This window comes from Ornithodoros turicata, chromosome 3 (assembly GCF_037126465.1).
Source record: "Ornithodoros turicata isolate Travis chromosome 3, ASM3712646v1, whole genome shotgun sequence".
Classification (NCBI taxonomy): Eukaryota; Metazoa; Arthropoda; class Arachnida; order Ixodida; family Argasidae; genus Ornithodoros; species Ornithodoros turicata.
Window position 1 is genome coordinate 59,911,999 of NC_088203.1, and position 288,358 is coordinate 60,200,356.

At 46.2% G+C, this 288,358-nt stretch overlaps 7 protein-coding genes and 3 long non-coding RNA genes across 12 annotated transcripts; 4 read left to right on the forward strand and 6 right to left on the reverse strand.

Moving 5' to 3' along the window:
- Positions 1-4,210: 4,210 nt before the first annotated feature.
- Positions 4,211-6,641, reverse strand: LOC135389537 (uncharacterized). Its single transcript, XM_064619573.1, has 2 exons — positions 6,449-6,641; positions 4,211-6,375 (listed from the first exon to the last, which is right to left on the reverse strand). The coding sequence occupies exons 1-2, from the start codon at positions 6,639-6,641 to the stop codon at positions 4,211-4,213; spliced, it is 2,358 nt and encodes a 785-aa protein (XP_064475643.1).
- Positions 6,642-7,394: 753 nt separating this feature from the next.
- LOC135389538 (uncharacterized) lies at positions 7,395-9,254 on the reverse strand. Its single transcript, XM_064619574.1, has one exon. It carries the CDS (start codon positions 9,252-9,254, stop codon positions 7,395-7,397), a length of 1,860 nt encoding a protein of 619 aa, XP_064475644.1.
- Positions 9,255-24,289: 15,035 nt separating this feature from the next.
- Positions 24,290-29,716, reverse strand: LOC135389539 (uncharacterized). Its single transcript, XM_064619575.1, has one exon. The coding sequence runs from the start codon at positions 29,714-29,716 to the stop codon at positions 24,290-24,292; it is 5,427 nt and encodes a 1,808-aa protein (XP_064475645.1).
- A 7,491-nt stretch (positions 29,717-37,207) lies between these two features.
- LOC135388514 (WD and tetratricopeptide repeats protein 1-like) lies at positions 37,208-140,181 on the reverse strand. 3 transcript variants are annotated; one of them, XM_064618097.1, is made up of 15 exons: positions 139,960-140,181; positions 137,572-137,675; positions 124,120-124,203; positions 116,407-116,453; positions 110,866-110,977; positions 105,913-106,100; positions 99,588-99,783; positions 97,411-97,486; positions 94,105-94,305; positions 88,276-88,420; positions 76,176-76,355; positions 74,648-74,883; positions 42,513-42,705; positions 40,042-40,234; positions 37,208-37,740 (listed from the first exon to the last, which is right to left on the reverse strand). In XM_064618097.1, the coding sequence occupies exons 2-15, from the start codon at positions 137,632-137,634 to the stop codon at positions 37,543-37,545; spliced, it is 2,112 nt and encodes a 703-aa protein (XP_064474167.1). In that variant the 5' UTR covers positions 137,635-137,675; positions 139,960-140,181; the 3' UTR covers positions 37,208-37,542. The 3 variants fall into 3 exon arrangements, with proteins under 3 accessions (XP_064474167.1, XP_064474169.1, XP_064474168.1); XM_064618099.1 differs by lacking the exon at positions 139,960-140,181 and adding an exon at positions 139,566-139,749; XM_064618098.1 differs by lacking the exon at positions 139,960-140,181 and adding an exon at positions 139,390-139,543.
- A 27,444-nt stretch (positions 140,182-167,625) lies between these two features.
- LOC135387164 (uncharacterized) lies at positions 167,626-168,408 on the forward strand. The gene is made up of 2 exons (XR_010420905.1): positions 167,626-168,037; positions 168,093-168,408. It is a non-coding gene; the product is annotated as an uncharacterized LOC135387164 (long non-coding RNA).
- A 10,432-nt stretch (positions 168,409-178,840) lies between these two features.
- Positions 178,841-179,340, reverse strand: LOC135387165 (uncharacterized). The gene is made up of 3 exons (XR_010420906.1): positions 179,256-179,340; positions 179,010-179,101; positions 178,841-178,902 (listed from the first exon to the last, which is right to left on the reverse strand). It is a non-coding gene; the product is annotated as an uncharacterized LOC135387165 (long non-coding RNA).
- A 31,625-nt stretch (positions 179,341-210,965) lies between these two features.
- LOC135387166 (uncharacterized) lies at positions 210,966-211,691 on the forward strand. Its single transcript, XR_010420907.1, has 3 exons — positions 210,966-211,086; positions 211,160-211,223; positions 211,313-211,691. It is a non-coding gene; the product is annotated as an uncharacterized LOC135387166 (long non-coding RNA).
- Positions 211,692-230,383: 18,692 nt separating this feature from the next.
- Positions 230,384-231,492, reverse strand: LOC135389540 (uncharacterized). Its single transcript, XM_064619576.1, has 2 exons — positions 231,453-231,492; positions 230,384-231,273 (listed from the first exon to the last, which is right to left on the reverse strand). Exons 1-2 carry the CDS (start codon positions 231,490-231,492, stop codon positions 230,384-230,386), a joined length of 930 nt encoding a protein of 309 aa, XP_064475646.1.
- A 23-nt stretch (positions 231,493-231,515) lies between these two features.
- Positions 231,516-232,406, forward strand: LOC135389541 (uncharacterized). The gene has a single exon (XM_064619577.1). It carries the CDS (start codon positions 231,516-231,518, stop codon positions 232,404-232,406), a length of 891 nt encoding a protein of 296 aa, XP_064475647.1.
- Positions 232,407-256,591: 24,185 nt separating this feature from the next.
- On the forward strand, positions 256,592-258,155 carry LOC135387167 (uncharacterized). Its single transcript, XM_064616517.1, has 5 exons — positions 256,592-256,839; positions 256,922-257,095; positions 257,181-257,322; positions 257,416-257,709; positions 257,884-258,155. The coding sequence occupies exons 1-5, from the start codon at positions 256,697-256,699 to the stop codon at positions 258,148-258,150; spliced, it is 1,020 nt and encodes a 339-aa protein (XP_064472587.1). The 5' UTR covers positions 256,592-256,696; the 3' UTR covers positions 258,151-258,155.
- The last annotated feature ends 30,203 nt before the right edge of the window (positions 258,156-288,358 follow it).

Sequence of the window (288,358 nt, forward strand, 5' to 3'; positions counted from 1 at the left end):
ACTAACACTACAGTCAAGTGATTATGATGAGAGGTTGTTTCAAACATCCAATAAAAACAGGCAAGAGTGGGAATTATTGTAAACTGTGTCGACACATATTTATTCACAGATTGTGAGAGAGGAAAAGAAACTGTTTCACGGACTGTAAATTGGTGGTCTCCCGTGCTCCTTGCAGTCTTCACTTCAATTTGCGCCTCACATTCTGTATGTATTACATGTGCCCAAATGTCTTGGTCGTTAAGAATTCACTTAGTGTTCGTCCGTATATACCCTCGGAGGAGGAAAAAGAATACAATGGGTAGATCCGAGGGCAGATTCTCAGTTTTTGGTGTCAGTGATTTATCCGGACCCTCCTACATCCTTGTGACACCCCCCACCCCAAAGAAAAAATAGTTTGGCGACACCCCCTGCAAAAAAGGGGGCTTGCTATTTCAGCTGTAATGACATGTCGGTATTTATACGTGTAAAGCTGTTATCACGTAGCTGTAATAATGACCACGCCCCCTGCTTGGGATTCCGGATAAAGCACGGCAGTGGTGTATTGCATGAAAGAACGAGAGTAAAAACATATGTCCAGCAAAGGTGATCACAGGTCGCTGAATTCGCTCATGACGGCTATTTCCAGTGTCAGTAAGCATCATGTCACAAGAACTCATGTACTACTGAGTGACAGGCCACGATCTATTGCGATGCCGAAGCTAATACCCCCGCGTCACGAGTGAAAAATGGCAAGGCGGAAAAGGCATTCGTACGAAGTCACATGAACGTGCAATGTACCGGCAGACACGGCGGTCGTACGAAGTCACATGAACGTGCAATATGTCTGCAGGCAAGGATGTCGTACGAAGCCACATGAACGTGCAATGTGCTATGCGCTCACTTTGCTGTCAACAACGGGCGCAACATTGTGCAAAAACCCTACCGCGTAAGCAACATACCTCCCGCCGCCGTTTACATGCGGACAGCGGAGCGGAGGTCAAACGTTGCATCCCCCCTTTCCTCCTTTCTTGGTGCACCCTGCTTCCAAGCCTAACCGAGAGCAAGGCGACCGCACCCTCCAAACAGCATACCTCTCCTCCGCTTACGCTTTCGCCGCCACTACCAGGAAATCCACGCTAACAGGGGCGATCGAGGAAGACGCCAACGCCGTAATCCTCCAGCAGCGGGCAGCCGGGCACACCAACGTAGGCCTTCATTGGTATTCAACTTCGAAACCCCATCAGCGGTCGCCCGAAGCCAATTGAACGCGCAATGTGCCATGCGCTCACTGATCTGTCATCAACGGGCGCAACATTGTGCAACAACAACAACCCTACCGCGCAAGCAACACACCTTCCGCCGTTCACATGCGATAGCGGAGGTCAAACGTGGAGCATCACTCCCTTTCCTCCTTCATTGGTACACCCTGCTTCCAAGTCCAACCGAGTGCAGGCTGACCACACCCTCCAAACAGCATACTCCTCCTTCGCTTACGCTTTTGCTGTCACTACCAGGAAACCCACGCAAACACAGGCGAGCAGGACGCTAGCGTCGTAATCCTGCAGCCGGGCACACCCAACGTAGGCCTTTGTTGAATTCTGATGATGGGCTCTGAAGTCGGTGGTGGTTTCTGAAGTGAATAATGGGTTATGACATGATGAATTCTGAAGTTGAAGTTGAGTGATGGGCTCGTGATGTGATGGTTTATGACGGTGATGTGATGTGATGGGCATTGCAGAAAACTGACCATAATGTGATGTTGAATGAATTCTTAGGAAAATGCCGACATATGCCTGCAATATCTGCGTCTTCAATAAAGGAGACAGAGCCAAACAGACTTCCTTTATGAAGTGCTTACCTGGAGCATCATCCATGTTGCTCGTTAATATGACAATTCGCTTTATGACCAAAATTCCGCGGGAACGGCCTCGGTCATATTAACGAGGGTTGACTGTATACAGGATGTTTCACCTAAAGTGATAAAAAATTCTAACTGGCGACGTACTCGCCGAAGGATTTTGGGACTTTCGGCAATTACCTTCTCAGAACTTTTGCCACCATTGAGGAAGGCTTTGAATAATTTTTAATTGCGGGAAATTTCTCTCTTTTTTTTCTCAATCGAACTTTGAAAATTGCCAAGCGAACCTTATTTTTTTAACGGAAATATGAAGTCCTCCACAGATAACCGCAGACCCAGCAAAAACTATGCGCAGTATCGCAACAGAAATAGTGGAAAAACTAGTAAGAACTACGCTTTAGCCCCCTTGCTTGATTTTCGCAAAGAAGCGCGTGCTAAATGTGCGTCTAGAGGAGGAAGTGTCCCCGCCTTCATTGTTCTACCTTCTTTGTAATAAGACGGTTGTCACCAGCATCAAGGTCAAAGCGGAGGAAAGAAAGGTAAAACGTGATGCGGGAACACTTCCCCCTCTCCCCGCCCTTTCAGTGGGCTCTTCTTTGCGACAATCAAGCAGGCAGGGCTAAAGCGCAATTTTTACTAATTTTTGAAGATTATTTCTGTTACGATACTGTGCATAGTTTTTATTGGGTCTGTGGTTATCCGTGAAGGACTTAATATTTCTGTAATAAAGAGTAAGCTTCGCTTGGCAAATTTCAAAGTTCGATTGAAAATAAATTTTCCTCAATTAAAAATTGTCCAAAGCCTTCCTAAATGGCGGAAAAAGTTCCCAGACGGTAATTGCCGAAAGTCGCACAATCCTCCGGCGAGTACGTCGTCAGTTAGAAATTTTTATCACTACCCCAAGCGGGGAGTCCCCGAAATCCACCATTAAGAATAAACGTTTAAGAATAAAACGTACAAGAATAATCCGCTTAAAAAATACACGGTTAAAAATATATCTCCTAAAATAAACCGCTCACTATCCCCGCTTAGAGATCACCGTTCAATAATCCACCATTAAAAATAAACTGTTTCAAATTCCCCTCACCATCTAGCACGGAGGCGGACAGATTGCAATTTACGCCGGGTTAGATCATGTTATGTTAGGTTAGTTTAGTTTGGTTTCGGTTAGTTTGGGATAGTTTAGGCTAGTTTGGTCATGTGAGGTTAGTTTAAGCCCCTTGCTTGCAGTTCACCTTGATTTCGGCCATACCACATGACTCTAGCAACTGTATGGTGAATTTGGGGGGTTCTGAAACGATTTATATTTAACGGTATATTCTTAACCGTGGATTCCTTAGCGTTTCTATTTAAACGGGGATATTTCGGCGATTATTTTTGTGCGTTTATTTTTAAGCGCATATTCTGGGAGATATATTTTTAACAGTGGGTACTTACGCGTTTATTTTTGAAAGGTTATTTTTAATGGTTTCAAACGGGATACACCCTCACAAGCTAGCAGACGTCGAAAAGGCCAATCGTTCCTTAGTGCGATTCATATTGCACTAAACCCGGAATTAACTTGATTTCCCGAAGGACAATAAAGGGAAAGTACGGTGTGTCCAACTGAGGATTGGGAAACAGCTCACGAAATGTGCGATGATGTGTAACAAACACTTCAGCGACGAACATTTCAGGAGAGTAAGGGGAGACAACAGATGCGGATTATAGAAGTTGGGTAGTTTCATTTTAAATCGAACAACGGATGAAAGTCGTATTTTTTAATTCGCACAGAAAAAATATATGTTAGAGGACAGCTCAAACGAAGCAAATCGCACCACGTGCGACGCTCGTGCGTGGGGTAGTTTCCGCGAGGAAGAGGAGGAAAGTCTGAGGCTGCTTGAGCGCGCTTTCTTCTGGACCGACTTTGACGGGATCTAGCACCGCTGATTTTATGCCTAGTGTAGAAAATTCTTGCCCCGGACCTTAATAGAGAGACTTCTGACCAAAGTAACACCTATTTATTTCGGAACGAATCCACCGCGTGACCGACCTCCACGAACTCCAAAGCCCAAAAAAACAGACAAAAAACCTAAACTCCAACTTCGTTCTCCTCTCATCGTCTCTCGTCGTCGTCTTCCTTCACAACAGTTCCTACACACTGCCCCCCCCCCCCGAAGAAATGTCATTTCTTCACACTTCAAGTATGGCCCGCCATACTTCAAGTTTATACAAAAGTTCACCACATCGGACGATAGTTGACCCGTTGGGAAGCTTAACTTCGAATGTCCGTGATTTCTGGTCCCTTCCTGGCAGGCATCGCGAAATCCTTCCTGTTGTCCACCTTTGCCTCGGCCTGCAGTCTTCGCGTACGATGACCAAGTCGCCCTCTTGTTATGCTCTACCACGACGTTCGCTCCAAAGATTCCTTAGTTCTGTAAGGTACTCCCGTGACCATTTCTCCCAGAAAGTACGTAAGCTTTCCGCTCGTTGCCTCCAGCAACGTTGGATGGTGTCGGCTGAGCTTTCCGGCATGTCGCCTGTGTCAGAAGCTGGTAGCGTCGTTAGTCTTTTTCCCGTAAGGAACGCTGCAGGATACAATGGGCGGATCTCTTGATCGTCATAAACAAAAGTGAGGGGCCGCGAGTTTATAACAGCTTCTATCTCGGTAACGATAGTGGTGAGCTCTGTCTCGTTCAGGCACCTTTCGCCGGTGGTCTTTTTCAAAGCCACCTTGACGGATCTGATGAGTCGCTCATAAAATCCGCCCCACCAAGGAGCGTACGGAACATTGTATCGCCAATCAATTGCCCAGTCAGTGATCTTCTCCTTGACACCCTCTCCAGTTACAATTTTCCACAATTTCTTCAACTCTTTGTTGCTCTTTTGAAAAGTCTTCGCATTGTCGCTGTACACCTTGCTCGGTATTCCACGTCGTGCAACAAATCTTCGGAAAGCCAGCAAAAATGTTGGAGTGGACATATCCTGCATTACTTCCAGGTGTACCGCCCTCGTTGTTGCGCATACGAATATCACGAAGTATATCTGCCTCGTTGATCGGCTCGTCCTCACCATCAGTGGTCCTGCGAAGTCAAGTCCAGTAACTGTAAACGGCTCCGACTGCGATACCCTTGACGCTGGTAGTGGCGCTGGGTTTTGTCTTGAAGCCTGCGCATTGTATCGTTGACATACGACGCAACTTCTTATAACCTTCTTGACAGCTTGCCTAGCACGTACTATCCAGTACTTCTCTCGCACTTGTACTAGGGTATCTCGCATACCGCCGTGTAACACATCCAAATGGCACTTTCTGATGATAGCTTCAGAGTAAGGGTCTTGCTTTGGTAGCACAATAGGATGCTTTTGAGCGTAGGGTAGGTCGCTTTCTTGTAATCTGCCAGTCATCCTGAGGATCCCTTCGCCGTCCAAAAACAGACTGTACCCTTGTAGGGGCGATTTCGCAGGCGACGGTCTTTGGCTCTGAACCGCTGCTATTTCTGCATGAAACGCGTTCTGCTGCACGATCTTCAGACAATAATTTTCGTCTTCTCGTACCTCTTCTGAGCCGAGAGGTCCACCTTCCCCACTCCGTTTCTTCAGCTTGGCTACGAATTGCAAGACCCAGGCTACCACATGATGTAGCTTCTTTACTGAGCTGTACCTCTTCATGTCGACGATTTCCCCAATTGTTGCGGTTAGCGTCTGAATCACGTCTTGTGAGACTTTTTCTTCCAGCTCTACCTTCCCGAAATTTTCCCTGTCCGTGCTCGACGTAGGCCATTGGCGTTGGTCGCACAAAATCCAGTTTAGTCCCGTCCACCACCGCTGGCTATCAATCAATTTGTCTGCAGTGATGCCTCTGGTCAGCCTATCCGCCGGGTTCTCCTTTGTGTTGCAGTATCTCCATTCCGCGGAGTTTGTGATTTCTTGAATTTCCCTCACTCTGTTTTGAACGAACTGCTTCCAGCGGTTGGCGTCCCCTTGTATCCAACAGAGCGCAATCTTTGAGTCCATCCAGAAATGAATTTGCGTGAGACATGCTTCAAAGTTTGCTTTCAGGTACGCGAACAACCTTCCTTCGACGAGACAAGCCATCAGCTCAAGTCGAGGTATCGTCTGCGCCTTTAGAGGAGGGAGTCTTGTCTTTGCGATGAGAAACGCACTGCTTCTCGTCCCAGACTTGTCTTCCATGACTGTGTATGCCACTGCCCCATATGCGGTCGGGCTGGCGTCGCAAAAGATGTGTATTTCGATGTGTCTGACGCCGGCGACCCCATTCGCTCCATAATACCTTGGTAATTGAACCTCTTGAAGATGAGACAGTTCAGAACCCCACTGGCTCCAGGATACTTGCGACTGCGCAGGCAAAGCGTCGTCCCATCCGACCTTTAGCTTCCACAGCTCCTGAAATATTGCCTTTCCACGGATAGTAAACGGTGCCAACATACCCAGTGGATCAAATATCCGTGCTGTAATTCGTAGCACAAGTCGTTTGGTGGCCCCAGTTCCCTGGTACATGTTCCAAACTCCATCGACAGAAAACGTCAACATGTCTGTTTCTGGCAGCCACGACAATCCCAACACTTTCTGGATCTCGTCGCCTTTCGCCTATTTTCCTTTCCTCAGTCTCACCTCTCAGGAACTCCAGCACGCTTTTATCGTTTGATGCCCACTTGTGCAACTTCATGTTCGCACGTTGTAGGATCTCTGTTGAGTCTTTCGCAATCTTGATTGCCTCTTTTGCATCATTCGCCCCAGTCACCAGATCATCCACGTACATGTGCTTTCCCAGCATTTTTGCGGTATCAGGGTATTCTTGTTCCATGACCTTAAAATGATGTCGTAATGTCGCCGCCAGCAGAAAAGGACTCGCCGTTGTGCCGAAGGGTACCCTTGTCATTCTCCGATGTTCTACTTTCGGTAGCGGGCTTCCTTTTTGTGGCTTTCCTTCATACCAGAGATAGCGGAGAGCATCCCTATCGTCCTCTTTCACTTGTATTTGCAGAAAGGCTTTCTCCACATCCGCTACTAAAGCCACCTTATTGATTCGGTTAGTTGATCATTAGCTCCACTACATCCGGGTTTAAATTAGGCCCGACTTCCAAACAGTCGTTGAGGGACTTCGTGCTTCCATTACTTGATGAGCAGTCGAACACCACTCTCAATTTGGTAGTGCTACTCGTCTCTCTCAGTACCGCCTGGTGAGGCATATAGTAGACGACCTCCCCGCTCTTCGCCGGTACTCTCTCCGCCATGTTATTTTGACTATACATGCGTATGGCTTCATCATATCTGTTCATGAGTTCTTCGTGATTCGAAGTGATACCTCATAGCGTCCCTCGTTCAAAGTCACCGTTTCGCCGAACCGCCGCAGTGCACTATCGCTTTCACTCTTTTCGGTTTCTGGTGCGACTCCAATTGCTTCCAGTTGCCAAAACTTCTGCACGTAGTTATCCTGCTGGTCCTGATTAGCAGAAACTCGTAGTACCAGTGCTTGATTGGACTCGTGACTCCTTCCCGCTTCTGAAGTAGCCCCGTGCACTGTCCATCCCAGCCGCGTCTCTACTGCTCTCAGTGCTCATCCTAACCTGATCACTTCTCCTGTCACCAGATCCCAGTACACATCTGTGCCGATGAGAACTTGCACTGGTCCTTGGCTTTCTGCGCACGTCAAATGTTGCACAGCTAGCTGTCTCTCTTTCATCTGGTCCAGTATTCCGGATCCCGGTCTTGGTGTCCTCTGTGTACATATGGTATCCGTTACCAGGACTTCCAGGTCGTACTCGTTCTCGTTGTATATACTTTGCAGTCTCAGTCGAACTCGTCTATATACTAGCCGCTCTTCCTCTTGCCCTCCAAACACTCCTACTTTTACAGTCTCTTCTCCCACCGTCCTGCAGTGGAGCGTCTGGGCGATCTGCTTGGTCACGAACGAGCGTTGACTGCCGGTGTCGAACATCACCTTACATTTCCGTTGCTCTTTTTCCCCTTTGCACCAAGCAACTGTGGTCTGCAAAACAGTCGTAGGAGCATAATCTTCGTTCAACAGCTCTAAACTCAGTTGAGTTGTTCCATCCGCTGCGCGGTCTTGAATCGCCTCTTCATCTCCTCTACGATGATTGCACACCGAAGCCGCGTGCCTTCCTTGGCACTTACCGCAGTTCACCTTCCTCCAACATTTCCTCGATACGTGGTTTGGCCAGGTGCATCGGAAACATCGTCCTGCCTCCTGCAGCCTTCGCAGCTTGTCATCCTGTGACATCCGTGTGTCGCACTCCGTGGTCCGGTGATCCCGTGACTTGCAAAAGAAACAATCCGACAGCTGATCTGTAGTGTTGACTAGTGCTGCTGCTGACGACAGTCTCGCTGATCCCTTTGTACGCTGCTTTCGAGCGCCTTTCATTTTTGGAAATCCATCTCCTGTATCTTTTCTTGTTCCTTGAGCAGTAAGCGTTCTTTCCAAGCATTCTACCTCCACTCGTAGGAACTTGATGAATTTACGTAACTTAGCGACGTGCTCCCCGCTGGAAGGTGATGGATTTTCTCTGTCACCTTGTCCGTTGGGCGTCTCCTCTCGAGATCCCCCTTCCTCTGGAGATCCATCTTCTGCCTCCAGCATCCTTCTGTTGAATTCCACAACGATGCCTTGTGGTATCAGGCGAAGCATTAGGGAGTACAACATTGACGAAAACGACTCCTCCGAGACTCCTAATGCCTTCAGAGCTCTTGTATGCGATGACAGCTCGTCATGGAGCTTCCTGAGACCCTTTGCATCCTGGTGGGACCTGACTGGTTGTAATCCCATGAGCCTCGCCATGTGGTCCTCTATTTGCAGGGCTTCATTCCCGTAACGACCTTTCAAAATTTCAAGTGCGTCATTGTAGCACCTTTCTGTAGGTGGCAGTCCAGATATTGCTGCTGCAGCTTCCCCAGTGAGAGCTGACCTCAAGTAGCTGAACTTCTCGCAAACGGAAAGCCTCCCATTGTCATGAATGACTTGCCGAAACTGTTCCCAAAATGCCACCCAGTCCTTTCGTTGCCCGTTGAATTTGACTAGGTTCAACTTCGGCAACCTGATCTGCAGGCCGGATGCGGTTGAGTCGCCAACAGGCCTTTCTTCGGAACGATGACTCCCACGCAAACTGGCTACTGAATTCAGTCTTTGCACACGAAACTGTAGCCTCGCCAATAGCGCTGTCGCTCGGGCACTATATTCAAAGCTTTCTTGTTGTTCGGCCTCGAGTTCTTGTTCTGTCCAGAGGACCTCCAGTTCTGCGTCCACTGCCTCCAACTTCTCCAGTTTCTTCTTTAGCTGTGCAGTCAGGACCTCGATTTCTTCCTCCTGAAGATCTGCTTCGGTGAGCTTCTCCAATGCTCCATTGATCGAGCGAGAAAGAGCACTCCTCAATCCTCCTCGACGCCGCTTCAGTTCTTCCATCCTCTGGTTGTTCGTTCTGGTGGTAGGCCTAACGTTCCACGGCGCTTCTTGTGATGCCACACGAAGTCTTTCGGCTCTTCTCTCGCAGGTCCGCTTCCCGGGTTTCGGCACCACTTGTATCTGTAGAAAATTCTTGCCCCGGACCTTAATAGAGAGACTTCTGGCCAAAGTAACACCTATTTATTTCGGAACGAATCCACCGCATGACCGACCTCCACGAACTCCAAAGCCCCCCCCCCAAAAAAAAAAAACAGACAAAAAACCTAAACTCCAACTTCGTTCTCCTCTCATCGTCTCTCCTCGTCGTCTTCCTTCACAACAGTTCCTACACGTAGGAACTGGAGGTTTTTGGTGATTATAGGCTGCACCATTGACACTGTCTACAGCCATCCACAGAACTCTGACGGCCACAGATTTTCTGTTAAAAAATGTCAAACTTGGCGTAAACGTTCAAAAAGGCCAAACTTTGTTACCAATTTGCTTCATCACGGAACGTCTGAGGACATCGAACTTAGTGCCATTCGATAGGACGTTGAAACACCTTTCGTGCTGTATAAAGGTTATTTTTCTCAGTCCAGTGCTTTCTGTGTTATTAGCTTGAGAATCGCACATGGTAGGCGAAAATTGCCAATGTTGCATCTCAATTTTCTCAAAAATGCCACCTTCGATTTCTTTGATTATTTTTTAAAAGGTGGCGTCATGCCTCTACTTTACACGCCAAGTGAGACAATCTTTTATTTTTACCCAAGAGACGTGCAGCGATTTTTTTGTCAGGCTGGGTCCACGAGGCTGCGGCCTCGCGCGCCCCACCTACGAGCACGCGACCTTCAACCTCTTCTTTGCTACAGGTCTCCCGCTGACGGAGAAATGAATGGCCGCAGTGCGTGAGCTTGTTGTAGTGTCCCCAGAGCATCACTTTAGGTTTACCCAATGGTCTCCCAGTTCCGTCAGGCTCATTCAAACCGTGGGAGAGTACGCATGAGTTGCCTGTGCGCCCTTGACGAGAAGCCCCAGTCCTCGAACATACCGACAAAGTAGTGAGAAGAAACGAAGCGCTTCGTAAAGATCTTTATGCAGTGGTAACATCGTAGCTTTTATTTCAGGTTGCCACCAGTCCCCCAAGCAGTGTGAAAGTCACATCCGTTTCATTGGTAAAAGAACGTTGTGGAAGTTTCGCAAAACGTAAAATGTGTCCATTGCGAGACCCCTGCAGGTGATGGATGCAACCATTGGATTAGCATCATCCGATAGGTTTAGATATGACCTTTCACATGGTATAAACTGACTGGGTTCAAGCGCACGGATGCCAAAAAGATTACTGAAGACCACACCGAGGGTTTAAGGTACCTACGGCTACCGGAAACGAGGGATTTTAGTTGTGCATTGTTCTGTCGGAAATTTTGATTCCCACGGTGGCACTGACACAGCTCGTGGAGGGCGAACGTGTTATAGTTGTGAGCAGCAACATACTGTCATCACAGTGGTCTTACGGGCTTTGTATATAGTACTCGTCGTGGTTCCGAAATAACGCTACGGGGCATAAAACTAATTAAAGGTAGCATGCACAGCTTCGGAACTATCACTTACTGCGCCCAAGCTAAAAAACGGCTGCAACCATGCAGGCGGCCACAAATTTGTATTCTCACGTGTTGTAACTTTCTGTCCCCTGTGGCCGTAGTTCTGCCTTCCTAATATTAACTCGCACGACAGCCTCATAGCGTGCGTATGTGCATTTCCTCAAGCACATGTGCGGGAGAATAGTGAATATGCGCACGTGCATTCGCACACGTCGTGCGTGCGACTCCCATGAAAGTGCGTAATAGCAAGTTCAAGGCGCCCACGAAAGTATTGCCCTGCGTCTCCAAAGGAAAACATAAACATACGTACCATAAGTGCAAAATAAGTACAGAATGCAATATCTGTGCAAGAAATTACAAAGCAAAGACTACGAAGCAAAGCGCGCTCGTAAACATACGAGGAGCGCCTGTGTGTGGAAAAATCGCTCCACGGAAAGGTAGCCCAGCGTCTCAATCAAAAAGAGAAAAGGTACCTACCTTACCAGCAGCGCAAAGTACAGGCATAATTCTGCCCCTGTGGAATAAATCGTAAAAATATTCTGGCGTTTTAGAAATAATTAAGATCGAACATGCAAAATTTTCGCGTACCACTCATGGTTTTGCGATACTAGCCGGACGGAAAATGCGCTAGAACCCAGTCACTTTATATCATGTGAAAGGTCCTGTAAAGCTTTCGGATGATACTAATCCAATGGTGGCAGCCATCATCTGCAGAGGTCTCGCAATGGGCACATTTTACGTTTTTCGAAACTTCCACAACGTTTTTTTACCAATGAAAAGGATGTGAATTTCACACTGCCTGGGGACTGGCGGCAACCTGAAACAAAAGCTACTATGTTGCCACTGGATAAAGATCTTTACGAAGCGCTTCGTTTCTTCTCACTACTTTGTCGGTATGTTCGCGGACTGGGGCTTCTCGTCAATGGCGCAAAGGCAACTCATGTACTCTCCCTCTGTCTGAATGAGCTTGACGGAACTGGGAGACCATTGGGTAAACGTAAAGTAACGCTCTGGGGATACTACAACAAACGAAGTGCGGTCACTGATTACTCCGTCAGCGGGAGACCTGTAGCAAAGAAGAGGTTGAAGGTCGCGTGCCCGTGGATGGGGCGCGCAAGGCTGCAGTCTCGTGGACTATGCCTGACGAAAAAAATCGCTGCGAGTCTCTCAGGTAAAAATAAAAGATTGTCTCACTTGGAGTCTAAAGTAGAGACATGACGCCACCTTTAAAAAATAATGAAGGAAATCGAAGATGGCATTTTTGAGAAAATTGAGATGCAACATTGGCAATTTTCGCCCACCATGTGCGATTCTCAAGCTAATAACACAGAAAGCACTTGACTGAGAAAAATGAACTTTATACAGCACGAAAGTTCTTTCAACGTCCTATCGAATGGCACTAAGCTCGATATCCTCAGACGTTCCGTCATGAAGAAAATTGATAACAAAGTTTGGCCTTTTTGAACGTTTACGCCAAGTTCGGCATTTTTTAAGAGAAAATCTGTGGCCCTCAGAATTCTGTGGGTGGCTGTCGACAGTGTCTATGGTACAGCCTACAATCACCAAAAACCTCCAGTTCCTAGGCATAAAATCAGCGGTGCTAGATCCCGTCAAAGTCGGTCCAGAAGAAAGCGCGCTCAAGCAGCCTCAGACTTTCCTCCTCTTCCTCGCGGAAACTACCCCACGCACGAGCGTCGCACGTGGTGCGATTTGCTTCGTTTGAGCTGTCCTCCAACATATATTTTTTCTGGGCGAATTAAAAAATACGACTTTCGCGCGTTGAGAGAGGCGGTACCCGAGACGGGGAGGGAGAGAGACGACACAACAAGAATTCTCGAACACAGCAAAAATTTTTATTTACCAGAGCTCTATATATTCAAAAATCTCCGGAGAGGAGGAAGAGGAAGGAGGGAAGGCTTGCTTACGCAGTTGCCACGTGTACTAATCTCACAGGTCTCCCTGAGCAACCTACGCCAAGTGTTCTTTTCTTTGCACAAAACTTGGGTCTCGGGGAAAACCGGCTTAGAGCCTCTGCATTCACGGAGATGCTGCACGAGTTCGCTCGACACAAAGCTCCGTTCATTGTTGCGCGAGTGTTCCCGTAAACGGTCATTGAGGCAGCGTCCCGTTTGCCCTACATAGCAAAAGCGTTGTTCGATTTAAAATGAAACTACCCAGTTCTGAGATCATCTGGTGTTAGTCTGTTGTTAATATTGGGTTTAAGTCGACGGATGCTTGTGACACAAGTGTGGCGAATATCACAACGTGTAACAAAGTAACGGAGAATGTTGTTGACGATGCCAGTCGAACTGTGTTTTTTGACTGTTCATGTAAGCCACGGGGGCTTGTCAACCAGTTCATGTTATTTATGGGGCGCTGCACCTGCACCCCTCGCTGGAACGTCCCCGAATGGGTCAGTGTAACCCGATACCCAAAGCAACGTCTTCCGAGAGGCGCATCTGGTCACTGTTTCTTGTGCCTCTGTCTCTCCCTTCTTTTTGTAAATAAAATAGTCGTCTCTTTTCAAAGCTACGAAGTGGTCGTGTGTTTTCTGGTCTCTGCGAAGTTCGGGCGCCCCCCGACGTTTGAGTTCGACGGACTTACATTTTTATCAGAAGTGGGATAAGGACTGATTGGACTGATGAGCAGGTGAACATTTTCATCAATTTTGACTCATCTGGACTTTAGCCCGTAAGCACCGAAGGTAGACAATGCCGAGATCGCAACGAAGACGCCCTCAGGGATCGAAAATTAACGGCACCGAAGGTAACGTTACGACCAGCGACGAACACCAGCAGCAATCTGGTTTAAGCGACGAAGACGGCTCGTCAACGATTATCGAAGCTCACGACGGCAACGACGTTCCAGCAAAAACGATGACTGAGCTGGAAAAACTTATCAAGTATATGCAAGAACGTGACGAAGTTCGTGACAAGATGTTCTACGACTTAATCTCATCGAAGAGGACCGATGGTCAAGCCCCTTCTTCACGCATCATGCCGGATATCTCCAAGGAGGTCCATGTGTTCGACGGCGCCGGTGACGAGAAGCAAGCAGAAGAGTGGCTAGAGACATTTAAGCAGCTGTCCATCCAGTGCCAATGGACTGAGCCTATGAGGCTAACCGTGGTACAGACGAAGTTAAAGGGACCTGCAGCAACGTGGTATCGCAGTAAGTCAAGGGAATGTGACACGTGGGAACATTTTGAGTACCATTTTAGAAATATGTTTGTGCCTGTTACTAATCCCGTAACTAAGTATGAAGAAATGCGCAACAGAGTTCAAGTTAAGGGCGAATCAGTGCTTGATTATTTTATGGATAAGATGCATCTCTGTAAACGCTGTGAGCTAAAGGACGACGAAACGAAGGAAATGATCCTTCTAGGTATTGCCGACAGGTCAGCGTACCAAATGCTTATGCCTAAACATCACAACTCATTAGAACAGCTACTGCATGATCTAAAGCGTCACGTCCGATTGGAGAAAGAAAGAAATGACATGTTTGGAAGAGGAACTCAAAAATCGACGCCCGAAAACAAGAAGAATGTCAGTATCAATGCAGCTGAAAATTCAATCCAGATTCGTAAAGGAGGAATGTGGGCCCCTGCAAAGGACTCGCAGGGCAACCAAAAATGTTTCAATTGTAACGAATACGCTAATCACATAGCTAAGGACTGCCCCAAAGAGAAGAGGATAAAGTACTGCACGACATGTAACAAGTATGGTCACGGAAAACGAGAGTGCAAGTCGCGAAGTGAGAAAGCGACGAAAGAATCCCTCTGCGTCGGCGACAATGGACCCAGCAAATACGTAAAACAAGCCGTCATCAACGATGAAATATTGGTGACATCATTTATTGATCAAGGTAGTGCCGTAAGCATGATTACAGTTTCCGCAGAAGCGAAATGTGGATTGACAATTTTCGATGTCGCCGAGAAGGATGCGCTGTACGGACTCGCGCAAAAGAAAACTATGCCAGTTGGAAGGACTGTCATTAAGATATCTATCGATGACATCACAGCTGAAGTCCCAGCCTATGTTGTGAGCGATGATGTGATTTGTTACGATGTACTCGTGGGACGAACTCTGCTCGATCTTGACAGTGTTGTTATGATTAAAGCGAAGAACTGCATGAAACTAATCGACAGTCGAAAGGACGGCCCGTTTAAGGATTTCACACTGGACGATAGTGACATTAAATATACTCTGAGGAACGAAGGCCCTATTAAAGTACCGCCAAACTCCGTGCAGTTGATAGACGTTAAGGCCGAAAACAGCGATGATTCAGGAACTGTTATGCTTAACTTCTACGAGCAAGACATCGGATGCCTACTTGAGCTACAAGATGGAAGGACGCGAATTCCGATTGTAAACAGAAGCTCCGATGAAATAACAATAAAGAAGAACTTTTCATTCGGTAGAGCGGTGAAAGTAGACCCAGTTTCGACACACGTTTGCGAGCTCAACGACGTTGACGAGAGCACGGCACAGGAGATAGAACAAGTCCATGATGTTTCTCCAGTGCTCACAGTCGAGGATGCCGTAGGTGCGCGATGCCCCATGGAACACGAAGTACAATGCGGACCGGCAGTAACACGAGAACAGATGAGCCAACTGATCACATTATTGACATCTTACCGAGATTGTTTTGCACTAGACATCCACGAACTCGGAAAAACAAAGATGGCTGAAATGAAAATCGAAGAAATTGATGATACGAAGCCAGTCTACAGCAGACCGTACAGAGCAACGCACGATGAGAGGGAGCACATGCGAACCATTGTTCGGGACCTCAAGGAGGCAGGAATAGTAAGAGACTCTGTATCGCCATACGCCAGCCCATGTGTTCTAGTTAAAAAGAAAACAGGAGAGTATCGCAAGGTTGTCGATTACCGACGGTTGAACCAACAAACGAAGAGGGATCGATTTCCCATCCCTATCATCGATGACCAGTTAGATCGCCTAAGCGGCAACATGTTTTTCACAACCCTCGATTTAGCGAGTGGTTACTTTCAAGTACCCATGGCAGAAGAATCAATTGAGAAAACTGCATTCATAACTCCAGATGGCCACTACGAGTACTTGTACATGCCATTTGGTTTATGCAACGCTCCTAGTGTATTCCAACGGCTGATAAACACTGTACTAGGACAGCTCCGGTTCAACATAGCTGTCTGTTATCTTGATGACATCCTAGTGCCCGGGAAAACGTTCGAAGAAGCCATAAGCAATCTTGAGAGCGTATTGAAAGCTCTACAAGAAGCAGGATTGACTTTAAAATTAAGCAAATGTGCGTTTCTAATGCCCGAAGTAAGCTTCCTAGGATTTCAGATCACAAGTTTCGGAATACAGCCAGGTGAAGCTAAGCTCGAAGCAATCGCCGAGTTTCCACGACCCAAAGATGTTCACGAAATTCGAAGATTTCTGGGCCTTACTAGTTACTTTCGACGATTTATTCCGTATCATGCTACCAAAGCAGCTCCTCTAACGCAGCTGACGAAGAAAGGAAAGCCCTTCGTGTGGAGTGAGAAACAAGAAGAAGCCTTCACTCAACTGAAGCAAGAGCTAACAAAAGCTCCCGTTTTGGCTCTCTATGACCGTAATGCCGAAACTGAGTTACACATGGACGCATCAAAGGATGGATTGGCAGGAATGTTACTGCAAAGAGGTGATGATGGAAACATGCATCTGGTGTTCTGCATCAGCCGTAGAACCACCGAAGCCGAAACACGATACCATTCGACGCGACTCGAACTAACGGCAGTGATGTGGGCAGTAGACAAGCTGCGCATCTATTTGATAGGCATACACTTCACGATATACACGGACTACCGTGCCATAGTCTACATGAATGCCGCGAAGACGAAGATACCTCAGATAGCACGGTGGATGGACTACATCCAGGAATTTGACTTCTCCATCCACCACCGAGAGGGAAAGAAAATGGAGCATGTTGATGCGCTTAGTCGAGCTCCAGTTTCAGTTCCAGAAAACGAAAACTTCAAAGACAGACTTGACGTCTGGTACTCTGTCACCGAGGAAGAACATGTTATTGCGATACAGCATGCAGACGAATACGTTAACAGAGTAATTAAAATTCTGGAAAAGAAAGCCGAAGACAGGACAAAGCGAGAAAAAGGGGAAGTAAAAGGTTTCACACTCAAGAATGGACTGCTCTACAAGGTTGAAGAAAACGACGGCGCGAAGAAATGGCTTTTTGTCATTCCAAAGAGTAACCGCAAAGCGATGGTTATGAAGTACCATGACCTCATGGGGCATAGCCATCTCGAAGAAACCGTCGACAAAATTAAGAGGCGGTATTGGTTTCCAGGATTAAGGAAATACGTTGAGCGGCACATTTCACACTGTTTGGAGTGTGTAATCCACAAAGGTGAAACCGGGAAAAAGCCTGGTAAGCTGAATCCGATTCCTCCAGGCGCACAGCCTTTTGAAGTGCTTCATTTGGACCACTTAGGACCTTTTCCCGTAAGCAGAAGCCGGAACCAAGAACTCCTTGTAATCGTTGACAATTTCACGAAATTTGTACGACTCTACCCATCACGAAACACTTAAACTTCGAACGTGTTAAAAGCCTTGGAACGATACATAAATGACTACGACGTCCCAAGGCGTATTGTAACTGACAGGGGAACTGCGTTCACCTCAGGCCAGTTCGAAGCATTCTGTCAAGGCAAAGGCATCCAGCACGTTCTGGTGTCGACTCAAAGACCTCAAGGAAACGGACAAGTCGAAAGGATACACAGAACACTCATACCAAGGATTGCAATGTCGATTGAACGACCTGATCAAAAGGACTGGGACCAACACCTAGAAGAAGTGCAACGGAACCTGAACCAAACACGAAGCAAGACAACTCAAAAGACGCCATTCGAGTTGTTATTTGGTTTCACTGCAAGACACCAAGACTGTCGTTTGCGTGACTTAGATGTCGACGAAGGATCAAGCAAAAGCATACAAACCATCCGCGAAGAAGCAAAAACAACGATAAAGCAGCAACAAGAAAAGCAATCTCGACACTACAACTTACGAAGATCAAAAGCCCCAAGATACGAAATTGGCGATATAGTCGCAGTGCGAAGACTACCCGTAAGCGGCGCAAAGCCAACCAAGGTCCAACCAAAGTATCGTGGTCCCTTGGTTATCGAAGCAGTGCTACCTAACGACACATACCGCGTCACTCGTCTGAGCGGACAAAAAGGCCGCCGTTATAGCACTACGGCGCATGCCGACCAACTCAAGCTATGGAGTTCGTGTTAAGGGAATGAAGATGATGATGACGACAAAGACTCGGAGTACGAGTAAACGTAAACGTGTTATATATTTCATTTTACCACGTATGTTCAATTGACATTGAAGTGTTTTATTTTTGATGCTATGTTACAAATGCTACGTTAATCGATGAAAGCATGTCACCTGTTCAATTTTTAATGTACCCACCATGTGTTTAAGATCATAGCCTGTTACGTGTTTTAAGTGTTCTTCATTTAGCAATGTATAACTCTACGTTTTTGCTATGATGGAAATTTCGAGGACGAAATTTTATAAGGATGGCCGAATGTGGCGAATATCACAACGTGTAACAAAGTAACGGAGAATGTTGTTGACGATGCCAGTCGAACTGTGTTTTTTGACTGTTCATGTAAGCCACGGGGGCTTGTCAACCAGTTCATGTTATTTATGGGGCGCTGCACCTGCACCCCTCGCTGGAACGTCCCCGAATGGGTCAGTGTAACCCGATACCCAAAGCAACGTCTTCCGAGAGGCGCATCTGGTCACTGTTTCTTGTGCGTCTGTCTCTCCCTTCTTTTTGTAAATAAAATAGTCGTCTCTTTTCAAAGCTACGAAGTGGTCGTGTGTTTTCTGGTCTCTGCGAAGTTCGGGCGCCCCCCGACGTTTGAGTTCGACGGACCTACACAAGCAATCTCCACGTGCAGCCTGCCGGTTCTTCCGCACACCTGCTCTTACGCGACTGCATAACACGTCGCCGCAAAGCATCAAGTGCGTGATGCAGTTTATCGTATTGATGGGTTTTCTCATATGACCTCCTTTCATGTTCGTGTTATCTAGGTATCCGTGTGATGGGACCTCTCGTACAGTTGGCTGGGATAAGGATCATTAAATTACCCTGCGGGATAGGTGCACACCGCCGGTGCTTCAATACGTATTTCACTACTAGCCAAGTGGAGGCTAACTGTGAGGGGCACTGAGAAGCCCCCACGTTTGGATAATACACAGAACACTACACGCTACAATCGATAACATGAACTGCTCACCGACTGCCTTGACCGACCTACCGCGAATATGGAAGGCTTGTGATGCATTTGTCATGGCGAGAGAGAAAGCCGAAGCCGATTTGTCGGTGACACCATTTACTCGAGAAATGACGAAAACCAAAGGAGCATGGAAAAGACTTTAACCCTTTTTATTTTTATTTTTGCTGCATTATACGAGCATATACTACCTTCAGGAACCGTAACGCAAAATATTTCCTTTGGGAAGTGCGAATCTACTGAGAAAACTGCTTTGCAAGGGAACGTGCAGTGGTGGCAACCTTGTCCAGCGGCTCCTCGCGTCTCGTGATATCAGGTGGCAGAGGCGTGTCTTCCCATTTCGCCTAATGCTTTTTAGCAGATTATCTCGCCGTCCCTTAGCAGGTTCACCGACCTTGAACTACAGGGGGTTCCACTTGGCCTAGTGCATGCTGCAGACAGTCCCACTTCGCCTACTAATCCGTGGCACGTGAGGATAGAACGCGGTCCCCTGACGTGCTGCCAAATGTCACTTTCGAATCTTACATAACTCTACAACCTTGTTGATTTTACTCAAGCATAGCCTTGCGTTGACTTTCTTGTTTTTTTTTTGTTCTTGCAGAAAAGTCTATGTGAGAAATTCGTTATTCTATATCGGGAAGTCGAAGTTAATTACGCATCTCCACACAACTTTATCCCTTTGCCGATGGCCGATGAACTTGTAACGGAAATACTTTTTCGATACCGACTTAAAACAAATATCGCGATCCGCACTCCGATACCTAAAAATTATCGATTACTGTAACTTTTGTTGTAACTTAAACTGTAGTGGCTTGGGGGGGGGGGGGGGAGGGGGTGTTACTGCTGGGACCCGAGAAGCGTCAAATTTATGCGTCAAGTTTTCAATTCTAAGTAGGAATAGCAGTGAGGGATCCCAGACGAATCCAGGATGAAGACGGAATGACGATAGACGGTGAACCAACCACTGCAGGCGTTCATCCCTCACTGCTATTCCTCTCTTCGAATGTCCTACCAACAAGCCCAAGTCCTTACCCTCCATGTTTTCAATCACGCTCATTGCTGTAGCTCTGGAATACCAAAATAATTCATAAATCTGTACAAGCATAGAAGCAATGTAGGACTCACATGGCTCCAATTTATCCCTTTGTTTTTCTTTTTCGCACACACACACATTCACGCACGCATGTGCGCTATATCGGCAAAGGCGGTGTTTGAGTGTTTATTGGAGGGGGGGGGGGCAGATGCTTATTCAAAAGTGAAAGGGAGGGAAGGCTAGTCAAGTGTATAGGCCGTCTTGCTATTCCTTTAAAAAATGAAAAGAAGAATCACAAACACAAAAGGGGCCTTAGAGGCTGGTAATATAAGGCTCAGCCCTAAGTAAACTAGTTCAGTGACAGACTTCAACCCTGACTTCGGGAATGCACGAGGCGCGCATATGTGGCATATGTGGCGCCTGTGGTCGTGTCGTGAAAATTTAGAGCCAAAATTATTGGAGCCTTGAAATGATTTTTTAAATACAGCTACTTGGGTAGCTAAACGTTAGAAATGTCTTTTGGTATACTTTATAACTCAGTTTCCTCGTTTCTTGAAAAATCAGTACCACACAAATGCCGAATAAAATTTTGTGTTCAGTACCTCCAAACAACAAACAAAAGCATGCTGTGGCCACAGTTAAAAAAGGCCAGAACGACTGACAACATCTAAGATTGCCATAATTTTGCGTTATCTAATCCATTACTTCCACCAAGGGAAGACCGAAACTGACTTTTTTTAATATAAATATTGTTAAGAGGTGAATAAGACGGGAGAGAGAGGAAGCTTGGCGTGTGGTTTAATGGCAGCCAAGCGAAAGAATGCGGGTGATCTGAAAACTCGCGCGAAAGGGCTGATGGCGATGAGCGTGCCTTGGGATGTCCTCAGAGGATGAAGGGTGTTTGTAGGGCTTGAGGCAGGGTACGTGAGCATTTTCTCGGGAACGGCAACGGCGGTCGGGTCGTAGATCGACAGGTTCCACGGAGTAATTAACGTTAGGGTTTTTGGAGAGGACACGGTAGGGACCAAGGCAGGGGCGCCGGAACAGGGGGAGCAGGGGGAGCGACGGCTCCCCCACATTTACGAATGGGGGAGCACGGCTCCCCCAGTGTCAGCCCAGCGTCGTATTCTTCTACGGCCTAACGGAAAGGCCGTGCATGTGTTCTTTCGACGGCCATAAATTTAGAGAGCAATAAACAGAGAGCCTACCAGTGTCACTGTGCGGAGACCGTTTGAGAAGAGCTACATACCAAAGGTGTCAGGTTCACAGGGTTCTGGAGTTGACCATGGCAAGGTTTGTGGTACGAAGTGCACTGTCGAGGTTTCGAAGTGCAATAAATCAGTCCGAAAGTGTGTGCCGGGAGGCGCGAGTATTACCAGACTCAATCCACGGGGTGGGGTGGGGGGACAGAGGCGCAAACGGGAATCGCGAAAGGCACGCAAGACACAAGACATCTGGGGGAAATAACGATACAAAGATACCGCCCGGTTGAAGGTTGTTACAGGGGCGGTTTGCGAGGCGCAGCCACAGATTTCAGTCGGTGGTGGTCAGGGTGCCCACTTCGAGCTGGCGTGTGAGACTTGTAGTACGACAATAAGTGCGATTGACTGAGACGAAACGTCGCACCGGTGTTGCGTTCACGTGTCGGATTGCAACGGCAACGTCGAGGGAGCGCCATCAAGGTGTCGCCTGCAGCAGCGTTACATGATTATCAAACGCCATAGACATCGAAGAAGCCCACACCTCTGGTAAGAGATATGTATCACAGCTTGTTTGTTGTCTTCATATTATGTATATGTTCACTTGTCATAGTAAAATATTCTAGCTGTTAACTGGATTGCTGGCTCCACACTTTCCACCGTACTGATGTCCAAAACTACCCGCTGTTGTCCGGCTTTTCTTATTGAGTCGCCTTGGACTGATAACGACAACGTGACACCCAGTCAAAGAGCTGGGTGTCAAAGGGACACATTCTTGCTGAGCTCCAGACCGCCCAGGAAAGTGTGGTTTCTTCGCAGAAGACTTGCGGATCAGACGATATTCGCTTCCAGTCACGGCACGCGTTCATGCCGCGACGACGATTCCCAGGGACAAGTCCCTGAAGTTCCTTACACATTACTTGTCATAGAGGTCTAGGCACTGCGCAGAAGTAAAAAAAGCCGGACGCACTGAAGTCATACCATCTAGCTCACCACCAAGCGCTATTTCATTACAATACTTCTGCAATGCTATTTTAGATCTACTGTACAAATATGTAGATGTCGTTTGCCTGGAGCACGTTTACAGTTTGTGTAGCAACCCTGTATAATGCCAGCATGAGCCCTCAAGGAAAATAAGTGATGATGATGATGATGTTTATGGTAGCACTTTTTTTTTTGCTCCCCCACCGGAAAAATAGTTCCGACGCCAGTAGCGGCAAATGAGCTTCTCGCAGAGGCCGGGTTTACGAACGGGTGCCCAGAGCCAGACGAGGTCGCCGACGTTGTAGGATACATGTCTGTGACGCTCGTTGTAACGCTGCTTGGCGGCGGCCTGCTGACGGAATGTGCGGCACCGTGCGAGCTGGCGACACTCCTCAGTTCGGGATGCTGCTTCGGCCAATGTGAGGTTCTGGTCGGTGGAAGGATGATATGGAAAGATGGTATCAACGTTGGAGACTGGATCTCTGCCGTATACGAGACGGAATGGACTGAAATTTGTCGTGGATTGAATGGCGGTGTTATAGGCATATGTGACATGGGGCAAGAGGGTGTCCCAGTTCGTTTGGTCGGAAGACACGTAGAGGGACAACATATCACCGAGAGTATGGTTGAACCTCTCTGTAAGGCCGTTAGTTTGCGGATGGTACGCAGAAGTGAAGTGATGCACAACGGAGCACGCACGGAGAATATCCTGAAGCAGACAGGCAAGGACCACAAGGATACCTCCACCCCCATCGTGCTGGTATACATTAAAGCGGGATCCTCTAAAGGTAGGATCAAGAGGTTCCTTCAGTTACGCTGCCAGCAACACCTTCGCAGAAAACTTGAAGGATCACAACATGCCCATGACTGTCATGGGAGACTTCAATGCGTACATTAAGAAGCCGCAGAACAACTTGTTCGCGGCCATTATTAATCAAGTCTTCGATTTGCATCTAGCCGGTGACGATAAAATTCCCGCAACCTGTACGGGAGGTCTTGTGTCTTCGTGTCTTAGATTGTGTCTTCCTCAGGGGCACAGAAACTGAGTGCGTCAGCTACTTTAGTTTCCACAGGCCTTTGCTGTCCATCGTCAGAGAATGCCACGGTGAGCTCATAAATGCAACCGCATTTCAATGACAATATGCAAAGCGATTTCGGCCGTAATTTTTTTAACCTGCTTTCTGGGGGTGGGGGGTTGATGACCACATACCTATGTTGGGAGCCAGACAGAGTACACAAAAACCTCTTATGTCGAACCACTCAAAATTCGCAAAAAGCGGAGTGGGGGTGTCTTGCAAAAAAGCAGCTCTTGCATACATGAAATGGAAAATTCCTTTGCAGTACAGGTTGACAGGCTGCTAACTGCAGGCTTTCCAGCTGATCATGTTTTCACATATGGTTCAAAGCTAAACTGGGAGATGAAACGTGGCAAGATATCTTTTTCTCCAGGTTCTTGGTTTGCCGTACGTTCATTGGATTTCCCACACAGACAAAACGGCAGCAATGAGGTTTGGCATTCCAATGATTTTTCCAGTAATTGTAGACTGTCGGCCATAGGACAGCAAATTCAGCTGGTCGTCTGGTCGTTTTCGTGCAGAAAAAGTTGCATTGGCTCGAGCGTGCATGTCACACGGCCAATTCAATCCAACGTGCATCGCGTTTCCTTCTGTTCGCTTTCATTCGTCAGACGGGGCCGCCGAGGGCTGTTGCAGGAGTTCGGTAGCGGATGACAGGCACCGCGTCACGGCGCCACGAAGGACAGCTCGGTTACGGCGAAGCTTCTCCATGGGTGAATATATGAGAGATCAGCCTTCTCCCGGGTTTCGGCACCAATTGTTAAGGATAGAGGAGGCTGACCCGACCGTATTCTACTGAAGAACGGTTTATTTTATTGCTCGTGCGAACCCGCTCGCTCGCTCATCTTCCTCCAGTGCCGCCCCCTTCCTGCATACTCAACATCCTCCCGCGGCCGCGTTGGACGAGTCAGCTTCCAGCAGGTACAAACGTTGGGGAGGACGCCGGAGCTGTTGACCATTCGGGAGAAGTACTTTGAAACAGCGCTCGACACCATCTCTTCCTGGGAAGGAACCAACTATGCGTCCGAGTTTCCAATCCAGAGGTGGCAGTGCATTGTCCTCCACTATCACGACGTCGCCGACGCGAATTCGTGGATGTGCCCTCGGTTGACTGTGGTGTGCAGAACGCAGAAGCAGGAGATAGTCCTTCTTCCAACGAGTCCATAACTGCACAAGAAGAGCCTGTCTATGTCGAACTCTGCGACGAAGACCTGCAGGAGTGGAACTGGGCACCTCTAACCCCAGGCTGGCCGGTAAGGCTACGGCGCGCCTTCCGATCAAGAAGTGGGAAGGAGTCAGAGCCTCGCAGTCCTCTGTGTCGTCGGCAAGCTGGGTGAGGGGACGGCAGTTGACGGCCGCCTCAACTTCGAGTAGTACGGTGAGAAGCCCCTTATAGCAGAGGCTACTGCGCCCTAGACAACGTTTCAGTGCGTCCTTGATAGTACGAATGAGCCGTTCCCAAAAACCGCCCCACCAGGGCGCACCTTCAGCGATAAACTTCCACTGGATGCGGAGGGAACTGGCATGGTCTTGGACAGAGTCGTCGAAGAGCGCGCGCAGTACTTTAGCGCAGTAACGGAACGTCTTGGCGTTGTCGGAATAGATGGTGGACGGCACACCCCGTCGCGAAGCGAAGCGGCGAAAGGCAAGGAGGAATGTTTGTGCCGTCATATCAATCGTTAACTCGAGGTGGATCGCTCTTGTCACTGCACACGAGAACACAACTATGTACACCTTCCTGTCAGTGTTTTGTGACGCGCGGCAGTACAGTGGTCCGCAAAAGTCAATCCCAACGACGTCAAACGGCATGGTTTCGGTTATCCGGTCCCTCGGTAACGGTGCGGGAGGAGCAGTCTCCGGACGCAAGCGTCTACGACGACACGGCAAGCAAGCGTTCAATACCCGCCTCACTGTCCGACGTCCTTTCAGAATCCAAAACCTGGAGCGGAGTTCGATTAAAGTTAGCTGGACTCCTCCATGAAGAAGGCGGATATGTGCTGCTTCAACCAGAAGCTCAGTGAACCGGTCGTTGCATGGTAGTATCATAGGATGCTTCAACTCCTCCGACGCATCAAGGGCCTGCAGGCGACCACCCACACGAAGCAAACCTTTCTTGTCAAGGAAGGGCTGTAAAGTCAGAATACTGGAAGCAGACTCGACAGATTGTCCGACCTGTAACGTAGTGACTTCTGAAGGAAACGCAGAGCGCTGAACAAATCGTATCCAGTACAACTCTGCCTCACACAACTCCGCGGCTGTTAGCGGTCCGGAGGAGGACGTGGTGTGGAGTGACGCATTACGAAGAAACCTTTTGATCCAAGCAGTGACTCTTAGAACCTTAGTAAGGCGTCCGTAATCATTAATCCTAAGGAGTGGATCGTGCAAATGAGGAGAAGTCGGCAAGCTTAAGCTCTGACAGGCAGAGGTGAGTCCAGTGCGCAAGTCATCGTGCTTTTGACTAGGGCAGAGATCTGTAGGCCAATCCACCTGAGGATTGGTCAACCACGCAGGTCCGGCCCACCAAATTGTCTTGCGCGAAACAAAAGACGCTGGCTCGCCACGGGTAAGTAAGTCTGCTGGATTATCCTGGCTCCGGCAGTGGTGCCAGTGGAATCCTCTGGTTAGGCGGCGAATCTCGGACGAGCGGTTTCGTACAAATACTTCCTGGCGGACCGCGTCACCACATATCCAGTGCAATCCGACCGCAGAGTCAGTCCAAAGGTGAACCACGGCCTGTGAGAGCTCGGGAAGTTGTCTGACATAGTGGCATAACCTGGCTGCCAACAAGCAGGCCAATAGTTCCAGCCTTGGAATCGAAACGGGCCGTAACGGGGCTATGCGACCTTTACTCATGAGGAGCTGTGAAGCGAAACTGTTCTCAGACATGACGCACCTCACATAAACGGCAACCCCGTATGCCATTGGGCTTGCGTCGCAAAATACGTGAAGCTCCTGTCCTTTTGCGCCTTGCGTTGCAGGAGATATGACACAACGTGGGACTTGGAACGATGAAAGCTCGCTAAGCTCGGACGTCCAGGTCTTCCAGTGTTCATGCACGTCCTCAGGTAGAGCTTCTTCCCATGTGCAATTGCGCCGCCATAGCTCTTGGAACAGAAGTTTGGCGCGGACGAGAAACGGTCCAAGAAGCCCAAGAGGATCAAACAGCCTCGCAAAGGTCTGAAGTACAACTCGCTTGGTAGCTGGCTGCGTAGCAACGTAAGATGACACGTTTTGAGTGGTCATTACGATAGTGTCAGCAGATCGGTTCCACGGAAGACCAAGCACCTTGCATCTAACCAACGGTTGACCGATGTCGTCGAGGGAGACACCGTCTGCACGAAATTGCTCGTTCAACGTTTCGGAACTGGAGCACCACTTTCTCAGCTCCATGCTGGCGTCCGCCACAATAGCACGGGCTGTTTGGTAAATGTGGAGTGCTTCAGGTTCGGTTGAAGCGCCGATAACTAGATCATCCACGTAAAAGGCTCTTTGTAGACGCGATGCGATTTCTGGATGAATAGCCTTCCAAGATTCAAGGTGATGCATCAAAGTTGCAGACAGTAGAAATGGGCTCGACGAAGCTCCAAATGGCACCCTCGTCATACGCCACTCGACGATGGTTGGGCAAGGCTCGTCACTACTGGGAAGTCGTTCGATCCACAAGAAACGAAGAAGGTCTCTGTCTTCTCGTCGGACGTGAATTTGCAGGAATGCCTTGCGAATGTCGGCGGTCATGACGATGTGATTGCACCGGAACTGCAGAAGAAGTTGCAGCAATTCTGCACCGAGCGTTGTGCCCTTGTCCAGTATATCGTTAAGCGAATGACTTCCCGGTTCATGCGAAGAGGCATCGAACACGACACGAACCTTGGTTGTCACCGCTTCCCGCCGTATGACTGCGTGGTGAGGAAGGTAATACACATGACGGGCACCTTGGTCCGACGGCTGCACTCGCTCCGCATGACCCTCGTTGAAGTACTCGCTGATTGTGCGGTCATATTCTCGCAGCACGTCCGGATGAGCTTCGAAACGTTTAAGTTGACGCTGTAGCCTTGCTTCAGCAACAGGTCGGTTCGTAGTGGACAAAAGGTAGGGCGCCTTGACCATCAAGGAAACGACGTATCGTCCCTCTTCCTTGTATACTGCGCTCTGAAACTGGTCAAATGCCGTGCGCTCCTCGGTAGCTTGGGAATGAGCTGAATCGGTTATGCCAATTGCATCAAGTCTCCACATCTCCGAAGGGTCTATCACTTTTTCGTCACCGCAAGCGATGTTGAAGTAGCCTAAAAAGAGTGCGACAGTGTTGCCGCACATGGGTGCTGGAAGGCTGGAACTTGAGTTGACTCCTTGGACCACCCAGCCGAACATTGTCTCCACGGCACACATGCGGTCGCCGAGGCGCTCGGTACGTCCCGTAACCACGCTCCAGTAGAAGTCTGAGCCGATAAGGACGCTAATGACAGAGTTTTCCCTCGTACAAGAATTAGGTTCGTCGGCGAAGAGCAGATTCTTCCCACTGAGTTCCGGCAGATCCGTGGCCAAGGTAGTTGTTACGGTACATACTTCTGGAACCTCCAGCGCTTCTAGGGTGACTGCATTAGAGGTAAATCGGCTGCTAAGAGTGAGCTTGACTCTTCGGCAATGGTACCGTCGCGGCCGACTCGTGTTTCCGAACGTAAGTACGGTGAGGTCTTCCTGTTCTTCACACGGAAGATGCAGCTTGTGGGAAAGATCGCTTCGTATAAACGTTCTCTGGCTGCCGGTATCGAGCAGTAGTCGCGCCATGACGTTGCCGCCTTCTCCAGACGCCCATACTGTCGCTGTCTGTAGTAATATCGGGTGACCGACCCCGCTGCTCGTATGAGTCGCAGCCACGGTAGCTGTAGCGTGCTGTGGGCTCTGTGGTCCAGATGTGGACTGGGAGTTCGAGGCCCCGAGGGCGGATGACGATTGTAGACACCTTGCGTCAGGTCTCTTCCATAGGTCGCACAGTACCGTCAGATGGCGGCTTGAACAGGCCCGACATCTCAGTGTCGCTGCAGTGCGGCACTGACGAGCCATGTGCCCACGCTTGCCGCACTTGAAGCAGCAACGCCTTGCTGACAGTCTCCTTCGCTTTTCATCGGTTGATAAGGAGGCGTGGCACTCCTGGGTTGTGTGACCAGACTGGTCACACAAAGGACACGTGAGCTGGTCGGGAGGGGCGGACCCTGTAGCTAACGCCAAAGCAGACGGAAGGTGGGAGGAGCTCCGTGAATGCACTCGTTCGGTTGATGCGAGATTCGAGTTTTCTTTCACGCGTGCTGCCTTGGTTTCCTCTCTGCTCTCCACTTGGACCCTCAGAAATTCCATGGCAGTGTTCACTTCTTCGGCACGAGAGCCTGCTGCGGAGCTGGACGGTGCATCTTGTTTATCTTGCGTCTTCAAGCGCTGTCTGTAAAGAACAGCGATATCTTCCGGTAGGGAACGCATGAGGACCCGATGGAGAACTACTGCGTACTCCGCTGCAGGAACACCAAGACTCTCGAGGCAGCTGGTGCGGAACTGAATCTGTTCGTAGAGGTCCCGGAGCCGAGTTATCTGAGACGAACATGAGATAGGCGCGATGGCAAGAAGGCTATCAATATGTTCATCGACAAGAGCGTCGGTACGGCCAAACCGCTCGGTGAGCACGCTCACCGCCACCGGGTAGTTGGTTTCGTTAAGGCGAATCCACTCGACTGCACGCCTTGCAGATCCACTCAAGTATGTCTTCAGGTATTGGAATTTCTCTATGTCGGGGAGATCTGGACGTCGATGGATAGTTGCTTCGAAGTGTTCCCAGAACCCCTGCCATTCACGGAGCTCACCAGAGAAGACCGGCACTTGGAGTTTCGGTAGATTAACCCGTTGCGGTCCAGAGCGCGAGCTGCTCGCAGTAGCGTTCGGAGCGGCATTGACGGTACCCGACCCTTCGCCTGAGCGCTCTCCTGATTGGTCTTGGGTAGCGGTACTAGACAATGTAGCGCTAGATGCGGTACGAGAACTCAGAAGGAACCGAATCCGACTTACGCAACGGAAAATTTTTTCGTGGTAATCGAGAGCGGTGCTGATTTCTTGCTCGTAGGTGTCGTCGTCAATGAGCTCTGCGACTTTATCATTCAAAGCGGTAAGAGTCCTGTCCTTGTCGAGTAGTTCATCCAGGGTTATCTGCAAGTCGTCAGACGGGGCCGCCGAGGGCTGTTGCAGGAGTTCGGTAGCGGATGACAGGCACCGCGTCACGGCGCCACGAAGGACAGCTCGGTTACGGCGAAGCTTCTCCATGGGTGAATATATGAGAGATCAGCCTTCTCCCGGGTTTCGGCACCAATTGTTAAGGATAGAGGAGGCTGACCCGACCGTATTCTACTGAAGAACGGTTTATTTTATTGCTCGTGCGAACCCGCTCGCTCGCTCATCTTCCTCTAGTGCCGCCCCCTTCCGGCATACTCAACACACACAAAAAATGACTATAGAAGGTCGAATGTTACACCATGGGCAACTAATTGTAGTTCTGGTGACAGTAAACCACGATATGTATACTGCTCCATGTTTTCTATATGCTGAAAATCTCCTCTCAATATCGCATGTCGTTACGGGAGCGTGCACGAAATGTGGGAGCAGTTCCGGAGAGATATGCTCGGACAAGGTTGCGTCAGGCAGCCCAAATTTTTGGGACCTGTGGGAGCCCAGGGTTCCTTGCAAGGACAGCCTTGCGCTTGTCTGTGAATTGTACTCCAATCATTCCTGGAATGGTTGCTAAAGTGTGCTGAACGGACAACAGTACTCCAAGAGACTCATGCAGAGGAATCCCTGCCGTTTGTAGTTTGTAGTGATGTGATTGGCCCAAACCATTTTGGAGCACCTTCTGGAGGAGGAAAAATTCCGTTTTGGAGCAACAGAGCAGTGCATTGGAGCCGATACGCTACAGTATAATGCGCAGTAGTATACACTATATTTTTAGTACACTTTCGAAAGAGCGACGTAGACGTGGTCACCGAAGCCGGAGCCCAACTCCTTGTAACGATTGTCATGTGTTGCAATCAGTTGAAGTAGCTTACGCGTAGTGAGAAAATTTAGACCAGGATTTTCAACAATATTCGTGAACAGCAAGAAAGCCGTGCGAAAATTCGAATATGTCATTCGGATATAATACAGAATTACTGCAAATTCTTCATCAGTCAGTGTTTGCACTGATACTATTGTGCAGTTACAGTGCCAAATATAAACGAAGCAGTTAAAGAAAATGCCAACGCTAGCTTACTGGTGGCAGTGGCAGATCCGGGGGGGGGGGGGGGGGGGGCAGGAGACAGCCTCCCAAAAAGTTAGTTCATACGTGTACATTGGATTTTCCTCTCTTCCCTCCCGCACTACGCGTTTCAACAAAAAAACATCCCTCTCCCCCGAACCCAGGGTCTGACTGGTGGGAAAGTATTATGTGTGCTATAAACACTGAAATCTTTTTATTTCCGCGTTCAATTTGTCCACTAGTGCTTTCACATAGTGCTAGAATCACATAGGCTGGACATGTCCAATATTTATTTCAAGTTTCTCATCCACAACACTTACTAATTGTTCGTCTATTACGAGCGTTCTCCAATGTTTCGCGTTATGACGTCATGTGACACCAGCGACAAGTTATGGCAACACAACACGGAAGCAAGTCAATTGTTTAAAAAAATACAAGAAAGAGTGATAGGGGTCGAACCTGAGTGTTCCATCCTGTCATATTCGTAATCCTTCAGGTGGGGGAGATCTTATGTTTATCGCTTTGCTATTGCCCAGCCGCAACTAGAGTCACTAAATAGGGAGCAGAGTAGCGATACTGAGCCACGCCGGCGAGTGAGCTCGCCATTTTGAGTCAGGCGCGGCTCCGTCGCCTAGCAATGGGACGCCAACCTCCCTCGTCTCCAGTGGGGAACAACGCGCAGTCCAGCCAGCACGCAAGTTCGTAACTCCCGAAACCGGTTTTTGACGGAGGTGACTCAACATGGACGGCAAGTTCTTGGAAGGAGAAACCACGTGACATGATCGGCCCAATCGCGGACACCGAACGGCGGCTGCGGCGTGGAAAAAAGATTACGATACTCTGTACCCCTATTTAGTGACTCTAGCCGCAACAGGCAGGCCACCCTACAAACAACGCATGTCAGGAAAGGTTTTGTTGACAGCATGAATACCAGTTCGGCGCATGTATAACAGAAGCGAAACTACACGAAAGGAGAAGCAGCCACTGTACCGCGATGACTTGCGCTGCCAGCAGACCAGACACGCGTTAAATGACCAAAGGGGCTCAGCTGAATGCTTGCTTTCGCTTTTAACTGCGCAAACGGATGTTTGGCGCAGGCCTGGTGCATATTCCTGATATTTTGCATTAATGGAGCAGGATGTAGCAGGGTTTTCCCAATGGCGCCGTTTGGCACAATTGGCGCAGCAATCACATCACAGCACTGAGTCTGCTATAGCAGCAGCAAGGCTGTGGAAATGGCAGTTCAGTGCTGCCGTTTCTCTTTCAACTTCATTCCGAGAGAAAAGTTGCTTCGCTTTCTCAATGGCAGTGTACTCCGATGGCAAGAACGTGTCTGCAACATTCTTCACGTCGTTCAACTTCTCAGCATAGAACTTCACAGCATTTAGCCACGTTCCCCAGCGCGTGATGACGGTCTCAGGCGGTAGAGGCAACTTGACTTTTTCCGAGTAAACATATGTGCATGTTCAGCCACGGCTGCCATGTTTTGGGGTATGTAATTGGTAAGGCCCCTGGTTTTCCGCTGCGGCAAATTCAAAATTCTGCGGCACTGACTTGTAAATTCCGCGATTCCGCACTCCACTCCGCTTGAAATGGGGAACACTTTATTTTCTTGTATAATTTGGGAACAAAAATATTTTATGAATTACAGATTCAAAGCACTGCTGTGCCTCAGCATTACATACATGATATTTTGTGTTCTCCTCTGATAAACAATGCCGTCTGTTGCCTGCAATCATTTTATACCTGCTGAAAGATCTTTCGGCACCTACAGAGTTTATAGGAACTTTATAGGAAGATTACAGGAAGGAGCTTACAATACATGCCCTGTGGAAGTTACATCTTCAGGACACCCTTTTTGTTTCTGGGCTGTAAGCATTATGTAAGAGTCTTTCATGCAAACTCCCAAACATCAAATCGAAATCCCCCACTGCTACTGCTAAACTGCATACGGGAGGGACGCTACCCCTTCCTCAGGCGGAGTATGCACATTAGACTTGGCGTAACGTTGTCTTAAGCTAAACTACCGTCTGTCTTTGTTTGTCCTGTAGATCAAAGAGTGATATTTAAGACAAGAGTATGGATCAAATATCACTCTTTGATTTACTCACCACCGGCAACTTGACATTGCCTATTTTTTCTGCCTTCGTATCTTTTTGTCCTGTAGCTTGGGCAATTTCGTAAAGCAGGCTTCACCTCATGCACGAAAGCGTCAGGTGAAGCCCACGTTCGGGAGGTGTCGTTCATATTCTGCGAATTGCGACTCATTCGGCCAGCCAACGTTGGCGCAATGTTGCATAGTGATAGGCAGAGCGAGGTTTGGCAAGCCGTCGGTCAGGGTACAGATCCATACCAATAAGAAACGAGCTCGTTGGCCAAACACTTGCCAAGCACAGCTTGGTTGGCAGGCCAAGTTCTTGCCAAGCATGACCTAATCTGTCACCTTGGGGAGAGGGTAACGCGGAACGGCGTAGTAGTGCACAAGTTCGACTTTCGATGGACCAAGTTAATGTCTCAAACCAAAAGCAGTAAGAAACAGAGACGTTATCTTCATGGTGAGTTAATACGACAAGCAATTCAACATTTCAGTGTTGTTTGTGCACACATCGAATTAAACTTAGACATCTCACCCTTCATTTTGACTAACAGGCAAGGAGGACTCTCGAATTTGTGGAAGCTCGCGAGAGAACCTATGTATAGTATCTGTTCTTCCTCAGGAAAGAAATGCAATTGCTTTCCTTTGTGAGCCGTTTGGTCCTAGTGGTCTCCCTCTCCATTTTTCTTTTTTTCACTTGCGCCGTGCACATTGTCCGTTGTGTGAAATACGTGCAACAAACAAATGATGATAAATCGTCACCTTACGCCGCGAGACACTTGAGTATAAATATCAGTGACGCCGCAGGAATGCTTGGCACAGTGTAGGCTGGCCAGTGCTTGGCAAGTCATTGGATAGGGTACAGATCCGAATGAAGAAACAATCTTGTTGGCCGATGATGTACCAACCAAGGCCAGGTAGCCTAGCCTAACTATTGTCATGCTTGGCTCAACCTTTGATTGTTGCTTGGGTTTATACTCGTAATCAGTACAATACGCTTTCCGCATTCTTTTTGCAATCTTCTCTCGCTACTTTCCCACGCGACGTTCCAGTCCGAATAGTACCCCTCGCTCATTTGGGGTCAAAACACGACGTTTTGCATTCTGATGCCAGGGGCGACACGGAAATGGAAATGGTTCACTGGCGAGCTGCTGGCTGTTGAACTGCTGTCGGCGTGGGGCTCTCACAAATATTTTTATCACAGACGATATGAGGCAGTTTACGGCTGGGAAAGATATGCTGACTTCTTCTGCCACTCTATTGAGTGCGTGGGCCGCGCAGGTCACGTGTATTACCTTTTCATAGAACACAGCTAGAGATTGTCCTGTCTTTAGCATATATAGGCTGCACCGTCTGTCAAAAACAGACAGATGTTATCTGAGTTTTGACTTGGCCACAGCATGCTCAAAGTGCCGTCAACAAGTTTTGCAACTGTTTTTTTTTCTTCTTGATTGCGTGTTAGCGCCGCGAAGCAACTGTGGCTACGAGCAGTGTACAGACGTGGACAGACGGAGAGAGGACAGCAGGAAGGAGTGGGGGACAGGGGGATTAGTATGCGTCCTGGGCCGACTTCAAAGGGAACTGTGCCGACATTCGTCTGGAAAGTCTTCGGAAAACCCAGGGAAAACCTCAGACAGCACAGCTGGTAGTAGGATTCGAACCCACCACCTCCCAGTCTACAGCACGACCTTGGTTACCACCAACGAGCGGACGCCTTAGCCCACTCGGCAATGCCGCTGGTTTCGCAATTGTTGAATGGTTGACCTTCTCCAGTATTTTGCAAGCAACCAGATGGGGGAGGAGTATTCGTGGGCAGAGAGCCTTCTGATCGTGATATTGGCCACATAACGTCCGCAAGCGTCAGTCAGTTTATCCACACCAACCCAGTAGGGACAGTTACTTATTTCGTCCCTCACGCTGTTTAGAACCAACATGTACAACAGCTGGAAGTGACCATTTTTCAGGGTCAACTCATCTGGGATATGCCTTTGCAGGTACCTTTATGTAGGGTCTCGTTCTGAAGTTTCTTGCAACGTATATTTGCGGAAACGAAGGCCTCACACAGATCCTTCGTATAGGCAAAATGTCCTGCAGACGTAGAAGGTCGATTCAGAGGCAGCTGCATGAATCCAGACCAGCTTCCCCATTGTGTTGCTGCAGCTGAAACTTCTTCGCGCACGGGCCCTGAGTGCAGACAGGGGAGTGATCAAACCAGATCAAATGAGAAGTGGGAGCCAATCTGAATTCTATTTTATAAACCTATTTGTCGCAGACAGTGCAGAAGATGACCCTATAGTCTGTTGTGTAAGCACTGACCATGCCTATCCACTCGCGAACGACTAAGCTCTTTCGGCATTTCTCTGTTAAGTATGTCAGTACTGCCACATACAAGTTCCATGTGCGCTCAGTACGGTGCCTAGGAGGAAGCCTGCAAACGGTCTAATGTGAAATGTGTGTGCGTTTGTCGAGTCGGCTCCAATGCTGGTGTCACATGCATCTGTAGCCAACGCAGCCTTCCGCGCGTCTTCACATGCCCGGCGTGCGAGAAGGTCGCGCCACCCCAACGCGTGCCGCTGAACAATACATTTATGCAGAAATATGGAGTAGTCTTACAAACATGCACTAACGTCCAAAACATGCATTTTCATGCATTTTACAAACTTCACTAATGCATTTATATGGCCTCAAAACATGCAAATCTATTCCATTCAAAGCTCTGCATGCCCCAGAAAGAATTATACAAATCCGCAGTCTGGTGATAAGGTATACTTATAAGGTATACTCATTAAGTAAATAAACTACAAACTTTCAAATTTTACATTGGACACTTTAAGAACCTGTGTTTTACCGACTAGACCCGTCAATGCAAAAAATGTTCCAGAAAAAAACGAGTTCAGTGCCGGTGAAAAGCTCACATGGCTTAGAATAAGCCGGGACTCATAGTGATTCCTAGAGTAATTAATTGGCTTTGGTTTACATATTTCTTGTGCATAGCAGTTGTATCAATGCACTTTTTCGCTGAGCTATGCGTCTGCCAACTACGTGTTCATCCGCCAGGTTCACACACGGAAGTCACCAGGAAGATAAGGATCTGCCGCAGAGCGTGCCTTTATCATGATGACGAAGAATGCACCTAAGCGCCTCTTCAGTCTGTTCCTTATCTTCCGTTACCCCCCGTGTGTGACAGGCAGATGAACACGTAATTGGCAGCCAGACAGCTGAGCGAAAGAGCACATTGGCACGCTGCTCCATGCAAGAATTATGTAAACCAAAACCAAATACAAAGTGTTGCATCACTTCACTAAGGGTTCTTTCCCTAGAAGATTTTTCGCTCAAGATTCCGGTCAGTAAAACAGATGTTCCGAAAGCATCCGAAGCAAACTCGAAAAGTCAGGAGTTTTATTTAATTAATGAGCATATGCAAATGAGCGACTGACTGCCAATTTCTTGGTCTTTCGACGTCTCAGGGATGCTTAGTCAAAGGAAAGCTCTTCAATAGCACCACCTGCTTACGAATTATTCAGCCGGAAAACTTTTGTAAAACACCCAGTATACAGGGTGATTTTTCTTTAATTCGACTCAGATTGTTTATTAAAAAAGCCGTGAGAGCAGCACTGATGCCATCTTGGCAGGCGGGTTATGTGGCCAGGCAAACATCCTGCAGGACAGCGTATGCAACTACTGCAACTACTAATTGCAAAATTCAATAAAGTAACTTGTTAATTAACTGTTTTCTGGGAAATGTAAAATAGCAGAATTGGAGCAAGTCATTATTCAAATCCATCATGAGAAGCGAACTGAGACAAATTGTCAAATTTCATTTTGCAAATGTGCCGAAACCAGAACTAAGCACTACTCGAGCACAAAAACGACGCGACCTTCACCTTATCTGGGTCAGAGAACGGTCTATCTGGCCAACAGATCAGTGCCTAGTCCAATCAACTCCATCGCTCCAAAGCACGTGGATTGCCTGTCACTCTTTCTGCGCTCGAGTAGTGACGTGCTCGAAAGACATGCACATACATGAAGACATGACATGACATTTTCCATCATGTCACATTCATCAGGAAGACATGCATGAGTAGTGACGTGCTCAGAAGACATGCAATTTCACCAAAATTACTTGTGTACATGTTACGTACTTTAAAACTGCACTTTTGCAAAAGGGGTACTGACAAAGCTTAAGTGATTGTCCACTCACAGTTCCATAAGAGCCATTCCATTAACAAGGTTTATGAGATACAGGAATTGAAAGGCTGCTGTCAGAAGTAACATGGAAATAAAAATATGGGAGTAACCAAAGTGGAAGTACCCTTCCCCATTTTGTACATTTCACTCATGCAATGGATTTATCACCATATTCCTCTGATTCTCATTATTTTGGCAGCTGATTATTTGTTGTCAATTGAATGGACAAACCATCTTTGCAGGCTATGTGTGTCAACTTTTTATTTTCAGGAGCTTCATTCCACTGCTTGCTCCAATGTAAAAGGACTGACGCAAAAACTAGGTTGTCACAATGACTTGCGCAGAAGAAGAACCTGACTCTGACTGTCAATCAATAACTTTACGTCTCTGCCTTGAAGCATATATGAAAGCAATAAATAATAAAAGAAAGCTAGAGAGACACATTCACTCATATGCACAATCTAAGATTCCCTGCATGGTAGGAAAACAAGCCGATCTGCAAAGACAATGCTGCATTCCGCAAAACTGACCAGAGCAAGTCAGCTTTGTGATGTATTATGTACAAAGAATTGGGGTTTCCTAGCTTGGCCTACAGGAGACCACACTGGCTTCACCTCCACGTCCCTCAGTTTCTCCTTCGTCAGACTCGAGAAGGCCTGGTACACGGTAACCCATGTTCATCAACATTACTTCTAGGGGATCAGCATTCATACGCCTCTGGTTAGCGACAGCGGCATCTTCAGAGTTCACCACTTCTCTGTCTTCCTTGCTGCCATCCTGGAACCAAAGAAAGTAATATTGGTTTCAATAGTATAGTACAATAGTACTCCTTTACAATGTCAATGGTAAAGAGCATCTTTCTCACAGACAGAAGCTTGGATAAACCAATGGTTAAACTCAGGAAGAGTGACGAAATCTGGGCTTGTTGGTATAAGACCATAATGCTGCAGAGCGCTATAAAGACGAGGACTTAGGAAGGAACATCACATGTGTTGTGTTCCTTCTTAAGTCCTCGTCTTGATAGCGCTCTGCAGCAATATGGTAAAACTCAGGTACATGTGTGCTATTCCTTTATCCTCCAGGTAATTCAAATGTTATTGAAATGTTGTTTCTAGCACTATTTAGGGTGGGTCATCCCCAACACATCTCTAGTCATTAAAATGAGAGCCCTAGAGGAAACACTACTACCTCATGAACTACAGTGCTCATGAACTACAGGGCTACAGGCCCAGTAATTTGAATGCATTAACATACACAAGGCCCTTCTTTTTCTGCTGCAGCAAATCCTGAATTCCGCAGCAGGGAAATACGAATTCTGCATTTTTCCGCGGTAAAAGGCAAATTGCCCTAGTTCAGACAGAAAATACGCCCTGTTAGCTCTTAGTGTGGAGGAACACGGTTACAACTCCAAAAACTTTTGTGACTTAGCATAACAAGATACATTGTACTTTCTTCTGACAGGGAGTGACGTTTGTCACTGACTATCAAATTGTACTTGCTAAGTGACCTCTCTGCATGTACAGAGTTTAGTGTCACACAGAGGTACTTGACAGCTATGGACACCAAAGAAGGGTCAGCGTTTGCATTCCACTCCAGAATCCCAGAGAGTTGAGGGTCAGAGAGAGGAGTTAGAGGGTTGTTCCAGCACACAGATGGGGCCATATCACGGCCTGGTGGCCTCATCCAGTTGGCGCATCTACGCTGTAACGCAAGTCGACCCGGTGCGAGCAAAGTTTGTTCATCTCGTGCATAAACTGAGTTAAGCACGCGGTTTCTGCAAAATTCTGCGCAAAACCTCATATTCCGCGGCAGACCCACAATTCCGCGAATTTTCGCAAAATCGCGGAATCGCAGAAAAGGAAGGGCCCTAAACATGCGTAACGATTTATTAGAATGGCATTGAATGGCCACATCAGACTACGCTCCAGTCTGACTGGAGGCACATGCATAGTCCCTTGTGTCATCAGGCTTTGTTTTTTGAATTGGGGAGTAAAAATTGAGTTTTACTTCAGGAGCCATAAAATAGGGTAAAATCGGGCTATGTGGATCAGGGTGTTTTCTTTTTAAATCCTTTACAGAATTTTTATTAAAAACTGAGAGCAGCATAGACGTCATTTTTGCAGTTCAGCTATACAGCCAGGAAGACATCCTCTGGAACAGAGTAATGTAACTGCAAGATGACTAATTACTGATGTTGTTCTGTGGCCCGGGGGCTCCTAACCACCAAACAGAAAAAAGCTGCCCCTTCCAAAAATTTAACGAAGAATTAGAAATAAAACCAGCTTTTCGAGCATTGTTTTTACAATTAACCCCCACGTGGTGCTGCACCTGTCCCTGTATACGGAATGTACGCATGTGAGGAGTTCTTGTGGCACATTAACCTAAACAAGTTACAGACACAGCGAGCTAGTCTTTGCATGCACTTTGGTAAACTACCACAGTCACTAATATGAGGAATAAGACATAGTAAGTTAAATGGTGGTGCCACACTAAAAATATATAGATGGAACACTTATCTACAAATGCAACTGTATTTTAATTTTTTAGGAGTCACCCGAAGCCATCCAGTAAAAAGTGCTAAGGCACATGCGAGCTGGTACATATCCCAAACAGTAAATCCTGGGACAAGGCAAGGAGGAAAAAGACGACACCTTAGTCCTTCTTTCCCTGTCTCAGATTTTACCGTTCCAAAGCCAACAGTTCCAAGAGAAACAGTTTGCTGTCAATGATGTCAGCAAACCGTTTCTCTCTGTTCCATTTCCATTCCTTTTCCCAAGTTGAAATTGAGCAAACGCGACATTGCAGTGTGTAAATAGGACATAATTTAAGTGCTCCTGAACCTTGTCATAATCGTTTGTGAAGAACTACATATTTTTCTCAGATGGTTTTTCGTATGTTCAGTACCCAATTTGGAAAGGCAGTTTATTTGTTTCTCTTGGTGTGTCAAACTGAGGTCTTCACTAATGAGTTTAGCACGCACTGTCCCATATCCACACTAATAATGCATTCATTTTCTCAGTTTTACAATTTCAGCAATTTCATCCATTATTAATGTGTGAAAGAAAAGATGATGCTAACCTCTGGTTTTGGACTCCACAATCGAACAACTGGGTCAATGCCGCTAGTTGCCAGTAAGCAAGTTGAAGGGTGTGGTTGCAAGCAGTTCACTATGGAATCATCTCCACGCATTACTCGCACAAGGTTAGTGGTCACTTTGTCCCAAACGAAGAAAGAGCCATCATCCGAGCCAGCTACAACATACTGCCCTGCACTGTAGACACAAAACATGTTAGTGAAATAAAATAAACAAGCAGAAAAGTAGGTATAGAAAACCTATGTATTCATAAAAGCCACGTAAAATGTGGGACAAGCGGGTAGCTCTATAATTGTGAGTTTAGAAAAGTTAGGCAACACACTATGGCTGTCTGTTCTCGCTCATGAGAAAGTTTCGAGAAACCACGGGACAAATTTTTTGTACACTCCTAAGGCAGCAACAATGGGGACATGTCAGTGGCACGGAACTCTGCGCGGGTCCACAGCAGAAACTACCATATTTACTCGCGTATAAGATGCACATTTTTTTCCCAAAAACATTGCGCCATTGCGTTCAGTATGTGGGGGAAAATTGGAACCCGACACTTAAGGTACACTTAAGTCTCATTTTATTCAGAGATATCCGCAACGATCTCTCTGGAATCGAACATCGCGATTGTCTCTCATTGTCGCTGTTCTCCCACGCCAGACCGTCTTCCGTTCCATCAAATGTGGCCGAAATGCTTCTCTATGTCCATCGCATTCTTCGTTCATCACTCTTGTACCAGGCGCTCCTTTTCGTTGACTGCGCGATGCGAGCGCCACAAGACTGGCGCCGCATGGCTGACGCTGAGCAAGACGATCTGGTCGTGCTTAGCTAGGGTGTGCTTTATGTAGGGGGGACAAAAAAGTACCAGCATTTCGGTGCTTATGTTGAGGGGTGTGCCATACATGAGTGTGTCCAATATGTCAGTAAATACGGCATGTGCGCCTCACCTCAAGCTGTACTCTTTATTTAGAAGAGGGAGCAATGAGGTCGCTGCATGGGCACATGGAGAGAGAGAAACTGGGAAACTGCACAGACAGGTGACCCACTTGCATAGTAAATCATAGCAATTTTGTAAGGAAATCTGAGGAACACTGTTCCATCATGTAACCATACCACCACACCATTGTGTAATTATCAGCACTATCAGCAACAGTGATTCTCTGCACAAATAAATATCTGCATGCACAAATGAGAATGAGGGTGGAGGGTGTCAAAATTTCTGCAACTATGTTTGATACATATCTGTAACTGTGTTGATACAGGAATGCATATATTACAGGAAAGAATATGCATAAGTTCCATACTGAAAAAGTTCATGCATACATAAGCTCAGCAGCTTTGGATTTCAGTAGGTTGAGTACAGTAAATCTCAGTTATAACAGCCCCACTTATAACGAATCTTCGGTTATAACGAATGCCTCACGAACGACCGTCAAAATTTGTATTGAGTCTATGGAAATTGCCTCCGCCTATTATGAACGAATTGCCGGGGAGCCTTCGGTTACTGCGACCGAAAGAGCTCCCTCGACCACTGAAGAAGGCGAGCGCGCGACGTCAGACGGCCGCGGATTTGTCAGGCGCCGCTTGCACGTGACCTCGCTTTGCAGCCAATGCGCTGTCACCATCAGCGCGCGCTGCACGTGCACCCGTTTGGCCGATGATTAAGGCGTCATGGATGCAGGTGAAGTGGGAAACTTTGCAAAACTGCTTCAGAAAAGCTGGATTTGTTCATCAGGCACTGGCTACAGACGCCGATCGTGTAGTGGACTTTGGTGTGCGTGATACCGACACAGAACTTTGGGACAGAGCAACGGCTGCGAATCTGACTGACGGCTGTCAGTCTTTCGAGGAGTTCGCGACAGCAGATGACGACGCACAGGCCGTCGCGGACTTCAGTGATTCGGACATCATTGCCGACGTGCGCCCGCCGCCAAACGAACTTTCCGATGACGATGATGATGACACAGTGTCTTCCCCTCCTTACATTTTAACTACAGCGGAGGCACTCAAGTACATTGCTTCGCTCCGCGATTTTGTGTACGCAAAGGCGCTCGCCGCGGCCCACCTGGACCACCTTGATGACTTAGAAAACGCCGTGATCTCCGCAACTGTGTATAAACAGGCGCCATTAACGATGTATTTTCAATGAACGGCATACATGACTCATGTTTCTTACACTGCTGGCCTTTTGGATCAAATTTTTTGTCCATTCCATTTATAGCGAACTTCGGATATAATGAATGGGTTGCGCGCGACCGTCCAGTTCGTTATAACCGAGATTTACTGTATGTCAAGTAGAGAGGGGGAAAAAAACAAAGTTTAATGCTCTCCTGTTTCTTGAAAACCTGAGGGCATTTCTTCATTCTATACATGGTAATTATAACGATAATTTTATGTACTGATTAAAACAGTTGTGTTTCACAAAAATCAATATTTGTTTGGGCTCACTAATATCAAAGACACCAACCTCCCAAAGAAATTTGCCTCTTTGATGTCTGTCGTCGTATTGCAGTGACCGCAGTATCGGAGCTCATAGTCGAAGGCAAGTGCACGCCACGCCTTCTCTTGTTCTGATATGTGTGGCTGCTTCTTCTGCCGGGGACTAGAGTTATTGCTCCCACTAGAGCTCTGAGATTCAGACCGGCTGCCTTCTTCAGAATCTACGAAAATATGCACAAGCAGGATAATTTTAGACAGCAACTATAAATACAGTAGAACCTCTTTATAGTAACTCCTCTTGTAGTAAAACTCTGCTTATAGTAAACGAGAACTGCGGTCCTGATAGAATCCCATACATTCAATGGCACACGTGATACAATAAAACTCCTGATCTAGTAAAATTTCATCATGGTCCCAGAGAGTTTACTACAAAGGGGTTCTACTGTACTAGGATGCGGGGAAAAAGTAAAGACAAGGTGCAAATTATGAGCACTTCCAGTAAGCGTAATAAAAACTGTTGGGAACATCTTCTATGCCTCTTTTGATGCAGCTACCGGGAGCGTACAAATAGAGGGTGTTTCACCTAACGTAATAAAAAATCACATCAAGAAATCTACTTGTCTGATCATTACGGGGTCAACATTACTGATGTATGAAAAATTATTTATCTCAGGGGGGATTCTGCCATGACTTCTCAGCACACTTGCAAAACTTTATTTGAACATTTGTTAAATTTAATTTAACATATGACAGTAAAATTTAAGGAAATTCAAATTTACAGTGGAATCTCGCTAAACGGAAATCTCTTCAATGGAATTACTGCTTTAACGGAACAATGGCCTCAAGGTTGTTTGGATTCGTATTTATGCAGTGCAAAAATTTTCCCACGAAACGGAACGAAAAATATTTACACCACTGTAAACAGAATCAAACAGAATAGAAAACTGATCTTCAAAGCAAGATCAAAGTTATCAACAATTTTGAAAGTGGTTGCTACACAAAAACGGTGCTTGCGCTGAAGTAAATGGTAACAAAAAATATGCTAGCAAGAACTCTTTGAGAAAAGGACAAGCTGCGTGATGCCTTTAGTGCTTCATGATTTGGACTACAAAGAAAAAGACTTCGGCTTGGTGACTACGAAGAGCTTGAAAAATGCTTGCTCCTGCGGATAAAGTGTGCCCAAAGTTAGAATATCCCAATGAATGGGCCAATTGTTCATGTGAAGGTGAAACATCTCAATGAGGAGTAGAATAAAGTTGAAAATTGTGTGTGATTCCTTGTCTTTGATGCAGTAATGTGCATGAAGACTGCTTACAGCTTCTGCACTCCTGGAAATTACACCATTTAACGTCTTACACACAAATCAGTAGATGGAACTCCTGGTAAATGGAACAGATTCTCCAGGTCCCTTGAGGTTCCGTTTAAAGAGATTCCACTATCTGAAATGTTCCACTTTGGAGGTAACTGAGAGCACCTCGACATTGACTCTACTCCACGTGAGAGTATCTTGGGGTCATTTGGGCCATTTTGGGCCATTTTTGGTGTCATTTGAGTCACTCTGGAAAGGGAGCATAGATGACAAACTGTCTTCTTGAAAGAGGAGCTAGCCTGAAAAAAATGTCCCCTTTTCAAGACATGCTCAACAACCTCTGGGCACAGACTTTACGTCGGAGGTTTCATCTTAGTAGCTCATGCTCTTTGAATCTCGTGGCCTCTTTCTACCAGTTTTTCCACCATAGCATGTATCACATTGTTCACACTCCAGCTTGTAGCTGTCTGTTGCAGCTGACTGGGCAGAGGGGGTCAAGTCCCTGGGATGACACAGGATCTGACATAAAGTCTGGTTTGGTTTAAAAGCTTGAAACCTTTTGGCATTTGTACAGCTTTTAAGCACAACCGGACTTTATATATATCAAATCCTGTGTCACCCCAAGAAACCATGCCCCCCAGTGACCCTGTCTATCTTCATTTAGAAGCTGCAGTGTAAACAATGTGATGCATGCTATGCATACTTGTACATAACGTGTTTCAAGTATTAGTTGTGTTGCTAGTAATCAAGTACTTTTTTTAGCTATTTTGCAGGTAATCGACTTGTTTTCCACGCAAGTAATATTTCAAGTAATCCGATTACAGTTTTGGGCAATCGATTACCGAGTAAACGATTACTTTTCGACTGAGCTTTATCCCTAGATGAAACCAACCTATAGACTCCATCACAAGCCTCTCCTATCTGCTTTGCATTCCACTACCATGAGTGGGGGTCATTGTTATATGATTCTGCACATGCATTTTGAGCGCCTGGGGACACCTTAATATCTTCCTACTGCAACCGCAATGTGCAACACCGCATTGTACAGCAGGTCAAGCTTCACATAGGTAATCAACTGGAATTTCCAAGTTAGAATGTAGCGCGGCTCAACAGTTCTATTGTGAAGATCTCAAGAGTCAATGCCTGAGAAGGAGATCCACAGAGAGGTTGCTCAGAACACTGAGTTCATAGTTGCGATTGTCCTTCCTCTTCAATACTAGCATTTCAACTAGCTCTCCTGATTTGTCGCCATGGCTTCATACTTTTGGAAATGTTTATATTGATAGAGAGAGAACGAAACATGACTTACTATTATCGAAAGTAATGGTCAAAGTAACACGTTACTTTTTTGCCGTTACTTTATTAAAATTTTGGCGAAGTAATTTGTAATGGTAAAAAATTACTTTTGCCACCAGAGCAATAGTAACAGTAACCAATAGGCCATTTGCAAAAGTTCCAGGGAGCAGCGCGCCCTGGGAGGGCAAGCCGGGAAATGCTGTGCAAAACGACAGTGACAGTGCATACACCAGCACGACGATGATGACAACGATCGGAGACGACAGCAAATCGCTGTCGTTTTGCACAGCATTTCCCGGCAGGCCCTGCCAGGGCGCGTGCTGCTCACTGGAACTTTTTCAAATGGCCTATTACCTTTTCCAAGTAACTTGTACAAGTCTAATCCTATAAAAGAAAAACTGGTAGAAAAAAAAAACTCAAATTGTGAAACTGTGGACAGACAACTGTCACACAGAACTAGTTGAGCAAGTACTGAAAATGGGAAATTTTTTCAACACTGACAATGTAAGGATGCTGGCACGTGAACATGAGGGAGGTAAGAAAATTCCTCGAATCCTGGCAAATACATTCCAAAGGTAGTGCTTGGAACAGCCACAAGGGGCATCTCCCCAAAAGTTACAAAAGTGTTATCCCTCCCTTTCATATCTGATGATAATGTCCGTATATGCGTCAGAACGTCACTTTGCATTGCTTTGTTGTCATGTTATGTGAAGCTATTGAGTGTGCTATAAATACAGCGGAGACCACTTATAACGTGACCGCTTATAGTGCAGGACTGCTTATAATGTGGCTTTTTTGGACCCCCAATAGTCTTCCCATATAACATAATGTGTAGGAATACCACTTATAATGGTCCATCCAGACGCGGGAAACCGGTTATAGTGCGGTCACTGACATTTTCCTCGAAGTAGGTGAGGGACCGAGCACATTTGTTCGCGAATTCTGAAGCGTGAATCACCCATCGCGAAGAACGCTTCGATCATCTCCTCGTGACGAGGGGGTGCAAATCTAGGAGGGCGAGGGTGTTGGCCGTGTGGGAAGGCTTCAGACTTTGCTTTGCATTATGTCACCCGAGTGCTTTGCATTCTTTCCTCCATGCTTTAGCAGCTTTAGCCTCTACCGTATAGCACCATCATCCTCACAAGCAAAGGACGGTCGCATTCCATTGGTCAATGTTCTGAAGCCACGTGACGGTGTTGCCGCCCAGCTTCAGTTCTCCTAGTTTCAGTTTCCCAGTTTGTCCTAAGTCTTGCCGGATACTGTACCATGCATTGTCGATGCCCACGAAGCGAAAAGCCTTGACCTTGGAAACCAAGGAGAAAGCCAAAAGGACATCGAAAGCGGCATATGGAAAGTGGATATGTCGAGAAAGTATGGGAGCGCTGACACAACAGTGTACTGTATGGACAAACAGACAGAGGTATGTGAGCTACAACAGCAAGATTCTGTGTCACTGACTTGAAAGAGGGTTCGTACGTCGAAGTGTGCCTCGCCGTCATTGAGGGTGTTATTGTGCAAGACACGGTCAGGAAACTACACCAAATTAAAATCATAGAGTTTTTCCAGGCTTCCTGAGAGTGTTGAAGTGAGAGAGTGAAGCTGTTCATTCCAGTTCACAACATGACCATGACCATGGTATACCAACATGGTATGAAAGGTGGGTGATCAATCTTGGGAATGTATTGGCCTAAAAATGTGATATTTGGTTACAGTGCGGTACCGTTCCGTGACATATGTTATAAGCGATCTCCACTGTACAACAGAAAGTATGACAAAGGACTGAGAAGGTGCTCTTAGGGACTGTGGCATGTGCCTGAAAACCGCACTGCACTGAACCTTCCATACCTGACGCATGAATTATGCACTTCATGAAGTATCCCAATCAATGCCACAACTTTCTGTGGCAAATAAGGGTCGTATCATTAGATGTGATCTCAGACATTGAAACGAGCATGCGTGCTCTGCACATACCCAGCAGCTTCTGGTTCTCTTCTGTTTATTGGACCTCGAGAGTCGACGATGGGGAGGGGCAAAAATACAACGGCGTGGCTCTCGTGACGTCGTCCCCAAGGGCAGTGAATCCCGTTCTAAAATTCGAGGACTCAACACTAGAGGTGCTCGAGAGTTGACTCCACGTGATTCTCGCCTCGATGCGGTTCGCTGCAGTTGATGACGTACAATGACTCGCGTTTGTCACAACTTCAATTAGTGATGCAAGCATAGTGCATCTTCCTCAAAACACCTAAACACGTAGGCTTAACTGTCACATGTTACTATTTTACATGCCTTTGTCCTACGAGATGACACTCCAAATTCGATTTGAGATTCGAAGGGCAACGCTGTAGATATTTGTATTAAAAAATTTCAATATGTGCCACTTCTAGGAAATACGGATACGTACACCATAAAGAAAAGGGTGTGCACGTATAGAATGACCAAAATGCTCTGCACAAACAACACATTCAAGTTTGCCACAGTGTTGCCAAGGGGATGAAACTCGCGAGTTCTTTTGCGGACTAAAGTGAGGCGCTGCGAGCTTTTCGCGTCATCAAACATCCGAATTTTTACGTCGAAGCGCGACTTCTCAACCCTCACCAGTCTATTGGCTCCTATGGCTGCTTCCCCGGTATGCGAGTGCTGACTGGTCGCTTTGAAATGCTGAACTTTCCGTAGCGCACGCAAGCGGGTGACGCCATGTCGGCGATGCCGGAGCAGCTCGGCGTAAAGTTTCGAAATATGGTGGGTGTGGCAGGGATAAGGCCCTCCGTTTTCCGCGGTACCACGAAATTTCGCGGAATTCGGAATTAATCGCGGAATCCTTCGTTTGGCACAGAATTTCACGGAATCTCTTATTTTTTGGGGTGCGCGCATATTCAACTTCTCGAATTCGAGTCGAATATCAATCACTCAAAGTATTCGATTCGCGAAGAAAGGTTCCGTACGGGCTTCTACGGCCGGACTGAATGGCTGCTTTGTTAGAGTGTGGAGGGGATTATGTGAACGTTGTGATCTAGGCTACAGACCGGTTACAGAAAAATGGAAGGTTCACGAACACGTGGACATGAACCTTCCATTTTTCTGTAACCGGTTTAGTAGAGTTAGGTAGTTTTAGTAGAGCTAGTAGTTTAGCATAAAATAACCTTAGCCCAAGTTTATTATGCATACTTCGCCTGAGGAAGGGGCGGCGTCCCTCCCATGCACGGTTTAGCTGTGGCAGCGGGGGATTTTGATTTGATATCTGGGAGGTTGTCTTCAAAAAATTAAATAATGCCTACAGCCCAGGAACAAAAAAGGGTGTCTTAAAGATGTAACTTCCCCCGGGCATTTAGTGTAAACTCCTTCCTATAAAGTTCCTATAAATTTTGTAGATGCTGAAAGATCTTTCAGCAGGTATAAAAGGAATGCAGCCGACAAACCACATCAGATGAGAACACAAGAGGTCATGTATGTAATGCTGATCCACAAGAGTGATTTGAATCTGTAATTTTATAAAATATATGTTTTGTTTCTACATTATCCAAGAAAATAAAGTGTTTCCCATTTCACGCAGCTGTTGACTCCTCGCCGCGGAAAATCGCGGAAGTCGCTACAACTCAGTGCTGCGGAATTTTGAATTTGCCGCAGCAGAAAACTAGGGGCCTTAGGCAGGGATGCAAACAAAGCATCTATGTCAGTAATGCTTTGGATGGTTTTTAGCGTCCTTCCCTTAACATGTTGTCGATACTGCACTCGATAGGCACTCTGAAAAACTCGGGGCCTCTTGGATACTTCTGCAAGCCAATTCAGTGATGTATAAGTGGAAGGCAGATCTGCTTCGCTTGCTTGGTGAGACAACGATTCAAGAAGGACCAATACTGCGTTTTTCCGCTACTCACTCGATGACAGGTAAGTCACTTCCTATTCCATGCTGCCGCCTAGCATAGCATAGCACCACTCCTGTGACATACGCGCATGCAGCATTTCGGCCGGTAGAATTTTTTGTTTTCACGTTTCTGATTCCTATTCTGATCTTTCTTGCTCAGGTATAAGCACTCAACTCATATCTGCTTCATAAAAGCATCGGTATGGATAAGCCACTCTGAGTGGTTGGAGCATCTTCATCTTTCGGCATACCAGTTGCATAAGTTCCTTTGTCGGGTCAACCAGACGCCTACACAAGCAGCAAAGGGATATGGACATGTTCTCTGTCATGCTGGATCTTGAATGTGTGTGCCTGTGTGGTCAATATACTGTTGTTCTACAGTGAAATTTTCCACGTGAGACATCAGCTATCGATGAATGCAAAGTTGCTTCGCCATATCACTCGAACTTCCGAACAGCAGACTGTATATTTGTTGATTTGGAAATACAGTCGAACCCGCATATTTTGAACCCGCATATTTCGAATTATTGTGTATATCGAACAATAAAAAATCCCCTTGAAAATTACATGTAAAAGTATAGCACGGGTGTACGGCTTCATCGAACTTCGGTACCTCGGTTATCCGATATATCGAACGTCGAGATCATGAAAAAGCTACCTCTTCTGGGCACTCGCGCCGGCGTGCCGGTGATCTCGCACCCTCGGAGAGGAGGAAAGAGCGAAAGAGGGGAGCAGAGGTGAGAGCACGTGGACAGAAAGGGTGAAAACACGGACGAGGAGGTGCCAGGAACGCTGCAGGCACTGACGTGACGTCGCTTGCGCATGGCACACTGTGGTGCTGACTGAAGTTGCAGAAGCACATGAGAGTGTTTGGACGCAGCGCTTCGTGAACTCTCTGTATTTCCGGGCATCGTTCTCCCATGCGTGAGCGCTACGGACTACGTGGGTGTAGACGATGCGGAACAGACGGATGCGGACATCGTTGCAGACACAGCCGGTGCCGATGAAGCGGAGAGCACCGCCGACGATGAAGAACCACAGCCATTGCCGACAGTCACTGAGCTCATCTTAGCATCTCAAGTGATTCGTCCCTGCTGCGTAGATATGAAAAGCTCCAAACGTGGAGCGTCTTGACAAGTTCAAGATGTGTGAGCTCAACTTCTTTGCCCGCAACAAGACGCATGCTAAGGTCACCGATTTTTATGCTGTAAAATAAAGTGTTGTGGCTACTTTCCACATCTTCATCACGACTGCGGCTGGGATTAGTGTTAAGCGCAGGTGCTTCGGTCGCCGCTAATGTAGCACGGCTAATACAACGAATTATGGAAATATAGAACTATTTTGTGATCCCCTTCGAGTTCGATATATGCGGGTTCGACTGCCTATCCCGAAAAATAAAGCACTTTGTGTAACAGAAACAGCCAACGCTTCCGCGTTTTGTTATTTATTTCACTCGATGCGAATGAAGATCCACAACTACCCAGAACTGCCAAAGTGGGGGAGAGGGAGAGAGCAGATGAGAAAGGAAAAGCCTCGCCAGCGTCACACATCACTCAGAGAGACCAATTAAAAAACGCAAAGCAAAAAAGCTACCAAACCATTGTCCAACGATTGGCCCGACGCTAGAGGTCACGTGAGTTTTTCCCAACAATAGAGTTATACAGTTAAACCTCCCTATAGCGAACTCTCCATGCTGCGAATTTCTCTATTTAGCGAACTTTTTCAAATGCTTGTACATTTGTCCCATTGAAGCCCATGTATTTGGGTTTTCCGTACAGCGAAGTGCGTTTGCCCGTGTTCTCTGTGTTACGAAGTTCCGTGCGTGCTGAACACCGCTCCGATTCTCGGAAATAGTGCGACGTTCCGAACTTTCTGGAATTCAGGGCCATCTGGGGTGCCGGACGCATCATATCCAGGTCGCTCCTTGTGTTGGAGAAGCCTGTACAAAGGAGAGGTGGTGAGAGGAGGGTGCCGGGGGTTCGGTGACCGGCGCAACCGGCGTGCGCAACCAGCGTTCGACGAATGAGAAGGAAGGATGTCCCCTCCTCTCTTCCTACAGCTTACACCCCGGTCAGTTGTCACTTTTGGACTTTTGGTTCCGCGTGTGAGCGGGTAAAGTGGACGCCATGGCAAACGTGCACAAGCGGAAATCGTTGCCCGTAGAATTCCAGCGTTCTGGAAGACCCTTCGTACGCGCTCGCTGTGCTCCAGCGATGGGAAGAACTTCGAGAACAAGGTGGGGTGCCGGATGATGTTGCACTGGAGGACTTTTTGGACGCCGACTCAACGGCAGTATGCACAGAGGAGCTTACTGAGGCCGACATCGTCGCCGGTCTGCGTAAGGATACACACGAGGACAGCGAGAGCGACACTGAAGAGGACATTGTTTTGTCAGGCCTGCGGCCGACGCGGCAAACAGCACACTCCCAGACAACTTCGAGCAGGCGGAATAAGACCTTGTTTATTCCCGTTCAGTCACTTTTAAGCCAACCTACCGGAAGCGATCCACGCCCCCTCTTCCGTACATGCTTATCTGCTGACATATGCATGAACTCCTGATAAGCATATCACACGCGTATCGTACATCTCCCTTTCTTCGGGAACAGCGTCAGCACACTAATATAACAAAGTATAATTAGTACAAGAATAGTTCTGATCCCTGGTTCAGAAACTACAATAACATTCGCAATGAAGAATACGATACAAACGTTAACATCTTTACAAATTAAGTCTTTGAGGTGGTTTGATGCAGCGCCCACTCCGAGTATGTTGGTGCGAGTCCCTGCACTTTTCCTCAGAAGCACTTTCCCCTTGCCTAACAGTAGAATCGCCAGTGGCCACAGACGAGTCGTCTGTGTCATGTGTAGACGTTGGTTCTATCCCGGGTGTAGTCTCCTGTAATGGCAGTGCTCCGTGAAAACTTTCACACTGCACGTCCCGTGATGCTGGAAGTCTCGCTTCATCTTGGTCGCATGAGGAGTGGTAGCGCACCAGGTGACTCCTTGTTCGGCGCACGTCCTTTCCGTTTGTCTTCACCCAGAACGACCGTGGTGTGCCGGCCCTTCGTTCCACGATTCCCCGACGTTTGAGGTCGATGACCCAGACCTTATCTCCCTTGTTGAGTTCCGGTAAACGTCGAACCCCATGGCGAGAGTTATAGGCGGCTGCCTGACTGTTTTTCAGCATCAGCTCCTTCCGTTGTAACTCGTTGTAGTCTGGGATCTTAGGCAGAAGGTTGCTGTCAGGAGTCGGTATGGTTGTCCGAAGTCTCCGACCCATTAGTAGTTCAGAGGGACAGTACCCATTTTGCAGAGGAGATGACCGGTAGGCGAGTAGTGACTCGTAGGGGTCGCCAGTCTTTTTCATTGAATTCTTGATGATTTTTACAGCGGCTTCCGCGAGGCCGTTACTTTGGGGGTACCGAGGGCTTGATGTGACGTGGCGAAACTGGTACATCTCGGCGAACTTCTTAAACTGTGATGCTTGCTCTCCGGAGAACTGAGGTCCGTTGTCCGAAATGACCTCCTCTGGGATTCCATGACGCGCAAAGATAGATTTGCAATGCTCTGTCACCGTCGCCGATGAAAGGTTGTGGAGCGGGACGATCTCCGGGAATCGAGAGTAATAATCTACTACGATGAGCCACCATCGTCTGTTAATGAAAAAAAGGTCCATAGCCACCTTTTGCCAAGGTCTCCGGGGGAACGGTGTTTGGAGTAATGTCTCCTTTCGGTTCACCGCATGTTCAGTGCAGGGAATACAGCTGCGAACGAAGTTCTCGATGTCCTGCGCTATACTTGGCCACCAAACGCTGTCTTTAGCCCTTGCTTTGCATTTCACCATTCCCTGGTGGCCGCTGTGTATCTGCTGCAGCACATACTTCCGATGCGAGGCTGGTACGACAATCCGGTCCTTGAACATGAGGAGGTTATCTGCAAAGGCGATGCTGTTTCTGCACTCCCAGTAAACTTTCATTTCTGGGCTAAGATCGCGGCGAGAGGGCCATCCGGTCGTGCTGAACTTGATAAGTGCTTGGCAAATTTTGTTGTCCTTCTGCGCTGTACTGATAGCTTTGATGCTCATCGAAGTGACAGGCAGTGAGCTTTCCACCATCCGGACGTATGCTCCGACTTCTTGGTCGAGTATCGATGGGCCCGTTGACTGCACTGGGTTCCTCGAGAGCGCATCGGCAGCAATGAGTTGTTTTCCTGGGACGTACGTAACTGTGTAGGAATATCTCATGAGTCTCATTCTTATCCTTTGAAGACGAGGCGTGAGGTCGTCCAAAAACTTTGTGCTAAGTAGCGTCACGAGCGGCTTATGATCAGTCTCTAAACGGAACGACCTGCCGATCAGGAATTCTTGAAATCTATCGCATGCCCAGGCGAGTGCCAACCCCTCTCTCTCAATCTGAGCGTAGCGACGTTCAGTGTCACTAAGGGTCCTGGAGGCGTAGGCGATGACGCATAACGACCCATCATCTTGTTCTTGCAGGAGGACTGCACCTAAGCCGTAGGAGGATGCGTCAGCAGAAACTATAGTTTCGCGGTTTACGTCGTAAATCCCTAGGACGGGTGAGGAAGACAGTATTTCCTTCCAACGCAGGAAAGCTTCTCGTTGCGGCTCCTCCCACACGAATTCACTTTTACTGCTCAGCATGGAAGTCAAGGGTGCTAAGAGGTCTGAAAGGCGGGGCACAAAACGTCCGAGATACGTCGCTAGCCCGAGAAGACGTCTGAGCTCCGTTCTTGAGGTCGGGGCAGGAATGTTCGTGATGGCATCCAGGGTTCGTTTGTTGGGGCGGATGCCATCTGCCGCAATAGTGTTACCGAGAAAGTCAACAGTTTCCACTCCAAAGACGCATTTCTGGGAGTTTAGCGTGATTCCGGCTTTTGTTAGACTGTCCAAAACAGCGCGAAGTCTTGCGTCGTGAAGTTCCCTAGTTGAGCCGAACACCAGTACATCGTCCATATGGCAAATAACTCCTGGCAGACCCTCCAGCACTTCAGTCATGCGTCTTTGAAAATGTTCCGGTGCTGATGAGATTCCGAATGGTAGTCGGTTAAAACAAAAACGACCAAATGGAGTGATAAAGGTGGTGAGGAGGCGACTGTCACTGCTTAATGGAACCTGCCAAAAACCTGCGTTGGCATCAATCTTCGAGAAGACTTTTGCTCCTGACAGCCGTCCCAGCGTGTGTTCCACTGAAGGGATCGGGTACCACTCCCTTAGAACAAACCGGTTAAGTTCCGTAAGGTCGACGCATATGCGCACGTTGCCGTTCCTCTTCGGCACCACCACCATAGGCGCGCACCACTCAGTTGCCTCTTCAACCTGTGAGATGACTCCTAAGCGCTCCATCTCACGTAGCTCTTCCCGGGTGCTTTCGTACAATGGTAGTGGAACCTTCCTCGGTGAAGTTACGGCGAAGGGTATCGTTCCGGACTTGACGCGAAGGCAGTAGTCTCCCTCAATAACTCCCAGGCCTCGGAAGAGTTGCGGGTAGTCTTTTCTTGGGTTTACGAACATATTTTTGACGTTGTCAATTTGAGCCAGTAGACGAAGGTCCTCTATTGCCAGCTTCCCCAGCAAGTTCTTCTTCAGTCCCCGAACGATGAAGATGTTTTGATCGGAATGGTTGCCCTTACAGGCAAGCTGTAGTGTTACCATTCCAACGACGTTCAGCGGTGTCCCGTCGGGACCGCAGAGTACTCGAAGTGGTTGACGTAGCGTCAGTTCCGAGAAGTGTCGGTTGAAGAGAGCTTCTGATAGAACGGATTCGTCAGCTCCTGTGTCAATGCGGAAAGGTAACAAAACTCCATTCACCACGACGTCGAGGTCCCACGTCGATGCGGGAGTAGATGATGACGCAAGTCCCAGGAAACCTTGCATTGCTCTTGGCTGATCCTTTGAACGGCAAACCGCAGCGAAGTGTCCTCGTTTGTGGCATTTATTGCAAGAGGCGTTTTTAGCCGGGCAGGAGCTTCTAGAATGACGAGAACGTCCACACCAGCCACAAGTTGGTTGCTTCTTAGCGGTTCTTTTGTTATCCCCAGATGCGTAGTGTTGAGCTGGTCGCACTTGTTCTTGTTGAGAACGTGACCTTCTACTGGCAGCGGGATTATCTGGTTTGGTAGTGATGCGACCTACCGTTTCAGTAACAGGGTGGATTTCGGCTTGCTGCTGTTTCACGGCTTCTTGTTGACGCGCTATGGTGAGGGCGCTTTCCCATGTTAGTTTAGAATCCAGCTGCAATCTTTCTGAAAGGTGCTTGTCACGTAATCCAACAACGAAGCGATCTCGCAGGAGGTCATCTTTGAGTACCGCGTACTCACACGTCTCTGCAAGCTTATAGAGAGCTGCAGCAAAATCATCAACTGACTCCGAATCACCTTGTGTCCTGCTGTTGAATACAGCACGTTCGTAAATTATGTTTCGGCGAGGAAGGAAATAGGCTTTGAACTTTTGCAAGACGTAGTTGAAATCCCGTGTTTGCTCGTCGTTAAGGCTAAATATCTGGAAAACATCCTCTGCTTGCGGACCCATGATGTAGATGAGCGCATCTACTTGCTGTTGCCCCAGTTGCTGATTGAGACCGGAAACGGTGTAGAAACGTTGAAACCTCCGTTTCCAGGCTGTCCATTCGTTAGGTGCTGCGAAGTTGAAAGCTTCGGGTGGTTCCATTCGGAAACTTGTGGAAGACGGCAGTGTTGAAGCCCCTTCCGTCTTTTGTACGCCGGTGTCGTCATGGGCCATTTCCGCGGACGGCAGGAACAGCGTAGGTTCAAGCGAGTGAAGAAGACCCGACCACTTCTGACACCATGTTTTGTCAGGCCTGCGGCCGACGCGGCAAACAGCACACTCCCAGACAACTTCGAGCAGGCGGAATAAGACCTTGTTTATTCCCGTTCAGTCACTTTTAAGCCAACCTACCGGAAGCGATCCACGCCCCCTCTTCCGTACATGCTTATCTGCTGACATGTGCATGAACTCCTGATAAGCGTATCACACGCGTATCGTACATCTGCACGTGTGTGCCATCTGTTAGGGAGGTGCTCGACTTTATTGACGTGCTTCGACGATACGCGGCATCGAACAAGGACCAGGAGGGCGCTCTGGCGGCGCTGGCAAACTATGAACGGTCTGTGACACCGACGTTCTTCAAGACTGTGCAAAAGCGAGTAACTGACTGTTTCTGTGCCAAATAAATTGCTTCTTTCTCTTCCATAGTCTTGTTTTTCGTGCGTTATATTCCCGGGAACTTCAGGCTACTTAACTGTAGTAACAACCACCGAAATTTAGCTAACGTTCTCTGTAATGAAGTTCTCCATATAGCGAAGTTTTGCGATGTGTTTACCGACTTCGCTACATAGAGGTTTAACTGTACTACACGTTCATCCCCCTGATGTTGCTGTTCCCAAGCACTGGTCCTTTTGCAAATTACCTATAGAATGAGAAATAACTACATCTACTGCTCACTCTTTAAAGGGCAGTGGTAAATGCATGTGACCACGTTTTCGAAAAAAATTTCTTCTTCTTGAGTGGCAATTCTGCTCAGTCACCACCACAGAGACTCCTCCGGAAGTTTCTCTCTCCTTACACAGGATGGTGCCAGCTTCGTGGCGCAGTTTTTGAGAAGAAGTTGTGCAATGCAACAAGAGCTATGGCAGTCCCGACGTTTTGGCCCCAGTCTTTTTACAAACAAAGATGTAAGTATCTACTTTGCATATTTCTCCCTCATTAGAACAAAACTGCTTTTTACATATTATCGCTTATTTCGAAGTTCCACCAGGTCCCGGTCGAACTGCATATATTTTGAACCGCTTTATTCTAACTTTACTGCGAGCCAACTCCGCATACAGTCGAACCTTGTTACAACGAACTCTGATACTACGAATTTTCGCTTATTACGAGGTTTTATTTCAGTTTGGTTTGTCGCGCTTTGTTTCTATGGGAATCCCTTTTTTACAACAAACGTAACTTCCCAAAGTTTCTCGGAATCTTCGATTATAACGAAGCGACCTTGCGTCCCGTCCCGAAGAATTCAGGTTGCGATAAGCAACGAACAAAGCCGCTTCTCCCAAAGCTCTTCAGGGGATTAATTTCTGGGTCGAGAGAGGGGCAAAGGCGGCAGACTGCGAGGCCAACGAACTTGCAGCGACTCCATTGGCTGCACGTTCTGACTCTTTCATCTTCGCCCTCGCCCTCAGAACGCTCACACTCAGCCTGTTGACCTAACAAACTCTTCGCATGCGTTTTGTTTGTTATGTTCTCGACAACTACATGCTTCTGTGTTCCTTCACATTGTGTCACCGAGCTTGGCGATGTTGAGAAAACAGAAGGCCCTATTTTTGGACATGAAGATCGACATTTTCCGAGAAGTTGAGAGTGGAAACCGGAAGAAGGATGTTGCTGAGAAATACGGAATACGGAATTCCTGCAAACAGCCTTTCAACGATCCTCAAAGCACGTGAGAACATCAAGAACAGTTACAATGCACAAACAGTGGCAAGCAGTAGGAAAAGGTTGCAGAAGTGTACTTTTCCCAATGTTGTAGAGGCGCTCCTTGCATGGTTTAAAGATGTCAGAGTCAGGAATCTGCCAGTCTCCGGTGCCCTCTTGCAAAAAAAGGCGATGGATTTCACATTTCTTCTTGGCCACAAGCAAGAAGATTTCAGTGCAAGCTCTGGCTGGTTGCACAATTTAAGTCTCGCCACGAAATCATGTGCCATATGACTGCTGGCACGGTCCCTTGATAGTTTCCTGGTCACGCAGCTTCTCCATAACTCTATGGGGAAGCTTTGCCCAGAGACCGGAGCGCCCACGTGGTGGCGCTGCCATCGAAGTGCGGGAGAGAGACGCCTGCGTCTCCTATTGCGGTACATATGTTTCAGCTGTTGTCGCGTTATAACCGTGTGCTAGCACCATGCCAGAGACATGCTGTGTTACCAAATGTATACATGTTCGCTTTTCCTGCGTATTCTGACAAGCGTGAGAAGTGGAAACGTGCCATCCATCGCATTGATGGTAGGCAGTTCAGTTTTGACTCTCCACACACACATGTCTGCGAGACCGTGCTGCCGGTAAAGCTTCCGCCGTCGACCACGGGAGTTGTGAAAGGTGTTTGGAAAATGTTGCACCTTTGCTGCAAGAATATGATGAAAGGGACATTTATAATGCTGATGAAACAGGACTATTCTTTAACTTCCCCCCTGAGCGATCACTAGTAATGACAGGAGAGTCGTGCCACGGCCGGGAAGCGCAGCAAAGACCGACCGACGGTGTTGTGTGACAAACATGGACAGTTCTGACAAGCGAAAGCTGGTTGTCATCGAGAAGTACAAGAAGCCACGTTGTTTTAAGGCTATCCAACATCGGCCGGTGGAGTACTTTGCGAATGGAAAAGTGTGTGTCAGAACAAAGCTTTTTGAGCAGTGGGTTATGGCCCTTGACGGTGACATGCAACATCAAGGCAGGCAAGTGATTCTAGTCTTGGATAACTGCTCAGCTCACAAGATAGCAATGCCATTGCGGTCTGTTCGGCTGTTATTCCTCCCACCGAACAAAACTTCAATAACGCACCCCTAGATCAAGGCATCATTTGGTCTCTGAAGAGCATGTACCAGAAACGTCTCGTTTCGAGGTTAGTGTTTGACATTGAGCAGAAACGAGCTCCCACGACGATGACAGTGAGAACCGCGATCGAGGTGCTCTATGGGGCGCGGAATGATGTGAGCAGCACCACAGTGAGGAACTGCTTCGTCAAGGCTGGGTTTACGCGTGCCACGGTAGCACTGCTCGAAGAGGAAAGCCAGGAGGCACCGTCACGTGGATATGTGGAGGCGTTTGAACGTCGACGATGTCACGTTCGACGATTTTGTGTCGGCAGACGACGGCCTCATGGTGGCGTCTGATCTGACGGACAAGAAGATCATTGCGGAGGTCAGCACGAATGCCGCCAAGACAGTAGAGGCGCCAAGTGACAACGAGGAAGATGAAGACGAAAGCGTGCAGCAACCACAAATGATTGATTGATTGATTGATTATGTGCTTAATGGCACAAAGGCCATAGAGCGCCAAAACTATGGTGAGTGTGTCGGAGATGATTATGGGAAAGATGTGAGAGAGAGTGTGTGGTAGTTAAAACCTATCTACAGGTATGAGCGATGAGATTGACCAGGATAAGAGAGAGAGCAAGCGAGCATGGCAGTTAAAAGCTATCTACAAGTGTGACAATGAGATGTTTACATGAGGAGTTCGGTGATATTGGATAAAAGCGGAGCAATGCTTATCATCTACATCTGACTAAGAAACCCACACGTGGTCAAAAATTTAATGACGTTATCAAACGGCACAAGGGGGGTGTCACCCAGTAGAAGGGCTGGGTGGAGTGGGACATGGTATCTGTAGAATGTGGTGAAATACTGTTGGCGTTGGTGCTCGAAGTGAGGGCAGGATGCCAGTACGTGCAAGACAGTCAAGCTGTCACCGCAGTGCGCACAAGCTGGCGGATCCTGACCTCTGAGTAGGTGGTGATGCGTGAGCCATGTGTGTCCAATCCTCAATCTCGCGTAAAGAACTTCGGATGATCTGTTGATGTGTTCAGTCCGATGCGGGGGGGAAACGTGTGGCTGTGTGAGGTGTAGCTTGTTATTTTCTTCCATGTCCCACTCCTGCTGCCACTGTGTGCAGACAGCTCTCTTTAACACTGGCAGGATGTCTTGGTAGGGTAGTCCTAGAGCTGACTCCTCTTGTGCCAACGCTCGCCGAGCCTCACGGCCGGCTCGTTCATTCCCCGGGATCCCAGTGTGGCTGGGGACCCAGCAGAGACAGATTGAAAACCCTCGGGAACAAAGTTGAGTCGCAAGCGCTCATACTCGCTTGACGAGGTGATTCTTGCTGTCATAGCATGAAAGCAGCGCACGCACAGAGCTTAGCGAATCGGAATAAATTACTGAATTTTGAAGGTCGTTTTGTTGAATGTGCCGCAAAGCCAGGAGAATCACGTAAAGCTCTGCGGTGAAAACTGTGGCGTTCGTGTTCAGGCGTGCCGTCATAATAGAATCACCTTCAAGGGCAACGGCCGCCACACCATTGCTTACTTTAGTCCCATCAGTGTAGATTGCATGGTGGTTCCCGAAGTTATGGCGAATCTCCAGGAATTCCTGGAGAATGACAGTGTGTGCAGTGGATTGTTTGTCAAACTGTGTCATTTTTAAATTGGATTGTATTAGATGTCTCTGCCAAGGTGCAGCATCGTGGACTGCCTGCTGCAGGGGAACGCCAGAGGGGCTGAATCCCACACGGGAACTCGCCACCTGCACACGAAGCGGGAACGAGGGTACAACAGAGGGCTTTCCAAGGAAGAGTCGCTCCAGAGCGGGGTTCACACTAGAGTGTACAACTGGGTCATCGCCCTGGCATCTGTACCTTAGCGCAGCCTTCACATGTTCAAATTGTCTCCGTCTCTCGAGCGACCATTCATTGCCCTCAACATACAAACTCTTCACAGGGGACGTCCGGAAGGCACCGGTGGCGAGTCGGATGCCTTCGTGGTGGATGGGGTCCAACACCTTCAATGCCGAAGGCCGCGCCGAGCCATACACGACACTCCCGTACTCAATTACTGATCGCACAACCGAGTCATAGACCCACAACAGTGTGACTTTGTCGGCTCCCCACGATCGATGGGATAAAACTTTGAGTATGTTGGAGGATTTCAGGCACTTCTGTTTTATATAGTTTATGTGTGGCACAAAAGACAGCTTCTTGTCAAACACCACCCCCAAAAATTTTTGCTCATCAGAAACTGGTAGTGTGTTGCCACCGAGGAGCAGCGAGGGCTCAGCAAATGTGCCTCGCCTCCTCGTAAAGACAACACACGCTGTCTTTTGCGCGGAAAACCTGAAGCCGTTTTCATCAGCCCACTTAGATAGACGGTTGATCGTGAGTTGCACCTGCCTCTCAGCTGTTGAAAGACTTGATGCCGAGTAGGAAACCTGGACATCGTCTACGTAAAGGGAGTACTGGACGCCAGGTGGGATGGCTCTCGCTATCGAGTTCATTTTCACAACGAATAGCGTAACGCTCAGCACAGACCCCTGTGGAACCCCATTCTCTTGTACAAAGACGTTAGATAAAGTTGAGCCCAGACTGACACGAAACTTTCTATCTCTGAGGAAATTATCGATGCACCTGTACATGCACCCTGTGATACCACATGCGTGTAGATCTTGCAGAATCCCGAAGCGCCATGTGGTATCGTACGCCTTTTCGAGATCAAAAAACACAGATACGCAGAACTGCCCTCGAACAAAAGCCTCTCTGATTTGTGATTCTAGGTGGAGTAGGTTGTCCTGTGTGCTCCTGACGGAACGAAAACCACTTTGGTGTTTGTCAAAGATGCCTGCCTCTTCCAAAACATATACGAGCCTTGCATTTACCATGCGCTCGAAAGTCTTCCCAAGGCAGCTAGTTAATGCGATGGGGCGATAACTAATGGCAGCAGACGGGTCTTTCCCTGGCTTGAGAACCAGAACCACTTCGGCTAGCTTCCAGGACAACGGAAGAGTTCCTTCTGTCCACACACGGTTAAAAAAGTGGAGTAAGATTTGTTGCGACTGGGGTGTTAAATGCCGCAACATGTCATAGTGTATGCCGTCAGGGCCAGGTGCAGTGTTCTTTCTTGCCTGTAAGGCTCTCTGAAGCTCATGTGCGTTGAAGGGTACATTGTAAGGTGCTGTATCTTGTTTAGGTTGTTTAATGATGCATTTTTCAGCAGCAGTTTTGTGTGACAGGAAACGCTGGCTGTAATGCGAGGAGCTAGACACGTGTTCAAAGTGTCCGCCAAGTACGTTAGCCTGTTCCTCCAAGGACGTACAGGGAACGCCATTCTGTGAAAGACAAGGCACTGTAAACCATTTGTATTTCCCGGAGATCTTATTGATATGGTCCCACACAACCTCGGCTGGAGTTCGCGAGTTCAATGTACCCACAAACTCCTTCCACGAGTTGCGCTTGGCCTCCTCCCTTGTGCGTTTGGCTGCAGCACGCTTCCTTTTGTATTGGATCATGTTGTCAACTGTCGGGTATCGACGCAAACGAGCCCACGCCTTTTGTTGTTCCTTGCGCATCCGTTTACAGTCGTCGTTCCACCAAGGCTTTGAACGCTTGGGCAGAGAGGACGACGTCTTGGATATGGATTGTGTAGCAGCATGTATTATCGTGTTTGTTATGAATTCGTTGGCCTCGTCGATACTCATGTTGTCAGTGTTGTGTAGGGTCAGGTCAGCCAGCACGCTGAACACCGCCCAGTTCGCATCCTGCAGCCTCCAGCGGGGTTTTCGCGTACACAGCACAGCATCATCACACTGATACTCGACCCAAGTTGGAAAATGGTCACTGCCATAGGGGTTTTGGATCACGTGCCACTGCAGATCTTGTGCAATGGTCGCACTACAGATGGAAAGGTCCAATGCAGAGAATGTTCGTGTTGATGTGCTGCAGTATGTTGGTTGTGTTGTGTTCAGGAGTGTGATGGAGTGGCGGAGGAGTAAGTCCTCAAGAAGTCTGCCCCTCGAGTCCAAATCTGAACATCCCCACAAACGGCTGTGTGCATTAAAATCCCCCATAATGACGAATGGGGCTGCCAGCTGGTCTAAGAGATCTTCGATATCCTGTCGCTGCACATCTGCTGCAGGAGGAAGATATATTGAGCAGAGCGTAAGTGGTGTAGAGAGATTCAATCGAACAGCCACAGCTTCCAATGTTGTTGTCAACGGCACCTCAACTGCAGCAACAGACCGGGATGCTAGAATCGCCACTCCACCTGAGGATCGCGTAACCACCGGGCGATCCCTCCTAAACATTTGGTATTGTTGGAACGGATTTGTTGATTGATTGATTGATTGATTATGGGAACGGATTTGTGTGTCCAGAGTTCAAATACGTCTCTTGGAGGCAGACGCCAATTGGCCTGTGCGCCTCCAGGAGGTCATGCACATCATCAACATTTGGAAGCACTCCCCTGCAGTTCCACTGCATGAAAATCTTTTGCGTATTCAGCATGTTTGGTGTACTTAGGGCGCTTGCACCCTGGCTGGAGGTGCCTTCGGTGACACCTTCTGCAAATGTCCTCTACCTCGACCCGGCTGTTTCCCCTTCTGTTGATCTGGGGAATCCTGAGGGGTTGGCGATGACTTCTGCGGCGTGCAGGAGTCATCGACATCCATCGACTGGGGTACGGTTTGGACCGAGCCCTCACTGCCCCCATTCCCTTCGGAAGAGGTATTGCCAGCCTGATTGGGGCTGGCGACCTCCTTGTGGCCAGCCCTCGGGCAGGCCACGTTTCCCTTGGGAGACACATGAGCTGTGTCCCCAACGTTTGTGTTGGGAGTGTTGTGTGGGGACTCAGTCTGAGTCTCCACAGATTTCCGAGGTGGCGCCACTCCCCTGCGCATAACCTCGGAGTACGAGCCCTTTCTAGAAAATGCCACCTGTGCCTTCGCTGCAGTATAAGAAAGATTCTGCTCAACTTTAACTTTCAGGATTTCCTTTTCGTCCTTCCACTGTGGGCAGGACCTGGAGTATGCTGGGTGGCTGCCACTACAGTTGATGCATTTCACGGCATTTTCACATGTTGGCGACTCATGGTCTTTCCCCGCACACTTTGCACATGTTGTTTGTCCACGGCATGTCTGTGAGCCATGCCCAAAGCGCTGGCATTTAAAACAGCGCCTTGGGTTTGGAACGTAGTGTCGTACATTACAGTTGAGGTAGCCAGCATGTATTGTAGATGGAAGAGTGTGAAGTTGGAATGATAGTACGACATGTTTTGTTGGTATTTCGTTGCCGTCTCTACGCATAATTATTCTCCGTGCACTGACCACTCCATGCTCTCTGAGACCCTCCTCAATTTCAGAGTCAGAGCACATCAGGAGCCCATCCTCTGAAATGACGCCTTTTACGATGTTGAGTGTCTTGTGCGGAGTGACCGTGACAGGTATGTCGGCAATTGCCTTCAGGGATTGGAGGGATACGCTCTGTTCCTTTTCTTGGACCTCCACCTGGATGTCACCAGAGCGGAGCTTTCGAGCAGTGTAATTTTTGCCTATCGTCTGTTCCAGAACTTTAGCAGTTGCAAATGGAGACAGCTTTGACAGTGACTTGATCGATTCATCTGCGTGTATGACAAGGACTCTAGGGAACCATGCTGGCTGTTTCTGGTAGAAAAACTCGGTTGCTGGATTATCTTCGGTGCAGCGCCTCTTCAGGCGCCGATCATGGGGGTTTTTAAGGGGTTTGTTTGCCATATGTGTTGTGTGTGTGATTCAGTGCGGAGGCCGTGCCGCCCACCACCGAGCCCAACCAGGGGACCGTGCTCCGCACGGTGGCACGTGCCCTCACACTATACCCAGGCGCAGGCGCGTAGCTCTGCACGAGGTTGACCCTCGCCGCCGCAGCGACTAAGCCGGATAGCCCTGGCCGGGCCTTCCAGGATCACCCGACCCGACTATGGGAAGCTGGGGCCAAAGCGGTGTGTTGCTTTCCCGGAGGGGCCTTAAGGGTCCTAAACTACCTCCGGGGCCACTCAACCGCCAGAGTCCCCTTTTCCCCAGACACGGGAGAAGACAAATGAAGAACGAATATGCCCTCAACATGGTGCAAGCATTGAAGGACTTTGTGTTGGGACATCAGACAACGTCAGCGAGAGATATTTGTGATGCATTCCGTGGCGACAACAAGGTCAGCTATTTCATTATAGCTAATGCAATCGCCACAAAGCAGCAGAAAATAACAAATTTTTTTGCATGAGCTTGTTTGTAGGGGCCTCAGCGGATTTTCACGTCACGTATAACCATCGCTATCGCGAGTGCCGCAATAAAGCGTTCTTTTAATGTTTTCTTTCGGCTCTTCTCATACAACGAAATTCAGATAGTCGAACCTCGTTATAGCGAAGTCTCACGGGAACCGCAAATTTGTTCGTTGTATCCGAAATTCGTACTAAAAGAATACCTCCAGAAGTTGTAGGAGATTGCCACTGAGCTGCTAACAAGTGCGTGCACCACGTTGTGGTATGATACAGTCAGGCTACAACACAAAATGAGCACTCAAAAAAGCATTTTTATTTGAAAAAATCTGTAGTCACTTGTTGCCTCGTCGCGATAGCATTGCGCACGACGATGTCGCTCACCTTACAGAGACAACGAAGTGCGTTGCAAACATCTGCTTCTGACGCCGTCGGATGTTCCAAGAGGAAGTCCTTTAATGTTCGCACCATGCTAAGCGCCTCGGCACTTGTTACGCGAGAGTTCTCCGTGCCTTCGTTTTCGCTGTCACCGCAGTCGTCATCACTGATTGCGTCATCTCCAACCATCGTGTTTTGCGATAGCTCAGCTGCCACCACGAGCCCGTTGTCGGCAGACACAAAATCGCACCTTCTCCACCATTTGCAGACGCTTCCACACGCTGGCTTCCACTTGGTGCCTAGCCTCGTTTGTTACCGATGTCGCCTCCGTTCCTCCACGATGGCCGCGAACCCTCCCTTCGCAAAGCAGTTTCGGATTGTGGTGTGCGTGACATCGTTCCACGCCCCCGAACAACATCTCAATCACATTTTCATTTCCAAACACAACGCTTTCCGTTTGCGAGATGTGGCGTACCAGCCGAAGATCTACCCACGTAGCCAGACGGGAATGAATTACGTTACGCGTGGTCAAGTGGGTTGAGGAGGACTGGGCGCAGAGGTGGAGTTGTGGCGAGGAGGAAGCGAGAGAATGCTGGCGGAGCACCAGGCCAGGACGCGATCGCTCATTCATCTCATCGGTGACACGTACGCGGCGTCGCGAATCTCCGTGGATAAGTCATTCCGCGATAAGAAATTCGGGGCAAAAACTTCGCAATAACCGTGGATGCGATGAAAATAGAGGAGATTACCTCGTTGTAGAAAAAAAATCCCCATAGAACCAAAGCATGGCCAACCAAGTAAAGAAAAAATTTCGTAATAACCGAAAATTCGCTGTAACCAACTTCGTTTTAACGAGGTTCGACTGTATAACAAACAAATTCGTAATTCCCCAGAGACTTCGTTACAACAAAGTTCAACTGTAGTACGAAAACGCAAGACTTGGGAGCGTCTTGATGCAGAGAAACGCTACTATGCTGAAGGACTGCATTCATCAAAGAAGCAACAAACACGTGTGGATGACAGCAGCCATTTTGGAGACTACGTGCAGCTTCTGGATCGTAAGTTTCGATTCTTTTGTGCTTGTGGATGCGGACGTGCCCATTGTTGGTGCCACCACGGATGAGGAAATTGTCGACATTGTGTTAGGTGCGAAAAGTCGAAACGAAGACTTGGAGGACGTACGCAGGAAATTCCGTCGATGGCGGAAACCCGTAACATACCTAGTCTTTTGTGCGATGAAGTTGAATGTGGTGGGGGTATCTAAACCCTTACGCGGTGCTTCAAGGAACTGCAAGATGCGCAGTTGCTGCCCAGCAATCTGAGAGGCTTTTCTCGCCACAATAAAGAATTGTAAGACTGCTTTTCTTATTGTCTTCTTGAAATTACTTGTTCTAACGTGCTCCCATGCAATTTCCACGCAATTTTTGTCGAATTACATTGTATTGATGGTGCTCTCTCTTTTATCAAAACACCGCTTACATTGAATTTTTTTCAGGTCCCAACAACTTCGTTATAACGAGGGTCTACTGTATTTGCAAGTATGTACTTAATTCTGCAATTACAGTAAAACTTCGTTAATTCGGATCTCACGGGACCTACGACCCACGTCTGATTTATCCAAATGGGGAAATAACAAAAGGACAACAAAATGACAGTTATATCTGCCTATGTGAACACAGGTTTATTTAGAGAAAAACTGCTTAATTGTTGTTTGCTTCCGCGAAAAAATCTGTGCATTGAAAACACCTGTCGCAGATAGGTGTTCATGCGCAAGAATGCCGTTGAGTCTGCCGTTGCAAAAGTCCTCGACGATGGCAAGAGCCTCTGTGGCTTTTTTTCCCTTTGTGGATATGTGGCCCCGTGGCACCGGGTTCCACGGGGCCAAACGTTCCGTTTGTCCCACTCACATTCGTCATCCTATGCAGAGTCCAGCACGTTGATGCCCAGGGCGTTGTCGACGATTTCATCCTCTGTCAACAGTCCTGTTAAGGTGCCACCCTCATCAATTGGAAAGTAATCTGAAAGCTGCAGAACAGCGGGCAGGGCGCTATCAAAATGGCGATCGTCGTCCTTGTCCACGCTGGGTTTTCACCTCACGCCTCACTCGGTACATAAAACCGCATCGCCGAAAGTAGTTTCATCAGACCACAGAGATAAAACACGCAAAGACGTGCAAACACGTGTTGATGGTCTCCATGCCGAATGCCGAAGGATAGACACCATGTGACACCAATGATCATATCAACGCTGCGCACCAGCTAGGATGGAATATGGCGGCACAAACAAACCATAACTAGTGATAAACGGTGAAAAAGCATGGAAAAACACCGAAAAAGTGTACAGTGTTCTGTAAAACGGCGTTGCTGTGACCGTGGGAAGTGTTGTGAGTTCACATATCCGTTATAGCTCCGGTTTAAAGCATCTCCCTGAGGAAAATCAACAAAGAGGCGAGTTAGTTAGTCCAGTATGGAACGTGCCGACGCTGGTGCTATTTGGATGAGACACCCTTTGACAACATTCAAGAAGCGGAGGAAAGGCAATTCACCTACACTACATGTATGTGGATGAGCGTAATCCAAACCATGATGCTACAGAAGCTCCAAGAAGTGAGCACAGCACATCAAACAGACATGGAGAACCCCAGATGCAAGCTAGAGGCTGAGGTAGAGAAAATAGAGAGCAAATGCAAAATCCAAGTAGAACGATTACAGGTGGAGCTACGGGAATTCCAGATGAAGGTAAAACACATGGAGGCCGAGACCGGACAGCAAGAACATGAAGCAGCGATTACCGATAGCAGGCAACCAGATTTCAGAGACCCGAGAAACCAGAAGCACACGGGCCTTAACCCATATGAGGACATACACAATAGCAGCACCTGTGGAGCTCATAACTCTGTGTGCGTGGAGAGCAGGACAGAGGACATCAGAGCAAATGTTGTGGTGGCAAGGGATGGTAGCAGCGACTCGTTACACATGAGTATGGAACACACCCATTATCGTTCTCCACAGCTAGATTGCAACACCCAGCGCACAGGCCATGAGAGGAAAAAGGTAGCAATCCTGGCAGGAGACTCAAATATCCGCAGAATGGCTGAAGTGATACGACAGAAAACACAAAACATTGAGGAAGTCAAGATATGTGCAAAAGCAGGAGTGAAAGTTGAAGATATTGTGCACCAAGCAGATTTACAGCTGCAAAAGGGAAAAGGGAGTGAAGCCCTTGTGATAATTCAAGCCGGGACAAACAACCTCTTAGAGGGCACACCTCCAGATGTGGTGGAGGGCCTCCTGGGGGAGTGGATTGAGCGGACACTAAGCGAATGCCCTAATGCAACCATTGAATTATGCACAATATCCGGAATATACCAAAGAGGCCTGGAGCTGCAGGCAGCAGCAACTCACCTGAACACGGCCATTAATAAAATGAGTAGAGAGTTGAGCCACAAAGCCCAAATCCTGAGGACCCCATGGCGACCAGAGGCATTGGAGGCGGATGGCTTACACTATAATGAAGAGTATGGAGCAAAACTGGCAATCAACATGGCCAACAAGGCAGCACATTTTTTTAGGTGCTCCAACAGTGTACATCCCCATTCCAGGACAGAGGGAAAGCCAAAGCTGGGGGTACCGAAGACCATACTGACGAGACAACAAAAATGTGGTAGATGTGCTGATAGATGCCTTAATCAACTACAAAAAAGGAGCACCCCGCCCGCGGTGGTAAACCACACATACCCTAATGAATACCCTGCCAAAGACAACAAGGAAAAAAAAAAGGAGGGGGGGCAGGCACCGATGAAGAAGGAAAAAGAAGAGCTTCACAATAGCATTCTTAAACATGCATGGTGGCCATAGGACACAAAAGTAGATGGAAATACAGGACACTATCGATCAAAAAGTAATAGATGTATACGGGTTAGCAGAAACACATCTAAGACACGAGGAGACGCCACCTCCACATGACTACATACACTGGGAAGGATGCAATAGATCAAATGGAGAAAGGCAAGGGATAGGAGTGGGAGTGCTTACAATACACAACACGGAATGGAATCGGACCAAGCCAGAATGTAGGGAGCATATATGGATGAAAGGCCCCATTGGGAAAACGTCAGTATACCTAGCGGTGGTATACCTATGGACTGGCCAGGCCTCTCGTGAGCAAAATGAAGAAATCCTAAAATGTGTAGGGCATGACCTCACAGAGCTGAGGACCAAGGGTGAAATAATGCTAATAGGAGACTTCAACGCACATACTGAGGAACTGGGTAGGGAAACAGACAATCAGGGTAGAGATCTGAAAAACTTCATAGAACAGCACAACCTGGTTATAGGGAACCTAATGGATAAATGCAGAGGAAAATACACATGGAATACCAGAGGGCTAAGAAGCTGCATCGACTATTGCCTCTTGTCACAACAGCTAGCAAAGAACATAAAGGACATCCACATAGATGAAGAGGGACTATGGCATACCTGCCAACTTGGGAACATCCAAATTAGGGAGATTTCAAAAGTGTGTGTGGGGGGGGGGTTAGGAAAAAGCCGATGTTGGGAGGCTTTTATTTGCACATGTAACAGAAGCTCACGTGAACCCAGCAGGCACATCAGACACAAGTTTTGCAGCAACAGACGTTGCCCTCTCCAAGAAACTATCTGGGTGTCAAGCTGTGATATTGCTATGACACTTTCTCAAAAGAACGTGAAGACACAAAACTATGCCTCTGTTCTCTTTGCGATGCTCAACTGCCCTCGCATTCAATACTACTCATTCAGCACTACCTCAGTAATGTGTCTGAAATTCAAAAGCCCATCTGGATTTCCCAGGAGAGCTTAAACATAATACAGTCAAACTCCTTTACAACGAAACTCAGGGGACAGCAAAAAAAATTCGCCGTAAAGGCATTTTCGTTAAAAAGGATGTCCATTATTGGACCTATAGGGCTCCAGCGGGACCGCAAAAAAATTTGCTGTAGTGGTATTTTTGTTAAAAAGGTGTTCGCTATAACGGAGTTTGACTGTAGTTGTTGAACAAGTTAGTTAACGAGTCATTAAGAAGTAGTTTGCATAATACGTCAGAAGCATCAGCCACAGTTGTACATCGCTGTGGTCAGTTCAGCGCGCGTATCATGAGCTCTTGTGCACGGTTTCCCGTTTCACCGACAACTGTAGTCGACTTAGTTCAAAGCACAATCCTCCTCCGTGTTTCCAACTCCCGACGCTGCAAAGAGTTTTGCATTGTCGGGAGTTGGGAACACGGTGGACGAGGGCTCGCATGGATAACATCGTAGTCCTTGTCTTGCTTTCGGAAAGACTGACCTAGCTAGCACTGTTTGTCTTGGCATTTCAGGTGGTTCTTGTGCTTCCTCGACATAACATGGGTAACAATGTCGGTCCACCCTCCACGCAGAATGCTGATGTCACAGCCGTAAACTGTGCAGAACACATGGTGCCCTTCTTGGACGCGATCAGACGTCCCAATTCATCTGTGTATTGCGTATTGCTTCAGAAACACGTGTAGATACTTGTTTCGCTTAGACTGAGCCGTGATGTGCAATATGCAAGGCAGGAACAGTGCAAAGGCACCTTTGTCGCTCGAAAACATGGAGGAAATGCCCGGAAACTAGAAGTGCTAGAACTAGAACCACGACCAGAACCCTTGAACTCCATAACATAGAGGCTCCGGAAAGAGGCAGCGATGCCGATGGCAATCGGGCTGGTATTGGATTGACATTTATGTCTGTGTGACCAGAGAAAAAGCAGGCGTTTGAGATATAGAGGGGGAAATTGCATTTTCCGGGAGATTTGCTTCTCGGTCGTACAGTCGTACAAACCGGTCTGAATCCGGGAGTCTCCCGGATGAATCGGGAGAGTTGGTAGTTATGCTATGGAGTGTGGGGAGTGACCACAACAGAATTGCAGTATCGTTTGGAGGCAAAGAAAGAAAGATGGCACATTGCATGAGTCCAGCCGTTTCACACGAGCAAGAGGCAGAAGTGGCACAGCGGATAGAGAACCAAGACCTGTCAAATGTAACTTATAAGTGGACAGCAATTTTAACGACTGAATGGGAAACAAAGACGACGAAGCCTCCATCCACCCCCCAGCACTAAGAGACACAAAAAATGGTGGAAGAAAGAGGTAAAGATGAGCATTATGAAAAGGAAAGAAGCGCTAGCCCGCCACAGAAAAGCAGTAAAAGGCCGAGAGGCAGAAACAACAATTGAAATAAAATGGCAAGAGTACCGAAACTGCAAACAAGAGACGGCAGACTTGATTCAACGCAAAATCAGACAGGTGGACGCACACTTCATCAACTCCCTAAAAACCTCAGGAAAAAAGGCACCAGCATAATTCTGGAGGTACATTAAATCATTGACACAGAAAACCCAACCGCGAAGGGAGTGCCAGCACGACAAGTACATCGAAATTGAAGTGCAGAACCTCCAAAAATGGATGATCCAACAAATGTCAAATGACACAGAGCAGGAACTGATGACTGAGGGAGAGATAGGAAGCATGGGGAACTGGGAAGCTATCATAGAAGAGGAGCTCAACTATACACTTAACAAGCTAGACGCCTCCAGCAGCCGAGGCCCTGACGGAGTATCCCCTAGAATGCTGAAAGAATTAGGACCAAAAGGAAGAAAATGCCTCCTGGGACTTTTGAATGAAGTGATTAATACAAGACAAATACTGCAGGAATGGAAACAGTCACACATTACTATGATATATAAGGGAAAGGGGCCCCAAGAAGATTTTAATAACTATCGACGTATAACAGTAACCTCTGCAGTCTATAGAACCTTTGCCAGAATAATCACCAATAGGCTGGAAGATCAAATTGAAGAACAAGAACTATTCGGGGAAATGCAAAATGGTTTTCGTAAGGAACGTAGGCTTGAAGTCAATCTATTTGTACTTGCACAACTCCTGGACATTAAGAAGAAACAAAAACCCCTATGCACATGGGGATCCTGGACATCAGAAAGCCGTATGACAGTGTACAGCATAACAAACTCTGGAAGCATAACATCAAGGTCGACATCATAGAGACTGTACAAGCACTATACAAGGACACCACAGCAATAGCAAAGTGGAAAGGAAAACGCACAAGTGGAATCCACATCAGGAAAGGACTAAGGCAGGGATGCCCAATGTCACCCATACTTTTCAATATATACATCGCAGAGCTAGAAGAAGGCCTCGTAAAATCTGGTATGGGTGTACACCTAAAACATTGGCAAAATGGAAAGCAGCAACAGCTAACAATCCCAGGACTACTATACGCAGACGACATCCTCCTTTTATCAGAACGGAAAGAGGAACTACAGATAATGCTCAACCACTGTGGGGAATTCGCATCAGAAAGAGGGCTCAAGTTTAACACCACAAAATCTGCAATCGTGCACCTGAACACGCTCCCGGAGGACACAGAATTTACGATCCAACTATCCATCATACCCCGACAAGACATGTACACCTATCTAGGGGTTATCATAGAGGGAATGCAAACTGGGCACACAAAATATGAGGAAAAGATACGAGCAAAGGTGCAGGGAGCATTGGGATACCTAAATAGAGTGGCACTATGGAGCTACAACTATACGCAAGCAGTGGGAGAGCTGTGGAAAATGGTGGTAGTCCCGGGACTGACATTTGCCAATGGAGTCATATGTTTCTCTGCTGCCACGAGAGAGTTCCTGGAACGTAAACAAAGGAAATAGGTCGTATGGCCCTTAGAGGACACAAACGCACACCCAACGAGGCAGTGATAGGCGATCTGGGACTCTCTTCCTTTGAAGCCAGGGAGGCTTTCAGCAAAATCTCCTATGAGAGTAGATTGATTGACATGGCCGACCACAGGTGGGCCGCATATAGTCTACAAGGCCACAATTCTAATGGGAATTTCTACAAAATGGATTCTTCGAATGAGAAAACTTGGACAAAAATACCAGGTGCCCATCATGCTAATAGACCGGACCTCACCAAACCAAAAGGGAATTGCATCAACAAATCCGAGACGTGGAAACAGAAAACTGGAAACAACTGATGGAAAACAAATCTGCGTTACACGTATACAGAGAGGGGAAAACAAGCATAGAAAGTGTTGTGCAGCTATACGACAATTCTATAGAGAGAGGTCTGCTGTTCGAGGCGAGGAGCGGAATGCTGCGGACGAGAGAGCTCAGAAGCAAATATAAGCAACTTGATCAAAGCTGTCAACTGTGCGAGAGTGGACAAACCGAATCTACAGCTCATGTAATGCTCTAGGGGCCCACAGGTCATGCTCACTACAAGAAGCCCTGGGGTTCCGGGAGGATAAGAGATCAGATGTAGAACTCCGAATAACTACAAAACAAAACAAAGGACTACAAAAAACAAAGAGCAAGAGAAAGAGCAAAGGAGAGGGAAATTACAACCCAGGGCGCCGACGACAAAGAAGCAGACGACGGAATAAACCGACCGGAAAAGATAGAGGACGAAGAGGAGCGCCGCCTGGAGGCAGGAGACGCAGGCGCAACGTACCTCGGCCAACACGGACAGAATGAAAACAACGTGGAAATTATCGACGGACCAAAAACAGCAAAAATAGCACCGAAGAACACATTAGAGATAAACGCAAGAAAGCGTTTAAAGCTGTTACTGGCATGTCCGCACACTATGTAAAGTGCTGCTGGACCCTCAATACAAAGAGGCCCACCAGGGGTGCCCCTACATTCCATCCATCCATCCATAGTGATGGCGATGGGTACTTTCTCAGTTCACTTTGCGGCTGTTTACCAGCGCTACCACTCGAACAGTCTTGTCAGGTTCGCGCAACTTCGCTCCGTGGCCCAAGAGCAAATGTCGGGAGCGCCGAATTATCCGTAATCTCTTCAAATGCTTCTGAATTAGCGAGCGTCCATTCCTATAGTATTATATGCATGATTGCTGGGACCGCACAGGCAGTCCCAATTAGGTATCCGAATTTCTGAATTATCGGGCGGCAAGTTAACGAGGTTTTACTGTAGTGACAATCTGGGTACATCCGAGCAGGGCTGGCTCCGACTCACAGAGTGCATGTTCCCCACAAATAAATATGTGTCTTAGCAGCCTATTTGAGAATCTGTCACATCATTCGCAAGCATACATATTTTCGGTAATATATAATCAACTTGAAATTCGTGAAATATATTGCAATAGAAATACATTTACAGTATTCGAGAAAATAAAAAAAAAAACTTCAGAACTACAACTATAATATCACTGCTCACCCTGGGCATCATAGGTGGAGGATGTGTATTAGATAAGGTAGGACAAACCATAAAATTTGTGATGTTTATGAATTAAGAGTACAGGTATTTTACATGGTACTGCCAACTAATGCTCATGAGAGCTACCCATCTTATTCCCACTATCTTATTCTTATCCCACACCACTTGACATATAAAGCACACTTGAAAGTACAAATTCACATCTCCAGTACACACTAATACACCATTTGCTTGCTCTAGAATGTTCTCACCATTTTCTGTCTTCGAGAAGATAGCAGCCTTGATATCACGATCCAGTGCTTGACAGGTCTGACCAAGAGCATGGTCAGGAAATTTTAACTTAAATGCCTGTAGGCACTCGAGCGCTTCTTTTGTCCACCGTAACTCGTACAAACAGCGGGCGAGTCGCAGGTGGGCCTTCACGTAGTCTTGCTCCAACTGAAGAGACACGTGGCAATCGCGTAACGCAGCATACATATCGCCATCCCTAGAAGGTAGGGCAACAGTTAATGTCTAGATCTGTAGAATAGCGTCCTCTTCAAGCAAGATTGTGTCACTGCAATAAGGCTTCCAATTCACTGACAAAACACACATGCACTTTCTGCACACAGCCACACTCTGTGCTACAAGAACAAAAAACAATTTAAGGACTCAAGCACAAGAGGAAGTAGTAGATGGGACAATGATGGACCTACAGCTGACTTTTATTTTCATAAAACTACTTCCACAGAGTGTGCCGTGCATGTGGCAGCCTCAAGAAGTGGCAAAAGAGAAGCTGACCTACACTAGTTGAACATGTTCCTAACTATCCTTATCTAAAAACAGAACTGTGATGTTTTGGAAGAAGAGGATCATGTGTCATGCCAATTAAGTGGGCTGAGGGACATGCACAGAAAGGACCAAGTGGCACTCTTTAGAGATCGGGAACAGGAGCAGTTTCTGGAGCTTGAAGTATGAAGCTTAGTATGAAGGCCACAATGCAACAAATTGGCGACAAATGCTGACGGGATTGGAAGCACAGACTGTGCTAGGAGAAGTCAATGGAACAACATCAGTGACGGAGACTATGAGCACCCTAGGGAAATCGAACTGTTCAAGACAGCATCCGGAGGTTGAAACACTTAAGCTGAACAAGTGGAACATTTCTTCACCGGCAATGCTGTCACGGATGAAAGGAAGGTCGCTGCAATTTTAAGTATCAGAGGTGGAAAGGCTTATTGTTTTCTCAAGAGTGTGGCAGTGCCAGACTCGCCATCAAGTAAGTCTTATACTCAGCTAGTGAACATGCTTAGGGATCATTTGTCACCAAAGCTTTTAGACACTGCGTTTCTGTTTTCACAAGAGGAATGAGAATGACGAAGAGACTGCTCTGTAGTTCACAGCCAATATCAAGGGATTTGCCAAAACATGCAAATTTGGGAACTACTTGAGCAAAACCTTACAAAACAGGTTGATGTGTGGGTACGATAGAAGTGACTGGCAGATTCGATTGTACTGAAATTGACCGTTCCACCATTGTTGCGAGACCTGGACAGCTATTTTTTTACATCAGTTAGTGTCTCAGCCTTTTCAGTTAGGCCCGTTCGGGAGCCCACTCTACAGCATGGAGTGCAGATTATATTGGCACATGGAATTTGTAAGCATGTCCTACTGATGTAGGTTATGCCTCACATGAAGTGAACCGGAACATAATGCTCTTGATCAACCAGGAAAAGCAACTTATCCTTTTTATATCACACAGACAATTCATTAAAAAAAATGAACGAAACAGTTCCTCACCATAGTCGCTTCATGTAGGCTGCTGCCCTGTTACAGTACAGAACGGGTGAATCAGGCACAATGTGTATGGCCTCGTTGTACAGGTTAATAGCCAGTGTGTACTGCTGTTGGCCAAACTTGTCATTGGCCCTGCACTTTATTTCTTCAACACGTGGTGGCAAAGGCTTCACATTAGCAGGCCTATAAGAATATTAATAGAAAAAGTAATCTGATGTCGTTCAACTCGACAACATCAATTTTTATTACATGTGAAACTCAAATGAAACAAAATCACAGGTACCCATCAGGTTTGCAATTGAACACATGCAGACAACACTTCATAGAGGAATAATAATGAGAGCTCCAAGTTATGCAGAATATTGAGGCTTTTCATGGAATTTTTCCAAAACTAAACAGTAGAGTTGTGCAAATATTAGAAATTTTGAATAGGAATCAAACAATCCCGATATTCGACTTGTGTCCGTATTTAAAAAAATTTGATATTATAACCTTTCAAACATTCGATTTTTTTCAGATACCACACCAGCTTACTACCAAGCTACTGCGGGTTGCGCGCTTGAATTTGTACGTTGTAGTAACAGACGCGGTGTGACGCAAATGAATTGTGCAACAGCGACAAAGCGACATGCGGTGCTTTCGATGTTGTTAGTAAATCGTCTGCGAATGTGTCGCTACACATTCACTAACCTAAACCAGAACTAGTATACAGTTGTGTACAGCCTCCATTAAAGTCCGTCCTAGTGAAATACGAAATGTGAATCCGCGATACGCTTCATGCACTCTAAGCACAGTCGTGGCTTCATTTGATTGCCAACGTACTCTGAACATTTGTGTGGTTAAATTCTGGTTAACTCTGTTAAATTCTGGCTAAATATCGAAATTTTGTTGGTGTTCAGCTGAACACCGCAGTTCACTGTCCCGCTACATGCACAGCCAAAGCCTGCATCTCGAACACATTTTCTCAGTTTCAATTTGTGGTAGTTGCCTTTTGCTTTGCTATACTTTGAAGCTTGGACAAGTCATCAGTGATATACGTATTTATTTATTTATTTATGATAGTACCTCAAGTATGATAGTATGATAGTATGATAGTATGGGCGTTACATGAGGGGGGAACAAATGTATACAAAACATAACGGAAATGCAAAACATCATAGACACATGACATCATAGCTAATAGCATATAATCGAATCATGGATGTGTGTGATGACAGTGATAATCGAGGAGTGGGATGTGATGATATTTCGACAAAGTTTCTCCAACACTGGCATTGTGCGACCGCTTGTTAAACATACCAACTAGGATTACTATAACGCTGCAGCATCATTTCAAACTGCACTCAAAGTTGTTACAGATGATAGCAAGACGTATCGGTTTTAGACGAAATGAAAGAAGCGCTGAACACAAACGTCACGGAAATGATTGCACGTAATAAGCACAACCATATGGCATTCTGTCGAAGGCTTTGAATGAGGCTGTTCCAAACTATGCATGACCACCAGGGCAAATGGTATCACACTTGAAAGCACAATGAGACCGTGCAGTTTCCCAACAACACAGCAAATTGATCGGCTGTTTACTGAATTTAATTTTCGTACGGATTGCTTTTTTTTTCCATACGATCGGCGAATGGAGCCAGTTACAATCATCTGTGATAAGCTGTTCAAGTGTTGATGCCTTCATGTTAGCTTTAGATTGTTTTCTTCAGTAGACAATTTTCTTTCCCAGTTCTACCACTCCTATTGTAGGCCTTGTGCTAATAGTAGTATGTCGTAAATAAAATTGTGGAAGGCATTGCCAGTGCAAGAAGAGAGTCTTGCTACCTTCATTATCCTTCTTGATAACCTGTGAGATTTAGATGTGCTCATCAGTAAACTGTCCCACATCCTGAACATGTCATTCTGTATGTCTGCTTGACAAGCTCTTACTATGCCAATGCAGCTGTTCAGTGTCCATGAAGTGTTTTCAAAGTGCAAGTTGTATCTTACTGTTTTCACTTTGTCTCATGAGAAAACATTGTTTAATTGTAAAAGTAATTTGACTGTACATGTGCACATAAGCATGTATGCCTTGTGTGAAGTCAATACATTAATACATGTTCCTTGTTAGCCCGTTTCATGTGCGTGTCGTGGGGCATGTTTCTGAGGATCAGTAGCACACAACTGTGACTTGTTAACTTCAAAACGTGTAACTCGAGTACAGCTCTGTTCATCATTATAGTAACCCTTGATACAGTCAAACCTCGATATAACGAAATGCTATACGACAAAATTCGCGGTACAGCAAATAAACTTGCATTCCCTGCCACAATTGGCTGCCATATTTCATCAGGCTCGACACAACGAAATATCCGGTACAACAAAAGAAATTGTGTTCCCTGTGAGTTTCGTTATACATAACGGTTCACCTGTATTTGCAGAACTGTATGTACTCTGGTGCATACCACCAGGAAGTCATTCAGTTCAGATAAGACATCAAATAATTATGCAAAACACACAAAACGACTATCCTTGACTTTGCTGACCAAGAGCGAGGGCGGCTCCGCTTCCAAAATGCGCGCCAATAGGAGGACTCTGAAGGCGGAGCGCTGCGGCATTTTCTGCTCTTGCCTAACAGATGGCGCACCGGTAGCGCTCGGCTTGGGATATGTGAGCCGCTGTCATCTGCTTCTTCCGGTAGAGCTACGATCTCGAAGCTGACCCGCAGCCTCTGCTCTCGCAACATTGGCGCTCGGTAAGGGCACGTGTGGTCACGGTAACCTAAATTTCGATGACGCGGCGATACTGCGTAGTTTTGACGATTATGCTTTATGGATGCGTCATTACCAAATTTTTGGCCAGTTCAACGTTTCGCTCCGCTCTTATACGTGAACATTGCCTCAGCTCACGAAAAAGGAAAGGAATGTTGCTGCTTTTGTTCTACTTCTCACACTGAAATAAATCATTTAAAATAATTGTACTGTGTGTGTGTCTTTTTCTTTCTTTTTGTAAGTAGCTACGGAATAAAATAATTGCACTGTGTGTGTGTGTGTGTTTCGTTTTTGTAAGTAGTTACGGAAGTATGTAAAAAGGAAATAAATGTTGCTGCTTGTTCTAATCCTCGCACAGAAATAAATCATTTGAAATAACTGTACTGTGAGTTTCTTCCTTTTTTTTTCCTTTCTGTAAGTAGTTACGGGAGAAAATAATTCTACTGCGTGTGTGTGTCTTTTTTTTTGCTTTCTTTCTTTTTGAAAGTAGTTACGGAAGGTGTTCGCCCGTTTGGTCGAACGCCGCTTGGTCGAAAGCCGGATGATCGACGCCGTTTGATCGAAAGACGTTTATTCGAAGGGTAATTCCCACTCGAATCAGAGGCAGACAAAAGAGGGGAAAAAATTCACGCAGCAGTGGCGGGTTCCGAAAAAAATGGTCCCGCATCCAGAGTTTCTCTTGCTTGCGACATAAGAAGTGGAAAGAGAGGCTCGCATTGGTCACTCAGTCGTCAAAACAACAACTAAATTAGCTAAATGGTACTTAATTAAGTATCTTTGCTTGAACTGATTACTGTAGGATTACTGAACTACTGTAGGACGAAAACAGGATTGGGTCCTTTAACACAGACAACAGCGTTCCCGTCAGGGTCGAATTAACGGAAGTTTACTGTATTTTCTTCCGTAACTACTTACAAAAACGAAAAAAAAAAGAAACACACAGTACAATTATTTCAAATGAGTTATTTCAGTGTGAGAACAAGCAGCAACATTTCTTTCCTTTTTGCATACTTCCGTACTTACAAAAATGAAACACACACACACACACACACGCAGTACAATTATTTTCTTCCGTAACTACTTACAAAAAGAAAAAAAAAAGAAACACCCAGTACAGTTATTTGAAATGATTTATTACTGTGCGAGGAGTAGAACAAGCCGCAACATTTCTTTCCTTTTTACATATTTCCATAACTACTTACAAAAACAAAAAAAAGACACACACAGTACAATTATTTCAAATGATTTATTTCAGTCTGAGGAGTAGAACAAGCAGCAACATTTCTCTCCTTTTTGCGTACTTACGAAAACGAAACACACACACACAGTGCAATTATTTTGTTCCGTAGCTAGATACTTACAAAAAGAAAGAAAAAGACACACACACAATACAATTAGTTTAAATTAGGGGTGTGCGAATATTCGAATTCTCGAATCGAATCTAATATCAAACGCTCGAACTATTCGATTCGCGAACCGAATATCCAGTATTCGATTTTTCGAATATTCGACTATTCCACGAATATGAACGACACAACCCGAAAGTGGGCTTCACCTGATGCTTCCGTGTATTAGGTGAAGCCTCCTTTACGAAATTGCCCTTGCTGCAGAACCAACACAGGCTGGACGGTGTTTAGTTTAAGATAACGTTATCCAAAGTTAGTTTTGTAGACATTTCATGTGGAAGGGAGGCGCCCCTCCCACATGCAGTTTAGCAGTGCCGACGAGGGACTTTGATTTGATGTCTGTGAGGTTGCCTTTAAAAGGTTAGGACTCTTGAATAATGACTACAGCCCACGAACAAGAAGGGTGTCTTAAAGATGTCCTTTACATCTAAAATTTCAGTAGTGGAACTTCCTAGGACGAGTGCAAAGAAACTAAAGGGTGTTCATGGCAAAACTGAGGCAGGCTGCCAATTCGTTTGTTTCACAAATGGCCTGTGGTTGTCTGAAACAATTACAGCCTCATCCGTATAACATGCTACTGCCTGACATAAAATTTTGAAATGAAGGTAACCACTCCAGTAAGTGTAGGCTCACCTGAAAAGCAGGAAGCACTCTCATGTAAAATTAAAGAGTAGGGGCTTTAAACAGAAGAATTGCATGTCTCTCTCGTGACAGTTAATGCCAGAAAAATTACACTAAAGCCATGGGCTACAAAATGGAAACTTTTAGTGCGAAAGTCACATATTGCAAATTTTGCACAAATATTCGATATTCGATTCGGTATTCGGAATTTTTTCCCCCATTCGATTCGATATTCGATTCGACTTGAAATATTCGGATTCGCACACCCCTAGTTGAAATGATTTATTTCAGTGCGAGGAGTAGAACAAAAGCAGCAACATTCCTTTCCTGTTTCATGAGCTGAGGCAATGTTCACGCATAGAGCCGGAAGTTTTCGGGAAATATTTATTTCTAAATTCAGGGGGTAAAAATCAGGTAAATAAACATGTGCACTAAATTCATGCGAATTCGGGTGAAAAAAACTTCCAGTACACTAAATTTGGGGAGAAATCGGGATCTATTACAAAAGAACTGTACTGGTTTGGTACAAACGGTGATGTATTATGAGTTATTGCATTCCTACAGACGTCCCAGTAAAGGCAATTTGCCGGGTAAAAATCGGGTTTCACCCTAAAGTGCCAACCTTCAATTCGGGGTGCAAATTCGGGGAAGAATCGGGTAAAACCCTAAAACTTCAGGCTCTATTCACGCATAAGAGTGGAGCGAAATGTCGAACTGGCCAAAAATTTGGTAGTGACACATCCATAAAGCATAATCGTCAAAACTACGCAGTATCGCCGCATCATCGGAATTTAGGTTACTGCGACAACACATGCCCTTACCGAGGGCCAATGTTGCGAGAGCAGAGGCTGCAGGTCAGGTTCAAGGTCGTAGCTCTACCGGAAGAAGCAAACGACAGCGGCTCACATATACCGAGCCGAGCGCTACCAGTGCGCCATATGTTCGGCAAGAGCAGAGGCCGCAGCGCTCCGCCTTCCGAGTCCTCCTATTGGCGTGCATTTTGGAGGCGGAGCCTCCCTCGCTCTTGGTCAGCAAAGTCAAGGGTAGTCCAAAAAACAACCCTGAAACAAAAGCTTGAACTTGGCTGTAAGACATGCTGTTTGTGGTACACCTTTCACATCAGCAAGGCTGCAAAAACAAAGCGGATTGCTCACTTCTGTTTGAGTATACATTTGAAACTAGAGGCATAGAGGAGAAGCAATGCTGCAGTTGACAACCAATGAGGAGGACACTATGAATATGAGGAGGAGAGGGAGAGCGATCATTAGCCATGTGATTGAATTTTGTCAACCAACGCGCTTGGGGTTGTCAGTCTCAAATTTGACCAGCAATGGCCCGACCGGTGAGATGCGAGACCTACACGTGCAGGTTAAAGCTCATGGCAATCAGCCATACTGAGCAACATGGAGGCCGTGACACTTCACAGTGTTTTGCAGTCAACCAAGTATAGGTGCGCTACAGGTCAAAACAGGAAGAGAGCCTTGTGTCTGCAAAGAAGACCCGCATATTTTTCGGGGAAAAAAAACTATGGTCTATACGCAAGTAAATATGGTATGCCACATATCTTGTGCATTTATCCAGGCGAAACAAGTGGGAAGAGAGAAACTTTCTATTAGCTCAGCAAATCTGGATCAGCCACAGTGCGATAATGTCAATATCCGACGAATAGTAGCAATTAAAACATTAATAGTAGAGGTGTGCGAATACTGAAATTTTCAAATAAGAATCGAATACAAATATATACAAAATAGTCCTTCGAATATCGAATTGAACACCTGTGTTGGCATTGTAAAGTGCTGGAGAAACAGACAGAATGGAAGTAAAGAGCAATGACATGTTCAGAATGTGGGATGGTTTAGTGATGAGCATTAAGGAAAATGAAGGTGGCAAGTGGTCTCTTCTTGCATTGACAATGCCTTCCACATTTGTCGTGAAGGCGAGAAACTGCATGGTTTCACTGCTCTCACGCGTGACGTCACACGTGAGACCATCGTTACTGACGGTAATGCATAGTTTGGAACGGCCTCGTGCATTATAGCGCAGTAAAACTGCGATCCTCGACGATGTTGTATGGCTGTATCACACGTGATTGTTTCTGGGACGTTGGTGTTCAGCGCTCCTTTCATTTCACGCGTATTCTCATTTCATTTCGTAGCATCAACAGCGATGCCAAGAAGAGCTGACAGCAACATTCAGCGCTGTGTGACGAGAGTGCTGGACACCATCAGAAAAGACGACTTCGCCCGCAGTTTCCAGGACATGTACAATAGTTTTCAACAGCGCATTGCGATGAACGTGGAGTATTTTGAAGGCTAGTAAGGCGACTGTCGTGAATACACACACCTTTCTGTTCTGGCCTCCTTCACCTTTCCGCCTCCTTCAACTTTATTGTCAAAGGTTGTACAGGGTTAGCCAAGATAAACAAAGGTTTGTAACGGAGATAAAGCAAATAGAAACAGTGCCGGGAAGATAAAGTACATGTTAGAGGACATATTATACCCCAAAATTTTATGTTGATACTGCCACTTGGTCCGTTTCTCTGCGGATAAATAGTGAAAATAGAAAAAGTGCCGCTGCCTAACATTTCCAATCGGCTATACCTGTGTTTGAGCTCCTTCTGTCAGATGGCGAAACGGTCGAACGCGGCATTGCAGACAACATCAAAACCATGTTAACAAGTGGAACAGAATGCAGAGGACTATTGTGCGAAGTTGTCTGCAACGCAGCGTTCGGCCATGTGGCCATCTGACGGAAGGAGCTGAAACACAGGTATAGCCGATTGGAGATGTTAGGCAGCTGCGTTTTTTTAATTATCACGATTTATCCACAGAGAGACGGATCAAGCGGTGGTATAGACATAAAATTTTGGGGCACAATACGTCCTCTAACATGTACTTTAGCTTCCCGACACTGTTTCTATTCGTTTCATCTTCGTTACAAACCCTGAAGTATATCTTGGCAAACCCCGTATAATGCTAAACAAAATAAATGCCTATTTTTGAGCACAAAGAGGCACCAGAAACATCTTAGGACTCGATGAAAGATGAAAGTCACTGAAAACGTTAGGCAGCTGTTAACATCAGTTCTCTCATGATCTTAGAACTCCTTTTGTGACCTTGAATTACCTACTAAACTCCAGTTTGTCATGAAAGGTTTCATAAATTCAATCTTACATACTTTTCAATAGGTCAAAGCATCCCAAGGCTGCCAGTATGAGCCCAGCTTTGGACACAAGCAAGCTGAGGACATAGTACACGATACAGTGTCCAAGTAGATACAATGAATACAGGTGAATACAGTGGATTCAAATGGATACAAGTGGATATAGTGGATACAGAGTGTCACATGCTGAGCTTTCAGTGTATGATAGAGGCCCTTGCATGAGCAAAACTAATTCACAGACTAACAATCCAGCCCGTTAATGATATTCACAACTCCAATATTACAATCAACTTGCTGGTTCCCATCAGCTCACCCAGTGAAGAACAAGAAAACGAGACACCAATACAGTTGAACCTCTATATAACGAATTTGTAAATGCTGGCTCTTTGTTTCGTTAAATCGAGATATTCGTTAAATGGAACACGCCAAGTTAAACAAAGATGGCCGCCGCACTACCAGCGCCGCGCGTACCGCAAAACGTCATTTGTCATAAAACAGGTACTAAGGTAAGAAGGGCACAAAATATCAAGCTTTATTCATTACATAACGCTAGGTAACGCGTAATTTGTGCACAATATCGTTTTGAGCATTCATAACCTTCATAACTCCGGATGACCTCGACTGCTTTCTCCTACGCGATCGCGTATCGAAGTTTCTTGGTTGGTTCACTTGCACTCATGACGTCCGGAAAGAACAACCGTACACTGCCGAAAAGAACGAGAAACTGGTACATGTCACGTAGACGTCTGCGCCGATGGAACCTTGAATGGCAGCGGCATCATGCCCATTTTACCACCGTCAGCATCAGCGGCGCGAACAAAAACAAGTAATGAAAAGGCACAAAACCGCAACGTACTGTCGTCTTCATCAACACAAGCAAATTAGACTTCGCGAGATGTCAGCAATGCGTGTTTTCTTGTCCGAAAACAGGTGCGAAGAGACCCTCGCGCCGGTTTCGAAACAGCGTCGGCGCAACGATTACCGGCGGCGGAGACGCACATGTCGGCACGCTCGTGCCTACAGCACGTGACAACCGAAGTAACCAATGAAAACTCGTGTAAGGACAACAGAGAGGGAAGGTTTCTCCTCCTTTTCTTCGTGGTGAAGGGGAAAGACACGCGCAGAAGAGCCCAGAGATTTCGTTAAATAGAGGTGACCAAACGAATGTATTTCGTTAAATCGAATGCAAAAATACATTGGCGTCTATAGGGATGCGTTCGTGCAACGGAAATTTTTCGTTAAACAGAGGATTTCGTTAAATCGACGTTCGTTATTGAGAGGTTCAACTGTATAACAATGGTCTTAAGAGCATTTGCTTGCATATAGCAATCAGAATTCTCCCTGCTGCCCATGAAAATTGAGAAGCGAGATTACATTTTTCCATGGAAAACAAATTAAGGAAGCATTTTAAAAAGCCTTTGCATCCGTGAGTATTAACTTGGGAATGCAGTGTGCTTATCCGCACATACCATAGTTACTCGAATCTAACGCACGTTTTTCTTTATTTTTTTGCGAAAATAAGGGGTGCACAGCTAGAGATGGCGCAGCGCCCGCACTTTGGTCGCATTCATGTGGTGAAAAGCGAAAGCAGGCGTCCTGTGGTTCTCTCAAAGATAGCAATCTCCGTTCCCAGTTTTTTTCGTTCGTAACGTGGCAAAAAGCGAGACCACACGTCCCAAAGTTCTCCCGAAGATAGCGATCAAGACCTGCTCCCCTGCCTCTTTTTTACAATCAGTTACGATGGAGCAATGGTGCGACCACTATGAGGCCACGTTCAAGTGGAAAGTAATTGACTTTGCCGAAGAAAATAGGAATCATGGCGATAAAAACTCTTTCAAGAAATGTTGCATTACGAACGCGCTTAATGGCATGGATGGCAAGATATAACTTCTATAACTGTAAGTTAGCCTCTTTCATGAAGAATTCCCCCGGTGAAGTTCTGCGTTACCTTTCTACATCCAGCTCTCGCCTACACAAAATATGAGTAAATGGTCAGTGCATAGATGACTCAGATGTTATAGCGCATTCTTTTAATGAATATTTTGCCTCATCTTTTGTGAATGACAAATGTGTAACACCTTGTACCGATTATACTAATCTTGATCTCCCTGATATTACGATTACTTTCGAGGGTCTCTTTTCGGCCTTACTAAACTTGGACCCCAAAAAATCACCAGGTGTCGATGAAATTCCAAATCAGTTTTTGATTTGTTACGCTGAGTGGTGTGCTAAGTACTTGCACCTTTTATTTGTCAAGTCCCCGCAGTTCGGCATGGATCCGACTGAGTGGAAATGTGCAAGGGTAGTCCCTATACCTAAATCCGGTACAAACATCGACATTGCTAACTTCTGCCCAATCTCTATACTATGTTCATGCTCTAAAATTCTTGAGCACGTCATAGCCAGTCATATCTCCTCATACTTAGAGGAACGTAACTTTTTCTTCAATAACCAACATGGATTTCGTAGGGGTCTCTCAACCACAACTCAGCTCATTGAATTTGTGCACGACCTAGCAGAAGTGCTCAACAGAAAAAGGCGGGTTGATGTCATTTTTCTAGACTTTTCTAAAGCATTTGATTGTGTTTCGCATACCAAGCTGTTACTTAAACTTCGAAAATTGCTTAATAACGACATTGTTGTTACAAGGAAATTAATAGTGCGGTTGACCAACTTTTGTTAAACTCCTGTCTTTCATCTATCTCACAATGGTGTAACAAATGACAAATGACTTTGAATTCAAGCAAGTGTGCTGTACTAACTATTACACAGAAGAAATCGCCCTTACTGTGGGACTACACTTTGACTGCTGATGTATTATGTAGAGTCTCTGTGTCTAAGTATTTGGGTGTACACATCTCTTCTAACCTGAACTGGAACATACACACAGCTAGCGCAACACAAAAGGCCACAAAGACACTCTGGTCTATCAGGCGTAGCCTGAAGCATGCCTCATTTCTAACCAAACTGACTTCTTACAAAAGCCTTGTCCGACCCATTTTAGAACATGCGTCCTCAGTCTGGGATCCTGGGACACAGTCTAACGCAACTCTGCTCGAGCGTGTACAACATCTGGCACTTTGATTTATATTTAATAAGTATCAACGTAACACATCTGTCATATCCCATTACGCCTTAGCTGATATCGAACCACTAATTGCTCGGCGCTCACGCGACAGGCTTAAACTTCTTTATCTCATGGTCAATGGAAAACTTTGTATTGATATCAACAAATATATCTTGCGTAACGAAAATAAGCCAGTGCGATCCCGGCATAACAGCACGTTTGTTGCCCCTTTTTCTCGAATAAATGCATTCAGGTTTTCTTTTTTTCCGCGCACAATAACAGACTGGAATGCACTAGCGTACGAGATAACAAATGCTTCATCATTACATGCGTTCTCATCAGCCATCGTCCCACAGTAGCTGTAAAGCCCTTCCTCTTTATATGTTCTGGTGCTTGTTCTAGGTTTTCATTACGCTCTATTCTATGTATTACTGTGTTTGAATCTTTTTTGTTGTTGTTGTTTGCTCTTCATTTATACATCCAAAACATTGCAGCCTGTTCCTGCTACGGTTGCCAAAAGGTGATTAGCAGTATATAATAAATAAAGTAAATAAATAATGATGACATGCCGTGGTGCAAAGTGAGTGGTGACTGTGACGATGACTACATGTAATAAATAGGTACTTTTCTTGTTGTTATCTACATTATCACTTGTGTTTACAGCATAATTTTGTACCTCAAGGATGATGCACGTTAGATTCGGGGGCGCGTTAGAATCAAGTTATTTCGCGCTTTGGTACGCACTTTAGATTCCAGTAAATACTGTAACTGATGGGGATTAGATGCACGCATTGCAGAGTGCGCGACTTCGAAGGTGCTCGCGAGAAGTAGAGGAGGTTGCTCCCTCCTGTATAGTTTGCGACAGTATCACTGCTTTCGAAGGGTCACTTCTTGCTCTAAATTTATGCATGCTCTTATAATTTGCGAATTTTTCAATTTGCCAACTTCACGAAAACTTGGGATGTGTGAACGATAAGGGCTTTACAGTAGTGAACGAAACGAACTAATAATGCCAGATAAATGGCAAGTTAATCACCTCAGTGTGTAATTCTTACAAATTTTAGGAGTAGATTTTAATAACTTGTACTACTTACTTCCACCGTTTCACTGAGCTCTTGGGAATCTCTGCTGACGTTGGCAGGACACCTGTTGGCTTTATTCCGTTAGATAGGATGCCATTAGATAGCCCATTTCGGTGCTGGTTGAACCCATTTGCAGGACTGTTTTCTTCCGATAAACCTAGACAAAATGTACTACATTCAGCAAGAGGTCCACAATGCAGATACGTAAGAGTAAGTTCAAATATGTGTGCAGTCAAGCCTCGTTAATATGACACTTGTTCATCTGACACACTCGAGTTGTAACCATTTTGTTCGGCAACCATTTTATCTTCATGTAAATCCTACTCATTAACGTCATGATTCGCTTATCTGACAGTGACCAAGATTTTTGGTACAAACAGGGTATGAACATGTGAATTTTACCCTCTGCATTATGACCACCATGACCACCACCTACAAGTGCCCTGTGGTTTGAAATGGCGCACACTGAAGCCACACGCCGTTTCAATATGAGCCATGATGCTCTTTGTGACACCAGCAAATCACCTACTGCAGTCGTACAGGAGCAATAGAAACACGTGCAGAATGTATCTGCCATTAGCCATGCAGTAGTATCATTGGAAAAGCTGCAGCTTGACAATGTAACTAAGTAGACACTTTTATCAGATGTCTTCCACAAATAGGCTGTAAGATATTCCTCAACAATGTCTCCTATTTTGTAGTTTATAATGACACTGCCTTGTGCTGTGCAGAGTGCATTCTGCTTTCGTTCTTATCATGTGCTGCTCATTAATATAAAAATTCGCTATATGACCAATATCTGTGGGAAACGTCGTGGTCATATTAACAATGTTCAACTCTACACTAATGAGAATAGCCCTGTGTCTCAAAACGCGTAACATCTTCACAATGTGCATTCTAGAGATACAGTACATTCCTTGCCCACTCAAGGATAAAATGCAAATACATTCTTGCACAATCCCTGTACTACTAGGATATTTTAAAGTAACACAATAACAAAAGAAAGGATGACACTGAATGGCAGAAGCAACCGTAAGAAGGCATAGATTGGGACTGTTACAATGCTCTGGGTATTTCGCCAATTTGAGAAAAATATTTCACAAGCCTGACAAGGCTGCTGTGTTATCAAAGGAACATACAATTGATATGCATCGCACACATCTGGCACAATTAAGTTAAAGCTTATTATTTGACAATATGCAGAAATTTCAGCAACCATTTCTAGGGTGAAAATAACTGGCAAAGCCAACATCCACAAGTAATTTTCATTGCACTGACACACAGTGAGTTCATTGAGAGCACTGACACACAGTTCACATAAGACAATCAAGACTAATGCAAAACAATGTGCAAGCAAAGACAAAGAAGCATACACATGTATTGACCCTTTGAAGGGTGGGCAAAAATTACAACTGTGTGCAAAGATGGGTAAGGCTTCATAAACAACGTACATGCCTGATGAATCGTGGAAGATTATTTATCAAATATTCCTATGAATACTCAATAAGCCTTTGATAGTCACAATGCTTACAAAAAACAACTTTATTTTGAGATGATCAATGGGGAGTTTCATCGCCAGGGGCTATGCGCTACCCCAACGCTCATATTTGCACTTTTGTTATGTACAGTCGAGCTCATTTATTATTATCTTCGATATAACGGTAACTCCGATATTATGATCAAATTTCTGGTTCCCGTCAGCTCACCCATTGAAGTACATGTAAACAAGACATCGATATAACGATCGCTGCAAAACAGTTTGCTCGCATATAGCAATCAGAATTATTCCGGCGGCCGGTAAAATGCGTGAAGATCGAAAAGCAAAGTGCACTTTTTCATTGAAAACAAATTACGGTGGCACTTTCAAGAGCCTTAGCCTTTGTGAGCTTAGTAAGTGAGAACGCAATGCGTTTATCCATGCATGACTGCCGGGGATTAGACGTGCGCGTTGCAAGGTGCACGCCTTCAAAAGGGCGGAAGGGGATCGCGAGAAGTAGAGGAGGTTGTTCCCTCTCCACATCGTTCTCTCGTCTTCAAGTTTCTTTTTTTCTGGTTTGCTGCGTGCTGCGATGGTGTCTGCGGTTCCGAGATGTGTTTTGACGAGGAAATATGTGTGGCTCGACCTGAAGCTGCACGTGCTCGACAGATTTTGTACTTGTGCAAAACTTCGTTTACCGTGGCTTCCAAAACGTGTGTTGGCAGACAGCTACGTGTCGCCACCCAAACAAGCATCGACGAATTATCCCTGGGGGAGGTGCATTCTGATGGACCACGTAGTTCCGATAGTGATAATGATGATGACTAGGGCACTGGATGACGAGCAATGGACGAAGTCGTCGATCTCAAAAGGTGCGGAGCCTCACATGGTATTGGCAGGTATGTTGTCCTTGGAAGAGCTTTCGATACAAGTTTGCGTCAATACAGAGCTAGATAAAAGGCTTTTGTGCTCGCAACAAGCGTGCATGTTCAGCGGCGTTCTACTTATGCCGTTCTGCTTCGTTGATGGAATCCCGACCGGCGATTTCGTGAAAGCTCGTGTTTAACGATAACTCTGATATAATGATCAGATTTTGCGTTCCCATCCACATCATTATAAACAGGTTCGACTGTATACCAGAACATGTTTTGTGTTTTTCTACTTCTCTGCAAAGGTTCGCAAAAGTGTGGTACTACTTGGATGCATGGCTATAGGCAGAAGCTACTCAACGCATTTACTCGACGCAACTCGTCTCCTCAACTACATCAATGCAACTCATTTACTCAAAGCATCAATAATGTTAAGAGGCGAATAAGACGGGAGAGACAGGAAGCTTAGCGTGTGGTTTTATGGCAGCCAAGCGAAAGAATGCGGGTGATATGAAAACTCGCGCTAAAGGGCTGATGGCGATGAGCATGGCTATGGTTCTCCCTCACATCTTCCCCCCGGCCGAAGACGAAGCCATCCTGGCTGGAATGTCCTCAGAGGATGAAGGGTGTTTGTAGGGCTTCAGGCGGGATACGTGAGCATTTTCTCGGGAACGGCAACGGCGGTCGGATGGTAAATCAACAGGTTCCACGGAGTAATTAACGTCAGAGTTTTTGGAGAGTATACGGTAGGGACCAAGGTAGCGGCAAATGAGCTTTTCGCAGAGGCCTGGTTTGCGAACGGGTACCCAGAGCCAGACGAGGTCGCCGACGTCGTAGGATACATGTCCGTGACGCTCGTCATAACCCAGCTTGGCAGCGGCCTGCTGACCGAATGTGCGGCACCATGCGAGCTGGCGACACTCCTCAGTTCCTGATGTTGCTTCGGCCAATGTGAGGTTGTGGTCGGTGGAAGGATGATATGGAAAGATGGTGTCAACGTTAGAGACTGGTTCTCTGCTGTATACGAGCCGGAATGGACTGAAATTTGTCGTGGATTGAATGGCGGTGTTATAGGCATATGTGACACAGGGCAAGAGGGTGTCCCAGTTCGTTTGGTCGGAAGACACGTAGAGGGACAGCATACCACCAAGAGTATGGTTGAACCTCTCTGTAAGGCCATTAGTTTGCGGATGGTATGCAGAAGTGAAGTGATGCACAACGGAGCACGCACACAGAATATCCTGAAGCAGACAGGCAAGGAACGAGCGGCCTCGGTCGCTGAGCAGCACACGAGGTGCACCATGGCGGAGGAGGAGGCTGTGGATGAAAAAGTTTGCGAGTTCTTCTGAAGAACCACTACGGAGCGGGGCGGTCTCAACATAACGTGTAAGGTGGTCGATGGCGACGACAACCCACTTGTTTCCAGCTGGCGAAACAGGCAAGGGGCCGACACGATCAAATGGTGCATGGGGTTCTGTCCATACTAATGGACGGAACACTCTACAAGCGCAACTACGATCCCGAAGGTCAGCGTTTGCTGCTCGCCGTACCACGAAACCTCCGTCACCTAATCCTAAAGAGCCTGCATGATGACCCTACGGCGGGCCACTTGGGGTTCTTCAAAACATACGAACGTATTTGGAAACAGTATTTCTGGCCTAGGATGTACACAACGGTCGACAAATACGTTTCATCGTGCCTCTCATGTCAACGGCGGAAGGCGTCGCCTTCACCCTCGGCTGACTTCCTACAGTCATTGCCCCGCACCTCCACCAAATGTTAAGAGGTGAATAAGACGGGAGAGACAGGAAGCTTAGCGTGTGGTTTTATGGCAGCCAAGCGAAAGAATGCGGGTGATATGAAAACTCGCGCTAAAGGGCTTATGGTGATGAGCATGGCTATGGTTCTCCCTCACATCTTTTATGCATTTACGAGTTACAACATAGTTTCCAAAGTTCTGTGTTTGTTGTGATGACTTCGGATCCCCCTGGTTCAGCGGTTTTCTGAGAAGTGTCGGGTTGAACCCCGTTCTTGCTGATTTGAATGGGGGGGATAAATATTCTGCGTAATCGGGTGTAACCTTAAAAAGTCAGGCCCTAAGAATCTTCTACACAGCTTCTGTAGTAGTTCCCAGGGAACCGATGCATGAAGGCTGGGGTGAGGGATGGGTAAAAAGATTGTGCCCTCCTTTCATTTACTTAATAATAGTAATGTGTGGTTTTACACTGCAAAACAACTGCGATCATGAACGACACCACAGTGGTGTCTGAGTTCTGCAACGTATGATGAAATCTCAACACATGGCACACTATATTTAACATCCGTTGCAGAAAACTGCGTGTCAAAGCAACTTATATCCTGCCTAGGGGTGTGCGAATATTCGAATTCTCGAATTCGAATCGAATATTAAACGCTCGAACTATTCGATTCGCGAATCGAATATCCAATATTCGATTTTTCGAATATTCGACTATTCCACGAATATGAACGACACAACCCGAAAGTGGGCTTCACCTGATGCTTCCGTGCATGAGGTGAAGCCTCCTTTACGAAATTGCCCCTGCTGCATGACCAACACAGGCCGGACGGTGTTTAGTTTAAGATAACGTTATCCAAAGTTAGTTTTGTAGACATTGTCTGTGGAAGAGGCGGCGCCCCTCCCACATGCACTTTAGCGGTGCTGACGAGGGACTTTGATTTGATGTCTGTGAGGTTGCCTTTAAAAAGTTAGGACTCTTCAATAATGACTACAGCCCACGAACAAGAAAGGTGTCTTAAAGATGTCCTTTACATCTAAAATTTCAGTAGTGCAACTTCCTAGGACGAGTGCAAAGAAACTAAAGGGTGTTCATGGCTAAGCTGAGGCAGGATGCCAATTGGTTCGTTTCACAAATGGCCTGTGGTTGTCTGAAACAATTACAGCCTCATCCGTATAACATGCTACTGCCTGACATAAAATTTTGAAATGAAGGTAACCACTCCAGTACTCCAGTAAGTGTAGGCTCACCTGAAAAGTAGGAAGCACTCTCATGTAAAATTAAAGAGTAGGGGTTTTAAACAGAAGAATTGCATGTCTCTCTTGTGACAGTTAATGCCAGAAAAATTACACTAAAGCCATGGGCTACAAAATGGAAACTTTTAGTGCGAAAGTCACATATTGTAAATTTTGCACGAATATTCGATATTCGATTCGGTATTCGGAATATTTTCCCCCCATTCGATTCGATTCGACTTAAAATATTCGGATTCGCACACCCCTTCCTGCCACCAAGTTGCTGGCGTCCTCGGCCGTGTTCCAGCCCGCAACCTTGGGATCAGTAGGCGAATATGCTACTAATTGAGCCACTGAGGTCGGTCTTTTCATTTACTGACATTTCTTTCCTTATTCCTCCGGGAAGCTCAAAGTATTGAAGGTGGTAATAGAGACGGCTGCAACTGCCATGCAACGTCACATTGTAATAAATGGTGCAGCTCAAGATAGCAAGCCATGCCTACTTTTGCTTAATCCATTGGAGTGGAAAAGAGGAAAGTTGGACATGTCAAAGCTTTTTGGCTGCCGAGGTTGGTTGATGTTGAACAGGTAGATCTGTTCTCCACCGAGATTTGCAAGTAGCTCGCTGCCATCTGGACTAAATGCCACGTAGGTGGACGCCAGAGTCCGGAAGCACTTCTTTGGGTACTTCAAAGGTAAGTGACCTGGAAAACATTGAGCACATTATGCTAAATGTGTAAGATAGCAAAGCTTTTGTGCATTCATACAAGGGCCACTAATCATTAATGCCTTGCATGTTAGAACTTGATACGTAGTCTCGTTTTGTGATAAGACCTAGCATCAACAACTCGTATAAATGTCTTCCAGCCAGCTTGTGCCAGCTTTAGTGCATTGTGTAGCCAAAAGATTGCACTAAAATCCAGCATTCGTTTCATCAGCCTAACGACCATACTTTCGTCACAGCAAAGTCAGAAGTAAAAACTGTGACAACCCTCCCCGGTCTCCTCTATTAATGAGGCTGCCCTACTTTTCTGCCTGTGAACTTGTCGTATAGGCGAATCTCTATAATCATCGCTCAAGCACTGATCGGCACTCACGATTCACTGCGCATCGCCACAGCTGTTTTCTGCGATTTTCCCTGACTTCAGCTGCTTTTTTGGCAAATTCCCTAACAATTCCCGGTTTTCCAGGTTGGTAGACAACCTGTCAAATTACCCATCGCTGCAGGAAGAGGATTTGGAGTTTGCCCAGCAGTACAGGAACATAATCTCATTTCATCGGTCCCCTGTTGTTCCTTGTCTATATTAACGACCTAACCTTGGGACTTCCTTCTTCCGTTCGCCTATTCGCTGACGACTGCATTATTTATCGCGAAGTTTCTAATCCCATGGAACATCATGCCCTCCAAAGCGACTTAGACATGATAAACACTTGGCGTACCCTTTGGCTTTTGCCTATCAACACACCAAAGCACAAAACTGTGTCGTTTACACGTATCACCCCAATTTAATTTCAGTACCACTTTGGCTCTTCTGTTCTTGAAAGTGTCGCTTCGTACAAGTACTGCAGTGCGCACCTGACTGATAATCTCTCCTGGTCTCACCAAATCTCACATGTAATTGCCAGCGCAATACGTCAATCTCAGACTTGCAACACCTCAGATTAAAAAGTTGGCTTATACTACATTTGTTAGAGGGTGATTCCACGTAAGATAAGGCAGGCTGGTCTGAACGTGGTCCCAGATTTTGCTTGAAGAATTATGTGTTGCTGGCATATATCTCTAGGTGATGAAGCCATTTTTTTTTCAAATCTCTATGTCTATTCGTTGCACAGAAAAAGAAAAAAAAAGAGCGTGAAGTCACGTGGAAATTGCTTTTATTGCACTTTTCATTTCACTGAACACACTGAGGACAGTGTGCAGAGGTGTACAAAAATGCTGTACGAAATCCCATTTTTATGTAAAAAAATGGCAAACTCGGCCCGTCATTCATTTTACTGTTGTATTCCGAGCCCTTCTGCATAGCGTCTATTGAAAAGTTTCTAATGTGCAACATATTTTGTGCGTTGTGAAATGTGCTTTCCGGTGATATAAGTTTGATATTTGTAGGTGCAGCGTGTCACACACTGCAGCTGTGGCAAAGTGGGAGAAATCGGAAAGTAGATTACACATTAGAGCCAGTTTCTAAAAAGCCACATCATTTATCGCCTTGATATTTCTCCCGCGATTGTATAAAAGCTTGTGGTCGCAGAATATGCAAAAAACACGATGCATTATTTGCGTGGCTTCAGCGTTACAGGGCTCTAAAGTGTGTGGCCTTTAAACGAGTCCACAACAAGAATACTGCGGGGTCTCAGTAGCACACCAGGTCGCCGAAACCACACCGATCGAATCCACTCATTGAACATGTCTGCAGTCATCCAACCTTTGTCGTTACAGCAAACGATCACCCCGCTGGAAAACGTTCGTTCTTCTGTAGCATTTTTCAGTTAAAAATGACATACAGCAAACCCTCGTTATATCGAAGTCGCTTTATTCGAATTATCGCTTTATTCGAGGTACGGTAAAATCCCCGTGCATTTACATGTATTTACAAACAGATTATTCGAAGTGTGAGGAGAGCTAACTCCGCATATTACGAAGCGCACGCCCGACGGTAGGCTGCTGGTCGCCACCCAAAACATTCCCGAAAGCCGCATTACCCTTCTTTTCTTTATTTTCTCCAAACACAATCACTCATGCAACCTCTTTTCCTTCCGTACAGCGAAGAGTGGGAAAGAAGGACATGGGTGGGAGAAAGGGGAGAGAGAGGGACCGGTCATGTGGCCCTAACACGTGAGATGATTCACCGTTCTCCCGTGGATGGTTGTTTTGCGTGGTTCATTTGCTACATGTTGGTCTTTTACGCACGATAGCTCCGCGGAAGTGTTTAAAAAGGTTTTTGTCGTGCACGTGTTGCAGCTCAGTCAGTTGAAGAAGTTGAATTTCAAGACGATGAGGAATCTGAGAGCCTGTACAGAAGAGTGCATGATCTTGTAGGACAAGAAGTGGAAGATGATTTTGATACCTTCGCGTGGGCGGACGCAAACGTTCCTGTTGTCAGTCCTGTGACGAACGCCGAAATTGTGGATATTATCGTCAGTCGTCGGGACGTCGACGGTGGAACTTCGGAAGACGAGTCAGAAGAACCCCGTGAAATACCTACGGCGGCGGAAACACGGAATATTTTGCGTCTGATTCGCAACAGGGTTGAATGCAGCGGCGGTGATAATGAACTGATAACGTGCCTGCGGAAACTCGAAGAGCATCTCCTCGCTGGCAGTGCGGCTACGCGCCAAACCCAGGTGACTGCGTTTTTTACACGTCAATAAAACATTGTCGCGACGACATCGCATTTTAACGTTTTCCTGGGTCTGGATTTACTGTTTTTGAAGTGTCTCCGCTTTTATCGAAATACTGCTTATATCGAATTTTTTTGCGATCCCGTCGACTTCGATATAACGAGGGTTTACTGTACGGTGGAAGCAGCTTCCCGTCCACTGTGCAGACCAACATTACTGTAACCCTCTGCTTCTCGTTGCCCGTTGTGCGTATCTTCACATTCTTCGCACCGACGGAATCAACCATGCAGCTCATGGGCATATCAAAGTATACAGGGTGTTGAGGAAGTGCCAGAGGTGGGAACAGAACAGGCTTTAATGAACAGGTGATTAGAACTGCTGTACAATGAGTGAAGGCGTGCGTGAGCACCCCCTTCTTCCTTTTCCTTAACACAGGGGTTTGGTTTGGGGTTGTTGAAGAAATCGCTCACCTGCAGCAAAATATGTCACACATCCAGGTGGAAGATTGTCGTTATCTGGGTCCGTTATGGTACCTTGTCTCGCTAGCTGCAAGTAAGATTTCCAATATTGAAACAGTGCTCTTACCAATGGAAATTGATGTTCTGAGGCTGGAACACAGAAGAAAGGACAAACACTTCCTTCCAAAACAGACTTCACAAGACTTCCTTCCTTCTTCAGTGCTTCTACCCTTCTGTTTTCGTGTTTTATGGGTTCTTTTTTGTTTTGTTTTTCTGGAAATCGTGGGGCCACTCTCGGGTTTTATTTCAGGAACCATAAAATAGAGTCAAATCAAGAGATATCAAGTGGAAAAGCAGATTTTATGGTGGATAATTAAAAAAAAAACAGATGTTCAGATGAACATGAGATGCCAAGTGGCTGTGCTGAATGCAGAGTGCTTGGTGTTTCCCAGTTGTATCTGTATTGGTGGGTGAATTTTCACTTTCACAAGTTTTTTGGGTTAACATAAGTTTTAACATTATTTTAACATTTTTTGGTTAACATAAGTGACAACGATGCAAATCGAAAGGTAAAAATGTATTTTACTGGGTTTGATCCCCAAAACACAAGGCTTCAACTGTTTTCAACAGCTTCAGCCCTGTTCTTTCCTATAGTCAGTAGCCAGGTTTTCAATGACACGTATAGTCATTTCACATTAGAACTAGAGTCGAACTTCGATATAACAAAACTCACGATAAACACTATTTATTTCGTTGTACCGAATATTTCATTGTACAGTCGAACCTCGATATAACGAAACCCACGGGGACTGCAATTTCTTTCGTTGTATCGAACATTTCGTTGTACCGAATTGAAGGTCACGGATCGCGACCTTTGCGAGGGTGCGCGCTGTAGATAAGCGTCGATAACTCCCGCGACGATGCGGAAATGTTTTTCGTGAAAAATGACAACAACTACAAATACAGCGCCAAGGTGCACCTACGGCATTTTATTCTTGCGTGAAATAGCCGGTTTTACGCGTCTGCGTCGTGCCTAGAAGACGCGGTGTCACGCATTGTTCGTACGCCGCCGAAGCCTCCGCAGCTTTCTCCATATCGTGTTGCGATCTCCCGCAAACCTTCTACGTCTATGACAGTGCGTTTTCCGTAAGGCTCTCCGTTGCTACGGCATGTTTGTCCCCGTCAAGAAAATCATCTAGGCTGATTTCGTCCCGCCACGCGAACGAAGCGTTTCCCACGCGCGCGATGGCGCCTTGCGTCTCGTGCTCTTTTTAGTTGGCTGCAACCGGACAGTTCAAAACAAGCGCGAAAAGGAGAAGCCTCGGAAGAAAATCCCTAACCTTCCAATGACTCAGACTTCCTTTTGTAGGCACCAGATTCCTCCCGACCATAATCGCGCGTGCCATCTTTCGCCGCGGGAACAGGACGCAGCTCGCGCCCTTTGTTTTCATGACCCTAAAGTCGGCTTTGGGGTCATAAACCTTATCTCGTTCTTTCGTTGTATCGAGGCGGCGGCTAAAAAGTGTTTCGTTGTAGCGGGAGTTAAAATACATTGATCTCTATGGCCATCTGCCGGGGAATCCAAATTATTTCGCTCTATCGCGAATTTCGTTGTATCGCGTTTCGTTGTAACGAGGTTTGACTGTATCAAGCCTGAAAAAAATATGGCAGCAAGTTGTGGCATGGACTACAAATTACTTATTTCGCTGTACCACAAATTTCGTTGCATAACGTTTCGTTATATCAAGATTTGACTGTATTCTGAGTATTGGTCATTTTGGAGTGTTTATTGTTGTTATTCTTTTCGTGTTAACCAGTGTTACCTTTAGATCATGTACAAACAAATTATGTTAGTTGATGTTAAACGAATGTGTCAGAATTATGCTTTCTCACCTCTGTAGGTGCCCACATGAGCATATCCCTTTCCTCATGTTTTTTTATGCTCCGCCAACCCAGGTTAATGGGTAATATCACAATAGAGTGTGGTCACACACTACCTAACTAACAATGCATGCAGTGCTGAGAATCTACAAAATGCCTCGGTCATCTGGGATAATATGATATTGCATGGTCACTGAGCAGCAACAATTTGGGACTGCACATTGTCCATCAGCAGAGTAATGACAATTTTATTATCACTCTACAGATGGACAATATCCAGTAGATGCTCTGCATACACTGGGACTTACCTTTGATGTCTTTATCATCCGTCTGTCATACAATCGGATATATGGGTCATTGGCTCCAACTGCCAGTAGATGACTATGTAAAGGATTGATGGAGATGCACTTGGCCTCAACATTTCGGCCCAGGTGGTTGCCCAGGTTGATGAGAACACTGTCAGCTTCCGAGGAGCACCGATGAGGGACTCTGTAGTCGAACTGTCTGCACGAAAAAATTCATAGTTAGAATTACCACTACAGCACAGAGATAAACCTTTTCAGAGCACCATTAACATGCTTAACCTGCACTCACGGTCTTGTTCAATGCGGTACAACTACTCTATGTTTCATCTTAAGAGTTACATTCTTAATATAGTTAAATTATTCACTGTCATCATATAAGGACATTGCGAGACAAGCGCAAGTGTTTAATAAGTATAGTGTGTGTTTAATAGCATTGTCTTAAAATTGCTGGGGAAAAAAATAACGGAGAGTGCTAGTCCATTTATTAAGCCTAATATATTATATTAGCCTAATACTATTCTGAAACTCAGGAAGCTCATTTGAAACGTCCTGCAACAAGAATTTTAGAGAAGCAAGAAACTCAATGCATGATCACAAAATTTCTGTTTCGAATGGGCAACGAGCAAGGCAGAACGTAAATACGAAAAGATGTCCACAAAGTTTTATTTTGAACATAGAAAGTCAGTCACCTTCATCTACCCGGTGTTTAGAAGTCATATCATTACTAGGGCCCGGAAATTTAGGCACTAAAAACAACGTAAATAGGCAGGCGTTACACACCAAAATACAATGAAATGCAAAAATAGGCACGTTAATCTGGTACTCTCTTTTCCTATGTGGGTGTTTCAGAATTTTTTGCCACATGCTTTCGTTGGTTGCAAGATGTGTAAAGCTTCAGATGTTGCATGTGGGCTCTAGACTTTATACTCTTTCCCTCTCCTTTCTCCTAGAAAGGTCAACGCCCCCTTGGCAACCCTGTACGTTAAGGGAGGTTGCCACATTATGACTCCTTTGTATTAACTCCCAAGTATTGTCTCCCCGTGAGGCCCACCAAGTTTGATGTTGCTGCATCCTTGGCTAATACTGCTTCCAAGATAAGTGACCCTGTTGATAAGAATGTTTTTGTTGAAAGATGTATTTCCCGCATTACCCGTAGTTCCTTTGCTGTCACCTGCAACATTATTCCCTCCCTTGTTTCCAATGTTCAATAAGAGCTGCATAGCTCTAATTTAATGCTTCTTAGTTGTGACAAATCTGGTAAATTTGGTGTCCTTACTTACCTGATTTTGATTCTAAATTTCAATTTGCCTTTTCTACGCTTTTCAAGCTCTTTGTGGGTTCGCTAAAAAAATCAAAGGCTTCTATACTTTCTATCCTATCCAAGAATAGTCATTCCTTGCAAAAACTTGTTAACAACTGTCGTTATGATTCCCTAGTGGTTAAATTCCTTCTCAAGGATCACAAACCTGACATGCCTCTTCGTGTTGTTGTTAGCGAGCGGGGGGCATGGCAGAGATGTGCATCAGATTTCCTCCAATACACACTAAAAATGCTACCTTGTCCAGGTTCCCTGTCTCTCAAAAATTATATGGAGTTAATTGATTTCCTCATGGAATTCCATGGAAGGTCGTTAACATGTTTTCCCTTGACATCAAAGATCTTTATTACTCGATGAAAGTGCCACTTCTCCTCGAACGGGTCTTTGACTTAATTGACATCATCATCATTAGCTTCCAGAGTTCTACTAGTATGTCTGTTCACGATTTCTTGGCTATCCTTCGGATCTACTTAACCTCCACCGTCATCAATTGGGAGAATCATCCCTACATTCAAGCTGAAGGCGATTGCATTGGTTCGTCGGTTACGCCAGTTTTGTCTGAAATTTATTTAAATGTTCTGGACAACGCTATTCGATCTTTTATTTCCCGAGTGGGTGGGGGCATGTTAATGGTCCGAAGGTATGTCGATGACATCATTGTGCTTTTTGATTGTAATGTTGCTTCTACTGAGAGCTTAGTTACCACCCTTACTTCGTTTGCCCCTGAACTTAGGTCGTCTGTTGAACATCCTTCGGGGGGGTAAGCTCAGGTTTCTTGACTTAACTTTGTTTACACTTACGGGTTTATGTTGGTGTTATGGTAGGGACGATGCCAAGCCTTTTTTGCCCCATTCTAGTTCGCATACCAAAATTGTAAAATCTGCTATTGTTTCTTCCCTGTTAAATGCTTCTGTCTCCAAAAGTTGCATCCACCATATTAAGTTTAGTTTGTCACGCCAGTGCTCTAGGTTACGGTCTGCTGGGTTCGATGATTGTATAATTTCTTCTAGAGCCTTATTGTTATTTTGCAAGCTATTTCACCCCAAACCTTGTTCTGCGATTGATCGGTTTCCTTTTGCCGTTATTCCCTACCACCACTCCGTTTCGCACAACATATATGCTGTTGCCAAAAATTTTGGTATCAAGATTGTTTTTTCTAATGGCTTTAAACTTCGTCGATTAACACCTTTTTCTTCTGCTTTCACTGGTTGCCCCATAAAACATTGTAAACCGTTTGTTCCCCGCAATCACTCGGTTGTAGTATACTCCATTCCCCTGGAATGTGGTTTTTGCAATATAGGTCAAACTGGTCACTGTTTGAATGACCCTCTACGGGAACACTGCCTCAATGCTAAAAACATGGGCCTTGTATCAAGTGAACTCATCCAGCACCTTCGTGAATGTAACAATTGCAAACCTGTTTTCCCTGAAACGAGGGAACTATATAAAGAAAAGAATGTTTGGCGAAGGTTGTTGAGGGAGTCGGTAGAGATTGCTGCACGTGGCAATTGTGTGAGTAAGCCATCCTTACTTTCTGTTCCTCCTCTTTGGAGGTTTTTGGATGTACAGGGCACAGCTGCATTAAAGTTTTTGCTGTGTTTGAGAATGTGTTATGTCGTCTCTTCATCCCTGTCTCGGGTTCCCCTCCTTGATGACTCTTTTGTATTAGGCATATGTTACACAAACACACAAAAAAAAATGCTTGTTTTGGGGGACATTTATTTTCGTTCAGACAAGGTGCTGGATTGAAACTGATTCACTACAGTGAGGGATGAAATACACTGTTTCCTGAGGGGACCCGAGGAGGTATGTCAATTATTTTGTTGTAACACAAAGTTTGTTGTACAACAGAACAAGATACTGATAATCAGTAAATCTCAGTTATAATGGCCCCACCTAAAATGAATTTCCGGTTATACCGAACAAGTTAGGAACGACCATCAACACTTGCATTAGTCATATGGAAATCCCCAGCAGATACAACAAACAACTTGCCACGGACAAATCGACTACCACGAACGCAAACCCCATTGAACCAGGCTGTCTGCTACCATATTTCTCTTCTTGGGCAGCACAAACGCATGATATGCCAAATGCACGCACTCTGAAGATATCCCGTGACGGACACGCGATCTCTCTAGCTTTCAGTTGTGACCAACCACGTAGTTGCAGCCTCTCCACTTTTCACATGTGCCACATGTCCCGTACGTGCCACGCTCATTCCTTCTGCCAACATCATGGAAGGCAGTCTACGCTCACAGCGCATCTACGGGAAAGCGAAAGTGGTTACGAAAGTGGCCACTACTTATACCACCATACTTGGCCGCTCATACTTATGAGCTCTCTAATGGTAGGCATGAAGTTGCCCTTATCAATGGCTGTGCAGATGATAAACTGACCATGGATGGAAATCAAGCGTAAAATTTCGGAAACGTGGTTCAAGAGAGTTGGATATGTTCAACCATCCCTGACCATGGCTTATGGGACCAGCTAATGACACCGACGCAAACGCGGTTGACCTGCACCACCATCTACAGACAACCCGATATAACGAGGTATTTCAAGAAAAATGATATATGGTCCATTTCATGTAATCACGTAGCTTTCATGTAGCCATGGTGTTGACGTAGCTAGGGCTAGGGCTGGTTGTGCCGACGAGACCAGAGCGATAGCATCGGGGGTGATATGTGAACATCGCGAGCAAACCGTAGCTTTTTGAGTCTGACCTGCCACCTTCTTACATTTCCCATCGAGCTCAAGATGTTGCTGCTAAGCACGTGGTACACGACTTTGTGACAGTCACACTACATCAAACGCACCATCTGCCATTGAGGAACTTGACAACTGAGTGTCGCAGGGTAAACTGTCTTGCGGGAGTGGCAACCTTTTCCTTATCCTCTTCTGGTTGATGCTTCCCTACATATTTCTGTGGTCATCAAAATGTGGTTGTACGTATGTCTTGTATGTGCACATTGCAGTAAACATGGTTGCTTAAAGTCGTTATTCGATCTGATATTCCAAGAAAAATAGTTGCAATATTCATATTTGATTTGTATTCAATATTTTTACAACTCTTACAGCCCTAATTATATCTAGAGTCTGAAGTTTTAGGGTTTAACCCATTTCTTCCACGAATTTGCACCTCGAATTGAAGCTTGTCTCTTTATAGCGAAATCAGATTTTTAACCGGCAAATTGCCCTCACAGAAACATCTGTAGGAATGCACACAAGCTTGTTTGGCAGATGGTGATGATGATTGGAGTTTTAATGGCGCATCGACAAGGCAGCAAATCCAATTACATCACCATCTGCACCAAACCAGTACAGTTTACGAGAGGATAGAGAGGTAGCAAGCGAGCTGGTGGTATAGATCCATAACTTAAAAACCTGAGACTAGGGGACAAAAAAACGGCAAACACAGACTTGAGACCTTGTCTGTATTTGCCGTTTTTTTGTCCCCTAGTCTCGGGTTTTTAAGTTATGGATCAGTACAGTTTGTTTGAGTAATACAGCCGGATTTCTTCCTGACTTCAGCATACTGCAATTTTTCCACCCAAATTCGCATGAATGTAGAGAATATGTTTATTTCCCCATCTTTATTTTGACTACTCAACTAAAATTCGATAATCAACTTATTAATTAACGAGTTTTAGGAAAAACTGGGATGGCTGGATTAAAGACCGTTGTAGTTGAAAGCTATTCCAGCTGTCAGCAATTTCGAAATGTTTCTGTGCTTCAAGATACATACGAGCAGTTTTCGTTTGCTATGCAAATGAGCCGAAAACAAAAAAGTGTGCCTCAAGAGCTCATTATCTACGCCGACAGAGGCTTATCTGGGCCGGAAAGCGGATTATCTGGCCAGCAGATTGGCACCTACTCCAATCATGCATAGCTCCAGCCACGTGGCTCTGTGACGTGGAATAAGCACTGCGCTTCCTGCATTCCCAGTTGCCACAGTTTTGGCTCATATTTGCATATCAAAATGAGGAGAGATATTTTTTTACATACATGCACGCTTCAGAATTTGTTAGACATGGAATGGCTTTCAACTAGGACAGTTTCTGAAATGGACAGTCTCGCTTTTGCCCAAAATCCCCTAATTAAAGAATTCATTCATGAATTTTATGTAATTAGTCATCTTGTAGTTGCATACTTCAAGAGGATGTCCGCCTGGTCGTATAACTCAACTCCAAGAACAACATCTGTCCTGCTCTCATAGATTTTTAATTGAAAAATCTGTGGCACCTAAAAAAAAGATGCCCTGTATGTGAGGGGTTGCAAAACGAACTTCTAAAAAATTTTGTGATCGCATCAAGGTTCAACTGCATGGTTTCCACTGATTTTTGGAACAAAAATTCAAGGGTGTTTCAAGGACCTTTTCAGGTTCAGACGTCACTTTGTCCAAAATGTAAAACACTGTTTATGACAAGGGCTTCAATATTTTGCAGAAATATTTAAAAGCTACAGGTATCACATGAGAGTATACATGGGGACTGCACAATATCAGTTCAGAGATGTGAATGAGAACTACTGAATTTTAAAGATCGCAGTACAGAAAGACAAATTTATTAATAGAATAGAGGATGCTGTTCATTCCATGCAGCTGATTCCTATTACAATAAAGAGTGCTAACTCCTGTGGTTTTGAAGCTACAGTTCTGACTTCAAAAAAGTGTAATTTGCACAAGAAAGAGATGCAACGTCAATGGTTTTCAAGGGCTGTAAAAAAAAAATTCCAGGTTTACCAGACCTTGAAAATGGCATTTTCAAGTTCCATAAACATGGATATATATGTTTATGTTGCTTCTCCCTCCCAATTTGTGGCATAAATCTTTCCGATTTCCACAATTTTGGTATGACAAAATATTCAATAAAACTACAGAAATTGCGATCCACGTGAATTTCGTCATACCGAGGTTCGAGTGAATAGTGACCGGAGAGTGTGTTGTTGTGCAGTAAACATGCTTGGACGACGGTTGGACAGATTAATATGAAACAATAATGTGCTCACAGGATGAGTCCATCTTCCGCTGAGCTCCAGAACAGGAACGGGATACTTGGAGCGACAGCTAGTCGCTTGACTCTGCTAGTATGGCAACTGCAAACCATCATAGTTTCTCGTGATGCTACGTCATGAACTCGAATCTTGAAATCTGCAGCCCCACTGAGCATTGTCCCGTCCCCTGAGTGCGGCAAGAACTGCAGGAAAGAAAAAGCAATTTTTTATCTGGACACACCTCACGTGTGCCACAAAGGCGATGCCCTGAATCGTGCTATCTTTTTCTTTTTGGCTGTGCATAAATTTTATCAAGTTTTATGAATTCGGTGATCATTTCTCAGTACACTGAAGGAACTTTAGACAAGTAGCCAAATGTTGCTTTAGCAGATTAGTGCACAATAAGGTTGATCATACCTATGCAACTGAGCTTTTAGTACCTTGTACTGCCTGTAAGGTCAGTAACACAGCAATACCATATGGCAGCCCATCACACTTTGGATGCTGCAATGCTCCCACCAACACTGCCGTAAAAGGTACTAACCTTTCTGCACCTATATTTTCACCAATTTACTGGTGTAGAGCATTGCCTGTGGCAATGAAACACTGCAATCAACACCACCAAAATAAAGTTGTTGCTGTTGTTTATATGCTTGCACACTGTTCTTGCTTGGCATTTCAGTATGTCACCTATTCAAGCATCATGTTGCACACTCTTGTATCCGTGATAGTAGATTGATGGAACAGTGGCAACAATGACAGGAATTATTATTTAATGCTAGGATTGCCTTTTTATTGATAACGCCTCTGAGCTGCAGTTTGGTTCATGAACGGTGAATACATATGGAATGAGTGATTGCTATGCAATGTTCCTCCCTGTCTAACCTGGCACAAGCTTCTCTATACATGGCAGATAATGGCAAGTCAGATAACGTTTTGATATTTTAGCACTAGCTTGTACATTGGCACAGTGACTGTAGCCAAGTGCTTTGCTAACCCTGCTTAGAAGATCACTAGCCCTAAGGCAGCAGCAGTCCAATTATGAGGCTCAAATAAGGTGTCCACCCAATGGCTTTTGTTTCTGTCTCAGTCGGAAAAACACTGAGGCTGTGCCCTCATGAGAATTGGTGGAGGGTTTGAAAAATTCACACTTCTCCTTGTACTGTGCCAGTCACTGCAACACCCTTTCCACAGTTCTTTGATGTGCATCCATATTTTTGTCCACAATGGTCAATTTGCCAATAGAGTCAGCCCTTCATTTATGAATGATTCAAAAAACGTTCACAAATCAAGGGAATCATAAACCGATGTTTGGAATGAATCGAAGCGCATGTAAGCGCCAGGATGCTAGGAAATGCATTGTGACACGAGATTACATTTCATTTTTAAAACACTTTGGAATTGCTTTCTGCATTATCACTTCTTCCGAGTCAATCATGCTCGACTCTGTTCCCGTCCTCGAAGTGCTGCATTGCACCCTCGATAAGCGTCCATTGCAAACTTCAGCTCAAAAGTGACAGCTGATTGCCAGTCTATGCACTAGAAGTACGGATCATACTTGGTGATAACTAAGTGAATCACTTTTATTTTGCCCTTTAATAGTGGGACACAGGGTACTCTACGTTTATGCCTTGTTGACCTCTATTCTTGACCTGGACAACTGTATTTGTCCTTATCCTGTCATAAAGTGAGGTTAAAAAGGGTGGGGTCTTCAATGTTCATTCCTGAAACATGCATTCGCTGTTCAGAAATCGAGGCGGGAAACAAGGGGAAGTGGGCAATCCTTGGAGGCATGTTCTATAAAATGAGGGAATTCATAAATCAATGGCTAACTGTATGACATCTCATTTTCGGGATTCCTTTCCACTCTGTGTCTGTCAATGACTGGAAGATAGCTGAGGTGATATGTGCTACAAGTCTCCTAGTAAAGACACGCAGAAATGGTCAGTTTGGTCTTAATCTCAATAAGTGAAAAAACAATGGAACCTTTGGTAGCTTCAAGAAGTGTACAACCATTAATGTTTTCTCTCTGACTCAGGCTAGCTATACACAAAACCATTTGTGGTGATGATAGATTGCTAGTTGCACAAACAGGCGTCTGCCTACTGCAAAAAAATATGTCATAGTATACAAACTTCAGTAGTAAGAGATGCCTCAGGGACTGGTCGTGGGACAGAAAGAATTAAAATGTGAAATCAAGTCAATTAACACAAAAGTTCAGAGCTTGAAAAAGAGATTGGTAATATTCAAACTTGTCTTGTAAAAAAAAGAACACAGGAAAAATGATTCAGATTCCAGAAGCTAATTTTAAAATGCTGTGTAGGAAATGCAGTAAAAAAGTTGTCAAAGAGCCATTTCAAGACAAAATGTAGATTAAAGATGCATTCCTAGCATGGATACATTGGCTAGGAAGGAACCTGACCAGTAATCTTATATATGTAAACATACAATAAGAAACACAAAATCACATGCAACCAAATAAGTTAAGGGGTACAGACACGTCAATACACAACAATTTCTTGCAGTAGACTGCATTTTCACAAACTTGTTTGGGAAAATGCTAAATGTGAATAATTAGCATTAGGTGTTATTGAGGTTATAACTGGCAAAAAAAAACATGTGGCAATTAACATTATTACACATGTACTCTTCTGTTTGGGCTCTGCTGAGCTGCAGAATCAATAAAAAGTCAAGGGGGACAGCTTGGAATGGCTAGGAGATTATGTCGATCATGCCATTTGGTCAAACCATTGGAGTTTGCCAAGTTACTTGGATTCTCTGAGACACGTCAGAGGAACCGATATACTCTTCCACAATAGTTTTCATGCATTATAGCATCTGACCCTCACTTTCTTAATGCAATATTTATTATTGTAATACAAGATTTGTTCGAACAAAGTAGAGTTGGAACTAAAAGAAGCTGCTCTGAATGAGTGTTTGATGTGCTGGCTGCGCATACTAGCTGCACTGGAGGCACATCATTGCTTGCTAGGCTCATTCATTCCAAAGTACTTATTTAAAGGCAAGCATGGAACCCCTGAGGGTAGAAAATAACGCACTTGCATTCATTTCTTCAGCCGCGACTCAGTGAACATTGTTTGCGATGTTGAGCCAAACCCAATTGCGAACTCGAATGGAAGTATCACCAACCCAGTTCGAGAAGATAATCGGCTGTCATCGACTCCTTTTTATTGGCTGTGTTGTCAACAGGAAGTGCCCTGACCCCCTTAACAGCCAGGCTTCTTGCTTTGCCAGCCATGAACGAGCGGCATCATTTTACGCATTTGTGCACACCATTAAAGAGATTCGTTCCTTGTTCCTCTTTACTCCAGCACAACTATCGCTTTTACAAGTGATGGTCTCATAAGTAGGGATGTGCAAATATATTCCCATTCTCTAACTCGAATCGAATATCAATAACTCTAAGTATTCAATTCAGGAATCGAATATCCAATATTCGGTTTTACGAATGTCCGGCTTTACCCCAAATATGAATGACCAGACCCCAAAAGTGGGCTTAACCTGATGCTTCCCTGCATGAGGTGAAGCCTGCTTTACGAAACTGACAGTTCTGCTGGACCACACAGGATGACCATTGTTGATTAGCTTAGAACAGCGTTAGCCCAAGTTAATTGTGCATACTCCGCCTGACGAAGGGGTGGTGTCCCTCCCACGTGCACCTTAGCAGTGCAGGTGGGAGATTTTAATTTGATGTTTGGGAGGTTGACTTTAAAAAGTTAAGATTCTTGAACAATGCCTGCAGCCCAGGAACAAAAGGGGTGCCTTCAAGATGTCCCTTACGGTTAAAATTACCGCAACGCACCTTCCCCATGTGCGACATACACACTCCAGCAAACCTAAGGGACATCCATGGCGAAACTGTAGCAGGACACCAATTTGTTGCTTTCACAAATGACCTGTGGATGTTCAGAAACTATATTACAGCCTCATCTGTGAAACATGCAACTGCCTGACATAAAATTTTGAAATCAAGATCAGTACCCCAGTAAATGTAGACTCACCTGAAAAGCAAAAAACACTATCAAGGAAAATTAAAGAGTAGTGGCTTCCCACAGAAAAATTGCGTGTTTCTCTTGTGACAGTTAAGGCCCGAAAAATTACACTAAAGCGAAGGGCTACATATTGCGAGCTTTTAGTGCAAAAAGAATATTGTAAAATTTCCACAAATATTTTATATTAAATTCGGTATTCAACATTTTCTATCCCATTCGGTTTGATTAAACTTCAAATATTCAGATTCGCACACCCTTACTTGTATGCATTAAACAGCCTCTCAGCCATCAGTTCACTGCCATTCCGCAATTCACTGCCTAAACAGCCCTCTGTTCGCTGCTGTCTGTATGGGAGTCGAGGTGCTCTTCAAGCTTCCACCATCCGAATTGATCGAAATAAAAAATAAATAAATAAAAACTTCACACTTAATAAGTAAACGTGTCCCTGACAGCAGTGGTGAGGAGCTTCCAGCCCAATGCGTAGATGGGCACAGCTGGGCAGGCTCGTCGGATGAACTGTTGTGCATGTTCATGTGTTCAAATTACCAGCCATTTTTCCACATTGAAGTACACATGACTTTGATGGGACCAGAGCACCAGTTTGAATTAAGACATTTCCAATTATTGATATTGCACTGTATGCTGTACAGCCAGCACGGCCCAGCCTGCTGTACAATACTGTAGCGAGCCGGTGCACAACGTAGAAGTAAGAAGCTTGTGCTGGACTTATGTTGGACTCAGTGACTTGCTTCAGTTTCGTCCAAAATGTAGTGCCATAGAGTTGGGTTTCTACACTCAAAGTGCACCCAACTACTGCTACATTCCAAAGCATGCAAGTCAGCATTGCTGAAATCATATGTCAAATACACAGGGGGGGGAGGTACCAACATCTGAGCACTCAAGTTTGAGGTGCGTTAATCGCACAAGTATCATGTGTCAGGCAGAAGATGCATACCTTGACAGAGAAGATATTGCCATGATGACCACTCTGTATTGTGTGGAGTTTCTTATGGTGAAATGGATCCCAAAGTATGATCTGGACATCATCTGATCCACTAGCAAGAACCCTGAAGAAGGCAGCGGAAAAGAGAAAATCAATACATGCTAGAAAGGAACACAAATTAAACTCAAAAATGAAACAGGAACCATGTGGCTGAGTCTTTCCAAATGGGCCTAATGTGCACTCTGAGACTGTCTTGCTTGACCAGGTGAGCACTTAATGCACCACCCTTCATTAAGCAGTAGCAGACTACATAGGCTTCAATCAGATCCTACCCACAGTTTTTGTAGAGAGTCCGTGTATTCGTACGAGCAACATTCCCTAGAGTAAGAATGCGAAAGATTGGAAAGACACCATCACTTTCATGTCGTTTCATGTGTTACTAACCATGGGGAACACTCTGAGGTGCAACCACAAGACATTCTGCAGGAGACAACAGGAAAAGACATCTGCTCTGTGCACAGTACTCCTCTCTCAGTTCTCCGGCACAGTGTGAATGCTCCATCAACCCTGTGAGCAGTTTATTTTTTGCTTTTTCTGCCACTGGAATATTAAGTGGGGATGTCGCTCGTGCGAATATATGAATTATGCTTCAGATGTTAAGATCAACAGCAAAAGTCATAACAAATGGGCTGCAATTCAAGGAATGTGAATCGGAATGCTTCCGAAGCCGTCTCCTTGCCATGTTCGTGTTGCGCATTTGTGTAATTCAAAATTACATTACAGTAAGTAAGACTCAGTTATAATGAACTTGACTTTCACGTGCAATGTGTTCGTCACATCCCAAGTTTGTTCTATATGGAGATGACAGAAAATGGTAGCTACGTCAAAACACGTAAAACTGATCAAGTATCGTTTTTATTGAAAGTACCTCGTCATATCGATTTGTTTGTAGACGGTGGCGCAGGCTGCCTTCATGTGCGTGGAATCACGAAGCGAACGAATACAGACAACTCTCGATTTATGAACGGCATGCGTTCCTCGGAAAATCGTTCATAAAACGAGGGATTCTTAAATCGGGCTTCGCACTGGGTGGGGAGCCTGAAAGTCTTAGAATGATAGGAACGGCACTGTGACATTTTATGACACATATTTATTTTATGGTTACTGGCATTCATTATTTATTTATGAAAATAGGCAGATGCCCCGTTCATCATCTGCACCCACTGGCGATCTCTTGTGCTTCGATCCTCGCAATCCGTCCATTGTGACATTAGACTTGAAATGACAGCCGCTAGCATGCCACAGGCACAAAGTTCACTGATTTGCTTATCTTTCAGCCTCCAGCGTATAGGACACAGGGCAATACAGTTTTGCGCATTCTGCACCAATTCATATGTTAACGACATGCACGACTTTATTCACCCTGTTCATAAATTGAGATAAAAAAGGTATATTTTCTAGGTCCATGCCTAAAAAATGTGTTCACAGTTCTGAAATTGACGTACATAAACCGAGGGAGAAATACATGGGAAGTGTTTTCGTGATGAACCGTTCGTAAAGCAAGGGAATTCGTAAATTGAGGTTTCATAAATCAAGTGTTGACTGTATAGCTCAGTGCCTAACCCGTTGTGATACTGGGTGGAAGCGATGGCAATGTCCCTTGGTCGTCCGAAAATCTGTGACTACTAATGCGGGCCGTACGTCGGGAACGATGACTTCCGTCGCTTAAATCCGCTGTCACTTGCACATCATCATCGGCAGTCATAAAGTCCACAAAAGATTTGCAGCCTCCTGTAAGTTTAGCAGCTGCAGCTTTTTTTCAACAAACATCTGTCATTATCGCGACTACCATAGCCCCCCCTTCAATGTCATAGCTGGCCCCACAGGCCATGGTCAGGGATGGTTGAACAAATTCTGCCCTCTTGAAGCATGTCGCCAAGGTCGTATGCTTGATTGCCATCCACAGCAATTTTATCATTTGCACAGCCATTCATAAGGGCAACTTCATGCCTGCCATTAGAGAGCTCATCAATAATGGCCACTTTCATATACACTTTCGCTTTCCTGTGGATGCGCGGAGTGTGCAGACCACCTTCAACGATGTCGACAGAAAGATTGAGCACGGGATGTACGGTGATGTACAGCACATATATAAAGTGGAGAATGTGCTACTATGTGATTGGTCAGAGCTGAATGCTACAGAGATCACATGCCTGTCACGAGCCATCTTTCAGGTGCATACACTCTGAATGTTGAGCGTTTGTGCTGCCCAAGACGAGAGATACGGTGGCAGGCAACCTAGTTCACTGGGGTTTGCATTTGTGGTAACTAGGTAATCTGTTCGTGGTGAGTCATTCGTTGCCTCTGTTGGAACTTGTTTGGTATACCCGACAGTTCGTTTTAAGTGGGAGTCATTATAACCGAGATTGACTGTATTAATGTAATTACAGTTTATTTGTGCAATCATCTTTTCCAGAAACTGCTTCAGGTTGTAATAGGCTACCAGAAAGCAATATCTTTCTACTCATTGTCGATAATAGGAAATACTACTGCATGTAAATCATTTGGAACATTTTTGTCAATACATGCATATGTGATGTTCATTTTTATCAATGTAGGGTGGATCATGCAGAAGAAGGAATGGAAAAGACGAGGGCGGTACGAATATTCAAAGTATTCAATATTCGGGCAGAATACAGCAATCGTGAATTCGACATTAGATTCGAATAGTATTTTGTCGAATACATTGAATATATTCGAGTCATCGATCACCCACTGCAATGGCGTGCACATCTGGCTGTTTCGGTTTCTACCAGAGCAATTACCAGAAGTGATAACATGACGCGGCAGAAAAACCTAGTACAGTGTCTTGCAAGTTCAAAGTAACAATGATTGGTCAACTCTAGCCGCCAGTGGAAACTCGCTAATAGAAGCAAAAGAGTTATGAAGTTTGTGGCCACTTGTTCCTGAAAGCTATGAATGAGATAGAATCGATTTTCTGGGAAGTATGCAAATTTACTGTTGTCTTCACGACCTCTATTACGTCATATGATAAGAAAAGCACGGTGTGGATGCAGCAAGTTATCAACCGTAGATAACAGCAAGCGGCCTCACCCTCTCTCACAGTGAGGGCTTAAAAGGAAAGGGGCGTTGCTCAGGAGTGCAGTGTGTTGTTCACCACGAACCAAAAAAGCTGAAGGGACACTTTGCATGTAAGCAATAAAGCGTTACATTGCTATTTCTATATGCTCTCCGTGCTCTCGGGGTTGCGATTAGAACAAAAGACCAGTTGGGCTACCAATCATGCAGCCTCCACATGGGAGATTTTGGGGTAACTTAATCTAGTTAGGGATGTCATTCCCAGCAAGTGACATTCACACTGAATGACATTCGTTCAGTGCCACACAGTGACACCAAATGGTATTTCATGAAACTCACATTGTCTCAGAGAATAAGTTTGGGGGGCTCATTCTCTTTTCCCTCTCCACCAACTGTGTACCCTCGAGGGGCAGCAAAAAACAGCGTTAAATATAAAAAGAAAAGAAATGTGAGGTAAAAGTTACTGTCCCCATTTCTTTATTTCTGGAATTAAAGAAGGAAGATTCTGGAAGATTTTCTTTATGCAATTTTCAAAAACTACTCTTGTTCCCAGTCAACTCGTTGAGTGCCAAGCTGGTCCGTGCCATGCCTGAATGCCATACTGCTTTACTAACCGCCATCTTACGTGTCAAATGGGATTCGGTTATGCACTTGTCTATGCTTGTGCCTCCCAAAATCGTTAAGGCCCGGTTTCACCAACACTGGTTAACTTTGAACCAAGATCAAGCGTTGCTAGAACTTCAAGTTAACACTCCATTCTTTTTTACGAACGTTAACTGGAGACGTGATGAATGTTTCAGTAATACTAACACCCTTTAGTGAAGCACAGTTAAGCGTTAAATTCAAGTTAAGGGATCGTTGATCTCGGTTCAAACATTAATCGGCGCTGGTGAAACCGGGCCTAAGTGAAACAAATAGTTTAGTTGGTTTAGTTGCACCAACGACTTCCATAAGTATAGGTTTTAAAGTAGACAATAAATTTACAAGGAATTGCCATCAATATTCACAGACAACATGGCCAAACTATTTCACAGATCGTTATCGTCGTCATTAGCAAATGACATCTTTCTTTGCCATGCAGCTCCATCTTGTTCGAGCAATTGTCATTCATTGGGAATGAGATCCCCTTTGCTGTGTGACAGGGGTATTAGATCCATGTTTGTGCATGGAGCCTCTATCAAGTTTTTTGCCCTAAATGCTCACATCCAATTAATTTTAGTTAACACCACAAATGTGCAATAATAAAGTTTCAAATCAAGAAAGCATATGCTTCCCCTTCAGCAAAACAGATATGTGCCATATGCAGAAAGAGACCAGTGGTGTCCCTGTATATTACTTCCGTACTGGTGAACTGTAGATTCCAAAGTATGCTACAGTCGAACTTCTTTATAGCGAAGTTGGTTGGACCGCTAAAAAACTTCACTATATCGGCACTTCATTACGTCCATCTCCACTATGTGTAGGTTCACTAGACAGAGGTACTAGACAGGTTGTTCCAGCCTCAGAACAACAGAGGTTCTATTGTTTTAAATATGTGTAATGTATATAAATATGCAACTTATTATACAATTTTCACTCCAATTAATGCATATGAAGATATTGTGGCCATTTGCCCAAATATGAAACATAAAAATTACTCAGCAGCAGCCAACTCCCGCATCAGTAAGTGCCAGCGAGAGGCCTCACAAAAGAAGCAGGGAGTGGCCCCTTGAGGTATGAACAAACGTTAGAAAGATACTAGTGCAGCGATATGGGCTTGTTTGTGCCATTTCATGTCGGTTCTTCTGGAACTACAGCACAAAGGACACAGAGAAGATACACACTAAATAAACTTGTTGTTAGTGGAGCATCGTGTGCATCTTCTTCTCTATCTCTGCCCTTTGTGTCATAGCTGTAGAAGAACAAACATGGTTAGCAATGTTACTCATTGTTCTGACAACCACCTTTTTCCAGGTCATCTCACTGGCTCACAGTCGTCTGACAGAGCAATTGCTCATTACAAATATGTCAAACATGTCAAAAAATGAGTTACATAGGCACTGAAAAACAAATATTTTGCACTAATTTCTGATCTCTTCATGAAGATCCCCGAGGTGCTAAGGAAAAACTGTCCACGTTTAGCTAAGTTAAAATAATTATCTTATTTTATTTTATGGAATTTTATGTAACTATTACTTGAAAAGGATAAAAGACTGAGGTTACTGAGAGAGTCTGTTGAGATAGCCACACATGGCAATGTGATTAGTAATCCGTCGTTTTGTCTTCTCCCTCCTCTGCGTATAGTTGGGTCTCTGTAATAAACTTTTGCTGAGTCTGAGAATTTGCCGTCCGTCCTTCTTGTCCCACGTCTCTCGATCCCCTACCATGAGTCTATACCAGTCTGCCGGCACCCTCTCGGTTCTTTCCATAGAATTACTTCTCCATAGTATTACTTCATGATTTGTATTTACTTACTCTCCTTTCTGGTTCCATTCCAAGCAGTTGACACAGCCTGCATGACCCTGAAAATCAGCAGAACAGAAAATGTCAACAGTTGAGCACAACTGTATTCAAACACATCACCAGTAGGAGGGTTTGCACAGAATATTTGCTTCAAATTTCAAGGGTGTGATAGGAAATTCAAGAATTGGTCAAACAACTTTATTTCCACTGAACCTTCCTGCAAGCATCACTTAGCCCCCCAGTTTGCTGAAATCTCCCTGTTGATAGCTTGAATCTCAGCTTCCTCGTCCTTGGCTGTTCTTTGGAAACTGTTTGCCTTGGCAAAAGAATAACGTCACTCCTAGTTTCAGCACCTTCGAAGTATTTATCTGCAGATTCTCACAGGCTCTTCAGCACTTTCTGAAGCTTGGTTTTCTTCGCCTGCAGATTCTCCAGCTCCAAGTCTAGCTCCTTCCTCTTTAGACTGGCCTGCTCATCGACCGTTTTCTTTTTGCAGCGCTCCAGATGTTCTCCATACCTACGCCTCGCTAGACGCACGAAAGCCTTTATCTCCTTTGATATGGGGACTTTGAGCACACAGCCATGACGCTTGACGGCATCGCAGATGAATCTCTGGGAGATGTAAGAAAGCTCTCCCATATTTTCAACTGAAATTTGTTTATTGATGCTAAAGCCTCTCTCGACTGAAGCTTGGCCATCGCTGAGGAGGAGCAGCACCCTTAGCATGTACTTCCCATAAGGTTGAGAAAGACCTGTCATACTTCATCAGTCACACAAAGAACATGTCCAGACCTTCCTGATTGCTATCGTAGGTATCCAGCACGGCCGTTGTTCTTGGCAGAACCTGACGTAGTCTGCGCGCAGAACGTTGCACTTGTGCTCCGGGACGATGTTTGCATCAACAAGGCAGTTGAGAACAACTTGGAGCAATCACAGACATCCGTCTGTCCCCGACATCTTCCTGGGCAAAAGGGCAAGGGTGCAGGCCAGCTGGTACATGTTGAAAAATTGGAACCCGAGAAAAGGACAGAGGAGGGACGACACGACACGCTTCCTGGGGGTCAAAACACGATAGCCCATGGACAAGAGAGTACTTGAGCGGACTCTGTTCAAGGAGCTTCAGCGTCATCTGGACTAGGAACTGTCTGCACTCGTTCGTAAACTCAAACATTGATTTCTGGCTTGCTTTAGAGCATTTGAAAATTTTATCGGCTTCTCGACAGACATCCACTTTTTCTACTTCTGCACAGTTCCTGGTGTCAGTGATGTTGATTTGTAACAACTTTATGGTGCTGCTAGCTTCGGTAGTGACAGAACATCTGATTAACCTTGTCAGTAGGTTCCTGACGACACCCTCAAGATCACCAGCAAGAAAAAATATCATCGGTGCATAACTTTGGAAAAGAATGAGAAACTGTTGCAAAACCATTGCAACATTGAGGGAGAAATGTACCTTTGCAAGTCCAAGAGGATCCTTCATAAACGCTGTGACAGTTATGTATGGTTTACACTTAGGCATGGGTAGCTTGCGACCTCTTGTTGCCTCGATGTAGTTCGCAACGCGCTCCCAAATAGACAAGGCTATCTCCATGACTGGCACATTCTCAATCCAACAGTGAGATATAAAGGGTAGAGGAAACTTTTTCTTTTTCTGTTTTTTGTCTCTGCCACAAAGTCTTCATGGTGGGCTTGGGTATCATGGAACAGCGAAAACAAGCTGGATAAAAGGCTGTCAACTTACCAGTTCGTTTCATTTAGTTCTGTTTTATACACGTTATGTACCGTGTGTAGTCCGCACGTACCAATGTCAAGGCACTGCACTTGGAAGTTATTGCTCAAGTGCTGCTGGAAGTTATGAAAAAGCTTCGGGTTCACATTGAGCCCATTCAATGGGAGTTGCACGAGGTTAAAAAGCGATAAAAACCGGGCTGTTTGGTAGTACATTTTAAAAGCGATAAAGCCCCAGTGCAGGGGTGCCCCGCACTGGGGTTTTATCACTTTTAAGTTGCACAAGCTTGTTAATTGAAAGGTTGGCGACACTTTCCGTCAATTTTTCAAAGAGGTCATCTGCAGTACTATGCCCCACAAATGACGTCAGGTACCTGGTGGTGGATCACTGTCATTCCAAATCTTGATGTGTATGTCCAATTGCTTTTGTTGTAGATATTCATTCATTGATTCATCAAACAGCAGCACAAAATTTTCCAATTTTTCAGTCATGCCTTGGACTTGAGAAGCGAATAATGGCCGCAGGCAGTGACACGCAATGTATGCACACTTTTTGTCGCCACATGTGAACCCCTTCGCAATTTCACAATCCGGGAACATTTTCAGGAAGATGTGCACGATATCCGCACATGAATTATAGGAGTACTGGGACAACACGACATTCGTAGTCCATAGTGCTCAGACTTCTGTGACAAGCTTGGGTTTCCAGCATGCCGCGTTGAGCATGGCAGGCTGAGACAACGTTGGCCTTGGTCCATTCTTGTCACAAGAACTTCTAGCTGTTTGGCTCGTAGAAGTCGTGTAATTGGTGATCGATAAGATGCCTTGACATGCTGATACACGGGAAATGTGTTTTGTGCTCTTTACATGACTCTTCGAAGCAGACTCGCCCATCATGGCAACATCGATTGTCTTCTGGCACACAACGCATCTTGCTCGGTGAGGATTCGTTATATCCGGCCTAACCCACCGACAATATTTGTCGTGTTCCAGCCATGATTCCTGGAATTTACATTTCTCATCCGGCATTTGCTCACATCCACTACGGTGTCAACGCCAACATCGCGTGAAATCCGAAACTATGCGCAATGCAAACTATGCGCAGACGGCGACCGCACGTTGCCAGGTTTCGTCTCCGAGGAGCAGCTCCGTCCGTTGGGTCTGTTGATGTCACAAGACTCGGTCTCAAGGAATAGAAGGAGCGATTCCATATTCAAGGACGTTCAAGGGCCCATTAATTGAATTTCCAGAATCCAAGGGTATTCAAAGATTTCAAGGGCCTGTGCAAACCCTGCAGTAGAATCACACTGATCAAAGACCAGGGGTGTTGTAGTTGTCATCAGCAAATATCACACAGAAATACACAGTGACTCCAAAATAGGTATGCTTTGCAGTTCTTCACGTTGGATTCGACGAGGCAACTATAGGTGCATGTTCCACACCACCTTATTCAGGCATGAGCTGAGAGTGTCATACTAGCACTGAAAAATGTCGAGTGGCTCAACCTATAATGCAAGTACATCCCATTCTAGGAAGTTCCTTGGTCTTATTAAATTTTGGGCATTCCTAAGCCATTTCTGAGCCAACTTCCATTAATTTTGTATGCTCGACCTGACACTATCTAACAGAGTAAATTTGTTCAGAGTCTTAGTGAGCACAAGATAAGCAACAACGACAACATATATATTTTGATGATGAAGTGGGGAGGTCTTCCTCTCTAGGAGTAGAACGCTACCCCAGAGCTAGGGGGTCTAATATGAGTGGTGACAATGATGAGTGATGACGATGAGAGATGACGAGAATGATCGGAGCGGCGATGGCGATGCTGAACGTGATCGTGATGGTGGGAATGTCAGAGAGCGCTGCTGGGGTCATAATGACTCCTTTAGGCCTGTCACCTCAAAAAAGCCAACTACATGACGTAAGGCCGCCCTGGAGTGGACCGCGGTGTCCCAAGGGCCGAGGATGGTCGACAAGTTGAAGGGGAGGCAGCCAATGGTGGCAAGCTGTGACTGCAGTGTACGCCTCTCGTTGATATAGGTCCGGCAGCGGAGGAGTATGTGCTCAACATTGGCAAATACACCACACTCGTTGCACATAGGGCTAGCCTCACAGCCTAGCTGGTAGCAATAGGACGGAGTGAAGGCCACATTCAGACGTAGCCTGTGGATGAGCGACTTCAGAGGACGAGGAAGCTTTGCAGGCAGCCAGTATGACAGCGTTGGGTCTACACTTCCCAAAGAGGACATAGTTGGAATGTCGTTTTGCCACTGTAGGGTAGACCAGGAATCGGACAAATGCCTGAGGAGGGACCTTCTGTCTCCTCTCGAGAGTATAATGGGCATAGAAGGCCATTGTTGATGTGCAGCGGCAGCGGCGGCCTCGCGGTTCCCAGTTATTCCGCAATGCCCTGGAACCCACTGAAAGGCAACGGAGTGGGAGCTATCTTGTAGGGACTTCAGGGTGCACAGGATATCTATCACCACTGAGGAAAGGAAACCGTGGCTGCCCATGTTTTTAATGCACAGGAGAGCTGCTTTGGAGTCGGTGTAAATTATGCAGTGCCGCGGTTCACAGTCTTCCGCATATGTCAAGATTAACAATATAGCATAAAGTTCAGAGGATGTCGATTAGGTACGGTGAGACAGACGACACCCACGTGTAACGGACTCTGATGGAATTGCAAAGGCTGAAGATGAAGTGTCCCGGTCGACGATCCATCCGTGTATACAGCGGTACTGTTGCGGTATTGAGCCTCGATGAAGTCAAGTGGATAGGCAGTGTTACAATGTCCTACCACATAACAAGGAAAGATATCCAGTGAAGTCATACAATGTTGTACAAGTGAGGTAACTATGATTCTATCAACAAAGAACTTGATGGGTGGGTCCGTCTCAATTGATAACACGAGTGCTGCTCCACCATCACGAATTTTTAGTTTAAAAATCAGTGTGCCTCATGGGTGCAGTGCAATAAAAACATAATACATAGTAGACTGCAATTTAAAGTGTTCTGGTACTATAGGGCTCCAAAGTTAGTGCAGAGAGAAAAGACTGTATTTGCTTTTGCATCATGACATGATAGACCTACTGTGAAGAGGAGTGTAAGTGCAAGGGAGAAAGCTTCCTGCTGGCAGAGTGACAAAAATGACCTTCAAATGTGCTGTGTTTTAAGGATCATTACATTGACCTTCTTCTCAAAAATGGCAACACCATCAGCTCACCAAAGGGAACAGATATTGTCCTTGCAGAAAAGTTCGACCTTTCATAATAAAAAGGTCATTAGTCAGAATTAATTATGACAATTCCCCAGGAGGTTGCTAGTGTGGCCTACCTGACCTAGAATACATCACCACTGAGTGCAATTGAATAAAAAAAACATTTCATGGTATTTTGTAAAACTCTGTCCACAGTTATCGTAGGCACCGTCTACGCCAAATGTAGCAATACAGAACCGCATGAAATGAAAAACTAGCCCAAGTCGGCCTAAAATGAAATCAGGACCAAATTTTTTTCCCATGTATCACCGCACGCTACCAAACTGGAAGGTGAAGTTCACCAGACAACATCTGACCACAACAGTGGATCTTGGGCCACATCTTTCAGTCATCCAGATCAATGGGATAATCCCTATATCAACAGAAGGACAAGTTGCAAACGCAGCAGTAAGCTGGCTGGCGCATTTGTGTCATCATTGCTGCTATGGTTCCCCTGATCCGCGTACACCCTCGCCCAGATGGGCAGCTTCACATGTTGGCCAGTAGCAGTTCCCATACTAGACATCACAACAGTGTCTGTGGTAACAGTATTTTTCATATGACTGGTCACTTGTTTTAAGACACCTACACCTACATGGAGCAAAGGTCATGCACACCACTGCCTACCATTCCCAACGACGAGGTGGAACATTTCAACCATCAATTAACATACAGCGTTACTGGGGGTTACCACCAGCTGTACAGCTACAAGTAGGTGTTGGATACTCATAGGAGATAGTTACTGGAAAGTTTTCTATACCAGAGCCACAAAACAAATCCTCAACTTGCTGTATATCGGTTTCAGCATATATGAGTGGTCTTCAGCCAACAGCATCTAGTGAGTGCTCCTGAGGTGCCCCATTTTTCATCAGAATTGGCAGACCTACATGTAGGACTTCATTCATAAAGACAGCTTTCATAAGCCTCTACAGTATTCCTACTAGGGCACATCTAGGGTCCTGAAACGGATGTCAAGACTACATGCTGCTAAGAAACAGAGCTCTCCCTAGTTCCTTCACTGCCCACCTGCCTCCAGACCTCTGCTCCCTGAGTGACAGTAGTGTATGCCTTACGAAGTCTGTCTATTAGCATTATTCCAGCAGTGCACTGAGCGACATTCTGCAATTGTGATATGGGACACTTTATTCATCATCCCTTCAGGTGCAACAACTTCAAACAGTTTTGGGAAGGTGGGTACTGAAGCTGAGATGATGCAGAAGAAGAAGAAGAAGAAGAATGAAACACGTTATTAAAAAGAGCTGGAGCTACGAGTCACGGATGAAGATAGCGGACATCTCCATGTGATCTGTGCTACAGCTCACAAGAATCTCTACGTGCCATGCAAAAAACACATCGTCTATGAGATTCTGCTCTCTTGCAGTAGGACCTACGTAGGTCAAACGGGGAGGTGCATAAACGAGAGACTTAGAGTGAACAGCGCCAATACCTAAGGTGCTGCTATCTCTGGCAATCTAGGGTTGCTCACGCAACATTGCTGATGTGCCCATACATTCAAGCATACCATTATCAGAGGTTCTTTTGCTGGTAGAATGGAAAGAGAAATATCAGAGGCATATATTTCATTCATAAATGGGGGATGCATAAATGTGTTAGTCAGTAGTCTTAGTCACTGACGCAGACAGAGATATCATTCCTGGACTTATATAATACAATAGGTAGATAATTAGTATCCACTCCACGTGGTTGACGAAGAGGTTTCGGGGGCTACCTCTGGTTTCTCTTCTTTTAATATAAGCACACTTTGTCAACTAAACCCTGTTGTTAGTGGAGCATTTGTGTCCACCTCTCTATCTTTGTCCATGACTCATAGCTCCAATTCTTTTTAATAATGGTGGTTTACCAACAAGCCTAATTTCCTGTCTTGACCAAACATGAATGGACCATTTCTGGGCACATATATGCGCACGCCCAGCTACTTCTGGCGGCAGCCGCCATATTTGTTGACATGAAAACATGCTGTAGACTGTGATACGAGTTGGCGAAGCTTTTTCTCACAATGCCTGTAATGTGTCAACCGCCGAAACATAAAAGGCATAAATGTCGCTGTATGGTTCTTCCATTTTCCACCGTAAAAGCATCACCGAATGAAGCGGGACCTTTGCATTTGTGCCGTTGGGCGCATGAAGAAAGATGGTTCCGTGTGGATGACGACGAAAAACTCACGTGTCATGTTCTCCGTCCCCAACATCTTTCTCTTTGCCGGTATTGGCGCATGCGCTTTGAAGATTCTTGCGATGCCTGTGATGTGTTGCGTCGAACTATACGAGCGTCGCCATGATAGTTGGCATGAAAACATAGCGTGTTATGAATATGCCTTAACAAGTTTTCGTGTGGTTTTTTGGGGTGCATCATGTGTTGTGTGCTTCCACAGGAACAGGCTATACCATTCTAAACAAATGTTATCCTGCTATATCCTCAAAAAATGCCAGCTACGCCCATGTTGTGTTAATTTGTCAACATTGCTTCGTCGTCTTCTCATCATGTCGTCTCTAGCCAGCAGGAGCGACGCGTACATGGAAATGGTCAATTCTGGCGAACCAGTTGCATGATTCTCAGAATGCTATGTATGTGTGGCTGCCAATTTCAATGTAATGAATGTATCCTATTGCACAACTTACATCCACAAACGTTCATATGTCTAAATAACTGTAAATAAGACTGGACATATGAAGGCACTGTAATGTTGGGGCACTGATGGTAGAAATGCACAAGTGCTTTACCTGTAGTTCAACTTCAAGGCCAAGCCTAGCAATAAGTTCATCCGTCACTTGCAACTTCCTCTGTACATGAACGTTACACGATTCCTGCAAAGACAAAAGAAACTATTGTCAATGAAAATTCTCTATTCCAGACACTGCTTACTGTTATAGATTATTGCATCATGCATAGACGCTCCTGAGCCATAGTCGTCATAGACATAAACATAGTCCTGAGCATCTTTCTGCAAATCCTGATGATTACAGTGAAACCCGCCTATAACGATATCCACGGTCATCGCGAATTCAATCATTATATGAGGGACATCGCTGCAGGAGGGTTGACCGTGGATAGCGTCACGCTGCGGGAATAGCAAACTGCGCGCCCTCCCACGCGCGACGCAAAAGAGACGCAACGATAAAGGCTCGGGAAATTGTCTTTTATTGAAAATACGTCATTATTTTCGATTGCATTTGGCCCTCATTGCAAAGGCGAACAACGTCACGTGAAACTGCGTTGGGCGACGTATTGGGCCAGGAGCCCTCATTCCACAATGAAATTTCGGAGGACGTTGACAGCATGGAGCGCGCTTCCACATGTTGTCGTTGATGAGGCGTCTTCATCCTCATCTGACGTGCTGTCGTCATCCGCGTCACGGGATTGTATTTCCTGGACAATTGTATTTTTCGTCATCGGTTTGGTCACAAAGACGTCATTGTCAACGCGGAGGTACTCGTCCAACGACGTGTCTTCCCCCACAAAGTGTTCCTGGCCTGTTCCCACATGCGTTCAGCGTCGTCATCGTTGATGATTGTTTCGAGATTGGGCAGAACGAAACCTCCTTTCAAAAAGCAGTTTCGTATCGTGGAGCGCCACCCCTCCTACCACGCCGCGCTCAGAAACTGAACAGCCATTAACGGCGTTACTTTCAGTTCCGGGACATGGTCCTGTCCCAGCGCTCTGCTCCGGTCAATGTCGAAGATAATTATGTCGACCACACGTCGTCTGTAAAACAGCTTCATGTTGGCGAACACGCCCATGTCCATAGGTTGAAGGCCAGCAGTCGTATTCGGCGGCAGAAACTTCCACTGACGTTAGGTTCGCCTCAACATGGTGCGCCGTACAGTTATCAAGGAGCAATAGAAGTTTTCGTTGCTTTCTTCGCATTTCAGCGTCGAACTCTTCAAACCACTCCTTGAAAAGCTTGCGGGTCATCCATGCTTTGGTATTGTTGCGGTAAAGCACAGGGATCGCTGCGGCACTTGTAAAGCCACGCGGCCTCTTCGATTTCCCAATGACGAACAGCGTTCTGCGGTCGCTACCGTCCATATTTGCACAAAGGAACACTGTGAGTCGTACCTTGCTGTGTTTTCCACCTGCACAGTCTTCTCCCTTAAGTGCGTGTGTTCCTGAAGGTAGCAGCTGGTAGAACAGTCTAGTTTCATCACCGTTGTAGAGGTCTCTCTCTTCATATCTATAAAAGATGTCCCGCAGATGCTTGTCCAACCATGCCGCCTTCCCGGCACCGTCCATTGAAGCACCTTCACCAACAACATTCCTGTACGATATCCTATAGCGGTCCTTAAAGCGCTGAAGCCAACCTCCACACGGCTTGAAGTTCTCGTCTTCAAGAAGGAATGCGAAGTCCTTCGCTTTTGCCATGAGCACTGGGCCACTGACTGGGATATTGAGACTTCTCAAATCAACAAACCACTTGTAAAGTGCTTCTTCGACATTTTCATACGCACGCTCTCTAATCCATTTACGCTTTGTGCCTGCGTCGCGGGCTGCTTCTTTCCGCAGTTTCTCTGCTGTCTTCAGAATCGTTGACACCGTAGACTGCGATAGGCCGTACTTCTGCACGATGGACAACACCTTTGTTCCATGCTGATGGTCCTCGATAATCGCCAGCTTGACACTCAAGTGAATCGCTTTCCGTTTTCTTGGCTCGGACGCCATCGTTGACAACGCTGCCGATGATGCACAAACGCAGGAGCCGGGAGCAGAATGTCACAAATCGCAACTTGCTGGAGTAGAGTGACCGTGGCGACCAGATCGAAAGAGGTCACGGAGTCGCACAAAAGGGGTCCGTGTGCAAAGGGTGCTATGACATATAACTCAGGGCACAGCCCTGCGGCGTTCCATTCCCGGTTTTCCCTCTGTCCTACAATTCGCGCAAGGGCATAGCGCCCGACAGCGCACGTCATGCAAGAGCGTGCTCGTGGGCGGCCATCGTTGTACGAGTACTTGGAACGGTGATCTCTATCGTTACACGAGGGTCAATTGTCCATAGACATAATGTATTTTCTGCCGGTAAAAATAGAAACGATCGTTTTATTAGGTTTATTGTTGTGCGAATGATCGTTATGTGCGAGTTTGACTGTACTTGCATGCATCCATTTTCAGTAGTCCTCAATTCACAAAACACAGCCACTTGCAGATCCACAGAGAACTTGACTTTTTGTTTTCTTGAAAGAGACTTTCTGTGATTAATTGTCAATTCAATCCAACGCTTTTATTTTTGCCACATGAAAAGAGGTGGGGCTGAGAGTATCGCCCCTGGTGATGAAACTCCCCACTCATCAGCATTCAAATAAGGTTGCTTTTGTTGTTGCTGCACGATGCAGTTTGGCTTGCCCAACGACAGCAGAAGTATGCAGCAGCAAAGAATTTTACAATACATAACACGTTTAACATTTATTTATGTGTCATACAATATATACACTTTGTAACATAGGCAGCCTAGCCCAAAAGGCTTAGAAGCGTAGAATGTTGGGCTAGTTGGTACATGACTGAAATTGGAGTTAGTGTAAGGTGTCTCCTCTCCTCTCCACACGTGAACTCCAATTTAAGCCAAAAGGCTTGTTTACCACAGCAGTCAGTCAGCCATTACCAATATAATCCCTAATCGTTGTACACTAACCTGTGCCCATAGTCGACAAAACAAAAATGTAACAACGAAACATACAACGACATGACACAAAACAATGACATTACATTTGAAGATAACATATTACTGAGTTTTCGGGAGAAACTGTTTAGTTGGTCTATCTGCTCTTTGCCAAGAAGATAGTTCTAGTAATTCCTTAGGAATTTGATTCAATACGTGCAGAACATACAACTTCCCTTGTTGCTGCCCTAGAGAGAGTGTATTCGAGGCTCTTCATACAATGGTAGTAATGATAGTAACGAAAATCTCCAACCAAGGTACAGGACAGGGATACCCGACGTTTCGGAGCCAGTTCGTCGGTTCGCAAGAACGCTGCTGCCAACGGCCACTACAGTCACCCCTGAGGAAGGAGTCGAACTGGCTCCGAAACGTTGGGTATCCCCGTCCTATACCTTGGTTGGAGATTTTCGTTACTATCATAGTTCTCATCCAACCAGACACACTTGTATCGAATATGTTCACTTTCAAATTGTAGTAATGTGCTTCTTTGTGACCACACCACCAGCATAGCTCACCACAATATTTTTGTATTCTGAACTGTAATAATATACTTTAGTTACAGTGTGATGCAGGATATTGTTAAAGTACAGGATGCTTATTTTAGAAGAATTGCCTGATACACTGTAAACAATATTTTAGAGAATACCTGTGAGTATCTTGTCCAGCTTCAATTTCCCAGCTTGTGAGATGTTACCACACAACATTATTCCATACCGTAAAACACATTTGCCTAGTGCTGTGTATACCATTTTTTAAACGTACAGTAGTGTACATTCCCTCATTCTATACAGGTATACCGAGACCACACTAAGCTTCTTCGAAACAAAGAACCTGAGGGGTCCAAGTGCAAAATTTGTCAAAATAGATGCCTATAATCGTGTTCAACTTAAGAAGGAAAATAAATCTAGTCCGTCAGCTCTCAAAATATTACTGCGCCGCAGATAGGATGGCTGGACACAGAGAGGTCATACTGCCCTCCTGCGCCAGATAATGTAATCCATCATACTCACTCTGCTTTCATATTGGCTCTTAAGACTGGCCGCATGACACTATGTTGCAACAGAAAGTGGGCTCCCCAACTGATGGCACATGGTGGCGCTGCAGTATTCCTCCTGGCGCTCTATTGCGACTCCTTATCACCAACAGTGTATGTAGTTGACAGACTAGATTTCTTTTCCTTCTTAAGTTGAACATGACTGTAGGTATTTAATACTTGCAGAAAGTTCCAACGCAGTACAGTGACACTCCGTACAGAAATCATCGTGCATGTATATTTGTCCCCCATAATGTAAAAGCCCGAGTCTGACCACACAGAGGGACGACACACAACACACGACTCAACCCAGCAGATTCTACTAATCACAAGACAACCATGTACATATAGTGACACAGCATGGAAAAAGAGGGAAAGGAAAGGTAGCAAGAAGGTCACAAACTCAGAACAAAGTCAACCGAGAGCAAGGGCGTCGGTAAGCCATCGGTAACCCTTGCTCTCAGTTGACCTTGTTCTGAGTTTGTGACCTTCTAGCTACCTTTCCTTTCCCTCTTTTTCCAATGCTGTGTCACTATATGTACATGGTTGTCTTGTGATTAGTAGAATTTACTGGTTTGAGTCGTGTGTTGTGTGACGTCCCTCTGTGTGCCCAGACTCAGGCTCTTACATTATGGAGTTCATCCACCAGCTGGGTGATCCCATCTCAACTCAGGCAGGGTGGTCCAGACACCATCACCGATTTCCCTTAAAAAAATATATGTTGTACCACAACACGCATACACACAGGAGCAACAAATATTTTGGCTCTATGTGTTGTGGTCCAACCGAAAAAAATTCCCAAAGAAATTGACTCGGCGACGGAGCTTTCTGACGGAACGACTTGGGTAATTTATTCCTCGCCATCAGACTGTCCCAAACTATAGATTTTTTTTTTGCACAATATGTCAGGTACAACAACTTTCAGCGTGCACAAACAGCACCGGCCAATTCTATTTTGATCATTAATTAAAAATCGCCAAAGTTGCAACAAAATTCCCATTTTGCTCATATTTGTCTTTACGTTGTACTCCTGCTATATACGCCATCGAGATATATGAGGTACCGCTGTGTAGGTCGAAGCGTGCTCTTTAAATTGATGTCAAATTTACATGTCTGTCCCTTGCCCACTTTCGTCAAGGTGGTGTACAGTACAGCTATGCTTTCAAATATTGGGTTTTTTGGACACTCGTTTCTCAAAAAACCCACTTCTGATTTCCTTGATATTTTGTAGTTATATAGCCCAGGCTATGACCTACATGTGTTCGCAAAATGGAAGGTTCCCTCTGAGCACAACTCGGGATAGCCCGCAACAAATGTGGAGTGCGGAGCACACGATGCACACCGCGACCGGGAGAACCACGCCAGAGATTATTGGCGTCTGCTACTGCCGACGTCTCCGGCTTTGAATGATAGAGCTCAGGATGCAGACCTACCGCAAATCCCATTCTCGCAATATATTTTGAGTCTTCCTGACTCGTTTTTCCCACAGTCGAATCCCAATGCCGTTCACGTAAAGTTCAGCGACGTTCTGGGTCGGTGGCTTGTGTTTCCGACATGAATTCCAAGTACAGTATGGATTGCGTGTACTGTGCTGACTGTGCGATGCTATGGTAGCCATCTCAAGCCAAAAAAAATCTAAAGAACTAGGCTTTTCTATGAGAGATGAAAGTCACTGAAAATGTTAGCCAGCTGTAGGACTCGAAGTTACACCTTCTGGATTGCCGGTCCAGGGCTCTACCAATTGAGCTAAGCTAATACGCCTTCTCGGTGACTTCCAGGGTGCGTCATCTGAAGGGACAAACCGGCCACTCTCTCTCACTCATCCTCCTTTCACTCTTACATTTTTGCTCACTCATACACACATTCATACGACGGGATTGACGCAGGCGGCAACTGTTGAACATGAAAGAACTGAAAATTCAATTTCTCACAAATTAAATTTGAATTATATAAAAGTGCTCAGAAGTATTGGCAAAACCTCCCCTGAGAAAAATAGCATTGACCCCATATGTTCTGATAAGTACATTTTTTAATGTGATTTTTATCATGTTAGGTGAAACACCCTGTAGAATCAATCCCCTCCTTGGTGAACTCGACACTGACAACCAAGCATACATTATGGAGTTGAGAACGAGGGTGGAATGACAAAATGATGTTCAAATCGGTATAGACTCCATGACGAGTAGAGAAAAAGTCACAAAGTGTGCCAAATACAACAAAATAGTGCTTCAATAAAATACACTTGGTGCACCAATGTACTGTCATAGTGAAACACAGTGCTGCAGCATAGTGATGCAAATTATAATTTTTCCATGTTTTCTTTTTGTCATTAACAAATAACAATCGTGAATTTTGCAAAAATGAGGTCCTCATGCAAAATTACTGCTTTTACAGTAGACACAAAAACATTTGGATGTTCATACATATACAGGGTGTTTATTTTTATCCTTTACAGAATTTTTATAAAAAACCTATGAGAACAGCAAGGATGCCGTTTTTGCAGTTCAGTTATACGACCAGGCGGACATCCTCTGGAAGAGAGTATGTAGCTACAAGGTGACTAATTACCTAAAACCCATTAATTAGCTATTTAATTAGGGAATTTTGGGCAAAAGCGAGATTGCTGAATGTGAGGCAATCCTCATTGGAAGCCATTCGATCTTTTAAAAATCCAGAAAAGAGTGTGTGCCATGAAACATCTATCTCTGAATTTCGGAATGCAAATAAGCCAAAACCAAAAAAGCGTGCCTCAAGAGCACATCATCTACACCGACGAAGGCTGATCTGGGTCAGAAAGCGGTTTATCTGGCCAGCAGATCAATCATCTCCATCACTCCAAATCACGTGGCCCTCTGATGTGAAATGAGCACTGTGCTCCCTGCGTTCCCAGTTTCGGCTCATTTGCATATCAAAATTCGAGGATGGATATTTTAACGCATGTGCATGTTTTAGGATTTGTTAGACGTGGAATGGCTTTCAACGAGGATACTCTTTCATTCTGCTATCTCGCTTCTGCCCCAAATCACCTAATTAAAGGGTTAATTAATGAATTTTAGGTAATTAGTGTATTTGGATACTTTCCTCGAGAGGATGTCCGCCTGGCCATACAACTCAATTGCAAAAATTACATCTGTGCTGCTCTTATAGCTTTTTTATAAAAATTCTGTAAAGGATAAAAATAGACACCCAGTATACATAGTCAAGCCCATTTCGAAAGATACTGACGGAACGTGAAATCTGATCAGTGTATCAGAGGATTGACAAGTAGAACGGTACAAGTAGAACGCCACTGAACACGCACGTTTGTTGAGAGCACCAAAAAGGTCTATCTAGCTGTAGACTGGCAACAACCTTGTGTTGAAAGCTTTTCCGAGGACAACGTAACTACCGATACCATGCGATGCTCCACACATCTTAAGGTCGACGACTTCATCCATTGCTTGTCATCCAGTGCCATAATGATCATTGTTCTGTGTTGTCCATTAGAACGCACTTCATCCATGGGTAATTCATCAACATGTGTTTGAATGGAGACGCGCAACAGTCTGCCAATTCACACTTTGGAAGGCACTGTACTCTGCAACGAGGTTTTGCACCGGTACAAAATCCGTCAAGCACATGGAACTTAAAGTCGAGCGATGTGTCTTTCCTCATCAAAATGCTTCCCAGAGCAGCAGATCTCATCATAGCACACAGTAACTCAGAAACAACTTGAGGGCAAGAGAGCAATGAGGAGAGGGAGCAGCCTCCTCTACTTGGCTACTATGCCTCTTGAAAGTGCTTCCTTTGTTTCCCCCCCCTCCCCCAATTTTCGCGTGTTTTACCGGCTGCCTAGAGAATTCTGGTTGTTATATTGGATCTGGATCAAACGCTTTCACAATGACCGTTGCATCAAAGCATTGTTTACATGTACTTCAATCAGTGAGCTGGCAGGAACCACAAATTCAATCATAATGTCAGCTATCATTAGATATCGAAGATTGTAATAAATTAGCTAGACTGTACCCCCTCTGCAAAAGCAAAAAGAAACCTATACATGAAAGGCAACAAATGCAACAATATTTAAATTAGGGCAATTGTCTTCTGCAGTTGTTTCTGTAAAGCTATCGAAAGATCTTGGGCAATAGGTTGGCTAGGAGGCAGAGTATTGCTTGTACTGTACCATATGCAGTAAGAAAAGTTGCAACATTCCAATGCTCGAGGTGTCTGCTGGTGTGCATGCATTAAGGCGCAGACCTGCAAAACTGCAGAAGTTAACGTCATTTTCTGCTGTTTTCCATCTATAACATGTAAGCAGCATAACATCATACGTAGACCTCAGAAATTTAGGCACAAGAAAAGTTGATTTTAGGCACCTCTAATAGGTGGCAAAAATTTTGATTTAGGCACTAAAAATGGTGTTATAGGCACTACAAACAAATGACTTTGTTGTGCATCAGCTTGGCCCAGCGGAAATTACAGAAGGCAGAATGAGTTGGATTCACAAAGAAAGACAAAGTAAAAGGAGTTCCATTGTTTTACCTGGAATGGTACATGAATTGCAGAATTATCTCTTCACACTCACAGCCTTGTTAACAGCAGTAGTAGAAACAGTTCAAATCACCCGTTACCTCACATGTTTCTTGCAACTTACTTGGCCCCAACAGACAGAAGAACTTACATTCAAATTGACGGAAGGGAAAAATACTTCATTTCAGTTTACTGACCGTGGGAAGACTTGAAATAAAAGTCAGGAGTTGGCTGCTCGAAACTCTGCAACGTCACTGCTCAGCAAAGTGATGAATCGCATCTTATGCAAGGTTATGGTAGCCATAGCACACTAGCACCATTTCTAAATTTGTAGGCATGAAGCTTCACCTTTGGTTGCTGGGTATGAGCCTGTATGCACAAAAACTATGCTCAACATAAAGTGGCGCGAACTTGCACTTGGGAATGTCAGACGGGAGAACGCCATCTAGTGTCGCAATCCTGGTGACGAGATCATACAGCACACCAATACTTCCAAGGACTTCCAAGGCAGGGTTGCCTCTAGAATGTGGTGGAGCTTCTTTGCTATTTTATCAGTTACTGGGCCATCCGGCACATTCTGTATTCACCCTCGGATGTCAGCAACAATGCTGACAGCGCCACAGAGGGTATGACATGAAGCTTCCAGACATGTGATGCTGTCAGCGGCAAAGACGTTGTTCGCTGAAACATACGCCGGTTCTCCAGGAAGCGTAGTCTACAGCAAAACTTCTTGAGCATATCTCACGCTTTGGGCTTCCACATTTGGGTATTCATGGAATCCATTGCATAGTCCCTCAAGGTGGGTGTGGGAATATTCCAGGGCCTTTAGCCACGTACCCCATCGAATCAAAACAGGTTGGGGAGGAAGAAAGACGTCAGGTTGTTTGTCTTTGAAGGCCTTGACTCTTGCAGGAGCGTCGAAGAATACTTTTTTTAACAGGGGATATGAACTTGTTAACTACAGGGAAACTGTTCCTCACTGCTTCCACAATTCGATGCAGAGCAGGCACAAGACATGTGACATGCATCACATCTTTGGATGTAAAATCCTCAACACTGTGGCAGCGCGGTGCATGTATGCCGCAGCGTCTGTCTAAAGTAGTAGTACCTTCTGTAATCAACTCCAGACCAGTGTTTCTCAACCGGTGTTCCACAGAGCCTACGTTTCTACGAGCCTCGTCCTGAGGTTCCACAAACAGAATAATGTTCAGCACCAGTGAGTGTAACTTGCCCGCCTACCAAAGCTCGCTCTCAGACAGCCTCAGACCATGGTCGACATTTGCACTCGTTGGACTCGTTGTCATTGGGACTCACATCTGGACAGCAGGACTAGGTTGCTGAGGCTGACGGTCATTGCGAAGAGTAGAGCCAGCAGCTGCGGTTGTCATCGGTTGGCTCAACCCAACAATTTCTTCGCATCCATGTTTCCGGCGAAAGCATTACAAGCATTTGGAAAGTCAGAGCTACTTTGAAGAAACTTTGGAGCTACTCTACTGCCTACATGGACTTAGGATTTACAATTATCAGTGGCATCCTGCGACGTGTTATCTGTGGGGGGAGTATTGTGAGACGGTTGAACGAATCTGGCAAACTTCAAGCGACAATTTGCAACAAACAAAATAAAAAATTAACAGAACAAAAATTAGCCATCTGCATGACATCTACTTTGTGTCACCCACTTCTACACATTTACCCCAGTGTAGCATGATCACTAGTTGCCTCAAACAACATAAGTCTAGAACCACTGCTCCAGACGGGTAAAGAACGTTTAGAAACGTGTCCAAAAAGTATGCCACTGAGTCACTGTTCATATTTTTGAGTGGCTCGCTAGCAATCGGGAACAGAATGCTTCATTCGTTTAAGTCCAGTTTTCCGATCACTATGTTAGCAATGTATTGGCCATTAGCATCGGTAGTCTCATCCGCAGAGGCCCATAAGCTGTGTTCTCAGATCGGATGTTGCACAGCACCTGTTCGTACGTAGATCAAGTAATTTTTGCAAAGTGTCGGCTCACATGGAATTTTCATGTTGCTGTACTTCTCCGAAAGTCCTTAAATGTAACTGCCCGGTAGGCACAAACACAGAAAGAGGCATTTATCAGTGATGGCTAATAACTACTTCTACAGTAGTTTAACTATAACTACTAACTACTTCACGATGGAGTAGTTTAACTAGTAGTTCAACTACTTTTCAGGGGAGGTAGTTGAAACTACTGCAATGTATTTTAACTACATCTATAACTATTTAACGTTGTCTGTCAACACCAATCCCATTCTATAGTGTTCTCGGACACCTAAATATGAGACACAAGGAGTGATCAAAGTGAAGATTTAGTACACATGCACGGCACAATTGCTCTGCACTTCCGTTCTCATCAAACAAGTAGCCCAACGTAAAAGACGGAAGCACAATCATCCCGTAAAGCTTGCGGCAAAATCGGAAGTAGTTGGCGCCTGCAGTAACCTAACTACTGCAGTTAACCATTCGAAATAGTAGTTTAACTAGTAGTTGCACACTACATTTCTGCAAGTACATAGTTGATACCTACTTTTTAACTACAATAAGGTAGTTTAACTAGTAGTTTAACTACATGTAGTTAACTACTGCCATCACTGGCATTTATATGCATAATAAAATCAATGCTGTTAGGTTCCTAAACACCCAATCATTACAGATGTCTTAGTCTTCTTTTGTGTCAGCCCTTTCTCTATGTCCTTGCACTGAAGGTCTTATTGATTTTAGATGTGAGTTACCAACCCTAAGTTTTAAGCCTTTTTCACCCAATTCATGCTGCTGTACTGAAAGACTACAGGATGAAAAGACATTTGCCTAGAAATAGACGGGTGGTTGGGTTTAACACCCGTGATGCACGGGCAGAAAAGACGACAATGGCGTATAATGTTAGTCGGGACCCGTCGGTCAGTCAGGTACACATTTCATAGACGAATGAGGTGTGGTGATAGTTTGATAGCAAAAAATCTCACTTTCATTGGAAGCAGATGGAAGTGCTGAATAACAATTCCTTTAACCCTGAAAAACTTAGTGATTACAGTCTGATGTGTGTAAATCAGGCATGAATCTGCTCATGCATCTGGCAGAAAAACACCAACAAGAAAGCGAAAAAATCCATGCTATGCAGGCTAGAAACGAACATTTCTTACGAATGCACACATAGTTTTTTCTAAATATTTCACTTCACTACTCTTCAACGATGGCTGTGGAATAGGTGAAAAACCCGAGAATATGTGGATATGCATGTCAAGTCACATTAGAGAGCCAAAATAATCCTCTTCAGGAGCTCCTTACGAATGGCAGCAAAACATTATCTAATGTTGTGCTGCCATTCCAGAAGCTGCAGGTCAGCTTCTGAAAGCAGAAAGGGTAACCACTCCAAGTACTCACTCCCTTTCCTCCAGCTAAAATGCCAGAAGCCAGCAGTGCTAGAAATTCAGTACTTGCCTCATACGCACACGTAATAGTTAAAGGGGCACTAAACCGATATATACTGCAATGATGTATCAGTAGGAATATGTTCTCTGAAACATATTTTCTTAAATTATGGAGGTCAACGACATAGTAGCGCAGTAATTACAGAACGTGTTACGCACTGTTTCTTGAACTTGCTCCACCCTTCAGGTTCTCAAAACAATAGGAGCGACGTCATTTTCACGTTTAGTGTGGGCCACCAGTTACCTATGTTGCTATGTTGCTGCATTTTTGAATAAGTGTTTTGTTTTTTTGTTTTTTTTTCAGAGCCACTACACTACATTCACGAGGAATATCCTTCCGCAACGTATTATTTGTACATCTTTTTGGACATCATTTGGACGTCTTCACTAATAGAAATGAGATTTCTTTATAAGCTGCCCTTATTCGTTGAGGTGAAACCTCTCCGCAGCCACGGAGCTGCGACAATGCGATAGCTAACAGGTTCGGCAGGTTCTCCCCCGCGGCTGACCTTGTGGGAGTCCAAGATTGGTTGAAGATACGAAACGTCATTCGGGGATGAGTCTGCCCCGTTTGCTGTAGCCGAGTTACGTTTGCTGACGCATTAGACAAAGGGGAGAGTTGCACTCTTTCATCTGCTCTTTAAATAGTTGAAGCGCTTGAGCCGCACAAAGTCTTCCACATATTTAGGCAGAGTAAAACCCCTGCTTTCACTCTGTGTAGTTTTTTAGACAAAGTACGACCATCAGTTTAGTGCCCCTTTAAGGAAACAGGTTCAGTCATGTTTAGTTCCATTTGCCAGTGCTCGCACAAGTCTGCTAACTTTATGCTGCTGCTGCTTGTTTTGCCTCGAGTTGTTCTGCCAGGAGAGCAGGACATGTATCACTAGTAAATTCATGTTTAAAACAATGCATAATTGTTTGTTGTTTATTCTGTGTTAGCGCTGCAAAGTGACTGTGGCTATCAGCAGCGTACGGATGTGGACAGATGGAGAGAGGACAGCAGAAAGGAGTGGCGGACAGCGCGGTTAGTATGCATCCTGGGGCAACTTCAGGGGGAACTGTGCCAACATTCACCTGGAAAGCCTTCAGCTCAGGAAAAACTTTAGACAGCACAGCCAATGGTAGAATTTGAACCCACCACCTTCCAGTCTTCTCTCAGTTTCTGTTACATAAGTATAGCACTGGGATTTACGCAGGAAATCCCAAAGAAACTGATGTAGTGTCAGATGTAGGTCATGTTTTTCCAGTGTGGGACACTGGCTACCTTGTGTTTGAAGGCATACCAGTACCTATTTGTGTCAACTTTGTCAATTTCACGCATTAATTGAAATGATGTGCAACAGTGCCCTTGCAAATCAAATCTTCGTCAAAAAATCAATATGAAATTTAAGGTTAGTGGCAGCACCATAATATAGGCATTTCTGATGTTGAAAGATGAAAGTCAATGAAAAGGTTAGCCAGCTGTAGGACTCGAACCCACATCTTCTGGATTGCCTTTCATGTTCATTTCTGATGTGTGTACTTGTGCACATACCTCACTCTGTCTTCTGCTAAGAAGCCTTATGAGGTTATTTTCCTTCATCTGGTGTAGGGGCATCGCCTCTTCTGACTCAGTCAAATCACCATACCCTGCTTTTTCTGAAAGTTCCACAAAAACGTTTATGTGAAATGCAACATTAGCATACAATGTGCTAACATAACAGCAATTGAACACTTCTAAGCAAAGTATTGCACGGCAGATAAACCAAGATAAACAAACATTCAGTACCATGAAGGAATTTTGTACTGACAACCTTGGTCATGTACTGAAGTTGCACATGATCGGTAGCAATAAGGGCGTTGAGCAGCTTCAAGATGGCCCAATGATGAAATACTACATGCTTTAGTAGAAATTGATTCCATACAGATTCAAAAAACCAGCAGGAGTTTTGAAGAACAGCAGCATCTAAGCATGTTTGAAGAAATGGCACATCGTCGCACCAGTTCAAAGATATTATTTGGAAGCTAGTGCCAGACATCAACAACACTGACAGTAGTTTAGCTACAACTAGATCACAAAACTATAGCAAACAAATCAAGCGACATTACTACAGAATATTCTAGTGGAAGGAAAAGCAAAAAAAAACTGCTCCCAGGGCAGAAGTTCCACCATGTCATGTGTCATGTTGAGCATTCACACGGTGCCTGGATATCAGGAGTGGCGCACACTGCTTACGACAGTCACTTTGTCTTTTGTTAACTATGGAATGTCTTGTGACTACGCCGCAGGATATTCTCACTGTTAGCAACGCAAGAAAATTTATGATGCTGAACACTTGTTGCCACAGGTAGACAAAATGTTTGTTACACCTTTCGCTGCAGTATTCTAAGGAATGCCGTTCATGTAAATGCATGAACAGGGGCTACTTTTGACAAGAACAGGAGATGACAGAGCACAGCATGACACAGACCTGTGTAGTAACTAATTACAATTGTAACTCAGTGACTGCAATTAACTGCATTCTCAATAAATATTGACTTCCAGGATAACTTTCATTATTTCATAACTGTAGATGATGATAATTTGTGGCTGTACGTCACAACTACAACAACGAGTGACGCCAGAATGGTCGGTCCGTGGATTAATTGTGCCCAACGAAGGGTTCTTTAATTGGAACAAAATCTCGGCTCGTGCCTGCCCTATCGCTGCTGCAATTGATTTCAGTTATAACAAATGATTAAGTACTGATGCATCATAAGAATGGCGGTCTAATAACTGCTGGAATCAGGGAAGCTCTCATTGTGGAGTGATGGCAGTTCATCCCGGGGGAGGGAAGGGGGAGGCATTTTGTAGGGACAACACTTGTATCTGCTAGCGTTTGGGGAATTCTCGACCTATCTGGGAGGTACTTAGGTGGGTGCAGGGAGAACTTTGGGAGGATTACTGGGTGTGAGGGTGTGATGGGGAAATCCCTGACTGGAGCAGGTCTGTCTGAAGCACACAACTGTGCTTGCTGATAAAGAGAGAGGCAGCTCATTATCCAAAAGAGGCATTGACCATTGGTGTATCTAAGGCAAAATTGCACAGCCTGATTAACATTGTGAATTATACATTTTATCATGCAATATATTTTCTTATCACTTTTGTTTGTTGCCTTTAGCTTGAGATCTGTTGTTGTGGCTAAGTATGTGCTTGACAGGTACCATAATATTTTACTCGTGTGGTAACAATTCTGGTAGATGCGGCAGTAATTATACATCTCTCAGGACTTATAAACCTGTCCTTGTCGAACCTATATAGTATCCTGCTGATTAACGCCCAATAATAACATGTAGTCAGATAACCCACTACAGTCCATTCGTCAAAACGTACCTTTTGGCACTAAACGCCCGAATTTGCTTGCAGTCAGTTTAAACGATTACCAAACGAAAGTATAAAATGCCGTCATAAAGCACGTAGAGGGAACTGCGAAGCTGCGAAGAAGCTGTGCAGGTGCGCATATTCGGTCACCACAAGCGTGCATATCAACAGCAGTCCAGTTACTCAACTCTTGCAAAATATGGGTCAACGAATTGTTGTTGCCCCAGTATCTGAATCCCTCTTTAGGGTCACTGGCGACGTATCAGCTCCCTTCAGACTGCGTGCAATATTTCTGCTGATTTATACGATCCTGTGTAGGTTGTTGCTATTTAGACACTCATGGGCCTTTGAGAACTGTTCTGTTACTCTAAAGCTCACTGGAAAAACACAAACTGGTTCAGTTTACACCAAGGCCGCATAGAACATCGTTTGTGAAGATACATCTTACACTACCCTGCCTGCGTATGGCTAACCGCTTGCGATGGTTAGGCGGTTAGGTTGATCAAAGCAGCTGCTACAAGAAACATGCTAGTAAAATACTGTGACATAAATCATGATGACAAAAAGAAAAGCAGAGCTTACAGATCGTCGTAGCATCGCTTCCCCATCCCCCAGCAATCAGCTGACGGAGGGCGAAGAGGGTGGTGCTCTGGTATTTCCAAATGTGGGAGAATCGCTGCCTTAAAACATGTAGCAAAGAGGTCCTCAAAGAAAACTTACACAGTGTATAAACCGAAAAAGAGCACACCAAAACGTACGAAGCGCGACCAAACGACCAAACTCGGTCAGCTTTCTGTTGTCATATTTTACAGTTCTTACTGGCGCTAGTGTCGCGTTTCAAAAGATTAGTTTCGGTTTCGCTATAGTTTTCTAGTGCCACAACACCGGTGCCTCTGATTTTTTCATTTCATTTTTATTAACCCGAAAGCGCCCTGGAGGCATCATATAAGGGAGGGGGTATGAAAATAAGAAAAACTTTTTTCCACTGGCACACATAATACAATACAAATAAGAACCGGCGTTTCACGAAATTCTAACATGACCAGCCATGAATTCTTGGCCAGCTACAAGGAAAAAAAAAAAACCTGAAGATGGGGAGGGACAAATGGAGGCAGGTTTTGTCATGTATGAGCACTTTTTTCGCGCGATCCAGGGCGTTTTGTTCTGATGACGGATGATGACGGTTCTGATGACGTTGCAACGTTCAACAATTGGGTGATTCCTATCAGTTAGACGAGTGTGGGGCAGCAATTTCCCCAGAAATCGACCTCGGGGGTGGGGACGCTTATTGAGGCACCCCCGAGAACACTTGTGGTCCTCAGGATGTCCTCAAAGTGTCATCGCATCCTCGTCCGTGATGGGATGAACGGAGGAGGTCCACTGACTGTCATCATAGGAGTTTCCAATGATTGTCATTTACGTACATCCTGCGGTCGTCAACCGGAGGTAAAGCACAGGAGAATAAAATTATTTCAATACTGCGTTGTGCATTTTTTAAATACCTGCTTACGGTGATCAAGTTCCAGGTTTATTTCTCATTCCCAAATGCAACCAAAGAAGGAGCGCTTATGCGCAAATTGCAAAACAATTACAAATATAAAATATAAACAGATATAGGGGTGCAAATTGTCTGATTTGAAAGGAATCCGTCCATGTGTTAGGTTTGACGTGCAGTAAAATATAGTTTGCCAGGCCCTTCATTGCGGTCTTGTTGTATGAACGTCCGCGAAAGGTCTCTGGCGGGACGTTGCGTGGATCATTTTATTTCCGAAGAGAGAAAAACTGATAGTGTTTCACTGCCCAAGCTTCACTTTCGATGCATGCCTCAAACCAAAGCAGTAAGAAACACGGCCGTTACCTTGATAACGATTTCATACTCCAAGAAATTCCTCACTTCATTGTTGGTTATGTGCGAAATCAAATCAAACTTAGATACCTCACCCTTCATTTTGGCTGGGATGCGAAGAGGACTCATGAATTTGCAGAAGCTCGGAAGACAAGCAATAAGTTGTATCTGTTCTGTTTTCGAGAGGAAATGCTGCTGCAGCATGTGCCTTTCTAAGTGGGCTATCTGGTCCTACTGGCCTAGGGACCTCTTATATATCTCTCTTTTTGCTTTTTAAACTGTAACACTCATTATTCGCGATGGGAAATACGCTGAATGAATAAAGATGAGAAACCACAAATAAGAAGCTGGTGAGTGAGGTTGAAAATATATTTAAAAAGAACACACACACTGACTAGGTGCTGCAAATGCGCGCTCACTTCTCAAAATAAATAATTCACTTCTCTCTCACTCATCCCCCTCTCACTCTTACATTTTTCTCACTCATACACACAATCATACGACGGGATCGACGCAATCGGCAACTATTGAACCTGAGAGAACTGATGTTCTGAGGCTGAAACAACATAGAAAGAACAGACACATACAAAGCCTCAAATTGCCTAAGAAATTTACGATGAAAGATGGAAGTCACAGAAAAGGTTAGCCAGCTGTAGGACTCGAACCCACATCTTCTGGATTTCTGGTCCAGGGCAGTAGTAATAGGGCGGTCAGAAACAACATGGGGTCCAAACTACGGCACCCCTGCCCTGAGCCCTGCGCGTATTTTTCCCCGCGCGGTGCGTGTGCGGAGGGTTGTCCGCGCGCTTATCGGCGGGGGAGGGCTGCGCGTGCGCTCATCGTAGCGTATTTTTCAGCCTGGGCAGGCCTCTTTGGCCATACGTGGGCCGACTTCACATATTTTTTCCGATACAACAGGTGTGCAGTAGGCTGTTTACATGCAAAGGATAGCCATACACAAAAGTACAAGTGAAAATATATTTATTAAAGTCATTAGTGTCAGAAATTATGTTATGACTCTGCATGAATGGGAAAAACTTAGCCAAAAAATCTGAAGCAGAAGGAACACAATACACGTAACAAAGAATATACTTATTACAGGCATGATACAATAGCATTGAATAGGTATCACAAATCAAACACAATATTTTTTATTAACTATAATCACACAAGTTTTCAATGAATCAGAACGGACACCACATTTAATCGAAGAAGATGTTCTTAATCATTACGATTACAATCAAAATTACAAGTTTTATTATAAGAAGTCTGAGATGTGAGAACCTGATAGATGTAAGTAATTTGGAGCACGATATGGAAGCTAACTTTAATATTTCAACGTGACACAAATTTAATTTCTTAAGAAGTGAATAGCGCAGACATAAGGAAATAATTCGAATCAACACATAGCATTAATATAGAACCAATCATCCAACATGTAGGGAAATAATAGCTACACCATATCAAAACGAGAAGCAGTCACAACATTTAATCAAAGAAGATATTCTTAAGGATAAACAAAAGTACAAGTGAAAATATATTTATTAATGTCACTAGTGTCAGAAATTATGTTATAACTATGTGTGAAGGAGAAAAACACAGCCAAAAATCTGATACAATAGCATTGAACAGGTATCACAAATCAAACGCAATATTTTTTATTAGTGGAAGTTTTCAATGAATCAGAAGTGATAACACATTTAATCAAAGAAGATATTCTTAATGAATACGATTACAATCAAAATTACAAGTTTTATTATAAAACCCTGAGACGTGAGAACCTGATAGATCTAAGTAAGTAAGCAATCCCCATTTTTTTCTTTCAATCATCATCATCATCATCGAGCACATTATGGAAGCTAAGTTTAATATTCCAATATGACACAAATTTAATTAATCAATTTCTGTTGTAGTGAATAGCGCAGACATAAGGCAATAATTCGAATCAACACATAGCATTAATATAGAACCAATCATCCAACATGTAGGGAAATAATAGCTACACCATATCAAAACGAGAAACGATCACCACATTTAATCAAAGAAGATATTTTTAATCAATATGATTATAAACAAGATTATAAGTTCCTATACGTGAGAACCATCAGTGCAATAGCGGGAAGTTCTGATAGTTGTATGTAATTAATTGTGAACAGCACAGACACTGGAAGACCATGGGACACGAACACAAGAGGAAATAAAATCTATACCACTACAAAGAAGATATTCCTAATCAAAACAACATAGTAATCTATCATTCAGAAAATCAGAAAAAAAATCAATCTCATTAGAAAATAGACATGTTAAAAATGAACTTCACCACATAGCACGCTCCTAGCCAACAAACAGAACTAATGATATCTGCCTTGATTTCTTGAAGACGCGTGCCAATAGATGTATGGAAGACCACGGAACACGAACGACAAGAACGACAAGAGGAAATAAAATCTATACCACTACAAAGAAGATATTCCTAATCCAAACAACAGAGTAATCTATCATTCAGCGCACCATCCAACACATAGAGAAATCATAGCTAATCAATCTATCAAAAGGCGAAACAGCACAGACTTAACGCTGAAGAACAGAGGAACACGCGGCGACACGTAAACAACAACAGAGGAAAATAATCTATAATTGAACCATCATAAAATTGACCAATATACAATTTTCATTCTAACAAACACTACGAACCTTGATGGAGGTATCCAAGACGTAGAAAATATGCACTGTTTTCATCTCGGTTTTCACTCTTGTCCTCAAAGCCGGGAGACTATCTATGTGACCATAGCACCGCACATGCTTTATCACTCAAAGGGTTAGGGGCTATATTACTTCGTCCAGCAAACGGGGCGCTCTAGAGGTCAGATAAGACAATTCAAAGGCGATATATTTTATTGTGCAGCGCAAATATGTCGATATCACTCGCGGGGGTCACTATCTTTTCGCATCCTTTCCCTGAAACGGAAATCTTTCGTCAAAGTGGTTGACAAGTCGACTAAGCTTGTAGAAATGCGATATTGTTATTGAACATGTAGAGAAAGTCCAAATTATTAATTGGTAGCAACGATACTCAATCAAAAACGAGAAACAAATTTAATTACATCAATTTTTGTAATATCTTGCAACAGAAATTTCTAATGAACCGCACAGAAATATCAAATGTGAAATGCAACTCAGAGTTATGAGGCATTCCCATCTTAGAGGTACTTACTTATGTCAATTAAGTGAACAATTGAAACAAATACAAGACAATAATTATTTCAGGCAGTAAGTTCACAACTCATAGAATATTAGTCGTGTGAATACTTGAAACAAAGTCAAAACAATAATTCTCACGACAGGTGGAGATTATAGCATTCTAAACCAGATAATAAAATTTTAATCAATAAAATAAACATAGATATGCTTTTAATTAAGTGTAGATGTGCACTTGAAAACAGAAGAGACAATTGCTCTACATTGAAAAGATGGACAGATTTTGTCCTCGATACCATAAGTCATGGGAAGATGTGATAAAAAACTGCTTCGAAAAGGAGGAATTTGCGTTTTACAATTTTATGAGCTAAAGACTTATAAAATTAAAGTATGGCCTTTCCATTTGTAGTGCCCGGATGCTATGACACTAAAATAATGTGATAGTTTTTCTGTATGGTTACGGGAAATCTCGAGTATATTTTGTGAATTTGACCTACGTTTATGTGTGACCTGCGCTGATTTGGTTATTATAATTAATATAACATATCTTCCATTGTGCTTATGCATAACGCTCATCTTCATTGTATATTGGTTAAGCACTTCTGATGGCTGTTGTGTGAACCGCTTCTCCCAAAATCTGATTGCCACTTGTAAATTATTTCATATACGTTTGTGTGCTGTGTGTTACGAAGACTATGTGACTAGAAATGTAGACTTGGCCTGCACGTCATGCTCGTAAAATCTTTCGTTTGCATTGTGGCATCTGATAATAGATTCGCTTTTCGCGAAGGCTTCGTATTATCTCCCAGGCACTGAACCCGAATGCGATTGTAAAAATCGATGACACTGTGTCGCGAACGCTTTGACTTATCCCGCCGCAATCAGTTATGTTGCCTTATTTCCCGTTTTGCCCTATCTTGGACGGCTCATTTTTCCTATCCAGTCATACAAACGGACAACTGTGTTGACAAAAATATTTATTTATTTCTTCCGCACTCCAATCGGGTTGCTTGTCAAAGACGCCTTTTCTTCTTCTTTTATTATGTCTGGGCTAGTGCAACTGATTGAGAAATATACATGAACTGTGGAATTTAATTCATGAAATATGATAAGTTTTCACATGAGATTAGTGATCCTTTTTGTAATCATAGACTGATGTATCATGTCTCTAAATTTTAATGACCGATCCTTCTCCGGCAATTCTATCCTTCGGGTGTTGAACTTGTACAGAGTGTAGTCGAGTAAAACCTATTTGATGGTCAGGTCTCATTCCATATGAGAATTCTTACACAAACTGTGGAATATTCGTTTCCTTAGCGATCACTGTTCTCAGTCTAGCCATGCTAAATGTAAGGTATTTTTCATTATGATGCGAAGAATTCATTATAATGATGACAAAGATTACATTTATTGTTTCAGTTATACACTTGTTTATTTCGATAAATTACAGTTCTATTCCAAACTCTGAAGTTTTCATTTGTTGTCTTCATTGACGAATTCCGAAGACATTAAATAGTTTATTCTGATTATTGGGCGCTTGAATCCAGCGTTGAATAACGCAGGCGCTATGTTTTCGCCGTGTTTGTATTGCTTCAACAACTTGCACTTTGTCGCGATGAACTTGCACAGTCTCTTATTGATGTTTCCTTTCTTTCAATATGAAAATTCTTGAATACCGTACAAGAGAGTATTAGATGAAAATCGTCCGGTGGTCCACCGCAATTGATATGTTTGTTGAGTTTCAACAGGTGATAATACATCAGACCTTGCACGACAATATTGAACTTCTGTTGATTCGACATCACTGACTGGTAGAAGAAAATAATTGCGTTGCCGTGGTAGTGGAACATATCACGTGATAAGATTTTATGTACTTTCCATCTCAGATATGTGTAATTTCAACAAATCTGTAATCAATCGTGCGATATAGACTGCTTGTATATGATAATTTGATCCGACCGCTTTCTTGATGACGCTATGCCCATTGCAATGATTACAATTACATCTGGTCTAGTGTATTTCAATTCTTCGTTGGCAAACCTCAAAAACTCCGCCATCAATCCCAGTGGCCCTTCCGACGTTGATGTGCAGATATTTTTATAAGTATTGTAGATTCGGCATATAAATTCTTGCACCTTCAGTTCTGTAGTTTGTACAATTTCTCCGAATACGACCATGTCTAGGACGTATTGAAATGCAGCGATAATGAAATCGTTTCACGGCTCCTCCTTTTCGAAGCAGTTTTTTATCACATCTTCCCATGACTTATGGTATCGAGTACAAAATCTGTCCATCTTTTCAATGTAGAGCAATTGTCTCTTCTGTTTTCAAGTGCACATCTACACTTAATTAAAAGCGTATCTATGTTTATTTTATTGATTAAAATTTTATTATCTGGTTTAGAATGCTATAATCTCCACCTGTCGTGAGAATTATTGTTTTGATTTTGTTTCAAGTATTCACTCGACTGATATTCTATGAGTTGTGAACTTACTGCTCGAAATAATTATTGTCTTGTATTTGTTTCAATTATTCACTCGATTGACATAAGTAAGTACCTCTAAGATGGAAATGCCTCATAACTCTGAGTTGCATTTCACATTTGATATTTCTGTGTGGTTCATCAGAAATTTATGTTGCAAGATATTACAAAAATTGATGTAATTAAAATTGTTTCTCGTTTTTTGATTGAGTATCGTTGCTACCAATTCATAATTTGAACTTTCTCTACATGTTCAATAACAATATCGCATCTCTACAAACTTATTCGACTTGTCAACCACTTTGACGAAAGATTTCCGTTTCAGGGAAAGGATGCGAAAAGATAGTGACCCCCGCGAGTGATATCGACATCTATTTGCGCTGCACAATAAAATATATCGCCTTTGAATTCTCTTATCTGACCTCTAGAGCGCCCCGTTTGCTGGACGAAGTAATATAGCCCCTAACCCTTTGAGTGATAAAGCATGGGAGCTTGGTCATATGGATAGTCTCCCGGCTTTGAGGAAAAGAGTGAAAACCGAGATGAAAACAGTGCATCTTTTCTATGTCTTGGATACCTCAATCAAGGTTCGTAGTGTTTGTTAGAATGAAAATTGTATGTTGGTCGATTTTATGATGGTTCAGTGATAGATTATTTTCCTCTGTTGTTGTTTACGTGTCGCCGCGTGTTCCTCTGTTCTTCAGTGTTAAGTGCGTGCATGTATCTTTTTGATAGATTGATTAGCTATTATTTCTCTATGTGTTGGATGGTGCGCAGGTTTGGCTCTCTATTAGGTGTTGATCGTTTTGTTTCTCGTTATTTCCTTACGTCTATGCTGTTCACTTAATAAGAAATTGGTTAATTGTGTAATGTTGGAATAATCAACTTCGATTCCCTATTGCGCTCGAAATGTTCATAACTGTCACGAAACAGGTGTACGCCTTCCGTCTTCAACAAATCAGGGTCGATATCATCAGATCTGGTTGTTGGTTAGGAGCATGTTATGGCCGGATTGTGGTACTTCAATTACTTCGTGTTCTTTCATTTTTTTTCTTTGTATCTCGCTTTGTTGGGGAAGCATTTTTGCTGCTCGTTTTCATTGAGTGTTACAGCTCCCGCACGGTGCCTGACCCGTGGAGCTGATGGACCGTACACCGCCTCGCGGGTACAACCTCCGGAGTGGAGCAAAAGCTCCGGTACCCCAACGGTCCCACTCGAAGGAGCCGCCGGTACACGTCGCCCCGGCGCCAACGGAGCCGAGAGAACCGGCCGACGATGTGAGGGCACCTGCCGTGCCTCCATCCCAAGGTACGTTGACTGCGGTATCTGCAGTGCCGCAGCCAGACCAACAGCAACGGCAGAGCTTCTGTCACGTATGGCAGAGCTGTGCTCGTTGATGACGCGGCGCCTTGATGCCGGTTTGGTTTCGCCGCCGCAGGCACAAGCGCCCGTCCGACTGACAATCCCTGTTCCTACCTTCTCAGGGTATACCGATAGAAAGTCAGTCGCAGACTTCTTAGATGACCTTACCGCCTATCAGGCTGGTATGGGAATCTCAGACGAGGTCTTGATCCTACGCATCCTGCAGGTTGCTTTGGTAGGAGACGCCGCCCGCTGGCTTCTACTGCAGTTGAGGTTCACGTCCTTGCAGGACTTCAAGCAGCGGTTTAAAAACGAATTCCTTCCCCCGGATTACGAATATCGTGTCCTGGAGGAGCTGCACAAACGTACTCAGCATCCAGATGAGACGTTGGCAGAATTCGTACGGGCCCTGCAAGAGCTGTACAGCAGAGCAGAACCAACTGCAACAGAGCAGCAGCGAGTAGCACGGGCTATCCGTCAGTGCCACCCCCGCTTCCGGCCCTACCTTCGAGCCCATCGCTTTGATAGCAGGAGGCTCGTACCATACAGGGCGACCTCCTAGCCGAACTCGAATATCGGGCCCCTCCGCCGCCTGAATGGGTGTTAGAACCACGCTGTGCGTGGTCAGCGGGAGCAGCCTCGGTCGAACGCCTACCTGCAGTGGGACAGGATGAGCACCACCGCAATCCTTATGCGGAGCCATCCCGCCGAGCAATTGATCCCTTCCGTCATGGACAGAGGGCAATCCCCGCAGGAACGAGCCATGACAGACCCGTCCTGCCTAATTATCGTGGTCAACCCGGCAATACAGCTGGCGAATACCCGTAATGTGCCAACGGGAAACGGCCGCAGCCGACGTCCATGAACGCTCGCTTAACGACGTCGGCTATCTGCCGAGAGAGCGAACGAACGGTCGCTAGCAGCGGCCTTGATCATGCAAAAGCTGGCTCTGCAAGCAGCAAAACAACCAAAGGAGACGCATTAGCGCCTTTTGCTCTCTCTGTTCGGAATGTCATTCAGGACAGAGAACCAAATATCGCAGTTCGCATTTTGGGCAGAAATTACATCGCCCTTATCGATACGGGAGCTACACTCTCTCTCATCGGCGACTGTGTTTACGAGCACTGCCTGCAAAGACAAGTAGTTCTGCAGACTACTGAGGTCACCCTTCGTCTTGCTTCCAATGACGTCATTCCAGCACAATCTGCAGTTGTGCTCTGGCTCCGTTTCGATGGGAGACGGCGAAAGCAGCGCTTCGTTCACCTTCCTGGCCCGGCAGTGCCCGTTATCCTTTGCAGGAATTTCATCATCCGGCACAAGTTGGCGCTGGACCTGCCCAATGGAGGATAAGTATACCACGGCTCGACAGGGTTCTCCCCCTTCGCCACGGCAGCGGACGATTGCACGGCACAGCAAGCTGCAGCAGTCTCCACCGAACCGTCTGCACTCCCGACTGTCTTGGGGTCATTCCATGGTCCTGAGGAGGAGCGCCGTCAGCTTCAACAAGTACTGCGGCAGTACGACGGTATCTTTACAGAAAAACCCGGTAAGACGTCTCTGTTACAGCATAGCATAGGCACGGGTAACGCTAGGCCCTGGCGTTGTAATCCAAGACCTTTGAGCGTACATAAGCGTGCTTTGTTAGACGCTGCTCTAGAAGAAATGCTCCAAACCGGTGCAGTTCAGAGATCCTAGAGCCCTTGGGCGTTTCCTGTCGTCCTAGCTCTGAAACGTGATGGTACGGCAAGGTTATGCGTCGACTATCGTCGACTTAACGCAGTAACTGTAAGGGACTCTTATCCCTTCCCGTCCATCGAATCAATCATGTATTCCCTGGGCAACGCTGCGGTGTTTTCAACGCTTGATTGTAGCAGAGGGTTCTTGCAGATCCAAGTTGCCCCGGAGGATGTCCCGAAGACAGCCTGGGTCTGTTCTTGTCCGTACGGATGCCTTTCGGTCTGTCTAACTCACCAGCCAGTTTCCAGCGGTTGATGGACACCGTATTAGGAGATGCGAAGTACAATTTCGCGATGGCGTACATGGATGATGTCGTAGTGTTTTCCAGAAATTTTCAGGAACACTTGGACCCAGTAAACCACCGATGTCCCAAGGACGTCTACATGATGTTACCCTCAGGACGATGAAGACATCCTGAGGACATCCTGAAACATAATTTTGACATACTTGGGACGTACTCAGAACTGCCAAAATAACATCCGCGCACGTCCCAAGGAAGTCCATAGTACGTCAATGACGACCTTTTACGGACCTCTAGTGGACCTTTTTCCGGTGCCTTAGCCAGGCTTACTGGCGTTCTCTGAACATAACATCAACACCGCACAGCAGTGCGTATCAGTGGCACAAACAAGCAACATTAGATCAAACACTTTATTTCGTATGAAACTGAGCGTCATAGCATCGTATTACCTCACCAGGTATTATATCACAGCGTAACATGACCAGCATTTTTTTTTTCGCATTATTATTGAGAACTTACATTTCTGTGAAAACGTGATGTCCATGAACACACACAGCATCGGTCCACAAGGGGAAAAACTTAAAGGTATATGCCCGCAATGTCCGAAGTGCGACGCTGAAACATATGTTGAAGCACTGGCATAACTGACGACCATGCTGCACTGTGTTTCGTACAACTGGAGATTTGCGATGTGTCCAGCTTGCCTTTCGTGCGCAAAAATTAACGCTATCCAACTTCGGCTATATTCACTTTTCGCCACGGACTCCCTTCCCTGCCGCGTCATGTGAGCTTAACCTGCAAGAAATGTAATTTCAAAAACACTGCTACAGCAAAATGTCACTGTGAAGTACGCATCGACGAATACGCATACCTTTAGACACAGCGCCTATGGTTGCAGTCTGCAGTAGCCTAGCATTCTCCCTATCAACAGCCCTATTGCCTGCGAAGACGGGAAACGCATGGATAACCACGTAGTAGGAACGTGAATGCCTCGCACATTCACTACGTACCTTCAAAACGGGTAAAATCTTTAAAATGACGCGGGCGACGCCACTTGGAGATCCATAATTCACATTCATCCGCTACGACGTTTCCACACATCTGTAAAAGAGTCAACAAGGTGCGACACATTGTACTTCCCTGCAAATTCTTTATTAAAATCACTCAGCATTTTTTACATACAGTGGCACAGCCGTAAAGGCTTGTGCTGCCGTGGAGCACATGACGAAGTTGCACGGGTGAAGCGTATGCCCAATCTGTTTCGCAGTAAACACAAGTCACTGAAGAGCTCTGAAACGCACTTCAGCGTAACTTACCTGATGTCTTTCAACATTTCTGTGACCTTCCCACGTCGTGAGTGTGCTGTCCCAACCGCGTTGTTCACCGCAATGAATACGTCGAAAGTATCTGAAATTCATAGATTAGACATTAGTAACGGGGCCACTGACGATGTTGCATCTTCACCTTGAAAAGTGCTGGTAGGGTCACGAGTACACTTAGCTGAAAGATAAAGCATAGGGTAAGAGGAATCAAAAGGGTAATAATCACACTGCTAGCATAAAGTAATAGAACCCACACGCTAGGAATGATACCAAACAAAAGTTGCACGAATCGTACAAACATAGAACTAACCTTTAATCTAAGAAATCGCAAGGCTTCTGGACCTATCTTCCAGGGTGCACACATAAAAGCACCCCCAGGCAACACTAGTAGGGCATAAAAACACATTCACAGCAGTCCAGGGCACCAGAGCAACGACGGAACGCGAGACAACGGGAGCCAGAAAAAGGCATGCGAACGCAACGAAGCTTGCAAGCGAAATGGACGCCGCCCACAGCGCAGAAACGACAGGAAGGCCACCCGCCCGCCAGGCCATGCCCCAGCCAGGCGCTCCTCGGAATATAGCAAGGGAACGGAAAGTTGCGCGAAGACGGGACCAACGCTATCGGAAAGAGGACGTTTTCCTCTTCAAAAACACATCTCAATCACCTTCCTACGCCAGCAAGAACCCGATATCGAAAAAAATGCCCCAGGCCCATGTATCAGAGAACCGCCGTTGCCACGGTGTTCTAACTCGAGAACCGAGAGGGATAGAAAGATGCGGCAAGTTTCTACGCGTTCCCCATGTCGAGTGCGTGTGCCTATTAAAAGGAAGTCGGATCCGCCGTGGGCTTCAAGCCTGAAGACAGGGACAAAAATCGGTGAACGGTGGTCGGTGTCAGGAATTTCGAGAATGACGTCTTAACCACTGGAAATCGACGGCTGGTTTCAATTGGAAAGTTGTAGAGCAGGGAACAGAGCACGCGCACACAAAATTTCGACTAAATCGGACATCGGGTAATCGACTTACGACACCAAAAAGTGGGAAGCGTTTCAGGGTGGCTCTAGCCAGCCTCGCAGCTCGTCATGCTCTTAAGCCGATATCGGGAAAACGGAACATCGCGCGCCTGCGGGACAAACGCTGTTGGAAAAAGCACATTGAGACCTTCATAACGAAGGCAAACATGACCATGTGGCAGCAACGGGAAGGCTTTTTTTGGGGGGGGGGGCGGGAAAGCCGCTGGTCCCATGTATTGGGAGGAGTGTGAATGCGGAATCCTCTAACTCGAGAACTGCTAAATTTAGAGAGACGCGGTGAATTTTATCACGTGCTCCGCGTCGAGAACAGTGGGTTCTCCAAGTATGAACCCTGTCCGAGGCGAACTTCTTTCCAACAAGGGCACTGAAGTTCGGAAAAACGAATTTTACTAACGCGTCTCCGCCTACGAGTTCGAAACCACTACAGATCAGTTCCTGTGTGATTTGCGCGATCACACAGCTAATCCAGGCCCGTTCGGACCTGAATTTTGGTCTCGACCCAACAGTCCGGGCGGGATTTACAAGACTTGAAAGGTGTCAGAAGCACCGACGGTTGCCTAGAATTTTCAAATATCTGGACAACCGCCAGGATTTCTCACAAGCCGCAAGGTGCACGCGTGGGGGGATGGAAGGGAAATTCGTCACAAGAAACAGCATCCCGATATCGCCGCTGCAGGCCAAGATATTAGACACGGGAACCCATCGCGAAACACCGCAATGTCACTCTGATGGGGTTAAACCATCACTGGATGGCTAAAAGACACCGCGGTATCAACCACCACGTCAAGTGGCATGTGCAGTGCTCGGTTGGAATCTCTATGCATATCTGATCTATTCTGACCGATGATGTCACTACGGTGCCGTAGGGGACCTGGGCACATTCTTCTTCTTTGTCCATGCTACCAACCTTCCCGAACCGCGCTCTCTCAGATCCTTAGTCAGTTGGAATTTCACCCTTTCTATCTCTATGAAAATTGCTTGGCCCCTGGTGAAATCCAGCCCATCAACACTCTGTGATGAGAGCTTTTTTGGTCTTTTTAGACACGTCAGGACTTCGATCCTTATGGTGAAGGGGCACATTTCATCGCATTTTATGCCAGTAGGCTCGGGTATCCACACTAACGACGAAACTCCTCATTATTAACCTTAGAAATAAAGTTGTTGTTTTATTGATACTCTAGGCCAATTCCTTCAATTGGTTTCGCATTCGTTGAACTGGTGCAGTGTGTACAAACCATGTTGGATTACATTAAATCAAGTGGAAATCAGCGTTTAGCATTTATATCCATTAAGCCAATTCATTGAATTGCTTCTTTATTCCGTGGGTACGGTCTTCGCCACACAACATAGTGGAACATGATGTCGCGAAGGTATAGCTTCTCTTCAAAAACCCTGATTCTGTCAGTGAGGAACTTGTACCTGACGGCTACATAATGAACGAATTGACTGTCTGATTTGTCTTTGGATCTCGTTGGAATTGTGGCGACAATTCAATGATGTTATGTCTTCTCGTTCCGGCAGGGAAGCACATCTGGAGATGTAGTTGTGTGTGTTCCGTTCTCCATGGAGATATTGCAAGAGATATCGAGGTCTTCTCGGCCTTCCCAACTACCTTTATTAGCACTACAGTAAATGGAAACAGAAGCTAGATACTGTGGTACATCTGCTAAGCTCGGACCATGTCGGGAGTTTCTTTGTAAATTCAGATGAATAATTTTTGTGCGTTGCCACTTCGGTAACACGGATAAAAATTAGTGTCACTGTTTTAGTTTCTTGCTGCACGCTGTTGAACGTTACCATAAGGATACAAAAATATAATGAGCATCGAAAGTATGTTTGTATTCTACTTCTAAACAGACTTGTGCCCGTTACTCGAAGAAGTAGTTGATTACCGTTACCGTTACTTGTACGGAAAAAGTAATTGATTACCGTTACCAATTACAGTACTTCAAATGTAATTCAGTAACGAGTAGAAAAGTAACGCGTTACTCCGGTCGTTACTCTGCGTTCACGCAAATTATACCCGTCTTTGTGTGCCTCAGCAAAAAGAGAAAAAGAAAAGTTCAACAGTGGAACAGCTGAAATAACCCAAAAATGTGTACGTCTACTGTAGTTATCGCCCGGGAAGACGAAGACGTTGACCCGATTGTGGAAGATCATGCGTGGAACTTCCCCATGACTCACTAAACCTCCAAAGCTACCACCAAGGGAACCACAACACTGGTGTAGGAAGAGATCAGGGAGAGAGACTCTGAAATTCCAGAACAAAGGCTGATGGCACGAAGATCTTGACTTGGGGCAGAGCATCTAAAAGATGAGTTAGTCTCTGCCGGGAAAGTAATCAATTACTCAGTAATCGATTACACAGAAAAGTAATTGATTACTCGAAAAATTACTCTGACTTTAAAGTAACTGATTACTCGAAAAATTACTCAAAAAAGTAATTGATTACAAGTAACGCAATTACTAGTAATGCGTTACGCACAAGTCTGCTTCTAAATCAACATCCGATCGGGACGCTATTTCGAAGTCCCAGCGATATCATTAAAATACATCCTGGCTAGACAACACTAGGACGTTTCGAAGGACGTCTTATTTACATCATTGGGACATTTTTCGCGGATCAGGACTTCGGGATCTTTTCAGGACGTCCATGGGACATCGGTGGTTTACTGGGGAACACCTGTCAATCGTCCTTGCAAGGATGAAGCAGGCGGGGCTAACCATTAACCCCCGCAAGGTACAGCTGGCATCGCCTAGGATCAGCCTTCTCGGCTCCGTGGTGGACGGAGGCACCATCAGTCCTAGCGATGACAAGCTAAAGGCGATCATGGAGTTCCCGGTTCCCGGTAACGTAAAAGCCTTGCAGCGTTTTCTAGGTATGGTTGGTTTTTACCGGCAATTCATTCCTAATTGTGCTCAGTTAGCGCAGCCGCTTAACCAGTTGTTGCGCAAAGACACACGCTGGCATTGGGGAGAACAGCAGGAACAACCCTTCCCCAGTAAACCACTAATATACCTAGGACATCCTTACAAGGTCGTGAACGTCCTGAATATCTGGACATCCATGCAATATCTGTGGGATGTCCCTAACGACATTCGCGTTTCTATTTTATCGAGTAAATCACAGATGTCCTAGGTACGTGTGCAGGATATCGCGCTTTGGACATTTGAATGGAGGAAAAGCCTGGAGATCCCTTGGATACCCATGAAAGATCCAGTACACGAGATTCTGGGCACTAGTTGAACGTCACAGCAACGTCGCCAGGACGTTGACTGAAGATATGCTAATAAACGTCAAGTTTATGACATCTTGTTCCGACAGCCACATTTTTGTTCTGCTTAGAGCAAGCAAAAACTTCTGTAAACGTTAACTGGATGGGGGGAACAAGCAAAATTGTTATATATTTCTATCGTTCGCGTGCTGCTAGCCGTGAAAGTATTTATCTATATTCGTAACGATCGTCAAGCAACAGTGGAATTTGATCACTTTTATAGCTCCACTCAGCAGCTAATCCCATTTTAGATAATAGCTTGAATTAAAAACACAGTATCTTGCATGAGGGAATGTGAGAAACGTTATTGGTTATACCATGTCTCAGCAGATTCACGGGTTAATTGCAAGGAAGCACCTCCTCACCGTTACAGGAATGTCTCCCAAGGATATTTGGAGGGATATATAGAGGGCGTATTATTATTATTGTATTTTGTTGCTTTTTCGCAATTTTTACTTATTCTACAGAAATAGTACACTGCAATTGAGAACATTGTATCAACGAACTCTTGTTTATTGAAAACAACCAGCGGCATGGCCGAGTGGGCTAAGGCGTCCGCTCGTTGGTGGTAACCAAGGTCGTGCTGTAGACTGGGAGGTGGTGGGTTCGAATCCTACCGTCGGCTGTGCTGTCTGGGGTTTTCCCTGGGTTTTCCGAAGACTTTCCAGACGAATGTCGGCACACTTCCCCCTGAAGTCAGCCCAGGACACATACTAACTTTCCTGTCCCCCACTCCTTCCTGCTGTCCTCTCTCCGTCTGTCCACATCTGTACGCCGCTCATAGCCACAGTTGCTTCGCGGCGCTAACACGCAATCAAAAAAAATTATTGAAAACAAGCCAAGTACACAAATGTTACGTGCACTGTTAAAAAGACTACGTGTCTAATAGTACAAAATATGATATTACAACATAAATAGGCTGATAATTAACAATACATGGTGACACTGATAAGACGCATAATAAGATGATAATAATAATAATCCCGTGATTGCTACGCCTCTTCGGAATCGTCATCCCTGAAAGATAACCACAAACACAGTTCATTCAATCTATTGGGATAGCAGCTGAAACAGTGCCACAACAGTGCCAACAAATAGGCGTAAAGAACAACAACAAGTGGGAACAAATGCAAGACAATGACTTATCGCAGTTTCTTTCAGATTGTAGATGGTTACATGCCTGATCATTATAATTCCCGTGGAAAAGCGTAAATATGTATTTTTTCTCTTTTTTTATTGACTATGGTGCGATACGTGATGAGTCGTTACAAATATGATTAGCAAATGTATTGGTATGAGAGTATAAAATAAATATTATTATTATGAGGAATGCGTGATGTAAATACCACATCAAATAGGCCTTACTCTACATGCGAACGGCACCTGAGCACATGAGCGAATTGGGTGCGCAGTATATGTTCAGTAAAGACGCAACGACTTTCCGATTCGTGATAAAGTTTGACAATATGTTGAGGGTACAATGTAGAACACACGCAAATATTTGCTGTGTAACTAGAGTGGCTCTTGGAAAATCAACGTTGTTCTCTATGTTCACAATCCACCATTGACCAGGTACGGTTGAAGCAGCGTTGATTCAGTACTATCTATCTATATACAGCATTGTTCAACATTAGTCAACATTAGACAACGTACATTCTACGTTAAATCAACAGTCGGTGTTGACAGGCAGTTTATTCTGTGAGAGCTTTTTATTTGTTCTGTTGGACATGTCTGAAGTGAGAAGCTATTTAGTGAAAGGTAGTTTATAACATTTTGATGGAAAAAGAATGAAATTGTCACGCATTCTGAGAATGTTGAAAATGGCTGTTATTGACACAAGAAATCTTTACTGTAATGTAAAGAAATGTCACAGTTGTGATATTCGTAATATATCCACAGAATATTCACTAGGGGATATTTGTGATGTCTCATTGTGGATATACGGCGGACGCTGTGAGGATACGCGTGACATCTGTGACGTGTGAGACCAATTTGGAGGTCTGTGATATATTGATGGTTTGCTGGGGTGCAATATCCACGTAGCTCCGCGTTACATACAGATATTGTCAGGGAACAGACGTTCCAGGGAAGGCCGGGACCAGGGAAGGTTTTGGTCGGCAAAGCCTGCATTTACGCCATTGTATCTGCGACTTAGTCGGCCACTGCACCTTGGACCACCGTTGGTCTGACGCCGCTCACAGTGGTGGTTGACGAACGACGTTGGGCCGAGAGCGTACGCGACGTGTTCCCCAAGAACATTCGCTATCCTCAGGACGTCCTCAAAGTGTCATCACGTCCTCGTCCGTGATGGGATGCCCGGAGGATATTCAGAGAGTGTCATCATGGGGTGTTCCAGTGATAGTCACTTGCGTACGTCCTGTGGCTGTCAGTTGGAGGACATATATAGGAAAAGTAAATTAGTGTAATACTGCGTTGTACATTTCAATGCTTGCACACATTAATTAGTGTTCCGGTTTGTTTGTCACAACCAAATTCAACCGAACTAGCAGTGATCATGTATAAACTACAAAAATATCATAAAGAGAAAATACAAAACATATAGGGATACAAATGCAAATTGAATGATTTCAATGCACTCCGTGCACTGGGTGTAGTGTGCGATAAAATATAGCTTGCTAGATCTCTCATTGTGATCTTTTTGCCATTGACATCAGAGCAAGGTCCCTGATTGGGATGCTATACGGAGCATTTCCGTGGAAGATACAGAAAAGTGAAGGCATATTGCAGCGCGTGTTTGACTTTCGTTGGGTGTCTTATATCAACTAAGTAGGAAACACGGACGTTACCTTGGTTGTAATTTAACACTGCAAGGGATTCGTCAGTGCAGTGTTTCTTATGCATGGAATTGAATTAAACTTTCGTACCTCACCGTTCGTCTTGACCAAGATGCTAGGAGGGCCGTCGCACATGCGGAAGTTCGCAAGAACAACAACAACAACAACAACTTTATTTTCGGCCTTGGAGAGTGGGGAGTTTCATCGCAACAGGCGATACTCTACCCCAGTGCTTGGTGGAATGGGGGGAATAAAATAACGAGCCCCTTTACAATAACGACCGAAGTCCGATGGTGTCCAGAAATGTCAGAAGAGCTTTGAGCGCAGAGCGTTGCTGGGCTGGATTGGGCCAGGGACCAAGCAATTTCGGTAGGGAGAAAGGGCGAGAGTCCAGCTGACGAAGAGACTCGGAGAGTGTGATTCGGGAAGGTTCGTAGTGAGGGCAATGAAGAAGAATGTGCTCCAGATCCTCAAGAGCACCACAGTGGCAAAAGGTGGGAGAATCAATTTGTCTCAAGCGGTAACGCCACTGAGCTGTAAAGGCCACATCGAGGCGCATGCGGTGGATTAATGCAGCATCCTGACGAGATGTGTTTCGTGGCATGCGGAAAGCGAGCATGGGATCAACTCTGTTCAACATAGAGGGGGGAAGAATGTCGGTTGTCCGTTGGCGGGAAGCCAGGGGTGTCACTAGACGTCGCAGAATTGAACGGCGGTCTCCTCTGAGCAGAACAATACGGGTCCGGTTCCGAGACGAGAGTGCTGCTTCTGCGGCGCTGTCGGCCTGCTCGTTCCCCACGACACCACAATGGGCTGGAACCCACTGGAGAACTAGCCTGTGGCCTGCGGCGTAGATAGTGTGGTAAGCCATTAACACGTCGGTGACTAGGGGTGCGGATGGGCCTCGTATGCCGGAAGTTTAAATTGCTTGAAGTGCAGATTTGGAGTCTGTAAAGACTGCCCATTCCCGGGGTGGAAAATCAGCGATGTGTTGTAGAAAGAAAAGGATGGCATAGAGTTCCGCAGCTGTGGAGGAGGTTGGATGTGAAAGGCGTCTTCCGTGCACGACGCCTTCGGATGGAATGACGAAGGCTGAGGCGGACTTGTTGTTTCGGGATGCGCCATCAGTATATGCTGCCGTAAACGTAGAAAACTTCTCGTCTACCAGAGCATGAAAATGGGCTCGGAGGACTTGAGGGGGGACCTGATCTCTTCTTTGCAGAAGGTTTGGGAGGCGTACAAACGTGGGCGGTACCGGGAGAGACCAGGGGGCTTCCGGCGGTATAGTGTCCTTAGTTATGAAGCCAGTGAGAGTCTGGCGTGTCCTCTGCGCTACTCGATAGAAGTCGCTTCCAGGGCGGTATCGAAATTTCCTGAGTAGCGGGTGGCGGGGAATGTGAGCACGCAAACGGAGGTAGTGCCGAGCCGTTTCCCGTTCACGGAGAACTTCAAGCGGGAGCTCACCAGCTTCAGCCAGTACTTGTCGTGTTTCAGCCATTCTTGGAACTCCGAGGCATCGACGAAGGCTTCGAGCAAACAGGGACCGAAGCGTATTTAATGAAGTTGTTGATATCCTGTGCAGAATAGGAAGGCTGTAAAGCACAGTTGCCCTCACCAATGCCGCGTGAACCGCGAGCAGGGAACGCTGATCACAGCCCCATCCTGGGCCAGAAAGATGTTGGATTGCGGGGAGCCATCGCTGCACTTTAGTTTCAAGGTGTTTAATGTGCCGAGCCCAGCGCAAGTCCGAGTCGATTACCACGCCAAGGAAGCGGTGAAAGCGTACTGGTTCTAGCTTCTTTGAGCCAAGCCAAAGTGGGAAATTGGCCATAGCTTTACGCGTGAAAGGGAGCTCGACACACTTTTCGGGTGAAAGGTCCATCCCGAGGTGCGTCAGGTACGTATGGATATTGTTTAAAGCGAGCTGCAGGCGGCGCTGGAGAGCCGGGCGTGATTTTCCTACTGTCCAAAGGGCGACGTCATCTGCATACACGGAGAACGACACTTTGCGAGGAATTACTGATTGTAGGCCGGCCATCACCACGTTAAACAGTGTCGGGCTGAGAATGCTTCCTTGGGGGACTCCTTGGGGAACAGGATGCTGAGGGCTTTGGCCTTGGGACGTACGGACAGCGACAGTTCGGTCCGTAAGGAAGTCTTGGAGCCAGATGAAGAGCCGACCGGATACTCCAAACGAGCGCAAGGCATGTAGCACACAAATGTGCGAGACGGTATCATAGGCGCGCTTGATGTCGAGGAAGACCGATCGGACGATCCGTCGATGGGCTCGAGCATGTTGAACTGTAGAGACTAGGTCGAGAACTGGATCCATGGAGCTTCGGTGGCGACGAAATCCAGCCATTTCGTGAGGGAACGCACGTCGTTTTTCGAGCCACCAGTCGAGGCGATGCAGAACCATTCTCTCCATCAGTTTCCCCATACAGTTTGTCAGGCTCACCAGGCGAAAGGAGGATAGGGCATTTGGGGGCTTGCCTGGTTTCAGGATGGGAACAACCAAGGCCTGCTTCCATGTATGTGGTAAAGATCCTTGTTGCCAAGACGTGTTATAGACATGAAGGAGAGCTTGGAGTGACCGCCCGTCAAGGTTTCGTAGGGCGGCATAGGTGATTTTATCGGGCCCAGGGGACGAGCTGGCGTTCACAAGCTTCAACGCTGCCTTTAGCTCGATTAGTGTGAAGTCGCGGTCCATAACTTCCGGGGGACGGGGCCAGTCGTAGTGAAGTTCAGCCGTCAAACTGTGGACAAAACTGCGGTGTAGGGGCGTGGTCGAGGCAGCCGCCGGAGTCGTTAGTACCACACAGAAGTCCGTCGCAAGCGTGTTCTCGTCTACACGCTGAACGAGAGCCAAGGCCGCGAGAGGATTCTTTTGAGGGGGCGCCTCCTTCAGAGAACGGATTGTCCGCCAGATCTTCGTGGCCGGATCGAACGGTGAAAGGTGGTGGCAAAACTTACGCCAACGCTTCCTATCCTCGTTTTTAAGTTCTCGTGTTACTTTAGCTTTCATCCGGCGGTATTCCACAATGTCCGTAAGTTGCCCTGTCCGACGAGCCGTTCTTTCTGCTCGGCGACGTAATGCTCTAAGGTGATTAATAGCGGGGGAATGGCCGATATGGCCTGTTACCCTTTTAGACATGACCACCGCGTCCTGAATACCGCGGGTAATTGCTTGAGAGAGAGCCTCTGGGGACATACCGGTGTGCACAGATGTTCTGAGGCCCTCACGAAAACGTCTCCAGTTTGTGAAAGAAATCAGTCCAGCAGTGGCTGAGAGGGGCAGTCTGTCGTGCGTGGGTAACAGGTCTTGATAACGCGGTTCCGGCGGTCTCACCAGCGTTAGGTCTAACCCTATCCCGCAGGTCTTACGACGTAACGACGACGACGACAGGCTGTTTGCTAAGCTTTAATTTCCCTCTGTGTGTTCGCTTTGTATATATTTCGCACTTTCTTATTTCTTCATTTGTTATCCGTGTTAGATTAGCTAATAGCGTCTTTTAGGTGGCCAGTGGGCCGTTAGATTTTCGCGTCACATTGCCTATAGCGGTGTCACGCGTCGAGTTTCTGCTTGCACTGGTGAAGAATGCCACTCGAGGGTGTATTCCATCCTTTCAACACCAGGATGAGGGTGATTTTTAATTGAGAGCTGTGTCTCTTGACGGTGCTGCCGTCTTGGAGTGTCTGGGTTCAGTTGATGTAGGAGGCACTAATGTCCCTTTTCTTTCTCTGGAGTCGAATCTGACCGTTGTGATGGCGTCCGAGGCCCCTGTTGTCATAGACGATGCGCACATTATCCCTTTGCTGAACCAATATGGGGTAGTGAAGGACATCTTGCGGGAAAAGCACGAGCACCCCGATTTGAGTTTCATCGAGACCGGCAATCGCCGTGTGGTGATGGAGACGAAATCTCCGATGCCCAACTTCCTGCGTCTTACGGGTAAAAGAGTTATCGTTCGCTATCTCGGGATGCGGCGAGTCTGCTTCAGGTGTGGGCAGTCTGGCCATTTCAAAAAGGCATGTCCGGCACTTGCGTGGTGTAGTGAGTCGTAGCTCGTGCGAGCGTCCCTGCCGTCGATGTGGGGGGATCATATGCGTCTGCTTCATGCTCGGTGAGGACGTAGGCGAGCCGTGTGGTGGCCATTCCTAATGGCTCAGTGGTCGGCGGCCCAGTGTGCGAGCGCCAAATCGTGCACGCTTTGGGCCTGATCTGTCGTGCAACGAGATCGTCGTTCCGTCCGGGAAGATGTCCGGTCAGTGTGCGAGGGGGGCTCAGGAACTCAGCACGCAGAGCACAGCTAGCGCGGACAATAATGCGGTAGAGTCCCGCCACGCTGGTAAGAGGAGGGTGTCCGATTCTGTGGTTGCCCTCGGTTCCGATGCCTCCGGTGTTGTAGCGGGCTCGGAGACTTTGCGCTCGCCCAATGACTTGCCAACAATGATGGTCGTGGCGTGAAAATGTCTCGCAGTTCAGTCAAGCGTAGGGCGTCTCTCCTTGTGGTATCTGGTGCAGTGCTGCCCGTTGTTTCTTTAATGACATAATGGGTTCTTTCTTCTTTTGCTTTTTGATAGCCTGCTTTCTGGCAACGTTCAATTGCAGAGGCTTCCGCAGTGTCCGAAAGCAGTTTTCTGTTATCCAGTGGGCACGTAGTTTAGGTGTTGATGTTCTCTTGCTTCAGGAGACCCGCGTGTTATCGGCCCGGACTATTAGGCACATAGTGACAGGCTGTGGGGTGCGCCCTTTCTTCAGTCACGGCTCTCCGCATCGGTTCGGTGTTGCGATTTTATTATTTCCTTCATTTCGCGGCGACGTGCGTTGGTATGATCGCAATAATGACAGGCGGGTCATTTCTGTTGAATTACAAATTGGTGGGTAACCCTTTCGGGTTGTAAATGTGTATGCCCCAGCTCGACGTGCTGAACGGGCCGAGTTGTTTCGTAGTCTCGACTGCTTCTTTCTGGATAATTCTCATCTAATAGTTGCGGGAGACTTCAACTGCTGCATTGATGGTCATGGTAGTGGTCGTCGCCCTGTAAACGCGGAGTTGTCCCAATTGGTCCAAGACTTAAGTCTTGTCGATGCTTTCACGCACTGGTAGTACCAGTATACCTGGTCCAACTCTCGTGGTGCACACAGTCGTATTGCCCGCTTCTTGCACTGCTTGCACCTGCACTTGTGTCGCGCATGGGTATGGTGCTATTGTTCCGTCTGAGAACCTGTCGGATCATGAGGGGTTTCTCTCGTCCTTAATGGCTTCCGCAATTATCGCGCAGGATCGGGATGTTGGAGGCTACCTGTCACGCTATTGGAAGACTCTGAAATTCGCAGTGATGTGAAATCGTGACTTTAGGCTTGTTATACGTCCCCTCCTTTCACGTCAGGCCGGTGGAAGGAGACGAAGATCGGCGCCGCGAAGCTTTTCCGTTAGTGGCGGCCGAGACGTGCACGTGAAGGTCGGCAGCTGATGCAGCATCTTCGGCAGGTGCTATCTGTATTGCGCCATCCAGGGTCTGGGAGCCCGTACCCACTGGGGAGGCCCGCTCTTTCTTGCCTTGTGTAAAGCACTTTGCTCTCAGTGCACACCCGTTTACGCAAGCTGAGTACACGGCTGCAGTCAAGGCCCTGAACACTGGGAAGTCTCCCGGCTCTGATGGAGGTCCCTCTGAATTCTATAAATGTTTCTGGTTGATATTTTCCCGTCATTTGACTATTCATTTCAATAGCTGTTTGGCGGGGGGCCCCTTGTGCCCTTCCATGCGAGATAGCGTTATAATCCTGCTCTACAAGGACGCGTCTCGTAGGCAGGATCGGAATGCTTATATGCCGGTGTCTCTACTGAATACTGACTATAAGATTATTTATAATGTGCTATTCCAGCGAATTTCTCCCGTTCTGGGCCTTGTCATTCCTCCTTGGCAGGCCTGCGCTGCCCCCGGACGGTCCCTGCAGCTCAATTCTTCTGCGTTGCGTGATGCCCTTTATCCCAGACAGAACACTATCTCCTGCGGACGTTCGAAATAGATCCCAGCGTCCATGTCCTGATATGAATATCAGATGGACATCTCTGGGAGCTACATAAATGGACGTCCCTAACGGTACATCCGCAGGATGTACCGTAACGGCCGTTTGGAGAATTGTCCGAATAGGGTTCCTGACGGGATGTTGTAGGGAGCATTATCAGAGGAGAGAGAGAAACATGGCAAGCTGTGTCGCGGCGTGAGTTCGACTTTCGCTGAACCAACTGAATGCCTCAAATCAAAAGCAGTAAGAAACACAGACGTTATCGTTATAGTGAGTTAATACGCCAAGCAGTTCTTCAGTCCAATGTTATCGGTATACGCAATCGCATTAAACTTAAACACCTCACCCTTTAGTTTGACTCGCAGGCAAACAGGACTCTCGAATTTGTGGAAGCGCGCGAGACAAGCAATATATAGTATCTGTTTTCGCTTTGGAAAGGTATGTCACTGCCTTTCTAAGTTTATGGTTCTAAGAGCTTTTTTGCGTTTTAAAACTTCATGCTCATTGTCCGTAACAGAAATACTAGAAAGAAACAAAGAGGAGCAACTGAGAAAGAAAGATGCAGTGGCCGAAGGTGAAACAAAATGGAAAAAAAAAACGCCAGTAGGAATCTGTCCACTTACAGCTCAATAAGCAGTATCAATAATAATGAGAAGATACAGGGCCCTGAGCACGTACGCAAGTAAGTCCGTGCAAAGTCCCGGCATCTCCGTGTAACTTCCTGTGAGGACAAACGACGGATATTTGTTTGAAATCCAAACCGTGGCCACTCGGAGATGTGGGGGACGTCTGTCACAAAAATGTCTGTCTTCCAGGGAGATCCGAATTTCCGAGGAAGGATATTCCCAGGAACAGCACGGGAAGTTTTGTTCCGTTTGGGTATTGGGCTCATATAGTCGCATTCAACCCGCAATTTTGGCCTCTTTTGACTAAGAGAAGGCTTTCGACAGGGTGTACCACGGGTACATGTACCAGATACTGCACGCTTTTGGTTTTTCCCGTTACGGTTATTGGCAGGATCAGAACTCTGTACGGTTATTGGCAGGATCAGAGCGTGTCACTCGCCGCCTTATGGTTTTCCAGCAAGTACTGGTACTACCGCAGTGTCGATATTGCCCCTCGTCGGATCTTGGCGGCTGCGACCGGCACCGCTTTTCGTTTCATCTGGGGTGGCAGTGTGGAATGGGTGTCGCGTGCCCGCATGTGCCTGCAGCGGGAGGTAGGTGGCCTATATGGGTTCCACATATGAAGACCAAGTGTCTTGCCCTTGGTCTTAAACGTATTTTTGATGCGCTCATATAGAGCCGTACCACTCTGGGCATGACCTGTTGCAGTACCTTCTGGGTCTTGATGTCAGGTTTTTTGCTGCTTTTTCGCTGAGTAGGCCTCGATTGCACTCCACCTAAGAGAGTATGTCTCCTTTATAAGACGCCTGCGTGAGTCCTACCCTGGTGAACGTATTTCTACTTGGTCTGTCAAGCGTCTGTACAGGTCCCTCTTGGAGCTACTCCCCATGCCTCCGGCGGCTGTGGGCCTTGGTGTGCCCCGGCAGGTTGCTTGGCGTCTTGTCACCGCGGGCTGGTTGGACGCCCGTCAGGCTAGCCTAGAATGGCGCCTGGCACACGGCGTTTTATCGCTTCGGGACCGTCTGTCTCGCTTCGGAGTTGCCACTCCTTTCTGTTCATTCTGTTCTTGTCACGAGAGTGCAGAGCACGCGTTTCATCAGTGCCCTGTGCCCTATATACGCTGTCGCACAGAGTTGAGGTCCTGTTCGGCGTGCCCCGTTTCGGTGGAGTGTCATTCAAATGCTCTTCCAGCCTCCCGTCCCGCATCGAGATAGGAAACAGTTCCTTCTTCTGGCAGTTGAGATCTACACCAGGTGTGGATTTCTCAGCTCAAGGTGGCCACGTCCGTACGGTAGTGGAAGTGCTAAATGTTGTTTGAGCAAGGATTCGCCGATCCCTTCGTAAGAGAGAGCTGTGCTGGAGCTGTGCACTTCGCAAGGCGATGTCAGACATCTTCTGTCTTCTTTGAAGATGATAGAGGTACGTATGTGCTTCACTTTTAGGTGGCCATGTATATTGTGTCGTCACGTACGCAACTTTCCGCGAGTCTTCGATCGTTGCATGGTGACGTCCAGCACCCATATTAATTTAGAAATCATAGTGCTCTAGAGTTGGCATCTACGTAGTCCTAGTCTAGTCCGTGTGAAACGTTAGAGGGAACCAGTCTGTGTGTGGGGGGGAATATGTTTATTGAAAAAAGTATGTGTGGCTGGTCTTCCGCTCCGATGCCAATACAGGTACAGGGAGCATCCCAATGAAGATTACTGAGGGATGCTCGCATGTTTTCTGTAGTGGGTAAATGACTATACCCAAATTCCAGAGCAAGAGGGCCCAGGCGAAAATCTGGACTGGTCCCAGAATGGTTCCAGTTGAATCTGGACTGGTTCCAGTTGGATGTTTGGTGGTCCCGGAATGGTTCCAGTTGAATGTGGATGGTCCCAGCTGGATTCCCAAGTGGGGTGGCTGGTTCCACTTTGGTGACATCAGTGGTACCACTCTCGTCTCGGATGGTTCCAGAAGTTCCAGCTGGAGCCTCACAGGTACCATTTTGTTCCCAGAATGGTCGCTGAGACTCCAAGTTGGGCAGCTTCCCAGCTTCCCCCTTTGAGATTTCATCTTGTCCACACTTGCCATGTTTTGTTTGATATATTACTCTGATCTATTTTAGCACAGGCATGGTCTCTTTTTATTGCTGTTTATCCAGGTGCGCGCGTCTGCGAATGTTGTAACTCCAATTCGTGCACATGCTCATCTGAGGTGAATATCATAACATATTAAGTACCAGGGAAATGTAAAAAAATACATCTCAACAACAACAAAAATTAAGCTAAATATTAGAAGAAAGACAACAACAACAAAAAAAGAAAATGTAATTGCAGAGGCTGATGCAATGTGAAGACGCCACGGCAATTCAAACTTCAAACGGCGAGAGCCGAGAGGGAGAGGAGAGAGCGAGAGGCGAGCGACGGAGCGAGAGGGCGAGAGTGGCAGGTGGCAGTTAGAACCGGTTAGAACTTTGAACTTCGACGCGTCGCGGCAAGTTGGTTTTGTCTTCAGTAACAGTCGCAAGGATGGTGATGGTGTATCTCCTGTGCAGTATTTACGTGTGTTTCAGTGCGCTTTGTAAGACAATGCGATGACAATGGCTCCTGTGCAACACAATGTCGATTTCCCGGAAGAGTTTTGACGCCAAGAATACGTAAACGGCGTAGAGGCAAGAACGCACTGTGAAACGCCAATCGGACTGCACGTCGCGAATGTTTGCAGGTATGAGTGGTGACCGTGATGTTTTGATTACTATTAATTAGATGTTTCATTTTAGAAACTTCGGAGGAACTTGAAGAGAAACAGGATAAGAAGATTCCGAACGTACGGTGAAGAGGAATGGGGTGTATGTCGCGACCTGCATGGAAAACAGGAGTGTTGTGTCATCTTCTCTAAGAAAATACAAGATGTGAGGTGGCCAACGAACGAAAGCTCCCTGTGGTCCGTGAGTGCATCGCACAGTCAGGCATATGCTTTGTCTAGACACAGTGAGTGATCAGACTTATACTACGTGGTATGTAAATGTAGAGATGTATTGATTATTTCTTTCTGCTCAGTGTATGCTTTTAGCAGAATAAACGGTAATTACTTGAGCAATATGTGCATTTCTACGCATTATTTTCGGTCATGCATTCAGTGGTCCCAGCTGCTAAGTGGCCGGATCCCGGACCACTTAGCAGAGGGGACCACTGGGTCAATTCCACTGGTTCCACTTCAAATGGGACCATCGTGAAGCTGGTTCCACTTTCAACTGGTCCCAGTCACTAAGTGGTCCCACACTCAAAGTGGGACCTGTCCAATAAACCACTTTTTAGTGGTCCCACTCCAGATTTTTGCCTGGGCGGTAAGCACACCTCTCCCGTGCCACCATCATCTCTCCTCCCTCATTCACCCTGCCCTCCTCTCCCTCCCCTGGGTGCACCGAGCGGCCACTTCAGAGCAGACTGACCGCACCTTCCCCTAACGCACCCCCCCCCCATTCAGTTCGCAAGACAAGCAATATATAGTATATGTTTTATCTGCGAAAGGAAATGCCACTGCCGCATATTTCTTTCAAAGTGGGCTTTCAGCTGGTCGCTTGAGTGCCGGCCAGTGTGGTGCGCCGGTGCAGTGCCTGTGCAGGAAAACTGCGCCAGTGCTGCTTACACCGATTCACCCAGCAGATATGCTAGATAGTGCCAGCGTTGACCAAAAACTCATGCAACTGATGTACAAGATGAAGTAGCGGCCTCAGAACAACCACTTTAATAACAAAACATAAAATAAACATAAAAAATAAAAATTAAACATAAAATACGTGACAATGTCAGAATCCACATTCATACCATCCGAGTCCGAGTTCGAATCCATCATTGTCCGAGTAGCGCGAAACAGTGTCCTCGACGTATAGTTCTCCACCTTCGGACGCTTCGCCCGTGCCCCCCCCCCCCCAAAAAAAAAAAAAAATCAATCGAGCGCCCCAGCATAAAGCGATGTGTAACTACTGCTACTGCTTAGCTGTCTGAACTCGACGAACTTGACTCGTCATCCAAGGTATACAACATCGCAGTAGGTTTGCCGGTTCTATGGCGGCCATGTTGAGCAAGTGTAAAAACCATGGAAAGGAGGGGGACGGAAAGCGGAACTTGAGAGCTCGTGTTCCTGTCCACGTAATAGAAAAAGTCATTTTGAGGTCATGTGTGACTTTGTTTACATGACTTACTAACATATTTCCGTCGTCATGACGCCAGGAGACGAACGTATTTTGCCAGCGTTATATGCGGTGCTTCTTCCGCGACATGGTAGCCCATTTCTCTTTAGTTTAAGTACGTCCCCAAGAACACGCATCCCTCACTCATCCTGATGATGTCACTGTGGGACAGAAATGACGTCCTGGCAATATCCCCGTAGGATCCTCAATTTGTTAGAAAAGTGTTAGAATGAGACTTTAGAGATGTAGTATTTTTGTAGTTTATACATGATCACTGCTGGTTCGGTTGAATTTGGTTATGACAAACAAACCAGAACACTAATTAATGAGTGTAGGCATTGAAATGGCCAACGCAGTATAAACTAATTTGCTTCTCCTTTATGTGTCCTCCGGCTGACGGCCGCAGGACGTACGCAAATGACTGTTACTGGAAGATCCCATGATGGCACTCTCTGGATCGCTTCCGGGCATCCCATCACGGACGAGGACGCCATGACACTTTGAGGACGTCCTGAGGATCGCGAGTAATCGTGGAGGTCGCATGAGCGCGGATCTTAACGCGCGGTCGTCATCACATATTTGGAAGTCGTCAACAGTACGAGGCCTTGCAAAACTGCCCGTTTTACTGCGAGATTATTGGATAAAAATAATTACCGTGATCGAAAGACATCCAAAACGTCGCGCAGAAACAACAACCGCATTGTCTACAAACGGTTTGGCCGCCGATCACGGGCGCCGCCATCTTGAAGGTCACGTGCGCCTTGACGTTTGCTGTGACGTTTGAGTTCCAAACTCCAGGGATTGCTCGAACAATTTGGTCAGTATCAAGGATAAGTAGAACTTTGTGCTTTTCAGAAATTTGCTGTTAATATTGTCCACCCCAGAGCTAGAGCGTAGCTTAAGCCCCTCGATGATCCTAACCACACCGAGTGAATCAAACATAAAGGCGTCAATTGGCATAAGATTACGTGATATGGTGGTAGATGCGGGATGTTCCTACTGACAGGAGAAAAGACACTGGCAAAGAATTAGTTGAAAACGTCAGCAGATTGATTGCATGGAATTGGCCTGCCCTCTCTATCAATTAGTGACGTGGGCGCGGGAACTTGTTTGTTGACTATGTTCCAAAATTGTTTCGGGTTGCATGCCCAGCAATTCGGGACAAAAGGTAAAGCAGGCTTCACCTGATACTGCTACCATAGAAGCCATGTATTAGGAATAGAAAATCGCGTGCAGCACGCTCCGTTGTTGCCGCTTTGCATTCGTTCTCTAGTGGGACGTTGCCTGTGTCATAGCGAAACATTTAGTGCAAGTTTCATTGACGAATATTGGGTTCTTCGAGGTTCCATTTTGGTTCCAAATTTCCGACCTGAAAAGGAGGCTTCACGAGATACACTGAAGCTTTGGTTGAGGCCCTCAACAGTAGTATTGGATCAGCTCAAGTATCCGGAAACTCACACAGTCATCTGGACGCCATTAATTAGCAATTAGAGCAATTTGGGATCCCCCACAGTAATTAGGATCATTCAGGGAGTCATTACACTAATTGGGGAGCATCTAAGACGTGTCCAGACCACTGTGTGAGTTTCCGGCTACGTGAGCTGATAAAAAAGAAAAAATAGATAGAGATAGAGTGGAGAGAAGGAGTTTAGTTGAAGATCAACGACGCCATCTTGAAGAAAGCGGTTCGGAACGGCCGCTGACCATCGCTGGGCGACGGAGCACAGAGGTAGGTTGCAAAGCATCGCAGCTATGACCACCAGTTCCAGACATCCTGTGACGTCTGGGCAGGTTAGGACAGCTCTGAACATGCGAGGAGAAAAACACTCGTAATACACAGGCTGTGAAAGCAAGAGTAAATATACTATCCATCAATAGCTAACAACAAAAAGAATCAGACACAGAAGCAAAGCAACCCACCACAACAGGAGCGCAGAACGATAAGCCTGCTTCCTCCGACAGCCAGGCAGAGAACTGACTCGTAATGGTATTTTCTCCTGTATAAAGTCCCGCAGCTGCACCCCCTAGCGGTTACTTTCTCAACTAATCTCACGACAAAATGATTAAGAATCATGCTAGCGCTACTCCCGTTCGCAAGGCAGAAGAAGATAGAAAATGGCGGGGATGCCAGGACAACAGCAACCAGCTCCCGACGTGCACGAGCATGAAAAAAGCGGGGGCAAAGTTATCACGTGCGAAAGCATTAGTTACACAACAAATCAACCCACCACAACAGGAGCGCAGACCGATGCGACTGCTCCATCCGACAGCCAGGCACAAACTGAGCCGTGCGGGGACTGCGGAGCAACCGAGCGCACGTCTGCTCTCTGCGACAGCCAGCGAGCAACTGACTGGGACGCCGCGCCGCGGCCGCTACGCATGCGCGCGCTCTTAGCGCCCTCTGCGGCGACCACCTGCGAGAGGCTAAGAGAGAAGTGCATTCCTGCGCCCTCTTCTTGCGTTGCTCATTGGTCGTGACGTCATCCCATTGTCCCAAGGCTACACCGCTTTTTTTTTCACGTGGTCGACACATCTGGACAAGGTCAATCTGCAATGAAGCCATGGCATGACGTCATCATACATCTGCGTGGCTCAAGGGCGCGTACGCTGTAGACAGGGGGCCTATTATTTATTGAATCACTATCCCAAGATTATTTCCTTTATTCTTCTATAACGATTGCATAGGAAACTATTGCAAAAGAGCACCATGCATGAAAACTGATCGTAGGAATTCCAAAGTCTTACTAAATAAGACTTGCAAAAGAACAAAATATCCTAACACGTAACTCCATCAATGGCTAATAAGAGGACTAGGCACTCAACAAATCAACACAGAGTACGGGTAACAAGGAGCGCGGAACGATGCGTCTACTCCATCCGACAGCCAGGTACGGAACTGAATCCTAATGCTTTTTCTCCTCTATAAAGTCATGCATCTGTCCCTCTTGCGGTTACTTTCTGAACTAATTTAATCGCAACATCATTAAGAATCGCTCTAGCACTATTCCCATTCAGGGCAACACTAGCGTCATCGTCAAGACATAAACCTTTCATGTCCATAAAAGAAAAAAATACAGAGTGTCAACAAAGGAAAGCATGCATGTCGGGGCATGTCAGGACACGTCAGGACAAATCGCACGACTGCTGGGCAACAGAGGAATTCTATTCCCATTCAGGGCAGCACTATCGTCATCGTCGAGACAAGAATGTTTCCAGTAAAAAAAAAAAAAAAACAAAGCGTCAAAGGAAAGCATGCATATCGGGGCATGTCAGGACAAATCGCACGACTGCCGGGCAACAGAGGAAAACAAACACTTGAACAGAGTGAAAAGTCACTCACCATAATCGGACACGTATACTATATTCCCTCATTGTAAATCCGCTCGCCACAAAATCGACCTGCATTGTCGAACACCATTCACCAGTGACGAACCACACATCCGCACCTCATCAGAGGCAGACGGAACCCCACCGAAGCTACGCTCTTCCACTGACGGCCAATGCAATTGCTAGTAGCAGAATTAACGTGTCCACACCCGCCAGTGTCCAAGAGAGAACTGAATCCTTGCGCCTCCTGCAGGCCGTTCTCATTGGTCGTGACGTCATCCTATTGTCTCAGGGCTACACTGTTTTTTCCACTAATGCTCCTCTGGACAAGGTCCACCTGAAACAATGGTGCCGCGGTATGACGTCATCATGCAGCTGCGTGGCTCAAGGACGCGTACGCTCTAGACAGGGGAACTGTTATTTATTGAATCACTATCCCAAGATTATTTCCTTTATTCCACTGTAACGATTGCATAGGGAACTATTGCAGAAAAACACCATACATGAGAGGAGATTGTAGGAATTAAGCATTTCATTCCCAAAGTCTTACTCTACAGGAAAAAACAAAATAATGCTTCAGCAAGACATGTCCATCCCATCCGAGAGCCAGGCAGCTAACTGAATAATGACACTTTGTTCCTCCTGGATAAAGTCACAACCCTAGTAAAAAAAAACAGCCTGGATCCACTGTAGAACCAGCCTGGAAAGGCCATCCCAGGCTGGGGCTAGGCTGGCCAAGGCTGTTTCCATGCTGGGTCTAGTGCTGTTTGATTTCCATTCTCAAACCATCCAACTTCCACTCTGAAACCAGGATGGTTCCCTGCTGGAGCCGAGCTGGAAATGAGATATTCCAGCGACTACGCTGGAATGTGCGAGATTGTTCACTGTGAACACTGTGAAGATAATGTTGGCTTATATACGGGGAAAAAAAGCCGAAATTAATTTCACAAATGTGTGCAAATAATATATGCCCAAATATAATCAAATAAATAAAATAATAAAATAAATAAAATAAAATAATAAAATAAATAAAAATGAAATAATAAAATAAATACCCAGAAGTGTGGAATGTTATGCACCGAACTCCACGTACATGAGTAGATTGCAAAAAAAAAAATATTGTTGATTAGCTTCACGCTGCGAAACGTGAGCTTTCCCGGTTTGTCGAACCGAAACTTTAGCCATAATGCTCTCATCGTAAAATGCGACCAACCGCCATCGGCATTAACTCAGAATCTGCTTTGAACTGGAAACGTCGGTTGTTGTGTTGGTGCCGCAGCCTGGTAATTTAGGTGTTTCTTCCTGCATTTCACCTTCGCCGACCATATAAAAGTGTGAACGTCTTTGCATTTGTGTAGTCGTGTGCTCTGTTATGCATTTTGTTCCTGAATCCGTGCACGAGCTCTATTACGACAAAGGGTAAGCGGCGTGTGTAGCACGGTTGATCCCCAAGTCCTAAATCTGAACCAAGAGGTGCAGTAGTGACCCGATACTTATCTATAGTTATCTGAACTGCCTTCATGATGTGTCATTGTCCCGCTTGCACGGGACGGACTTTGTCGGACAGTTAAATGAAAACGAGCGATTGAGAAGTGACCTTTGTGATTTCGCACATGCCAAACTTTGCATCAAACTGTCACATTATCGTCTCATAGTGTTGCCACTGTTGCTGCATGTACACTATTTGTGGTATCTCCATTATCATACCTGTTATGGGGTGTTAGTTATTGTTGTTAAAATAAATATTTGAATTTATTGCTGATTGTCACTTTATTCATTTGTTATAGTGTGTTTCCAATTTCTGCTTTGTGCAGCAATTTATCTTGTATAAGTTGCTTCTACTTGAGCGGAACCTCCTGCCTTGGAGCATAAGTTCCAGCAGAAGGTACAGGCTGAAGTGGAAGCACTCCTACATTGGGACCCGATAATCCGGCTGAAGACACGCTGCATATCCAGCCTTGTTCCAGCCTGCGTCCACTGTGGAACCAGTTCTAGACCAGTCTTTCTCCGGCTGGATGCAGCCTGTTTCTAGCCTGGTACAAGCCCGTTTACAGGCTAGGTCCAGTCAAATTCCAGGCCGGAACCAGCCTGTTTCCAGGCTAGATCCAGTCATATTCCAGGCTGGAACCAGTCCAATAATCCAGCTGGAATTGTTACTGCATTTCCAGCTGGAATTTTTACTAGGGAAACCTGTCCCTCTCGCGGTTACTCTGTGAACTAAATGAATCGCAAGATGATCAAGAATCGTTCTAGCTCTACTCCCATTCAAGGCAGCACTATCGACATCGTCAAGAATGTTTCTTTTCAAAAAGAAAAAACTACATGTAGAAGGAAAGCATGTCAGAACAGGTCTGGGCATGTCAGCGCATGTTTGTCAGACAACAAGGGGAAAAAAAGCGAAAAGAAACACTTGAACAAACAGAAAACCAACATCAAACTATTTCTAAGCACACGTACTCCTCTTATTCAAAAACAGTGCTCATCATAAATCCGTCCAGGACAATACACACCATTTTTCTATTGCTACATTTTTTTCCAGTAACGGTCAATGCATTGCTACAGACTGCATGACGTCATCACATCCTGTCTGACAGCGGCAAAGACAAACACTCCTATTATTTATTGAATCGCAAGAGTATTTCCTTTGTCCTACTCTTAACGATATTCATTCTTACATTAAAATTCAACAAAAAAGCATCGTGCATATTAACGATTTTCACTCCAAAGGCTCATCAAGGTCATTAGAATCACATCACCAGTAAACTACCACTGCTCTTTTAAAATAATAAGTGAGTCCACTCAACATCATCACCAGGCTTATGTAATACATGACCCTTTCGATGCTCATACATTCGTTGTCTCAGGCTACACCTGCAAGCAAAAAGGCGCGAAAGCCTGGGGGCAAAGTTCTATTCGCGCTCGACGGAGGACTAGACAGAACGCCTTCACGGGAACATGATTGCATTCCTATACTATATTAATGATTCTTGCATTGCAGTTTAGAAAGACTATCACAAAAAGTCCGTACTACGCTCAACTATAATTTAGGATTATTACCCCAAGAACACGCTGACATCCCTCACTTATCCTGAGGATGTCATTGCGGGACAGCAGTGACATCCTGGGAATATCCCCATATTATCCTCAATTTGTTAGAAAAGTGTTAGAATGAGACTCCAGAGATGGTCCTAGGGACAACATCTGGGGACAAGACTGCGATACTCTCAGGAGCACTATAGGATCATTTAAAATTCTCCAGTAAATCTGCTTTCATTTCTCACTCTTAGAAGTGTGCAGACGTTTACACTGGAAACGGACTCTCTCTTTTGCGGTTTTCAACTTCGGCCACCAGCTTGTCATTTTCCGTCTCTCATTTTTGATTGTTTTTTGATGACGAACAATGGGTGGCGTGGTATAAAAAGCAAAAAATATAAAAGGTCATGTGCCACTAAGTGTAAGACTAAGACAGCCGACTTTGAAAGGAATATCCAACAGTGGCATTTCCTTTCGCAGATAAATCATATACTATATATTGCTTATCTTGCGAACTTCCGCATATGCAAGAGTCCTCCTAGCATCGCAGTCAAAACCAAGGGTGAGGAACCTAAGTTTAATTCAATTTCATGTAGTAACCCAGACAACACAGATGCGTACCAGGGACGTCCCAGGTATGCCTCCATGCGGATGTTGCAGACATCCCAGAGAGGACCGCAGTTGGTTCCATACAAGTCACTGGGAGATCTGAATGAAACTCCAAAGTACGTAACAGTGACGGTCCCATAGACGTCCCTCGAGATCTCTAAAGGATTTCTGAGGGACTTCTCTGGTACCTCAAGCCCACGCTGGTAGGAGGCTTCACAGCATAGCATATTTGCTCTGCAGAGGTGCTAGCCTCATCTGCTGATTGTTCTCTAGGGTCATCGGTATCCGGTGCGCGTATTTATGAACTCCACACTGTTAGTGTGTACGCTATAAGGAAACCACATTCGCTTTTATACAGGGAAAAACTGTCAGTTTATTGGTTTCAAATATATTTGAGCTTCAAAGGAACAAAATATCACACTGCACAGTTCCTATAGCAATCCAAAATCCTACAAATCACATTTACTTGGAACATTGCACAGACGAAAATGACATGTGCAACACCGTAAGCATGACATCACATCTGCGTAAAGAGAACAGTTTGGCTTGTCACAGCCAGTGATTCGTTCCCCGGTCAGCCTCATTACGGCACAGTGAATCACTAGACAGAGACGGGACACCAGTTATGTTAAAAGGCAAGTCGAATTGAATTCAGAAGTTGAAGCCAAAAAGGTAAGGTGTGGCACTGGTATGCCCAAATAAGAGCACTTGTAGCAAACTATGCATATATCGACATACAGATACAAGCAAATTAATATAATGCCGTTTCTGAGATTGCCACAAAGATCCATAGAGAATTTTTGTACGCACCAGTCCTGTCAGCTTCCACACTAAAAAAAGATAGGAATGATAGCTTGCACATCCACAGCACATTTTCGCTTGAAATGTGAAGTTTTATCTATAACTTTTGTCACAAATTACAAGCAATTTAATAATTTTCTCGTGCTGAGAAATTAAATTTTCAAAATTACAGTTCAAAATTTGCCGTGTTAGTATCAGATTTTTACACCATGAATCCAGAGCTGATGTCTGATATAGCGTGTCCCTATAAAAATACACAGCTTACTACAAAGGCAATTTTAATAGATTTTTCTAACGCGCAAGGCAACATATGCTTGTCTCATAAGCGAGTGGTGCAGTTTTCAACTAAGTTACCGAAACAAAGCTATGTATCTGAGTACACACAATTTAAATGTCCTCTTTGTTGCTTCCATGTGCTGCTCCTGATTTGTGACTTTCCTGAGTTCGCGATGCGTGGTGCAGTCACAACATAGTTGTCTATTTCATTTCCCTCCCATGAAGGTAGCGACGCTAGAGGCACCGGGATCTTCGTGAGGTAACCTGACAACAAACAAAACCGAGACGTAATTAAATATTTAGATCATATACTTCATAGTTTTTTTTCGTTCCAGGGCGATATACAAAATGTTTTGTTATTGAGAATACAATAAAAAAAAAAAAGAAAAAAAGAAGAGCTACTTAGATACCGCTTGGGGCGAAAACCTGTATGTACAGCTTAAAACAAAAGTTCACGGAACACCAGGGTGTCGCGTTTCTCCAATGGAGCGACAACCTAGCAGCAAAAAGGAGTGGACATACATACTGAGAGATGGATAGAATAGCTCGCCACCTGTCCCTATTCGACCGCTTCGTGATAGCTAGCAGGAAAGCACTCCGATGAAGAAATACGCAGGTGCCGTGTTCCGTAAACTTTTGTCCCAAGCTGTACTTATACTGTCCACATAGTATGCATATACACACAGAAAATAAATATATTTCATTATTTAGCTTATACAGATTGCTCTGAAACAGTACAGGAGGTAAACATGCCCAGTTTGCAAGCCTCACGTGGTAATACAGGTCAGTGGCATGCCAAATGGAGCTCCTGCAAGCAGGGACACATTTGGAATCCTATCACAAATTTAATTACCTTGGCATTGTTGATCTGCTCATGAAAAAAATTCCCATACGGGTCGTACAGTATAGTTGTTCATTGGGATGCTCCAGGACAGGCCGCTGTGAAAGAACTGTTGTGGTTACCTATATAGATAGGAAAATGTTAAGAATTGCATCACTGGGTGCTCTGCTTGGGATAGAAATGAAAAAGCGGGACACCTTGTAGATGACGCTGACTTGTTCCTCTGAACTGAGAAGATGGAAGTGAGTAATCTTCTGCTGAGAGCAATCTTAAAGTGCATAGGACAGAGGAGAGTCAGTTACCCCTGGCATAGCATCCTTTTTGTCGTACTGGAAGCTAGCTTACGCTATCCATGTGTACATGCTGATTCCCACGCAATGAATGCATTGGCTCTGGTTTACCTGAAATTAGAGAAAGAGTACTACAGCTTACCGTGTGTGCGTTCAGACCAAAAGCTTGTGATGGATAGCAGGCTGCTGTAACTTGGCAAATCCTTCATTGACTGATCCCCTGTAATGACATTCAACGTGTTACGGTGCACGATACATGTTTGTTACAAGCCAGTGTTTTCATACTATTTGTATTTGATAATAAAACTCAGTGTCAGTCTAACTTACAGTGTTGTTCTGGACTCGGCCATTGGTAGCGATTTCTCAAACAACTTCTCAACTTAGCAACTTGTCAAACATCTTCATAACGAACCCTGAAACTGTGGAAAAACACACTAAACGCTCTTTACGTTGTCAAACGTGTTCGCTCTGAATTGCCAGAAAATGATGTCCCGTACGATGCAAAACTTCACTGCATTATGAAAAACAGAACCCGTGACAAACTATCGTTATCTAAAAAAAGAGCAAACATACCTATACTGCCGTCCATGTCTCTCACTTGTACATCAAACTGCAGCAATACGCACGGACGCACGCCGCCATCATGGAAGCCATAAAGACAAAGAACGGACCGAACGGAAAACCGTCCTGCTCCCGCCCGCCACTTTTAGCGTTCAGTTTCACTCAGCCGCAGTACCGTATGACCGTTTGCTTGTTACGAATTTCAAAACCATGACATGCAGTTATCCGCGGTACGTTACTCTCTATTGTCTACGTTAGCAGCATTGCGTTACTCAAACGATGCTGTGAGCAACATTACAAAGCTAGTGAGAAATTAAAAATGATTAGCGCCATCTGGTTGCTAACGGACGCCATAATTCGGCCTCGCAGTTTGCGAGCGTTTGCGAGAGAGTAGAAGAAGGAAAGTGGGAGAGCGGGAGGGAAGTCCCCATTACGACCGCCGAAGTACTCATGATGGACTTCATGGTGGTTGCCCTCCGCGGCTGTTCCTGGGACGTCTAAGGGATTGCCCACGCGGGACGTGGGATGTGGGGATCTTTTTCGGACGTCCCAGTGAGGTTTCGTGTTGTCTGGGAACAGACCAGTGATGAATTCCTTGGAGTATAAGGATACAACCAAGGTAGCGTCCGTGTTTCCTACTTAGTGGATTTAAAACATCCACCGAAAGTCAAGCACGCGCTGTAATATGCCATCACTTTTCTGTATTTTCCACGGAAATGCTCCTTGCAGCATCCCGTCAGGGACCTTGCACGGATGTTCATGGCAACGAGGTCACAATGAAAGGTCTAGCAAGCTATAATTTATCGCACATTGAACCCAGTGCATGGAGTATCCGTTGAAATCATTCAATTTGTATTTGTATTCCTGTATTTTTGTATTTTCTCTTTCTATTCTACTATTCTCTCTTTGTAATATTTTGTAGTTCATACATGATCACTGCTGATTTGGTTCAATTTGGTTATGACAAACAAACCGAAACACTAATTAATGGGTGCAGGCATAGAAACGCACATATCGCGTTATTAAACTAATTTACTTCTCATATACATGTCCTCCGGCGGGCGGCCGCAGGATGTACGCAAATGACTATCACTGGAAGATCCCATGATGACACTCTCCATATCTCCTCCGGACATCCCATCACGGACGAGGACGCGATGACACTTTGAGGACGTCCTGATGATCGCGAGTGTTCTTGGGGTATGCATCCAAATGATTATTGCATTGCAGTTTAGAAAAACTATAACAGAACTATGATTTTAGGAGCCTATTAAATTTCTACTTTCTATGGAATTATAATAGCCCTGTTACTTGGATCGCTATTAATCAAGCGCTCCAATTTTTTCTCTCTTCCCATTTCAGCCTTGTCCCCAAGAACACACACGGTCCTCAGGATGTCCCCACAGTGTCATCGTCCTTCGAGGTTATCCTCAGAACGTCCTGAGGATAACACACTCGGACTGTCCGTGAAGAGTCATTCAGGTACGTCCTGTGCCCGTCCCTGTGGGTAGCCTGCGGGACGAGAAATATTACTTTGTTTAGTTTACCTGCTCAGACTCCCTAAACACATTTGTTTTGTTTTTTGGGCTGATCCTGGGACCTGATTCACTTTTTTCTGAAATAAAGGGTGGTCCACCGTAAAATTCTCTGCCTCCAAAAAGGATGACTGTCTATGATACCTGGAGCATTTCTCGTGGAAAGGAGAGAAACGCGCGATTCTGTCGCACTGCTTTTGACTTTCAAAGTTCCTACCTGAATGTCTCAAACCAAAAGGAGTAAGAAACATAGACTTTGCATTGATGCAGACCTAATACTTCAATCAATTCCTCACTTTGAGTATTTTTCTTTGCGTAATCGAAAGAAACATGGACAGCTCACCCTTCGTTTTGTGTCGCAGGCGACCAGGACTCTGGAATTTACGGAGGGTCGTTATAAGCAATAAATGGTATTTGTTGTGGCTTCCGAAGAGAATTCTAGTACCTTTCGGAATGAGTTTCTCGGAATTTTTTTACAATATTTTTTCTGAGTCTTCCATATTTCTTTGCTTTGTTTTTAAACCGCTACCGGACCTCAAGTTGTTTTTATTGAAGTACCGGACTCCCATTTTGGCCATCTGTGAAGCATACGTGAAGCCAGACTTCCGACTTAGTGGATATACCGTCTTTGGTCAGCAGGGGATGTCATCTTGGAGGACAGTGCTATGTGTGCGACAAGACTTGGCTGTGACGCAAGTACACACGGCGAGACAGTTGCCTTTCGACTGCGTCCACTGCAAGATTCTTCTTGGGAAATTTTCGGTGACTGTTCTCAGCGTGTACGTGCCGCCGTCAGTCCAAACGACAGCCCATGACCTAAGACTAGCTCTGGCAGGGGCGGATGATCCCTTCCTTGTTGTTGGGGATATCAACGCTCATCACCCCTTGTGGGGGAGTCGCAGGCGAGACAGCAAGGGGTCCCTGTGGTGCGACATCATTGAAGACCTGGATCTTTGTGTCTTAAATGACGGGTCTCCAACATTCCTCCGCCGGGACTACTCAACAGACGTATTAGATATTTCGCTGTGTTCGAGGGACGTTTTTCCGTACCTGACGTGGTCCACAGACCTGGGCGGAAGAGGTAGTGACCACGTTCCTATATTGATGTCCTGCTCCAAGTACGCATCTGGGGCAGGCCGCAGAACCGTACGGCTAACAAATTGGCAGTCCTTTCGTGAACTGTGCAAAAAGGACGTGCGCGTGGGAATGACCGCAGGCGAATTTACCGACCATATTGTGAACTCTCTGACGTCTGCCACCACGACTGCAAAGATCAGCGCTGGCCACGCAGGTACGGATCCGGAGGTGGAGCGTTTGCGAGCCATTCGAAGACGGGCAGAGCGGAAGGCTCGGCGATCCGGCCAACTTGCAGATGCACAAGCCGCGCGTCGTGCGAATGCGTCGGTTCAGAAAGCATTGCAGGCTGTTGACAAAAAAAGATGGCGTCAGTTTTGCGCGTCTCTGACTCCGTTTTCAAGCCCTGCGAAGGTCTGGCGGATTGCGCGGAGTCTCCGCGAAGCTCCTCCCGCGAGGAATCCCCTCAGATCTCTGGCACTCTCAGTATCTAGGCCTGAGAAGGATGTTGCCTACGACTTCTGCAAAATTCTGGCAGCAAAGTCTGAGGCAGCGAAATGTGCAGCCTTTCGGAGCCACGCATTGGAGCTGCAGCATGCTATTAGTCAAGCCCCGTCAGTGTCTGACCCTGACATGGACGCAGACCTCACGTTTGCCGAGCTCAAGGCTGCGCTGGCACTCTCCCACAAGAAGTCGTCGCCCGGTCCAGACAAAGTCACTTACGTGGCGCTCCGCAATTTGGACGACGCATCCCTTTTGGCGCTCTTAGAGGTTTACAACACGTCATGGAGGGATGGGCAGGTCCCTGCTGCGTGGAAGGAGGCACGGGTAGTCCCCATCCTGAAACCGGGGAAACAACCCTCTGATCTGGCGTCTTTCCGACCCGTGAGCCTCACCAGCTGCTTAGGCAAGGTCCTTGAACGTATGATACTTCACAGGCTCGAGTGGTGGCTGGAGCGAAGATCTGTTTTTCCTCAGGAAATGGCGGGTTTCCGCAGACACCGTAACTCCATGGATTCGGTGCTCGATTTAGTCTCCTCGGTCGAAGAAGCGAAGGCGCGAAGACAAATAGCGATGGCTGTCTTCCTGGACATCAAACGGGCGTACGATTCCGTAAGCCACCCTTGTGTTATTCATGGGTTGTTGCAGGCCCAGGTGCCTCATAGGGCGCTGACGTGGCTGTCCGACTTCCTCCATCAACGGAAGATTTTCGTCACTACAGGCGAGGGGGACACAGAAAAGATCACTGTGCCACAGGGAGTTCCCCAAGGAAGTGTCCTTAGCCCCCTGTTATTTAACATTGTCTTGATGGGCCTCAAGGAGTGCCTTCCTCGGAGGGTGCATCTGTCCATCTATGCTGATGATATTTGTGTCTGGACTGTTGGCAAGTCCCGCCCTGCAATTCAGCGTCGGCTCCAGCGCTCACTTGATGCCATACATGCCTACTTCCTGAACGCAGGGATGGACATCTCCACTGAGAAAAGTGCTACCCTTCCGTTTACCCGGAAAGAGATGCGCCGGTTCCAAGTACACATCGGGGGGTCCCCGTTAAGGCAGGTCAGGCACCACAGGTTCCTCGGTGTTGTGTTGGACCGCAACCTGTCGTGGGCAAGACACATTGACTATCTCTCTTCAAAGGCGCAACGTTGGGGAAATGTGATACGTCACTTTGCCGGCTTGCGCTGGGGATGTACTGAGCGGGACCTTCTTGCACTCCACAAAGCGCTTGTTCGTGGCTCAGTAGTCTACAGCCTTCCTGTGTTGCACGGACTATCACGGACGTCCGAACACAAGCTCCGTTGCGTCTTGGCGCGCAGCTTGCGGACCTGTCTTGGCGTTCCGCGTTGCGCTGAGACGAGGATGGTGGTAGCCGAGGCCAGGGAACTCCCAATTGGCGTCCTCCGCAAGAGAGAAACTTTCCGCCACTACATGAGATTGCGCGCTCACCATCGCCGTCACCCACTGGTACAGAAGCTTCGTAAGCGAAACCGCAGCAAAATCGCACAGTGTGCGCAAGAACTAACGGACCATATACCTGCCTTCACTGTTGCCCCATCCGCTTCTTCAGTAGCGCCATGGACACTGCCGAAACCATCCATCTTGTCTCACATCCCGGGGATCAAGGGGCGGAAGAGCCAAACCCCTGCTCTAGTCCTCAAGCAGGCTACTCTGGAGTGGATGGACGCTACATACGGAAACCAAACCGCTGTATATACGGACGGTTCCTCCACTACAGGCGGCTCATCTGCGGCATTTGTAATCCCAGAGGAGTCAATTTCACGTGGGTTCCGCCTATCGCACCGCACCTCGGCCACCTCTGCGGAGTTGTATGCCATCCTGCTATTCCTAAGGTCTATTTTGGATCACCACCCCCGCCTCTGGGTGGTTTACACAGATTCGCGGGCAGCGCTGCAGTGCATAGACAACATGGGCATCCGTGGCTCCTTGGCTCCGGTGGTAGTGAACATCCTGACGACACTCAAGGTTTTAGAAGACAGCGGCCACCGGCTCACCCTCCAGTGGGTCCCTAGCCACATTGGAATAAGAGGCAATGAGGTAGCGGATCGGGCAGCTGCTGCAGCTCACCATCGCCGCTCAGCAGTCTCAATCATACTTTCGAATGGAGATAGGCGCTCCCTCTTGTCCGCTTTGACGTCGCCCTGGGCCCATCAGGAATGGTGTCATGACATCACCCGGTGGTCGCTTCTGTATGCTGTTGACCCAACGCTTTCATTTGACATGCCAAGCGGTTTCCCTCGCCTCTTTACGTCTCTAGTGCGTCGTTTACGACTTAGCGTCGCATTCACCCCTGCACTCCGGTATAGGCTGGGCCACAGCACCACGGCGCTGTGTACAACTTGTGGCTTACCGGCAACAATCCGACACCTTCTCGAAGACTGCAGCCAGTATGTACGCGAGCGACGGGCCTTTAAATCTCAACTTGAAATGCTGGATCAGAGGCCATTCAACATCTGCAAAGTTCTCGGCCCATGGAGTAACCCTGGACACCAGTGCCGTGCACTTGGCGCTCTTCTTTCCTTTCTGAGGGCCACCGGCCTCCTTCACGAACTGTAGGGATTTCCTTCCCTCGTCATCCTTTCATGTGAACCTTTTGGAATGGGGTAGGGTCCTGCATTCAGCGCAGGGAAACATCCCACATCATCATCATCCATTCATCTATGTTGTTGTTGTTGTTTTAAACCGCTGCCCTCGTTGTCCGTTATGGATTGTACTAGAAACGAACGGCGAGATTTTATTGCGGAAGTTAATCGAGATATATTGGAAAACTGAAGTTATCAGGACTGCGGGTGGTTTCGTATCATTTATATAAAAGGAAACCCGAAGCTGTCTTTGTGATACTTGTGAACACTCTCTCTGTGAAACGCTTCAGATTCAATAAAAACGAAACACTAATCAGGGTTGTACTTAGTACAAATAACAACAGGTGGGTGCAGGTGAAGTCGTTCTCAGAAGGTCCTGCGAGTGTTCCAGGTTGACACCCTGAGGATGTGCAGGTGACGTGACCGGGAGTCCCACTTTAACACTGAGGTAACACTGGGAGGACCAGTTGATGACTTCATGAGGATGTCATCGTCGTCCGGGGTTGACATCCTGAGGACAATCGCAGGACGTTTCTGTGTTGTTGGGGGTGATGCAGTAAAGCAGACTCACATCCAAAATAATTAATTTACACTGAGGGTGCCGTGTTTCAGGAATTCCTATCCTGCGCTCAGATGCAAGCGTTTCTGCACGAATACTTATAACAGCGTACTTCTTCAACATTACCGAGCTCCTAACAACATCGAACAAGCAAGCAGAGAAACCCACTTCTCAGCTGTACCATGCGAATTTCTTCTGCGCAAAAGCAGTGATTTGAGGAAAGAGCAGCAGAAATTGCGCGCACTTGTGCTTGACTTTAAAAACTGAAGCATATGCTAATAAACTAAGAAAAAGACACCCATTTCTGCTATCAGATAATTCTTGCATAATGCTACATGCACAGCCGCATTGCCCTTGCGTACCTGAGAAGGGCACACAAATTCCTTTAAGCGAGAAGGGAAAAGGCTTAAGACCTCAGGAATAATAGCAGAGTCACCGGACATCGCTACGCGGCTAACACAAGATAACAACATGATAATAGCGTCGGATAAAATTGCTACACCCCAAGCAGCACAATGTACTGAAAGTCGAGTGCAATAGGGGTGGACGGTATGTGTCTTATCATTGTTCTTTAGTTTCACGAGCCTGTTCAAGGCCTTCCACCTACCCGTCCACCCCTATTGCACTCGACTTTCAGTACATTTTGCTGCTTGGGACGGCTAAACAAGCCCCAACATGCCATAATGGCTGCAAGTTTGAGTGCGCTCCCATCAACACACCTTGGGCTGGCCTTACACACCCGAAGCCTTTTTGAATACATTCTGCTGTCGCCGGAATAAAAGATTTATCGCGAGGATGACATTGTAATACCCTCGCGATAAATCTTTTATTCCGGCGACAGCAGAATGTATTCAAAAAGGCTTCGGGTGTGTAAGGCCAGCACAAGGTGTGTTGATGGGAGCCCGCTGCTCTGTAGGGTACCTAAACTTGGAGCCAGCGATGGTGGAATGATTATTTTATTTTATTTTATTTTGAGTCCTTATCGGCTCACCTATTTAGTGAAGGCCTATGAACACGTGTTAAGTGGTTTGGTTTAAAAATGATGAGAGCTACAGTGTGTAGCGAATGATGTTCTCATATACCCGTTCTGCTCTATAATATTCTTGCAAGATATATGGGTGCAAGGAAATAAAAGGAAATCGAAGTGAATTCACTCCTGTATAATGATCGCTGCGCAGAAGCACGGCACCGTTTTCTTCGTGGATGTATAGCGAACACGCATTCCTTTCTTTCTTTTTTTTTTGGTTCGCGCCGGCCGAGTAACGATATCCTATTACATCCGGAACGAAGACCTATTGTTTTGCGTTCCCATACATGTGCGTGCCTTCTTTTGACGATGGTAGGATAATTATTGACCTGAGGAATAATATGGATTTATGTGGTTGTGAAAATAGACTTTGCGTTTGTGAGTGTGAAAATGTGAGTGTGTGTCTGTGTGTGTGTGTGCGCGCGCTTTTCTGAACCAGGGACCCCACTTGACAAGTAAGTGCTATCTGTTTGCCTTTTCGTGTGACACGAGTGATACATTTATGTACTATTGCGTGAAAAAGTGGTTTAAAAATAAGTGTAGTCGCGTTTGCATTGCTATCTGTAGGATAGGACGAGCGTTTTTAATGGAATTGCCTAGCGAACCTGGTGAAGTCTTTGTTTTGGGCAGGGTATTTTATGAGTGCCCGACGCCGGTCCTGTTGTTGTTTGTTTGCTAGTATTCGTAGCGCTGTTCAAGCTTTGTTTTCTTTGCAAAAATTCAGACTTTATGGTAGTAAGCTGTCCGAGTAGAAGTGACTTTCCCTGCTCGCTTAAGATAAACTGTGTATCCCTGTCCTGTGCTTTCTTCACGCAGGAACAATGCAATTGAGTATTTAGCATTATGCAATATTTATCTAATAGCAGAAATGGGTGTCTTTGTCACAGTTTATTAGCGTGTGTCTTGTTATTGTATTTTTTTCTCTTATAGCTATGCGAGCAAAAGTGCGTGTAGTTTTCCGCTGCTCTTTTCTTATTTTCTCTACTTTTACGCAGAAGAAAGCCTCCTGGTAAAAAGCTGGATAGTGTTCTATCAGTGGAAGTGGTGTTGTTTGTTTGATTTTGTTGGGTGTTCGATATCTAGATGAAGTAAGCAGTGCTTAATCTTGCAGGTTTTTGAGCGGAAATGCTGGTATCTGAGCACGGAGTAGAAATTCCTATATTTCTCAGCTCTCTAAGAAAATTTGTGCATCGTTTTCCAAGCAGACAGCGTATAGTTTACGCGAAATAGAAAAATGAAGTTGTGTATGCTCTATGATTTTCTGTCGCAGGCCTAGGCCTTTTCCCCGATGAGCAGTATTTTGTATTCGATGTCGCATGTCTGGACTTGTTCAGTAGTGTTGCCATTTTTACCCTTCGCTAATATCTTATTGCTGTCATGTTGTGCTAGCCGCGTATAGCGATAAGCGGTGATTCTCCGATTATTCCTGAGCGGTTCGACTTAAGCCTTTTCCCTGCTCACTTAAGAAAATTTGTGTATCCCTGTCCTGTGCTTTCTTTACGCAAGGGCAATGTGACTGTGTATGTGGGATTATGCAAGAATTATCTGTGTCAGAAATGGGTGTCTTTTTCTCAGTTTATTAGCGTGCGCTACGGTTTCTTGCAGTTACAGCTATTGGGACACAAAAGCGTGTAATTTTTCGCGGTTCTTTTCTTCTTTCACTGCTTTTACTCAGAACGTAGGTGAGGGGAAAAAGTCAGCATCCAGGTAGAGCAGAAGAATGCTGCTTGACAAAGGAAAGTTCATGAGAATGGAATTTGTTTGTTGTTGAGTGTCAGTATTCACTTTGCTTGATATGTTGATGGAGTAAGCTGTATGCAGTTATAAGTATTTGCGCAGAAATGCTGGTATGTGAGCGTGGAGGAGAAATTCCAATAAAGCACCTCTCCTTGTGCATTCCTGAGCTTCCTGAGCTGATGTCTGTGTGTGCGTGGTTTTATCCTGGTTTGCGACGTCATTATGGCATGTTGGGGCTTGTTTAGCCGTGTAGTGTCTTTTTCCTAGTTTACTAGCATATGCTCCAGTTTTTGAAGTCAAGCACAAGTGCGCGCAGTTTTTGCTGCTCTTTCCTCAAATCACTGCTTTTGCGCAGAAGAAAGTCGCATGGTACAGCTGAGAAGTGGATTTCACTGCTTGTTTGTTAGATGTTGTTAGGAGCTCGGTATGTTGAAGAAGTACGCTGTTATAGGTATTCGTGCAGAAACGCTTGCATCTGAGCGCAGGATAGGAATTCCTGAAGCACGGCACCCTCAGTGTAAATTAATTATTTTGGATGTGAGTCTGCTTCACTGCATCACAAAGCTGAAATGGGAAGAGAGAAAAAATTGGAGCGCGTGATTAATAGTGATCCAAGTAACAGGGCAATTATAGTTTACATAGAAAGTAGAATTTTAATAGGCTTCTAAATTATAGTTGAGCGTAGTACGGACTTTTTGTGATAGTCTTTTTAGACTGCAATGCAAGAATCATTAATATAGTATAGGAATGCAATCATGTTCCCGTGAAGGCGTTCTGTCTAGTCCTCCGTCCAGCGCGAATAGAACTTTGCCCCCAGGTTTTCGCGCCTTTTTGCTCGCAGGTGTAGCCTCAGACAACGAATGTATGAGCATAGAAAAGGTCATGTATTACATAAGCCTGGTGATGATGTTGAGTGGACTCAGTTATTATTTTAAAAGAGCAGTGGTAGTTTACTGGTGATGTGATTCTAATGACCTTGATGAGCCTTTGGGGTGAAAATCGTTAATATGCACGATGCTTTTTTTGTTGAATTTTAATGTAAGAATGAATATCATTAAGAGTAGGACAAAGGAAATACTCTTGCGATTCAATAAATAATAGGAGTGTTTGTCTTTGTCGCTGTCAGACAGGATGTGATGACGTCATGCAGTCTGTAGCAATGCATTGACCGTTACTGAAAAAAAATGTAGCAATAGAAAAATGGTGTGTATTGTCCTGGACGGATTTATGGTGAGCACTGTTTTTGAATAAGAGGAGTACGTCTGCTTAGAAATAGTTTGATGTTGGTTTTCTGTTTGTTCAAGTGTTTCTTTTCGCTTTTTTCCTCCTTGTTGTCTGACAAACATGCGCTGACATGCCCAGACCTGTTCTGACATGCTTTCCTTCTACATGTAGTTTTTTTCTTTTTGAAAAGAAACATTCTTGACGATGTCGATAGTGCTGCCTTGAATGGGAGTAGAGCTAGAACGATTCTTGATAATTTTGCGATTCATTTAGTTCACAGAGTAACCGCGAGGGGGACAGGTTAGTGACTTTATCCAGGAGGAACAAAGCGTCATTATTCAGTTAGCTGCCTGGCTCTCGGATGGGATGGACATGTCTTGCTGAAGCATTATTTTGTTTTTTCCTGTAGAGTAAGACTTTGGGAATGTAATGCTTAATTCCTACAATCTCCTCTCATGTATGGTGTTTTTCTGCAATAGTTCCCTATGGAATCGTTATAGTAGAACAAAGGAATAATCTTGGGATAGTGATTCAATAAATAACAGGTCCCCTGTCTAGAGCGTACGCGTCCTTGAGCCACGCAGCTGCATGATGACGTCATACCGCGACACTATTGTTTCAGGTGGACATTGTCCAGAGGATCATTAGTGTAAAAAACAGTGTACCCCTGAGACAATAGGATGACGTCACGACCAATGAGAACGGCCTGCAGGGGGCGCAAGGATTCACTTCTCTCTTGGACACTGGCGGGTGTGGACACGTTAATTCTGGTCCTAGCAATTGCGTTGGCCGTCCGTGGAAGACCGTAGCTTCGGTGGGGTTCTTTCTGCCTCTGATGGGGTGCGGATGTGTGGTTCGTCACTGGTGAATGGTGTTCGACGATGCAGGTGGATTTTGTGACGAGCGGATTTACAATGAAGGAATATAGTATACGTGTCCGATTATGGTGAGTGACTTTTCACTCTGTTCAAGTGTTTGTTTTCCTCTGTTGCCCGGCAGTCGTGTGATTTGTCCTGACATGCCCCGACATGCATGCTTTCCTTTGACGCTTTGTATTTTTTTGACAAGAAACATTCTTATCTTGACGATGTCGATAGTGCTTCCCTGAATGGGAATAGTGCTAGAACAATTCTTAATAATTTTGCGATTAAATTAGTTCAGAAATCAACCGCAAGAGGGACAGATGCATGACTTTATAGAGGAGAAAAAAGCATTACGATTCAGTCCCGTGCCTGGCTGTCGGATGGAGTAGACGTATCGTTCTGCGCTCCTTGTTACCCGTACTTTGTGTTGATTTGTTGAGTACCTAGTCCTCTTATTAGCCATTGATGGAGTTACGTGTTAGGGTATTTTGTTCTTTTGCGAGTCTCATTTAGTAAGACTTTGGAATTCCTACGATCAGTTTTCATGCATGGTGCTCTTTTGCAATAGTTTCCTATGCAATCGTTATAGAAGAATAAAGGAAATAATCTTGGGATAGTGGTTCAATAAATAATAGGTCCCCTGTCTACAGCGTACGCGCCCTTGAGCCACCCAGGTGCATGATGACGTCATGCCATGGCTTCATTGCAGATGGACCTTGTCCAGTTGTGTCAACTCTGTGAAAAAAAAAGGTGTGTAGCCTTGGGACCATGGGATGACGTCATGACCAATGAGCAACGCAAGAAGAGGGCGCAGGAATGCACTTCTTTCTTCGCCTTTCGCAGGTGGTCGCCGGAGAGGCCGCTAAGAGCGCGAGCATGCGTAGCGGCCGCGGCGCGGCGTCCCAGTCCGTTGCTCGCTGGCTGTCGCGGAGAGCAGACTTTCGGCTTCCTCTCTTTGATGAACAACGCCAGCTTTGGGTCGCATCTTTCTAGAAACCTTTCGTGGATCATCAGTTCTTTGACATCTTCGTATTCTTTCTTTGTTCCTGCTAGCTGCAGCCATCTTTCCCAGTAGTTATCTAGCTTAGCGAGGTACTGAGCCGCCGTTTCCCCATCTACGGGTGGTGCGGTTTGGAACTTGCCACGAAAACCGTCTTCCGTCAAACGGAATCTACTCAGCAAGGCCTGTTTCAGCTTCGTGTAGTCGTTGCAATCGCTGGCTGGTAACCTCCCAAACACGCTCAAAGCTTCTCCGCTAAGGCACATACTCAATGCCGCTGGCCATTGCTCCTTAGGCCACTTCTGACCATCGGCTATTCGTTCAAAACGCATCAAATATGCATCTAAATCATCTTTCTTTTCGTCATACGCTGACATCAACTTATGGGGACTAATTCCCTGAAACTGAGACGATGGCGGAACCGATTGTCCTTCGTCCAACCCACTCACTTGGGGGAACCTTTTTCGGAAAGCCACAGCTTCATTTCCAAAATTTCTCTCTCTCTTTCGTGCGCCTCCTTTTCTCTTTCGTGTGCTTCTATAGCTTTGGCTTCGGCCTCCCTCATGCGCTCCCGTTCTAGAGCCCGCTCCTCGCGATCTCTAGTCCTCTCCTGATTTATCCATTCTTGAAGCTCACGCCCTTGCAATCCAAGCTTCTCGCCTATCTCAACTAATTTGCCGATCTCCATGACCATACCTGATAACAGCACTTCCAACAACAACCTCAGTCACTCAATACCCAGAGACCACACCTCCAACAGACTACACCATGCATCGCCACCTGGGTCCTGTCGCGGACGCCATTTTTGTTAGAATATATTGTCGAAAAGGAATGAACTTGAATTCGCGTTTTGAGATGATTCCCAAAATCGGTGGGGATGCTGATTGCGATGTGGTTGTACACCACGTTACTCCGTTAAGCGCTCGGTCCCGAAGACTGAGAGGCTTATGCACTCGCCGGTCTACACTCGGCGGTTACTGACGGACAAATCAACACTCTAGCCAACCCACGATTCCCTCGACAATACTTAGTTCGACCCAGGGCGATCAGCACTCGTTAGAGCACGATGGTGTAATCGTCAAAGGAGTGACTCAGGGTACAACGATAACAATCCAGCACAACGTTTTACTACAATCTTACAAAATTAAAAAGAAACAACCGGTGAATGCTCCAACACAGATATTAATTATAACTAAACAATACAAGGTGCAATGCTCATTAAGAAAACATTATCTACGTGGAAATGGCCTTAACACAGTTTCAACACGGTGACAGAGAATTTCAAAGTCTTAGCTGTTTTGCACAGAAGGTCCGAATGTCCGTTGTCAGAAAGGTGCTGTGATGAGTCGGGTCGCGCGGCGGGGGTCCTTTTCGGTCTGTGGTCTCTGCGGTTTCTTGCACGACGCACCCAAACAAAGGAACTCGCCGACGTCTCCCCTCGAGGACTGCCGCTGCCGCACACGCTCGTTTCCAAACCACGACTGACGTTTCTTGGTCTCGCTCCTGGTCTAGTTCACTGTTCGTTTTGCTTGTTATGTTCTTTTTCTCAAGTGCCGGGAAGAAGGAATTCCAGATTTCCAGACGCACACACACTCGGTGGTGTCACTTGACACCTGTGACCACACGACCAGGGGTTCGCTGCCCTTCCCAATGTTCGGTCCCCAGACATAAACACTAACTGCTTTTCGCAGGAAAAAGGCCATTTCGACGTCTAGACAAAGTACATGATGTAAAAAACAAATGCAGCTCTCGGCTACCGTACTTTTGGCTACATAGTCCATGTTCGAAAAAGTTCCCGAAATGCGCCGGAATCACGGATTTCTGACAGGTGGGTTGATTTGTTGTGTAACTAATGCTTTCGCACGTGATAACTTTGTCCCCGCTTTTTTCATGCCCATGTACGTCGGGAGCTGGTTGCCGTTGTCCTTGCATCCCCGCCATTTTCTATCTTCTTCTGCCTTGGGAACGGGAGTAGCGCTGACGTGATTCTTAATAATTTTGTCGTGAGGTTAGTTGAAAAAGTAACCGCTAGGGGGTGCAGCTGCGGGGCTTTATATAGGAGAAAAAAGCATTACGAGTCAGTTCTCTGCCTGGCTGTCGGATGGAGCAGTCGCATTGTTCTGCACTCTCCGTGACTGCTGTTGTGGTGGGCTGCTTTGCTTCCGTGTCTGATTCTTTTTGTTGTTAGCTATTGATGGTTAGCATATTTACTCTCTTTCACAGCCTTCGTATTATGAGTGTTTTTCTCCTTGCATGTCCAGAGCTGTCCTAACCTGCCCAGACATGCCATGATGACGTCACAGCTGACGTCACAGGATGTCCAGAACTTGTGGTCGCAGCTGAAGACGCTTTGCATCCTGCCTCTGTGCTCCGACACCCAGCGATGGTCAGCAGCCGTTCTGGACCGCTTTCTCCAAGATGACGTCGTTGATCTTCAACTACTACTTCTCTCCACTCTATGTCTATCTATTTTTTCTTTTCTACCTATTTTTTATTTTTTATCAGCTCAAGTAGTCGGCAACTCACACAGTGTTCTGGACACGTCTTAGACCCTATTGGAAATTCCTACTTGACTCCATATGGTATTATGACACCAGGTCCTACATGATGAAGGAACCTACATACAAATAGGATCCTGTTTAATTGTGGGTCCTACATGCAAATGCGATCCTACATATAAACAGGATCATATTTGGTTGTGGGACCTACATGCAAATGCGATCCTACATATAAACAGGATCCTATTTGATTGTGGGACCTACGTTGGGTCCTACATGCAAATAGGTCCAAGTCTCTCATGGTGATCCTGTATAATTTGTGCACCCTATTGTGCTGTGTATATTAGGAAATAACAAATCATGAAGCTTCTATTTTTTATTTTTTATTGATATCGTTCATCATCCCTCTGACATGTCTGTTGAACAATCACACTCTTGCCTGATGTACAGCGTCTTCAACACCTTTACAGATCATGCTAGATGATAGCTCTAAGATATATTTCTTGTAGGCATCTGAAACAATAAAGTGAGTTAGGAAGCTAGATTTAACAAGGGATAATACATGATGTGTCACATAAAATATGCCAAACTCGTGCACAGGTTAACCAGACTTCCCACATATGCTGTTACTTGAGGTCCAAAGACAATGGTTTTGTTTGTTAGCAGTAAGATCAATTAACTATGACAACTGGGGCTACAGCAAGGGTGTCAGTAAGGCATTACCTGAACAGGGTGAAAACAATGCACGTTGAGTTATAATATCCGCATTTATTTACATTCTGTACATATTCCTTCCACACTCGGGGAAAATATGCATGACCCAAGCTGAGTTATTATGAATTAATAACCAAAAAAGGAAGATCTGTATCTTTAGAGCACCGGTACCCTGTAGCAGGGCCGCTGAAGCATCACACATGATATCAACCTGATGTTAAGTGATGATACAGGTTAACCAACAGGGTAAGAGCACAAGATTACAGATGGAGGATAAGGAAATAGGTAACAATAGGGTAATAATCGCACTGAGCGGATAAAGTTATAGGAACCCACACGCTAGGAAGAATACAAAGCAAAACGTGCACGAAACATGGCATTACATGCACACAACTAACCTTCAATTCACGAAATCCAACAGCTTTCGGTCTTCCATCGTACACACACAGAAACAGGTCCAGATACCACTAGTAAGGCATGAAATACAGTCACAGCACTGCGGGGCACCAAAACCACCAAAACTACGACGAAAGACGCTTCCCGAACGAGAGCTCTCTGGACATGCGTCCGAACGCTTCTAAGATTTCCCTTCCAAATGAGCTGGAGGAATTCCAAGCTCCAATGGCGCCACCTGGCTGTAACGGCTCTCCACCATGCTCTCCTCGCGCTACATCTAGAAAGCAGAAAGTCGCGCGTACGGGTGACCAGTGCCATTGGAAAGAGGACGTTTTTTCCCGTCAAAACAAGTCTTCAATCACATTTCTACGCCAACAAACAACCGACATCGAAAAAATGCCCCCAGCCCCATGTATAACGAGCCGCTTTTGCCATGTTGTCCTCACTCGAGAATGGAGAGAGATAAAAAGATCCCGCAAGTTTCTAGCCGTTCGGTGTTCGGAGTGCACGAATCCGTTAATAGGTGATTCAGATCTCCCACAGGGTTCAAACCTAAAAACAGGGCCGAAGGTTGCAGAAATAGAGTCAGCCTAAGGAATTTTGGGAATAACGCCATAACCTGTAGTAAATAGACGGAAGGTGCGAATTGAAAAGTTGTAGAGCAAAGAACGAAGAACACGCATCCAAAATTTCCAGTAAATTGGACGTTATGTAAGCGAGATTACGGCACTAAAGGAACGGCACCCTCGGAAGCGTCTCCGAGCGGCGTCAGCCAGACTTGCTGGCGCCAGTGCCATGACCCTCCAACTCCAAAGCCCATATCTGGGGAACGCAGAGTCGCGCGCTTACGGGATTAAAGCGGTTGGAAAGAGCACGTCAAGAGCTTCAAAACTATGTCAAACACGACTCTGTAGGTGCGATGGAAACGGTTTTAGGGAAAAAACAGCCGGCAGTCCCATGTATTGGGAGGAGTGTAAACACGGAAACCGGTAGCTCGAGAACCAGAAGACTTTGACAACTGTAGTAAATTTTGCCACGTTCACCGAGTTGAGGCGAGTACACTCTAGAAAGATGAAAACTGTCCATCGCGGGTTTCCGTCCGAAAAAGGGCATCAAAGCTTAGAAAAACAGAGTTACGAACGCGTCTCTGCCCACAACTCCCGAACCGCTAAAGACCGACCCATGGTTCCATTTGACCGATCATAGAGCGACTCAAGTCCTACTAGGACGGAAATTCTGGCGTCTACATGACCAGCGAGGCGGATGTTACGGAGCTCCGAATGTATCGGAAGTGGAGACGGAGGCCTGGAATTTTCAAGTATCTCGACTACTCTTAGGATTCCTGCGAGCCGTGAGCGTGCACGTGAAGGCGAAGGATTCGGGAATCCGTCACAACAAACCGCGTCCTGATAGAACCGGTTTAGTCCTAGAAATTAGACCGAGAACCCCATCGACACCGCAATGTCGCCCGATGGGGTTCAACCGCCACCTCGACCTGTTGCGCACTGCTGCCGAAGTTTGTGCTTAAATAGCACTCAAAGGAATGCACGCATCACTGTATGCTTGATGGTTCGTCGACTAGTAATGGACGTACTCTATGCATGTTCCATAAATGAATGCAACCAGTCCATTCAGTTGTTTTCAACCTAAAAAAATATATCATGGCAAACATGATTGAATATGACTAGTTCGTTCTGGGCCCCAGTTTTTGAAATCAAATAATGTTTGTTGCTGTGTTAATATATCACTTCCATATCTCAAAATAATTCCCCACGTCCTCCCCACGTCCTCCCCACATGAAACCAAACAGGTCACGTAAGATCTCCCATAGTTCCTTTTTGATGCCTTGTAGGATCCTACAAGTCTGCTACGTAGCCGGATATAGGCAATGTAGTGTCCTACAACGCTCCTATATTGCCGAATATGGGACAAGTAGGACACCACAACTCTCCTACATAGCCTAATATGAGACATGTAGGATCCTATGACTCACCTATATGTGAATAAATATAGGACATGTAGGATCCCACAACTTTCCCACATGATACAAAATAGGACATAAAGGATCCTACATCAATTTTTATAGGATAAATAGGATCGCATACAACCTATTTGGCTTTTTTTCAACAGGGGATGCTCCTTAAATGACTCACTGAATGATCCTATTTACTGTGGAGGGGGTCCCAAATTGCTCTAATTGCTAATTATTGGCGCCCAGATGACTGTGTGAGTTTCCGGATACTTGAGCTATTCAATACTACTCTCAACCAGGTGAGTTAACGCAAATACACCATGCATTTTGCGAGAAACGCGTGAGCTGAATGCTCTGTACGGCATCTCAAACACCCTACAAGACAGATAAGTTCGCAGAATTTGTTGCGCACGCAAAAATAAAACAAATCCCTTGCTGTCACGAGACTCTTGCTTCGATGCACCGAGCTTGGGATGAGGTCTGAGGTCAGTGGCGCGCAGGCAAGGAATATCGTGATATGAGCGATGGTAAACTACCACAGATGCCGATATTAGAGCACTTAATTGATTCCTTTCGCCTCGTAAAGTAGGCATCATCTACCTACCGCCGCGGGATGCGCGCATTGAAAATCGAAGAGCGCGTGTAGTTTTTTTTTTTTATGGCGATGCTTTTAAACGTAGATTTATGGGTGAATATTGTCAGGTTCCTTTGAGGTTCCAAACTTTTCAGCAGGGCTGGTTGAGGGAGCTCCACTTGGGAGCCCCAACGTGGGTGGTTCCTCTGCACACTTACGCATCAACTTCGCGTGCTCGAAATATCGCTAATAATGCTAATGCGCAAATAATGCTCGATATTCAAACGGTAATGGTAACATTCCAGTTACGAACATCTGTTTCCAAAGTCCCCAAACTACAGAGCCGGCCTCGCCACCTTTGTGCTTTATGATTCGTCCTTGAAACAACTGATTTACGCAGCCATATTTGCATATGGATGACTTTTTGTTTGCGCTACCTGGCTATACGTGCGCTTCGGGTCGTTTTTCCTCTCTTTGGTCGGTAACGTGTATTAACCAATATTTATTTATGTGCCAACTACCGTGACGTTGTGGCTCGGATTTCCGCGGGTTCGAATCCCGTTACCGGCTGTAATGTCTGAGGTTCTCCCTGGGTTTTCCGACAGACTTTCCATACGAATGTCGGCACAGTTCCTTCTGAAGCTGACCCAGGACGAATACAAACCCCACGCTACTTCCTGCTGTCCTCTCTCCATCTGCCACGTCTGTACTCCGCTCATAGCCACAGTTGCTTCGCGGCGCTAACACGGAATTAACACACAAAAAAATCACACAATTGTTTATGTGTCCTTTGTCATCCAATGTCCATCACCACGTCTCACTTTGTCAAGCCGGACACCCTGCTGCTCTGCACGCAAAAGAAAAGAAAGAAAGCATTTCAGACTTAGTACATGAGCAATTGGTGCAGCTTTTGGTAACCGTTTACGGAACACGGCGCTGACGTATTTCTTCGTCGAAGCGGCCCTCTGTTAGCTTTCAGGAAGAGATCGAATAAGAAACAAGTGACCGGCTATATTCTATCCATGTCAGTGTATGTGTCCGCTCCTGTTTGCTGCACCCCCAAGAACACACATGGTCCCCAGGATGTCCCCACAGTGTCATCGTCTCCTCGTCCTTCGAGGTGTATCTGCAGAACGTTCTGAGGATAACACACGCGGACTGTCCGTGAAGAGTCATTCAGGTACGTCCTGTGCCCGTCCCTGTGGGTAGCTAGCAGGATGCGAAACATTATTTTGTTTAGTTTACCTGCTCAGACTCCCTAATCACATGTGTTTTGTTTTTCAGCCGATCTTGGGACCTGACTGACATTTTTCTTAAATAAAGGGTGCCTAGCGTAAAATTCCCTGCCGCCAAAAGGAATGACTGTCTATGATAGATGAAGAATTTCCCGTGGAAAGAACAGAAACGCGCGATTCTGTCGCACTGCATTTGACTTTCAAAGGTCCTTGTCTCAAACCAAAGGGAGTAAGAAACATAGACTTTGGAATGAAGCAGAGCTAACACTTGAATCGATTCCTCGCTTTGAGTATTTTTTCTTTGTGTAATCGAAAGAAACATGTACAGCTCACCCTTCGTTTTGCGTAGCAGTCGAGAAGGACTCTCGAATTTACGGAGGGTCGCGTTATAAGCAACAAATGGTACCTGTTTTGGCTTCGGAAGAGAATTCTAGTACCTTTCGGAGTGGGTTTCGGAGCGGGCAAGCTTAAGCTTGTCCCACCGTACAGTTTGCAATACGAGGATTTCTCAGACCTAGTGTCCTTGACACGATTATGTTTCTCACTGAAACAATAAAAGTGCTGCCATAACTTTGCTGGTATTTGATGTAACTTCTGTAAACACTTGGCAGATGTGAGTGCCAGAAATAGCAAAATAAAACAAATCAAAGCAGGGAATTGAGGTAAAGCAATGTCCTCCATGTGTACTTAAACTGTCCTAAATTGGTCCCTGAGGATGGACGAAGGACAGCCCCGGGGACGTCATCTCATATGCCAAAGTGGCAGTATTATGACATTCTGAGGATCAGATTTTGGCATCCTAGGGATGCCATACCTGTCCCCACCTGACAACCTTAGGATAGCCCTGGGATGACAGTGTGATCTTGGGGACAGCTGTCGCTCGAATTGAGAAGTACGACACCATGGTGTTGCGTAAACTTTTGTCCCAAGCAGTACATCAAGCGGAGGACCAACTGTCCAGCAGCAGAGTTGAATCCGTAAAAGTCAAGCACAACTCCATTTGTTGGGTATTCGCGTTTTCCGCGACCGCTAGCGGCGCCACCGTCTTTCGTACATGGCAGCCAAAAACAGGTTCGACATGGTGCTGACGCTTTCAGCTGTATTAAAATTCCTCGATTGCGGAATAGAATCGCGTTGCTTTGTGGAAGGCGAACGTTTGGTAGCAGCTGAGCACCTTATACTCGCCGGGGTAAAGTCTCGAAACGGCAGTAGCATGCAAGTAATCGCACTTTGCCTGCGAACTGCTGGGATACACGACGGCCTTCACAGCGTTGAAGTTGTTCTCTCTGCTGGAAACTCTGCAGACAGCAGAGCGCCGGTCATCGAAAAGTCGTCGTGTTCGTGTACGGCAGGGCTTTCTGAGAAGTGTAAGCACATCACTGCACTGCTGCTTCATTGTTACAAGTAAGTGTGATGATCTCGAAACGCGCTTGCCCAGTAAACCACCGATGTCCCAAGGACGTCTACATGATGTTACCCTCAGGACGATGAAGACATCCTGAGGACATCCTGAAACATAATTTTGACATACTTGGGACGTACTCAGAACTGCCAAAATAACATCCGCGCACGTCCCAAGGAAGTCCATAGTACGTCAATGACGACCTTTTACGGACCTCTAGTGGACCTTTTTCCCGTGCCTTAGCCAGGCTTACTGGCGTTCTCTGAACACGGGTGCGGTCTGACAACGGGAGCCAGAAAAAGGCGTGCGAACGCAACGAAGCTTGCAAGCGAAATGGACGCCGCCCGCAGCGCAGAAACGGCAAGGCCACCTGCCCGCCAGGCCATGCCCCAGCGCCCAGGCGCTCCTCGGAATGTAGCAAGGGAACGGAAAGTCGCGCGAAGACGGGACGCTATCGGAAAGAGGACGTTTTCCTCTTCAAAAACACATCTCAATCACCTTCCTACGCCAGCAAGAACCCGATATCGAAAAAAATGCCCCAGGCCCATGTATCAGAGAACCGCCGTTGCCACGGTGTTCTAACAGGCTCCAACAGCTCCCCATAGAGCCCATAGTTTGAGATAATTCACACAACACTGGGCACACGACCAATGAAATTGCGACGTGGTGGATATTATGCACAACCAGTCGGCCAATCAGGAGCCTCCATGTCTGGCTGGCTTTTCGGTCGGTCCTGGCTACCATCGACTTCTACTGGATTTCAGGCCTGCCGCCGTTACTCGGTATTCAAAATAACTAAAGCGATTTTGGGGTAAAATAAAGATTTATTTGATACAAAGCACTAATTCAAAGATCTGATACATGGGTGCACTGTGCGTACAAAGCCCACTGCGTTGCTGACACACTGGGACATAGTTCGAACATGAAGCAGAACGAACACACCGTTCAACTCCAAATACCGAGAGCCAGTCTCATGAGCGCGTACCATTTCATGATGAGCATCTTCTTTCGCTGCCTGCGGTGCATCCACTATAGCGAAGCGAAAAGCGCTTGTGTGGCACGTAATCCTGTCTTTGTTGACAGTCCTCGAAATCCAATGGCGCCCGAACTTGTTCTTCACGCTTCAACTCATATGAAGCATTCCGGTGCCGCAGTTGACAAATTGTTCGTGGGATAATAGTTGTGTCCAGGAACAGCACAACACGAGTAAACTCACAATAACGCACGAATAAATCCGCGAACATATTTCTGCAAACTGTTCTGTTGATTGACACCACCGAACACGGGAGGACGACATGCCGGCCATGCTATTTCGAAACTATGCTGAAACGGCCGAGACGCTGTACGCACATGCGCGCGTACAAAATGCGATTTCAAAACGTTGTCGACCAATCGGAGCGCGCGCACAGCCTAGGCCAATGGACTTGCAACATGGTGTATGGGCGCAGTGGTACATACTCTACAGCCGCGTCCGCGGGTACCTGAGGAGGACTGGTTCTAACTCGAGAACCGAGAGGGATAGAAAGATGCGGCAAGTTTCTACGCGTTTCCCATGTCGAGTGCGTGTGCCCATTAAGAGGAAGTCGGATCCGCCGTCGGCTTCAAGCCTGAAGACAGGGACAAACATCGGTGAACGGTGGTCGGTGTCAGGAATTTCGAGAATGACGTCTTAACCACTGGAAATCGACGGCTGGTCACAATTGGAAAGTTGTAGAGCAGGGAACAGAGCACGCGCACACAAAATTTCGACTAAATCGTACATCGGGTAATCGACTTACGACACCGAAAAGTGGGAAGCGTTTCAGGGTGGCCCTAGCCAGCCTCGCAGCTCGTCATGCTCTTAAGCCGATATCGGGAGAACGGAACATCGCGCGCCTGCGGGACAAACGCTGTTGAAAATAGCACATTGAGACCTTCATAACGAAGGCAAACATGACTATGTGGCAGCAACGGGAAGGCTTTTTTTTTGGGGGGGGGGGGAAGCCGCTGGTCCCATGTATTGGGAGGAGTGTGAACGCGGAATCCTCTAACTCGAGAACTGCTAAATTTAGAGAGACGCGGTGAATTTTATCACGTGCTCCGCGTCGAGAACAGTGGATTCTCCAAGTATGAACCCTGTCCGAGGCGAACTTCTTTCCAACAAGGGCACTGAAGTTCGGAAAAACGAATTTTACTAACGCGTCTCCGCCTACGAGTTCGAAACCACTACAGATCAGTTCCTGTGTGATTTGCGCGATCACACAGCTAATCCAGGCCCGTTCGGACCTGAATTTTGGTCTCGATCCAACAGTCCGGGCGGGATTTACAAGACTTTGAAGGTGTCAGAAGCACCGACGGTTGCCTAGAATTTTCAAATATCTGGACAACCGCCAGGATTTCTCACAAGCCGCAAGGTGCACGCGTAGGGGGATGGAAGGGAAATTCGTCACAAGAAACAGCATCCCGATATCGCCGCTGCAGGTCAAGATATTAGACACGGGAACCCATCGCGAAACACCGCGATGTCACTCTGATGGGGTTAAACCATCACTGGATGGCTAAGAGACGCCGCGGCATCAACCGCCACCTCAAGTGGCATGTGCAGTTCTCAGTTGGAATCTCTATGCATATCTGATCTATTCTGACCTATGATGTCACTACGGTGCCGTAGGGGACCTGGGCACATTCTTCTTATTTGTCCATGCTACCAACCTTCCCGAACCGCGCTCTCTCAGATCCTTATTCAGTTGGAATTTCACCCTTTCTATCTCTATGAAAATTGCTTGGCCCCTGGTGAAATCCAGCCCATCAACACTCTGTGATGAGAGCTTTTTTGGTCTTTTTAGACACGTCAGGACTTCCATCCTTGTGAAGGGGCACATTTAATCGCATTTTATGCCAGTAGGCTCGGGTATCCACACTAGCGACGAAACTCCTCATTATTAACATTAGAAATAAAGTTGTTGTTTTATTGATACTCTAGGCCAATTCCTTCAATTGGTTTCGCATTCTTTGAACTGGTGCAGTGTGTACAAAACATGTTGGATTACATTAAAGGAGCATGGAAATCATTTGGAGCATATATTTTTTCACCGCTTGGTATGAACAAACTACCTTCATAAACTGTTACGCAAAATATTTCCTTCGAAAAGCGCGAATTTTCTGAGAAAATTGGTTTGCAAGAATGCGCTCGGCGGCGACAGTCTCCCCCAAGCCGAGTCTGGCGTATGGTGACGTCAGGCGTCCGAGCACTTCATTGGCTGCCGGAAGCGTCCGCTCCCCGTCAGAATCGTCTGCTAGCTCAGGAATCATGGCAACTTACCGACTGAGACGCTGTTGCTATTTATTTGCGTTTGACATTTACTTGCGTTCTTACATGATGTGTCTCGTACGTTTTGCATAAAACAAGACTGCGGGCAGTGTAAAAAGTGTGGCCAGGCCTCTGTGCTGCAGTGACGGCCCGGGTTGAGGTGGATCGTACGCGGTTGTGATTTCTGTTCCGATTGTGCTGAGGTGTCGTTCATTCGTGAACAGTATTGTGCCTGTGTGTGCAGCATATATATATGTGATACGACTAAATACATTCCTGTCAGCTGGAGATTTATTCCATGTGCCAGTGTTGTATGCTGCGTATGACCATTCAAAAAAGAAAATGATTATTTGACGATGTATTTTGGGGTTTCCCACAGATCGCTAGCAGATGAACTTTACTAACTTTATTTTTGTATTCATGTTGTAGTTTTTTGGGGGGACGTTGCGCTCCTGGTATCAGTAAGATATGGTAAGCGCATTGTACACAGCTATGCGTTCATCGGTCTGCTCTTTCGCCTCAGCGATGCCAGTGTCCATGCGGTTCAGAGCCCATAGTGTTGACCACAACACGGAGAAGTGATGATGGTTGACAACATCTTCAAGTGAAAACACTGGTCACTGCGCCGCGTCTTCATGACTATGCATTTGTAAACAAGAAGAAGCACTATATTTCAATCCGAATGTTCGTTCACACTTAGCAGCATCACTTACCAGCCTCCGGTACATTCGTGTGGCGAAATCGAAGCTCGAGGAACTTAGCCTCCAACTCCATAAAACGTTTCGTCAAGAAGAGCAGACGTGTCGCCTAAAGAGTGTTCAATTCATCACCTGTCCTTCACACGGCGTCCGATGAGCAACAACGCTTCCTTCCCGGTCGGCTTGCCAGCGCGCGCTGGAGAAATCGCAAAAAATAAAGAAAAAGACGGCGCGGTCATATGACGTCAGCGGCTGACAGCCGAGTGAGGGGGCATTTCTGCCGCGAGATTCAAAGCTCCCTCGCGCTCCAGGATTGCGCGCTACGCTCAAACTTTTTGTGCGAATATGTATCACAGGGCTCAGAATCATAATTTCTACTTCTCCCGTCATATTTTATTTCGATCATTCCCATGCTCCTTTAAATCAAGTGGAAATCAGCGTTTAGCATTTATATCCATTAAGCCAATTCATTGAATTGCTTCTTTATTCCGTGGGTACGGTCTTTGCCACACAACATAGTGGAACATGATGTCGCGAAGGTATAGCTTCTCTTCAAAAACCCTGATTCTGTCAGTGAGGAACTTGTACCTGACGGCTACATAATGAACGAATTGACTGTCTGATTTGTCTTTGGATCTCGTTGGAATTGTGGCGACCATTCAATGATGTTACGTCTTCTCGTTCCGGCAGGGAAGCACATCTGGAGATGTAGTTGTGTGTGTTCCGTTCTACACGGAGATATTGCAAGAGATATCGAGGTCTTCTCGGCCTTCCCAACTACCTTTATTTCCACTACAGTAAAAGGAAACAGAAGCTAGATACTGTGGTACATCTGCTAAGCTCGGACCATGTCGGGAGTTTCTTTGTAAATTCAGATGAATAATTTTTGTGTGTTGCCACTTCGGTAACACGGATAAAAATTAGTGTCACTGTTTTAGTTTCTTGCTGCACGCTGTTGAACGTTATGATAAGGATACAAAAATATAATGAGCATCGAAAGTATGTTTGTATTCTACTTCTAAATCAACATCCGATCGGGACGCCATTTCGAAGTCCCAGCGATATCATTAAAATACATCCTGGCTAGACAACGCTAGGACGTTTCGAATGACGTCTTATTTACAACATTGGGACATTTTTCGCGGATCAGGACTTCGGGATCTTTTCAGGACGTCCATGGGACATCGGTGGTTTACTGGGTGCTTGCTTTCTAGGGGTTCTCGAGTTGTCAGCCGTAAATCAGGTTTGCTGAGACCTAGTTTCCTGATCTCAGTGCCTGCCCATGTTTCTACATAATTCGGTGCATTCGGGTTTGCACTGAATGCTTAAGAACACCGCAATTATCGTATAGTCCACTTATGTAGCTAATACACCCCTGCATTGCTCTCTTCTAGTCTTTGTTCATCTGAAAAATTCTTGTTTCTTGGACTTTCGTCGTTGGAAAATGTTAGTTGCACTGACGTAATGTGCATGGGCCTCAAAAAAGAAGTCTGTGAAGCTCCTGTACGATGCTGTCCCGCTTCAAGGGCTCTGTCATGTGAAAGCAGAAGCACCTTCTCCTCTGCCACCCGCATTGTCAGCAAACTTCAGTTTCATTTTGCGCTCATCATGTCCTGACTAAGCCATACAGGAGCACCGGTAAGAAAGTACTTTACAAATGTTGGATAATGTTCTGTGTCTTCAAGTCACTGACTTCGGGGGATGATAATTTTTCTATTGATTCAGATATTAAGGGTATGACTACTAGTCGCACGTTGTGTGGCTCGTAGGAAACAAAACTGAACCTCTGTCAAAGCTGGAAACAGGAGGATGTAACAGTGGCGAGGAAAAGAACAATAAAGGACAAACACAGAATCCTGAATATAAACACAGTTTATATTGTTTGTTATTGATTTGTTGTTTGATTCCAGAGAACCCTCTGTTGAGTCATCAGTTAATTTCTCTTTTAGTTTTAAAAGAAATTGACAGTTCAGGAGGGCCACTGTAGCCTGTTATTGTGATCTGTCATCTTGCATGTGTTGATTCAAATGCGGTAACTGTATGATATGCTATGCTACACTGCAGAAAGCGAATCAGGTTGGGGGCACACATCACTGAAGATCATGGCTGCCAAAGCCAAGGTAAGCAATTATTCTTTCAGTCACCCATTCTGTACAGTATGCCTGCCGATAAGGCAATGCAAGTATAGACAATTGCGTTCTGCAGGCCAGAAGCCACAGGCACCTATGCCGTTCCTACGGTACCTTGCCCAGCCACATGTTCTGAACATGACAGTTGAAGATCTGCGTGAGAATATGTGCTCCCATTATACGACTCAAGCAGCCATTGACCAGATTGAGTCCATGACCAGAGGACAAGCTGATACAAAGGAGTGGCACGATTACAGGAGAGGTATTGTAACAGCTAGTATAGCTCACAGCTGTATGACAAGATATACTACTATGTTGAATAGACCAAAGCCTGTGAACTTGCTACCACTTGTTGACATCGTCCTGCGCACCAAGACTGTTTGCACAAAACAAATGCAAGAAGGCATCAGGAAACAGGAGCTTGCAGAAGCAGCTTATGTGGACTACATGCGTGCTCTGGACCATGACGTGCATATTACAAGGGTTGGTCTGGTAGTGCAGAAAGACAATCCGTTTATCGGATGTTCTCCAGATGGTGTTGCAGTCTTTACCTGCAAATGCTGTGCGAACAAACAAGTTCTCTTAGAGATCAAGTGTCCAGCAGGGATTGTGAATTCATTCGTTAACTACGAAAAAAGAAAAATTAAGCGAGAGTACCTTACTCAAACGAATGTACAGATGGGAGTATGTGGAATCTATGAAGCACACTTCTTTGTATTCGTGAGCAGTACATGCTTTGAATATGAGAACATCACATTTGATGACAATGCCTTCAACCTATTCTGTGATGTAATTTGCAAGGTGTATGAGGAATATGTGCTTAATGAGCTGCGCAGTAGGGTTTGTATGTGAAAATGCTAAACATCTGTATATAAGTATGGCGCAGTTGTCCTTGTAATATATTTGTGGTGTTGATAAATGTCCTGTTGTCCTGCCCCTCCTGCTGTTGTGCAGATTTCAATTGATGCAACAGTACTGTGCATGAATGAAGGCTGTGGCACACTTTATTCCACAAAAGGAATAGAAAAGTCAATGAGATATGAACACAGGGCTAAACATGGATGGTTTTCTTCACTTTGTAGACTAATAAACATAAATCTATTGCAGAGGTCACAGATATCACATATTTTGTTCGTGGATGTTAATGCACAAACATTGCACTTCTCTCCCATAATGAATCTTGATGTCAAAGAAATCTATGCGTTGCAAAGATTGGTGCAGACAAATTCGTAAGACCAGCAGCAACTATCAAAACATCATCCAAAATGGGGACCATGCTCCACAATACCTTGGTAGATAATATCTTAAAAATCTTTATTCTATGAATGATGCGCTCAGCATGAACCCTCGCGGCTGCAATACTTTGTGTCTTGAGGGCTTCATGTTTTGGTAACTGGCATTGCTGCTTCTTGAATGGCGGCCTCACAACAGGTATTAAGTGGGCCTCGCAGACAGAATCTATGAGAAAACCCCTGTCAACCATGATTGCGTCTTCAAATGGCGACAGTTGCTGGACGAGGCCACTATCTTCAAAAATCCTTTTGTCAGATGCTTTTCCACCGTATCCTTTTGAGACTAGTGCTATGATTCCACCAGGTGTGACTCCTATCATATACTTGTATGTGAAGCCTTTTTTATAGGAATACACATTCAGCGCGCAGGTTAGACATTTTGTCTGAGATACAGGTATCTCAGTACAATCCAAAATACTTCTAACATTCTGGTACTGCTTGAACTGTTTAGGCATGTTCATTAAAATATCATCGTTAGATGGCAGTACTACAACTGATGATAAGATCCTCGATAATGCTTTCACTGTTTGTGTGATTATGTTTGAGCATGTGGCAACAGAGTAGCGGAAGAGGTTGCTTAGAAATGTAGTCGACATGTTATGCTTCAGTTTCATCACAGTGAGGACAATTCTTTCTTTTGCTGAGAGCTGATGCTTTCCTGAGAGTGAAACAAGTTGTTCGTAGCATGATATTAGTGCGTCCAGAAGAGCCACAGATGGAAGGCCAGTAAATGACACAATGTTTGCATCATTCAACGTTGAAAGAAAGTTTAGACTAATGTCCCCTGAGGAAACTTGACTACCCCTTTCTTCTGTCATGGCATTCTCCTGACTGGTTATCATGCTTCCAAATCCAGCCAAAAACTCTGCAACTTCTTTCTCAATGGTGGAATGTTCGGTCACTTCTTCTTCATTATGTGATATGCTACTTTCAGCAGTGTTTGTGCAATCTGCACACTGCACCTGCAATACGCAAAAATTGGTATTAGACACTGACAACGGTCAGACATGCAGAATTTTATGCTCACAACCCCGACAAGAAAGGCAAAAAGCAATATTTGAAGGCTGTTTACTTGATTTCATGTATAAAATTTAGGTCACCAAGCAGTCTATCAACCTTGATGTCAGTTGTCAACCAGCTATGCCAAGAACAAGCTGCATAAAGTTACATACGTTGTCTTGTCTTTTTGACTCATCCCTTTGGTGCCTCCGCAAAAGCCTTTCCGCACCCAGTGTAGCTGTTCTTTCAGCCCGACAAGCATGAAAGGTTGATGTCGTAGGAAGATTTACACTCGACACTGTGGTCCTTTTCAGTCACTTCGTTTTCGTTGGTATCCCTGGTTTCAAAAAGAGAAAATATCAACCCTAGCACAATTTTTTGCAGGAATGTTGTGATAATGTTTTGCTCAAGCTTTGCAGAAACTGGCTAATGTCCACTTGGAAATCTGTTGCAGTAACATTGCCGGAAAACATTTCTCCAACATTGTGGCAGCATTAGAACAACGTTTCCCCAGAGAAATACAATATTGAGGCAACATTTTTGTCACGTTTCACCAGTATTGTGACACCTTTACAGAAATATTCTTCAACATGCACACAACGTTGTGGTAACATTTGGGTGATGTATTCGCTACATTATGACAGTGTTACAGCCATATTTCTGTAACACAACACAACATTTAGGCAATGGTTATGTGCCGTTCCTACAACATTGTAAAGCGTTAAAATGATATTTGTTGAACACACCGCAGGTAGTGCCGAATGGTATGACAACATTTCATCAATGTCATACTGCAATGTTGCTAATGTCCACAACTTCATTTGCAACATTCATTTGTAACACTCTAGCATCTTATGCACAACACTGCATCAACATTGCAGCACTGTGTGTACACATTTTTCAATGCGTGACTACATAAGTGCTCTGCCCCTCCCGCCTGAATGGGGGTGGTGGACCCCCCTATTGTCATCAGTCAGGAGAGCTACCTATGGAGGTAGACCCTGCGGGGCAAACCACTTGGGTGTCCAACAGGATGGAGCATATACTGAAACAAACTGTTGGGTTACTTTCATTAAGTGTAGTGGGGCATAAAACATTTTTGACGGTGACAATGATGCAACTTGCAATTAGTCTATGTATCTATAATAAATCAAGTATACCCGACAACATTCCTGACATCTCTTTCTGTCAAGTACCATGTTTTAAGTCATGCTTGTACTGCATGGGATATTAACTGCGAGGAACGCATGAGACACCCCCCCCCCCCCCCCCCACACACACACAAACCCCGGGCACATTACGAATATTTTGCCTGAAATGTCGTATTTCTTTTCCAATAAACAGAGCTGAGCTGTAACGCTGTCTAAATGTAGCAACAACACAACCCAAATGTTGCCTCCACACTGTATGTGTTGGAGAAATATGGGTGTAATGCTGTCTCTACGTTGCAGAAACATAAGACAAATGTTGTCTCAATATTGTATTTGTGTTGAATAAATATGGCTGTAATCCTGTGTCAATGTTGCAGCAGCATAACACAAATGTTGCCTCAATACCCAGTTGGAAAAACAAAGTGGAATCTGAAGTGGTTTAAACAGGATCCACTTAAAGCCTAAAGTGGTTTAAACAGGATCCACTTGAAGGCCAAAGTGGTCAAGCAGAGATCCACTTTGGGGCTAAAGTGGCCAAGGAGGGATCCACTTAAGACCAAAGTGGTCAAGCAGAGATCCACTTTGGGGCTAAAGTGGCCAAGGAAGGATCCACTTAAGGCCAAAGTGGTGAAGAATTGATCCACTTAGAAGCCAAGGAGGTCAAGAACGGATCCACTTAGGGGCCAAAGCGGTCAGAAATGTACCCACTTTGAGGCCAGAGTGGTTCAGGATGGAAGATCGAGAGGTCGAGTACAACGGTACATCATCACTCTCAAATTAAGTAATAATATATGATTGGGGAATTTATTGGCAGGAAAAAGAAAAAATGATTAGGATAATATATAATTAAGAAGAACGCTTATCGTGTTCGTATTGAGGAAGAACTAATTCAAACCAATTCAAACAAGTGAAATTCCATCACACGAACCGTATCGAAATTATTGCAAGTGAAATTTAAATGAAAACTTGAAATTAAAATTTATTCCGAACAAATCGACCGAGGAGGAACTTCGGCCGCGATATCGCCAAGAGGGCGCGTCGTAATACGTCTCCGTGGCGCACCACATCGTGCGAGTTGAAAATAGTTCGCGTCATTTCAAATGTTTGTGAACGTATTATCCTCAAAAGTACATGTGCCATGGTACCTTGCTATTTCACCTCTTACTGTAAGCCATTTTTAATGCATTCCGTACAACAATCAGTGGATGTATGTCGACTCGTCCTCCAGAAGCGAGGGGGGACGCCGGCCGGGACCGCCAACGGTCTCCACTCTCCAGTCTCTCACGAAATGTTGGAGCATAGGGTTGTGCGCGGTCGCTCTTAAGTACTCGGCGTCATTCGTGCTTGATTTCGAGGATTTTATCCGTCTCTAAGGTCAGTAGTCGATTTGTCAAGCATTCCCGTTTTTTCAACACCGCTGTGCATGTTTTTACCCTTGCACTCGCAGGCACCGCGGCCGTTGACGGGAGGATCGTGCTCTCAGTGTGTTGCCACACGCGCTGTGTCCAACGGTATGTAATATATTTTGCTGCTCACATACGTTGACATGCGGCTGTTCCAGCAGCTTTTGCATTATCTTTCGAAATGTTATTACTTGAAGGTTACCCTCGTTCGACGCGACTGGCATAGGGGCGTCGGCATTTGGCAGGTGGACAAAACGGATTCTCAACGAAGCTGGACTTAAATTTCACGCAAGAAAGGCAAGCTGGACGGGCATTAGAAATCTCCTACGAAAAAAAGCTTCATGCCATTTTTTTTCGTCGTCACTGTTCGGACATGGGGAGACATCTCTGTGAACTTTCTCATTGTGGATTTATGGTGTGTGTTGATGATTGACAGAATACCTTCACAACATGTAAGTGCTTATTACGGTTTCTGTTCTTGGCATTTCTATGTCCTGCTAGCGATTTTCAACCGCTTGGTGAATACTCGCTCTTATAAAAACATCACAAATAACTTTCACAGTTGTATCTGCCACTTTAAATATTTTCACATCCTCTGTATTTTTATGTGTGTAAGAATAAATGTTCACGCAGGAACGGTATTTTGTGTAACTCATTTTTACAGCGAAAACATGCTTTCTGATGCAACAGAATAATCACTGCGCATTCAAAAAGTGCATCGGAAATTAGAATTTCAGTGTGACTTTAATGGGAAAATCCTTGATGCTGTTGGCCAATGGGAAACTATAGGCAGACCTCCAACTGTGCGACTGGTTCCACTTCACATTCACATTTAAAACATTCGTCGATTCGGAATGATAAATTTTGGTCACTTTCAATGAAAATTGTGTATGTGATCTCCGCTTAAACCGAATAAGATTTCTGGTCTGGGAGTGTGAGTTTGTGGAGTTAACTTAGACAGTTAAATACATATGTTGTGTTCTGCACTGAAGCACTGTTGTACTTACGCCTTCAGGTTCACGTTAATGTTGTGTGATTATGTAGTGAACAAAATACTGCAAATGCTGTTATAACGTTCCCTGCTCCACGTGCAGTGTCATTTCTTCCTCCATGTACACACTATGCAGCAAGGAATGTTTTCTTTCACCATCTACAAGTAGTTTGGTTTATGCAGTGATCCCTACCTCAGAAACCAGTTGGAGCTGGACCCACCTAGAAAAGCCACTTGCAGCCCTTTCCACTCTGGAAACCACTTGTAAGTACATTCAGTCTGGAAACCACATCGTGGTTTCCAGAGTGGATCTGCTTGCAAGTGGGTTCCAAAGTGGACTTGGTTACAAGTGGTTTTCAAGGTGGATCCAACTGCAAGTGGTTTCTCAAGTGGGAATTGTTTCATAAACCACTTACAAGTGGTTTCCAAAGTGGACATGGTTGGAAGTGGTTTTCAAAGTGGATCTCAAAGGGGTCTGGCTGAAGTGGTTTCTCAAGTGGGAATTGTTTCATAAACCACTTGCAAGTGGTTTTAAAGATGATCCACTTGCAACAGATTTCCAACTGGGTATTGTATTTTTGTTGGAAAAATATGCTCACAATCCTGTCACAAAACGTTGCTTCACATTGGACAACGTTTGCAATGTCGCAACGTCAAAAATGTGCGATGTCAACGTTGCGGCAACAGTGTGTGCTACTACGGAAAGTGTGTAGCTGTAGGAGTAACCCACTGTAATCGAAACTGTTTGCCCCATATAACAAGTTTTTCACTGAGTTTTCTAATTACCATTCTGTTTAGTAGACACCTTACCTGTCAGGATGTAGTTATTTGGCTCGAAGTGCCTCGAGCAAACAAGCAAGGTGTTCGTCACTGGCTTTCCAATTCGGAGCCTATGTATCCAAGCTTTCCGGCGGTTCGTACGACGGCGCGGTTCGTTGTGGTAGGTTTCGTCGTCATGTGGAAAGTGATGGAAAGATATGGTTTTATCTTTCCACTTCGCAGAAGAACACTGCGGCACGCAACAAAAGTCCTTCGAGCCTCGCTTCTGTTTTGCAGCGTGAAGAGCCGGTCCAGTTAAGTTCATTTGGCTCTGTACTTTCATTTCCGGAATTACTTCGAGCGGCATCGTCCTCGCAAGTATTTTCTTTCGAACATTCGTCGCTAACCGAGCCTTCGTTTCGATATCGCTTCTCTGGACGCATGTCAATACGCTACGCACACGTGAAGCGCAGAGGCGGGACTGTGTGTATTTGCACATGTTTTCCGAGCTTGCGCGTCCGCCCACCAGGTGCCGTCCACTTCACTGAAAACGCGAATAAACGGTCACCGTAGTGCAGCGCACAGTTCCAATAATTTTCGTCTAAACATCTCCTCACACAAAGGTGACATCGAGACGCTTTTACTGCACCCTGCTGTATACGATGAAGAACCCAAGCAACACAATGTACTGAAAGTCGAGTGCAATAGGGGTGGACGGGTAGGTGGAAGGCCTTGAACAGACTTTTGAAACTAAAGAACATTGATAAGACACATACCGGCCACCCCTATTGCACTCGACTTTCGGTACATTGTGCTGCTTGGGAAGCTTCACGAGTCTATACCACGTGTTGTGATGAAACCGTGTCCAATTTACAATATCGATGAGAAAACAAACAATGCCCATTTACGGTTATCGCTTATCGGTACTTCAGAGACACGTAAGAGGGAAGCAACGATGCCTCTGATGCCCCCGAATCGCACAATTTCTTTTTTTTCTCTCTTCAGGTTGAAGCAACCACACTTCCGTGAACTCCATGACGCACGCTGAAGTGCACACGGATGTACGTTGAGCAACAGCCCAAGGGCTGTTCCTCAACGTACATCGCAACATTACATCGTACATCGCAACAACGCAGCCCCAGCTACATTTCCTGTTTAATCGTTTTGTGATTTTCTGTCTTAGCTTCCTTTGCGTACTGAAATTTCAGTGTTGTTGTTGTTGGTTGTTTAAATAACAAGGGGAGGTTGCCACCCCCCCGAAAGAAAAGAAACGGTACGATCGCACCACAAAAGGTGCGAGCGCACCCGCAACAGTTTACCGCGGCGAGCGTCACGACCGCGACCACGCAGGACGGAGCGCGCCGTTCACCTCAAGGATCATAGTAATGTCCACGCACCGTCTAGTATGGGGTTTCTAGTCCAGATTTCACAATGAAATTGACAAGAGCATTGAAGGCCGCGTCCCTGTGCTTAGCGTCCCATACGCCTAAGACTTTCTCTGTGCTGAGGTCCCTTTTGTCGAGATGGCCAAGGGTCCGCCTCAAGATGCCTCTCTGTGCAGCATGTTTTGGAAAATACACAATGATATGTTCAGTGTTTTCCACTGCCCCGCACAGTAAACAGTTGTGCGAGTCCACCTTGCCGACTTTATGAAAAAACTGGCGACCATAGGGCACATTCAGGCGTAGACGATGCAGGAGAGTTTCTATGTGTCTGGGCGTTCTTGAAGGTATGGTAAAATTCTGCTCCGGGTCTAGCGTGCGCAGCAGTGACGAACCACTGTCGGCTTGGTGCCATTTTGTCCTGCGGATGTCATCAGTCATAGATTTTAGGAGAGATTTGATGTCCTGCTTAGAAAACGTGACTAGATGTTCTGTCGATGACAGGTGTGCGATATTCGACATTTCGTCCGCCTTCTTGTTACCACTTATGCCAATATGGCCAGGTATCCACTGAAGAATGACGTCGTGACCGATGTCTGTGCACTTGCGATACGCTAACATGTCTCGTACTGTTGACGCCGTACGGCCTTTTTCCAAGAACGATGAGATATAGCTTCAAGGCCGGCTTTGGAGTCGCACTGAAATATCCATTGCCTGCGCAATGGAAATTTCAGTGTTATTCCTACCAAATCAACCCAAATTGTAGACTGACCCAAAAGTCATAATTGTACTCTACATCACGCTTCGGCAGGTAAATTGCTGTTGGTGTTATGCGGAAGACATACAGGGTTTCCCAGAAAACGTGTAACTGAATTGTAATTAAAAAAATTACACCACCTAGAATCATGCGATCAACGGCATTTGTTCTAACTAGGGTTTTGTCACCTCCTGATGTGAATGTTGTGTAACGTAAGTTTCATTATGTAAGTTTTTGCGAAGTGAATTCGGAAATTTGCCAAGTAAAGGTCACTTTTTTACACCACAAGTGTGAGGTGCGTGTGTAATTTTCTCAGATTCATGATAATTGACAGGGATATTCAGGAGCTATCTCATCAGAAAAAATAGCCGTACATCATGCTCTACTGAGCTCAGAGAGGATAGCGCGCTACGAATTTTTCAGTGCAATCGTTCGCAGTCCGACGAAAGGAGGTTGGAAACCCAGCTCAAACCCACATCGCAGAAAAAGATAACACAGGCATGGCTTACCGCGTCCGGCTTCCGCTGGGATCATGCTTTACCCTCTCCCAATTTCCGGAACTATAACTTTTTCTACTATCACTCTGTGGGCTGGGTTTGGAACCTCCTTTCGTCGGACTGGTGAGATTGCGTTCTTCTTTTTTTTTTTACTTTCGTGTTAGCGTCGCGAAGCAACTGTGGCTGTGAGCGGCGCATAGATGAGGACAGATGGAGAGAGGACAGCATGAAGGAGTGAGGGACAGGGGGTTTAGTATGCGCCCTGGGCCGACTTCAGGGGGAACTGTGCCGACATTTGTCTGGAAAGTCTTCGGAAAACCCAGGGACAACCTCAGACCTCAGAAAACCTGAGACAGCACAGCCGGTGGGAGGATTCGAACCCACCACCTCCCAGTCAGCATGACACCCACGAGTGAGACGCCGTGATTGCGTTCAAAAAGTCGTCGCGCGTTATGGTCCGGTGCTCCGGAAAGCATGATATTCGGCTATTTTTTTTCCGATGGGATAGCTCGTGAATATCAATGTAAATTATCATCAGTTTGAGTGAGTTTGACACGCTCTTCATATTGGTGGGGTAAAAAACCCACCTTTACTTGGCAAATTTCAGAGTTCAATTCGCAAATATTAACATAATTAAACTTACGATACATGACATTCACATCAGGAGGTGGCAAAAACCTAGTAAGAACAAACGCCATTGACCGCATGATTCTAGGTGGCGTAGTTTTTTTTTTAATTATAATCCAATGACACGTTTTCTGGGACACCGTAATGTAATCGAATCAGCCAACACTCCGGCTGTAAAAAAATCACTTTATGATGGCGAAGAGAAGACGTATATTTTGCATCCTGCTTCTCTTTGGTATCTTACTAGATCTATCCGTTGTAATCGGGGCCTCTTAAGGCCTTAGCACTGTATTTTTCAGTGCTACGTGCTGCATTTATGCGACAGGAAGCCTTGAATATGGACATTTCCATGACCCAACCAATTACACCAGGACGTGTGTCACAGCCCGCTATGGAAGACCACCGAGTTCAAACCAGCGAGTAGAGAAGAATGGAATTAGATATGGCAACGGACGGACAACCCACAGCGAATGGAAGTAAGTGCCTCCATGCTAAACGACCGCGCACGAACTCTGATAACGACAATCTCATAAACGACAATGATAGTCGATGCAGCAACACTGAAAACGTCGAACACAACGACGAGAACAGTAATATGGAAGATGACGAAGGTTTCATTACCGTCGTTCACAAAAAGAACCGGAAATCAGGAATCCCTGTCATTCTCCGTCCCGTGAAACCTGATGAGTCTTTCCTGCGCGCCAACCCTAACACGGTTGCCAGAGAAGTAATGACGGCAACTCAAGAACGGATCAAGAACCACAGAATTGCATCTGACGGCAGTATAGTAATTACCGTGGCCACCCTGCCCGCAGCGAAAGCCCTACTAGCTTTAACAAGCCCAGCAAACATTGCAGTGACTACGCGAGTGCCGGATTCTTACGCAAGAAATGTGGGCAGGATAACCGGCCTCAGAACACGGTATACTGATGTAAAGCTGTTGGAAGTCCTCCGTCCAGCAGGTGCCGTTGAAGTCCGCAGACAGCAGTTTTTCCGCACCAATGAAGATGGCACCACAAAAGCGACAGATTCAGACAGTGTGATAATCACCTTTAAGTCAGATATCAAGATGCCAGAGCATGTCGAACTCGGCTTCAACACATACCGCGTACAGGAGTACTTTACCCCAACACAGTGTTTCAATTGCCTACGTTTCGGTCTTCTCGCCAAAAACTGCAGGGGAAACACGCGATGCAAGTTTTGTGCCGGCCCTCACAGCCACAAGGAGTGTACAACAAAGCGCGAGAAGCAATGTGCAAACTGCCGTGGCCCGCACACTGCAACCTACGGTGGCTGCATAAAACGACAGGCAGCTTTAAAGGAGTACAGAGGGCCATCCAAAAAAATTTCAGATTACGACATCTGATGAAAGTGTGTGTGTCATTATACCGAATAGCGCGAAAGGTATTGATGTGTGCAATTTGTTTCCCAGAAAAAAACTCACATAAACATAGCTCCGCGCCTTCACCCTTAACTCGCCACTCCAGCTATAACGAGGATGAGGAGGTATGATGGCACGTCACCGATGACGGCATAAGGAGACTCGTTCTGGTTTGCCGGTCAGTGGGGGTCAGCGCATTGTCCCTTTGCCGCCGTAAACCAGTTTTGCCAGTTTTCCCGGAGAATTGGGGATAGAAGGAGCGGCCGAAGCATTACCGAGGGCAAGGAGAAAGGCTTTATCAGAACCCCGAACAGCCGAGTAGCAGACGACAGCGGAGTAACAGACAACATTTCTCAGGCCAATCAGCGAGCGTTCTCCTTATAGCGTCAGCGCGAGGTTCCAGGCAGATCACAGGCTGGTACTACTCTTCACCACCGTTGCGCACGGTCGCTTTTTGCGGCGTATTTTAAATTCAATTTCTGCGATAATTATGACTCTGTGGTGTAAATTACTTCGCATGGTGCATCTTACTGGCAAACTTAACAGTTTTATAGGAAGAAAACTGGGTGTTAAAAATGACTTCTGTGCTACTTTAAAAGCAGTCCAGTACGACCCCCCCCCCCCATACGAGGGAAACATAACCAAAAAGCAATCAAGAGTGCTTAATCCCGACCTAGTACAGCCGGTGACTCATGCCCCATCAAAGACAGAAATAACCTTTCCTAAGCTCCCACCTACAAGCCAACAGCCCAAACCGCAAAGGGAACAGAAGAGTCATGCGCGGAAAGCGTCTAACCCGCCAGACAGTGTTTGGGACACGAACAACAGATCAATCAAACCAAATGCACCACTCCCCGCACCAAGAAACTCTAAGAATACATCGAAACCGAAGCAACAAGAGCCGTTAGCACAAACGTCCATAGTATTACCAAGGGCCCGAAACTCGCCAGTTCGTTTGCGGGATAAAGTGAGGCGCTTCATGCGTTTCACGTCATCGGACGTCAGAAACGTCATAAATTGAACGTCATGGACACATCCGGTGGCTAGTGATTACTGATTGGTTCCCATGAGGATGAATTCGTTTTCTGAGCTATGACTGGCCGTTTTCAAATTGTTCGCGAGCGCTCAAACAGGCGACAGCGCGGCGGCTGTGCCGGTTGGAACCGGCGTCCACGGAGTCGCCGGCGTCCGTTTCAGACGGCTCGTATTGTGTAGCGGTTGGGTTGGACTACGAGTTCTGATTTTTCTTGTTTAAAAGCGCAAGCTGTATCACGTGAGTGTCCTCGAACAGTCATAGCTGTCAAAGAAAATGTCTGCGCAACATTTCTGCTCTGATTCTTGGTGTAGAAACTATTCGAGCGTCCGAACGCCTCGTGCCTGATACCCGGTCAACGACTGTCAACAGGTAAGTGATTTGTCATTGCTTGTTGCCTTACAACACCGCGTTCACTTCGTGTATTGTGAATAAGTTGCTTAACAGTTACCGTAAATGGGGACCGGGATACGCTGTGACCGAGACAGTCAGTGTAGCTTTGCAGATACGATGGTAGAATATAATTTATTTTCGTGAAAAAATATCATGAAAATGTTATGATTAAATACCCGCTCACGTCGTACTGTATCAGGGTATGATGATTCTTGGTGATTTCGCTTGACAAGTTTCGTTCGACGTTGACTGTTCTGTACGTAGCGCTAAAGCCAAGTTTGTCAGGCTATTCGGCCTGAATATATCATTGTGAAGTAGAGCAATAAAAGGTATTTTTTATACTAGTCGCTCATCATACCCCATGGCTGCGAGCTTTTCACAACCCTTCCACCGTTCTCTTTCGCGTCCAATAGCACCTTTATTATTTCTATTTACATTGCAACTTTCACATGCATAGCTGTATATCTGATACTAATTTTCCTCTTGCAGCCACTGAGCTCCAGTCCCCAGTAGCAGTTCTTGCCAGAGGCAGTCCGACATTATCACGCTTCTTCAAGCAAATTCCGGAGCAATATTAATGTCATGTTGTTTTCGTTACCGCAGTCATGCTGTGTACGTCTTGCTTGCATAACCGTATGTCGCACAATAAAATACTTCATGTGAAAAAAACAACCAAGGCTTCGTCGTATTTCTGTAACTCACACTGCATTCCGACAAACGCGAACCAGAAAAAACAGTGAATTCAAGAAAAAAAAAGGAACAAAAGAAAATGGGAAGCAGCGCAGAGAGGAGAAAAGTAGAGGGAGAAACGGATGACACGTCATCTACGTCATTCGCGACATAATAAAAAAAAATAAAAAATAGGGTGGCTAGTCCTCAGTCATTGGTCCAGCTCCGGAGGTCACGTGAGTTTTCAGCTACAATAGATTTCTACTACAGCTTCGCGCCCCTGGTATTACACATCATCCCTTTCTTGCTATCAGCCCTTAAAGCCGTAGTCGCAGCACTGCCAAACACAGCGGACATCCCGGAAGTTAAGCAAGTCCTGGCCAAGAGAGAAACTGACTTTCATCTTTCATCGTTAAGTTCTGGCCTTCGAGCCGGAACTACTCAAGATCCTCTCCTCAACCAAACATGAATAGTTTCTACAGCACAGCGTTTATAATGCAGTGGAACTGCAACGGCCTGCATAGCAAAATCAGCGACCTGAGAAACTTCCTTCACCGAAATCCTGTTCCCATACTTGCTCTAAGCCAAGCCCAAATAGTAACTAATCTGCGACTTGCTAACTATGTGACGTATGTTCTCCAAGGCACTAGAAGTCGAGTGCTGCTGGCAGTCCGCAAGGAACTACCATCTGTCATGTTGCATTCATCTAACGGCCCAATAGAATACATTGCCGTCAAAATCAAGCTTCCCAGTGGCCCTGTTACAGTTATCAGCGCATACATCGCACCCCACGCCTCCATCAACGAACGAAGCAATGCTCGAAGAGATTACGGGCAACGTAACTCAACCTGCTGTGATATGTGGAGACTTGAACCACGGCCACTTGCGCGCGCGTCGTCGCTTCTCCTCCGGCCTGCCGCCGTCCTTGGGAAACAAAAGGAGAGCCAGGGAAATGAACGTGTAGTATATTTCTATTGTCGGGAAAAACTCACGTGACCTCAGACGTCGGGCCAATCGTTGGGCCTCGGTAGAGTAGTTTTTTGCTTTGTTTTATTTTGTCTCCATGGGTGACGCGTGACGTAAAGCGACGCTGCCGAGGGGTTCTCTTTCCCTTTCCCCTCTGTTCTCTCCCCGCTTTGGCGGTTCTGGATTTTCGTTTGCATCCAGTGAAATAAATAAAGCGCGGAAGCGTTGGCTCTTTCTGTTGCACAAGGTGCTTTATTTTTCGGGATTGGTATTTCCAAATCACACATATGCAGTCTTCTGTATCTGCGCCAAACACGAACTTGACATGAACATTGTTTCTGAAGTTCGAGTAATATGCCGAAGCAACTTCACATTCACTGTTAGCTGATGTCTCAAGTGGAAGACTTCACAGTAGATCAGTAAATTCACTGCACAGGCACACACATTCACAAATCCAGCATGACAGGAAACATGTCCATATCCCTTTGCTGCTTGTGTAGTGTCACATGTCAAGGTTGACCCGTCACAAAGGAACCTGTGCAGCTGCTAAGCCAAAAGATGATGTTCCAACCACTCAGAGTGGCATATCCATTCTATTGCGTCCATGCCGATGCTTTTCTGAAGCAGATATGAGTTGAGCAGTACCTAGTTGATACCTGAGCAAGAAAGACCAGAACAGGGATCAGAAAACGTGAAAACTAAAAATTCTACCAGCCGAAATGCTGAGTATATGCCACAGGTGCGGTGCTATGCTATGCTACGCTAAGCGGCAGAATGGAATAGGAACTGACTTACCTGCCATCGAGTGGGAAAACACAGTATTGATCCTCCTTGAATCGTTGTCGCGCCAAGCAAGCGAAGCAGACCTGCGCCTTCCACTTATCTATCACTGAATTTACTTGCAGAAGTATCCAAGAGGATTCGAGTTTTGCAGAGTCGGTATCGACGGGTACTAAAAGCCATCCAAAGCGGTACCGGCAAAGATGCTTTGCGTGCGTCCCTGCTGCACCATATTTCGAAACTTTACGGCGAACTGCTCCGGCTCCGGCACCCCAGACACGGCGGTGCCCGCTTTCCCGCGCCACAGAAAGGTTATAATTTCAAACCGACCAATGAGCGCTCGCATACCAGGGGAGCGGCCGCAGGAGCCAATGGGATGCTCTCGGTAGAGAACTCGCGCTTCCACGTAAAAATTTTGACGTTTGATGACGCGAAAGGCTCGCAGCGCCTCACTTTAGTCCGCAAAGGAACTCGCGAGTTTCATCCCCTTGGGAGGGCTGTGACAGAAGAGTTTCCGCATTCCGACGCGGGGGCGCTGCCCATCGGTGACGGCGCAGTGAGCTGACGTGTTGTTGCAGGCCGCAGCAGGACATTTCGGAAGGGAATTTTGAAGTTGTCAGGTTAGCTGAGAGCTTAAAAGCTGGTGTAGGTGCGTAGTTGCGTGAACGAAGGGACAAGGCAGCATGCCGAAAAACTGTTCGGCGCCGCTGTGTCCGTCAACACAGAGGACAAGTGTCGGTGTGACCTACCACGAGCTCCCGTCAAACAAAACTGTTCGTGATGCCTGGCTTGCTGCATTATCACGGGAAGGTGAGCGGAAAGGAACAGAGTGGGTGCCAGCATCTCGGTCTACAATTTATTCCCTTCACTGTAAAGCAAGTGACTTCAAGACTGGCGTGAAGAAGCGCATCTTACTGCGACGGCGGTTCCATCGGTGTTTCCGGCGTATCCCGCTCACAAGCAGCCGGTAGAGCCTGCAACGAAGCGAAGGACGCTCGTGCGCCAGGAACCACATGAGCGCAACGAAACCTCCACGGCGGTGTCGACAACCGACGTTAATGACGACTGGGCCTCCTGCGTTACTGTCGAAGGGGACCCTATTCCTCCAGCTGCAAATACAGACGCTAGGACGCAGACAACGTTTGACATGCAGGGCTTCCTGAAAGACACAGACCGGACGCTACATCGCATGAAAGTGCAACCAGGCAGAACGAGAGACTGCGCGCGATGCAAGCTGAAAGAGATGATGCACTTCGAAAAGCAGCACTGTATGAAAGCGACAAGCGCATCCATGCGTTCATCGAACTGTTGGAAGCTGAAGACGACAAAATTGCAATGTTCATTGTGAAACAAGTGGAAAACTTCGGCAAAAGGCAACCCGCTTGGAACGAAAAAATCATTCGCGAGTGTGTCCTTTGGAAGGCATGTTCACCGAAGGGTTACCAACTTGTGAAAGATCGAGAACTTCTGAAGCTACCATCGAGGTCCACGTTGCAGAAATTCGTTGGACCTGCATGCGGCGAAGCAGGGGTAACACCATTGATCATTCAGCGTCTGAAAGTAGAAATGGAAGACCTGAAGGGTGATCGTGGTGTCTACTGCTCCTTGGTGCTTGACGAAATGTCTATCCAAGAGAGGGTCATCTATGACAAGCAACTAGACAAGATCTTCGGTTTTGTTGAAGATGGGAAGGATGGACAGGAACCTCGGCAACCTCAAGTGGCGAACCGATTGCTTTGTTTTGTCCTCAGAGGACTCGCAAGATCCTATGTCATTCCGGTAGGCTATGTTTTCACAAAATGCCTGAAGCACGACCAGCTACTCCACATTGTATTAGATGTGATGAAGGCCGTTGAAGACACCGGATTTCGCATTGTTCGTGTTGTGGCCGATAACCACAAGACGAACGTTGCACTTTTCAAGCATCTGGCTGGCGGGGAACTCCATCACGTAACTGCACATCCACTGCGACAAGTTGATCCCCTGTTCCTGTCATTCGACCCAAATCGTCTCATCAAGAACCTGCGAACCCGTCTCCTGGAAAGAGAAATGACAGATGGCAGAGAATTACTCCAGGGAGGCTTGTACCTAAGTGAACTTCTTAAGCTGGAGAAGGATCTACTAATTAAGCCAGTTAGATGCCTCAGCAGAGCACATGTTGCTCCCACTAATCTGGAGAAGATGAAAGTGAAGAGAGCAGTAGCCGTGTTCTCACAACCTGTGATAACAGCCCTGGAGTTCCTGAAAAACAACCCACGTTCTCATGCCAAAACACACCTTTTTAGGGATTGCGAGGCAACAGTTAGGTTCATGACAATCATCAACCGTTGGTATAAACTGCATGATATAGGACATCGACATGCACAAGAGTATGACAGAAAGCCTTTCACAAGCACTGAAGATGGAAGGTTGGTCTGGCTGGATGTCGGTTTCCAGCAGTACTTCAGCGACATGAAAGCGGCCTGTGCACATTCGCAGCGTCAGTTTCTCACCCGGGAAACGTTCTCTGCAACCGTGATGACAACTCGATCGACTACAGCTGTCATCGAATACCTGCTGGAAGACTTAAAGTAAGTTCTAAAACACGTACACTGGGGATGCAGAACGCACCACCATTGTTGCTGATGTTACAGGTTCGACTACGTCCTGACCAGGGCATTCAACAGTGACCCGATAGAATCACTGTTCAGCTGCTTTCGACAGTTCAACGGGGGCAACGATAAAGTGGATGCCCGGTCTGCAGTTCTGACTGCAGAGAAACTTCTGAAGGTGGGGATACTGCAGGCCGCCAAGGAAGGAAATTCACCCGCCCACTATGAATGCCGCCTGCCCCTAACACCTGCTCGTCACGCTGGGACTGCTGCGGACAACATTGTTCTAAGTCAGGAAGCTGTCTCTCACCTTCAGGGACTTCAGTCTATTCCACTGTCATGTGAGCTCCCCGGAACTGTGGAATATGCATCATACGCTTACATGTGCGGGTATATTCTTCGTGTGTGTCAAAATAAGGTAAGGCTAAGAGAGTTGTGACGTTACCCTTTGCATATGGCTCTAATTGGTGGTTGCCATGCAGGTTTCCTGTGACAATTGCAAAATCGTGCTTTCGGGCACAACACCATCTCGGTGTGGCGTGTACGGGCTCATACACGGCCTCGACAATGGTGGCCTGATTTATCCGAGGCCCGAAAATGTGATGGTGTGCAAGATTATTTGTGACTTTGTGGTTGCCGTGCTGAAGGACTCACAAGTACGCAAACATGGAAGCCTGGGTCTCCTGCTTCTGAGCATGTTGCAAGAACCCCTTCAGAAATGTCCTGTGATGTGCTGCTCCGAACAAGCAAAATATGATGCCTCTCATAATAAGCAGCTCTGCAAAATGTTTCTCCACAAGCTCACCAGACCAGTCCTGTCGAATTGGTGCGGAAACCTGAATGAGAGTGTTCAGCGTGTTGTCAGGCTCCTGCACAAGCCTCTGTCAAGAAAGGTCTTAAGAATATAGATGAAATGCCCAGCATGATGTAATGTTAGCGTGTAGTGATGCGTAGGTCCCTGATTTGTAAATTCGCCAGGTTCTGTAAATAAAAAGAAAATAATAAAGTGAGTCAAACAAACAGAAAAACCGCATCATGTTTATGCGCGCGCAATAGCTCTTGGTGCTCCTCGTCGTCTGCTCGTCAGCGATGTGTGGCGCCCCTCGCGGCGCCAAAACGAAACTCCGCCGTCACAGGGAAAACTGCTCCGGCGGCAGGCCGGAGGAGAAGCGACGACGTGCGCAAGTGGCCGTGCTTGAACGCTCACTCCCCTCTGTGGGGAAGCCATCGGACATGTCCCAGAGGACGAAAAATAGAAAAAATGCTCACTGGACATGACTTATGCGTCCTGAACGACTGCTCCCCAACTTACCTCAGAGGAGCATCATACATTTCATGCCTTGATGTTGCCATATGTACTCGGGACATCGCGTGTGATCTAATCTGGACTGTGGACGCAGACACAAGAGGAAGCGACCATTTGTCAATCTTCGTGTCTTTCCAACGACATGCCAGATCGCACTGGAAAAAAACGCTCACGGTCCGCAATTGGCAAGACTTCCGTCATCGGAACACTGCAACACTTGACGACGACACCACCCCAGATGAATTCGCCCGGACAATAAGACAGAATCTGAAGCTATCCAGCAAGCATATTAAGGTGCCAATGACGTACACAAAAACAGACGTGAAGTTCGAACACCTCAGGTCAATACGACGACGCGCTGAGCGCTGCTACCGACGGACCGGAAACACAGACGACTGGATTCAAGCGAAAGCCACAAAAGAAAAGATAAAACGACACCTAAAAACGTTGGCTGCACACGCATGGGAGGATACATGCAAATCCCTGTCGTCATCAACGAACCCTGCGAAGCTCTGGACCATTGTAAAAAGCCTCAAGACCATCTCGTCTCAAGCCACTCCTTTTCGTACCATTGCCCTGCAGACGAACGTCCCTGAAACCGCAGTAGCGGACGCGTTTTTGGCCACTCTTAACAAATCTTCAGCAACATCCACCGGTTTCCTCCACCACCGGTCCCTTCTATCCGCAACAGTGGACAACCAGCTAGCAACTCACTCAGCACCCGTAGAAATGGAACACGATTTTACTATCCAAGAACTTCAACGTGCCATCAAAGCCGCGTCTGGCAAGCGAACGTCTCCAGGAGCAGATGGGATAACCTACAAGTGTTTGGCAAATCTTGGACCGAGCGCTAAAGAAATATTACTGAAGATATACAACAAAAGCTGGCAAACAGGAAAGCTTCCCCCGGACTGGAAGACAGCAAGAGTAATACCCATAAGGAAGCCCGGCAAGCCTAAGAACGAAATCGAATCGTACAGACCTATCAGTCTCACAAGCTGTGTAGCGAAAGTAATGGAAAGAATGATCCTTGCGCGCATCCAGTGGTGGTTAGAACACAACGGAAAACTCCCAGAGGAGATAGCGGGCTTCAGAAAAGCATGATGCACAACAGACTGCATCACTGACCTTACAACTGATGTGCAACACATCAAAGCCATGTCTGCAATAACCATAGCCGTATTCCTTGACATAAAGAGCGCTTTCGACTCTGTCAGCCACGCCCACGTGATTCAGGCAGCTAAGAAATCAGGCCTTGAAGGAAGAACAACAGCCTGGATCCGAAGCTTCCTAACTGACAGAAATGTCTATATGGAGACGGCAGATGGCGAAACCAACGTGATCACCCTTCAAAAAGGCGTACCACAAGGCGCAGTACTAAGCCCGACTTTATTTAACCTCGTCATGGCACAGATGGCAGAGATTATCCCCCCACGAGTCAAGTTCACCATATACGCTGACGATGTCTGCATTTGGATGTCCGGGACAAATATCAAGTACATTCAGCAAACACTAGAACTTACTCTCCTAGCGATTGCCATCTTCCTAGAAGAACGTGCCATGGACTTGTCACTAGAAAAAACAGTGTACCTACCCTTCACCCGCAAGCGCCTAAAGAACTTTCATCTTTCGATCAACGGGAATCCGGTACAACGTGTTAAGAAAAACAAGTTTCTCGACGTCGCAATCAACAGAAACCTAACGTGGACAGATCAAGTCAAGGTACTCACGGACGCTACAAAGAAATACATCAACATAATGAAGTTGCTCGGTGGACCCCGCCCAGGGGCAACGGGAAAGCACTTCACTCCCTCCACACGGGGCTCATCCGACAAACCATAGCTCACAGCATCCCTCATCTTCATCGTCTCTCCCCAACCCAAGAAGGACACCTGCAGCGCATACTTAGTCGAAGCCTCAGAATATGCCTAGGAGTCCCCAGGACCGTAAGGACAGCACTTGTGCTGGCAGAAGCAAGAGAGCCCCCCATCCAAGTGCTAAGAAAACAAGAGACGGAGCGGCACCTGATACGTCTCCTCACCAGGCACACGGCTCACCCGCTGATCCAGAAGATCCATAGAAGACAAATCTCCAACATATGGAGCACTTGCGTACATCGAAAGATGCTTGCCGAAGCGCATGGTTCACAGTTGAAGGAAGAGAGAACCTACTAGTTGAAGGGTGGAACGAGAATGGTTTTATTGCAAGAGCGCAGCGAGCGGGGAGCGTGCGCAGAGGCCGACGAAGATCGGCGAGCGCCGATGACAGAGCGCTGTGCCTAGCTGGGTCGCTACAGCTGCTCCCCCCCTTAGCGCGTAGATGAAACGCAAGAGTGGTGCGTCACCAGGACAGAGGCCCAGTGGACGGATTTTGCTGAACGGGGAACGGCAGGCTGGTAAACGGAGTGAGGGGTGGAGACCAGAGCGGCCGTCAGGGCAGGAGCAGGAGCCTCAATGTACGCAGGCTTTAATCGGTCGATGGACACTTGCTCTTGCTTGCCGTTGATGATGAGGGAGAAGAACTTGGAAGTGCGGCTGACGACTTGATAGGGAGCAGCATAAGGGGGCTGTAGTGGCTTTCGTACAGCGTCGACGCGTACGAAAACCTGTGTGCACGTCTCCAGGTTGTCGTGCACGTAAAGCCAGGTGGAAGATGGCCTGGGAAGACGAGGAGGTGCTGGGCGAAGCTGATCGAACATGGCTTTGAGCCGGGAAACGTAGTCTGCTGGATCTGGCGGGGGAGTAGCCTTGGGGGACACGAGGAATCCTCCAGGTAGTCGCAGAGTTGTCCCGTCAACGAGCTCTGCTACGGTGCACCCCAAGTCCGGCTTGAAGACTGAACGGAGGCCGAGCAGGATGACAGGAAGAACTTCCGTCCAAGAGGTGGGGGTGGGGTGTGCCTTGAGGGCGGCTTTCAGTTGTCGATGGAATCTTTCCACCATGCCGTTTGACGCCGGATGGTAGGAAGTGGTCCGAATGCGTTGAGATTCCAGTAAGGTGGTGAGGGCGCTGAATAAACATGACTCAAACTGCCGCCCACGGTCAGTAGTTACAGTGGAGGGCACCCCGAAGCGGGCAACCCACGTGCTCGTGAAGGTAGCGGCAACAGTTGCGGCGGAGATATCAGGCATGGGAGCCGCCTCAGGCCACCGCGTGAAACGGTCTACCACCGTGAGTAGATAGCGGTGACCTTGAGAAGGCGGGAGGGGGCCCACGATGTCCAAGTGGACCTTTTCAAAGCGGGTGTCAGGTGGAAGGAAGGGGTACACGGGAACAAAAGTGTGTCGCTGTGTCTTGGCTCTCTGGCACTGCTGGCAGCCACGTGTCCAGTGCTTGATCTCGGCTTGCATGCCGGGCCACACGTAGCGCGCACTGATTAACTTCTGCGTTGCGAGTATGCCCGGGTGCGATAATGCGTGGAGGGTATCAAATACACGCCTGCGCAGGGATTGCTGGGACAAAGGGTCGTGGATGCCTCTGGGATACGTCGCAGACAAGCGTGGTGGCGATACCGGGAAGAAGGACGTGTTCGAGACGACGCGACGATGTAGAGCTTTTGCGGAGCATGCGGAGCATGCAGAGGTCTTCGTCTGAGCGTTGCAGGTCAGCCAATGTCTCTAGGCTGAGCGGAGTACTGATAGCTTGCGGAAGACGTGGTGACAGTGCGCCGATGCGGCTGAGAGCGTCGGCCACGGGGTTGTCGTGACCGCTGACGTGCCGAATGTCCGTGGAAAACTCGGACACGAAGGTAAGTTGGCGAATCTCCCGTGGTGAGTAGCTGTTGCCGGATGAAGTGAACGCGTGGGTCAGCGGCTTGTGGTCGGTGTATATAGTGAAGACGCAACCTTCAAGAAACGGGCGGAAATGCTTCACCGAGAGGAAGACAGCAAGCAGTTCACGGGAAAAGGTGCTGTATCGAGTAGGAGCATCATACATTTCATGCCTTGATGTTGCCATATGTACTCGGGACATCGCGTGTGACCTAATCTGGACTGCGGACGCAGACACAAGAGGAAGCGACCATTTGCCAATCTTCGTATCTTACCAACGACATGCCAGATCGCCCTGGAAAAGAACGCTCACGGTCCGCAATTGGCAAGACTTCCGTCCTCGGAACACTGCAACACTTGACGACGACACCACCACAGATGAATTCGCCCGGACAATAAGACAGAATCTGAAGCTATCCATCAAGCATATTAAGGTGCCAATGACCTACACAAAAACAGACGTGAAGTTCGAACACCTCAGGTCAATACGACGACGCGCTGAGCGCTGCTACCGACGGACCGGAAACATAGACGACTGGATGCAAGCGTCTTTGAATTTCCGAGAGAAAAATGATAGCGGCTGCCACGCGTGGTCGATCCTTTGCTGAAGCACAGCGCCAACGGCCGACGACAAGGCGTCCACCATGAGCGCGGTGGGCGCGTCGTGCACTGGATGCCTCAGCAAGGTGGCTTCAGCGAGAGCCTGCTTGATACTGCAAAAGGCATCGGTGGCGCGCGATGTCCAGGCAAGGCGGGCATTGCGGCCTTTGGAATCCGTTAGCAACGCTTCCAAGGGCTGGAGGGTGGATGCGCAGTGCGGCACGAATCTTCTGTAAAAATTTACTAGCCCGAGGAACTCGCGGAGCTTTCGTGAGGTAGTCGGCTGCGGAAACTCTTGGATGGCTTTCACCTTGGACGCGAGAGGAGTGATGCCTGAGCGGGTGATGTGGTGGCCCAGAAAATCGAGTTCTTCCACTCCAAACTCGCTCTTGGCAGCGTTCACGATGATACCAAACTCGTTGAGGCGGGCAAAGAGTGTGCGAAGATGGTCGGCGTGTTCTTCCGGGGTGGCACTAGCGATGAGCACGTCGTCAATATAAGCAAATGCGAACGACAATCCTCTGATGACTAAGTCGACGAACCGTTGAAAAGTTTGTGCCGCATTCCGGAGTCCAAAGGGCATGCGCAAAAATTCAAACAGCCCGAACGGCGTGGTTATTGCGGTCTTCCCGATGTCCTCGGGCGCCACCGGGATCTGGTGGTAGGCGCGTACTAGGTCGAGAATCATTCGAATATTCGAGAATTATATATTATTATTTATATATTATAAAAAGTCGGCACCGACGATGGCTTGGGGTACCTTGTCTTCAGTTGTTGACGCTCCCGTTTCCCTGTCTGGCGCAGGGAGGCTGGCAGCGGCGGCCACGGTCTCCGAAAATTTGGTGGTACCAGCACTCATCAGGATTTGCAGACTGTTGGAGAGGCGATGGTGTGCGACGACGGAAGTTGCCGCGACGAGGGCTGCGGTGTCTTGGGCTTCGCGATCGGCCGAAGCGTAGGCTTGATGCAACTAAGCCGGAAAGGCGGCTGACTTCGTCACGCAGCTCCTGGAAGTCCGACGGTGATGGTGCAGAGGGTTGTGGAGATATGGCACAAACAGTTGGCGGCGCAATGTCCATCATCTTATCCGCCATCTCCGCTAAAGCCTCGAGCGAAACGCTGCTCGACGTTGTTAGTATCATGCGAACCGTGTTCGGAAGACGCTGCAGAAATAATTCGCGCAGGATGGATTCGTCCAAGGATGAGGCCCTATCGCCCAACAACTGCTGCATCCGACGCAGCAGCTGTGAAGGCTTACTGTCGCCGAGGACCTCAGCTGTGAGCAATTGTCGCAGACATTCCTGTTCAGAGGCTGTCGTTCTCTTCGTGAGCGCGTCTTTTAACGCGGGGAAAGGGTTGGCTGCTGGGGGGTCGGTGATGAGGTCCCTGACCTCTGACGCTTCGTTAGGGCCAAGCGCTCCAACGACGTGAAAGAATTTTGTTTGCTGTGCAGATAAGCCTCGGAGGGCAAACTGCGCTTCGATGTTGGCGAACCACAGAGCCGGGTCGGCTGGCCAGAAAGGCGGAATCTTCACGGCTACAGCATGAAGAGTGGGAGTTGCGACGCCAGCGGTGCGGGGTCCGGCATCGTCGGCGCCGGAGGGGTCATGGTAGCTGTGTTCTACGTCCGGGTCACCAGTGAAGGAAGAGAGAGAACCTTCTAGTTGAAGGGTGGAACGAGAATGGTTTTATTGCAAGAGCGCAGCGAGCAGGGAGTGTGCGCAGAGGCCGACGAAGATCGGCGTGCGCCGATGACAGAGCGCTGTGCCTAGCTGGGTCGCTACACAGTCATCACCAGGTTATTGTCCCTTGGCTGTTTTCACCCCACCAACCCACACAGAAATCCCTCGTATTTGGAAAAAAGGACAAACGCCATGTCTGGCTCTCAAGACACTTTCTATGGCCCACCTTGAACAACAGTTTCCAGACTCAACACACATCTACACGGACGGCTCCTCCGCTAACGGAAGATCATCAAGTGCTTCCACTGTAAAAGGCTTCACCAAGGGATACCGCCTGTCGCACGCAACAACTTCTACTGCTGCAGAACTACACGCCATACTAAAAGCCCTCCGCCACATCGACGGCTCCCCAGCACAAAAGAGGGTACTCTGCACAGACTCGAAAGCCGCCCTGGCCACTATCATCAAGCAGGATACGGACGATCAAATGGTGTACCACATCTACAAAGCATACACATCTGCAGTGGGAAGGGGGCACACCATCTCCCTCCAGTGGATACCTTCCCACTGCGGAATACCAGGAAATGAAGTAGCTGACCAGACAGCAAAGGATGCACTGGGTAAAACCAAGTTATCGGCAATGCATTTCACAAAATCGGACACCAAGACATTCCTCCACAAATCGACAATCAGATGGTCCAAGGAAAGCTGGAAGCAAGCACTCCGGCACACAGATTTCCTGTCTCACATAGACCCCGATCTCACGGCAATCATTCCTCATGACATCGGCCGAAGCCTCCACACGGCTATTCACCGGATTCGACTCGGCGCGCTATATACTGCCACCACCCAATTCCAAATCGGTATTGTGGCCTCAAGACTGTGCGACATCTGCAAAGTGCCCCAGGACACGTTACACGTACTTATACAGTGCCCAGAACAAGCAGACGCAAGGGAAAGACTGTCCCATGCACTTCAAACACTGGACAAAAGACCATTCGCTTACTACAAAGTAATGGGAAGATGGCCTACAAGGGAACAAGACATGAAGGCACTCAAGGCATTGTGTGTCTACCTAAAAGAAAGCGGTATACACAGCCGCTACTAGCAGCCACATATCATAAACCTCAAAACCACCTAAATGAGATGGAGCTGCAGGCGCCCTTAGGGCAGCCACCCTGGTCCAAGTCTTCCCCCGATTTTTCTTTTTTTTTTTTTTCAGTTAATGCACTACACTTACTACTACACTACACACTACACTACACTTTATGCTCTTTTTTTTTCATTTTGCTGCTTAACTTTTCGCTATCATTCATTCAATCGCCAATGTTAAGAGTAACCTATTTACCGGAGTTTCAAACAGCGAGCTTTAGTGCAAAGTACGCTATCGCCTTTGCGTACGTAAGTGATAGCATGATCGTTCTGCGCACTGTGCGAAGCTCTCTTTATGAACGCGTTCATGGAGTAGTTGGTACATATTCGATACATAAGATACGCAGCCAGAGACAAGGGTTGGCAGACTTCACGCAACAGTTGCTAGTCAACAACTGATAAAATTAAATGCAACAGAAAATAAGGAAAACACAAGGGGAAGTGACAGGAAAAACTGGCTTGTTAGTCATTATCTTACTGTTCGGTGGTCAATTGACTTATCGCCACAAGAGATTAGCTACCTGTGCGACTCGGGCTGTTCGACCACCGAACAGGAATATCTTGACTAACAAGTCATTTTTTTTTCCTGTCACTTCCACTTGTGTTCCCTTTGTTTTCTGTTGCATTAGATTAATTCAGTTATTAGTAAGCAGTTGTTGCGTGTCTGCCGTCCCTTGTCTCTGACTGCGTATCTTCTGTAGCTCTCTTTATGTTTTATGCGCTACTTGCACTTATGCACTAAAACTCTCTAGTAGTGAGCTTTAGTGCATACGTTGCGTACGTAAAAGACCTTTTACGAACGCAAAGGAGATAGCGTACGATGGACTAAAGCGTTGTTGGTTCCGCGCTCAGCGCGCGCGCAAAAACATGAGAGCTTCGCGCATTGCGCAGGACCACCACACTATCCCTTACGTACGCAAAGGCGATAGCATACGATGCACTGAAACTCTGCATTATCGTGTGTTTTAGTACATCGGAAGAATTCTAGGAAAACGATACGATAAAGGAAGTTATCAAATCCAAGCTTAGCAATGTCCCAAGCAGCACAATGTACTGAAAGTCGAGTGCAATAGGGGTGGACGGGTAGGTGGAAGACCTTGAACAGACTCGTGATACTCAAGAACATTGATAAGACATATACCATCCACCCCTATTGCACTCGACTTTCAGTACATTTTGCTGCTTGGGGTGATGTCACCCGTTTCAAAGAAGCAGTGCGATTGGCTTATCATGTAGTATGTATCTCTGAAGTTCCGGCCGCTCTTCGTAGAGAGCTTAAAATAAACATTTACATGCCATTATCACGATGCTGATGCACACACCGCAGGTGTTGTACAGCAGGTGCTCACATAGCTTACATTGCTTGAGACCCGTGTGCTTCAACTGTGGTTAGATAAATCTGAGGACAAAAAAGAAGATATTGTGTGATTTGGAAGTGTCAGAAGAAGCGTTGCTTCCCTCTTACGTGTCTCTGAAGTAGCGATAATGTGATAACTGTACGAGGGCGTTGTATGTTTTCTCATTGATATTTTACTGGTGAACTAAAGATGACATCTTTCACATCTATCACAACACGTTTGTGCGTATACACAACATGTATACGCACTTGGAGCTTCTTGATCACACACAGCAGGGTGCTGTAAAAGCGCCTGATGTCACCTTTATGCAAATAAATGTTTCAACGAAAATTGCTTGAAATGTGCGCTGCACTACACTGACCGTATACTCAAGAAATGGAGTTGTGCTTGACTTTTACGGAGTCTGGTCCGGTGCTGGACAGCTGGTCTTCCGCTTCTACCAATTGCGCAGATACTATGTCTGCAAAGCAGCAAAGTTCTTTCTTTCTTTCGTTTTTTCTTTTTTGTGCAGCAGCATGATGTCAGGCTTGTAGGGATGAGACGGGAGGATGGACAATGGATGACAAATTATACATAAATAAATGTTGGGTAATACCTGTTACCAACCAAACAGAGTAAAAAACGATCCGAAACGCGCGTATCAGAGTAGCCCAACCAAAGTCATCCACACGCAATGATGGCTGTTTGAAGAGAGATGGCATAAAGAAGATTAAAGGAGCTAGGCGTGGATGATTCTGTACGTTCGGGACTTTGGAAACAGATGTTCGTTGCTGGGATGTTACCAATGCGCTTTGAATATCAACATCTTCTCACCTGATTTTCGTTGTCCTTTTTACAGCCTATTCAGGACTTCGGGTTATAGGAGGAGCTGGACCAGTTCCATATTTCCAATTCAAGTAAGCGGCATTTGGACCACGCCAAGTTTATGTGGAAGTGTGCAGGGGACCCCCCCCCCCCCCATCAAATGGGGCTCCCAAACAAACCGAGCGGAAAAGTTTGGAACCTTAAAGTAAGTAGTAACCATTCAACCCAAGTTTTACACAGAAAATCCACGGCAAGTATTGTACTTTTTACTTTAAATTATGTTAAACTTACTTTATTTTTTTATTTAAATTTAAAAAATTTTAAATTGGGCAAAATTTAACTCAGTGCAATACTTGTCGTGGATTTTCTATGTAAAACTCGGGTTGTAGAAAAAAACTAGATAGAAAGGAAGCAGAGAGTGGGAAACAATTTATTTGAAAATCAACGACGCCATCTTGAAGAAATCACGCCGGTGCGGGCGACTGGGGGGGCACGACGGTTGCAGAGGCAGGTGGCCACCTAGTTCCAAGGCATCACACCAGATGGCGCCAGCATCGTAGCTCTATGCGAGAAAGACAGAGAACAACAAAGTACTAGCGGCACGTAAAAATGGCAGCACTGCTCAACAAGTCTAGGCATGCGAGAAAAAGGCATAACCGCAGCGTCACAACAGTACGCGGCTAACAGAAGGCAGGAACCACTAGCCACACGACGGTAAACGTGCGTCAACAGGCTTGGTATGGGACACCGCTAAACAAGTCTAAACACGCGCGTACAGCGAGAAAAGGCTTAAAGTAGCACAGAAGTCATTTTTAACACCCAGTTTTCTTCCTATAAAACTGTTAAGTTTGCCAGTAATACCCCTGTCAGATGTACTAATTTAGTGTCACTTTCAGCGAGTACACTTGCAGTAAGTGCCATTCTTTCGGAGTCACACGGCATCTTTTAGTGACACTAAATGCAAAGTACACTTACGATGAAGTGAGTTCGCCAAACTCACTTCACTTTGCCTGCGACAATCAAGTACGTAGCCTCCACGGCAGGGATTGTGTAACAAAAAGCTTATTTTTGGAAAAGGAAAGAAACAACCCAATCGGAATTTATTTTTGGACAAATTTGTTAAGACAGCGCTGATTTGTATAAGAAAGACGTAAGGATTTTTGGCGTGATTTACCGGTACTCTCGTTCACAGACTGCCCAGTAGAGTTCGTAATCCACTTCGCGGCAGCCATATTTGTTGACATTGCACGGTGGTTGTGTTACCGGCGAAATCGCGAAATACTCGCAGTGAAGCACTGAATAATAGAAGACAAAAAAGACAGGGCATCGTGGTCTGAGATAGAAACCTATGCTATCAGAACATGGGAGGACCAAGCGAAACGCGAAAGTGTATGCTGACATCGCGGGCCAGTTGCACGCGCAAGACACAGTAAACACCACCAAAGAGGTGAAGAAGAAGATTGAAAATTTGTCAAATAAATATACTTGTGTTGGTTCGCAACAATTATATTTATGACGTTCAATCGACTTCAACTGCGAAGAAAATCTTTATGAAATGTTTCTGAATGTAAGAAAAATGATTTTACCAAGAAAGCATGGCGCACTCCCCGATGTTAGGTGGGAGTTCAAGCTCGCCCATCGTCATCACCATGACTACTTAGTGACACTTACTTATGCCGTGCAGCAGGAGCCTAGTGAAAGTGACATTACAGGACGGAGTGCACTTCAAATAAGTGACACTAAATTAGTACGTCTGACAGGGGTATAAGATGCACCATACGAAGTAATTTACACCACAGAGTCATAATTGTTGCAGAAATTGAATTTAAAATACGCCGCAAAAAGCGACCGTGCACAACGGTGGTGAAGAGCAGTACCAGCCTGTGATCTGCCTCGCGCTGACGCTATAAGGAGAACGCTCGCTGATTGGCCTAGAGAAATGTTTTCTGCTACTCCCCTGTCGTCTGCTACTCGGCTGTTCTGGGTTCTGATAAAGCCTTTCTCCTTGCTCGGTAATGCTTCGGCCGCACCTTCTATCCCCAATTCTCCGGGAGAACTGGCAAAACAGGTTTACGGTGGCAAAAGGACAATGCGCTGACCCCCACTGACCGGCAAACCACAACGAGTCCCCTTATGCCGTCATCGGTGACGTGCCATCATACCTCCTAATCCTCGTTATAGCTGGAGTGGCGAGTTAAGGGTGAAGGCGCGGAGCTATGTTTATGTGAGTTTTTTTCTGGGAAACAAATTGCACACATGAAAACCTTTCGCGCTATTCGGTATAATGACACACACACTCTCATCAGATGTCTTAATCTGAATTTTTTTTTGATGGCCCTCTGTACTCCTTTAACACGAGCACGGTAAAACAATGCGCAAACACCGGTAAAGCACTCACCGTTTTCCCCTGTGACTGCTCATCAGCCAGGCAGAAACTGAGCGGGCGCGGGGACTGCGGAGCAACCGAGTGCACGTCTGCTCTCCGCGACAGCCAGCCAGAAACTGGGCGAGCGCGTGGACTGCGGAGCAACCGAGCGCACGTCTGCTCTGCGCGACAGCCAGCGAGCAACTGACTGGGACGCCGCTCCGCGGCCGCTACGCATGCGCGCGCGCTCTTAGCGCCCTCTACGGCGACCACCTGCGAGAGGCTAAGAGAGAAGAGGATTCCTGCGCCCCCTGCAGGCCGTTCTCATTGGTCGTGACGTCATCCTAGTCCGTCTTTGCGTCCTTGAACAGAGTGAAAAGACACTCACTATCATCGGACACGTACGCTACATTCCCTCATTGTAAATCCGCTCGTCACAAAATCCACCATCACCGTTCACCAGTGACGAACCACACATTCGCACCCCATCAGACGCAGACAGAACCCCACCTAAGCTACGCTCTTCCACTGACGATCAACGCAATTGCTAGGAGCAGAATTAACGTGTCTACACCCGCCAGTGTCCAAGAGAGAAGTGAATCCTTGCGCCCCCTGCAGGCCGTTCTCATTGGTCGTGACGTCATCCTATTGTCTCAGGGCTACCCTGTTTTTTTTTTCACTAATGCTCCTTTGGACAACGTCCACCTGAAACAATAGTGCCACGGTATGACGTCATCATGCATCTGCGTGGCTCAAGGGTGCGTACGCTGTAGACAGGGGACCTATTATTTATTGAATCACTATCCCAAGATTATTTCCTTTATTCTTCTATAACGATTGCATAGGAAGCTATTGAAGAAGAGCACCATGCATGAAAACTGATCGTAGGGATTCCAAAGTCTTACTAAATGAGACTTGCAAAAGAACAGAATATCCTAACACGTAACTCCATCAACGGCTAATAAGAGGACTAGGCACTCAACAAATCAACACAGAGTACGGGTAACAAGGAGCACAGAACGATGCGTCTCCTCCAACCGACAGCTAGGCACGGAACTGAGTCGTAATGCGTTTTCTCCTCTATAAAGTCATGCATCTGTCTCTCTTGCGGTTGATTGCGGAACTAATTTAATCGCGAAATTATTAAGAATAGCACTATTTCCATTCAGGGCAGCACTATCGACATCGTCAAGACAAGAATGTTCCTTGTCGAAAAAGAAAAAATACAAAGCGTCAACAAAGGAAAGCATGCATATTGGGGCATGTCAGGACACGTCAGGACAAATCGCACGACTGTTGGGCAACAGAGGAAAACAAACACTTGAACAGAGTGAAAAGACACTCACTATCATCGGAGACGTACACTACATTCCCTCAGTGTAAATCCGCTCGTCACAAAATCCACCTGCATTGTCGAACACCATTCACCAGTGACGAACCACACATCCGCCCCCATCAGAGGCAGACAGAACCCCACCTAAGCTACGCTCTTCCACTGACGATCAACGCAATTGCTAGGAGCAGAATTAACGTGTCTACACCCGCCAGTGTCCAAGAGAGAAGTGAATCCTTGCGCCCCCTGCAGGCCACTCTCATTGGTCGTGACGTCATCCTATTGACTCAGGGCTACACTGTTTTTTCCACTAATGCTCCCCTAGACAAGGTGAACCTGAAACAATAGTATCGCGGTATGACGTCATCATGCAGGTGCGTGGCTCAAGGACGCTTACGCTCTAGACAGGGGAACTGTTACTTATTGAATCACTATCCCAAGATTATTTCCTTTATTCTACTATAATGATTGCATAGGGAAATATTGCAGAAGAGCACCATACATGAGAGGAGATTGTAGGAATTAAGCATTTCATTCCCAAAGTCTTACTAAATTAGACTTTCAAAAGAACAAAATATCCTAACACCTTCAATGCCTATATACAACGAGCTAATCGAGACATGTCCATCCCTTCCGAGAGCCAGGCAGCTAACTGAATAATGTCGCTTTGTTCCTCGACTGGATAAAGCCATGCACCTGTCCCCCTTGCGGTTACACTCTGAACTAAATAAATCGCAAAATTATTAAGAATAGCACTACTCCCATTCATGGCAGCATTATCGTCAAGAATGTTCCTTGTCAAAAAACTACATGTAGAAGGAAAACATGACAGAACAGGCCAGGGCATGTCAGCGCATGTTAGTCAGACAACAAGGGAAAAAAAAGCAAAGAGAAACACTTGAACAAAGCAAAAAACCAACATCAAACTATTTCTAAGCACACGCACACCTCTTATTCAAAAACAGTGCTCATCATAAATCTGTCCAGGACAATACATACCATTTTTGTATTGCTACACTTTTTTCCAGTAACGGTCAATGCATTGCTACAGACTGCGTGACGTCATCACATCCTGCCTGAAGAAGACAGCGGCAAAGACAAAGAATCGTATTATTTATTGAATCGCAAGACTATTTCCTTTGTCCTACTCTTAATGATATTCATTCTTACATTAAAATTCAACAAAAAAGCACACCAGTAAACTACCACTGCTCTTTTAAAATAATAAGTGAGTCCACTCAACATCATCACCAGGCTTATGTAATACACGACCCTTTCTATGCTCGCATACTCATTCTAGGCTACACCTGCGAGCAAAAAGGCGCGAAAGCCGGGGGCAAAGTTCCATTCGTGCTCGACGGAGGACTAGACAGAACGCCTTTACGGGAACATGATGGCATTCCCACCATATTAATGATTATTGCATTGCAGTTTAGAAAAACTACTAGAAAACTATAATTTTAGGAGCCTATTAAAATTATACTTTCTATGGAAACTATAATTGCCCTATTACTTGGATCGCTATTAATGAAGTGCTCCAATTTTTTCTCTCTTCCCATTTCAGCCTTGTCATGCAGTAAAGCAGACTCACATCCAAAATAATTAATTTACACTGAGGGTGCCGTGCTTCAGGAATTCCTATCCTGCGCTCAGATGCAAGCATTTCTGCACGAATACCTATAACAGCTTACTTCTTCAACATACCGAGCTCCTAACAGCATCTAACAAACAAGCAGAGAAACCCGCTTCTCAGCTTTACCATGCGCCTTTCTTCTGCACGAAAGCAATGATTTGAGGAAAGAGCAGCGAAAATTGCGCGCACTTGTGCTTGACTTAAAAAAACTGAGGCATATGCTAATAAACTAAGAAAAAGACACTCATGTCTGGTATCAGATAATGCTACATACACAGCCGCATTGTCCCTTCGTAAAGAAAGCACAGGACGAGGGCACACAAATTCCTTTAGCGAGTAGGGAAAAGGCTTAAGACCTCAGGAATAATAGCACAGTCACCGGACATCGCCACGCGGCTAACACAAGATAACAACAAGGTACTAGCGGTAGGTAAAATTGCAACACTGCTAAACAAGATCAGACATACCATGATGACGTCACAAATCAAGAAAACAAGCACGCACACTCAGACAGCAGCTCAGTAATGCACAAGGAGACGTGCTTTATAGGAATTTCTACTCCACACTCAGATACCAGCATTTCTGCACAAATACCTATAAATGCAAACAGCTTACTCCACCAACATATCGAGCAAAGTGAATACTGGCACTCAACATCATATAACAAAAAACAAACAAATTCAATTCTTATGAACTCTTCTTTGCCAAGCAGCAGTCTTCTGTTCTACCTGGATGCTGACTTTTTCCCCTCGCCTACATTCTGAGTAAAAGCAGTGAAAGGAAAAAAGAACCGCGAAAAATTTTACGCATTTGTGCGCCAATAGCTGTAACTGCGAGAAACCGTAGCGCACGCTAATAAACTGAGTCATACACAGTTGCATTGCCCTTGCGTAAAGAAATCACAGGACAGGGATACACAAATTTCCTTAAGCGAGCAGGGAAAAGGCTTAAGTCGAACCGCTCGGGAATAATCGAAGAATCACCGCTTATCCCTGTACGCGGCTAGCACAACATGACAGCAACAAGATATTAGCGAAGGGTAAAATTTGCAAGACACTACTGAACAAGTGCAGACATGCGACATCGCATACAAAATACTGCTCATCGGGGAAAAGGTCTAAGCCTGCAACAGAAAAACATAGAGCATACACAACTTCATTTTTCTATTTCGCGTAAGCTAAACGCGGTCTGCTTGGAAAACGACGCACAAATTTTCTTGCCGGCGTCGGGCACTCATAAAATACCCTGCCAAAGACTTCACCAGGTTCGCGAGGCAATTCCATTAAAAACGCTCGTCCTATCCTACAGATAGCAATGCAAACGCGACTAATGCCATTATTTTTTAAACCACTATTTCACGCAATAGTACATAAATGCATCACTCGTGTCACACGAACAGGCAAACACTTACTTGTCAAGTGGGGTCCCTGGTTCAGAAAAGCGCGCGCGCACACACACACAGGCACACACTTATATTTCCACACAGTTATATTTCCACAAACACAGTCTATTTTCACAACCACATATTATTCCCCATGTCAATAATTATCCAACCAGCATCAAAACGGGGAGAACGCACGTATGCCTACACAAAACAATAGGTCTTCGTTCCGGATGTAATAAGATATCACCAGTCGACCGTCGCAAAGCAAAAAAGAAACAAAGCATCGCAGGAATGCATGTTCGCTATACATCCACCAAGAAAACGGTGCCGTGCCTCTGCGCAACGATCATTATACAGGAGTGAATTCACTTCGTTTTCTTTTTATGTCCTTGCATTTACCCGTTCTGCTCCATAATATTCCTTCAAAATATATGTATTTTGAAGGAATATTACTGAGCAGAACGGGTAAATGTGAACATCATTCGCTACACACTGTAGCTCTCATCATTTTTAAACCAAACCACTCAACATGCGTTCATAGGCCTTCACTAAATAGTCACCGTCTGTTACGGATATTTGGATATATACGGGAGATTACGAATATCGTACATATTTTGCTTTTAACAATTTTGTGCATCAGATATTTAGTGTTTGTAGAGTGCGTAGAGACCACTGCAACTGTGTTCCAGCAAATAATATTTATTGTGTGTTTTAACCCATTTGATACTATTGGGAACAAATACATTACCTTAGCCTAACAGGTTTCATCACAGTACAGCAACACCATGGGACACGCCAGCATAAGTGCCGAACCCTGCCCGCCTCACTTGGACCACTTGGAAAAACCCGCAGTAACCTCTATTTGCGAGCTGCATGGAACATATACTGAAATACAAATCGTTACACACACGTTCGTTAGGGGTAGCGTGGCGTAAACCATTTGTAACGGTGACGAGGATGTATCTTTGCAATTCCTGTGTTTCTGCATCAACCCATAGTATACCCAACAACATTTCTGACATCCCTTCCTATCAACTACTGTGTTTTTAATTCAGGTTACCGTCTCTATAAGGACAAACAAATATTTCCTGGATCTCCCATAGACATCCCTAGTATCTACAGGCTGCTTGTCATGGGACATTAAAACATCCAGAGTGCAATATCCTTCCAACGTACCAGGGACATCTGTTGTTTACTGGAGTAAGCCCAAAACGCAATGAAATTGTGCGATATCCCATAGATATCCTATGGATGTCGAGATATTCAGGACGTTCGCGACCTTGTAGGGATGTCCCATGGATATTAATGGTTTGCTGGGCCAAGGCGTGTTGATGGGAGCACACTGCTCTGTTGTGTACCCAAACTTGTCAAGTGGGGTCCAAGAGGAACAACCCTCCACTGAAGTCACTGTGCCACGTTCAGTGTACATAGTATCAGAAAGCCGGGTCTTGCAACCCGACGACAGCGTCACTTGCTGATTGGAGAGTGAAGAGGAAGCTGGTGCCAAACCGAGCTTTGTATGCTTCAAAGACCCCTTTCCCGCTTGGAGGACAGGAGCAAATTCAGTTGTGTCAAGTGTCTCCAAGGTCTGCACCAGCTTCTGAAAAGATTCCAGCTGCTCGTGATCTTCCAAATTCGCAGCGCGTACATCAAATAGCCGTGTGCCTATGGGCAGAAGCTGTCCTCCTTCACGAGGGCTCTTCCAGTCGACATCCCTTACACTCATTGGACGGATATTGTGGCATCGAAGACGTCTCCACATCTGTGGAAGCTCTGTGCATGAGAGCTCCGGTGGTGCTTCCTTGAAGCCCTTGCTCTTTAACAGGATTAGAACACGCAGGATAGCGAGAATGTGGCAGCATGCACCACTAGTCCCATCGGGGCATCTGCAGATAGGGTCAATGACAGAGTTACTGTGCGACTGAAAGTTTTACATCACTGCATATGGCGTACCAGTCTTTTTTTACTTGTATAGCACGTCCCTCGTGCATATACAATGTCATACCTCTGGAATAGGGGAAATAGAAGTGATGAAAATGAGTAACTATTGATTTAGATGTTACGGACATGCTATACATACACAAACACAGCCAGCGATGGTGGAATGATTATTTTATTTGATTTTATTTTGAGTCCTTATCGGCTCACCTATTTAGTGAGGGCCTATGAACACATGTTAAGTGGTTTGGTTTAAAAATGATGAGAGCTACAGTGTGTAGCGAATGATGTTAACATTTACCCGTTCTGCTCTATAATATTCTTGCAAAAAAAAATGGGTGCAAGGACATAAAAAGAAAACGAAGTGAATTCACTCCTGTATAATGATCGCTGCGCAGAGGCACGGCACCGATTTCTTGGTGCATGTATAGCGAACATGCATGCCTGCGATGCTGTGTTTCTTTTTTGCTTTGCGACGGTCGACTGGTGATATCCTATTACATCCGGAACGAAGACCTATTGTTTTGTGTAGGCATATGTGCGTTCTCCCAGTTTTGACGCTGGTTGGATAATTATTGACCTGGGGAATCATATGGATTTATGTGGTTGTGAAAAGAGACTTTGTGTTTGTGAGTGTGAAAATATGAGTATGTGTGTGTGTGCGCGCGCTTTTCTGAACCAGGGACCCCACTTGACAAGTAAGTGTTTGCCTTTTCGTGTGACACGAGTGATACATTTATGTACTATTGCGTGAAATAGTGGTTTAAAAAATAAGGGTATTAGTCGCGTTTGCACTGCTATCTGTAGGATAGGACGAGCGTTTTTAATGGAATTGCCTCGCGAACCTGGTGAAGTCTTTGTTTTGGGCAGGGTATTTTATGAGTGCCCGACGCCGGCAAGAAAATTTGTGCGTCGTTTTCCAAGCAGACCGCGTTTAGTTTACGCGAAATAGAAAAATGAAGTTGTGTATGCTGTACGTTTTTATGTTGCAGGCTTAGACCTTTTCCCCGATGAGCAGTATTTTGTATGCGATGTCGCATGTCTGCACTTGTTCAGTAGTGTCTTGCAAATTTTACCCTTCGCTAATATCTTGTTGCTGTCATGTTGTGCTAGCCGCGTACAGGGATAAGCGGTGATTCTCCAATTATTCCTGAGCGGTTCGACTTAAGCCTTTTCCCTGCTCGCTTAAGGAAATTTGTGTATCCCTGTCCTGTGCTTTCTTTACGCAAGGGCAATGCAACTGTGTATGACTCAGTTTATTAGCGTGCGCTACGATTTCTTGCAGTTACAGCTATTGGCGCACAAATGCGTAAAATTTTTCGCTGTTCTTTTTTCCTTTCACTGCTTTTACTCAGAATGTAGGCGAGGGGAAAAAGTCAGCATCCAGGTAGAACAGAAGACTGCTGCTTGGCAAAGGAGAGTTCATAAGAATTGAATTTGTTTGTTTTTTGTTATATGATGTTGAGTGCCAGTATTCACTTTGCTCGATATGTTGATGGAGTAAGCTGTTTGCATTTATAGGTATTTGTGCAGAAATGCTGGTATCTGAGTGTGGAGTAGAAATTCCTATAAAGCACGTCTCCTTGTGCATTACTGAGCTGCTGTCTGAGTGTGCGTGCTTGTTTTCTTGATTTGTGACGTCATCATGTCTGATCTTGTTTAGCAGTGTTGCAATTTTACCTACCGCTAGTACCTTGTTGTTATCTTGTGTTAGCCGCGTGGCGATGTCCGGTGACTGTGCTATTATTCCTGAGGTCTTAAGCCTTTTCCCTGCTCGCTTAAAGGAATTTGTGTGCCCTCGTCCTGTGCTTTCTTTACGAAGGGACAATGCGGCTGTGTATGTAGCATTATCTGATACCAGACATGAGCGTCTTTTTCTTAGTTTATTAGCATATGCTCCAGTTTTTTTAAGTCAAGCACAAGTGCGCGCAATTTTCGCTGCTCTTTCCTCAAATCATTGCTTTCGTGCAGAAGAAAGGCGCATGGTAAAGCTGAGAAGCGGGTTTCTCTGCTTGTTTGTTAGATGCTGTTAGGAGCTCGGTATGTTGAAGAAGTAAGCTGTTATAGGTATTCGTGCAGAAATGCTTGCATCTGAGCGCAGGATAGGAATTCCTGAAGCACGGCACCCTCAGTGTAAATTAATTATTTTGGATGTGAGTCTGCTTTACTGCATGACAAGGCTAAAATGGGAAGAGAGAAAAAATTGGAGCGCTTCATTAATAGCGATCCAAGTAATAGGGCAATTATAGTTTCCATAGAAAGTATAATTTTAATAGGCTCCTAAAATTATAGTTTTGTAGTAGTTTTTCTAAACTGCAATGCAATAATCATTAATATGGTGGGAATGCCATCATGTTCCCGTAAAGGCGTTCTGTCTAGTCCTCCGTCGAGCGCGAATGGAACTTTGCCCCCCCCCCCCCCCGGCTTTCACGCTTTTTTGCTAGCAGGTGTAGCCTCAGACAATGAGTATACTAGCATAGAAAGGGTCGTGTATTACATAAGCCTGGTGATGATGTTGAGTAGACTCACTTATTATTTTGAAAGAGCAGTGGGAGTTTACTGGTGTGCTTTTTTGTTGAATTTTAATGTCATTAAGAGTAGGACAAAGGAACACAGGACAGGACCTGTCCTGTCGTCTCCTCTCTCTGTCCCGTTCCCAGTTTGTCATGCAAGATCAACACCAACACGCCCGCTTTTTCACCTTGATGTCATTGTCTTTGCCACTGTCTTCTTCTGGCAGGATGTGATGACATCACGCAGTCTGTAGCAATGCATTGACCGTTACTGGAAAAAAGTGTAGCAATAGAAAAATGGTATGTATTGTCCTGGACGGATTTATGATGGGCACTGTTTTTGAATAAGAGGAGTGCGTGTGCTTAGAAATACTTTGATGTTGGTTTTTTGCTTTGTTCAAGTGTTTATCTTTTTTCCCCCTTCTTGTCTGACAAGCATGCACTGACATGCCCTGGCCTGTTCTGTCATGTTTTCCTTCTACATGTAGTTTTTTTTTCTTTTTGACAAGGAACATTCTTGACGACAGTGCTGCCTTGAATGGGAGTAGTGCTATTCTTAATAATTTTGCGATTCATTTAGTTCAGAGAGTAACCGCAAGGGGGACAGGTGCATGGCTTTATCCAGTCGAGGAACAAAGCGACATTATTCAGTTAGCTGCCTGGCTCTCGGAAGGAATGGACATGTCTCAATTAGCTCGTTGTATGTAGGCATTGAAGGTGTTAGGATATTTTGTTCTTTTGAAAGTCTAATTTAGTAAGAATTTGGGAATGAAATGCTTAATTCGTCCAATCTCCTCTCAGGTATGGTGCTCTTCTGCAATAGTTCCCTATGCAATCATTATAGTAGAATAAAGGAAATAATCTTGGGATAGTGATTCAATAAGTTCCCCTGTCTAGAGCGTAAGCGTCCTGCATGATGACGTCATACCGCGATACTATTCTTTCAGGTTGACCTTGTCTAGGGGAGCATTAGTGGAAAAAAACAGTGTAGCCCTGAGTCAATAGGATGACGTCACGACCAATGAGAGTGGCCTGCAGGGGGCGCAAGGATTCACTTCTCTCTTGGACACTGGCGGGTGTAGATACGTTAATTCTGCTCCTAGCAATTGCGTTGATCGTCAGTGGAAGAGCGTAGCTTAGGTGGGGTTCTGTCTGCCTCTGATGGGGTGCGGATGTGTCGTTCGTCACTGGTGAATGGTGTTCGACAATGCAGGTGGATTTTGTGACGAGCGGATTTACAATGAGGGAATGTAGTGTACGTGTCCAATGATAGTGAGTGTCTTTTCACTCTGTACAAGTGTTTGTTTTCCTCTGTTGCCCAACAGTCGTGCGATTTGTCCTGACGTGTCCTGACATGCCCCGATATGCATGCTTTCCTTTGTTGACGCTTTGTATTTTTTCTTTTTTGACAAGGAGCATTCTTGTCTTGACGAGGTCGATAGTGCTGCCCTGAATGGGAATAGTGCTATTCTTAATAATTTTGCGATTAAATTAGTTCCGCAATCAACCGCAAGAGAGACAGATGCATGACTTTATAGAGGAGAAAACGCATTACGACTCAGTTCCGTGCCTAGCTGTCGGTTGGAGTAGACGCATCGTTCTGCGCTCCTTGTTACCCGTACTCTGTGTTGATTTGTTGAGTGCCTAGTCCTCTTATTAGCCGTTGATGGAGTTACGTGTTAGGGTATTTTGTGCTTTTGCAAGTCTCATTTAGTAAGACATTGGAATTCCTACGATCAGCTTTGATACATGGTGCTCTTCTGCAATAGCTTCCTATGGAATCGTTATAGAAGAATAAAGGAAATAATCTTGGGATAATGATTCAATAAATAATAGGTCCCCTGTCTAGAGCGCACGTGTCCTTGAGCCACGCAGGTGTATGATGACGTCATACCGTGGCACTATTGTTTCAGGTGGACCTTGTCCAAAGGAGCATTAGTGAAAAAAAAACAGGGTATCCCTGAGACAATAGGATGACGTCACGACCAATGAGAACGGCTTGGAGGGGGCGCAGGAATGCTCTTCTCCTTAGCCTCTCGCAGGTGGTCGCCGTAGAGGGCGCTAAGAGCGCGCGCGCATGCGTAGCGGCCGCGGAGCGGCGTCCCAGTCAGTTGCTCGCTGGCTGTCGCGGAGAGCCGACGTGCGCTCGGTTGCTCCACAGTCCCCGCGCTCGCTCAGTTTCTGGCTGGCTGTCGCGGAGAGCAGACGTGCGCTCGGTTGCTCCGCAGTCCCCGCGCCTGCTCAGTTTCTGCCTGGCTGATGGGCAGTCGCAGGGAAAAAAGGTGAGTGCTTTACCGGTGTTTGTGCGTTGTTTTACCGTGCTCGTGTTAAGCCTTTTCTCGCTGTACACGCATGTTTAGACTTGTTTAGCGGTGTCCCATACCAAGCCCGTTGATGCACATTTACCGTCGTGTGGCTAGTGGTTCCCGCCTTGTGTTAGCCGCGTACTGTTGTGACGCTGTGGTTAGGCCTTTTCTCTCACATGCCTAGACTTGTTGAGCAGTGCTGCCATTTTTACGTGCCGCTAGTACTTTGTTGTTCTCTGTCTTTCTCGCATAGAGCTACGATGCTGGCGCCATCTGGTGTGATGCCTTGGAACTAGGTGGCCACCTGCCTCTGCAACCGTCGTGCCCCCCCAGTCGCCCGTACCGGCGTGATTTCTTCAAGATGGCGTCATTGATTTTCAAATAATTGTTTCCCACTCTGTTTCATTTCTATCTAGTTTTTTTTTCTACAACCCGAGTTTTACATAGAAAATCCACGACAAGTATTGCACTGGGTTAGATTTTGCCGAATTTAAAAAATTTTTAAATTTAAATTTAAAAAATTTAAAGTAATTAAAAAATAATTTAAAGTAAAAAGTGCTATACTTGCCATGGATTTTCTGTGTAAAACTTGGGTTGAATGATTACTACTAAAGGAACCTGACAATATTCACCCACAAACCAGCATTTAAAGGCATTGCTATAAGAACAACAACGCAAAACACGCGCCCTTCGATTTCAATGCGCGCATCCCTCGGAGATAGGTAGATGTTGCCTGCTTTACGAGGCGAAAGGAGTCAACTGAGTGCTCTGATATCGGCCTCTGTGCTAGTTTACCATCGCTTATATAACGATATTCCTTGCCTGGCACGCCGCTGGCCTCAGATCCCCTCACAAGCTTCGTGCATCGAAGCAAGAGTCTCGTGACAGCAAGAGTCTTGTTTTATTTTTGCGTGTGCGACAAATTCTGCGAATTTACCTGTCTTGTAGGGTGGTTGAGATGCCGTACAGAGCATTCAACTCACGCGTTGCTTGCAAAATGCGTGGTGTATTTGCGTTAACTCACCTGGTTGAGGACCTCAACCAAAGCTTCAGTGTATCTCGTGAAGCCTCCTTTACTGGTCGGAAATTTGAACCAAAATGGAACCTCGAAGAACCCAATATTCGTCAATGAAACTTGCACTAAATGTTTCGCTATGACACAGGCAACGTCCCACTAGAGAACGAATGCAAAGCGGCAACAAGGGAGCGTGCTGCACACGATTGTCTATTCCTAATACATAGCTTCTATGGTAGCAGTATCAGGTGAAGCCTGCTCTACGTTTTGTCCCGAGTTGCTGGGCATGTGTGCGTCAATGGGCAGGGTAATGTATTTGTATAGAACTCTTTCTTGGTTTTCTTAATTGTAGTCTTATGTGACATTGCACATTCATGGTAGCCCTGCCAATCCTGCGGGGAAAGGGTTTTTATGGCTTTCCGGAACAATCTCCGCTTTTTATTTCTACGCCGAATAGTGGTGTTAAACCAAGGTGAATCGAGGAATGATGTGACTCTAGTGAGTGGAATGGGTTCGCCAAGATAAACTTCGGGGTTTGTAACGGAGATAAAACAAATAGAAACTGTGTCGTGAAGCTAAAGTAGACGTTGGAGGACGTATTATGCCTCAAACTTTTATGTCGATACTGCCACTTGGTCCGTTTCTTTGCGGATAAATCGTGAAAATCAAGAAAGAAAAAAAAAAGACAGCAGCTGCCTAACATTTCCGATCGGCTATACCTGTGTTTCAGCTCCTTCCGTCAGATTGCAACACGGTCGAACGCGGCGTTGCAGATGACTTCGCACTCAGTATCCAGTTCCACTTGGTTTCAATATCGTCTGCAACGTCGCGTTCGAACGTTTCGCCATCTGACAGAAGGAGCTGAAACACAGGTATAGCCGATTGAAAATGTTAAGAAGCGGAGGTTTATTTTTGTTTTATTTTTTAATTTGCATGAGTTATCCGCAGACATCTACGCTGTACTCAAACACCTACTTCCCGACACAGTTTCTATTTGTTTTATCTCCGTTACAAAGCCCTAACCCTGTACTTGTCTATGAGCTCGGCAACTTTATCGCTCAGCAACTGCCAGTTCCCTTCAACTGTCCGACTTGAGAAGTCATTAAGGAAATGAGCTTTGAAATTTTCTAGCTAACGATTTATGGAAACAAGGTCAGACATTTACGTATAATTGTGACTGGGGGGGGGATATGTTTATTAAGAAAAAGAGAAAGGAATGGAAAGGTTATTGCGACTGCTTTTTCTATGAATCGTTCGCGAACGGAGAGGAAAGTTGATGTAGAAATGCAGAACATCGTGGCCACTTAGGCTGGGCAAATGTAGGATGTCAGACCCCCTTCCAGGGTCTGAGGCTAATACTAGATCAGGTATACTGGACCACCAACGACCTTCGTGGGAAGTGCAACCAACTCAGTGAGGCTAAAATCGTTACACAGCTCAACAAAGTAGGCTGCTTCGCTCGAGATGGTGTGAGCATGGGATAATGTCCTTTGCCAATCTATTCCGGGATAGTTGAAATCACCTAATAAGAAAAGTGGAGTGTTTAGGTATCTCGTGACTACGAGATTTAATGCATCGTGTAGTTCCTTCACGAATGTATTGTTGTGAAGAGGAGGCCGATAACAAATACCAATAACCATGGGGTTAGAAGCACTTTCGATGGTTCACCATAAAGCTTCAAGGTTAGAACTGATATGGATTGGTGATGTAATAAAAGAGTTAGAGACAGCATTCAATACACCGCCGCCTGTCCTGGCTCACGATCGGAGCGATACACACTGTACCTCTTGGAGCAGGTAAAAAGTTAAGTGTTCGATATTTTGGCCGACAGCCAAGTTTCCGTAAGGCATATGATATCAGCATCACAAGCGTCAATCAATACACATAGCTTATCACGTTTCTTTGTCAAACTGCGTATGTTTTTGTACAGGTCAGAAATCTTGTCAATACGTGATCGGGAGCTCACGACCCTGCGTGTACGTTATTGTTCACGTTGTACATCCCGTTGTACATCCAGATCGCAGGATCATAAACGACTTTTGGAGTGAAACTTCCATCGCTTTCGTACTTATGCTTCGAGAGGTATTTGACACAGACTGGAGAACTGGGATATCTTGGGAAGGACAGGCGGGCAGAGAGACTGGGACGGGACTTGTGCAGAGGACACTCATACACGAGTCGTCGTACACATAGCAGCATACAGCGTAGCGGCATACCAATCCACAGTTTTATTTTGTGATGAAAGATGGAAGTCACTGAAAAGGTTAGCCAGCTGTAGGACTCGTACCTACGTCTTCTGGATTGCTGGTCCAGGCTCTACCAATTGAGCTAAGCTAACACACCTCCCCAGCGACTGCCAAGGGCGCGTCATCGGAGGGGACAAATCAGCCACTCTCTCTCACTCATCCCCCTTTCACTCTTACATTTCTTCACACTCATACATTCATACGACGGGATCGACGCAAGCGGCATAAGTGTTCCATACGAGTAGTATATTTACATGTCCTATAGCCAAGAATTTTCTCTAATCCAAGAGAAGCCTATTGTAATACAATTTTAAGCCAAAATCCAGTTGTAATCCAACACAATCCAGTTCTAATCCAGCACAAGCCAATTCTAAGCCATCTGATTGGCGGCCATTAGCTCCGCCCAGTTCACGTTGATTGGCCCATGCTAAGCCTATTGAACGTTGATTGATTGACCATAGCTCCGCTCCTTTATGCTAGTTAGTTGGCTTCGCCCACTTCCCGTTGATTGGCCCATGCTAAGCCTACTGATCATTGATTGGTTGACCGTAGCTCCGCCCCTTTATGCTAATTACTTGTCTCCACCCACTTCATGCTGATTGGTGCATGCTGATCGCTGAGCACAGCTATGCTAGCTTGCAGCTTTATGCTAATTAACCCGCTCCACTGATTGGTTCATTCTAAGCCTACTGATCACTCTCCACATTTTTCAGACTTTCTAAGCCCTCTGATTGGCCGTCCCCAATCTAAGCCTACCGATTGGTGTGTTCTAAGCCCACTGATTGGCTGATTAAGCCTACTGAACATAGCTTCGATAGCGCCCGCCAGATGGCGCGCTCGGCAGCAACCCCGCAGCGGCTTTATCTCAGATGTCCAGATAGCACAACTCAGCTGCATCAAGTCCATGTGGTTCCACTTAGATGCACCACACGAGCGAGAGAACTTTGTTGCCACATATCGCCCCCCTGTTTCACCACAAACAAGTGTCGAGACATCATACGCGAAATCTTGGACGAGTACCTATCGGCTTACAGGGCTTACAGGTATCACTGCGCAAACTTCAGGAACTATGTCAGGAAGAAATAAGAGTCCTGGAGATGATCATCAATCGTGCTAGGAGCTATGGATGAAAATAAAGATGCATCACACCTCGCTACACAGTCTCCTCAAGTTATTCCACGATGCGCATGCAGTTTCAGAACCCCGCTCGAATTCTTATCTCCGGTGCGTCCATGTGTGGCAAGACAGTGCTCACGTAGAACATAATGAGGCACCCTGAGTTATTTAGCATTCCACCGCAGAAGATACTCTACGTACGAAAGCATGCAGCTGGATGGGAAAAAGATTTCTACGGCGTGGAGTTTATGGACAGGATACCCACAGATTGGGATGAATAATATCCCGCTCTCATAGTTATTGACAATCAAATTACAGAAAAGGGGGTTCTATCGGAGGTAGAGTCGCTGTTTGTGCATGGTAGCCACCATAAGAATGCATCCGTGATCCTGATCACACAAGCCTTGTTCTATCACAATGCCGCTTTTCGAACGATATCTCTGAACGCCAGTTATATCGTATTGTTCCGAAACACTCGGGCAGTACAACAGATCGAAACGTTCGGATGTCAAGTATTCGGGAAACAGGGGCTCTCCTATTTCCTCGACGCATGTAACCGCAGGCGACGGAGAAGGTGCACGGTTATGTAGTTGTAGATCTTCACTCGCAAACACCTCTGTAACGTGGCCTTCGAACGGGTATTTTACCGCACGAGCGGCAGTTCCTGTTTACTCCCGAGAAATGACCGATCTTAGAAGACATCCCACGCTCCTCACAGTATTGACCACCACCAAACTGGCGCACCGTGCACAGTTACTTAAAGAGCTGAGCTGCGACAACATTCGAATCCTTTCGGAAATCTGTCTGAACATTCTACGCGGAAATATCCCACTTTCTTCGGAACTTCATAAAAACTTGAAAAAACACAAAAACATCACCCACTTCCTGGCTTACAAGTCACTTCAGAAGTGACCCCAGCAGTTGAAGAAATATATTAGGGGACAACGAGAAGAAAAAATTAAAAATCAAGCAAAATATCACTCTGTGCATTTTCGATGCCCTATCTCACTCAAAAGCCGCCATTTTCTGCTGTATGCACCTCATTTTCACCGCACACAGGTGGCACGACGCTACCAGAAGAAGAAGATTAGTTCATAACGTCAGAATCATGGTCAGAATGGGCATGTCACATCGTTGTAGGCAGCGCTGCCTGTGTGAGGTGATATGAATGTGAAGCAGAGACAAGGAAAAATGGCCGTGTTTGCGTGAGATAGGCCATTGAAAATGCATGGGGCGAGTTCTTGCTCGTTTTTTAATTTTTTTCTGTATGACCATAGAACTTACGAAAAATTTCAATAACACTTGAGACAAATGCCTATCAGTCTTCGAAGTTTGGGTTAGGCTAAACTCCGTCTTCTATTTTTACGATGCGATCGAAATGTGTAACGTTTGCTAGACTAGCCCTGTAGACTCCTGGGAGAGCTCATTCGAAAGCACTGCTAGAACAACTGCTCGAGTTGTCTAACAAGCACCTGGAGGTCATTCGAGATTCGATAAATGAAGCGAAACTAATTATTGTAGAGGAGATTGGGTTCCCCTACATGAGTCCGGACCAACAGCGATCGAATGTCCCATGCAGCGGGCAGATGTTCGCGGCCGCACGGTAGGACGGTGCCGGTTGAACTTCTTCTTCTTTTCTAACTGCTGTGGCGCACAGCCAAAGGCAATAGGCCGCGGGTCAACGTGTCGGTGCAAGGGTGGACGAGAGCTCGGGTTTAAAGACTAAAAGTGATGTGATGACGAGATGAATGATACTACAGCATGGAAAACAGCTGAACAGCCCGTAGAACTGAAGTAGCTTTAGTTCACCGTAGTAGCTCAGCGTAACTTCTTCTTCTTGTTCTACTTTGGCTTTGGCCAGCTTCTTCTTCTTCTGCTCTTTCAGTGTTCCGTCCACTGATCTCTATAGGCTGGATGGCGCATAGGAGAGGGGCTCGTGGGAGAGAGGTGCGGCAGCCGGCCGCCATGTTGGTGGGCCCTAATGTTCTGTGTGTTCTGATAGAGAACAATGGGGAGCAATCGAGAGTGTAAGTATTTATTGCGCTTCAAGCGCTGATCGTTGTTTGTCATCACATATTTCTGTAAGGACCCAGTACACTGACGTATTCTAACCACGTTTTACGGGTGTCCTGCCGTTTTGTTCCTAATTACCTTATGTTTTGTATTCCGAAACTGTGAGCGTTAGCGCAATGCAGAGCTGGGACTCGTGCTACCGAGGTTCCACAGCCTATATTTCAATAAGAAGCGATGCCAGTTCCACAACAACTATGTATAATCTCTCGTGCTGGGTTCTAGGCAAAAACTGTTTCCGAAATAACGGTCCTGGAAGAGACTATCCCCCTGGCATGGGAGAAAAAATGGTCCCGTAGGATCACAGCCTAGTACCTTGGCGGGTAGAAAACCCTGCGAACCGGTAAGGAAGAATGAAGGGAAGTGCCTCAGGACGAGAGCCGTGGATACTTCGAACAGAGTCTGTTCTTTGTTTTAGAGGTGTGCATGTGTTTAGCGCGATTTATATCAAGCATCGCCACAGAAAGTCTCTTTTTAGGGTATGACAGTCGTGTCTTAGATGTAGTGCCTCAAAGTGGATACACCGAAGCAACCCAAATAACGAGTTCAGGTAATTAGAACACGCCCGTTAGGTCTTGAGGTCTTCTGTGCTGAAGCGGTAAATACAGCAGCTTACATCAGGAACAGGTGCAGCAAAAGGATATTGCAAGGGCGTACTCCTGAGGAGATTTATACCAATCGCAAACAAACGGTTGCCTACCTGAGTGTTTTTGGGTGTCTTGCATATACTACATGGATCCCAACACATCGCAGGTCCAAACTTGAAGACAGAAGCATACCCAACATTGTTTTTTTTTTATTGCGATGACCGCAAGGGATATATGTTGTTTGACCCTCAACGTAAACGAGTCTTCGTCAGTCGAGACGTTCGCTGTCTAGAACAGCGCAGTGGTTCAGAGCATCTGCACGGTTCCAATCAACACGAAACCAGGCAGACACTCAGTTCTCACCACAACGTCCATAACGTCGCACACGTCGTGCACGCGTCGTGACACGCAATCGTCAGACAACTATGCCATACGGAACAGTTCTTCTATAAATACTTCCGGCGATTCCACCGAAGACGATGGTCTTCGATTACGTCGCTCTACTTTCGCATACCCCTCAGAGATTACCGGTGGACCCGACGAAGAAGAGTTATACTGATCATGAGATTATACGGGAAGTAAAAGAACGACCGGCCGAAACCGTTGAACCACGCGAGCCCTCTCGTTTTCAACAAATCAGGGCAGATAACGATATCATTCGAGAGGATGGTTGGCTAGGAGCGTGCTATGCGGTGAAGTTCATTTAATTCATTCATTCAGTTCATTTCAGTTCATTGCGGTGAGTGCAGAGCGCCCCGAGGATGTCAAAGTCAGCTCAAGGCCGTCAACCTTGATGACATGTTGATAAGCGATGACTTTGATGAGCTGCTTGCAAACGAAATGAAACATTTCACCCGCGCATGATAGATGGCATCGTGCTATAAAGTGCGCGTGCGCGTGGATAGCGTGGCGCGGAAACAAGATTGCGTATGCTCGCTCTTGGAACTCAGTGTCCATACTCTGAAGCGTAAGTTATTTCGCCTTACAAAAGCCGTACTCTCAAAATGCCCAAAATAGCGATAGATACACAAGCGATAGAAACACAAGATAGAAACAGAATAAAATAGCGATAGATACACAAGCCATTTGCACGGGCTTGTGTATCCCCGCAAGCCTATTATCCCTTCACAAAGACGAAGGCCATAGTTACTGTAGGTGGGACAACAATGACTCTAGGTGGGACCGCAGTGGTAGGACGAATGTTGTCCAGAAGGTTTTCCAGATCGGTGCAACGTCAAGGACCGCAGTGCAGGGTACAGGGTGCCTACCGTCCTCCCTCCATCTGTCCACATCTGTACGCCACTCATAGCCACAGTTGCTTCGCGGCGCTAATACGGAGCTAAAATATGACGTAGTTGGGGATGCCCTAGTACATATCAAGCAGTGGTTGCAGCTCCACTCAGACCAGAGGGAAGAGGTGGCAAAGTACCGATATATCAGTACAGATAGTATAGTATAGGGACTGTGCGACAAACTGGTGGCGCCGCCGTGCGTCCTAGAGCGAAAGTAGCGCGCGTGATAAACCGCCACTTCGCCTTTGCTAACAGTAGCGTTGTGTGCTGGTTTTAGACGCTCGAGATGTCGAACACAAACTGCTGCATAGTAAACTGTAGTAACACGTACAAGAACTGCCCACCAGGCACTAAGTTCTTCTGTTTTTCGCGGCGACCGTGCCTTCAAGATCAACGGGAAAAGTGGATACGAAGCGTACGCCGCATCAAGTAAGTGTTGGCTCACAGGACGCTTACGCTTCTATGTTGGCACGGAGGTTAAGCGTCAGTTTATGAATTTTTCTACGTGTAGTGCTGATGGAACACAGTGGCAGCCAGCCAGGTGGTCTAGGATTTGCAGTGCCCATTTTGTTGGTGGTCAGCTATCAACGGACCCGTCATCTCCATCCTACGCGCCGACCATATTTCCACCCTCATATCGCCGTTGGAGTACGGTGTTCCAGGACAGGGCTTCTCGGTACCAACGGTTAGGCTTGTATATTCGTATATATGTGGAGTTTGTGTTCGGAAAGAAATGACCGGTTAGCTTCAACCACTGTTTCTTTACGAAGCTGGAGGACACGAGGGTGCGACGAAGGTGTAGACTCTCCACACTCAAGTACCACGGCAAATGAAGGACAACAGCAAGACGGACCGCCAGACGAGGACATGGAATTCGATGAATGCGCCACAGACGTGTACAGGACAGAGGAAGTAAGTAGGGATCACACCTGCATGCGCGATTTGCAAAGACATTGTGAGATACTTTGAAAGAGCAGGGCCGCACTATGCATTTTTCGTTCCTAGGTTTCAACACAAACAGATGAAAGTGGCAGTGGTGTTACGGCGTCTGGCGTTTTCCTCAGCTGTCTGCTGAATTCGACTTACTGTGAGGCATCTGTGCAATGCAACCACCTTCCGGTGCCCCAGAAGGAGACACGTGAGAGAGGCACTGAAACTATAAACGTAGACCAGCTTCAGCCTCGGGGATTCCGTGGCTACGAGTCTGTGATGCCTGAAACTGACGGTGGCGAAGTCCTAAAAGATCTGACAGGAACATCAGCCGCCTGCTTTGCAGTCCTTCTTGGATTGTTCACACAGGTACAATTCCATTCTGACTGTGGAGGAAAAGTGTGTGCAGTATAACTCAGACCCAGCATGCCAGTTAATGTAACAAGCACTTTATCTACTGATATTGACTTTATGGGGAAAATTTTCATGAATATCTGCATTCTTCTGTGCCGACTAACACTGTTTTATTTTTACATTATATAGTCCAGGACACCACGTATGACAGACATCAGTCTTGAAAGTCGCCTTCTTCTCTTCCTCATGAAAATGAAGCACGCCCTCACATTTGCTGCACTAGGTGCCCTCTTTGGTGTGCACCGCACTACAGCTTCTCGGACTTTCTACTCCATCCTGGACACATTGTATGCGAAGACCCAAGGGTGGTTGATGTGGTTCCCAAGAGACGTAGTGCAGGAAACCATGCCCGCCCTCCTTTTGCGAAAAGTATCCAATGTGCAGGGTGATCATTGACTGCACGGAGGTGCCCATTGAAAAGCCCTCTGAAGTGAGGGAGCAGGTTAATTGCTGGAGCAGTTACAAAAGTGACTTCACACTAAAATTCCTTGTTGGCATAGCACCCTGTGGCTACATTTCATTTGTTTCAAGTGTGTTTGGTGGACGCTCTAGTGACACATACATTACTGCGAACTCAGGATTGTTGGACCTGCTTGAAGCTGACGACATGGTGACGGCAGACAAGGGTTTTCCCCATATACAATGTGACCTAGATGTTCGCCAGGTAACGCTGGAAATCCCCCCCTTTTCCCGTATGAACGAACAGTTCACTGCTTCTGAAGTAGAACGCACTTACAAGATTGCTTCTCACCGTGTCCATGTTGAGCGCTGTATTCAGAGACTAAAAATATTCAATATCCTGAGTGTGAAGCTACCACAAGAGCTGAGAAGCCACGTAGACAAAATTGTAACTGTGTGTGCTGTACTCGTGAATATGCAGAAGCCAATATTTAAGATGTAAAAGACTCAGTGCAGGCCTGTGTACATGCTTGAAATGACCTAGGTTTGACGACTATCCCCTGTTATTCGTATTTCAGTATGTTCATTTCATGTACTGCAGAGGACACGGTTGTCTAAAATCAGCACTCCATGGTTTATCCCATCTAAAGTCTCCAGGTAAAGGCTATTTCTTTCAAGTAATAAACATGTGCAGCACATGGTCCACCTTCAAATACAATATTGGCACAACACTTTCAATCACAACAGAGTTAGTATGGGACAGCGAAATACTGACAGGCGATTTTAGCTAACCGTGTCCTCAACAATACAGTTCAAAAGGAACCGACAAAATGCTACGAAAATAAACTCTTTATTGCACATTTGTTGAATAATTTTCCTTAGAGTACTACAACGTGACTGAAGTTTCGACTTGTAAACTAGGAGGTTACTAAGGTCATAACTAATAAGCTACCAAAGTTCTGGCCTGGAAATTACAGTCAGAATTTAACATAGTGTCAAAACAACATTAAGCATGTGTGCATCTAAAAGAAAGACATGGTAGTGACTAGGTTTTAATACGGTGCCGCTTAGCTACAATCTTGATGGTATGGAACCAAAAAGAAAAACTGCACAGAGCACGTGCATGCAGTATTCTAGATAAATGCTCTACTTGTGCATTTTTATCAACTCTGGCCTTATAAAACTTAAAATAAAACCACTCCATCTTGGGAATCAAGGACTCCAGGAAGGTGTTATCTTTTTTTACTTGCACATTTATTGTCTGTGCTTGTGAGTAGACGAAGAAGTGGCATAGGTAGAAGCTGAGCACATATAATGAAACCTGCACCTGGGTGTAGTAAGGGTGACTTTCTTTTAGCCGTAACTCCCCATCAACACAGTGCAAATAATCCACCGAAATGTTGCCTGCCCTGTCAATGATAGGTTGTTCACGACACCTGAATGGGCACTTGATTTCCAATAAAACTGTGTCATCTCTCTGTATTAGTCCATCTGGACTGCAACAGAGCCAGCCTTGGACCTTACTGATAACGAGGCCTGCCCTGATAACTGTGCAGCCTTCCTGCTGCTCGTACATTTTTCGTGCAGTGCCTTCCATTGCGCTGCCATACCTACAGGCCTCACTGAAAAACTTTCTGCTTACAGAAGTCACGAGCAAGTGCCTCGAAGTCTGCTCGGCGTGTCCGAATTCTGTGTGCTTTGGAGCTCGCTGAAAGCCTTTGCCCCCTCAAGACATGCCATTCCGGACAGTGGCTTTGCTGGACTGTTGATAAGGCTACTGCAGTGCATGTGTCCTCGTCTACCATAATGTGTTCAATACCCTCTATGTCTTCTGATGTGCACTCAGCGGATGCGAAGCAGGGAGATGACCACCCAATGGACGGCATTAAAGCCTCAAGAGCACGAGAATTTTGCTTCAAGGCAAAATGGGCCCTTAACATAAGTCCCTGTGCACTGTTCATATTTACCGCCTCTTCTGGGATGGACGAGGTGCAAGTCGGTGGAGACGATTTCGGTGGAAACATTTCCCTGAATGTAACGCCTTTTGTGTAAAGCTTCAACTGTTTGTTGGACGGCGCCTTCCATTTATTTGGTCTCGAAGTTTGAGTGTGTGGGTTTTCGTTATTCACATATGCAACGACGGCTGCTGTGTGCTTGCACTTACCCTCCACACCACCTTTGCAATTACAATGGGCATGCGTGATCCGCCTTTCCACACTCAGCTGAAATGATCACATCAAAGATATTAGTATGTGACAACCTTTCCATTTAATTATCTAGTACCACTTAATTCATATGCTATGCTGCGCTTGATACCACCGGGTGCGCGAAGTTACGAAACGTACGAAACGTACGGCACTGAGCTCTCTCTGTGTTACGGACACGCAGAGATGTGTTTGTCAAGGAAAACCAAGCATACGAACCTGGATAGTCACCGAGTACGCCTCCTGATTCACACTTGCCTGACGAACGCAGCGTCCTTTCAAGACGGACGACTGCTGGTGCCCGCTCTCCACGAACACATCAAAAACATGGTTGCTTCGGCATAATTTTTCCCCCTTTTCCTCGTTTGCGCCCCTGAAGAAACCTGCACTGTCGATGCTTCGGAAGCCGTCTCTTAAAACTATCCTACTTGCCATCACGCCGGCACGAAAAAGACATCGGGAGACGTGTTTATTTATGAAACAGCCGTCGCTTTATCATGCGCGCTAACTCCGAACTTGCCGTTTGTGGCGCTGCAGGTGCAAGGCGTCGCGCCCCCTGTAGGTTCCGCACGTTCCCTATAGTATATACAGGGTGTTTCTCTTTATCTGCAACAAAGTTTCATAAACATGGGAGTTGCCTTATAGGGCGGTTTTACTTTTGTCATTGAATTACTCGACGAGGCCGCTACTAGGAAACCAATTTTTTGCTCAATTAGGGGACTAATTAACGGAGATATTTTAATCAACTTTTTAATTATTGACTTTAGGGAGCACATTGCAATTGTAATATTAAAGCCTGATCATCACATGATCCGCTCGAACCACTGCATGCATCTCAGCGCGTGCTGTAGAGCTAAGTATTTCACCTCGGCCGTCCGCTGGAAACAGAAACAGAAAGTGATCGCCAGAAGTGCGACGGTGAAGTCGATATCTCCGCCCTCATTTAGCGTCACAGAAAAAAGATCTTTGTTTGTTTTTGTTTTTTCTTTTTGCTTCCAAAGAGCGTTGCGCATCACCACTACATATCAGCGCTTATCGTACCGGGGAAGGGCATGAGCTGTGTCTGGCAGGATGAAATGACTGCCACGTCAAGCGACTGCGAACCAATGATTTTCCAAGAAATTCACTGCTGGGGGGTGAGGGCGGTTATGCTTGGTGAAGGTTCCACTTACGGAATTTTTCTTAGACACGGAAAGAATCGTGGCACAATGGTGACATATCTACACATCTTTCCCGTTTTATTTGTACATGTTGTTACGTTAGAACACAGTACCGTAGAATACAGATTCATTATGAACGGCATTTCAACATTAAGATGCTAAATCAGACGACCGACAAAGAAAAAAGGCTAGCATCTTGTCTCACGAAGCTCAATGAATACCTAACAACCAACGGTGAAAACCTTAGACGAAAAAAGCAGAATACCTTGCTTGATTGAGTTGGGCGCAAATGATTCTTGATAATCCACAATTGAGTTTGCGTGCCCGCACGCATTTTTGCTCGTATATGCGCGCAATATATGCATTGAACAGTTACTTTCAAACGATTTTGGACAAATGCATGGTACGATCATCTGCATGACTGTGGTCCTATAGGGAAAGTTTGACAGTACGGGATGTAATTCGCTGCGCCGGACTCACTACCAGAACGTGTTGGTGGCCGAGCTGGATTGGGTCACCTGAGAAATTTCAGCGGGGGTTGCAAAAATGCAGGGAAGGTGTACACCCTCCCTACACCCCCATGGGGGGGGGGGGTGGAGGGAAATCCCTGCTGCGAACACATGTAGGAACGAAAGGAAAGAAAAAGAAAAACAAAACAAAGATCGTGAAACATACCACGATAAGGGTTTGCCAACATCGCGTATGACATTTTCCTGTGACGTTAAGAGGGCATACCGGCTCTCCGTCCCAATGTATTTCCTATGGAACAGTTTTTATGCTTTTTCTCGGTAACCACCGCGCAGATTTTGACGCTGCTGGTTTCATCATAAAGAGGAAGACGAGATGAAGATATTTACGCTACAGGATTTCTCATACATGTCGTATGTATTTTACGTATGTAATACACATTTCGTATGTAATACACAATTTTTCTCCTCCCTCTTTGAACAGGTTTTATTAAACTTCTACAGACATTTCGAAAAAAAACTTTCCATTTACCGTCTCTGGAAATATTTCAGGAATTGATAGACATCAAATTTATATGTCTACCACTTTCCGTTTTTATAAAAAAGCATGAAACGTGAGTACGGATAAATACCGTCTCAAAGCCCCGTAAACCGCGTCATTCTGTGTCGCCCTCTAGCCGTAGCACAGGAAAAACCGCGCGGAACATTTTGACCGTATCCATCCGCCGACCATGCGGCGCGCACGCGCACTGTAGTGTTCCCTCTCTCCTCTTTACTTTTATGGACAGCGGACTTAGGGCATGGCCTTGGAGACCAGAACAAAAGCTTACTTAGCTGCTCGTAAAGGGATTATCATCAGTCAGCATTGTCGGGGGGGGGGGGGGGACGTTGGGTAGACGAGCCAGCATTGTCGCGGCACGTGTAAGAGACCACCGAGACCAATAAACCACTTCTTTTTTCGGTGCGCTTATAGAGAAGTGAGATGAATTTATAAGCTTGACATGAAACGTCAATTTCCTCGATTTTGCCGTTTCGGGTTTATGCTTACTCAGTCAACTGTCTCATAAGGCTAACGAGAATCTCTCGTATTTACGGTTAGTGCAAGGCCGACTTCACAAACATTCCAGTAACGTTCAACAGGACTGCCCTGTAATGTCCGTAATGTTGAAACAGCCAGCAGGCGGATTACACACAGATAAATGTTTCTTAGGATAACGGTACTTAGAACTGCAGCTTTATTTGTTGTTTCTCTTTCTTTCTTTTATTGATCGATTTATTTTTATTTTTATCTTTATTATTTTCTTTATTTATTTTCATGAACGCTCCACGTGAACCAATAAGAAAAATCGATCAAGCGGCCGGTGCACAATTATTACCGCCCACGCAATGAGCAACAGGCTTTTCCGGAACCCAAATTCACGTTCGCGAAGCAAGGAAAACCAACGACAGCGATGGGGGAGGGGGATATATTTATTAGACGAAAAAAAAACAGGCTAAAGGTCAGGCTAAAAAACAGGCAAATTAGTCCATTGTTGTCACTGCGGAGGAATCTCTGGGTTCCTGCTCCTCTCAACACTGGGAAATCTTGGGCAAATTAGTTAGGGAGATGTCAGTGGCAGACTGGAATAGTAGGGACGTAGAGGATTACAGTAAGGACATGGAGACTTACAATAAGGGCGTGGGGACTTACGATAAGGACATGACGACTTACAATAAGGACATGGAGACTTACTGCCTTAAGAAAGGTCTTACAGCAACATGTCTCACAGCGGCATGCCTTACTGCCACACGTCTCACAGCTACATGCCTAACTGTATATGCCTTACCAGCTGCATGCCATACCGCTATGCTACTGCGCTCTTGCGACTGCGGAGGGAATCTCTGGGTTCCTGCTCCTCTCAACAGTGGGAAATCTAGGGCAAATTAGTCCACTGCTGTCATGCGGAGGGAATCTCTGGGTTCCTGCTCCTCTCAACAGTGGGAAATCTAGGGCAAATTAGTCCACTGTTGTCACTGTGGAGGGAATCTCTGGGTTCCTGCTCCTCTCAACAGTGGGAAATCTAGTGCAAATTACTCCACTGTTGTCACTGCGGAGGGAATCTCTGGGTTCCTGCTCCTCTCAACAGTGGGAAATCTAGGGCAAATTAGTCCACTGTTGTCACTGCGGAGGGAATCTCTGGGTTCCTGCTCCTCTCAACAGTGGGAAATTTTAGCAATTAGTCCACTGTTGCCACTGCAGGGGGAATTTCTGGGTTCCTGCTCCTCTCAACAGTGGAAAATCTAGGGCAAAGTCCACTGTTACTGTGGAGGGAATCTCTTGGTTCCTGCTCCTCTCATGGGATAAGACGTACTCGGCAAACAGGACGTCAACTTGAAACCTGAAAAAGCACCTGAGGCGAGTTCCTTGTTCTTATGTATGTCTCTCTCTCTCTACACGCTACGAAACGCGTGCGTGTCACTGTCACCGTGCTCTTCTTTTTCACCGCGATGCGCCAGGTCGCATGCACATGTCGTATTTTTCCGTGTGGGATAACCGCGTATTAACTTATACTGCTTCTGGTTAACTGCAAGACAACTTTTATTGCACTTCAGTAAATGTAAATAAATGTATGTTTTTAATAATTGTATCACCCTCTCATGGTCATTTTTATAAAAAGTAACTGTAATGTAACTAAGTTACTTTCTCTCAGTAACTGTAATTCTAACTTAGTTACTATTTTTGGCAGATCAACTGTAACTGTAACTCAGTTACTTTTTAGAAGTAACTTACCCAAGACTGCAACGCAGGAAGGCTGTAGACTACTGAGCCACGAACAAGCGCTTTGTGGAGTGCAAGAAGGTCCCGCTCAGTACATCCCCAGCGCAAGCCGGCAAAGTGACGTATCACATTTCCCCAACGTTGCGCCTTTGAAATGAGATAATCAATGTGTGCCCACGACAGGTTGCGGTCCAACACAACACCGAGGAACCTGTGGTGCCTGGCCTGCTTTAAGGGGGATCCTCCGATGTGTAAGGGACCATTTCCGACAACGCGTATGCGCATGCCCAGCCCTTGAGTCCGCCATCTTTGAGTGGAAAACATCGCTATGGACCCACCCGCGGGAGACTGTCATGTTCATGGTGGGGAGATAATCGGTTTCAAGGTTACGCGGACGTTTGAGATCTGGTAATGAGTACAATGCTCTTTCACCTCTTTCCGCATTGTTCTTCCAATCTTCTCTTGCTACTTTCCCACGCAACTTGCCAGTCCGAAAAGCGCCTCACCATTATTGGGGAGAAAGATACGACGTTCGACATTCCGTCGCCAGAGGTGACGCGAATATGGAAATGGTCCATTAGACGTTTCTCCGACATACTGAACGTGACATTTGGCGCAGAAGATTATGTAGCATACATTATATGAATTACGGTTAAGAGAGTGCTTTATTTTAAAAGTGAAGTTGTTTTTGTAGCTATCAATCTGTGTACATGAAACAATAAATTTACAGGTCTGGCACCGTATTTTGCAATAAGAAGCACAACTAGAGGGTTGATGGTGAATCTTTGACGATACTAGTAGGTTACGCTAGTTCGTCTGTCGCTTGAAAGCGACCGTGGGTGCCTGCGGGAAAACTTCCTTCAATTCCCTGTCAGCGTGAAGGATATTGGATTGGAAAAAGAAAGAAAAATATGGAGAGGTTAGTCCCGACCCAGTCAGAACTGGCTACTCCAAAACGCGTTTGTGGGATATTTAAATGGCAGTTTAGGATTGTTTTACAGTTATTGAGAGATTTATGGAACTGAGTGGTGAAAACTAAGTTTGGGCTTTCTATTCTAGTTTTAGGTTCTAGTAGGACACCTCTTTCCTGTAAGTTTGATTTGTGGAGGGCATCACTTACTAGAGGGGGAGGACAACCACGGTTTAGGAAGTCTTTAGTCATGTCGCGTGCATGTTTAGAAAAATCTTCCTGGTCTCAGCATATACGTTTTAAGCGCAAAAAACTGTCCATAAGGTATGTTACTTTTCTGTTTTTCGGGGGGTGGTAACTGTCAAAATGGAGATTCTGGCGTCGATCTGTGGTTTTTTTAAAAAGTTCGGTAACAAGTGAGCCCGCGAAAGGGTGTCTTTACCTTATCGGACACCCATTATCTACAGATCCATGGAGCAGCGATGGGTTCGCGAGTTTCCCCAAATTTTGCTAACCGTTTTATGGGCCAATTTTAACATAGAGCACTAGAATCATTTGATATACGTCCCCTAGCATATTATAGATACATCGATGACATATTCATCATCTGGTCTGATGATGAAACGTCTCTAAAACGATTTTTTGAGCATTTCAACTCGCTGCATCATTCAATTAAATTTTCATGTCACTTCTCACACCAATCTGTTAACTTCTTAGACGTAGCCGTCTCTCTTAGATCGGGCTCACTTGTTACCGAGATTCTTTAAAAAAAAAAAAAAAACACAGATCGACGCCAGTATCTCCATTTTGAGAGTTGCCAACCCCAGAAACAGAAAAGTAACATACCTTATGGACAGCTTTTGCGCTTAAAACGTATATGCTCAGACCAGGAAGATTTTTCTAAACATGCACGCGACATGACTAAAGACTTCATAAACCGTGGTTATCCTCCCCCTCTAGTAAGTGATGCCCTCCACAAATCAAACTTACAGGAAAGAGGTGTCCTACTAGCACCTAAAACTAGAATAGAAAGCCCAAACTTAGTTTTCACCACTCAGTTCCATAAATCTCTCAATAACTGTAAAACAATCCTAAATCGCCATTTAAATATCCCACAAACGCGTTTTGGTGTAGCCAGTTCTGACTGGGTCGGGACTAACCTCTCCATATTTTTCTTTCTTTTTCCAATCCAATATCCTTCACGCTAACAGAAAATTTAAGGAAGTTTTCCCGCAGGCACCCACGGTCGCTTTCAGGCGACAGACGAACTTGCGTAACCTACTAGTATCGTCAAAGATTCACCATCAACCACCTAGTTTAGCTCCTTGTGGCAAAACACGATGCCAGACCAGTAAATTTATTGCGTGTACACAGATTGATAGCTACAGAAACAACTTCACTTTTAAAATAAAACACTCTCTTAACTGTAATTCATATAATGTATGCTACATAATCTTCTGCACCAAATGTCACGTTCAGTACGTCGGAGAAACGTCTAATTCCATGCGGGAACGGTTTTACGGACACAAAGGGGACCTTGTTGGAGTTGGAGTTGGACGGACTAAATTGTTCATCAGCGACCAACCCCTGTTTCCTTGCATTTTAACCTTCCTGAGCACGACTTTAACACACACTTAAAGATAGTCATCTTAGAATCGGGCTTTACTGACAACAACAAACGCAAAAACCGAGAGTCATTTTTAATTGCTAAATTCCAGTCCTTGACTCCACATGGTCTCAATGTTTTTTCTGGCCCACCCGAAGGTTCCAAAAGATTGCCCGTCTGCTAAACATAAAAACTCTTGACCTGTTTTTCACCTACCGCAGGAGACCACGTGTGTATCGGTCATTTGACCACCTAAAGCAATCTCCTTTAGTATTGTATAATGCATCCCCCCTTTTTTTTTACCAACTCCAGGGCCCTCTAACTTTAAACTGTGGTACATGTACCTTGTGTTCTCAACAGACATGTCACAATTTCTCCAGATTTTATTTTTCTTTGCTCATTACTTTTTCTTTCCTTTTTTTTTTTTACCCAGTTTAAGAATGTACCACTTTTGCAAAACTCCTAATAACCGATAGTCTTTTCTCAGTTTCTGTACGTTAGAATGCAGGCTAAACACGAGTGCTGCCATTTATCTTTTCTCAAACCCCAGCAGTGTAATATTTCTTCCAGCGGTCTTCTTTACGATGTTCGCTCACCTGAGATCTCTCAACGGTTTTGGTCTCCGGTAAAGCTCCGACTGTACATCGCTTTCTTTTGTATTTTCTTTTTCGCGCCCTCAGTCCTCTCTAGTAAGAATTTGTATTTCCTCCTCACCACCTTCGCTGTCCTCTTTCTCTGATGTACATTAGTATACATATATCTACTAAGTGTTCAATGTATCGCACCTGGTGAAGGCCGGACTCCGTCCGAAAGCTTGTTCTTCAGTAAAATAAATGTCTCAATCTCTTTAAATACTGTGGGGCGCTGCAGTTCGCCCATGATACAGTCGCTGCTTATCGAAGGAGATAAAAGCGCCGCGCGATTGGGGGAGAGGGGAATGTTTCGGCCGACAGCTGTCAAGGTAGGCAGCGGGGCTTGGAGCGGAACAGAGGATCCGCGACACAGGATATGTAAAGGTGCTGTCACACTGGACCGACACGACACCGACACTGACACGGCGCCGACGCCCACGGAAGACAGACGTTGTCACCATACATTGCATTGCCAAGCACACCTGTCGCACTGCGCCGACGGACAGCGGCAGACGCAAGTCGACAAAATGTCGCTACAGTGTGACAGATTTCGATAACAAAATCGGCAGGCAGACAGTGTCTGACGACATGTCAACAGCAGTTTGATCGTTGCTCAAAAATGCGATGACCGACATACGACATCCACTGCGCGAAAAGATAATATTTTTTGAAAAATCCACGTTGTGGGTGTTGCGATTATTATTTAAACAGTCAGCGCCTCTGACGGAGGTGTGTTCGCGAAAACCGTTGTCTTTTGGAAAGCTTTCGCTGCGCGCGTCGTGTTGCCCCTCAGCTATGGAGTTCACAACGGAAGATGAGAAAACGTTGATATCTACCATGGAGACAAAGCATGAGATTCTCGTAGCATCCCATGCTTTTTCGTCGCACGAGCCACTTCCTACTCCACAATGATCGTGGCTTTTTTACTAGTTTCATCGTCGTCGTCCGAGTCGAGCGCAAGATAAAACGCCACGGCGCACATTCCCATACGCTTCTGCTGTGCAGGACGCCATCTTCGAACAAAGTGGTGGCGGCAGTAGCGATGTTGCTGTCGTTCAGTGTGACAGGCATGTTTGTCAGCGGCGGGTGCCGACAGCGTCCAGCCGTGACGGCCGGCAGACAGACAGACGCGTCGCCCGTCTTTGGTCTGTGCAGTGTGACAGGTGCAAGGACACCGTGTCTTTCGATGTCGGCATACAAATTTTGTCGGCTGTCGGCCCAGTGTGACAGCACCTTAAGTGGTGCCCTTGTCACTGAGTAAAGAGTGTGTTTGTTCACTTGTGTCTGTGTCTCTCGGTGCAGCGGTTGGGCAAAAGACGGGTTGGATTAAACCCCGCGTGGGATTCAAGGGGGTAGAATCCTACAAATTGGCGCCCAACGTTGGGGCGGACCCGTCTTGCCGCACGCCCGGGAGGCACTGACAGCTAGTGTAGATGCAGTGTAGTTTGGAGCATTTGTCGCCCGTGCCCTTCGCTCGCTGTCGCTTTTGCTGTTTTGTTCGTAGTTCGGGAGTGTGCATTTGCTGGCCATGCCGCCCAAGAGGCCCCCTCTCGAGCCCGTCTACGAGGACGACCCGCCAGTAGCGGAGGACCTGCTTCGGCAGATGACAGCTCCCCGGTAGCACGTCCGCCGCCCAGCCGTCCTCTGAACCCCCGCTACGCCTGAACCTGACGATACCGACATTTTCGGGCTACAGCGACGCCAAGTCCGTCGAAGATTTTCTCGCGGACCTGGAGGCTAACCAGACAGCCGTGGGAGCAACCGACGAAGCCGTCCTGCGCCGGATACTACCCGCTGCATTGGTAAGCTGAGCTGCTGTGTGGCGCCGGTCTCAACCCGCATTTCCGTCTATGACCGAATTTCAGCGGCTGTTTCGGGAGGAATTTTTGCCCCCGGATTATGCAATGCGTATGCGCGAGGAACTCATGACTCGAACGCAGCACGCGGAGGAGAGCCTGTTGGAATATACCCGGGCAATCCAAGAGCTGTACCGCAGAGCTGAACCGCTCGCGACGGAAAGCGAGAAGGTGGCCCGCGCTATTCGCCAATGTCACCCTCGTTTAAAGCCTTCTTTGCGGGGGCGAAGCTTTTCTTCGCTCGATGACCTTGCTAAAGAAGCCCGCGTCATCCAAGCAGATTTGTTGGCGGAATTACAGTACCGCCCACCAGGCCGGAACAAACGCTGGAGCCTAGCTGCGCATGGAACGGGCCGAGACAGTCGTTAGACGCGGAATTAAACCCCCGTGGGACTGTTGGAACACACCGCGGTTCGTCCACCGGGCCAGTTTATCGTTCTTTGGATCCCTTTGCATATGAGCAAAGGAACCGAGCGAGGTCGGCACGAGCAGAGCCGCGCGAGCGCGAAGTCGGTGATGCACGTCATGCACCACGGCAGGACAGGCGCGACTCTAGAGCAAGTAATAACGCAGGAACACAACCCCGTTGTTACGGTTGCGGTGAACGCGGTCATTTTCGTCGTAACTGCCCGCAGCAGACCACTACCACCCCCAGACAACCCCCGCAGGGAAACCCGGGACGCCGGCGGCGGTAATTGTGAATGACTCAATTCTGTCGTCGGCTGCTGAAAATGTCGATAAGAAGCAAGCGAATTCTAACCATGCTATCTTGTCTGATAACGTAGTGGCCTTGGTCCCGCTCGCATGTCGAGCGCAAGATGACATATGCAACATCGGACCGTTTATCGTGGCGCGCGTTCTGAGTAAGGACGTTGCAGCTTTGGTGGACACTGGAGCGGCTGTATCCCTGATAGGTGACACCATCCACGATTGGTGCCGGGAGCGGAACATTTCCGTACGGACGACCAGGACCTGCCTACGGCTCGCATCAGATGCAGTGGTACCAGCCGGAGGAGCAGTACGTCTCACTTTGACCGTCGACGGACAACGTGTCAGACAACGCTTCATCTACCTGCCCGGATTGGCGGGACTGATGATCCTGGGACGCGACTTCATTATCCGGATGGGACTCGTCCTGGACTTACGTCGCGGAGGCTACCAGCATGCAAGCGGTGCTACCTTCTACCCATTTATGGAGTGGACGACGCCGGAAACGGAGCAGAACCGGACTGGTGAGGAGACCCAGGATCCCGGAGCTGGACAATCTACGTCCGTTGAGCTATTTTCCGGAGCAGAACACCTAACAGCGATGGTCGTACCCGCTGTTTTGGAGGACGTCCTGAAACGATTTCCAGGAAGCCCAGACCAGCGACGCATGCTCGCTAAAGCATTGCGGCCATTCTCCTGTATGTTCACAGAGAGACCAGGTCTAACCCATGCATTGGAGCACCGGATAGAAACCGGCGACGCAAGGCCCTGGCGATGTAATCCTCGGCCTTTGAGTGTGCATAAGCGCAAGCTCCTCGATGCTGCGCTGGATGAAATGATCGAGACCGGTGCTATGAGACCTTCTCGCAGCCCTTGGGCTTTTCCGGTGGTTCTTGCGCCGAAAAAGGATGGAACGGCAAGGTTGTGCGTGGATTACCGCCGACTGAACGAGGTGACGGTAAGAGATTCATACCCTTTTCCCTCGATAGACTCGATCATGTATTCGTTGGGATCCGCCCACGTGTTTACAACTTTGGACTGCAGTAGAGGATTCCTGCAGATTCCGATAGCACCGGATGATGTTGAGAAAACAGCATTTACCTGTCACAGGGGATTATTTGAATTTGTCCGACTGCCCTTTGGACTGTCTAATTCTCCCGCTAGTTTTCAGCGAGTGATGGACGAGGTGCTCGGCGATGCGAAATACAATTTCGCTATGGCATACATGGATGACGTAGTAATTTTTTCACGTACATTCCAGGAACACCTTTCTCATTTGAAAGTGGTGTTAGAACGCATGCAAGCTGCAGGATTGACTGTCAATCCCCGGAAGATGCAGTTGGCTACCAACAGCATCGATCTCCTAGGGTTCCAGGTGGAGTCCGGCACGGTCAGGCCGAACGAGGACAAGCTGAAGGCTATCCTTGAGTACCCCCGCCCGACGGATGTGAAAAGCTTGCAGCGCTTCCTCGGTATGATTGGCTTTTATAGACAGTTTATACCGCGATGCGCAGACCTAACGCAACCGCTAACTTGGCTGTTGCGAAAGGGAGCACGATGGTCGTGGGGACAAGCGCAGGAACAGGCGTTTACCTCTCTCGCTAAAGCGATTGCGGAAACTACCCGTTTGTAGCTCCCGGACCTAAATCGCCCATTTGTACTTCAAACAGACGCGAGCGATTACGGCCTTGGTGCAGTCTTGTTACAAGAGCATCACCATGAACTCCAGCCCGTAGCATTTGCAAGCCGTACGCTGACGCCTCCCGAACGCAATTATAGCGTGACGGAGAAGGAGTGCCTAGCAATCATGTTCGCACTACATAAGTTCGACATGTATTTGGATGGTGCGAAATTCACTATTCAAACTGACCATCAGGCACTGTCCTGGTTAAAGCGGTTGAAAAACCCAGCTGGACGGCTCGCACGTTGGAGTTTAACGTTGCAGCGATATGACTTCTCGGTGGAATACCGGAAGGGAACCTCAAATAAGGTGGCAGACGCGCTATCTCGAGCACCGTTGCCCCTTGAGGACGTCGTTATTCCGCAGGAGCTTGTGGCCGCGGTTAACCAGACCGTCACGGAGGAGGAGCTCTCGTGGGGACAGATTGTAAGCAGGAACGACATCCTGGAAGCGCAGAGGACCGACGGCCTTTGTCAGCGTGTGTCGAGGTGGCTGGAAACAGCAAACCTGGAAGGCACGGAAGACGCTGAGGAGAGGTACGACTCCTACCAGCTGAGCGAGGATGGTCTCCTGGTCCGGTACATTCCCCAGGCGGACGACGAGGAGGTTGGTGATAGCCCCTTTCGGATCGTAGTTCCAAGGAAGCTACGTAAGTCATTCCTCAAATACTTCCATGATTCTGCATTGTCGGGTCACGGTAGCGGCAGCAAGACTTATTCTAAGTTGTGTCGTATATCGCGACTTGGCCAGGCATGAGACAGGATGTTTTGCGGTATACACGCAGCTGTCCGATATGTCAGAAGCCGCGTGGAGGGCAGCCTCCCGGCTTGCTGCAACCGATTGTTAGCCAGAAACCTTGGCAGATAGTCGCATGTGACGTAATGGGTCCTTATCCCAGAAGTCCCCGTGGTAACCAGTATCTGTTAGTTGTTACAGATCACTTCACGAAGTGGGTTGAGCTTTACCCGCTGCGAAAGTTGGTGTCCGCTCGGATCTGGGACAGACTGCTGGACGTTTTTTCCCGGTTTGGTTTCCCGGACCAGCTCATCACGGATAACGCCTCGTACTTTACAAGTAAGGTGTTTGTCGATAGTTGCTCTGCATTGAGCATACGTCACGTAAAGACGTCCCCTTATCACCCTCAGGCGAACATAACTGAGCGGGTTAATCGCAACATCAAGATGATGTTGGTATCTTTTACCGAAAGGCATAAAGATTGGGACGCCCGTCTTACTGAGCTTGGCTTTGCCACCCGTACTACGGAAAATAGGTCGACAGGATTTACCCCGGCTTATTTGAATTTCGGACGGGAAATTGTGTTCCCCCTGGAAAACACGCTGCGAACACGGCACGCACAGCCTAGTCGTTCGTACGCGAAGTATGCTAATGATCTTCGCGATAGAATTTCGACTGCCATTCGTTTGGCACGAGAGAGTCTTGAGGTCGCAAGGCTGGAGCAGTCTCTCCAGTACAATAAAGGTCGGCGCCAGGTCATTTACCGCGTTGGAGACCTGGTCCTAAGGCGAACACATCCCCTTAGCGATGCAGCGAAAGGCTTTGCTGCCTCTCTCGCTGATCGATGGGACGGTCCTTATCGGGTAAGCGCACAGCTAACTCCGGTCACTTACAGGCTCGAGCGTTGCAGCGACAACGAGGAAACGGGCCCCGTCCACGTACAAGACCTCAAGACCTTCAGCCAGCGCATCTCGGACAGCAGCAGGTGGGAGGAGGACCACGATCTAGCATCGCAAGCCCGCTCTCCCTCAAGTCCCCCTAGGGCCGGTCAACCATCCCCCCAAGAGACTACTGCCCAGGGCGGGGTTCCCGGGATTACCCGCTATAACCTTCGCCCACGTAAGCAACCGAGGTGACGTTTTCCCATTTTTTTTACGCAGGCCACGACCGAGATCCCGTACACCACAAGGTTCTACGGCCCACCCCCAGGCTCGGGCGTCCCGACCTCAGACACCAGTGTTGGATTCGTGTCGCACCGTCGATGGAGGGACCAACCGCGCCCGCTGCGCGACGACCCGGTCGCCCTCGTGCCCGAACCTTTCAAAGGCCTCACGCTCCAAGACCGCCACCCGACCGAGCCCCCAGCCCTCTATACACCGGAAGAGATGGCACGCCTCTGCCCCTTGTGCCACGTCATCCAGTTCCATCCAGCAACACATCGAGCGAGCCCTTTGCACCTGAACAGAGCTCTCCAACCGCCCCCTGCTCCTGCAATCAACCCTGGACCCCAAGACATCGAGGCAGCTCTCGCCCTTGTGCGTCGGTTCCGGCCCCACCTGCTCTCGCCTGCGGGACCCCGGGACGAACTCATACTCGACATGCCGGACCTGCCAGACATGTGAACTCTAAGGGGGGGAAGAGTGTGGGGCGCTGCAGTTCGCCCATGATACAGTCGCTGCTTATCGAAGCAGATAAAAGCGCCGCGCGATTGGGGGAGAGGGGAATGTTTCGGCCGACAGCTGTCAAGGTAGGCAGCGGGGCTTCGAGCGGAACAGAGGATCCGCGACACAGGATATGTAAGTGGTGCCCTTGTCACTGAGTAAAGAGTGTGTTTGTTCACTTGTGTCTGTGTCTCTCGGTGCAGCGGTTGGGCAAAAGACGGGTTGGATTAAACCCCGCGTGGGATTCAAGGGGGTAGAATCCTACAATACTTATTTTATACTATGAATACCTTGAAAAATCTCATGTGATACATATGCTTTTACTTTTTGGAGGTGCTGTGGTAATCAAAGTTTGTGGGCACTGAGCAGGTTCTGCACCCATTTCTTGAGTATGTCGAGGCAGCTGTGAGGGAACCTGTATTGATGATGATTCCAGTTTTTATGGTGCATCAACAACAAAGGTCATAATACATCAGAACATTGGTTAGGATGCAACTAGTTAAAAATAAATATTGTCACGAAGCGGAATGGGCCGGCGAGTAGTCGAATAAACAGCAAACGGTTTATTAAACTACTTGGTAGCAAAAGCACAGGAGTGATAGCTCTCTGAACAGAACTGAGTCCAAAGAATGAATGCTCCAGTCTGGAGCGCACAAGCATTTAAGCGTCGCGCCGAAAAGTCTAGAAATAGCACGTGCGTTTGCCAGAGAGCAGGCGATGTGTCTGGAATCTTCTCCCTTCTTCTTCAGCAGGCGCCAGGATGAGATGTACCGTTTCGTGCCTGCCCTGGAAGTTTCTCGAAGATGATTCGTGGCATTGCCCCCTCCGTAGACGTGGCATCGTCTCGATGCCGTTTCTTTTTCTTATGTTTTTTTTTTGTCATGTTGTCTCCTTCCGGCCAGTCTACAGCGCTACCTGCTGTAGTACGGCTTGAGTCGAACGACGTGAACTATTTCAGTCCTCGGGGGTCGTCGAGAGGGAGCGCTGCCCTCGGGTACCACTTCGTAATCCAGGTCTCCAATGCGTCGAAGTACTTTGTAGGGACCGAAGTAGCGCTTGAGTAGCTTCTCGCTAAGGCCTCGTCGTCGAATCGGCGTCCAAACCCATACCAAGTCGCCTGGACTGAAGCGTACGTCTCGACGGCGCAAATTGTATCTTCTTTCATCGACGCGTTGCTATTGAGCAATGCGTAGTCTGGCCAGCTGGCGGGCTTCTTCTGCTCGCTGTGTGAAGTCCAGAGCGTCGTTTTCCTCATCACTGGGTTCGTGGGGCAGCATCGCGTCCAGCAGAGTCGTTGCGTCATGGCCGTGTGCAAGGCGGAACGGTGTGAATCCCGTTGTTTCCTGGACAGCCGTGTTATAGGCGAACGTGACGTAAGGTAGTATTTCGTCCCATGTCTTGTGCTCGGCGTTGACGTACATAGAAATCATGTCGGCAAGGGTTTTGTTTAGGCGTTCGGTGAGCCCGTTCGTCTGCGGATGGTACGCCGTTGTCCTCCGGTGGGCGGTGTGCTGAGTCGAAGGATTTCTTGTGTTTGCCTGCTTGTAAATGCCGTTCCCCTATTGGTGATTAAGGCCGTCGGAGCTCAGTGCCGTAGTACGATGTTCTCGATGAAGAACTTCGCCACTTCTGTTGCTGTGCCCTGTGGATGTGCCTTAGTCCCGGCATAGCGTGCCAGGTAGTCGGTGGCGACGATTATCCAACGATTTCCGGAAGACGAACGTGGGAAGGGCCCGAGTAGATCTATCCCAATCTGCTCGAACGGCGCCGACGGCGGTGCGATTGGCTGAAGGTACCCAGAAGGTCGTACCGGCGGCGTTTTTCGTCGTTGGCATTCCCGGCACGTCCTTACGTAGTGGCCAGTTTGGCCAGTAGTACTTTTCCCTTATACGGGCCAGTGTCCGGCTGTATCCCAAATGACCTGATGACGGTTCGTCGTGGCAGGATTCAAGAATCTTGAGGCGTATGTCTCCGGGCACAACGAGAAGCCACGTAGCGCTTTGTGGTGCGTGGTTTTCTTTGTAGAGGACACCATTTCGTAGGGAAAATCTTGGGAGTGATCTTCTGAAGATGGAAGGAACATTGTCGGCGCGGCCTTGCAGATAGTCGACGAGTGTCTTCAATTCGGGGTCGTTGTACTGCTTGATAGACATGGTAGTCGCGCTCATTAGACCGAGGAAGGCCTCGTCGTCCTCGAGACCGTTGTCCTGTCGCTGGAGTGGTGCTCGTGACGGGCAGTCGGCGTCGTTGTGTTTTCTTCCTGACTTGTAAGTGATGGTTACGTCATACTCCTGTAATCGGAGGCTCCATCTCGCTAGGCGTCCTGAGGGGTCCCTTAAACCAGTCAGCCAGCACAGAGAATGCTGGTCTCTTACCACCTTGAACGGCCGTCAGTACAGGTAGGGACGCAACTTTGTGATGGCCCATATGAGTGCAAGGCACTCTTTTTCGGTCGTCGAATAGTTCTTCTCTGCCTTGGTTAGCGTTCTGCTTGCGTAAGCGATGACACGTTCGACGCCGTCGTGATGTTGAACGAGCACCGCCCCTAGACCATCGTTGCGTGCGTCGGTGTGTATTTCTGTTTCGGCGTTTGGATCGAAGTGGGCAAGCACGGGTGCGGTCTGCAGACGCGTCTGCAATTCATCAAACACCTGTTGCTGGGCTTCAGTCCAGATAAACGTGGATCCGTCCTTCGTGAGGGCATTCAGGGGTGACGCAATTCTTGAAAAGTTCGGAATGAACCGTCGGTAGTAGGCGCAAAGGTCGAACGTCTTTCACGTTAGAAGGAATAGGGTAATTTGCGACGGCCGCCGTCTTCTCGGGGTCGGGGCGTACGCCGTCGCTGCCCACGAGATGGCCGAGAAACCTGAGTTCCTCGTAGCCGAATCGACACTTCTGAGCCCTGCAGTTCTGATAGCCTCGAAGACTTGCTTCAGCCGTTCAACATGTTCTTCGAAAGTTCTTGCGAAGACGACAACATCGTCGAGGTACACCAGGCAGGTTTGCCACTTCAACCCTGCGAGAACTGTATCCATAACTCGCTGGAACGTCGCTGGTGCTACGTTGCTGTTCTCGAGTTGGAGGAATTGTAACTTGTCGTCGGTCCGCAGCCTCACCTCCCGGAGCTGCAGTCTTCAGTTTTCCCGGTTATGGCTGCGCTACACAGGTCGTCTTGCCGGTGACGGTGAACGTGCTCTTCCTGGCGACCTGCTGCGGTGGGGGATGTTCGGGGACAGGTCGCGTCGTGAGCCAGCAGAAGCATTCTAGAGCCGTAGATAGTCTTCAATTGCGGCTGGGCGACTACCGCGCTAAGGGCGGGGGGCGTCGGGTGAAAATCCGGGAAGGCCAAGGCGTCGTTAGGGACATCGGCGATAGACGTGGTTGGCCTCTCCGCAGTGGTAGCAAAGCGGCCTGAAGTCGGGAGTCCGCCAAACGTCCGTTTTGCGAAACGGCTGAGTGCGTGGCGGGACGCTCGGAGTAGGTTGGACAAGCTGAGGAGGCGTCCAACGGTTTCCGTAGTACGGCGGACGAGTAGGTGGCACCTGTGTGAGAGCGGCGGCGTAGGTTGGTCTCGATACTTCAGCGTCGGGGTTGGCGGTTGACGACGTCTGGATTGCCTGCTGAACCTCGCCCTTGATGATCGCGCTGATCGAAGATAAAGGGTCTGGGGCCTTCTCTGGAGAGAGAAGAGCTCGTACTTGTTCGCGTACCACCTTTCGAATCAGCTGTCTGAGCGATCCGACGTCGAGGCCAGTGGTCGTAGAGAAAGCCTTGTAGCCCTGGTGTCGTTGGTCGACGGTAGCGCGAGAGAGCAGGGTCCTCTCAATGCGGACGGCTTCGTCCAGAAAAGCGTCGGTCGTGGCGGGTGGATTCCGGGACAGGGCACGAAAAAATTTCTTCTTTTACGCCCCTCATGAGTCGCTGAACCTTCTTCTCCTCGGATGCTTTGGGGTCAGCTCGCCGGAAGAGCCGCAACACATCTTCGACGAAGCCAGTAACGCTTTCGTTTGGCAGCTGGATCCGTCTCTGGAGCAGATGTTCAGCGCGTTCAGCTCGTTGTTGAAAAGCGAACGCCTCGCGGAGTTTGCTTTTGAAGACGTCCCAGGACGTGAGCGGAGTCTCCCGGTTCTCGAACCATGTCTTCGCGGTGCTTTCAAGGGAGAAATAGACTTTGACGAGCTTCTGGTCGTCACTCCAGTTGTTGAACTTGGCGATCCGCTCGTAGTGGTCGACCCAATCGTCCACGTCGTCGTAATACTCCCGGCTGAATGTCTTCGGCGACCGTGCAGGGGTTATGGGCGTGGCAACAGGTTGCGCCACTTGGGTACTGGTCTCCGCAGTCATCTTCTTCTTGCGTTTAGGGGGTTCTAATAAAACGAATTCTGCAGGCAGGCCAAGCTGTCTTCTACTTTGTCGCAGTTGGTCTTCCAGGCCGTTGAACAAGGGATGCCCCGCACCTCCACCAGAAATGTCACGAAGCGAAATGGGCCGGCTAGTCGTCGAATAAACATCAAGCGGCTTATTAAACTATTGGTAGCAAAAGCACAAGAGTAATAGCTCTCTGAACACAACTGAGTCCAAAGAATGAATGCTCCAGTCTGGATCGCACAGGCATTTAAGCGTCGCGCCGAAAAGTGTAGAAACAGCACGTGCGTTTGCACGAGGGCAGGCGATGTGTCTGGAATCTTCTCGCTTCTTCTTCAGCACGCGCCGGGATGAGATGTACCGTTTCGTGCCTGCCCTGGAAGTTTCTCGAAGATGATTCGTGGCAATACGTTGTTTAATAAAAGCATTGCATAAATGTTTAAAACATCAGTTTAAAACAAGGTTTACAGTCTCGACATCTCTTAAAAATTGCAAAGTTTAAAAACTCTTCTAAAAGGAATTATAGCTTCGTCACCAAGCAATAATGCTGGGTAAAGGGGACGAAGGTGTATATAAAACTCTCTGAAGTGATATGTTTCATGATGTGAACATGTGAAGAGAATGTGCAAAATTGAGAGAGGCTCACCACAGTGCGTGCACTGAGGTGATTCCTCCTCGTGAAGTATAGAAGAGCCCGTGGATGAGGAACGTGATGCCTATCTGTAAACTCGATCTTATCACACTGCACAGGCGATCGTCTAGGTGGTCCCCATGACAGGAAGCCTGTATTGAGAGATCGCCTTTGTCTTAAACTAATAATAATAATAATAATTGGGGGTTTACGTCGCGAGACAACTGAGATCTTTGTCTTAAACACTGTTACTAATAACACGACACGCTACAAATTATTATTATCGCAACAACCTGACAACATAGCTCAGACACAAAGGCGGTATCCAAGTCACACCACCGCTACGGAGGATTCTTTGTCACAAATCAAACCACGGCACAAAACCATACCAATACATGAAAAAGGGTGACCCTTTTCGTCTCATTAAAGGGACTATCGCATCCGGAGACATGGGTAGGAAATGGTTACGAGAATGCTTGGCATCATTCGACAATCGGTTTCACCGATTTTCACTGCTGAGAAATGTTCTGAGTTTTAAATAAGCTAGCTTTTTCGATCAGCGAAACCTCCGATGACATCACTGTGACGTAGGAGCAAACAGGACCAATGCGAAAAGCGGCGCGCCGCCGGCGCCGTTCCCCCATTTTCTCTCGGTAACATCGTCTGCTTTGGAGATGGCGTCGTCGTGCATGGCTACGTGTATGAAACAACCTATTTCTTCGTAAGTGCTGTGAATTTCGCTCAGTGGTGAAATTCCAACATGTCGTTGAGTTCGGGATCGCATCGTGGTGTTCCTGACGGCAAAAAATCGTCTGGGGCGAACCCAGAAATGTCATTTCACGAGCCCAAGGAGAGGGACGCCAAACGAAAGTTGCAAGCAGCAGTCGCCGGCAGATTTCTTGTCGTGGCAGAAGAATTGCACGTTCGGCACGTTTGTTCCTCGCATTTTGCTGACGAAGCCTACGTGCAGGCGGACCTATGCAATCCCGTATGGGAGTGTCAGCAAAATGCAAGAGGCTAAAGCACTATGCTGTACCCACATTGTTCCATGAGCAAATGGACACCACCGACGTACCAAATGAGCAGGTAAGCATCTGTTTCCGATACATCTCGAGTGAAGCCCCACAAAAGTGTGGTGTATTGATATAATAGGCCACGAAGTGCATCCAGGTAGACTGGGTGTGTCTCGAGTAAGATCAGACTGCGTGCCGTCGAGACGCGCGAGATCTAGATGACTCAATGTAAACATACACTCAGAATGTAAGTACGTACAATAAAACGGAGATTATACCACGAGATATGGATTGTGGTGTTCGGGGATAAACTCCCAACAATATAACAAAAAGTATAGACTGCAGTATGCTCTTTCACGCTCTTTCTGCGGATTTCAGCCATTCTTTTCCGCGAATGTACATCGGAATATGTATAAACCGCGGCCGGCAATGATGTACCAGACCCCCTTAGGCACCGCTAGCACCTCACGTAATTTTTTGACGGCATTCCTCTACGGCAACTTTTCCGGTTGCGATATTCAAAGTCACTGCTATATTCTCACAGAAAAAGTTTATCCCATCTTTCTTTGCTCATGTAACCCAGCATGCACTCACCATAATTTTTTTAGCAAAAGAGAACCAAGCAGACAGCTTTCCAACAGAATAGCCCCATTCGCATTACACTTTTATGCATCATATTGTCCAACATCAAGTGCTCAATTTCTATCACAGGTGGAAAGAAGCAGCTTGATGGTAATGGTAGCATCAATCTGCTTCAGGTGGTGAGTATGACAAGCTTCTATTTATTAGGAAAGTTTAATATCTGCGTTGTACAGTGAATGAATTGAATTCTGAGTCTGAATTCTGAATGTTCATGTTATGAAACCGGGAGCTCATGCAGACTATCAGCCTCTACGAGTGATGTATATTGCTCACATACTGTGAAGGCTTGATGTTGTTATATAGTGAATTTTTAGGTTCTAGAAGTGAGGCTTCCACGTGCGTCGCACACTGAACGAGCCAGCGAAACTAAAGTAAAAAAAGGCCATTTCCAGGGCCACCACATGTTTTATGCAGAGACAAACACTGCGTTATGAACCCATCAATATGACCATTATTGTTTTTGATACAGCTGCAAACACTTTTCTGAAATGTGTTGGTGATTCTAATGAACTTTTTTTAAATGTAATTTTAGTAACTGGCTATGAACGGCGTCTAATGAACTATATGCACACCTGTGACTTGTAGTACAATTCCAGTTAGAGTTCCAGTGCACAGAGGATACTCCAAAGGTTCAAGAATATGGTGGTATTGGGCATAGATATGTGCATGATAGTAAGTTTTTGCTCTTAGTCTTATTTTTTTTCTTGTTTCAGCACATCAAGCTTCACATCTGCACTGCTCGTATATTGTATGGAAGGAAAGAACCTGTTACCACTCTGTCAACATGAACCTAAATGCAAGCTCTCCACACAGCAACTGAAAAGATAGCAAGGAGGAGGGAAATAAAATCTACTGACATAATGTAATCAGCTTTTGTTTGACACATTTAATATTTGTATCACGTTCACAAAGCTCTCATGTTCACAGGAGGAGATAAAACTGTGGTAATACATGCACACATTGGCACTAACCTCTATCCTCCATTTAGAAATGAAGCATGAATCCACGCTCAGGGCAAAACGCACCGGTTTCTTTTTTTTTTTTTTTTCAACATAGGTGAAAAACATGGTACAATAGAAACCTCTATATGAAGTTGAAAGCTGGTATTCAAAATATTCATTACACAAGTACCGGTGCTTATCCTCGTCGTGTGATAACCTTGGTTTGTACTCCAGAATGATTTGCAATGAAAATTATTTACACATTCCACTGTATTTGCAATATCTGACTACAAGTGTACACTGCTTGTGAGACATGCTTCTTGAACTGTTGAGGGTTAAAGATTTCGAAACGGTCAGTGCATGCACATATGACTAACACTATGACCAGTATAACCGCTCAATAATTTGTGACTTCACACTGCAACATTTCTTCACCGCATATGCTTATGAAAAGCAAGAACCATCGATAAGGTTTTGATAGTGTACGCAGTTACGTCTTCTCAACAGAAAACCAGCTTTTATGAACATACAAAAACAACAATAACGATACGACCTACAATGAATATGCTGGTCTGCATACAGTGGCCCACTTGACACTTATGTTGCTCGTATTACCCACTATATAGTGTTGATTGGTACAGCGTCCTGATCCTGCGCACAGGACATCCTGGTATCTGCCTTCGGTTTCTTATGCAAAGGTACCCATAAATCTAGCTTGTGAAGAAGCAACATCCAGTGAATCGGAGGCGCTTGTGTGAAACAATAATAAAGAAGAAAAGTATTGATTTATTTGACGAAGAGCAGCAAAGTTTTAGTAGAGCGTTATCCATGTACTCGTAATGAAATGGGAATGAAATCACGCCATTTACGACGTATGAGAAGTTTTTTGACTCTGTACCTACTGTCAAGTCGCTCAAGAATATGTGGCTGTCATCACGACAAAAGATGGGTGCGTCAACTAGCGAGCTCCCTCCGCAGACAAACGCCATTGAGGAGCAGGTGATCGGCGATACAACTGTCCCTGCAATTTCCGAGGCAACCGACACCCGGTGTTCGTCAGGTTCCACTGGAGTACAGCGAGTGCAGAGGCATTTGCCATTTCCAAGTGGAAAAATGTCAAAATGCCCGGCAGTGCACAATCGTCATGAACGATCGGATATGATAGGCTTACCTGAAAGTGTCGTCGCCATCGGACGGTTCGGTTTCACTGCCTGCACCTTCACTTGCGGCAGCGTCAAGTGGTAGATGGTCTGTGGAGTAAGGGTCGTCATCTAACACGATTTCTACAACGCTGTAATCCCCAGAATCGCTTGGAAGCGACGCGACGTCACTTTCGTATTACGACGATTCCGACATAACGCTGGCTGCCCGCTCGCATTTCAGATGCTCACCGACCCCCCCCCCCCCCCCCCCACCGATCAGCTGTGCGAGAAGACGCGCTCTCATTGACCCTGTTGTGCGTGACGTTTTCAAGACTTTGGGGAGAGATGGTGGAGAGTACTTCATACTCCCTCGTCTGCTCTTTCGATGTATTTCATTAGATTGCTCAGCATATGCGCAACCTATTCACTTGGGGTTTTCGCTGCTCTTGTCAGGGACCACCGAGAAATATTGTGGTACTAAAATTTCGGAATCGACCGGGATGGATGCGATAGTCCCTTTAAGACGTAATACTGAACTTGTACACGAAGGTGATTCAAAGAAATGACTGCGCACTTGCTTCGATAGAGAACACCGTGCTAGCAATACATGCAGAAAAGCGCTCGAGTGCTCGCACATATACTGATGACAACACTGCTAGTGTAGTGTAACATGTTCTCTCTAGCATATTATGCACTCAAACTGTATTTGCTGCCGGGTAAAATGCAAGTGTGTTCGATTCAACCTCGGAAGAGCGATCAAACATCTTGCATCAAGTGCTGGTTTCGGACAAAAAACCACTTCATAATTGTCAAATAAATGCATACAGAGTGAACGCCTATTTATTCCTTGATAAACAATGACTCACCTGTAGAAATATAGGCGTTGTATCCTTGTCGGTACGGTTGGTACGGCCGTTAGTTGCCATGATCGCTGCGGAGACTGTTTTGGGTACAGTAAGATGGCGGCCGGTTGCCGCCCGCTCGCGCTCCCTATCCGCTATCCAGCCTTTTACAATCGAGATCAGTGTTTTAAACAGTCCTGTGGTGTCGCTGACGTCGTTGCACGTGGGACTTCCGTAAGTCCGACCGGTTGTAGAAAGTGGAAACCCGTTGTGTTGTTAGCAATCAGCTGGTATCTGGACGGTTCCTTGTTGCAGGCACCCGAAAGCTGTGTCGAACTGTAGCTGATATCACGTTCTGAACGCGGTCTGGAGGGTATGTGTGGCCAAGAACAGCAAAACCTGCAGAATATGATAGAAGGGATTTAGCAGAAGAACATGATCCTATAGGCCTGTTCCACTAAAGTTTCGCTCGGCGACCAGGTCCCTGTTGTACAGCTGCCGTAATAGTGGATCGTGTATGTGGTATTTCGCGCCGTTCCGCTGTAGTGCGATGGCATCTCTACCAAAGATGTCGGGGAAAGAAAGTCGGGTAAACCGTTTGTAAACTGTTCTAACGGCTTGAAGAACACGAGGGGTCGAATTCCTGCAGTAAAGTCGTACCGTTTCCCCGGTAACCCATACGTGAAAGGCAGGCGAGAAGCCTGCCATATATCAGCTGCATATAAGCAGCATATATCCCGCTTGGGTTTTCCGGTTGGTTTTTCCCATTGCCGTGGTTTGCTGCTGCACGAACTGTTGTCACTTTCGTCCACGTAGCAGCAAACAAATGCAGCATGCTTGCATTTTTCAGTTGTGCCAGCTTTAGAGGTGCGACTGGCGGAACGCACTCTACGAGGGGCTTGTGAAGCCTATAACAAATGTCAAGTCATTACGTGGTACGGAACAGACACGTAGTCCAACACGTTAATTGTGTTGCTGTAAGGTAACGACTCAGGAACTATGGGTATGACACAAGAGGGACAAAGCGTGATAGTCGGGATTATGGGTACAGTACGACTCTAGAGCTAGATCGGAACGCTACCTTGTTGTGTGATCCATTCACTCACGCAGCACGCTGCCACCGATCTGTATGCTATCGTAGGAACTTGTTAAATTTAGCTTGTGCTGTGACGCTTGACGCTATGGACCATGGGCGTACCGAGAGGGGGCAAGGGGAGTGTACGTCCCCTCCGGAAACTCGAAGGTCACTTGTGAAAATTGTGGCTCTTTAGACATTGGTCGTCATGATTATTCTCTGATGTCATAATATGAACCTCTGAACACCCGCACCAGTGATTTATCAAGACCTCCTTACACCCCCTAAGAACCCCCCAAATGTTCAGTGACACCCCCCTAACTTTTTCCCCAGTGTACCCCCTACAGGGAGTGCCCTTGCGATTTCAACTTTAGACACATGTTGGTAATGATATGTTAAGCTGTAATGATGTAACTATAATAATGACCCTCTCCCAGTTTAATTGTGGGCAGATCTTTCTCCCATTGTTTAATTAGCACCTCTCCTTTCCATAAGTTTGAGTCCCTGAAGGTTTACTCAGGGATTTTATTTCCAGAAACCCGCAGTACAGATGCAACATTTCCGAAACTGATCGGTTTGCGCGGGTACGCGACCGGGAGTTGCGCGCTTTCGGCCATATGTGGCGCTCAAGGACACGGTTCGGAGCGCCCCCAAACGTCGTGCGACAGGCCTATAGTGCTCTTGATATTATCCCATTTTTGCCCCCAGATGTTGTCCCTGGGACCATATCTGGAGTCTCATTCTAACACTTTTCTAGCAAATCCAGGATCACATGGGGATATTTCCAGTATGTCATTTCTGTCCCACAGTGACATCCTCTAGATGAGTGAAGGATGTCAGCGTGTTCTTGGGGTTGCGGGCGTGATACTGAGAGATTGGCATAATAAAGATGGGCCAATGTCAGCCCTGCACTGCAAAACAAACTCGAAAACAATGCATCTAGACGCTTTGACGGTTGGCAAAAAGTCGAAAGTCGATTGCAGTTGGCCAACGACTCTTTCGGCCAGCTAACGTTGGCGCAATGTTGCATAGTGATAGGCAGAGCGAGGTTTGGCAAGCCGTCGGCCAGGGGGCAGATCTGTACCAAGAAACGAGCTCGTTGGCCAAGCACTTGCCAAGCACGACTAGGTTGGCCAGCCAAGCTCTTACCAAGCTTGGTCCAATCTCGGTATGCTGGCTTGGGGAGAGGGAAACACGGAATGGTGTAGCACTGCACAAGTTCGACTTTCGATTGACCAAGTGATTGTCTCAAACCAAAAGCAGTAAGAAACAGAGACGTTATCTAGTTAATGGTGAGCTAATACAACAAGCAATTCCTAATTTCAGTGTTGAATTGTGTACGGGTAGAATTAAACTTAGACACCTCACCCTTTATTTTAACTCACATGCGAACAGGACTCTCGCATTTGAGGAAGCTCGCGAGACAAGCTATGTACAATAGCTGCTCTTCCTTAGGAAAGAACCTGCTCGCGTGGCTCAGTGGACAGCGTGCTGGCCATGTCACGTCGAGACTGGGAGGTACCCGGGTTCGAATCCCGGTACTGGCTGTTCTCTCTGGGGTTTTTCCTGGATTCTCCTCAGACGTTTTCAGACATATGTCGGCACAGTTACCTTAGAAGTTACCTTACATTTCCCCAGGGCGTCAGTCGTGACATTGTCCACCTCTGTAAGGCCAACAACGGCGAGCCCTCTCACGACCACCTCCACCACTCTTTCCTTTCAGGAAAGAAATGCAATTTCTTTTCTTTCTGAGCTTTTCATTCTAGTGCTTTTATGATTCTCCCCTACGCAGTCACCCTACGCCGCGAGACAATTGAGTATGAATACGAGCGACGCCACAGGACTGCTTTGACCTAACTTGGCACAATGTAGGCTGACTTAGCAAGTCATTGGCCAGGGTACAGATCTGTATCAAGAAACAAGCTTGTTGGCCGATAATGCGCCAACCAAGGCCGGGTAGGCCAGCCTAGCCAAGCTTGGCCCAACCTCTGTTTGTTGCTTGGGCATAGTTGGCTTGTTAATCGGTGGGCAGTCATCTAGTCGACAAAGGGTCGGCTATTGCCCAGACTTGGTTCTACACTGGCCCTATGTTGGTCCCTTGTCTTATAGGTCGGTCTGCTGCATTGGCCCAAGGTTGGCAGTCGACTAATTCGGGCCGGATAATGCCAATGTCAATCCCCAAGCTTGGCCCAACCTTTTTTTGGAAGGACGGCCCAACGACTTTTAGGTCGAAGCACACGTTGGCCAGGCGTTTTTCCGACGTTGTTTTTCCCATTGGGGCGTTGCCTCCCTAAGTGAAAATTGCCAACTGCCGACCATCGGCAAAGGTCGTTTTTTGATCGACAAGCGACTTAGTCGGCCACTGCACCTTGGAGCAACGTTGTGTAATGTCGCTCGCAGTGGTGGTTGGCGAACGACGTTGGGCCGAGAACGTTGTGCGATGTGTTGGGCCGTGCTATCGCGAGATTGGCATAATACCGGCGGGCCAATATCGATCCTGCACTGCAAACGAACTCGAAAACAACGCTGCTACTTGAAACAAAAAAGGAAGTCGCGATGTCTTTGTAGTTCTCCGAATTCAACGTATTTGAGTCAATTTCTTCCGCTTGCAAAATTATTTTTAGACGAGATGAAGGATACCTTCCCGTCGCCCCCGGTAGCACAGTCGGTAGCGTGCTGGCTTGCGGAGCTCAAGATCGCGGGTTCCACCCCGGTTGGGGACAGTAGCAGTATGTGGGCCCTCAAGTACCCTGCGTCTGTGGTTTCAGTTGCATGCTAAAGAAACCCAGGTGGTAGAAATTACCTGCAGATCAACACTCTGGCGCGTGTCACAAGTGTCGTCTAACCTACCTTACCTGTGAATCCACTTCATATTCATATTCATATTTTATTTATCCATACAACCATTATACAAACAAAAGAAAAAGTGCTAGACCGCTGGGATAAACCCGTGAGGCGGTCTCTAATACATCGCAACATTGTGTATTGTAAGGCCCCACACGAACGAACTAACACAGAAGTGGCTCAACTTCTGAACATAAAATTATAAACCATAACCATGGCCTTGTTGCAAGTGGTCCACCGTTGCTATTAAACTAAGGGCCGCACAACTGTCGAGACTTGGTTCTGCACTGGCACGGAGTTGGCCCCATGTCTTCTAGGTCGGTCTGCTACAT

Excerpts from the sequence above, each read along its gene's own strand:
- LOC135389537 (XM_064619573.1), bottom strand. The coding sequence starts at position 6,641 with ATGGAACAAGAATACCCTGATACCGCAAAAATGCTGGGAAAGCACATG. Across the intron at positions 6,376-6,448 it reads CGTGCTGGAGTTCCTGAGAG|AAACAGACATGTTGACGTTT; the intron begins GTGAGACTGAGG and ends CGTGGCTGCCAG.
- LOC135389540 (XM_064619576.1), bottom strand. The coding sequence starts at position 231,492 with ATGGCGTTTGTCCTTTTTTCCAAATACGAGGGATTTCTGT. Across the intron at positions 231,274-231,452 it reads CAAATACGAGGGATTTCTGT|GTTCTCTCTCTTCCTTCACT; the intron begins GTGGGTTGGTGG and ends TTCAACTAGAAG.
- LOC135389538 (XM_064619574.1), bottom strand. The coding sequence starts at position 9,254 with ATGGAAGAACTGAAGCGGCGTCGAGGAGGATTGAGGAGTGCTCTTTCT.
- LOC135388514 (XM_064618097.1), bottom strand. The coding sequence starts at position 137,634 with ATGCCCCTACACCAGATGAAGGAAAATAACCTCATAAGGCTTCTTAGC. Across the intron at positions 88,421-94,104 it reads CTCCAATGGATTAAGCAAAA|GTTTATCGGAAGAAAACAGT; the intron begins GTAGGCATGGCT and ends CATTTTGTCTAG. Across the intron at positions 76,356-88,275 it reads AGCTCAGTGAAACGGTGGAA|GCCTGCTAATGTGAAGCCTT; the intron begins GTAAGTAGTACA and ends ATATTCTTATAG.
- LOC135387167 (XM_064616517.1), top strand. The coding sequence starts at position 256,697 with ATGTCGAACACAAACTGCTGCATAGTAAACTGTAGTAACACGTACAAG. Across the intron at positions 257,323-257,415 it reads ACGTGTACAGGACAGAGGAA|GTTTCAACACAAACAGATGA; the intron begins GTAAGTAGGGAT and ends TTTCGTTCCTAG. Across the intron at positions 257,710-257,883 it reads TTCTTGGATTGTTCACACAG|TCCAGGACACCACGTATGAC; the intron begins GTACAATTCCAT and ends TACATTATATAG.
- LOC135389539 (XM_064619575.1), bottom strand. The coding sequence starts at position 29,716 with ATGGAGAAGCTTCGCCGTAACCGAGCTGTCCTTCGTGGCGCCGTGACG.
- LOC135389541 (XM_064619577.1), top strand. The coding sequence starts at position 231,516 with ATGGCCCACCTTGAACAACAGTTTCCAGACTCAACACACATCTACACG.